Here is a 246,234-nt window from a genome sequence, read left to right as displayed (position 1 = left end):
GGTGGGTGGGTGCGGAGGTGCTGCAGACCACAGTGCTCAGGAGAAGCAGGTTCTGCAGCCACATCCTCCTTAGGACTTTAGCCTTTCTCTCTGAGCACTGGGCTCACTGGCAAAAGAGCTCTTATATACACAGTTAGAGGAAATGATTAATGGTGACCACAAAACACCAGGGAGGCGGGGGAACTACCTGAACTGTGGAATCTCCTGGCCCTTATCGGCTACACATGGAAAGGTGAGCCTTTCCCCAAGGTGGTCAGCCTTGGGGGTTTTCGTTAGTCTTTCCAAGAATTGGCAGCCCACCTGCCCGCCTTCTTGAGCGTTCTCCAGCCCTCCTGGGCAGTCTGACCTGCCAAGTCTTCCCCTCCCTCTGAGGGGCCTCTGGGCACAGCATGGACTTCCTGGCCTGAAGTGGCTGGGGGGCAGGGCCTGGGAGACATTGAATCGAGCTCCTACCCCCGCCCTCCTCCCCGGCTTCCCATCCTGCCTGTTATCCCAAGAGACCTTTGGGCCGGCTGTGCCACACTGGGGCCCATTCCAACTCCAGCCTCCCTTTCTCTTCCTAGAGCCCGTAGCTGTGGCCACAGTGAGATATGAGTGTGAGGAGGACTCTCACAGGCCTGCCCCACTGTCCACCTAGGCAGATTCCAGCCAAATGACATAGTCCTGCGACAGCTCACCTCATCTCCCACCAAGGACCCAGAGCAGTCAGCAAGCTGTTCCCAGCCAGGAACCTCTGCCCCACAGCCCCTGTGAGCTGAGGGAATGACAACCATGTACAAGTCCAGCCAGCAAGATTCCAGAACATTCCTCCATGGTAAGATCTCATCTAACAGCAACAATCCTAGTTTACACAGCCATATTCAGCTCCCAAGCTGCAGAAGTGAGTTGGGGCTCTCAGTGGGGGTGGGTCAGGGTTCTGAGTTCAAATCCTACTTCCAACTCCACCTTGCTGAGTGACTCTTCCCTTGAATTATGTGAACCTCGCTTCCCTCTGCAGAGCAGACTGTCCCCTCTGAGGTGGGCACTGTGCTGCTAGCTACAGCCTCTGGCAGGCATTAGGCACCAACAGGGTCATGGCTGCATCCACAGGAGGTACAGGGGACAATGGCTTTTCAACCAAGGTCTTCTGGGCTTAGCTTCCTATGTGGCCCCTGCCCCAGCCCACCTCCAGCTCCAGAGGCCTCCCTCTGGAACAGAAACTGCTTCTGGAAAAGTCACAGGCTCTTGAGGGGCTGACAAGTGTTTGATTTTCACAATGAACTTTGGAGAGCACAGCACGAGTTGGTGTTTACTTCCCCATGCCATGAGTTTTGTGGTCGAAGGGATATGGGTCCACACACTTACGTTTCTGAGTGTCTGTGTGCCAGGGTGGTTGATGTCTGTACTTAGAGATGTGTCAGGAGGGGAGGATGTTTTACATGAGGTACATCTGTGTGAGCCCCCATGCCTCTGCAGGTGCCCTTCTGATATAGGAGAAGCTCCCCACACTGGGAGCTTCTGGGCCCCAGAGGGTGATTTAACCTAGATTGATGGGGTCAGACATAAGTGAGGACATGCTGCTGAGCTCAAGTGGACAGCCCTGGGAAGCAGGTAGAACTCATGGTTTGAGTACTGTGGCCCGAGCCTGCAGCCCTGGCAAGTTTCACTGCATAGCAGGAGGGTTGTTGCCCTTGTACAGAGAAGCCAGGCCTCAGTCCTCCAGACCCCACTGGAGCCCCTGCCAGGATCTGGGGCACACTGTGAGGCCAGCCCTACCCTTCTGAGCCTGATGGGACATTCCTAGGTGGCCAGGCTGGGGGTGAGAGTGTGGCATGTCAAGGCCCTGGCCCTTCCTCTACCTTTTCCAAGAAACCTCTGCTCAGCCCCTACCAGGAAGCACTCAGCGGGGAACAGAGGGTCAAGGACACTGGGTGAAGATGCCACACAGAGTGGAGGTCTGTGTCAGACAGTGCCCTGGAGGCTGTGTGGTGGAGGATGGGGGCCACAGGCTATATGGAGACTGGCCCAGACACTGGCCGTCACTCCCCTCTCATCCTTTCTTTACAAAAGGGAGACAGAGGTGGGAAGAGGGAGGCACCCAGTCAGCCAAAACAGAAAATATCCCCTTATGCAGCCCAGAACTCCCTTGTTAGGGAGTTGTTACCTGCAAAGTGGGCCTTCACCTCCTTGCGGAGATAAACTAACTGGGACCCAGAGGTGGAAGTAACAATCCACAGTCATGCAGTGAGAAGTGGCAAAGCTTGAAGGCAGGCTCCAGCCCTCATCCAACACAAAGGCAGCTGCTGTACCCCTGGCACTGCACAGGGGACTTGGCACACTCTCGCTGAGACGTGGCCTGAGGGAGTAGGATGAGTGTGTGTTTAGGGAGAGGGAGTTATGAGTTGATGGCCCCAGGGCTGAGAGGAGAGATCCCCAAGGACCCCTCTGGTCATCCCAGAGACTTTGTGGGCCACCTCCCTCCCCTTCCCCACAGTTCACTGACCCCTTTATCACTACTCCTGCTGGGCCCTCAGTCTGAGTCCTGGGAGGGGGACTGTCACCCTTGTGAGGGGCTGGGGGGCCTTTGGGGGAGGTGCTGGAAGGAGGTGGGGGGCTCTCTCCAGAGGCAGAGGTACATAACAGGGAGCTCGGGGCTCAAGGCCACGGCCCTCTGGGACCTGAAGAACAGAACTGGAAACAGGAGACACACCTGCCCAAACAGGGCTGCAGGGAGAGTCTGAGGGAGCCCTGACACTTCAGAAAAGTCCTGAAGGAAGGTCGTTCCAGAACCAACCATCTTGCCCAGAATAGAAAGCTTGCATCTGCAACCTTAACTGGCCCATCAGCTCCAGAGGGACTGGTGAGGCAGCTGGGCCAGGGTCCCCAGGCTCCCACCCAGCACCTTTGCCTGGACAAACATAGAGGGCAGTGAGGGGCATCCTCAGGACTTTGGAAGTAGTAAAGGCTTCTGGTAATGATTTCTCTCTCTTTTAATTTTTAATGAAGCCTCCAGTGTTTTTTTTTTTAATCCCAAGGAGGCAGATGAAGGCAGCAGCCCCTTCTAGCTATCTGATGACACTCCTATCTGGGGATGAGCTTAAGGGATAGAGATTCACAGGTGGGGAGTGCATTTCCAACCCTGGAGGAAGTCCTCTGGGCGGGTGGGAGGCATAGGTTGGGGGAGGGCAGGCCTGGTGCACACCCACCCTTGGAGTGTCATTTCCTGAGTGTACAGTTGTTGGATCCTGGGAAACAGCAAGGAAGCTCCAAGAACCAAGGAGTGAAGTGAAGACATCTCATTATCCTTGGCTCTGCCTTAAAGTTGGCATCCCTGGGCACTACCCAAGGCCTGGCTCGCTCTGTGCAGTGCTCTGGTGCTGGGAACTTCCTCTTCACCAGTGACTTCCAGATGTCTTGTGCCATGACTTCTCTCCTACCTTTGGGCCTATGTGGCCACAACTGAGTCTTCTGAAGTTTCCCTGGCCTCTCAAACTTGCCACATCCAGTCCAGTCTGGACTGGCTCCCCAAACCTTTCTGATACCTTGGGTCTCCCCCATCACAGCAAGTGGCCTTGCTGTCCACCCAGCTGCCTGAACCAGAACCCCGATGTCAGAGGTTCCTCATTCACCTCCCACCCCCAACCCACACACCCAGTGAGTCCCCTCAAGGCCTTCTCTTAACTTGCTTCACTCTCATTTCATGACCGCCCCCTCCTGGCTCATTCTCTGTGCACATCTTGATTGGTACCCTTAACACTGTGCCCATGAGTCTGGGCCTTGTCCTCCCTACCACCTACCCAACATGAGCACCAGAAGTGAGCTCTGAGTGCAGGGGCCTGTGAGGTCGGCCACACCTCCAGCTCCCTGGAAGCTGGGCTATATGGATGTAGAGTCCACACACACATGGTTGGGGGTTAACCACCCTCAGGTCCTCCCAGACCAATCAGGATTCACTAGTGCCAGCGGTCTGGGGATACCCAGAGAGCAGGACAAGAATTGCTCTTCTGGACAGCCTGGCCTTTTTGAGGTGCATCTCTGGAGACTTAGGTGAGATGCAGGAAAGCTCCAACTGGAGCTGCAACCACAAAGGTCAAAGATGTAGCTTTGTGTGTATGGTATGGCCTGAGGTGACCAGAAACCCCTCTCAGGAAGGACGAGCCATTCACTGGGTTCTCCTGAGGGTGATGCAGGACCCCATGAGCCCTGAATCTGGGTGGTGGTTGGGCTTTCCACCTTACCACATCTGTCCAGAAAGATGCTATCTAGGTCTGCAGCTGGGCAAAGGGTAGCTATCCCTGAAACTTCCAGTAAGGCTGAGTCTCTGCCCAGTTTGGGCTTTAGAAACCTCCCAAAGTGGTGGGGAGAGGAGAAGAAAGGTTGAAGCACTACCTCCTCCCTGGGAGGATTCCCCCACAAAGTTTCCTGGGACAAGCAACAATTTCCTCTGTGAGGCAGAAATAATTAAACCCATTGTACAGATGAGGGAGTTGAGGATCAGGGAGAAGGAACTTTCTTGGGCTACCCAGGGATCAACGGTAGAGAGTCCAAGCCTGAGACATAGAGATGCCTGGATGGCAGGCTCTGCTGGGGAAATTGTGCCTTTGGCTCCCAGGACTTCCTGGGGACAGTAACAGGACACTCTAGCTTCCCTGCCCACACCTGGAGGAGTCTCCCTTTACAGCTGCCCTGAGGGGGACATCCCTCTGCTGGTCTACCCAGGTGACCAGCATTTCCTGGCTTTCTGATCCCTGAGTTAGAAGACATCAGGGGAGCAGGAACAGATACGGGTTCAAATCTCATCTCTGTCATCAATGATAGTGTGGACTGGGTGGGCCACTGGTCTCCTGGTCCTCAGGTCCCCAGGGAAGACAAGGGGTGGCAGGCCCAGGGAGGGTGAGATCAGCTGAGATGCCTGTGCAGAGGTCCCATGGGATGTGAGGAACTCAGGCCCATTTCCTTCCCCTTCATAACTTCCCCTGTGAAAAAGATTCCGGGGACACCACAAGCCCCAAATTTTCCCCAGAGTCAGTGGGAGGGACACCCATAGGAAACCCCTTCCAGAGGGTTTTCTCCTGACCCTGTGGGAAACGTGCCAAAAAGGAGTCACACTGCCCATCTGGGTCCTCACCCCCCACCCTTGCCTTAGCACACCCACTCGATGTTATCGCTGTCACTTTCCATGCCATGCAATCTAGGAATGCCTGCCCATGTCATGACCTCAGCCCTGATGTCATCTTTCCAGAAGAAAGATGTGTGGCTCCCCACAAACCTCACTGCCAAACCCATGGACTCCTATCCTTCGTGTGCCAACTTCAATGCCCATAGGCCACCCTGCTGGTGTGGACCTCTCCTTGTGGCTCCTGCTCCTCCTTTCCTACTCTCCAAGGACCACTGGCCACTGGCCAGTCTCTTGCCCAGCTATCATGCCTCTGGCCCCTGAACACTGCTGTCCTGGCCTTCAGCTCTTCTTCCCGAATAACACTCTGTGGCCTTAGCCATCACGTGAACGGGGACTGCTCCCAGTCTGTCTCCTACACAGGTAGCCTCTGAACCGTCGAACCCTCCTGTGGGCCCTTAGACCCTGCAGACCTGCTTTTTCATCCCCTGGGTCCTCACCTTTGACACATGGAGAGTAGTTCTAACTCTTCTCGCCTGCACTCCACAGCACACTTTGTAACCTGCCTCCTCTTCACCATACCTGTTCCTAAAACTCTCTGCCTGTCTGTGCCCCAAACACTCTCCCCCTGTCCTATCCTCCTCCTCCCTCTGACAGCCTGACTTGCCCACCTGACTCTACTTGCCCCTTCAGCAAGCACTGGGAGGCAGCATCTCCCAGGAAAAGTCTCTGGCCCCTGGGACCACCAAGCTGGGACAAGTGGTTCCTTGAGATTCCTCAGCTCTGAATTCCCCCCATCCCAGCCTGGACCATACAATGGGAGGGTCCACTGCTCCCCTACAAGACTGAAAGTCTTCAGGGCCAGATGGAGGGCCAGTGGGAGGGTCCCGTCCTCCTCTTCCCCAGCACAGGGCTTGGTGCAGATAGGAAAAGTTTGTTGACTAATTGTCTGAGCTGTGACAACTCATTTCCAGGAGGAAAGTCACCTTCCATCTCAGAGAGGCCACACCAGCTCTCTGCCTCCCTGGCCACAGGCTTAGCTGGTAGAGGCTTCTGGTAAGGGTGGATTTAAAGGTTTCCTGTGCAGACCTTTCCCCAGTACCCCAACACTGCCCCACACCCAGCCCCAGGAGGCAAACCCTGCCAGGCAGCCTGGGTATTCAAGGTCAGCAGACTGGAAATGACTCAGTCAAATGGATTTTCCTGGAAAGAGCCAATTGACCACACGGCTACAGAGCACTTTCCTCCCTAGTCCTGCCCCCTGTCCTGGGTAGGAGGAGGTGGCCCTGCCAAGGGCCCAGGGCCTTGCCTTGTAGGAAAAAGCAGCCATTGAGTCCGGCCCTCAGCCTGGGGAGAACAGAGTCACATTTATTGGATGCTCACTGATGTGGGGTGGGCTTGGCCAAAGTGTTTCCCCCACCCCCGTTCAAGGCTCAGAGCCCCTCTGAGGGATCCATTGTTTTATTACCATGCTCAAGGGAGCCCTGGTCCTTTTCCCCACAGGGGTCAGGACAGATAACCGCAGAAGGAGAAGGAGCACCCTACCAGCATCACCCCCGGATGTGGACCCTCACTGCCAGCACTCTGCCACCAGTGCCCCAGTACCAGATGCTCTTACAACCCCGTGCTTCCCACCTGGGTACAGGTACGGGCACAGCCACACTCCTTTCCTGGCACAGCTCTCCTCAGAGGTACACATCTTCACTGTCACAGTCTTCTGTCCCTGGCTGCACCACTTCATCTCTGGCGTGGCACATGTGGTGCCCTCCAGGGCAGGGTGAGTGGAGACACTTGCCCATTGTCTGCTGAAGGAAGTCCCAGGGGCAGCATGGCCAAGGGCGCCTGTCTGAGGAGGAGGCGAGAAGGCCTCAGGCTAGGATTCTCTGGACCCTGGGGAGTAGGGAGGACTCCTGGAGGGCCACAGCATGAGCCAAGGCTGGAGGTGGAAGTTGAGTCTGGGATCTCTGAGGAGCTGGGTAGGAGAGAGGAAGCCTTGACTACCAGTCAAGGTAGGGGGTGGCTGTGAGCCAGTGGTCTCTCTCCCAGAAACTCCATCAGGTGTGGGTATGGGAACAAGCCTGGATCTAAGCCCAGTGTGTGTGCATATGTGGAGGGTGCTGGGTAGGAGAAGGGACAAATGTGCAAGTAGAGGATTTTGGCGATAAACATGTGGTGATTCAACGAATGGAGGATGGAGCTGAGGCACCACGGCTGTGCTGTGCGCCCCTGGAGCTGAAACCAGGAGGTCTTGGAGCCAGTAGGTACTTCTGGAGGCCTGGGTCCAGTCAAGGAGGAGACCCCAGGTAGGCCCTAAACCAGACTTAAAGGGCTCCTCTGCTTCAGTGGGCATTGGCCAAAACACTGTGGCTTGAGGATTCAGAGGCTCTGGAGTCATATTCTCTGTGCCTCATTTTTTTTTCATATGTAAAATGAAGGCAGTCATAGACTTCATCTGGTCATTGAGGGGATTCTGAGTCCCTTTGCCTGATCCATCTTCCCCTCCATGAGCCTGACCTGAGGTTTTCAAGGAGAAAATTGAGATCCCAGCCCATGGTGAGAACTCACTCAACCCTCCACTCTGGCCCACACAACCTCTGCCTCTCCCTCCCTCCTTCCCACCATGGCCCCAGGGATCCGGCTCTGCTTGGCTGGCCCCTCTTTCCTCCAGCTTCTCTCCCTCTGCCCTGGCTCTTTCCTGTTGGCATTAAAAACAGTGATGTAGCCCCATCCTATCCCTCCCCCTCCATACACCCCCGACTCCTCAGGCATGGTTGTCTAGTCTTGCTGTCTCTACAGTGTCCAGGCCAGGCTGGGCTAGGCTAGGCAAAGAGAGGGAGGAATGGCGAGGGACCAGGCTGAGACCCAGAGGTGCCTGGGGCTCCCTGACCAAGGGAGCTCTGGGGGACTTGTCTCTACCTGGCCACCTGGCACCCACACTGTGGCCCTATAAACTGCCTAAACTCTCCTGTGACCCCCAACTCACCCTATGCTCTTAGACCTCCACACCCTTACTCCCTGGTGCCATCTGCCTGACGTCCTTCTCTGCACCTCTGGCTGCCTGATGAACTCCTACTCCTTTATCAAGCTCCCTGTGCATTACCTCCTGAGAGAAGCACCTCTGACGAGATCCACACCCATCCATCCATGGCTCTGTATGTAGTAACCCCTCCCACACCATCCTGGGCCAACTGGACATGGCCAAGAGGCCCCCGGAGGCCTGACTCAGTGTCTCCCCAATCCCCTGCCCCAGCCTGGGTAAGCTGTGGAGGGTCCTCAGGGTGTTCGCTGAACTCAGTCAAATGCAGATTCAAGGCCAGGGTGGGAGGAGCAGAGCCCCTTCCTGGAGCAAGAGGATTTGCAGCATGGAGGGAGGTGGGCAATGCCTCTCTGAGTTCTCTCCTCAGGCGTTTGCCTTTCTGGAAATTTCTCTTTGCTTTATTTTTCTGTATTTCAAAATTTATCAGTAAAGCGCATCTATGCTCTCTCATATTGCCCTCGCAGTAAAAAAACAATAATTAAAAAAAATTGAAGTATAGTTGATTTCCAGTGTTTCAGGTGACAGCAGTTATTCAGTTTTAGTTTTATATACATATACATATATTTTTTTCTTCTTCAGATTCTTTTCCATAATATTTTTTAAATTAAAAAATAAAATTCCTGGTTGAGGTTATCTACTTTCCTGCTGAAGAAGCACCTTGGATTTGGGAAGGTGGGAACTTTGGCCTTCACTTGGACATTGTGGGACTTATGATGGGGCTTTGGTGCCCCCTTGTGGCAACTGGACCTATAGACCTGGCACTAAGGACAGTCTGGGCAGGCTCTGAAAAAAGACCTTCAGGAGAGACTCAAGCACCCCAGGGCCTCCTGTTGGGTCATGGAGTCATCAGCCCTTTCCCTGAAGGCAGATGGACATGATGTGAAAATACCCTAACTTGACTGGGAACTGAGCACCTGTTGGTTCTGGGCCCCAGGACCAGGGCCGTGCTTGGGCCTGGTTGTGTTAGACCCAGGCAGGGTCTGAGGTTTGGGGTCAAGGATGAGCCTGAGTGTGCTGGGCTCATGTTTGTCCCACTTCAGCCTGAAGCAGGCTGAACTGCTGTACAAGAAGGGCAATGAAAAGCCCCCAGGAAACCTGAAAAGGCCCACCCCCTTCTCAAGCATGTCACCTCCACCCAGGTCCTGCCTATACTCCATGTCCTCTGATCTTTCTGCACCAAGTCTGTGTTGTCTGACCTGACCACTGACCCCCACCTCCTGCAGTCATTCGCCACTAACACAGGTTGTGGTTTGGGGTTTTGGGGGTTTTTTTAAAATTTTTTTATTAACACAAATGGTAGATCGTTTCACACTGTTTTATATCTTTCTTTTTTCCCATTCTTAACCATGAAGTAGTTAATTTTATAACAAAATATACAGATATAAAGTGAGGGAGGTAGATAGCTAGACAAATACATAAATGTGCCTATAGTCAGAAACCAGATAGCATCCACTTCATAACTATGTTATTTAACAAATTATCTATTAAAGGACATATAGATTATTATTATAAAACATATCAATAGAGTAATAATTATTTGTGCTCATATATACACATGTATGTATATAACAAATAATCACAAGGTATGCCTATCACATTTAAGTAGATAATAGCAGCTTACCTTTCAAAGAGTTTGAAAATTTTACACTTTCATCAATAATAAATGAGAATGTCTCTTTTCTACAGTATATTCATTTTTAAGCACAAGGTAATTCTAAGTAATATTTTTAAAATAAAATGTGAACAATTAAAATACAGCATTTAAAAAACTCTGGTATGTAGACAATAAAAAAAAAGAAAAAAATGTGTACACTATGACAATTTCATGAGGTTTTTATTTTCAGGAAAAAAAGTATACACACCAATGTAGGTTTTGAATTTTTATAAAGCCTGAGGAGGGAAGGGAGAGAAACTGAGGGAGAATTGTGGGCTCTTCCTTCTGTTCCATGAGTGCTCTCAGCACATTTCAGTCTCCAGGCACTGGCTGTTGTTCCCTCTTTCCAGAGTTCTTTCCTCCCTGATTGCTGCATGGCTGGCACTTTCTTGTCATTCAGGTTTCAACCTATATGTCCCCTCCTCAGAAAGACCTTCCCAGGCCATTCAATCTAAAGCAAGCTCCCTGGATACTTTCCATCTGTCTAGTCACTGCCATATTCCCAGTGTCCAGTAGAGGGCCTGACACATAGGTGTTCAGCACCCAAAGCTCTTAAGGGACTTGTGAGGAGTCAGAGAGGATGACATTACTCCTTAGCATGGTGACAGGAAAGTTTGCTCTGCCTCTTCTCCCCTGAACCCCCAGACTGGAGGAAGTGCACCTGGGCAGGGTGCAGGGGAACCAGAGAGGGAGGCACTCAGAGCTAAAGGGTCAGTGGGACTCCAACAGTCAGGTGGCAGACTGAAGCCACATTCAGTGATGCCCCAGTCTCCATCATTCAGGTCAGTCTGTGCCACCTCAGGGCCACACTGGCTGTCCTTCCAGTGGGTCCCTGCCTACGCACCTGTTTCAGAGAAGAGCTCTGTCCTGGAGTAGTGTGGATAACCCAGAGGTATGCAACATTTGAGCTGGTCTTGTTTTCCTCCATGTATTCATTTTTTCTTTTTCAATAGGATTCCAAATCCCCCTAAGCACAGACATTTTATAGTAAATTTAAAAAAAAAAGAATTACTGCACACATTTTCGCATCCTTTATAAGATACAGGAGACTGTTTTTGTCTGACTTGTCTTTATTATGTTATTTCTTGTCTACTTTAATAAGAAAGATTTCAGTCTGATCTAATTCAAAAACTACATTGCACCTTCTTTTTCTCTACCTTTATTCATCCCTTTAATGACTATGCATTAGAAAACATGCTGGAAAAGGGCTCTTTAAATAATCAGAGTGTTACTTGTTACTTCAAGTAGTTAACAGCTTCTTTAAATGAACCTGGGCATGTTGAGTCAGGATCAGGGCATGCGAGGCTGAGGTTACAGTGTGGGTAAAGGTTTAGAGGTAGGAAGCAAGGTGTGTGGTTCCTCTAGGAAGCCACAGCGCTTCTGTTACCTGGAGCATCAAGGAGGTAGGTAGCTGTGGGAGAAAGGAAATAGAAGCACTGGGTGGAACCAGGCCTTTTATGCTATCCTAATGATCTGGACAAGGTCCAGAAGACCCTGAGGACTAGAAAATGAAGTATAAACCAACATGGTCATATTTGCATTTTCTAAAACTCAATCTGGCTCCCCAGTGGACCACAGATTGCCAGGGTGTGGGTTCAAGGCCCATCTGGTGGTAGGGAGGTGTGTTAAATCATCAGGCAAGAGAGTTACTAAGACCTGAGTAAAAATGAGACACTAGCAACAAAGCATTTGTTCAGAAAGTGTGGTTTATTTTCACAGATATATAGAAACCAGTTTAAAACCTGAGGTACAAATGAACATGCCCCGAAGTCCCCATCTTGAATTTTGTTCAGAAGGAGCAAGACATGGCTCCTCTGCTAAAATAAATACCTCTGCTAAATAAATACATTGCACAGAGTAATAAATAAATACATAAATAAATAGTCTCAACAGAATAAAAATGAGAATAATCACAGAAGGACAAATGGGGGCTGCACATTTCAGGAATTAGGTAATTAACAATTAATCTGACTCCACAGGAGAAAATGAAATTCTTCCAGTCCCGGACTATGTGAGAGACATCCAAGAAACTTAGGACATCTGCTGTTACTGACGTTCCGAGGCTCCAGGGAGGGAGTTGAGCTTCGGACTTCAGACGTTAGGGCTCTGTGTGTTCTTACAATTCAGAGAGTCTCTAATGGCAGACAGATATTCCTTCAGTTTCACCCGGAAATCACCCAGGTTATCCTTCTCAATAAGGATTGGCTCTTCCTGTGAAGAAACCAAGAAGGTGGCATTAGATGGAGCCAGGTTGGAAGGTGGATGACAGGCTGGGGTCAGGTCATAGCTGAGGCCATCACCTGCAGGGACATCTAGGGGGCAACTTACCGTGGTCATGGTTGTGGGCAGGATTGGCTGGATTTCCTGTGGGAAGAGACAGAAGCAGACAGTCAGAGACTTGCCTGGAAAAGAAGCAGGACCTGCTACCCTCCTCCCCAGAGGCAGGGCAGGGCCAAGGCAGGGATGACAAAACCCTTGACAGCTTCACATACCTTAAGATTTTTCGTGATTTTCGAATCCTCTCCAAGGGAATTTGTGGCAAATGTCAGGAATTTTTCCAGGTTTGGCCTCCAGAGGCTTGTTTTCTAAGGGGACAAAGAATTCATGTAAGTGGGGAAAGGTTGGAGAGTGTCCTTCCCATGGCTGGGCTGAAGTCATCCCCACAGTTTTCCAAGCGTGCTTTCAGGGACATGCCTGGACAATCCCCTCCTTGTCCCCTTCTTGCCCCAGGTGGGTCCCTGAACTGCTCTGAAGGGCACAGGCCTAGAGGTGAGTGCACACCCCAGGCAAGCCTTATGTCACCCACATCCCGAGCCCCTGGCTCCTGTGAGCTGCATGAAGGGCCTGGGGGGATCTTTCTGAACTTGGGGAGAAAAAATTTCCCAAAACAGGCTCTAAAAAGGCAAAGGGTTGGCCAAGGATAATATTTGCAGCAAGAGGCCTTGACTGAATTAAGGGCTCCTAGAAATCAGGAAGACAGTCACAGAGGCCCCAGCATGGAAACAGGTGCAGTGTGTGAACTGTGAGTGCCTAAGAGAGGGGGAATACAAATGGCCAGTAAACTCAGGACAGATTCCACCTCTTGTTTTACCCAAATAATGCCATGCAAGCAAAAGTGAGATAACCACTTTAGGAAAAATAGCTATAAATGATGATAACTAGGGCTGATCAGAGTTGAAAATACGACAATTATTCAAGGAAAAGGAGGGAAGCGAACATGATCCTGAGGGAAATTTTAGTCTGCCAGCCCAGAGGATGCTCCACCGAAAACTGAGCTTAAAACCTATGATATTGTTCACCTAGAACTGCCTTTTCATTTTGTAATTTAAAAAAAATCATTTTCATTATTATAGCCATGACAGGGGAAATGTATTGAGCAGCTGCTAAGCACCAGACGCTGGTCTGGGAACTTGACACACAGTGTGCGTTTAATCCTCACAACAACCCCACTGAGACAGGTGCTGTTAACCCTATTTACAGATGAAAACACCGAAGCTAGTCAAGGTGAAGTGACATGCCTGAGGTCACCCAGGCAGGAGGTGAATGGGGACCCACCCAAGTGCACCCATGAGTGGGGCTGAACTCTTACCATCAGCCTCCTCTTTTCGTTTGAGTTCAAGAAGTCCTGTAGGGGCAGAGGGAGAGAGCCCATGAGTCCTGTTGGCCTGAGGCACCTGCCAGCCCTTCCCTGCCCCTTGCCAACCTTATCCCAGCTACTCACTTCTGAAGCCACAGGTAGCTTGTCTAGCTCATTTATAATTTCCCGGATCAGGTTGAGTACATAGCATTGTTGGGTTCCTGGTGTCTTGACCGGTGCCCCTTGTGCCTGAGGGGTGTGGAGTGCGAGCAGGAACAGGAGCCAATGCAGGATGGGCAGGCTGCGCATGTTTGGGCTGGCAGGATGGATTCTGTCTTGTACGGGTCTTTCGTGGCATTATGAAGTGTCTGAGACAGCCGCCGTCTTTTATGCAGCAGGCCCGTGCCGCGGGCGAGCGGGGGTGTGGCGGGCGGGCTTCAGAAGAATCTTTATCTGACATGGAACCTCCGTAGCAAACCACAGACTTATTCATCACTTTTTAGTACTCAAAATCAGTGAAACTTGGAAAAAAAAATTACTTACAGGGTATCTCCTCATCTTGCCAAGGAGGCTAAGAGACAGGCAGGTCACTGGGCAGAGTGGGGACAGGTAAAAGGACCTGTCTGACAGGGGAGCGGCCCCCTGACTCTGAGCTCCCTTGAGCCTCCTGCCCAGTGGGACCTGGTCCTGCCATCCCCTGGACAGCCCTGACCCTCTGCTGCCCGCCCCACCTGGCACTGCCTGGTTCTGCATGGGTGGCCAGGTGAAGGCCCAGTGGAACAGGCAAGAGTTTGTCTGGCAGCCGGTCACATGGCTAACCATCCACCTGTGGGCTCGTCCACTGAGAGCACATCTCTTGATACCCACTCCTAGCACTGAATTACTGGTGTTAAAGCCCCCAGTGGTTTGCCTCCCGGGCTTTGGGCAGCTTCTCCTCTACACTCTCTGTTCCTGGTGGGTGGCAGATGAAGCTCAGGCACCAGACGCCCATTCTCATATTGGTGTGATAATAGCACAGCCCAGCTCTGCCCTGTGCTGTGGGATGTTAGCCCCTGGTGGAGGCCTGGCTGCAGGCCCTGGGCAGTCCCTCTGGTAGCACAGAGGAGCTGGGCTCAGGGGCCCGTTGATGGGGGCCCTTGAGGAAGATGTCACTGGGAAGTAGGAGGAGGGGGCTGGCCTGGGTAGGTTTAGGTGGTGGGATTGACAAGGTCTGAAGGGCGAGGGAAAGGAAGAGAGGTTTCATGCTGGGCCTCTGGTGATGCGGTCCAGTGACCAAAGGAGAGAGTTGTGTCTCAGGGGTCTGGATCCCAGTCTGTGCTGAAGTGTGATTTGGCAGATGCAGGCCAGAAGGAAGGGTTTGCTGAACAGGGCAGAGGGCAGGGATAGACCACGGGAGAGTCCACAAAGAATCAGAGAAGCAGCAGCCAGATGGGAAGCAGGCAAACTAGGAAGGTGGGGGGCTTAGAGGGCAGCCCCTGAAGGAAGAGGTAAACTGCTGCCCCATGGGGCACGTCAGGCCCTGACACAGGCCCAGGGCAGGGGGTGTTGGTAAAGGGATAAGTGTAACAGGGACATGGGGAAGAGTTCTTTGAGATGATTGGGGCTGTGGCAGCGGGGGAGAAGAGAGACAGGATGGAAATGCCAGGGGCTGGGGTGCAGTGTGATATGATCCGTGTGGGGAGATGAAGGATAGGAGGTTATGCTGAGGCGGGGGAATTTGGGTGTTTCAGGCTTCTGAGCAGATGGAGATCTGGTGAAGACAAGGACCAAGATGTGGTTGCAGCAGAGGCAGGTGAAGAGGCTGTGATGCAAGGAAATGTCATGAGAATAATGCCTGTAGCCGATATACGTGGCTTCTAGCTCAGCCCTTGGATCTGGGCCCAGAGCATCCTCAAAAAGCAAGGGGAGTGTCTCAAAGGCATGAGTGAAATGAGGCAACAGAAACAAGTAGGGAGCCTTAGGACTGGGTACCCACTAAGAACAATTCATTCAACAAGCTTACGAAGCACTTGCTTTGTGCAGGCACTGTGAATAAAGCAGATACCGTTCCTCTCCTTAAGAGATGCACCATCTTGTGGGCAGAGATAGACGTAAAGCCTTCCTACTCAGCTTGGACCTCGGACCTGCAGCTTCACCATCAGCTGGGGGATTGTGTGAAGTTCAGACCCTCAGACTTCACCCCAGACTTTCTGATTCAAAAATTGCCTTTTGACCAGGTCCTCAGGTGATTCACATGACATTTAAGAAGCTCTGATTTAATTGCCAAGATATAGAAGCAACCTAAGTGTCCATCAACAGATGAATGGATAAAGAAAATGTGGTATATATATATACCCAGTGGAATGTTACTCAGCCACGAAAAAGAATGACATTTTGCCATTTGCAACAGCATGGATGGACATGGAGGGCATTATGCTACGTGAAATAAGTCAAACAGAGAAAGATATACTATATTGTATTACTCATATGTGGAATCTAAAAAATACAACAAGCTAGTGAATATAACAAAAAAGAAGCAGACTAACAAATATGGAGAACAAACTAGTGGTTACCTGTGAGGAGAGAAAAGCGGGGAGGGGCAATATAGAAGTAGGGGAGTAAGAGGTACAAACTATGAGGTATAAAATAAGCTACAAGGATATGTTGTACAACAAGGGGAATATAGCCAATATTTTATAATAACTATAAATGAGTATAAGTTTTAAATGTTGTGACTCACTGTACTGTACACGTATAATTTATATAATATTGTACATTAACTATATTTCAACTTTAAAGTGTGGAAGAAAAATAAGAATTAAAAAAAAAAAAGTTCGGATTTAAAGTATTCAACTCAGGCAGGGGCGGGGGTTCATGTCCCAGAGACCCAGGGCTGCTTAAATACTCAGCTGTGGTTTGGTATTACATTCTATATAAGAGTTTTGAGGCCTGTGCACACACACACAAAAATGTGATTTCTTATAGAGAAAAACCTCTTTTTTATGTAAATGAGCTTTTTGAGGGAATTTTAAAGCTATGGAGGCCGAACATTCCTGCAAGCCTTCTTAAACAGTCCTGACTTCACGTTGTATTGTAGCAAAGAAAAATTCTGAGTAGTGTTATTGTAAATCTTGACCTTTGTAGTTTGCCTCTTGTTTAAAAAATAGTTATAAAGCCTATGAAAGGAGGAGGAGGTTTAGGCTTCATGCTAGGAGCGCTGGAAGCATTGTGGGGTTTTCAGCCAGTGACAGGTGTGGTCCCTGGAAGGTTTGGGTCCCAGGAAGCCCAGTCTAGCGACTGTGGGGAGAATGGCTGGGAAGAATCAGGACAGCAGGTTGGCCAGTGCAGAGGCGGGGAAGTTGTCTGGACCACAGATAGTGGGAAGGCTGGAGCTGGTTGATTCTGGTGGGGATGGAGAAAACCAGATGCAGGTAAAGACTCTAACAGCTAACTTCCACTGCCGGGCAGAGTTCTTTTTATGGGTTAATTCATTTAATCCTCACAATGAGCCTGAGGCAGGGATGATTATGATCCCCATTTTACAGAAGAGGAAACTGAGGCTCAGAGAGGTTGAGTTCATGCAGCTAGGAAGCAACATCGCCCAGGGCTGAAAGCAAGCAAGTCTGTCTGACCCCAGAGGCTGAGCACCCACCATGACAGCACTGGAAAGTGACAAATTAGGAGGTGATGCCAGGTGGCAGGAGGGGGACAATAGGGTAAAGATAAGATGTGGCCACTGGGATTGTTGACAAGGAGGCCACTGGAGCCTCTGGGAGAGCAGTTTTAATGTATGGTGGGGGCAGAAGCCGGTGGTAGTGGGCTGAGGAGTGAAGGAGGGTGAGACAGAGACGGCAGGCAGCTCTTTGAAGATCTATTCTGAAGAGAAGGAGAGAAAGGCAGCTAGAGGAGTCAAGGGGTCAGAGAAGGATCTTTCCAGGCAGGGAAACTCGAGTATCTCTCTGATGGAGATGAGCTGGGACTAGGTGAGAGACCTGGATGTTGGGCCAGTGTAGTGAGTGCCTGAGGGGGATGGTCACAGGGAGGGCTCCCGACATCAGGTATCACAGGCCCACCTGAACAGAGAGCTCAGGGGAGGGCTGCCTGGGTGGGCCCAGTCTGGGAAGGTGCAGTGGGTTTGGTGGCAGGAGGGGACAATGGCTTCTGTCTTCCCTGGGAAATAGGAGGCCAAGTCAGCCATTGAAGAATGGAGGGTGGCATGGTTGGGGAATATGAACTGACTGCTAGGGATGACCTTGAGGGGCTGGCATCCAGGGGTCAGAGGGTGAGGAGGTTGGGACAATCCAAGGCTTCGCTGGGCTAGAGTGTAGAAAGGCAGGCCCCTGAGGCAAGGTGAAGGGGCCATGGGAGGAGGCCATGAAGGGCTGGGAGGGGAGCAAGGATGGTGCATTTGTGCGAGGAACAGAGTCACATTCCTCCAAGCAAATGTGATTCAGAAGGGCTGCCCAGCTGCCCCTGTGGAGGACAGGTGGGAACCTTCCACAGAGCTTCTGCAGCTTCTCAGGGGAAGCAGGCAGAGCCTGGGCCTCCTCCAGGAGTCTCCTTTGAGGTTTGCCTTGACTCTAAAGAAGTTGCTTCAGGTGAAATCACAGGAACCCTCCTTTCCTCCCCTGCAGGCCACAGTCCTGCCTGACCCCCTGGGAGAGGCCTGGCCTCCTGTAAGGAAGTGATCTCACCCCAGGCACCTGTGTCAACCCAGCCCAGGGAAAGCTTCCTCCACAGGCTGGCTGATTGTGATCACGAAGGGAAATGAACTAAGGGTGCCCAGCCCTGGGTGGGCACAAGGGAGGCCCTGCTAGAGCTGGGGCAGGAGAGCCAGCCCAGAACTGCTGCCTGGGGTCTGCAGGAAGAGACCCTGTGGGTTTCAGAGTGGGTCCTTGGGCCCCGTCCTACAGACCCCTGCAGGCCTGGCTTGGTCCCGCCTGTTGCCCAGATGCATTCAGAGTGGGGCATAGTGTCCGTGGTCCTGGCCCCTGGGGCCCATTCATCCAGAGGTTCACTCCTGTTCCTTCCTGTCACTCACGCCCATAGGCCTGGTGGAGTTTCTGGGTGCCCATCACTGGCAGGGACCCAGGGCTCCATCATCATGACTAGCTCCTCTGTTACCCTCTCCATTGCATAATGTGTCAGATTTAGCTTCCCCATGACCTCACTTGCACACTGGTGGCCCTGACCACACCGCCTGGTTTTGTCAATACAGAAGGCAGCTCAGGGCTCCTGGCTGGCCAAGCAGTGTCATCCGTTTCACGTGTCCACCTCAGCAGAGTGCAGGAAGGAGCCTCCTGGGTAGGCTCAGATGGAGAGGACCAGCTTCCTGTCCCACCCAGCTCTGTACTCCTTCCCTGGGGCCTGTACAACCTCAACCTGTGCACCCTCAGAATTCTAGCCCATGCTGCAGGTATGCGGCCTCCTTGGGGCACACCTGTGCCGAGTGAACCTCCTCCCCAAGCTCAGTCTAATAGAGAAGACAGATGGAGAAGCACAGTTTAGGATGATAAGCCTGGTGGGGTCGGGGGTGGGGTAGGAAAGAGTAGGAAAAGCCCAGAAGCGGGGCAGCCTCTCCCATCTGGACTGTGGGGGAGGACTGGAGGAAGGGGCATCTAACATCTCAAGGATGGTCTGGAGCCAGGCAAGTCGCAGAGGAAGTGCTCCCAAGTAGATCTGGGTTTGGGGATGTAGATGTTCTGTCTGTTGACCTCAACCCTACTAGCCACTGCTCCAGTATCCGGGGAACTGGGGGTGGCCATGTCATTCTTGTTATTAATGTATAGGCATTTGGTGCCTGTCACTCTCTTGTTGCTCACCTGGAATACAAAGACTTGGAACATGTGTTCATTCCTACTGTGTTCATTATATTTATCTCAGACAAAACCAGGAGCCAGGGGAGGGACAGGCATATAGGCCCTTCAGCCCCACAGTCCCCATTCTCAAGGAAGCTGCCCCAAAACTGTGAGGTGACAATGTTGGGACTTAAATGCTAGTAACACAGTGTTCCAGGCTCTTGAAAAATATAGTTGACCCTTGAACAACATGGTTTTGAACTGTGTGGTTCCACTTATACATGGATTTTTTAAATAAATATATTGGAAAAAATTTTGGAGATTTGCAACAATTTGAAAAAATTGACAGATGAGCTGTGGAGCGTAGAAATATTGAAGAAATTAAGAAAACAGTGTGTCATGAATGCATAAAATATATGTGGATACTAGTCTATCCTTATGTAGGCATAAAGTGAGTGACATTTAATATAAAATTAATAATGTGTTAGTTTTCTTACTGTTTTATAACTTTGCTTTCAAAGAATCGCATTATGCTACAGTATGCCTCTCTCTCTTGTAACTGGAAAAATTTCATATCAGCATATTGTCACAGATTGGTGGATTTTAAAAAATGTAACAATGTTTCCAATACTGTATTATGAATATGACTGTAATACAGTATGCCATGACAGTTGTATAACGATTTATTCATTAGTGTATAGGCTAGGCTACCATGAAGCAATCCTGTTGATTACACTGGGCTACAATAAAGCAGTCATATTGCTGCTTCTTCATTATCAATGCATGAATCTTTATACCTTTAAAAAAGTATGAATTTCTTTTTCATATTATCTTTTCATTTTTGATGTCTACTGTTAGTAATACACATAACATCTACAGTGTTTGGTATCATATACGATAGCATTGTTGTAGGTATAGGTACTGACAGGCAGACAATTCATCTTAGAAACACAACGTAAACTTGTGGAATCAATAAATACAGTATAGTACTGTAAATGTATTTTCCTTATGATTTTCTTAACATTTTTTTCTCTAGGTTACTTCATTGTAAGAATACAGTGTATAGTACATATACAAAATAAGTGTTAACTGACTGTTACATTATCAGTAAGGCTTCTGGTCAGCAGTAGCCTATTAGTAGTAAAGTTTTTGAGGAGTCAAAAGTTACATGTGGATTTTCAACTGTGGGGATGTCAGTGCCCCTAATCCCTGTGTTGGTCAAGGGTCAAGTGTACTCTTCTACATGTTTGAGGCTTCACACAAATTGTTAGCCACGTAGAAGATGTTCCTAGGCAGAATCTTGTCTGCCTCTCAGGCAGAGTGGGAGGCCTGTGAGGATGGTGACAGAGAGTCAGAGCTGTCAGAGGGCAACAGGACCAGATCCCAGCTGGGAAGAGGCACAGATAGGCCTGGGCGAACTCAGAGCTAGGCTGCCCTCTCACCTGCGCCCACTCTGTCCAGTGGGCAGTGGCTCTTATCTTCCTTGGTAAGGTGAAGTGAAACCCTTTGAGGGAATTCCCCGGTGGTCCAGTGGTTAGGCCTCCGTGCTTTCACTACCAAGGGCACAGATTCAATCGCTGGTCAGGGAACTAAGATCCTACAAGACTTGCAGCCAAAAAAAAAAAAAAGAAGAAAAGAAAAGAAAGAAAGAAATGCTTTGAGAACAGTTTTTCAAGTTTTACTGATCTTGAGTACCAAAAAATGATGCATAGGTTGATTTGTTTGTCATGGAGGTTCTATATCAGAAAAGGGTATCAACCCATCTGGGGCTTCTTCACACACCCCACCATCACCCCATCTCCCAACCTCCCCCTGACTCCACTAGGCCTTTAAGAGAAGCCAGGCCATTTCAGATTTCCATAGGATCAGGGAGGACCACAGTCAATCCCAGCAGCTCAGAGATGTGGGGATCCCTCTGCCTCCTGCTTCCTCATCTTCCTTCCCTTCAGCCTCCCAAACCCCCGGCCCTTAGGGACCCCCTGAAACCAGCCCCAGGCCTGCTGCTACTGGTACATCCTCTCTGAAATCCAGAATAACCTGACGATCACCTCTGTGAGTAGCTGGGGCCATGCTGGGCATGGGGCAGGGACAGCCTGGCTCAACCTTAGGCCAGTGGCACTCATGGGTTCTCCCTTCTCCCCTGCAGGAATCTAAACACTTTGATCAGTGGCACATGCTGAAGGTGAGCACTGAAGCTGAGGGCCCACTGTCTCCTTGCTGGTGACTGCCATCGTGTTGCTGGTCACTGCTCTAGGCTTGGGTGCACTGGGGTCAGGCGCACCTGGATGGTCTCCTCTGAGTCTTAACTCTTTACCTGGCATATTAATGGGTCTCTCCTGAGTCTTAATCTTTACCTGGCATCTTAATGGCAGATACGTCCATCACCCTATTCTTTGTCTCATGTGGGGCTGTGCCGTAGTTGAGTTTTCCCAAGTGTGGGAGTTCTAAAATTTTATTTTAGCCAAGCTGGCTTCCTTCCCTTTGGGTTCTTCTCTGGCAGCTGGTTCAAGAAGTGTTCTCCATTCACCCAAGCCCCTTCCCCAGGCCACCTGGAGCCAGGAGGTGGGATGGGCCCTGCCTTGACTGGCCTTTGCCAGAACATGCTGTGACCACCTCAGGTGTGTGCCCTTGGGGCAGCTGGGTTCTTCCTGGGGTTGGGGTCAGGAGAGAGCTGGTGAGCTGGCGGGCTGCGGGAGAGGGTGGAGGGCTCTGCTGAAGACCTCTCCAGGAAGAAGGCATCAGGGATGACAGACAAGGCCGCGAGGAGGACAGCCGCTCCCCAGCCCTGTCTCACACACTCTTGGTCCCAGCAGAGAAAAGCCCATCTGAAGTCTAACTTGGCTCCCTTCTGGAACGCCTTAGAGAAGTTTGTCAGTATCTTTAATGTGTCTTTAACCATCAGTAAAAATCTGAAGTAGCGTGAGGTATGTGAGGCTGGGGAGGGTCCCTCTGGCACCAGGGTCTCCACGTCCCCAGAAGAGTCCACTCCAGGTCAGAGTGAGTGACCTTGTCTTGCCCTTTCGCAAACAGGAGCAGATTTTCTGCCCCCGTTTCCCAGTTCCTACCCCCTCCTCTGTGACCAACCCCTCTGGGGCTGGGGGTAGAGCTGCCACCCAATACCTGCTTAGTCACAGAGGCCCCCCACTGCCTTCCTGGCTTCCCCCAAAGGCTGACTGGCTTCTCTTGTCTGTGGTCCACAGGAACTCCTGCAAACCCTGACCATCCCCAAGACCACATCCCAGGTAAGCTGCCAGCCAGGCTGGGGCGCCCACTGCCCCGACTGAGCATGGCACCTTCCACATTCCCCACACCTGACCCAAATTTGTGATTTCCTCAAAGGGAGTAGAGCACACCCTAGCAGAGAGATTTTAAGGAGTTCTTGAGGAAGCTGAGTATCTTCCTGAAAACCCTGGATGATGCCCTGGAGTCCTTACCGAGCTGCCCACTACTCTCACGACCTTGTGTAGAGTCCCCGAGTCCAGGCCTTTGCCCTCCCAGGGAACAGAGCTGGGCTCAGGTCCCGGGTCTCAGTCCTCCTTGATATTCCAGTTACTGCCCTGCTCCGTCACAGATCTCAGCTGCTGAACATCTGGCTTCTGAACCAGGCTGCTCAAGTTTGGTCTCAGAGTTACCAACAATTGTGTCATAAGTTTATGTAACAGTTTATTTATTTTTTATCTACCCTATTGTGGAGTTATTTATCTTAATAATGGAGGCCTCTAAGGAACCTCTGAGCAGAGCTCACAGGAGGTGAGACACCACTTTCATTTTTATCTCAGATTTAAAAGGGGTTCCTTCTCCTCTGGGAAAAATAATTGCTTTGTAAAGAGTCACTTTGTGCCCAGTGTTGCATTTCTAGAGGTTTCTCCATCTGACTTGAGGCTGGATCATGATTCCCACACTCTGCAGTTAATTTCATTAACGCTGCGGGGTTGATTCCTCTTGGGATTCTATCTCTGAGTGTATCCCTAGTATTTCCCTGTCCTGTGCCCTGAGCAGGCTCACCCAGGACCTGCTCCTTCTCCGTGGCTTGGTCGCCACCATCGGCCTCACCCTCCTGCTCATCACTCTCTCCCCACTGCCTGCATCTGCTTCCTAGTACCTCCCTGCTCTGTCCACCTCTCATCATTCCCATGGGCACCCACATCCTGACCCAGGCCTGGCTGCCTGAGTTCCCACCACAACTCCCAAGCTGACCTCCGACCCTATTTCCCACAGCTGTCAGAGCGTCCTTTCTGGACACCTCTCTGCTCATATCACCCCGGCTTTGTCCTCCAGTGGTCAACCTACTTGGACCAGGCCCCAAGAGAAACATAGCCTAGTTTTCCTCCTAAGGAAATCCCCACTGAAGATCCACAGGGCTCCTTCCAGACCAGGAAACAAGTGGTCCTTGTCAGTTTGGGATCCTGACCCCCTAAATTCCCCTCACCTCTATTTAAATAGGCCTTCGATTCTCTCTCACCCCTCTTGCCATCCTCCACCTCCTGGGAGCCATACCCAGGGGTGTACAGGATAAGAAGAGTATAGCCCACACCACACAATATGAAAATGTGCTTTTTTTTTTATTGGGTGGGCCAAAAAATGTCTTCGGTTTTTTAAGTAAAAATAAGACACATTTTTCATTTTCCCCAAGAACTTTATTGGACAATGTATTCACCCTTTTGTTCCACTACATTCTGCCATTTTTCAGGCAATTTCATAATTACATCTTCCCAAAACTTTTTATCTTTTTGAGCAAGGAAGTGTTCCAGGTGCCTTTTACAGTCTTCCATGGAACGGAGATTTTTTCCATTACAAGAATTTTGTAAAGACCGAAATAACTGGAAATCGAAGGTACAATGTCTGGTGAATATGGTGGATGAACCAGAACTTCCCAGCCAAGCTGTAACAGTTTTTGCCTGGTCATCAAAGAAACATGCGGTCTTGCGTTATCCTGATGGAAGATTATGCATTTTCTGTTAACTAATTTTGGACGCTTTTCATCGAGTGCCGCTTTCAGTTGCTCTAAGTGGGAGCAGTACTTGGAATTAATTGTTTGGTTTTCCGGAAGGAGCTCATAAGAGAGGACTCCCTTCCAATCCCACCATATATACATCACCTTCTTTGGATGAAGACTGGCCCTTTGGTGTAGTTGGTGGTGGTTCATTTCACTTGCGCATGATTTCTTCTGTTCCACATTATTGTACAGTATCCACTTTTCACCACCCGTCAAAATTTGTTTTAAAAATGGAACATTTTCATTACGTTTCAGTAGAGAATAACATGCAGAAATATGGTCAAGAAGGTTTTTTTCCGCTTAACTTACGTGGAACCCAAACATCAAAGCGATTCACATAACCAAGCTGGTGCAAATGATTTTCAGTGCTTGATTTGGATATTTTGAGTATATAGGCTATCTCCAAAGTGATATGACATTGATTGTTCTCAGTTATTGTTTCGATGTGATCACTATCAACTTCAACTGGTCTACCCGACTGTGAAGCATCGTCCAGCAAGAAATCTCCAGCATGAAACTTTGCAAACCACTTTTGACACGTTCGATCAGTCACAGCACCTTCTCCATACACTGAACAAGTCTTTTTGTGTGTTTCAGTTACGTTTTTACCTTTCTTGAAATAATAAAGCATAATATGCCGAAAATGTTGCTTTCCTCTTCCATCTTCAATATTAAAATGGCTACACAAAAACCCACCAATTTTGATAAGTCTTTCTTTAAATGCATGCTGATATGACAGCTGTCACATACAATCTAACAAAATTGTTTCGAATGAAGTTAAAGACAACTAGGTGCTACTAGAGCCATCTTATGGAAAAAATCGAACGAACCCTTTGGCCCACCCAGTAATTGTACCGGCCTCTCTAATGGTTGGTTGTTTTTTTTTTTTTTTGGCCATGCCACGCAGCATACAGGATCTTAGTTCCCCGACTAAGGATCAAGCCAGGGCCCCTGGCAGTGGAAGCACGAAGTCCTAACCACTGGACCACCAGGGAATTCCCTAATGGTTGTTTTCTTAACTGAAATTGCATTAGTTCCTCACTTTGAAACATCTAGTCTTTAGTTATATACCAATGTTCATAGCAGCTATGTTAATCTGTATGGGCTGCTTTAACAAAATACCATAGACAGGGTAGCTAATAAACAACAGAAATTTATTTCTCACAGTTCTGGAGGCTGGAAAGTCCAAGATCAAGATGCTGGCAGATTTGGTGTCTGATGAGGGGCTGTTTCTTGGTTTATAGATGGCTGTCTTTTTGCTATAACCTCACATGGAAGAAGAGGCAAGGGAACTCTCTGTGGTTTCTTTTATAAGGGCACGAAATCCCATTCATGTAGTCTCTGTCCTCATGACCTAATCACCTTCAAAGGCCCCACCTCCAAATACCATCACTTTGGGGATTAGATTTCAACATATGAATTTTGGAGGGACAAAACCTTCAGTCTGCAGTAGCAGCTGTATTCACAATAGCCAAAAGTGGAAACAAACCAAGTGTCCATCAATACATCTAACAAAATATGGCAAATACATACAATGGAATATTATTCAGCCTTAGTAAAGGGAGGGAATTCTGATACATGCTTCAACATGGATGAAGCTTGAAGACACTGTGCTAAGTGAAATAAGCCAGACACAAAAGGACAAATATTGCACTCTGCTTATGTGAGGTACTTCAAGTAGTCAAATTCATAGAGACAGAATGTAGAATGGTGGTTGCCAGGGGCTGAGGGGAGGGGGAACTGAGGAGTTATCCTTTAATAGGTACAGAGTTTCAGTTTGGGAAGATGAAAGAGGAGATGGATGGTGGTGATGGTTGCACAACAATATGAATGCACTAATGCTACTGAACTGTGCACTTAAAAATGATTTAAATGGTAAATTTTATGTTATGTATATTTTACTCCTAAAAAAAAATCTAGTCTAGATGTTTTCTCAGTTGACCTGGGACTCTTCTTGAGGTTTCCTATTGCTCAGATCTCTCAGTGTAGCGACAGGGCCCGCAGAGCACCAATCCTAGGGTTCTCTCCACCCTGATCCCTGGACCTTCTTCAGCTGGGGGTCCTTGGCTCCTCACTCTCTGGTGAATGCCTCTTCATCTTGAGACTCAACTCATGGTCACCTCTGTGTGGCCCTCCTAGCTTCCTCACCTACCCAGAGAGCAATATCTGCCCTCCTGTATGCCTCGGTTTTACCTACGGTTCTCTCTGTTGATGAGAGCATGTGTACTAGGCCCAGAGGTTTCCGTGGTGAGCCACATCGGCTTCCTCCTGTGCCCTAGGAGCCCTGGGTGGGGGATAGGGGACTAGTCTGGGAGTCCTGTGAGAATAAACATTCTGGGCTTGAACACCAGGCAATCAGGGTAGCAAGCAGGTGGAAGCACCACGTGAAGATGGCTCTAGTGGCTGGAAACCTATTGCTTATGGCAGGATCTGGCGCAGCCCCAGGCTGTATACTTTTGATGTTTGGGAATGTCTGCTAAGTAGATTTAGATCTGCCATGGAATTTGCTCAGGGTGGAGGAAGAGAGGCTGGTGGAGAAGGCAATGAATTGTACTACCATCTTGCCAAACTCTCTTCATTCTAAAAGCTTTTCTAGTTCTCTTTGGTTTTCCAGACTTGAAAATGTTTTACCATCTGGTAGACATAAATAATATCTCATTGTGCTTTAAATCTGCCTTGTGCTGGTTACTAATGAGGTTGAGAACTTTTTCATAGGTTTATCAACCATTTGGATTTCCTCTGATGTGAAGCATCTGTCCAACCTTTTGCTCTGGGATTATCTGCAACTTTATTTGTAGGATTTCTTTAAATATTCTATATACTAACGCTCTGTGGATTGTATATATGCTGCATGTATCTTCTTCCACTCTGTTTCTTGTCACTCCGTGGTATCTTTTGAGGAAACGAAGTTCTTTAGTAATTTCTTACTTCCCTACCTCAAGGTCATGAGGTTTTCTCATATACTACATAAAAACTTTATTGTTTTGCTTTTCACATTGATGTGTTTAATTGACCTGGGATAGTATAAGGTAGGGCTCTGGTTTGTTTCCATATTAATACTCATTTTTCCCAGCACCATTTTGAGAAGGCTGTCCTTTCCCTGTTGAATTGCATTACTATCACTATCGTATTTCAAGCGTTCATTTATATGTGGGTGTGGGTCTCTTTCTGGGCTCTCTTTTCTCTTCCATTGGTCTGTTTCTTTTTGAACCAATATCACACTGTCTTAAATTTTATATCATCTTTATTATAATGTATAATATATCTGGTAGAACAAATTTTCCCACCTGTCCTTTTTCTTCAAGAGGGTCTTGGCTAGGGGCTTCCCTGGTGGCCCAGTGGTTAAGAATCTGCCTGCTGATGCAGGGGACACAAGTTTGAACCCTGGCCCAGGAAGATCCCACGTGCCGTGGAGCAACTAAGCCCGTGTGCCACAACTACCGAGCCTGCGCTCTAGAGCCTGCATGCAGGAACTACTGAAGCCCACGCGCCTAGAGCCCGTGCTCTGAAACAAGAGAAGCCACTGCAATGAGAAGCCTGCACACCACAACAAAGAGTGGCCTCCGCTTGCTGCAGCTAGAGAAAGCCCATGCTATGGGATCCTCCCAGACCCGGGCACGAACCAGTGTCCCCTGCATCGGCAGGTGGACTCTCAACCACTGCGCCACCAGGGAAGCGGTTGGCTGTTCTTTATCCACGTCAATTTTAAATCAGCCTGTCAGTTTCTCCCCTCACTCCACCCCACCCCGCAAAATGCTGGGAGTTTGGGATTGCATTGATTCTATATACCAATTTAAGTAAAATGGTATCCTTTAAAATATTAAGACATAATCCATGGACATAGTATATCCTTTTTTTATTTCTTTAATGTCTCTCAATAAAGTTTAAAATTTTCTCAGTAGAGAACTTTTACATCTTTTGTTAGATTTATTCTTAGGAAGTTGGTATTTTGATGTAATATTAGTAATGATATATTTTTAAAAATTCACATTAGTAGGTTTTATCTGGTATAGAGAAATATAATTTATATAGATTGATTTTGTATCCAGCAAATTTATAAACTCTCTTATCACTATTAAAGCTTTACCTGTAGATATTTTTGAACTTTATACATATACAGGTAAACCATCTGTGAATAACGGCATTTTGCTTCTACTTTTCTTATTTTTATATCTTTTATTTATTTTCCTTGCTTTACTATACAGACTAGGACATCCTGTGCAGAGTTAAATAGAAGTAGTGGTATCATGCATCATTGTCTTGTTACAGATCTCAAAGGGAAAGATTCAATCGTTTTACCATTAAGTGTGTTTCTTCTAAGTTCAGTGCACATATCCCTTATCAGATTAAGGAAGTTCCCTCTATTCCTAGGTTTGCTGAGAGGTTTTTTTTTTAATCATGAATGGATGTTAATTGTACCAAAATCTTTTCCACATATATTGTGATGATCCTGTGTTTTCTTCTTTAATCTGTTAATGTGGTGAATCACATTATTTTTAGAGTTAAAATAATCTGTATTCTGAAAAAGCCCAACATGGTTATCATATATTATTACCATTTTTATGTGTTGCTAGTTTGTGTGTCCTAATATTTTTTAGGATTTTTGCATCTATGTTTATGAGTGAGATTGAGGGGAACATATGTCCTGTTTTGCTTGGGACAACCCCAGTTAATACTTGTCATCCTGATATCATTATTAATAGCAGTTTCTTTCACTCTCAAAAGTGCCCTGGTTTGGATGATAAAGCATATCATTATTCTAGTGAGAATGCCTTCTCATATTGTCTGTCCAGTTTTGGTATCACAGCAGTGTTTCCTCATTTTACAGTCTCTGGAGGAGGTTGTATACGATTGGAACTATGTCTTCCTTGAATATTTTGGGAAGAATTCACTGTTGAACCCGTTTGGGGTCAGAGTTTCCTTACCGAATCCGTTATTTTATAGGTTGTAGAATTATTCATGTTTTCTATTTCTCCTTGAGTCAATTTTGAGGTTATAATTTTATCCTAATTTGCTGATTTTTTTCTAAATTTTGTTAGCATATGGCTTTTCATATTGGTTATGAATTCTTCTCTCTACTTTTTTAAAATTATTTCACTAGAGGTTTGTTAATTGTTTTAGGTTTTTCAAAAAGCCAGCTTTGAGCTTTGTTGATCCTTTCTAGCATATGCTCATTTTCTATTTCATTACTGTTTGCTCTTTATTATTTCCTTTCATACATTTTCTTTGGGTTTATTTTGCTGTTCTTCGTCACATTTCTTGACGTGGATGCTTAACTTGTTACCTTTCACTCTTTACTCCTTTCTAATGTATGTACTTAAGGCTCTAAACCAAATAATTTTTCTGTAAAAGAGCAAATAGTATATATATATTTTTTGGGGGGGGTGCTGCATTGGGTCTTCGTTGCTGGGCTCAGGGTTTCTCTAGTTGTGGCGAGCAGGGGCTACTCTTCGCTGTGGTACATGGGCTTCTCATTGCGGTGGCTTCTCATTGAGGAGCATGGGCTCTAGGCGCACAGGCTTCAGTAGTTGTGGCACACAGGCTCAGTAGTTGTGGTTTGCAGCCTCTAGAGTGCAGGCTCAGTAGTTGTGACACATGGACTTAGTTGCTCTACGGCATGTGGGATCTTACCAGACCAGGGCTCAAACCCGTGTCCCCTGCATTGGTAGGTGGATTCTTAACCACTGTGCCACCAGGGAAGTCCCAGTAAATATATTTTAGCTTGACAGATCTCTGTCAGAGCTACTCAGTTCTGCCTTAATAGCATGAAGTCAGCAACAGGCAATAAATAAACAAATGGAAGTAACTGAGTTCCAATAAAATTTTATTTACAGAATAAGGCTGTGGCCTGGATTTGGTCCATTGGCTGGATTTTGCCAACCCCTGCTCTAAAATTTGCCATATTTACTGCTTTAGCAACATCTCACAGATTTTGGTAAGTTGTATTTTGTATTTTGTTATCCAGTTCAAATATTTTTTAATTTCCATTTTGAATTCTTCTTTGACATGTGGGCTATTTATGAAGTGTATTTCTTAATATCCAAGTATTTGGGGATTTCTAGTTTTCTTCCTTTTTTTTTCCTAGTAATTCCTTCTTACTTGTTTTGTGGTCAGAGAATATGCTGTATTATCAGTGCTGCTCAATAGAAATATAATGCAAGCTACATATGTAATTAAAAATTTTCTAATAGCCACATTTAAAAAAGTAAAAAGAGGCAGGTGGAAATTAATTTTAATAATGTGTTTTATCTAACCTCATATATCCAAAATAGTATCAACATGTAATCAATATAAAAATAAATGCCATATTTTAGATTTTTTTTCATACTAAGTCTTCAAAAGACAGTGTATATTTTACACATACAGCATATCATAATTAGGACTAGCCACATTTCAAGTCCTTGGCATGTGCCTAGTGGTTACCATATTGGATAGTGTAGCTCTTGATGATGTCACCCTTGGAAATCTGTTAAGACTTACTTTATGGCTTAGTATATAGTCAATTTTTATAAGTGTTCCATGTGTATTTGAAAAGATTCTGTATTCTTTAGTTAATGAATAAAGCATTTTATACAAAATGCATTCATCAAAATTGGTTGGGACATTTTCTTACTGTGTTGTTCAAGTCTTTGTATCCTTACTGAATTTTTGGAATTTTTGGTTGTTATTCCGTCAGTCACAGAGAAAATCTTCCACCATGATTGTGAATTTGTCTCATCATCCTTATAGTTCCCTTTCCTTTACATATTTTGAAGTTATGCATATAATATTTAAATTGTATACTCTTGAGTTGAGCAGTTCATTGTTATAAAGTGACAATGAATTTTTTTTTGCAGTACACGGGCCTCTCACTGTTGTGGCCTCTCCCGTTGTGGAGCACAGGCTCCGGACACACGGGCTCAGCAGCCATGGCTCACGGGCCTAGCCGCTCTGTGGCATGTGGGATCTTCCCGGACCGGGGCACGAACCCGCGTCCCCTGCATCAGCAGGCGGACTCTCAACCACTGCGCCACCAGGGAAGCCCAGTGACAATGAATTTTAAAATCCTTTTATTTCTAAAAGGATGTTTGTCTTACTTCACATTCTTTTATTATTGTTTGCATGGTATATCTTTCTTCAGTCTTTTGCTTTCAACTTCTCTTACACTTCAGGTATGTCTCTCCTTTTGGTTTTTGTTTTTTGGCTGTGCAATGTGGCATGTGGGATCCAAGTTCCCTGACCAGGGAGAAAACCCGTGCCCCCTGCAGTGGGAGCTTGGAGTCTCAACCACTGGACCCGCAGGGAAGTCCCACTTCTTTTGCTTTTTAATCTAGTCAGACAGCCTTTATCTTTTACTTGGAATGTTTCATTGTTTTTAATTCAAATGTAATATTACTGTCATATTTTGGATAAGTTTTATCATCTTACATAGTGACTTTCATTTTTCCTGCCTGTTCTATTTATTTATTTTTGTTCTTTTGGATTAGTTTTTTTGGGTTTGTTTTTTTTGTTTGTTTGTTTGTTTTGATCATTTTTTCATCTCTACTAGTTTGGAAAACCTCTAGCTAAACCAAACAAGGGAGTACCCTTCTACACTGAGATCCCTTAAATCCCTCTGGCCAAACTTAAGGAAGGGACGGGACTTTGGCTCCCCCTACCCCGAACACTCCCCTCCACCAGCCCAGGAAACCTTTATCAAGTTGGGCAAGAGACCTGGCACTAAATCATCTTGCAGTTGTACCCTGTGTCCTGAATCCTTAAGAGTCTAAGCTTTTGAAAGTTTAAAGCCTTTTCTCTGTTTCTGAGATAACATCCATCCTTGGAAGTCCTATGTGCTTCATATTCCATCTGCAGGAATTGGGGAAGCCTTGTGGGGCAACATAATTTACTGGGAGAACAAAACTAGCTTAATATTTGCCAGTGTTCTCCTTTTATGTAACTGTCATCAGGTCTTCCTTCCTTGATTTCTTGGGAAATATGGGAAGTTAATAAGGAAAGCAAGAGCCTAGGGACCACAAGTGACAAGGAGGGGGACTGAGGTCTGGGTGGCAGTTCTGTTCTCTCCCCAGCCTCATCTCTCCTTTTTTTCTGCTCCAGTGTGTGCTGTGAGCCCACTACCCAATAAGGCTACCCTAAAGAGAGCACTGCTGGAGGCCTTGCTCCCTCTGAAGCACATGGGCATTCAGGTCTAGTGATTTCATTCTCGTGCTCCTCAAAATGCTTCAGAGTTTCTCTGTTGCCTGGTGCTCAAGGTCATGGCTTCTCGTCCCTCCAGCCTCCTCTCCCATCACTCCCCTTGCCCCTGCAGCTCATGTTCCTTTCCCTCCCATCCAGGCCTGTACTCACTTGTTCTTGCACTCAAGAACGAATGCTGGTGTCCTCCCCTACCTTCCCACACCTCCCTCCTCTTGCCCTCTCAGGCTTGAGCTCAGATACTTCTTCCTCCAGGAAAACTCCACAGCTGGGTCAGACACCTACTCTAGGGTCAGAAAGCCCCAGTGCTTCCTCAGTGGATTGAAGACTTTATTCTCCTTTTCTTTTTTTTTTGCCACTCCGCGCAGCTTGTGGGATCTTATTTCCCTGACCAGGGATCAAACCTGCGCCCTTGGCCGTGAAATCGCGGAGTCCTAACCACTGGACGACCTCTTTTAATGGCCATTTGTCCATCTTTCTCACTACACTATGAAGACTATGTCTTCTTTCCTCTTATAATCTCAGCACCTAGCTCAGTGCCTAGATGACAGCAGTCCTATCATAAATTCTTGTTGACTGAGTGGTTAAATGTCTTCTTTCCTTTCTCTCTGTTCTCTTTCTCTCCCTCCTTCCTTTCTTCCTTCATGACTTGTTCATTCATGTCTTTTGCCCATTTTTCCACTGACATCTCAAGTATTTTCCTTGTAAGAGCTTTCCATATTAGCACCACTTTATGTAATATTTGTGGAAAATATTTTCTCCAGAATGTTAAGTACTTGTTAATGTAATTCAAGGTAATTTTTCACACATAGAAGTTTTAAATTTGTATGCTAGCAAATCAACTGGCCTTTTTTGGGTTACTTTTGGGGGGATATTGTGTAGTGGGTGACATGAGGGAGCCTTCTGGAGTACTGGAAATGTCCCAGATCCTGATCTGAGTGTTGCTTACAGAAGTGTATACATATATAAAAATTCACTGAATTGTACACATAATACCTGTACATATTATTACATGTAAGGTATAACTCAGAAGTTTAAAAATCCATTTATCATTTTATCTGTGATTTTTTTCACTGACTTTTTTGAAAGCAGTTTTATTTAGATACAACTGACATACAATAAACTGCACATTTTAAAATTGTACAATTTGATAAATTTTAACATATGAAGGCAAGTGTAAAGCATAACCACAATTAAGATCATGAACATATGCATCACTCCAAAAAGTTTCCTCATACTCCTTTGTAATCTCTTCCTTCTGCCCACTCACTACTATATGCTTTACATTTTCTAGAATTTTATGTAAATGGAATCATACAGTATGTTGTCATTTTTGTCTGGCTTCTTTTAGTCAGCATAATTATTTTGAGAGTCACCTGTGCAGTTGCATGTATCAATAGTAACTTCCTTTTTTTAATGATTTTTTATTGAAGTATAGCTAATTTACAATGTTGTTTTAGTTTAAAGCATACAGCAAAGTGATTCAGTTTTATATGGCTCTTTTTCAGATTCTTTTCCATTATAGGTTATTACAAGATATTGAGTATAGTTCCCTGTGCTAAACAGGAGGTCTTTGCTGTTTACCTATTTTATATATAGTAGGGTGTATATGTTAATTGCAAACTCCTAATTTATCTCTGCCCTACTCCCCACTATCTCCTTTGGTAACCATATATTTGTTTTCTATGTCTGTGAGTCTATTTCTGTTTTATAAATAAGTTCATTTGTATCATTTTTTAAGATTCTACGTATAAATGATATCATATGATATTTGTCTTTGTCTGACTTACTTCACTTAATATGATAATCTCTAGGTCCATCCATGTTGCTGCAAAGGTATAGTACCTTCCTTTTTATTGCTGAGTAGTGCTTCATTGTGTGGCTGGTCCATAATTTGTTTAAACATTTATCTAGCCATGAAAATGTGGGTTGTTTCCAGTTTGGGAGCTACTATGCATAAAACTGCTATCATTCAAGTACAAGTCCTTATGTGGATATATACTTTGATTTCTCTTGGATGAATTCTTTCATTGCTTTTTGTTCTTAGAAAATCCTCTCCCACCAAATGAGAGGATAAATATTTTTTCTTCTATTATTTTTTTTTAACATTTCGTTTTAAGCAGCTGGAATTAATTTTGTTGGGTAGTGTGAGGTAGGGATTTTAACAGGCTTTTTTCCCCCCAAATAACCATTTTGTCCATCACCATTTAATGAAGAATTGGTTCCTTCCTCTTTTTTTTTTTGTGGTACGCGGGCCTCTCTCTGTTGTGGCCTCTCCTGTTGCGGAGCACAGGCTCCGGACTCGCAGGCTCAGCGGCCATGGCTCACGGGCCCAGCCGCCCCGCAGCATGTGGGATCTTCCCGGACGGGGGCACGAACCCGCGTCCCCTGCGTCGGCAGGCGGACTCTCAACCACTGCGCCACCAGGGAAGCCCCTTCCTTGATTTATATATGTAATTCCCCTCCCCACTGTAATTCCAGGAATTGGGACAATTGCAGGAAATGCCCTTTCCCACACACATCCAGGCCCCTACAATATCCCTCAGTTATTTCTGAGTATCCCCAGAGCATATCTTATGGTCACACAACTCACGCTGATGAAGTTCACACACTTGCTCAGATATTAGAATCATTCACACCCAGGTTCAACTCTCCACTGATGATTGGCAGGAGATTTGGGCATCTGTCCCATTCATGCAGTGATCCAGACATTGACAGAGTGGGCAGACAGGAGTGACCCACAGTGAGGATGGCAAAGCCAATGCATGTGGCCACCCTTTTAGCCATAACCACTTCCTTCCTGCTTTACTTTGCAGAATGAGGCTGGCAAGAATCTTGGTTGTAGATGATGGGAGCCTTGAATGCCAGGCTGAAGGCTTTAATTTACTGATTCCTGCTCTGCACACAATCCTTGGCTGAGTGCTGAGGATATAGAGATTCCTTATCTTTAGGCCCTGCCCTAGAGGAGCTCACCAACAAGTAAACAGACAACTATGGTTCCTTCCTTCCATCATTCATTCCACTAATATATTTTGATCACCAGCTAAATGACAGACATTCTTCTGAGGGCTTAATATACATAAGTGAAAGGTCCCTGCCCTTGTGAAGCTTGGCAGGGAGAAAGACAATACAACAATAAGCTCCTAATAAAAAGTATATGGTACATTAGAAGGTGATAAATGCTTTGGAAAACGTAGAGCAGAGTAAGGGATCTGGGAAAGGGTGAGAAGAGGAGGGAGCGATAATGAATTAAAATACGGTGGCCAAGGCGGCCCTTGGGGAACTTGGTGGCAGCCTCCTTGAGAAACACAATGTGGTGCTGAGGTCGTGGGAGCAGAGAGAAGTGCCTCCACTCAGCTGGTGGGGTTGATGGAGGGCTTGCAGGAAGAAGGCCTTGTGAACTGATTCTTGAAGGATAAGATGGGAAGTCAGCCAACAGGAGGGAAGACGGCAGGGAAAGGAGGAAGCAACATGGGCAGCAGTGACAGAGAGAGTGGCCCAGTGGAGCACCATAGACATGCTCTGGCTGGAGGGCAGGGTCAGATGAGGGAGAGGTGTCCATCTTGGAGCCAGTGGGTGCTTGAGTGAAGCTCTCAGCCCAGGGTGGCAGACCACAGGCAGCCCCTCAGTACGTGCATCTGCGCCCACTGCTTAGTGAATCAGTGATTATTTCCAGAGCATGGAGCTGGAGTGGTGGGGAGCTCTGCCCCGCCTGTGCTGAGTGCAGATCTGCCCAGAGCTCTCTCTGGTCCCTCAGAGCCAGAGCTGCCACTCCCGGAGGTATCGAGCGGGTTGTCACTAGGCATGCCCTGCTCTTAGGGCATCCACTTTGGGAAAGGTGGGGGTGGGGGCAGTGTGCCTGGCCCTGGGTCTCTGAAGCTAGTCTGGCAGGACAGCTACTGAGACTGCAGCTGTGGCTTCTGATCTCAGAAGGAGGCAGGAAGCTGTGGCCAAGGCCCCAGCAACATTTGCTTCTCTAAAAGGAGAAAGGAAGTATGTGCCAGGAAACGTGTGCAGCAGCCCCTCCTTGGCCTGGGCCTGAGTGGCCTCAGTCCGGCTGAGTCCTGGATGTGACCCAAGGCCTTGTGATGGCAGCAGTACCCACTCCCTCCTAGATAGCACTGCCTGCCCTCAGAACGGCAGTGGCCAAGATGGTCGCTGACACCAGGGACTCTGGGCCCCAGCAGTAATGGAATCTGTGACCAAAGGCCTCAGGGTGACTGGAGACCTCCCCACACACACCCCACCCCAAGGCTTCTCTGGGCTGGGGCTTCCTGTGACTGCGGCCGCAGAGGTTTCTTGGGCCCCTTTTCTCTGACGCTTTTTCCATAGAACAGCTAGGAACGAATGTGAACCACCATCTGGAGCCCAGGTCTCTGAAAGCCTCATGGATTCTCCCCTGGGCCCTGTCATCTGCCTCCACACCCCCGCTCTGCCCAGAAGCCTGGTGGAGGACTTGGGGCTTCCACTGCAGTAGGACACAGCGTCCTACATTAGCAAGGCCTCAACAATCTGCTGCTGCTTCGACGGCCACAGACATTGCTGAGATTCACAATCTGTCCAAATGCAATGAATGTTAGGTCTTAGGATACAATAATGAACAAGACTGGGCCAGCCATCAAGGAACAACCAGGAGAGGGAGAGAGACAGGCAATAAAGAAGTGAACACATGCACAAAAAAAGGCAATTTCAGACAGTGATAAGTGTCATTAATAAAATAAAACAAGGCACTGTGATAGAGTTTGACTGGGTGAGCATCATGAGGTGGTGTCCTGAAGCAAGGCCTCCTGCGGAGGGGACATCTGAGTCCACACCTGAGTGACAAGAGAAGCAACCACAGGAAGAAGTGGGGATATAGAAGAGCAGTGCCAAGGCCTTCCATGGGAGTACAGGGAGACTTTGAGGAAGAGGAAACCAGTGTAGTTGGGGAGGGGGCAGTGGAAGGGGATGACAATAAGGTAGGCAGGGCTAGATCCCATATAGTTGTTAGGCCTGGTAAGGACTCTGAATTCTATTCCAAGTTGGAGGATTTTAAAGCAGGCTAATGATGTAATCTAATTTTAGGTTTTTTAAAGATTCATCTGGCTGCTGTGAGAGAGTAGACAGCAGTGGGACAAGAGTAGGAGAGAATGGATTCTCCATATATTTTGAAAGCAGAACTGAAAGAGTTGCTGACAGATAAGACACAGGGTGTGAGAGTATAAAAGGAGTCAGGGATGAGTTGGAAGATTTGGGCTGAACCATTGAATGGATTGGGGTGCCATGAACTGAAATGGGGAAGACCACAGAAAAGTAGGTTGATAGGGTGGTAGGAACATGAGAGTTCTGTGTTTACTCTCATATGGTCATGAGGCTCCAATTGGAGAGTAACAAAGTACAAGTCAAACTGGCCTAAATATCAAGTGGAACATATTGACTCTAATAACTGAAAAGTCCAGAATTCAAGCATGTTTTGATCCATGGATCCTTAATCTGGCTTTGTCCTCATCTGGCTTCCCTCAGTGGGATAAAATGACTGTATTGTTTCAGTCTCAACACCCATCAGAAGAAGAAGCTTCTACTGCCTAACCATTAAACAAAATTTCTAAACTTTTGTTCAATTTGATTGGATCAATTTAGATCACCAATCACTGTGGCAAATGGGAATGGGGTTATATTAATTGTCTTCACCAATCAGAGACCATCCCTGGAGGTGTGGACAGGAATATCAGCTTACAAAAGGGGGAGGAACAGAATGGATGCTGGGAAAGCAGCCCTAAGGTCCACAGAGCCATGGTTCATTAGAGATGCCACTTAGATGAACAACAGGAACTACCAAGGGGAAAGCTGGATGTAGGAGTCCAAAGCTCAGGAGAGAGGTCAGAGTGGGAAATAAACACTTGTCATTGGTGTATAGATAGTACTTACAGCATGAGCCTAGAAGAGGATACCTGAGGAGTATAAATGCAAATCTGAGAATTCATCCCTGGGGCATGCCAACATTTCGAGGAAGGACTCTTCTTTTTTTTTTTTGTGGCACCCAGGCCTCTCACTGTTGTGGCCTCTCCCGTTGCGGAGCACAGGCTCCAGACACACAGGCCCAGCAGCCGTGGCCCACGGGCCTAGCCGCTCCGCGGCATGTGGGATCCTCCCGGACTAGGGCACGAACCCATGTCCCCTGCATTGGCAGGCGGACTCTCAACCACTGCGCCACCAGGGAAGCCCGGAAGGACTCTTCTAAAGAGAAGCCAGCAAAGGGAGAACAAAGGAGCAGCCAGTGAGGTAGAAGGAAAGCCTGGGGAATGTGTAATCATGGACTTAAGAGAGGAAAATATTCAGGAGAATGTTTTCCTTCAGCTGAGTTGAAAGCTGCTGAGCAAAAAAGCTAGATGAGAACAAAGACGTGGATCCAACATGGTGCTCATCAATGACCTTGACAAGTGACACCTCAGAGACAGACTATGAGGTGAGGAAGTGGAATAGTGAATATAGATGACTCTTTCAAGGAGCTTGGCTGTCAATGGGGAAGAAGAAAGGTATGACATCTGGGAGGGTCATGAAATCAAGTAAAACTTAGGTCATCGTGGCTGGATTCAGTGCCCATGTGGTCCATGGAGTTGTGGTCCAAGGGGAGCAGCCTGACCACAGGACAGTCATTTTCTTCTCTTTTCTGGGATGAACTTGGACTCAGAGCAGCCCTGGGCTAGGAGCCCCTCTTTGCCCCTCAGACCACTTGGTGTTAGAGCATGCAGCCTACGATATTGTGACTACCCACATCCACCTCCTCTCAACACACCAGGCTTGCACAGGGGTGAGCAAAGTGAAGTAAAGGACTAAACCCTATTCACTGTGGCATCAGCACAGGAGGAAAGTCCTGGGTTCTGACAAAAATGACTGATAGGGAGTTGGGAGGGGTGGGCACCAGTGCAGCTGGGGTTGGACAGAAATGAAAATGAAGGATGAGGGACAGTAGAGGTCCAATGGCCAGCATGGTGGGAAGAACAGCATGAGTGCTGGAAAGTCATGAGGCCCTGTTTGTGTGGGATGTATAAGGGTAAGGGCGATGAAAGGGGAGAACTGGGGTCGCAGAAGTTATTGACTGGAAGGGGAGGGCAGGAACAGGGTCCTAAAAGTCCAGGTCATCCTGGAGGCTGCCCTGAGATGATGGTGGTACCTGACCTGGCAGAAGCCCTATAAACTAGTCTAAGCTATCGCATGTGCCATGTTAATGTTTTGAAGTATTAACCTCCTTCTGAGCTTTGTTTCTTAGTTCATGCTGCAAAGAGGAAATACCAAACTCCACCGCAGAGCTTCATTCACACCAGTGAAAGAAACCACCTGAGGGATGGTCAGCATGCAAAGACCATCACTCTAATTCCCAGGGGCAAGATCTACCCATGGCTGACTCTGGGACCTCAGGTCTCTTGGGAAGAGAGACTTGGCTTGGACGTGGCTGGATTGATTGTCACGGGAATGACAGGGGGGACATCTATAACAGCTGAGGGTGTGGGCAAGAATCTTGGCCACCATTGCCTGGACACTAGAAGGAGCCCAAAAGTGACAACATTTAGTAAATGAAAGTGAACAAGTGATCAAATGAGTGATCAACTCTGAAACCCAGTTTCCAAAAAGGCAGGAGAGATTCAAAAAGGAAAAAGCCAGGAAGGATTGAGTCAAATCAGTGAGCAACCTCTCTGTCCTCAGGGGAGGCTTGGGCCTCAGCCATGCCTGGGCATGAGAGGACACTGACTCATGGGAAAGACACCGTAATCAGGATCAATGTGATTTTGTGGGGGAGGATATTAGGCAAACACCTATAAGATGTTCCTTTGCCTGGACTTTTCTTTCCTCCCACTGTTCACCCTGCGTTATCTGGAGCCCACACCCACTTCCGCTAGTGCAGTCCTTCCCCTGCATCCCCTCAGTCCATCCCCAGAGCAGCCAGCCCACGCCTACCCAGCCTGTCTTCTCTACAGCCACTGCCTGCATAGGTCCCACTCACATTCTTTGAAAAGAGATGACATTTTTTGATTTTCATTCTGGCTACAAATGTAATATATGTTCATGACAGACAATTTGGAAAACTCAGAAAAGTACCAAAAAGAGTACAAAAACCACCCTCAATCCCAAGCTTTCTCTCTTGACACATCATTTTGTGTCTTTTTTGACTCCCTTATATAAAGGGTGATGTGGTTATAAACCACATCTTCCTCTTTTTTTTTAGTTGGAACCATGCTTAGAGTCTGGTTTATAAATTTTATAATGGAACGGAAGCTTTCATGAGAGTAGGAACGTTATCTTGTTCATTGCTGTTCAGTAGTACCTGGGAGTGGTTCAATAAATATTTGTCAGAAGAGTGGATTTTACAGCTTGTTTTCACTTAATGCCATGTGACCATTTTCTGGCATTATTGTGTATTCTCTTACGCCCTTATTTTTAATGGCTGCATGGTATTTTATCCTATGTGTATATAATAATTTTTAAAATATAACCCACTATTGGTAGATATTGAAGTTGCCTCAAATATTTTATGCTATAGGTAATATCAGGCTGAACATCTTTGACTATTCATATATAGCTATTGCTACACATTACTTTCAGAAGATAGATTCCTAGAAGTGCAATTCGTGGATTGAATGTGCTTACTTAAAACTTCTATACATTTGTCTAATTGCCCTGCCACCCCAAAAGGCTGATCCAAACACACGTCCTCAACCCTTTTCAGTGGAATCTATTACCATGTTTTAAACTTTGATAAATAATAGTAAACATGTACCTTATTTTTACTGAATTTTTCTTTGATTACTTGTGAGATTGGCTAATTTTTATGTTTACAAAAAGCTATTTGTATTTTTTTTTCTTTTCTGTATTGCTTGGTCATCTTCTTGCCCCTTATTCTTTTCAGGGTGTGTTTTTTCTAATTGATTTGTAAGAGCTCCTCATATAATAAATATTTTTGAGTTGCAAAATTTAAAAATTTCATGTACTATTTTTGTTTAGTGTTTGAGCTTTCTAGTAAATTGATCTATTTCTGTGCCACAGATTTAATTTTTGTGTGATTCATTATATTATTTATTGTGACATTTATTTTTGTGGCAGTATTTTTTTTTTTTTTTTTTGGTTGCACCAGGTCTTAGTTGCAGCACATGCACTCCTTAGTTGCAGCAGGCAGGCTCCTTAGCCATGGCGTGTGAACTCTTAGTTGCGGCATGCGTGTGGGATCTAGTTCCCTCACCAGGGATCAAACCCAGGCTCCCTGCTTTGGGAGCGCGGAGTTTTATCCACTGCGCCACCAGGGAAGTCCCTAATTTTTTTTACTAGTTATCTATTTTATACATATTAGTGTATATATGTCAATCCCGATCTCCCAATTCATCCCACCACCACCTGTCCCTAATTTTTAGTATTATTCTACTTTAAAAAATGTCTCAGCCAGTATTGTACATGAACATTCTTCAAATTAAATTTAAACCCATTTTGTTAAGTTTTAAATTTAACAAAAGAGATTAATTGAGATTGCATTAAATGTAAATAAAACTTTGGGGAGAATTGATATCTTTGTAATATTTAGTATTTTAATCCAGGAATGTCATTCATCTCTTCATTCATTGGAGCCTTCTTGCTCTTCATCTAGGTCCTGAACATGTCTTGTTTACTCCCATTTTCTATTTTTTTCTTTGTTGCTTTTGTAAAGGAAATATTTCCCTGTATATTTTCTGTTACATTTGTTTTCATATTTAATAAATATTCAATCACCTTACAAACACTCCTGGGTAGTACAAAAGTTTTTAGTTGCTTCTGTTGGAGTTTCTACCCTCTAGGTGCTCACTTTTTGGCTTTCCTCCTTCTCTCTTCCATCTACAGGTGGAGGAAGAACTAAGTTTGAGTACCTCAAACCAGAGGACAGATCAACATGGACTCCTGTCCTCAGAGGAATATGGACGATCTTCCCCCAACGGGATCATTTGTGCTTGCCTTGGAAAGATGAGTCTGATCTGGATGCATAGATGTCTAGGGTGAAACAGGACAGACACGGTTTGCCCAGCCAAGGAACCACAGAATCAGGTCTCCTGGGAGGAGCAAAAACCAGGTGAAGCAGAGAACACATGGTAGGGAGTTGTGGGTAATACAGCTGGAGGTTCAGTAGAATCTGGTCATAGGCATTTGGAGCTAGCTGGAGGCCCTGAATTCCTGCTCTGGCAGGAGGACCTGCCCTTGAGAAACATGGTGATGGGAATGGGAGAGCCCAAGGAAGAAGAGGAGCTGAACGTGTATATGTTGTTGGGCAGGGTCCGTGGAAGGGGGCCAGAGGGAGCAGAGGTGCCTGGAAGGAGGACCAGTCTGCTAATCTCCTTCTTCCTTCAAGTGCCAATGCCTGCTCTCACCACCTGAGGACATCCTTCCTGAGCCTTTCCGAGGGCATAGTTTAGAGGTCCATCCTCCCCACTCCCATAAGACCCATGCTGACTTTGGCACAAAAAATGCTGCCCCTAGGGCAAATTGTTTCTAATTCTCTACCTGAACAGGTCCTGTTGGTATTTACAACTGCTTCATGATTTCTTTTTCATTCTGAAATCCTACAACACCCGACTTGCATTGAGTGTCTCCTGAAAGCCAGATGACTGAGCACATACCAGCATGAGTACTGAGTGGAGGAGGTGGCAGGCCTCTCTTGGGTGGAGAGGGTGGCCTTGTGGGTTTCAGTCTGATGCTCCCACAGGTGAGCATCACCTCCCTCACTCTTTACCCCACGTTCTCTGGGAATTCACCTTGTGAAACTGTCCTCTCTTCAGTATACGCTTGGGCCCACCATGTCCATCCTGGGTGATTTACGTTCCATTACCTTTTCCTTGTTTGGGAGCTTTCATTCTACAGATTAAAAAGATTTTTTGGAAATTATTTTGAGTGAGGTTGGAGTTGTACAGCACATGTATGCAGGATGAACTGGTATTTTGGTTGGATTCCCTGCTGTATGTCATCACTGAGAGCTTGTGGTTCCCCCCAGTGTTTCTATGAATGCACAGGATATTCTCTTTCCTTCTCTCTGGGGTATGCTGCCACACAAACCACAATGAGGCTTTAATAGCTTTAGGGATGACAGCAGACTCAGGTTCTTAGGGTTATACTTGTCATCTTTTCCCACTAGAAAGTAGATTGCCTCCTGAATTCAAGTCTCCTCTTCCCAAGAAATTAACTCTTGCTTTTCTTTTTTACATAGGAAATCCTCTATTTCTAATTTTAAGAGATTTTATTGAGAAAAGATGTTGAATTGTTGTGGATTCCTCTTTAATATGACTTTTGCCAATTTTCCTGTTAATACATGTAAAGGAAAGAACATGGGCTTGGGAGTTGGATGGCTTTGGACAAATCTCAGGCTAGTTGTGGGATCTTAGGCAAGTTACTTTACTTCAGCTCTCTAAACCTCAATATCCTCATCTGCAAAATTAGGTATTTTAGTACAAATGATTGCAAGCAGTAGTAACCTACCCAAGCCATCTAAAGATTGATTAGAGGTCACTGGGAAGTACCTCATATGCTCCAAATGCAGGAATGCACCTGGGCCTCCAGGGCACCCTGGAATCAGAGATGCAGCCACAGTTGGAAATGCAGGTCACCAGAAGTTCAGAATCTAGCATGGACTGGCTAAAAAAATCTTTCCCTGGGGATTTGTTTTGAGATGCAACATAGTTGAGCCTGAGCCCTCTTCTGGTCTTGTTTCTCGCACTGACTTCCCTCACCCCTCACTGGCCCATAGAGAACTCAACAATGAATTTCTCTCTGTTTCTCATCTCTGCTTCTCTGGGTATATTTGCTTCATTTTTCATGTTCTCTGCAGATGTGTACTCTCTGCAGAAAAGGACTAAAATTCCAGTTCCAAATTCCCAGGGAAGAACTACAATGGGTCCAGCGATTGTTCCAGTTATTGGCCATTTTGACCAATCACTGGTGACCAGAGTACAGAGTCACCTGTGTGAACATGACAGCCCCCATTGTAAAGCTTTGGATGGATTGAAGGTCATAGTGAGAGCAACATTTCCTAAAGAAGCTGCTGTAGAGATAATCCTAGCATCCTTATATCTTAGAGTTGCTAAGGGTAGAACATGAGCTCATTGTGTAATTACAGCTGGATAATGCTCAACAAATCTTTAGGTACTGCCCTGACTGCTTGTTCCATATCAGCCTGGCACACTGGAGATATATTGTATTTTATGTTAATGGAAATTCAAGTTACATATTTAATCATCAGTTAACATTTTATTTAGGATTTTTTTGGTGCCCATATTTATATCTGATATTGGCCTATTTTAAAAAAATATTTATTTTTATTTATTTTGGCTGTGCCAGGTCTTAGTTGCAGCACGTGGGATCTTTGTTGCAGCATGCAGGATCTTTAGTTGTGGCATGCAAGTGTGATCTAGTTCCCCGACCAGGGATCAAACCCAGGCCCCCTGCATTGGGAGCAGAGTCTTACCCACTGGACCACCAGGGAAGTCCTTGACCTATCGTTTTTTCTTTTTTAATTTATTATTATTTTTTAATTGAAGTATAGTTGATGTACAATATTATAAAGTAAAATGTGTACAATATAGTAATTCACAATTTTTAAAGTTTATATTCCATTTATAGTTATTATAAAATATTGGCTATATTCCCCATGTTGTACAATATATTCTTATAGCTTATTTTATAGCTAATAGTTTGTACCTCTTAATCCCTTACCCCTGTATTTCCTCCCCATTCCCTCTCCCCACTAGTAACCACTAGTTTGTTCTCTATATTTGTGAGTCTGCTTCTGTTTTGTGATACTCACTAGAGACCTATCTATTTTTAATTGTTTAAAAGTTTGATGTCACATCAACTTTTGGAATTCTGTCTATATTTACTTCATAAATTGAATTAGATGACAAATAATGTTTTTATATGGTTTCAAATACTTTATATAATATAGTGATTATTTATGTCTTCAACTTAAATAAAATTCTCCTTAGGGGGTAATGGATAGCACGTTAGACTGGGAGTCAGAATGTCCGTGATTTGGTCTTTGTCTTAATTTTCTGTGTGACCTCGAGCAAGTCCCTGCTACTCCCTGGGCCTCTGTGGGATTAGGGAGGACGGGACAGCTGGCTCAGATGTGTTGAGCTCCCACTTAGGTGGCTCTTCTGGGGAGTCAGCCACAGGTCCTTGGGGTTGTTTCTTTTGGCAGCCCCCTTCTGCACCTTTCTGGTGCCTTCTAGGAGATTTCTAACCAGTAGTTTTTTCCCCACCTATTTTTTTTTAATTGGCATATAATTGCTTTACAATGTTGTATTTGTTTCCACTGTACAACAAAGTGAATCAGCTATATGCATACCTATATCCCCTCCCACTTGGACCTCCCTCCCACCCACCCCCATCCCCATTCCACCCAACTAGGTCATCACAGATCACTGAGCTGAGCTCCCTGTGCTGTACAGCAGGTTCTCACTAGCTATCTCTTTTACACATGGTAGTGTATATATGTCAGTCCTAATCTTTGAAGTGCTTTGTGTTGTGCTCTTGTTTCTCTCCTGGCCCTGAGGGTACCCTCTCAAAGCACTGTTTTTTGTTATCTGTGGGTCTGAGCCCATGTGGGCAGTGTCTTGGGCATTGATTTTTTGGTTCCCTGTAAGAAGCTCTGAGACTGGGAAGCAGCCTGACTCCCTCCAGGAGATGTACCATCCTGTTCTGAAAATTCACTTCTCCTTTGACTTCCCAGCACTGGCCCCTCCTCGAGAGCTCCTCCTTCCACCACCTCTAAAAAGGTCTGCCTCTGTCCACCTCCTACCCTCTATAACATCTTCCTGGGCTGCCATGAGTCACTCTTAAGGTCCACATGGCCACCTCCAGTCCTGACCGTGTGGACTTCTAATGGCCACCAGAGAAGGGGAGGACTGGGGCAGATGCCAAGAAACCACAGGTCAGGGTGTGAGGAGTCCAGTAGCACTGACCCTCTACTCACGCCTTGTAGTTCATGCCATGTAGGAGGGGACATCATTCTGATTTCTGTCATGATCTTCCCATGACATGCTTCTCCCTCTCAAACATCCCAACCCTTTCTGAACCAAGAGAGAGCTCTGGAAATACTTCTTTTTATAATAGATTTTTTTCTTGTTGCAAAAATGTCTATTCATTGTAGCAAATTTGGTAAATTCAAAGAAAAGAAAAAATAACCCCTTATAATCCGACCACTCGGTGATAATCACTATTAACCTTTCTTCCATTTTTCCTCATGAATGTATAAATGCTTTTAAACATAATTGGAATCATACTGAATATATTGTTTTATAACCTGCATTTTTCAACTGGCCACATGCCACAAACATCTCTCTGTGTCATTGTTCAGTCTTACTGCGTCATCATTTTTTTTAATAATGTATTTTATTTATACGCAGGCTCAGTAGTTGTGGCTCGCAGGCTCTAGAGCGCAGTGTCAGTAGTTGTGGTTCATGGGCTCAGTTGCTCCGTGGCATGTGGGATCTTCCGGACCAGGGCTTGAAGCCGTGTCCCCTGCATTGGCAGGCGGATTCTTGCTTCTGCCTTGTTTCAGCAAGATGGAGCCCACGTGTATGACTCTCTCCCACTCATTGTTGGCTTTTGAATCAAAGGCTCATGAGGGTTCATCTCACTGGTACAGTCTAAGTCACTTATCTACCTGTTCCTGCAAGGGAGGCTGGAAAAGAAAGTTTTCTGGATTCTACCTTGGGAAGGAGGTACTTACAATGTGTATACAATCAAAATACCAAAATATAGGAGAGTGTTCAAAAATGTTGGAGAGCTCAAATAACAGAGGATCCATCACTATCAGAGAAGCATGGCCCAGATGTCCTAGCTGCAGGAAAACCTGGGCCCAAAGTGGCTGAGTCCATCCTTGACTGGCTCTTAGGGTCACTAGCAGGCTGGACATAGAGTGGACATGAGGCCTTGCAGAACAGAAAGTTGCCACTTGTGATGATAAAGAGGCAGCAGATTTATCACTAGTTAGTCCTGATGCCCAGAAGCCTCTAGATCCGCCCCCACTTGTACCAGTGAACACAGAGAGGGACAAACTTGCTCAGGGCTGCACAGCATGACAACATCAGAGCCAGGACTGGGAGTGCTGTCCTATGCCCCACTTTGATGCCTGGCAAGATGTAAGAGCCCAACTCAAATATTTTCCTCCTCCAGGAGGTCTCCCTGGGTTGAATGTGTGTCATCATGTTCACCACCCTGGACTGCTGTGACTGCTGCTTCCTATTTGTCTCTCCTGCCTCTGCAGTGCCCAGGAGGGGGCCAGGCACATTATTGGTAAACATGAGCTGAATGAATGAACAAATAAGAGTCTGGAGGCCAGAAGTGCTGTGTGACCTGAGGCAGATGCTCTCACCTCTAGACTTCAGTCTTCTGCTCTGTTGAGTGGGATAAGGTTCTCTGCATTCTTTGGGTCAGGCCCTGTGCCAGGGCTGAAAACATGATCAGGATCATGCTTGCCTGCCCTCTCAGAGATGCTGATCTGGGAGGAGATGGCATGAACAGTGCCATGCCAAGGTCATGTGCCAAGGTCAGTGCCAAGGTCATGTGGGTGACCTTGCTAAAAAAGAGAAATCCAAGGGTCCTCCAGCCTGGCCTAGGTACCTCTGGGCCCTGGATTCCCTCCTGTTGGGTTCCATGGCTGCCACGCCCATGCAGAGTCACAACTGCCCAGGCTCACAAATGGTGCATAGATGGTTAACCACAGAGCAGGGAGGAGATCTCTGAAGCCCAGGATAGGAAAGAACAAAACCCCTTACCTAGTGATAGGAACAGGCCTAGAGAGGAGAGGTCTTCCTGGTCTTCCTTCCCCATTCCTCAGGGAGGTACCAAGCCACGCTCAGTGAAAAAAGGAAAATAATAACGTTAAGCTGTAATGTGTCACAGCTTCAGTACAGGTTTTTGAATTAAAATGTTTACAAGTAGCAGAGATAGCTGTAGGAATAGTAACTGGATGCGACATCCTGCAGGAGGCCAGACTAAATGTGTCCCATGACATCACTCTGGAGAGGAGGCTGCCAGGAGTCACACAAGGACCTGGAGTACTTCTGCACCTGAGTGCTGCAGAGGAAGGCTGGGCCTGGGGCTTGAGGCATGGCTCCTGGGCCACTTGCTCTGCGAAGAACTGCTTTGCTGGCCCTCTGACCTAGGAGAAATTATCTGTCCACTTCTTTAAGATAATCTGATATGGGGACATACGTTCTTTCTGCCCAGCCTTCTGGTTTCCCCTGAGTTTCCTTCTGAGTACCAGAAGGTCTTTAGTTAATCTGCTGCTAGTGGGAGTAAAGGGATGGGATTCTGACAGCCGTATGACACTCTCTTGGAGGATCCCTGCCAAGCTTGGAGCATGAGAGATTCCAAAGTCCCTGCCAGGCTGTGTCTGAGTTCAGCAGGAGCAGCTCTCCTAGGAGTCCAGGTTCTACGATGGGGAAGAAGGTGGAAGTGCCTGTTATAAACACAGGAAGTGTCTCAGAGGTATATACCTGCACACTTGCATCCACAAGGTGTCCATAGACAGGCTGGGCACACATATGTCATATATTGGTACTACAGGCACAGGCCCCTACACAAACTCACACCCTAGCTGCTGAGCTGTGAGCGCACATGCACACAGGGAAGGTGGCCTCTGCTGGGTCTGAAGAGACCTCTGGCCCTTCCACCCTCCACTGCCTGACCTCTGCTCTCTGATTTCCTACCCTTTTCTTCCTGAGTCAGCTAATGCCTGGCCTGGGAGGGCTGCTTATAGACAGGGTTGGGCTGCCTGAGCACTGTCCTCGGTGCTGGAGACCTGGTGGTACATGCATATTTGAGAACAAGAAAGAGTATTGGAGGAGGTGACCTTGAAATCCAGGTGTACGTGTCCACTAGAACCCACCAAAATAACTACACTCATTCTCCCAGAAGAATGTGCAACTGGGCTTCCTCCTTTCAATCCCAGACACTGAAACAGAAGGTGTCCAGCTGAAACCAAGTCTGCCTAAAACTGAGTTCCCTTACTGAGTTTATGATGATCTCTCTATCCAAAACTTTATCCCCTTTCTTGTCCCCTCTGATCTCAGTCCTCTGCTAACTGAACAGTAATCAACCAGTCAGATGACTATTATGTCAGTAGCGTCATTAATGTGCTAAAATTGCTATTATAGATAATGTACAAACACAGATTGTTTCTCCAGGGCAAGATGAGCTAACAGATCCTGAGTCATGGACCACCTAGCAAGAGAATCATAAATCAGAGGCATCCTGACTCACGAAACTAGGATTAAGAAATGTCACAAGATGATTAATTCCAGCCTCTTTGTTCTTCCCCTTTTAAAAAAAACCCTAACTCAAAGACCAGGTTGGAGTGGATTTGAGGCTTATCTTCCGCTCTCTTGCTTAGCACTGTGCACTAAATGCTGTACTTTCCTTTACCACAACCTGGTGTCAGTAGATTGGTTTTGCTGAGCATTAGGTGAGTAGCCCGGAGTTTAGTTAAGTTACAATTTTTACAACCACAAAAGGACCACCATCCCGTGTAGACATCTCACCCACGGCACATTGGCCCCTGGCCAGTGGTGGCTCTCAGATCCTGTCTAGCAGCTGCCTGAATGCTTCTGTCTCATGGAGAGCCCTGAGGGCTTTCTGCTGACTGGGCATTGTTGGCCGATGGAGCTCTCAGTTATGTGGTGAAAGACACAAGTCACTGGCTTGTTGAGAGGTCTCTGGCAAGTAGCAGAGCTCATGTGTGACAACAGCAGGGTATTTTTCTCTGATGCATTTGCCTTCATCTTTGGCAGGGCATTGGTTGGGATTTTCCCTTTTGAATTAGGGAACTGTGACCCCGAGAGACCGCTTTGCATTGGTTGGTTTGTTTGCTTGATATTTGACAACGCTGGCCGTGAACAGCTAATAATAGGTAATCAGAGCTCTTTTCCATCTTGTAGCCCCCTAGGGTGTATTTTACAGAATTGGGAAATTTTTAGTTATGCATCTATGAAAAGAAAAAAATTGTATTTTATTGTAACACTGCTTAACTTCAGTACTCCTTAAAATCAGGAGAACAATGGCCCCTAATGGCTCTGTAAATTATAATGCCATTTATCAACTAGAACTGTTTTGTAAAAGGGAAGGAAAACGTGATGAAGTTCCTTATGTGTAGGCTTCTATGCTATTGTATTGCAGTGAGCCTCTGGGAACTTGGCTTTGAGCCTTTCGGAACTGGTTTGACTTATCTCGGTTTGACTTACGTACGTGTGCGAGTGTATATTTGTGTTGAAGCAGGTGCACTATTTTACTTGGCAGACAGGGGCAACAAAAGTTCAGTTCCTAAAAACAGCCCTTTATGACGCATCCTATGAAATTGGACCACCTTATTTATGGTTCTGTGACTAAAGTCAAATGTATATTGGTAACACCACATGGTCACAATATTCTTTAGGCTCTGGAGAAAAATGACCAAGACAAGGCTCATTTAACAATCCAAAACTGGTTTTGCTGGCTTGATAAAACATCTTTTCAGAACTTTTACCCTAAGGGAACAAGTCCTTCTAGGGGGAAATTGCTTTTCTCTCCCTGTGCCTTTGAGATGTAAATGTTCTAACAGGCTCTCAGGAACTCACCTTTATCTTATCTAAACCATCTCCAGTTCTTGAGACTGAAGAAAAAAAGGCTTTTTAAAACTTATTCCAACTAGTATTTATAACTAGTGAGTTTTATATTGTAATACCTGATTCATTACTAAGTTTTAAAATGAAGCGCTGAAATCTCTGGTTGTGTCTCTCTATATGTTTATGTGTGCATTGTAAATATATATCTTTATATTTGGATGGTCTTACCAAAAAAAATTTTTTAACATCTTTATTGAAGTATAATTGCTTTACAATGGTGTGTTAGTTCCTGCTTTATAACAAAGTGAATCAGCTATATGTATACATATATCCCCATATCTCCTCCTTCTTGTGTCTCCCTCCCACCCTCCCTATCCCAGCCTTCTAGGTGGGCACAAAGCACGGAGCTGATCTCCCTATGCTATGCAGCTGCTATGCAGCTGCTTCCCACTAGCTATCTCTTTTACATTTGGTGATGTATATATGTCCATGCCACTCTCTCACTTTGTCCCAGCTTCCCCTTCCCCTTCCCTGTGTCCTCAAGTCCTATGTCTGCGTCTTTATTCCTGTCCTGCCCCTAGGTTCTTCAGAACCTTTTTTTTTTTTTTGGATTCCATATATATATGTTAGCATACGGTATTTGCTTTTCTCTTTCTGGCTTACTTCACTCTGTATGACAGTCTCTAGGTCGATCCACCTCACTACAAATAACTCAAATTTCATTTCTTTTTATGGCTGAGTAATATTCCATTGTATATATGTGCCACATCTTCTTTATGCATTCATCCGATGATGGACACTTAGGTTGTTTCCACCTCCTGGCTATTGTAAATAGAGCTGCAATGAACATTGTGGTACATAACCCTTTCTGAATTATGGTTTTCTCAGAGTAGATGCCCAGTAGTGGGATTGCTGGGTCATACGGTAGTTCTATTTTGGGGTTGTTATTGTAGGTCTTATCCTTCTCTTGTGTTTCCTGCCTAGAGAAGTTCCTTTAGCATTTGTTGTGAAGCTGGTTTGGTGGTGCTGAATGCTCTTAGCTTTTGCTTGTCTGTAAAGGTCTTAATTTCTCTGTCGAATCTGAATGAGATCCTTGCTGGATATAGTAATCTTGGTTGTAGGTTTTTCCCTTTCATCACTTTAAATACGTCCTGCCACTCCCTTCTGGCCTGCAGAGTTTCTGCTGAAAGAGCAGCTGTTAAGCTTATGGGGATTCCCTTGTGTGTTATTTGTTGTTTTTCCCTTGCTGCTTTTAATATTCTTCTTTGTACTTAATATTTGATAGTTTGATTAATATGTGTCTTGGTGTGTCTCTCCTTGGATTTATCCTGTATGGGACTCTCTGCGCTTCCTGGACTTGATTGACTATATCCTTTCCCATATTAGGGAAGTTTTCAAATATAATCTCTTCAAATATTTTCTCAGTCCCTTCCTTTTTCTCTTCTTCTTCTGGGACCCCTAGAATTTGAATGTTGGTGCATTTAATGTTGTCCCAGAGGTCTCTGAGACTGTCCTCAATTCTTTTTTTAAATTTTTCCCTGTAGTAGTTATTTCCACTATTTTATCTTCCAGGTCACTTATCCGTTCTTCTGCCTCAGTTATTCTGCTATTGATTCCTTCTAGAGAGTTTTTAATTTCATTTATTGTGTTGTTCATCATTGTTTGTTTTCTCTTTAGTTCTTCTAGGTCCTTGTTAAATGTTTCTTGCATTTTCTCCATTCTATTTCCAAGATTTTGGATCACCTTTACTATCATTACTCTGAATTCTTTTTCAGGTAGACTGCCTATTATTTGTTTGGTCTGGTGAGTTTTTACCTTGCTCCTTCATCTGCTGTGTGTTTCTGTGTCTTCTCATTTTGCTTAACTTATTGTGTTTGGGGTTTCCTTTTTGCAGGCTGCAGGTTCGTAGTTCCCGTTGTTTTTGGTGTCTGCCCCTAGTGGCTAAGTTTGGCTCAATGGGTTGTGTAGGCTTCCTGGTGGAGGAGACTGGTGCCTGTTTTCTGGTGGATGAGGCTGGATCTTGTCTTTCTGGTGGTATGACCATGTCCAGTGGTGTGTTTTGGGGTGTCTGTGACCTTATTATGATTTTAGGCAGCCTCTCTGTTAATGGTTGGGGTTGTGTTCCTGTCTTACTAGCTGTTTGGCATAGGGTGTCTGGCACTGTAGCTTGCTGGTCGTTGAGTGGAGCTGGGTCTTAGCATTGAGATACAGATGTCTGGGAGAGATTTCACCATTTGATATTATGTGGAGCTGGGAGGTCTCTGGTAGACCAATGTCCTCAACTCAGCTCTCCCACCTCAGAGGCACAGGCCTGACACCTGGCCAGAGCACGAAGACCCTGCCAGCCACATGGCTCAGAAGAAAAGGGAGAAATAAAGAAAGAAAGAAAGAAAAATAAATAAGTAAAATATTTTTTAAAAATTTTAAGTAATAAAAAAAGAAAGAGAGAAGAGAGCAACCAAACCAAAACACAATATATATATATAGAGAGAGAGAGAGAGAGAGAGACAGACAGACAGACAGACAGACAGACAGAACCCTAGGACAAATAGTAAATGCAAAGCTATAGAGGCAAAATCACACAAAGAAGCATACATATACACACAAAAAGAGAAAAAGGAAAAAAATACATATATCTATATATATAAAAAAAATGGAAGAGAGCAACCAAATCAATAAACAAATCTACCAATGATAATAAGTTCTAAATACTAAACTAAGATAAACATGAGACCAGAAACTAAAACCAAATCAATAAACAAATCTACCAATGATAATAAGTTCTAAATACTAAACTAAGGTAAACATGAGACCAGAAACTTATTAGATGCAGAAAGCAAACCCCAAGTCTACGGTTGCTCCCAAACTCCACCACCTCAATTTTGGGATGATTCGTTGTGTATTCATGTATTCCACAGATGCAGGGTACATCAGGTTGACTGTGGAGATTTAATCCGCTGCTCCTGAGGCTGATGGGAGAAATTTCCCTTTCTCTTCTTTGTTCACACAGCTCCCGGGGTTCAGCTTTGGATTTGGCCCCGTCTCTGCATGTAGGTCGCCTGAGGGCGTCTGTTACTGCCTGGACAGGATGGGGTTAAAGTAGCAGCTGATTCAGAGGCTCTGCCTCATTCGGGTCAAGGGTAGGGAGGGGTACAGAACGTGGAGCGAGACTGCGTCGGCAGAGGCCCGCATGACGTTGCACTAGCCTGAGGCATGCTGTGTGTTCTCCTGGGGACGTTGTCCCTGGATCACAGGACCCTGGCAGTGGTGGGCTGCACAGGCTCCTGGGAGGGGAGGTGTGGATAGTGTGACCTGTGCTTGCACACAGGTTTCCTGGTGGCTGCAGCAGCAGCCTTATTGTCTCCTGCCCTTGTCTTGTGTTCAAGCTGATAGCCGCGGCTCACGCCCATCTCTGGAGCTCGTTTAGGTGATGCTCTGAGTCCCCCCTCCTCGCGCAGCCTGAAACAACGGTCTCTTGCCTCTTAGGCAGCTCCAGACTTTTTCCCGGACTCCCTCCCAGCCAGCTGTGGCGCACTAGCCCCTTTCAGGCTGTGTTCACGCCACCAACCCCAGTCCTCTCTCTGGGATCTGACCTCTGAAGCCAGAGCCTCAGCTCCCAGCCCCCACCCGCCTCGGTGGGTGAGCAGACAAGCCTCTTGGGCTGGTGAGTGCTGGTTGGCACTGATCCTCCATGCGGGAATCTCTCCACTTTGCCCTCTGCACCCCTGTTGCTGCAGTCTCCTCTGTGGCTCTGAAGCTTCCCCCTCCCGCCCAGCCCTTGTCTCTGCCCGCGAAGGGGCTTCCTAGTGTGTGGAAACTTTTCCTCCTTCACAGCTCCCTCCCAGAGGTGCAGGTCCTGTCCCTATTCTTTTGTTTCTGTTTTTTCTTTTTTGTTTTGCCCTACCCAGGTACCTGGGAAGTTTCTTGCCTTTTGGAAAGTCTGAGGTCTTCTGCCAGCGTTCAGTAGGTGTTCTACAGGAGTTGTGCCACATGTAGATGTATTTCTGATGTATTTGTGGGGAGGAAGGTGATCTCCAAGTCTTACTCCTCTGCCATCTTGAAGATCTCAGTCTTACCAAAATTAATTTCTAAATAGCTCTATTTAATCGGCTTAAAGGAAGTTGAATGCATACATAATTCCCAGAAATATAAAAGTAACTAACCCCAGTGAATTTCAGGTTTACATGAGCTGGGAAATATTTCATATTAAATTAATATTTGGTATTAAAGTTAGTTTAAGTGAACTGGTTTAATTAATACAGACATGTCGGGACTTCCTTGGCAGTCCAGTGGCAAAGATTCCATGCCCCCAATGCAGGGGACCCGAGTTTGATCCCTGGGTAGGGAACTATATCCCACATGCCACAACTAAGAGTTCTTATGCTGCAACTAAAGATCCCATATGCTTCCAGGAAGATCCCGCACGCAGCAACAAAGATCCCATGTACTGCAATTAAGACCTGGCATAGCCAAGTAAATACATAAATAAATATTAAAAGAAAATACAGACATGTCTTTAGAGCCATCAACATTAAGTATAATAATTTTATTGTACCTAGGTTTACTAGACATCAAATAAGATCTTATTATATCTGTTACAAAATTTGTCAGCAAAAACAATAATAACTTGGTATGATGAAATTTTTATAAGTCAATTAAATATAAGTGAGATAAAAGCTTTTAGGTAAACTCTTCAAGGATAATTATGTTTTAGGAATGTCTGCTTAAAAACAGTCTCTCCAGCTTTTGGTTGCTTGAAACTTTAAATGTTTGCTAAATTAAGTGATGAAAGTTTTCAAAATATCTAGGTCATTCCCAAATAAAATAAAATACTGGAACATTAATTGCTGAACATAGGCTTCCTTTTACAGAGACACTAAAGATATTTAGAACTATTAATAAATATGTTTAGTGTCACACCAAGACATTTTTGGAATGTAAGCACATGTTTTTAGAAATTACAAATAATATTTATAAGTTTGCCAATCTACAGAATGCTAATGTAAGACAGTTCATAATTGCTTACTTCTTACTTTTCACTAGAAATTAGTTTTTAAGAGTTGAGAATTCTAATTATATATGTAATTAAAACTGAAAATTAATAAGGAAAACATCTTTGTATGCAAGGAAAAAGAAGGTATGAGGAATGGAAAGGCATCTTGTTAAGGGAAAGTAATTTTGTCTGAAATCTGGTTATTTCTAAATAGGAGAGAAAATAAGGGACAAATTAATATAGATGTAGAAAGTTGTAGAAGATTTGCAAGAAGAAAAAATAATCTTTAGAAAGGAATTCGAGTCCCTCCCATCAGGAAACTTACACAAGCCTCTTAGATAGCCTCATCCACCAGAGGGCAGACAGCAGAAGCAAGAAGAACTATAATCCTGCAGCCTGTGGAACAAAAACCATATTCACAAAAAGACAGACAAGGTGAAAAGGCAGAGGGCTATATACCAGATGAAGGAACAAGATAAAACCCCAGGAAAACAACTAAAGGAAATGGAGATAGGCAATCTTCCAGAAAAAGAATTCAGAAGAATGATAGTGAAGATGATCCAGGACCTCAGAAAAAGAGTGGAGGCAAAGATCGAGAAGATACAAGAAATGTTTAACAAAGATCTATAAGAATTAAAGAACAAGCAAACAGAGATGGGCTTCCCTGGTGGAGCAGTGGTTGAGCGTCTGCCTGCCGATGCAGGGGACATGGGTTTGTGCCCTGGTCCGGGAATATCTCACATGCCACGGAGCAGCTGGGCCTATGAGCCATGGCTGCTGAGCCTGTGGAGCCTGTGCTCCGCAATGGGAGAGGCCACAACAGTGAGAGGCCCACATACTGCCAAAAAAAAAAAACAAAAAAACAGAGATGAACAATACACTAGAAGGAATCAATAGCAGAACAACTGTGGCAGAAGAACGGATAAGTGACCTGGAATACAGAATGGTGGAATTCACTGCTGCAGAACAGAATAAAGAAAAAAGAATGAAGAGAAATGAAGACAGCCTAAGTGACCTCTGGGACAACATTAGACACAACAACATTCGCATTATAGGGGTCCCAGAAGGAGAAGAGAGAGAAAGGACCCAAGAAAATATTTGAAGAGATTATAGTTGAAAACTTCCCTAACATGGGAAAAGAAATAGCCACCCAAGTCCAGGAAGTGCAGAGAGTCCCATACAGGATAAGCCCAAGGAGAAACATGCCAAGATACATAGTAATCAAATTGGCAAAAATTAAAGACAAAGAAAATTATTGAAAGCAGCAAGGAAAAAACGACAAATAACATACAAGAGACCTCCCATAAGGTTAACAGCTGATTTCTCAGCAGAAACTCTACAAGCCAGAAGGGAGTGGCATGATATACTTAAAGTGATGAAAGGGAAGAACCTACAACCAAGATTACTCTACCTGACAAGGATCTCATTCAGATTCGATGGAGAAGTCAAAAGCTTTACAGACAAGCAAAAGCTACGAGAATTCAGCACCACCAAACCAGCTCTACAACAGATGCTAAAGGAACTTCTCTAGGCAGGAAACACAAGAGAAGAAAAGAACCTGCAAAAACAAACCCAAAACAATTAAGAAAATGGTAATAGGAACATACATATCGATAATTAACCTTAAACTTGAATGGATTAAATGCTCCAACCAAAAGACACAGACTTGCGGAATGGATACAAAAACAAGACCCATATATATATGCTGTCTACAAGAGACCCACTTCAGACCTAGGGACACATACAGACTGAAAGTGGGGGGGATGGAAAAAGATATTCCATGCATGGAAATCAAAAGAAAGCTGGAGTAGCAATACTCATATCAGATAAAATAGACTTTAAAATAAAGAATGTTACAAGAGACAAGGAAGGACACTATGTAATGATCAAGGGATCAATCCAAGAAGAAGATATAGCAATTATAAATGCTTATGCACCCAACACAGGAGCACCTTAATACATAAGTCAACTGCTAACAGCTCTAAAAGAGGAAGTCGACAGTAACACAATAATAGTGGGGGACTTTAACACCTCACTTACAGCAATGGACAGATCATCCAAACAGAAAATTAGTAGGAAAACACAAGCTTTAAATGACACAATAGACCAGATAAATTTAATTGATATTTATAAGACATTCCATCCAAAAACAGCAGATTACACTTTCTTCTCAAGTGCGCACAGATCATTCTCCAGGATAGATGACACCTTGTGTCACAAATCAAGCCTCAGTAAATTTAAGAAAATTGAAATCATATCAAGCATCTTTTCTGACCACAACTCTATGAGATTAGAAATTAATGACAGGGAAAAAAACGTTAAAAACACAAGCACATGGAGGGTAAACAATACGTTACTAAATAACCAAGAGATCACTGAAGAAATCAAAGAGGAAATCAAAAAATACCTAGAGACAGATGACCATGAAAACACGATGATCCAAAACCTATGGGATGCAGCATAAGCAGTTCTAAGAGGGAAGTTTATAGCTATACAAGCCTACCTCAAGAAACAAGAAAAGTCTCAAATAAACAATCTAACCTTACACCTAAAGCAACTAGAGAAAGAACAAGCAAAACCCAAAGTTAGCAGAAGGAAAGAAATCATAAAAATCAGAGCAGAAATAAATGAAATAGAAACAAAGAATACAATAGCAAAGATCAATAAAAGTAAAAGCTGGTTATTTGAGAAGATAAACAAAATTGTTAAATATTAGACTCATCAAGAAAAAGAGGGAGAGGACTCAAATCAATAAAATTAGAAATGAAAAAGGAGAAGTTACAACGGACACCGCAGAAATACAAAGCATCCTAAGAGTACTACAAGCAATTCTATGCCAATAAAATGGACAACCTGGAAAAAATGGGCAAATTCTTAGAAAGGTATAACCTTCCAAGACTGAACCAGGAAGAAATAGAAAATATGAACAGACCAATCACAAGTACTGAAATTGAAAGTGTGATTAAAAATCTTCCAACAAACAAAAGCCCAGGACCAGATAGCTTCACAGGTGAATTCTATCAAACATTTAGAGAAGAGCTAACACCCATCCTTCTCAAACTCTTCCAAAAAGTTGCAGAGGAAGGAACTCCCAAATTCATTCTATGAGGCCACCATCACCCTGATACCAAAACTAGACAAAGATACTACAAAAAAAGAAAATTACAGACCAATATCACTGATTGAATATAGATGCAAAAATCTTCAACAAAATACTAGCAAACAGAATCCAACAACACACCATGATCACACACCATGATCAAGTGGGATTTATCCCAGTGATGCAAGGATTCTTCAATATATGCAAATCAATCAATGTGATACACCATATTAACAAATTGAAGAATAAAAACCATATGATTGGGCTTCCCTGGTGGTGCAGTGGTTGAGAGTCCGCTTGCTGATGCAGGGGACACGGGTTTGTTCCCTGGTCCGGGAAGATCTCACATGCCGTGGAGCGGCTGGGCTCGTGAGCCATGGCCGTTGAGCCTGTGCGTCCGAAGCCTGTGCTCCGCAACGGGAGAGGCCACAACAGTGAGAGGCCCATGTACCAAGAAACAAAAAAAACCCAAAAAACATATGATCATCTCAATAGACGCAGAAAAAGCTTTTGACAAAATTCAACACCCATTTATGATAAAAAACCTACAGAAAGTGGGCATAGAGGGAACCTACCTCAACATAATAAAGGCCATATATGATATACCCACAGCAAACATCATTCTCAATGGTGCAAAACTGAAGGCACTTCCTCTAAGATCAGGAACAAGACAAGGATGTCCACTCTCACCACTATTATTCAACATAATTTTGGAAGTTCTAGCCATGGCAATCAGAGAAGAAAAATAAATAAAAGGAATAGAAATCAGAAAAGAAGAAGTAAAACTCTCACTGTTTGCAGATGACATGATACTATACATAGAGAATCCTAAAGATGCCACCAGAAAACTACTAGAGCTAATCAATGAATTTGGTAAAGTTCAAATTTTGCAGGATACAAAATTAATGCAGAGAAATCTCTTGCATTCCTATACACTAATGATGAAAAATCTGAAAGAGAAATTAAGGAAACACTCCCATTTACCACTGCATCAAAAAGAATAAAATACTTAGGAATAAAGCTACCTAGGGAGACAAAAGACCTGTATGCAGAAAACTATAAGACACTGATGAAAGAAATTAAAGATGATACCATCAGATCGAGAGATATACCACATTCTTGGATTGGAAGAATCAATATTGTGAAAATGACTATACTACCCAAAGCAGTCTACAGGTTCAATGCAATCCCTATCAAATTACCAATGGCAATTTTTACAGAACTAGAACAAGAAATCTTAAAATTTGTATGGAGACACAGAAGACCCCGAATAGCCAAAGCAGTCTTGGGGGAAAAAAACGGACCTGGAGGAATCAGGCTCCCTGACTTCAGACTATACTACAAAGCTACAGTAATCAAGACAATATGGTACTGGCACAAAAACAGAAATATAGATCAATGGAACAGGAGAGAAAGCCCAGAGATAAACCCACGCACCTATGGTCAACTAATCTATGACAAAGGAGGCAAAGATATAGAACGGAGAAGAGACAGTCTCTTCAATAAGTGGTGCTGGGGAAACTGGACAGCTACATGTAAAAGAATGAAATTAGAACACTCCCTAACACCATACAGAAAAATAAACTCAAAATGGATTAGAGACCTACATGTAAGACCGGGCACTATAAAACTCTTAGAGGAAAACATAGGAAGAACACTCTTTGACATAAATCGCAGCAAGATATTTTTTGATTCACCTCCTAAGGTAATGGAAATAAAAACAAAGCCACCGAAATGGGACCTAATGAAACTTCAAATCTTTTTTTTTGTTTTTTTTTTTTGCAGTACATGGGCCTCTCACTGTTGTGGCCTCTCCCATTGTGGAGCACAGTCTCCAGACGCACAGGTTCAGTGGCCATGGCTCACGGGCCCAGCCGCTCGGCGGCATGTGGTATCTTCCCGGACCGGGGCACGAACCCATGTCCCCTGCATCAGTAGGTGGACTCTCAACCTCTGCACCACCAGGGAAGCCCATCTTCAAAGCTTTTGCACAGCAAAGGAAACCATAAACAAGACGAAAAGACAGCCCTCAGAATGGGAGAAAATATTTGCAAATGAATCATCACACAAAGGTTAATCTCCAAAATATATAAACAGCTCATGCAGCTCAATATTAAAAAAATAATGCAATCCAAAAGTGGATAGAAGACCTAAATAGATATTTCTCCAAAGAAGACATACAGATGGCCAAGAAGCACATGAAGAGCTGCTCAACATCACTAATTATTAGAGAAATGCAAATCAAAACTACAACGAGGTATCACCTCACACCAGTTAGAATGGGCATCATCAGAACATCTACAAACAACAAATGCTGGAGAGGGTGTGGAGAAAAGGGAACCCTCTTGCACTGTTTTGGGGACTGTAAATTGATACAGCCACTATGGAGAACAGTATGGAGGTTCCTTAAAGAACTAAAAATAGCACTACCATATGACCCAGCAATCCCACCACTGGGCATATACCCAGAGAAAACCATAATTCAAAAAGACACGTGCACCCCAATGTTCATTGCAGCACTATTTACAATAGCCAGGTCATGGAAGCAACGTAAATGCCCAGCGGCAGACAAATGGATGAAGAAGTTGTGGTACATACATACAATGGAATATTACTCAGCCATAAAAAGGAACGAAATTGGGTCATTTGTAGAGATGTGGATGCATCTAGAGACTGTCATACAGAGTGAAGTAAGTCAGAAAGAGAAAAACAAATATCATATATTAACGCATATATGTGGAACCTAGAAAAATGGTACAGACGAACCAGTTTGCAGGACAGAATTAGAGACACAGATGTAGAGAACAAACCTATGGACACCAAGGGGGGAAAGTGGTGGGGGGTTGGTGGTGTGATGAACTGGGAGATTGGGATTGACATGTATACACTGATGTGTATAAAATGGATGACTAATAAGAAAAAAAATACATAAAAGTTGAGTGGAAATACAAAGAAAATTCCTAGAGAAAAAAAAGAAAGGAATTCTGTGTGTGGTCAGGAGTAAATAAAATCAGAATGAATTTGAGTAAATCAATGTTAATATTAAAGGTAAGATGGTGAAAAACCTGAATTTGGTTTCTCTCTGTCAAGAGAACAAAGGGTTTTTGTTCTTTTTTTTTTAATATTGAGCTGCTTTTGGTAACATCATAAGTTTCTTTACAAGCTTTTAAGAAATTTGTTGTAACTCTGGCACGAACCCATGTTCCCTGCATCAGCAGGCGGACTTTCAACCACTGAGCCACCAGGGAAGCCCTGCTTTTGATATCTTTTATTGTCAGTTTGGTTAAGTGAATAAGTACTGTTTCACAGTGACCTATGACCCTATTTGACCAAGTGTTTTGAAACTTTTTGATATTTTTGACAAATTTCCCAAAGGTCAAATTCTAATTAAAGTTCATTTGACCTCTAGCTAACTTTGAGTTTTCTAAAGGGCCCCTGAAGAACCTCAGAGAGAGAGATTAAACTAACTAGGATTATTTGGTATTTTAAATTACATGGGAAGCATTGTCAAAGAGTGATAAACATTCTCAGGTTATACTATATGGGTAAATATTGTTAATATAGATATGTTAGAAATTATATGCAATTCCTAAAAAATCTGGTATGCCCTAATAAAACGCTATCAGTCATAATTCTAGTTATTATCTTAACAATGTTGTCTGTCATAGCAGTAACCAAGTTTCTTTGTCAGTTGCATTGTAATAAGATCTTTAATGATGCCTTTTGAAGTTTTTTTGTCATTTATAGAGTTTATTATTGTACTATAATGCTTTTGCAAAAAATGCCTCATCTTCAAAAAGATTCATGGAAAGTACAGGTTTCTGATATCTTGCAGATTATGCCACTGAACTGGGTAAGAAAAACGAATCCTGATGAAGGATTCATTACATAGGACTGAGTGAACTGGAGAATATGGTTTTATAAAATGGTTTTTATCTGAAATATTACTGACTTTAATCTGTGTTCTCCAGATATAAGTAAAGCTTTCCCCTTAAGCTAATTATGACTTCCAGCAGCTTGATAAATTATACCTTCATAAGGAGAACTGAAATATTTATCTTTTCTCTCTACCTGATCCCTCCAGAAATTGTAAACTCTTAGGTTTCCAGCAGCCTTATCAGGTGAATAAGGAAGATCACCTCCTGACGGGTGCAGGAATCTCAAGGTATTTGGGGGTCCTCGAGAAGAAAAGAATTCACCCAAATCTATAGATATCGCAAGCAGAATCTGTGATAAGCCCTTGGCTGGAGTGGCTTTCCTGGCCTTGAGAGTCCTTTTAAAAAGTTCAATCTGAGATTCCTTATGAAAAGTTCCAGCACAGCTGATTTAAAAGAGCCTATATGATCAATTACACTTTTGTAAATAATCAGGCCAAGTTTACTAAAACCAGACTTATTTTGCAAACAAATTAGTCTTTAAAAAAAATTTCTTTTCTATTTCTTTATTTCTTTATTATTTTTTTGGGCTGTGTTGGGTCTTCGTTGCTGCACGCAGGCTTTCTCTAGTTGCAGCAGGAGAGTGGGGGCTACTCTTCGTTGTGGTGTGCAGGCTTCTCATTGCGATGGCTTCTCTGGTTGTAGGAGCACGGGCTCTAGGGGCGCAGGCTTCAGTAGTTGAGCACGCAGGCTCAGTAGTTGTGGCTTGTGGGCTCTAGAGCACAGGCTCAGTAGTTGTGGCGCATGGACTTAGTTGCTCCACAGCATGTGGGATCTTCCTGGACCAGGGCAGGAACCTGTGTCCTCTGCACTGGCAGGCAGATTCTTAACCACTGCACCACCAGGGAAGCCCGACAAATTAGTCTTAATTTGGCTATATTTGGTAGAAATTAGGGTAATTTTAGAGAGAAAAAGATTATGTTCCAGTGGATATTAAATTCTAGTTTTGTTAGTTGAGAACTGTATTTACTGCCTAAGACTCACTTCCCAGATAACTCCTTGTTATTATACTACATTATTGTAACGTTTAATTGAATTATTAAAAGGACACTCTAAATTTGTTTCTGAAGCTTATCACAGCAGTTTATCTTTGGATGAAGATCAGATGCCCCATGACCTGCAACCAGGAAATTATTCATCCTGGAAAAGGCATCAGTTAAAGGACTGTTTCTAACCTAGATGAAAAGACCCTTATTAGGTACTCTTAAGTAGCTCTTGCACAGCAAAACTGAAAGGAATTGACTCTTGAATTCAGATTTCCCACTTAAGAAGGGTATCTTCACTGGACTGGCCTACAGAAAGGACTACTGACCGCAAATGACACCCACATCAAGATGAGAAGGAGAAGAAGATGACAGCAGTGGTAGACTGTTGACCCAAGAATCTAGACCAGGTCTGTAAGACCCATCTTACTAATTCAATTGAACTGTTTACCAAATGTTTGTCTCCTATCAAAATTGAAAGTTATTATTTTACTTCTAACGATACTGTTGCCCCAATGTTCAGGATAGAAGGAAAATTCTCTAGTGAAGTTATCAGAGTATAACTGCTCATGACAGGTATCACTGCTTGCTTTAGGTCTTCTGCTAAAAGCACATGTACAATATTTGTGTGACAGTTTGGTGTAATGGATAAAATGTATATCCTATAAAATGTTTCCCCATAATCAGACCTCTGAACTTGTTCACTATGTCTGATTAGTTTTCACCCAATGTAGATAACTAGGCATATCTCTCTGTCTATGTATATATAGAGATAGATAGACATAGTAGATATAGATATCTATATAGATATAGCTATAGATATATATAAACAAAAAGGAGGTCTAGCACTGAGGGACATGATGGATTCAGGGAGGCAGCAATCATCTTGGCATCACAGGACAAATATTTTGATCTATCGAAAGATTTGCAAACAAAAGTGTAAATGATCAAAGAAATTTTCACAGATTGAGGTCTGGGAAAGTCATTCTGGCTTATACATCATTTAAATTAAACTGGAACAGCCTATTCTGTGGCTTGTTGAACATACATTGTATTACATCTGCTTTAACCATTAAGGAAAAAAATGTATTTAGAAATCAAAATAGAGTAACTGTGGTTCAGACATCCCAAATAGAACTGGGTGGCCATGGTTTCAGATTTCTTCCTATATTACTGAGGACTTGAATTTTCTGAACTGTATCAGACTCAAGAACACCACCAGCTGTTCTCAACATCTGCTAGCAGCCCTCAACTGCAACCTTATGGTCTCAAGGTGACTATGAAATCTTGATTCACTAGAGAATATTAGTAACAAATGAGACAGCTTTAGCCTCCCAGCAGAAGGCATTAGATTCTTTAGCCAGACTAGTACTAGACAATAAAATTGCTTTAGAATAGATTTTAGCAGAAAAAGGAAACATATGTGTAGTAGCTAATAGCTCCTGTTATGTATATGTTAATACCATATCAGAAGTTAAAACCTACTTATACAGAATTAGGAAATTGGCTACCTGGCTACAAGTCTCCCCATTAGTACCAGGTCCAGGCTGTTTTTCAGGCTTATTCTCCTGAATTCCTCAGGGAACAAGATCTGTTTTCCAAGGTTTATTAAAGTTTGGGTTGTCACTCCTCTTCTAATTGGTTATCTGATTGTAAAATGCGCTGTACAGGGAGATCAGCTCAGTGTTTTGTGACCACCTAGAGGGGTGGGATAGGGAGGATGGGAGGGAGACACAAGAGGGAGGGGATATGGGGATATATGTATATGTATAGCTGATTCATGTTGTTATAAAGCAGAAACTAACACACCATTGTAAAGCAATTATACTCCAATAAAGATGTTTTGAAAAATAAATAAATAAAATGTGCTATAAGCTGTTGCACCAAAATGGTGGACCAGGGGACTAAAATTTAATCACATAAGTCTTGGGTCTAAGACCTGGAAGTCGGAAACATGTCCAACTTGGTATGCAATGTTTCCATTCCCCAAATTGAGGCAGGACTATGCCCCATTTCAGCAGGAAATAGAATAGTCATCACTCTGTTCCCTCAAAGATTTGGGGGAAAGTTAAAACAGGAGTGGGGATTGATGCCGAAAGCTCAACTTCTCTGTACACCGGTGCCAAATTGAATCTGAGAGACAGAGTTTTGGGTGAAGTAGAAAAGGATAGCTTTGTTACTTTGCCAGGCAAAGGGGGACGCAGTGGGCTCCTGCCTCAAAAAACTATGTGTCCCAACCCAGGACGATTTGATGAGGAGTTTTGACAATACTTCCCAAGGGTGGGGTTGCTGACAAGATTAGGGTGTGTGCTGTCTCAGATGGTCAGGTCTCCTAATCTTGACTCAGGTGGTTTCTTGGCTGCTCCTCCCTTGATTAGCAACTGTTCGAATCTGCCCTTTGAACTCCGGGAAGGTCACGGAGGCTGGAGTCTTGCCTACAAGAAATGGGGGACAAAAAGAAACCTCTGTGCCTGGGAGCCCCACAGGGCCCTGCTCAGTTTCAGGATTGAAGCCAAGTCCCCCTAAAATTGAGTTCCTTTACTGAGTTTATGATTAATCTCTCTACCCAAAACTTTATCCCCTTTCTTATCCCCTCTGACCTCAATCCTCTGCTAACTAAACAGTAATCAACCAGAATCAGATGACTAAAATTGCTGTTGATAACATTATTAATGTACTAAAAGCTATTAGAGATATCATCATTAATATGCAAACTCAGGTTGTTTCTCCAGGGCAAGATGAGCTAACAGACTGCAAGCCATGGACCACCTGGCCAGAGCATCATAAACCAGGGACATCCCGACTTTCAAAACTACAATGAAGAAATGTCACAAGACAATTAATTCCAGCCTGTTTGTTCTTTAAAAAAATCCTAACTCAAAGACCAAGTTGAAGTGTATCTGAGGTTTATCTTCCACTCCCTTGCTTGGAGCACTGTGATAAACACTGTACTTTCCTTCACCAAAACCTGGTGTCAGTAGATTCGCTTTGCTGTGCCTCAGGCGGGATGAGTTCAGTTTGGTAACCGCTCAGCTAGCAGTGTGGCGATCTGTGACCGTGGGTTCCTATGTGGCCATTCATTTTAGCTACTAGGGGCCTCTTGAGACCTCATGTGCCACATAAGATTGTGTGTGAAGACCAGGATTGCCTGTGTTCTGGTGGAACACCTGTGATTCCATGTGGCTTCCTGTGACTTCATGTGACCCTGTGTGGCAGCCTGTTACCACATGGAGCCTCCTGTGACCTTGGGTGGCCTCAGATCCAATCTTCCCAGAAAGAGAGATCTGAGGTCCCCAGAGAATATGGGCACTATCCGGCGTAGCTGCCCCTTTTCCAGATCCTAAATAGACCCTCACCGCCCTCTCTCCTCTTTGGCTTGCAGACCTGACATCCAGAGGCTCCTGGTGTCTGAAAACTGGGGTCCTAGGGGGCGTTAGCGTCAGCCGCAACCGGCCCACCGGAAAGTGTGCCTCCTAGAACAGGTTACCGCGACCTCTCTGCCACCCGAGCCCGCCCAGCCATAAAAGCCAGCATCGCGCTGGGTAGGGGTAAGGGTCGCGCGTTGGTGGGGTGCGCGCGGCGTCGCGCTCCTACGCTCGTCGCCCGTGCTGCCCTCTCCTGCCGGTTTCCCCAGAACTCCGGGTCGTGACGTTAGGCGGGGCGGAGAGGGCCGGTCGGCTCTGCAGCCTGGCCCCTCCCCTGCCCGGGGCCTCGGCGGTTCCCACGCGGCTGTGAGCTTGCGGAGCGCCCGGACCTGGACCGCGGCGGGGCTGGAAGGGGGCTGGAAGGGGGCTCCGGTGCAGAGCGGGCCCGTGGCGCCCTCCCCCTCCCGCCAAGCCAGGGCAGTTTTTTCGGCGGCAGCGGCTGCGCGGCTTCTGCTGGGGCTGCGGGGCTGTGGGCCGGGGAGGCCGTGCCGGGCCCATCTGGGTCCCGCTGAGCGACATGCTGACCTTCTTCCTTGTGTCGGGGGGCTCCCTCTGGCTGTTCTCGGGTAAGTCTTCCCCCTCTCCCCGTCCTCTTCTGTGACCCTCACCCCTGGCACGCTGTGGGATCTTGGTCCCGGGCTGGGGGTGATCCCCCAGCCCCGGCTGCCGAGCCATCCTTTCAGGACTACCCTGGGCCCCCCAGGTCTACCCCCTTCCAAATTCTGGCGGGCTCCGGGCCGCGTTTGGGAAGTGCCTGTGTCAGTGAAAATGAGGGGCCTTGCTCTCCGAGACCTCACAACAACTTCCCTCCGGTTCTCGACTCCCCCCGCCCCTTATAGTGAGGACCATCCGCCGAGCAGACTAGGCCCTGAGTCCACTCGTCCCCCAAGGCCAAGTCCAGGGACAGACAGTTCATCCTTGTCCATCTCCAGGATGCAGACCCTGAGGATGTTGGACCCTGAGGTCCCACAGCAGGTCAAGGACATGACCGGGACTGACCTGGGGCTTCCTGATGCTGGTGAGAGGGCTTCCTCACAACCCCTCCTGCCCACCCCCACCCTTCAGCCGGAGTACACGATTTCTGTAAAGCAGGGTTCACCTGGCTCCTCAGCTATTGCATCCTCTCAAGAAACCTTGAGAACCCCTTCTGAATCCCTGCCCAATGCTCTTGCCCCCTCCCCACACAGGACCTGGGCTCTCACCCAGGGCGCAGTCATCCACCAGTTTTGCTGCCTACACCAGCCACTCCCCTCTGTGAGTGTTGGGTTCCTCTAGGTTATGATACCACTAAAGGGTCTCCACCCACCCCCACCCATACCCCCATGTGCAAATTCAGTCTCATAATGTATGTGAAGTGCTCGAACCTTAAAGGCTTTAAGCTGGACCTGACCCAGAGCAAGTGCTTTATGAATGTTAATTTTATTATTATTTCATGCTCAAACAGCATCATCAGAGGAGGTAGTAAGGTTCTTTCTGAGCCGAAGAAGGGGAGGAAGGCGACCCTTTTGAAATCCTTAACTGAAATTTTGCCTGTGTTATTTAATATTCACAGCAAATCCTAGGAGGTTGGTGGTGCTCTTTTTTTACTGAGGTTCAGAGGTTAATTGACTTGCCCAATGTCACACGGATAATATCTGGCAGATTAGGATTTGATCTGAGTTTTAATTGATTCATCATTGCTAAGTGCTTCCTGGTATCAGGCTTGAACCTAGAGGGTTGGTAGGCCAGGTAGTGGTGGGCAGCCCCTGCCACCATTGCCCTGAGTCAGGCCACAGGGACACCTCTCCTGAGCTGGGGAGAGTGAGGCCTCCCTAATCCCCTCAGCTCCCTAAGCTCCTTCTGTCTGCCGTGTTTGAGGCCAAGTGGTGCAGGGGCACTCTGGGCCTGATGTGCTCATCCAACAGGCAGGGTTGGAGCTAGAGCTAGGGTTAAGTATAAAGGGCAGGAGTCATCAAAATAATGGTAATGATGATGATGATGATAGTAACAGCCACCATTTATTGCTTGGATGATGGTCTCAGAGCCTTTTCCCTGTGCCAGGACCCCTTTGCCCTACCCTTAGGAGGCCCCCACCCAGCCATGGGTCCAAGGGTAGCTCTCTGGAGCCTTGGTCTTCTGCGGCTACAGGGAAGTGCCTGGGGGCTACAGAGCCACATGTGGCAGGAGTCATCAGCCTCTGAGAAAAAAAGTCCTTACAGTGTGGGATGCTTGTCTGAAAGTGGAATTCAGCAGATGCTAACTCAAACTGGTCTTCTGTCCTGCTTTGGCCTGGAGTGTTTCCCAAAGCGGTCAGGCGCCTCCTAGAATGGGGAGACTGCCTCAATGAAAGACTGTTCAGGGGCCTCAGAATAGTCAAGCAGGGTGACTCTTGGTACAGGTGACATCTTCTTCCCTACAGACCAAGTTTCTCAGTGGGTACAGGAAATTCCTCAAAGATGCCATACTTGGTATAAGAGTGAGACACTGAGGCTGGTGTGTGGTACCCACTTCAGACACATTGTGGCATTCGCAGATCACGTCCACCTTGCTTGGGACTTTACCTGGACCCCAGCCTTTTTTTGAGGGCAGAGAGGACACCTAGGCTAACACTGAGAACACATTCTGCCTTGTAATCGCCAGGGTCCCATGGCAGCTGCCAGATCTCTCTGGCTCAGTTAGAAATAGGAGAGGCCCCCTGAAGTGATGTTACTCTTTGTAGAGTTATGTGCCGTTTGCCACCCAATCCAGCCCTAGGGAGACAAGGGAAGGGTAGAGGGGAGCCACCTGGAGAAGGAACTGATTATATGGGGGAAGCAGCCATGTACTCTGAGCCTTAGGAGAGCTAAGGCTGTATTTGTCCTGTTCCCTGCTGAGGCCAGCCCAGATCCCACCTGTGTATTGAGTAATAAACAAGGAAACAAAATAGATCCAGTGTGGTGAGTCAGATGCTGTGCCTGGCCCAGGAAAACATGGTCTCAGTGCTGTGAGCACTCAGAGGACTATGGGAGCAATGGATTGGCACTTCTGCCTGCCTATATGGCACCCTTGTACAAAGTGGAAAGAGGCTCCCCTCCTGGTGGATGAATTTCTAGGCTGATGCAGCCCTGTGTCCTTCTACAGTGTCCAGTCTGTGCACCATATACCCAACCATCGGTCTGAGTGGGCTTTTGCAGCATATAGGGAGGGGTGTTTTGTCAGAGTCAGGTAGGCCAAACCCCAGGTAGAGAAAATCAGGCCAGCAAAAGTGTGCAGGAAGAACTGTGGTGGAGGTGGGTCTTTAGGGTCTTGTGCCTGAGGAGCCTAGCTTGTAGGAGGGGATGGAGTCAGAATGGAGTCTGGATGGGAGGGGATTCTAGAGAAAAGGGTTTTATTTAGGGGGGCAGAGGAGCCAGTGGCCAGGCTGAGCCAGAAGGAGGAGGGTGGAGGCTGGGAGAGCAGTGGGAGGCTGTTGTGATGTTATGGATGAGAATAACTGTGGCCCAAGGATGGCCCAGTTGAGGCTGGGTTCCAGGAAGGGGAAGGTAGGAGGCCCTAGCTGTGACCCTTAGGGGAATGGAGGCTGGCCCTGGTGGCAGAGATTGGTGTGGCAGCAACCTGGCTGTAGGTATCCAGGGCAGGTGCAGATTTGCACAGCCTAGCTCAGCCCAGCCCCATCAAATTCTCCCCACACCCCTGCTCCCATTAGGGTAGAGGACTGGTGTGAGGTCTGGGGCCATCCCAGGGGGCCCAAGAAGGCAGCCAGGGCCCTGACAGATGGTGGGGCACCAGGCAGCACATCTGAGGGCATGCCTCACAAGATAAGGCCTGGATTTGCACATGGTACACCACTGTGTGGGAGAATTCATACCTCAGTGCCTTCTCTCCCTCCCCGGCCCGTGGTAGGATACAGGGGTGCTCCCAGTGAGAGCACACTGACACCAGGTGGTGGCAGAACCCGGCCATTCTGCTCTCTGGCAGGTTTTCTGTCCCTTGTGATTACAGGGGCTCTTGGGTTGACCTTCAGAAGGCTGAACTTGGCTCAGCTACAGTCCCAGATGGGACCCAGGACTGTCCCCCACACACAGCATGCAGGATAAGTGAGCATGAGGAGTTTGCAAAAAGAGGCCGAAGTTACAGGCATTGGTGTAACAGAAGCTGCAGTGTGTAACTAGCCAGTGCCTGGCACGTAGTAGGCACTCAGATATTCGTTGAATGAAGTACTTTTGGGGGGGAGCAGTGTTTTCATGGGGGAAGTGTTGTTGCAAACATGCTGACTTGACTGCTGTTGCCCTGAGCACCCATCACGTGTCCAGCACCATGTTCTACAGTTCCCCAAGCTTTCCTTTAATCTTACCCACAACATTGTGGTGCTGTTATCCCCATTTAATAGACGTGGCACAAAGACACAAGGAGGTTCAGTGGTGAAGCAACTCCTGAGAGCTGTGAGTCAGACCACATGCTCAGACTCCAGGCCAAGAAGGGACCCGGAGGATCAGGCAGGATCAGGCAGGGCCTGAGCCCCTCCAGCAGGCTAAGTCAGTGGGCACAGACAAAGGAGCAGTCCTTGGACGGGGAGGGTTTAAAGAGAAGACAGGTGTAAAGAGCAAAGAGCAGGGACTGGCACATAGGAAAGGGCTCACTGAATGTTAGCTAAAGTTATAACACCTTGAGCTAAACCTTCCTCAAAGGAGGTGCAGGATTCTGACGTGCAGAAAGGGGGTAGGGAAAGAAAAGGCGTTCCAGGCAGAGGGATCCGTGTGAGAAAAGATTGGGAAGGTGAATCAATGAGAGTTAGGGACAGACTCTGCTCAGCCAGCGGGGTCTCCAGGGCTGGCCTCTGCGGGCACTAGAAGGCCAGGCCAGGCAGCACAGGCTTCATTCTGTGTGGTAGATGCATCAAGGACATATGGCCCAAACTGGGCATGTGGATGGCCAAGGTGACACTGTCCCTACACTACTCAAGCCGCATGCATCTCCTGGTGGCACACGTGCCACTGAACTACAGTCTTTTGCTTCCTCTACTAGCCCTCTGATCTCCTTGAGGGCAGAGCCAGGGTGTCTCCTCCCCGCGCCCAAGCCAGGGCCGGTACACAGTGTGCATCAGTGTTGATTGCATAAATGAATGATATGAAGAATTCCCTGAGAACAATTTATCTTAATAATGAGGTGTTTTCTCACTGCAAGTCCATTGGCTGACAACAGACCTTGAGTGTTCTCCTACTGGGTGCCAGGCTCTATGCCTAGCTGGTGGATATCACCAATATGGTAGAAGCTGTAGGGGAAAGCAGGTGTGAACTCCTTGCAGGCAGAGCCAGATCAGCCTTCAGTGGAGAACCCGGAACAGAAGGGGGTGCTCCAGAAGTGTTTGTTGAATTAACGAGTGAGTGAATGACCACACTGGCAGCTGTGGTGTGACTGGTTTCACAGAAGATAGTCTTCTCTGAGGATGAGATTCTGTTGTTTCCTTAGAGCTCCAAATTTCCAGTCTCCCAGTAGGCTGGGAACTCCGGCCAAGCAGAGCTGAAGGAGGCCCTAGTCAAGGTCCTCAGCTCACTGGATGATCTGGTGTGATGGCCCCACTCCTGCGATGGCCTGGCCAGAGTCCCCACTAACCACCCATTGGGCCCCAGGAGGGGAGCACTGTTAGTGAGATGCTACTTTGGGCCCTTGGGGTTGGCTTTCAGGTGAGGCTCAGGGGTGGTCCCACATAATTGCTCAGCTGCTCCAGGAGCCCATAGTTGGTGTGGTCATTCTCAGACCCAGTTACTTTGTGTGGCTCCTGATATGTGTGAGGCTTGGGATCTGTGACAGGCAGAAGTAGGAGGATGGGAAATGGGCTTGGACGGATTCTGAGCCAAGCTGAGCTATCTGTTCAGAAGCCCAATTTGTAATCTCAGAGCCTGAAAGATTTCAAATCCCATAAAGTCCCATCTGTGCCTGCTTACGAGCTCTTCCTGGAGAACTTTGCTCTCCCGACAGCTACTCCAGGGAGTAGGGGTGCCTGGGGGTGTCCATGGAGAGTTGGGGGTGGTGAGCTTCTGATTTGTCATCTGCTCATTCAGGCCTGCATTCTGAGGTAACTGTCTCCTGGAGCTTTAGAATAGGAAGCCAGGCCTGGATGGTGCCAGTGAGGTAACAGTCAGCATCTGTTCCCAGACCCTGGGGTAAGCAAATCTGGGTTGGCACCTGTTAGGGCCAGGAGCAGACCTAGTGATTGATGGCTATTGGAGGAATGGAGAGAGAGGACAGGCAGGCCCAGGTTGAGTGGGCAGCTCTGTGACAGAGCCCACTAATCAACACCGGCAACACTGCCCTACTCCCAGGGTACCACAGCTTGACCTACCAGCACGGGAGGTAGATAATCAGGGACTGAGCAGGACTTGTCCTGCTGCAGAGCCCTGTTTTTACCACTAGTGTGTTTTCCCTGTTTGTTTGTTTCTCTAGATTGTTCTGGTGGCTGAAGAGTCCCCAGTGGGGTTCCTCCTGACCACTCACCCTTGCCCCAGCCTTGGCTATAAACCATTCTGGGCACTGACTGTAGGTCCTGCCACATAGACAGGAGGGCTACTGGGAGGGACAGTAAGGTCAGCCAGAGAGTAGACAGCAAGGCCAACTGGAGGCCACACAGCAAGGACAGAAACGGGGATGGGAAGGTAGCCAGAGCTGGGACAAAGAGGGCAGCAAGATGGGATGTGGGCCTGCCAGTGAGATGGGACAGGGAGGTTGGCCAGAGGCTGATGGTAAGGCCCTAGAGACCAATAAGAGGAAAGCAGGTATCAGCATGGAGAAGGGGGCCTCAGGGAGGACCCATCTAGGCCTGCAGTGACCCCTTGACTTTGTTTGCTTAATTTATTTATTTTTGGCTGCGTAGGGTCTTCCTTGCTGCGCAGGCTTTCTCTAGTTGCGGAGAGTGGCGGGCTACTCTTCGTTGCAGTGTGCAGGCTTCTCATTGTGGTGGCTTCTCTTGTTGCAGAGCACAGGCTCTAGGCATGCGGCCTTCAGTAGTTGTGGCTCACGGACTCTAGAGCGCAGGCTCAGTAGTTGTGGTGCATGGGCTTAGTTGTTTCGCGGCATGTGGGATCTTCCCGGACCAGGGATTGAACCCGTGACCCCTGCACTGGCAGATGGATTCTTAACCACTGCGCCACCAGGGAAGTCCCCCTCTTGACTTTGGAAGGAGCAGTGTTTCTGGCCCTTCTTCTGTGTCCCCTAGCTGCATGAAGCCACCTAGACCTCAGGACCCTGCTTAATGGTGGAGAATATACCTTCGTGCAGATAGATTGGATGTGCTTCTCTGGGGGACACCTTCTACTCACCCATACTCAGCCCCCACCCAGCCTGCAGGCTGCCTCCGCCTCAGCCTGGCTCTGCCTGGGGTGGTGGAGAGAAAGGGAGGGTGGCCTTCCCCTGGCCAGTGGGCTGTTGGGAGATTTGGGTACATGTGTCCCTGATCTCCTTACCACAGGTCAGACAGCAGGGAAAGCTGTGACCTGTGAAGACCCCTTTTCCATCTGGACTGACGTTTCTTTTCTTTCTCCTCTACCTCCTGCTTTTCCTCCCTGGGGCAGCCCCATGAACCCTCCCAGAGACATGCCTGGCCTCTGGGCTTCATGGGCATACTGTGTGGCCCCAGCTGACAGTAGGAGGACCTGAGGAGGGAGGCAGCAGTGCACGGTCATCAAAGATGGGCATTTTCTCTGGGCTGAGAGGCTGACAGGGCCTGTTTCCTTTGGATTGCAGGAGATCTGTGGAGCATCTCCAAACCCTCCTATTGGTTCAGAATCAGCTCCCGGGTGGTTTTGTCCTAGATTTCCTCTCAGACCAAATGATCATACGTGTGATTGAGATCTTGCTGTGTCATTGTCTCCTGTTAATGGGAGTCTGAGTAGCAGCCATGCTTCATAGGTTATAAGCTTTGTGCTGTACACATAGATTAGCCTCACCTGTGTTTGTCCTGTCTCTGGGAGAATAGTGCCTAGAGTGTGCACTGTTTTGTGCCTGGTTTCTTCACTCAGTATCATCCACAGTGCTATGTGTAATGAGGAAATTTGCAACAATACATTCCAAAAAAATGTGGAAAATGAAGGCAACACTGTTGAGTTGTTCAGGTCAAATGACTCTCCTTTATTCTGAGATCATGTCCTTCCATCTGTCTTGCAATAAAATATGCTGGCAGTTTGGTTGGGTTTTGTTTTGTTATTGATACATTTGTTTAAAAAATAAGTAGATAGATATAGATACAGACATCTGTATATCTGTGCCATGGTTAATGGACAGCTCCTCGTGACCCTGGGGTGTCAGAAGAGCAGCACTTCTGGCCTCTGAAAGTCTGAGCAAGATTGAAGTCTGACCTTGTCGTGGAGCCTCCGTGGTGGGTGGAGTCCAGGCTCTGGAGCGAGATTGTGCACGTTGGGCTCTGGGTCACAAACCCCACCCACAGCTCGAGGGCCACCTGTGGCAGCAACACTCTGGGCAGCAGGCAGAGAGTACACGTGACCTCCATTCTTCAAAGTCCTGTCAGTGCCCTGCAAGGGCTTTTGTTTACTGTCACATTTTTCTTCCCCTTTCTTTGTCCACATTGACCATCAACACCATGAGAATTGCTGGAAGTTCCCTCATTAAAAAGGGTTGCTACCTGAGGCCCAGTCATTACTATTTCTGAGAAGGACAAAACAACAGAGCCTCAGAATGGGCCAATCCCATTTCTTGGTCCCGCCCACCCTGACCTGACGCAGTGCTTTCTTTCCGCAGTGGCCGCAGAGGCCTCCCTCCAGCTCCCTCTGGAAAGGTGGTGGGTTCAGTGAGAATCCAAGTGATGGGTGCTCTCAGTGGGTCGGTGTGAACAACGTCCAGCAACCTTCCTGGGCCAGCCAGGGCCTCGTTTTGCTTTGGTCTGAAAGAGATTTTTGTTTTCCGGTGAGAACAGCCCCAGCCTGGCCGGGTGCCAGAGGCAGCGGCAGGAATACAAACACTTTCATGTGACAGACCCGGGTGGAGAGGTGTGGGCCTGCCAGCAGTGGGTCCTCCCCTGCCGCTGCTCCTTGGGAGGCAGTGATTTGAATATTCCCCATTCATCTTGGCCTTGAAAAGGAGGCCTGCGTTCTCAGTCCTCCGGACCAGCTGAGGGCTGGGCTGCTTGAGCCTGGTTTTAACTCTGTGGATGCCACTGGCTCTCACCGGTCAACAGCAGGTCTTGGTGGCTGAAGGGTGGTGAAAGGCAGCAGCTGCTGTGTGGCCCTGGCCTCCAGAGGGATGATTGAGGAAGTGGCAGGGTCCCACTGAACAGCACAGGTTTCTGCTGAGCGGAGTGAGGTTCAGATTTGTTTCTCCTTGTGCCATTCAGAAGAGGAACTTTGTCAAAGTATGAGGAAGCCAGAAAATTAAGGTGTTTATCAGAGTCCCAGAAAATTTGCCTTTAACCAAAAGCAAAACTCCCTTTTCTCTGCTCATTGTCATTCCTGCAAAATAACAGTGACCCCTGGAATGGTGGGTATAGGCGCCTTATTGGCTCCTGGCTGCAGCAGGGGTCCCTTTGGCTGGGATCTGGAAGGACAGCTTGCCTGGGACACTTTGGCATCCTAAAACCCCAAGGGGCTAGGTCAGGTGAGCGGATGGGTCCTGTTAGCTTGTGGCTGGGACTTCAAAAGCATGAGGCTATATATAGTACAAATCACCATCTTTTTCCCTCTGCAGCTAAATGCTATCTTCCCAGCCTCGCTGCCTCCTTCCCAGGAGCCCCAGCATCTAGTAGGCTCTTTCTAGGACTCTGTCCCCTTCTCAGAACTCTCCTTCCCGCCCTGTTCCTGATCTCCTTGCTCCCCGTTCCTGACTGAAGATATGTCTTAGGTTCTGTCTTGTGAATCTCCCCTCCCCCTGCCCCAGCAGGTTGTCCCCAGTTGCTCCTGAGGGAACAAGTGGGCAAAAGCAAATCCCTCTGTTGCTCTCCCCACCTCAACGACCCGAACCGCATCTCAACAGAACCCTCCTCCCTCCTGCAAGGTGCTTCCCCCTCGCTGGAGGTGGTTACATCCTGTTTCCCCTGTACCCTGGCCACCTGCAGTTGAGCTCTGACAGCATGGCCCTGCCTGGAGCAGCCCATGTTCTCTTTCTGAGCTTGAGCCTGTAGGGTTTGCATTGTGTCCTCAGTTTGGGCCAGTGATGGAAATGGATCACTGCTCCTGAGGCCAGGACACTGGTTGCCCTAACCTAGACGGGCTGGGAGGGGAAAGGATCATGTTGCAGCCACAGGATTTGGCTTCCTGCACAGTGGGGCCTGGCCAGGGGGTGTCCTCTGCTTGTGTAGCGCTCATTGGCCCTTGCCACTGTCCCTAGGGTTCTGCCTGCCATCCCAGGGCTTGGTGTGGAAGGAAGGACGATGAGGCCAAGGCTCATCTACACCGTCAGTCCTAGTCTTCGTCCCCTGGAAATATTTCTAAAGGGAGCGTTGCCACTGTCGTAACCTCTGCTGTCCCTCCTCGTTCTGAGAATTTTGTCAGGCCTGATTCGTGGTAAGGACAACTTTTATCTCAGAGCTCGTGAAAGACACTGTTTCTCTTTGCTCCTCTGCTCTCAAGGCCTTTTGTATTTTTAAGTGTCTGAAAGTATTGTTTGAGCCTGGCTTCCTGGTGGTGTTGTCAGGACTGTGGGCCCACGTTCCCTGACCAGGGCTTAGGGTGAGTGAGATTCTTAAGAGGCGCTGGCCTGAGGATGGGGGCGGAGGGTGCTGGGGGCTGCTTCCCACCCCCAGTGAATTGCTGGAGGGGAGGCATGTTCACGGTGGGGTCGGGCTATTGAGACAGGGGCCCTGTGCAGTGGTCAGGCACAGCCAACTTTAGTTAGGCCTTTCTACATTCAAGAGGCTTAAGTAAACCTTCAGAGCTATAATCAGGCTCCTCAGGGAGGTTCGGCAGGCGAGCCACCCTGTAACCCAGCAACCCTGAATCCTGGGCCCGTCTCTCTTGGGGGAACATGCGGTGGGTCTCACCTGGCAATTCCCAGCTCGGGGATGCCCTTGACCCCATGTCTGCCCCAGTCGTCTGTGGTTCTGTGACTCTAATTAAAACCCAGGAGGAAGGTGGAGAGAAAGCCCCTCTCACAGCACAGACAAGCGTGAATCCCTGTGTGGATGGGGTGGGGGCCAGCTGAGTGTGGGCTGCTGTGTTTGTGTCTCTACAGATCAGGGTCACACAGGTGTGATGGTGAGATTTGTGCTTTTCTTAACCTAGTACCTGGGCCACACACTTCCTGGGGCAGCACTGCTGGGCCGTGACTCTCTGCCTCTGACACCCTGTGTGGTTTTCCGTCAGCCAGGACCTTGGTTGTGTCTATTGGATTTTCTGCCCCAGAAGCTGCCCTGAGAAGCATTAAAGGAGGCTTTCGTCTTAGTTAACAGCATCTCTGAAAATGTACAGAGAAAAGTAAAGGTCCTGCCAAGAAGGAAGGAAAAGGGGCTTTGGGGGCTGAGGGTTGGTCCTCAGGCATTTGTGCATTTTAAAGCTTCCTCCAGGTGTGTTGCCGGAGGCTGGGGCCTGGGGGCCCAGGCAAGCTTTTGCCAAGTTCCAGGTTAGTGCTGCTGAGGCAGGAAGCTCTCTGCACGGCCCACCTGCCCTAGATGGTGGGGTGAGCAGTGGAAGCCCTATCAGCCCCAGGGAAAATGTTGCAAGGCCTGCGGGCTCTAGAGTTTCCAGGCAGGTTATGAACACAGCTCTCGAGAGGGAGCTCAGAGTACTGGGCCGCGACCTGGGGCGGTCTTGCTGCAGAGGAGGCGGATGGTGTTGGGCAGACAGCGGCCCTGTCCTGGAAGACTTGGAAGCACCGGTTGTGAGTAGGGCCTGGGAGTGGTGAGCTGGGTCCTGCGGGCTGGACCTGCCTTTTACTCTCCACAGCGGCTACCATGTGCCTGCTGTGAGCCCAGCCACACCCTGGCCTTGGAAGTAGGAGTCAAAAAAGGCCATACGCAATCACCACCCCAACTCCTCACCCAGTGGAGAAATCTTGCAGGAGTGAGGCCCTGGGTGTCCTGGGACCTCACTGTCCCAGTCTGTCTGCCAGAGGCGTTGAGGGAGTTTGGGGCTCAGCTTTGGTTCCAACAGGCCTGGGTGTGGATTCTGGCTCCAGGATGGCCATCCCCCTGGCAAGCCAGGAAAGCGTCTCTCACGGCAGGCTTTAAGGAGGGGCTGGTGTGCTGCCCTGGGGTCTGTTGGGGAGCTAAGCCATTATCTTCTACCTGCTGACCTTGGTGCTTGGTCTGGAGTGTCCCCACTGCCCAGAGCATCTCTGAGCAGATGTTTTATCTGGGACTGTGCCTAATCTCCTTCCTCTCCCCAAGTAGACTGGTTGTGACCTTGTGGGGTTGGGGGGTGGAGACAGCCCCTGGAAGGTGCTGGAGGAGATTCCTGGGCAACGGTGCAGGCCGCCCTGGGCACCAGGGATCTGGCCTCTCCACGCCCACTTCCACCATTCCCACCACCCCTACCGCTGTGCGGCCTGCAGGTCCCCAGCCCACGGCTGAGGGCCTGGCCCTTAATCAGTGCCACAGATAGTTGTGTAAGAAGACTTTGTCCTTAGGCAACCCTTCTGACGAATTCCTCTCCAGGACTGAAGACAGGGTAGGGGTGGGGAGAAGCAGAGGGGTGTGAACTGAGGCTCTTGCAACCTGGCAGAGTTGGGGTTAAGGCTGGGTTGCTTGCCTCTGAGCTGATCTGAGCCAGCACTGCCCCGTGTGCAGATGCAGGGGAGGGGCAGCGGGGGGCCTGGAGGGGCCAGCGGCTCCCCATAGAGCTGTTCTGTGCCTGGGTCCCTGCCAGACCTGCTGCCACAGCTGCCAGGGAGCCTCTGCCACCACTGCTAGAGCCTCTACCACCAGCTGGCTTCTCAGAGCAGGCATTTGTTGCCATCGGCTGACCCCAGGAGGGCAGACCTGGGGCAGGGCCTTCGCCACTTTTGAGCTTTGATCAAGATGTGGTAAGCTCTCTCCCTAAACCCCACGCATCCTTCATAAAGGGAGGCTGGTACTAGTGGGACCAGCTCAGCTGCCTCCCCAGTGCCAGGAGCCTGCTGAAAAGGTAGGATGTGAATGCATGTAATTTTGCAAGTTGTCTTTGAGCCCTTTTGGCTGGCAGAGACAGAGTAACTGCTTCAGCTAACTTCTATCTACTGAATGTCTCCCTTACTGCATGCCTGGTACCTTATTCTCTGTCCATGAGATTTTTGATATGAGGCTAGAGGGGTAAAGTGACTTGTCCAAGGTCATACAGCTGTCAAGAGTATGAGTCAGGATTTGGACCTGGGTCAGTCCAGCACAAGAACTTCCCTTTGGGCCCTTTCCCTGACTTGTTTGCTGGTGACCCTGGCCCCTGGGAGGTTATGATTTCATTTCAGAGCTCTTCATTGGGAGTTAAGGAGGTTCTTTAATGATCTGCTGGCTTGCCTTGTGCTTCCCCGTTTCTGAAGCCCTCAGAAGTTTGCACAGACCCGGAACCCCATTGCAAGGACCCCCACCTGCCTCCAGGCTGATACAGAGCGAAGCTGGTGTGATTCTAAGGGGAGGGAAGAATCTGAGGATCATGGAGGGTCTCAGTGTCAGCATTATGAGTTTGAATTTTTGTCCTAAGGTAGGAGGGAGCCAGGTAAGGTTTTTGAGCAGCAGCATGATATGGTTATGTCTGTGTATCAGGAACATAACTTTGGTGTCAGTGTAAACACTGGTTAGAGCAAGGAGACCTGTGAGGAGATTGGTGTGGGAGTCTGGACAGCACTTGGTGGTGGCTGGACCAGGCCAGGCCAGGAGGCTGGAGAGGAGTGGTCACGTTTGGGAAGTGTTTAGGAAGTAGTCCTGATAGAACCATCTTGCTAGATCGTGAAGGTCTAGAGTCAGGAAGCTGGACCAGCAGAGGGCTCTTGGAGTGGAGCCATGGGTCTCAGGGCCATCTCCACTGGAAATGTGCCCTGTGGCTCTGCTTCTGCCCCCTTGAAGTCAAAATACTTCTGACCAGGGCCCCCTTCCTCCCATTCTCTCCCTTCCTGGGTTTTGACAGCTATGCCTCTCACTACCCACCTTCCATGTGCCCTGAACCAGTCTGTGCCACCACTTGGTATTCTGAACTGGTCTATGCCCAAGGCGAAGGCATAGGATGTGCTAGAGGAGAAGAGGCTAGTTGATGCTGAGGGCTGGGTACCCCTGCCAGGTGAATATTTACAAACACTCATAGCCGCTTTCTTGGCAACACCAGCACCACTGATTCCCTTGGGTGCTGTCCCCCTCCCCCATGCCCCCTGTGCCCCATGCTGCTGCAATCAAGAGAGCCTCCTGGGGGCATGGAAGGAGGCAGCCATGGCTGGGACCCCAGGGACAGAGAAGGAGAGGAGGTCAGAAGAGGCCAAGGCCCTGTGAAATAATGAGATAAGACCAGACTCCCAGGCCCAGGCTCTGCTCAGCCCCAAGCCAAAGGCCTGGTGGCACAGGCTGGCTCTGAGGTCCATGTCCTCAGAGGACCTGAATTTGCAGCTCTCCACTCCAGTGGCTCCCGGCGGTCTGAAGGGCATCTCACGGTATGTGCAAGCACCCGTGACTGTCTGAGGTTGGCAAGCCTGTACGAATCACACCCTCTGGTTGCTGCCCAGCCAGGAAGGGGCACAGGCTCAGCCTTAGGACTAGAGGAGCTGCAGTCACTTCAGACGCCTCCTTAGGGGTGGACACCTAAATAGAAGCCTGAGGAGGAGTGGGTAGCCAAGCCTTTTTTCCACCACCCTCCAGTGTCCTAGGCAAGTGGGCTTCCTGGAAGAGAACCCAGCCATAGGAGGATGGCAAGTTCATAAGGTGAGGCCAGGAGGGAGCCCACCTGTGGTGTGTGCGTGGTGAAGAGCAAGTGACTGGCCTGACTGGCGGAGCCCTGCTTACGGGCTCTGGTGGCCCCTACCCCCTGCAACCTGCCTGGGCTCTTCTGAGCAGGCCTGAAGATGGTTTTAAGTGGGTTCAGCACTACTGCAGAGGAGAGCATGGCTTTGGGTATGGATCGTACAGTGTGGGCAAGGGTTAGGGTTGCGCTGCAACACAAGGCAGTGGTTTGAGAGGCCATGGTCGTCTGGGGCTCGAGTCCTGGCTCCCTTGCTTGCTCACTGTTTCCCTGTGAATGGCAGGTAACTTCTTCAGTGGAGTCTCTATGTCCTCACCTTATAATGAGTACGTGGAGCTGTCATGAGGATCGAGCAGTGCAGTGTGTAGGCATGGGCTCCCACACACTAGCAATTCAGGAAGTTTAGGCAAGTTCTCTTCTCCCCTCTCCTGGAAACTGTGATACTTTGGTGCTGGCCGAAAGCTCTGCACATCTGGGAAACCAGCCTCAGACTTGTGGCACTGACCCTCGTACAAGATTTCATGGGCTCAAGACTTTATTTCCTGAGAGAATATATAGTTTGCTAAGTGCTCCATGGTCTCCCTCAGCTCCAACCTTTGCATATTTGCTTCCCTCTGCTTGGGACACCCTTTCCTCTTTATCCTTCAGTCTCAGCATCAATACCACTTCCTGCCAGAAGCCTGCCCTGACTCTCCATACCTGAGTTGGGCATCTTCTCTGGTTCCCCATGCACAGCCCAAACGGCACTCACGGCACTGCCTACTGCCTCATGTATTTCCCCCGTAAGATTGTGGGCAGGCCCACATCTGGCTTGTCCCAGTGCCCAGCACTGAGCTAGCTCAGAGCAGAGGCCATATGAGAGTCTGCTAGGTGAATGGGTAGGTGGATGGGTGGGTGGGTGGATGCCTTGGCCATTCTTGTCTGTGCTTTGTGACAACCCCAGCATTGAAGCCAGTGCCCACTTTCGGCTGTAGCTTAGGGCCTGTGAGCAACTGCCAAGGGCTGGGGACTGGAGGTAGTAAGGCATCCTTCCGGGGTTTTCTCTAAAACTTTTGGGACCACGTACTTGAGCCTTAGAGCTGAGCCAGGACTTCTTGGGCCTTGGCTTCCTAGCCCATGGAGTCAGTTCAGTCCATTAGAGGAAACCTCACTCAGCTCTCAGAGCTCACCCCAGGAGCTGGTGGGCATATCTAGATTTTCCACTATGTAGTGAGTCATTTATCTGATGGGCCTGGCTGTGACTTAGTCTGCCATTTGCAGCTTAAGGAAGTAAATCTCCCAGGAAAGCCAGCTGGCCTCCTGCCAAGCGTCTTCCCCAGAGCAGTTTTCCTTGGTGAATTCACTGCGGTCCATAGCCTGCCCTCTGCTGATGCAGAACCTTAATTTGACCAGTATGCCAGGAGTGGTTTGTTCCTGTGGGATGGCCTCAAAACTGATCCCGTTCAAGGAGACTGCTGGTAAAACTGGATCTCCGCCTCAGGGGCTCAGTGAGAGTGCTCTGGCTGGCTGGGGGCTCACTTCTCTCACCCAGAGCCTGTAGGTGGTTGATGAGTGTTCCCCGGACTCAGACAGCCTGTCGGGCCATCTGTAGAGCATAAACTCCTGTGGGTCCGTACTACCTGGATTCGGCCACCTCTGTCCAGTGGTTATTCCTACCTGGACTGAGCAGCCTCCTTGGTCTGACAGGCATACCTGTAGCCACCTCTTTAGTCCCAGCATGCCTCCAGCTATGCCAGATCCAGTATGAGGAGCTTTACATGCCTGAGTGATAATGTCCCCATTTTAAAGATGGGGAAGAAGAGGTCTAAAGAAATGAGGTGTGCTCGACCTGGCATAGCTCATAAGTGCAGGAGAGGGGGCTTGAACTCCGGAGCTTTGCCTGCTTTCTCTACGATGGCTTCGCACAGCCTTGACCTTATTTTTGGTGTGGTGATGTTACAGTTCAGCACAAATGCCACTTGTTGGGAGTTCAGCAGACCTCTCTTCTCTCTTCTCAGAATTGCTGTTTGGCTCATATCCCGTGGCTGCAGAGTAGCTGTTGTTGGGTTTCTCATTCTTTCCCAAGAAGGAAAACAACAGCCATGCTCCCAAAGGTTGGGGATGGAAGGCCAGTGACTGTCAGCCTGGAGCCCACACAATCCTCATTGAGCTGGCAGACCTATAGGTGTCATACAGCACTTCTAGCTTTAGGCCCTTGAGGTGGACGGTAACACCAAGAAGGCCCCAGTGGGGATAAAGTATCCAGCTGGCCCTCCCTGGCTACCTTTCTCAGTCCTAGGCAAAGTGCAGACAGACCCCTGAGCCCTGCTGGTCATGTGTCTGTTCTGCCAACACTACTTAGCAGCTAACAGGAGGACATGGTAGCACTTGGGGACTTCCCTCTTTGAACCAAATTCAGTCACCAGTGCTTCTCACAGAAAAGCTCCCACTGCCCACCTCAGGGCGTCCTCCATGTGCCCCTGTAGGCCCACTGTGTCCACTTGGACTGCAGTGGGTGAGCGTGGCACCCAGACCACCATATGCAATGTCACGAGAGATTCTCGTTATCCCTAGGAGTGCACACAGCACTTTGCTGAGCCCTTTCTCTCCGAGCGAGCCTTCATTCCTTTCCCTTCCCACCAGCTTACCTCCTGCTCCCCTCTGGCACCTCCTTTTTCCTCTGGACATTAGCAGATGGGATCCCAGGGAGGACAACGCAGGCCTAGTTAATGGTGGGGCTAGCTCTTCTTCTTGGGTCTTGGTCTGTGGTGGTGCAGAGCTGCAGTGCAGTCTGGGGTCAGAGAACAGTGCCCGGACCTCACCCTGGCTGCTCTTGGGATATCTGCTATTCCTCAGAAAGATGGCCCCAGCATTACCTCTGGCGCTGGCAGGCCTTTGGCTACAAATTTTCTTCAGGGAGACCCCATGGTGGGCCAGGATGTGGGCCTAAGGGGACTCTGCTGTGTGTCATCCACTGGACCCTTGTCAGGTAGGTCATTGTCCTCAGATCTTGGGGGCAGGGAGTGTCTGTCAGGGCTGTTCTGTGGGCTCTGCCACCTTGCTTTCTCTGGGTCCCTTAGGGTGAGAGCCTGGTGCTGGCAGCTTTGAGGTGGAGTGGAAGGAGTTTGCATCCCTTCACCCCCCATCGTTCTGGGCACTGTGCTAGGCACACCTGCTGCCCCTCTGTCCAGTCCACGTTGCAGGAGCAAAGATAAGCAAAATTCTATGACCACACAGGAGAGGCAGTACACCCGGGCCCTAGGGCTCAGGAGGTGTTAACTCCAGAGCTGTCAGAGCACGCTCTCTATTCCTGAAAGATGTGGAAGTACGTGTCAGGCAGGGCCCAGGGCCTGAGTGTATGTTTCTCAGGAAAACTGGGCCGGATGTCTGACTGTCAGGTATGACCGCTAAGGGCTCTCTGGCCTGTCACCGGGAAAGGCCCTTCCAGGCACCCAGCTTTCAGGATACACTGTGTTGCACCAGGAGCCTGTGTACCCCAACTCTCTCGAGGCCTGGCCAAGATCACTGTGTCGCCTGTGATGCAAGACAGGTGGGAGGAGAGGCCCAGGACTGCTCCCTTGCCTCCTATCAGGGCTCCTCCTTCACCTGCCTCTTGTTTCCTGCAGAGTTCATCCTCTCGCTTCTGGAGAAGATGCAGACTCAGGAGATCCTGAGGATGCTGCGGCTGCCCGAGCTAGGCGACTTGGGCCAGTTTTTCCGCAGCCTCTCAGCCACCACCCTCGTGAGTATGGGTGCACTGGCTGCCATCCTCGCCTACTGGTTCACTCACCGGCCAAAGGCCTTGCAACCACCGTGCAATCTCCTGCTGCAGTCAGAGGAGGTGGAGGTGAGCAGGGTGTGAGCAATTGGGCTGTGGGAAGTAGTAGGCGGGGGACAGGCATCTTGAAGGAAGAAGCCAAACTTATGGCTTATTTGACCTCAGATGGCCCAGAGAATCTCCGTTTCTCCCGGCAGCCAGCCAGTAAGCCCAGAAGTGCCCCTGGGCAGGCTATCCTACTAGGTGCTCCTTCTGCCTCTCCCAGTAACTAAAGCCTGGGCAGAGACGGACCTTGGCTTTGCCCTGGGCCTCTGGTTTTCCTGCTTCTTGGGTAGGGGGCCTTGGCTTACAGTTGCCTCAGTAGGTGGTCTAAGCATGTGCTCAAGGGGCTGCCAGGTAAATTCCCTCCCAGATTCTCCCTGTGCCCAACCCTGGTCTGGAACTGGGACCCAGAGCTGAGCCCACCCAGGGCTCTGCCCTCCCAGAGCACATGGACTCACAGGTAGAGCCACTGAGGGAAGAAGGGATGGTGGCCCAGCCTGGACAAGCGTGTTCCAGGCTCTGTCTAGAAGGACCGGTAAGATTTCTTTCTTAAGTTTGTGGAGTTTATTTTGCCTTTTTAAAGAACTTTAATTCCATTTATTTTGAATAGATGATATAGTCACACAGTTCAAAAGCAACCAAAGGACATAGACTGAAAAGCTTCCACCTTCTTCCCCTTGCCTCTAAGTTCTCTTCCCCTGAGAATTGTGTTAGCACTTGTCCACAAGCAAATGTATAGATGTCTGCCCACCTTTTAAAATGATAACATACCGCATACACTGTGCAGCACCTTGCTTTTGCTCTCGATGGTATGTCGTGCAGGTACCGATCAAAAGCATGACAGAGTTTGGCCTGGTGGGAGAGGGCTCAGGTCGAGATAGGGCTGGGATCTTTAGGGCATTTTTCCAGCAGAGGGAATGATGTGTGCAGAGGTGAGAGTGTGTGATAACACACCTGGTGCCTTTGGGAAATGGCGATTCATGTGGTGTGGCTGGGAGGTGGAGAGGGGCTGCGGATGCATCAGTAGCCTGTGGTTACCAGCAGCCGTGGGTTTGCAGGCTGGCCGTGCCTCTTACTAGCCTGATGGTCCTCGGCTGTTTCTTAACTCTCTGAGCCTCAGTTTCCTCATGTGTCAAGTGGGCAATAAAAAGAGTATCTGCTTCCTAAAGTTATGGTAAGGATTTGGTGAGATGATGCAGAGAAAGCACTAAGATGAATTATTTTTGGTAAGCTTACAGTTACAACTCATCTGGAGAGGCCAGCAAGGACAAAGCCCCATTAACTGGGCAGGGACCCTTGGAGATGGACAGCCTGGATTTATTTGAGGCTGTCAGTAGTAGGAGAGACAGGGCCAGTTTTTGCTGTGGCTTTGGCAGGGGCAGGCATGAGGAGGCAACTGGGGCTTCTGGGCTGGAGGTGACAGTGGTCTGGATGGGGTCAGGTTGAGCACCACAGAGTGAGTCGCCTCACAGGTCTGGCTGGGAGGACAGGGCATGGACACAGCTAAGGTCTCCCTTCCTGGGGAGGATGGAGCCCTCCTTTGCTTCATCCCCCAGGAGTGTAGGAATCTGGAGTGACTATAGTGAAGGAGGAAAGGAGAGTGGTAGGAAATGAGATGAGAGAGGTAAGAGGGGCCCAGATCATAGAGGGCCTGGTAGCATTTACTCTGTGTGCTACACGGTAGGAAACAATTCATATCATGTCACTCACCCTGGCTTAAAATCCTTGCCTGCTCCCTGTTGCCCTCAACCTAAAGCTCAGACTCCTCACCTTGATCTGCAGCCTCTCTGGCCTCCTCCATTTACCACTTGGAGTGGCATGAATTGCCTAGTCTCCCAGGTGCCTCCTGCCCCATGTGTTTGCACTCCCTGTTCCCTCTGGTGAAACCGCCATTCCTTGTTCCTCGTTCTTCCCAGTAAATCCTTTTGTTTTTAAAAAAATTTTTTTCTATTTCTTTATTTAATTAATTAGTTTATTTTGGCTGCGTTGGGTCTTTGTTGCTGCGCATGGGCTTTCTCTAGTTGTGGCGAGCGGGGGCTACTCTTTGTTGCAGTGCGAGGACTTCTCATTGTGGTGGCTCCTCTTGTTGCAGAGCACAGGCTCTAGGCACGCGGGCTTCAGTAGTTGTGGCACATGGGCTCAGTAATTGTGGCTCGCGGGCTCTAGAGTGCAGGCTCTGTAGTTGTGGCGCATGGGCTTAGTTGCTCTGCAGCATGTGGGATCTTCCCGGACCAGGGCTCAAACCCGTGTCCCCTGCATTGGCAGGCGGATTCTTAACCACTGCGCCATCAGGGAAGCCCCCTCTTTGTATCCTTCAAAACCCAGCTCAGCAGCCACTCTCTGACATACCTGCCCACTGAGCCCCTTCTGTCACTGGCACAGTCTCTTGCTGTCTCATTTCTGTGAGTGCTAACCAGGTCTGACTGTATCTGTCCCCAGATTCCCACAGAGGTCCTGCATGGGCCTGGTGCTCAGGAAGCACTGGCCAAACAGAACTTTCCACTGCAGAACAGCTGAGTGCTGCCTGTGGTTTTGAGTTTGGCTGTTGGCTCTGTGGCTGTCACATTTTTCCTCAGACCTGATGTTCCAAGAGGGTAGCGGACCGTGGGCCAGCCCAGTGCAGCCCAAATAGTGCTCAGAGAAGAGGTGGAGCCGTGATACTGGAGAGTTCTGGGTTTGGGGAGCCTGAGGAGGGGTGGCATGTGGAAGGGAAAGAGGCAGGAGAAGCCCAGCTCCTTTCCCCCGCCCCCCAGCACAGATGGTGTTTGCTACAGTCCCACTCTGGATCCATACCACTGAGGGCCCGGGCATCTACTACGCCATTCCCTCCACCGCCTTCTAGGCCTCTTTTCCCATCCAGTCCTCCAACTCATCACACTGTTATGTGAATGATGGATGGCAGCCTTCTTAGCTAAAGACAGCTCCCAAGTGATTCTTAACCTACGTGCATAGCAGCAACACCTTTGCAGGTTGGTCCTGATGCAAGGGGCAGCCTGACTCTAGCCAGCACTCCCCACTCTGCTGTATGAGTGAACCACAGGTGTGTATGAACAGTAACTGAAGATTCTGGGCATTTAGTGTATACTGCCTGGTGTGTGTGTATGTGTGTGGGAGACCAGTGTACTGGGCCCCTGGGCATGAGCCTCCTGTATTTGAGTGTGGATGCATACAGGTCCAGTGTGTACAAGCCATGTGTACATGAATGTGTGTGGAGTTTGTGTGTGTACAGCCCAGGTGCGTGTAGGCCACGTGTGTGAGTGCACACAGAGTGTGTCCCAACTCCAACTATGTGGCCCAGGTGTGTATCCAAGCCATGTACAGCCTGGTGCATGCTGGTGCCCTCTCCTGATACCCCTGCCTGCCTGCATCAGCCAGCTTCTCTGGCCTGTGCTTGGCTCATAGGACAGTGGTGGGGCCCGGCGATCCGTGATAGGGGATGGCCCTCAACTGCTCACCCACTACTATGACGATGCCAGGACCATGTACGAGGTGTTCCGCCGTGGACTTAGCATCTCAGGTGAGAGGGGCCATGGGGGTGTGGAAGGGCTGTGGCAGGGGTTGAGCAGGTGCAAGGGTGTGGGTGAGCAAGCATGGTTCCAGGGGTATGGCAGGCGAGTCACGCCCAGGTTCAGAGGAGAGAAGCCATTCTTGGCCCTCCTGCCACCCAGACAAGTAGCTGCATTATGAGGCCAAAGGGCTGACCTCAGCTTTATTACAGCCCTGAGAACTGCTGACCTTAAGCTGTCTCTTTGCTCATATTCTATATCTCCTATTTGCAGCCCCTCGTGAGCCTTGAACTCGCAGGCTACTGGCTGGCATGGTTCTGAACCTGAGCCTCTGAGATGTCTGGGTGACCCATGGCGTGGGGTGAAGGGAGTTGTCACAGAGAGGCAAACTGCCACCTCTGGCCAGTGGCCCCCAGGTCTCCATGTCTTATTGGGGCTGCATCACACAGGTCATTGTGGGAACTAGCGCTGTGTCAGTTCCCATTCCTGGGCCTTCCTGATCTCCCTGGGGAGATGCCATGCTTGTGCACTTTAGGCCTTCTTGGACTTCAGCACGTTAGACAGACAGCTGGGGAGCAGTTCATTTGGCCCATGCGCCTCCCAGGATGGGATATTGATCCAGGTGTCTGATGGGCAGGTTCAGTGGCTCCCACACCCTGCCCTCCTCCCTGGCACAAGGCCTGCTTATCTCTATGTAGGGAATGGACCCTGTCTTGGCTTCAGGAATCCCAAGAAGCCTTATCAGTGGCTGTCCTACCAGGAGGTGATGAATAGAAGACAGGCCCCACCCTGTCCACCCATCCCTGGAGGCTCTCAGAGAGTCATTTTTTTCCTTGCCTGGACTGTCTGCCAAACTCCAGGCAGCATCCTCTCAGGACTTCCAGCATCACTGAGTAGGGAGTCGGGGAGCTCCCTCAGACCTTAGAAATCCCACCTGGGGATCTCCCTTCCCTGCTGAAGAGTCCTTGCTTTCCCATCACTGCCCCATGTTTGTGTGCAGGTGGCCGACAGGGCTGAATTTCTAGGGTCTGGACTTCTCCAGCACAATTGTAAACCATGTACAGATCAGTTTATCGGCATTTTTGCACAAAATCGACCAGAGGTGAGCACCTGCCTTAACTGGTTTTAGAAGCATCAGTGGAACACAAGCTTGGGTACCGTAGAACAGCTCTGCTCCCGCTGTCTGTAGGGCCTGGGACAAGAGGAAAACTGGAGATCGTTGGTCCATGCCATCCCCCACTCCCTTGGCTCTGTCCCTCATCAGGGCTGGACATTCCAGCCAAGTTCCATCTACACCCTACCTAGCTGTCCAAACAGTGGCTCCCTGAGCCATGGGGGAAGAAGGATCTGGGGAAGAAGACCATGCAAACCCCGGAGGTGGGCCTGGGGTTATTTTGAGTCCTGTAATTCCCTGGGGCAAGCAAGTCTAGAAGACCGTGGGGGAGCAGGCTCAACGGTTCAGCTTTATGGATCCCTTGCCTTGTGCGGAGCGCTCGGCACAGGACCCCAATCAGGGAGCCCCGTGCCTAAGGCCTGAGGGCAGTGCAGCCCTGCTGTCTGTTCTGTGCTCCCCCTTTCCCCCAACCTGTGTGTCTCCACAGTGGATCATCACAGAACTTGCCTGCTACACATACTCTATGGTGGTGGTCCCGCTCTATGACACCCTGGGCCCAGGGGCAGTCCGCTACATCATCGATACAGGTGAGCCCAGCTGCCCACTCCTGCCCCTGGCAGCCAGCCCCACCTCCTCCTCCCAGCCCTTTTCAGCTTATGCTGATTGTTTGACACTAGTAAGTACTTTGCTTCTGCTCTCAGAGAATGCTGGGGGCTTCCACTTTGGCCCTTGAGTTGGCTTCCTGAGTCCAGCTGTCCCCAGTTGGACTTCACCCAAAGGCTCCTTCCACAGGGTAGGGCTGCCAAGAAGGAGACTCTGTACCAGCCTCCACGTAGGGCTGCCAACCCTCTGAGTTCACTTCAGCTTGAGGAAGATGCTGTGGGGTGGTAAATATCTCAAACAGACCAGGGACGATGGGGGCTGAGCCTGAAGAAAAGGAATGCTTGGAATCTACCCCGGGAGACTCCCTAGTCTTCTGCCCTTGGCTCCATCCAGGCTCTGTGCACTTTCCTCTGGACACAATACATGTCCCACATGGCCTGTCGTATTTATTTATTTACACACAAGCTTATCATGTGGCACACACAGCCCATGGTTCCACTGCCTGGCCTGTGCTGCCCACGGTCACAGCCTGTGCCCGCACAGCCTGACTCTCCTTGGTGGTCCCTGCAGCCGACATCAGCACTGTGATCGTGGATAAACCTCAGAAAGCCATGGTTCTGCTGGAGCACGTGGAGAGGAAGGAGACACCAGGGCTCAAGCTGATCATCCTCATGGAACCATTTGAGGAAGCTTTGAAAGACAGAGGGCAAGACTGCGGGGTGGTCATTAAGTCCATGCAGGCTGTGGAGGTGAGGGTCTGCTTCTGGGCTGTTTTCTGGCCACAGCTGGTTGGCCACTGAGCCAGAGCTGCCAGTTATCTGCCCGTCTTATGCCCTAGGATGGATGTCTTGGGCCATCAGGGTGTGTCAGGGTTCAAACAGGGCAGGCTTCACAAGGGCTGGTGGTGGGTAGTGGGGTTGGCACCCACAGGCATCCTCTTTGAGATGGGCTCAGTTATTTGGCACAGTTAGTGACACAGGCACCAACAGGTAGATGGTGGTGCCAGCCTGCCCCAGAGCTACCCCCACAGCCTCCGGAGCCTCCTCATTTCCAGCTAACAGCCAGCCTGTCTGAGCCTGAGGACTGTAGTAAACTTGAGGTCCAGAAGTCTTGGAGAGGTTCTTGCAGTTGTGTCCCAGACCCCCAGCAGCCAGCAGAACCAATTTTCCTTTGCATGGCCTCCGCAGAGACATTAGGCTGGTGGCAGCTTATGGCCTGCTGGAGTGACCCAGGACATCCTCTGGGGCCTCAGGCCTTTTGCTCAGTAGCAGCTGACCCCCACTGTGCCCTCCTGGATCTAGGCCTGTGGGCCCTCCATTTCTCCTCCTGTCTCCCTGTCTGCTCTTAAATGTACCCACAAAGCCATGGAGGGCCTGTGCCCCTCCATGGCTTTAGGGGCCACACCTAAGCTGGCAGCCCCCATCTGCCCCTCCAGCCCTGACCACTTAGTTGCAAGCCCGGGCCACCTAGCCACTGTGTCTTGAGCATGCGTCTAGACGTACCGTGGGCCCCTCAGGCTGTCTCCCCCTTGTGCATGTGCACAGTGCTTAGCCTCTTCCTGGGCCCCAGGCCGCTGTCTGGGATGCATGCGTGGCCAAGGCCTGGATGGGTATCTGAGGAGAGACCGCTGAGGCGGTGCCTCTGGGCAGGGAGTCTGGGACTCTGGGCTTGCTGCGGGAACAGGGCATACTGTGCTGAGTTTATTTTGATTGATTAGAACTCTCGAGCATTTAAAAACAGTGTTTTCCTCTTCCAGGACTGTGGCCAGCGGAATCACCACGTTCCTGTGGTAAGCTCATCTGCCAGCAGGTTTTGACTGAGCACTATAGTGTCCAGGGCACGTCCTCACAGACTCCCTCGCTGTGCACAAGGCTCGGTAGAGGGGCCAGAGTAGCAGCTCTGTGTTAATAAGCAACTCAGGAAATGTCCCCTTGGGGCACCCAGGACGACCTGGAACGGGAGTCAGACATTGGGAGGGAGATAAAAGGGCAGCCAATCCTGGACACCCTTGGGTCTCCAGTAACTTTTTCTTTGGGAGGGCTTATGTTTTCCCTTTCGATGTAGCAGTCTCTCCCGAGGATGGGATGGACAGGAGCAGCAACAGACTCGGAAGTGGACCCCTTGTAGCATCTGCTGTCTTTGTTCATCTTTGCTCTCTGAACTTTTCTGGGTGTCGGCCCCGAGTGATCCTCCCTGGACTCGAGTCACCAGGGAGGGTCACAGCCCCTGGGAGGGTCTTGTAGGGGCTGTGAGCTTTCTAACCAGGCCTCTTGCCTCCAGCTCCCTCTGCAGCTCAGCTCTTCCCGCTCTCACCAGCCTGTGAGCTTTCTCACACACAGGCCTCAGCAGGTCAATCCCTGCTTCCCAGGGCCCTTCACCATGAGTAGCCCCTGGTATGTCCCCACCTCTACACACTGTGCCCCAGCCTTAGAGAGCTGCTCTCTGGCCCCACAGCATGCTGTCTCTTGTGCCTCTGACAGTGCCCAGGCTGGTTCCTCTCCCAGAATGCCCACCGTCACTTCATCTGGAGAGATCTTGCTTGTCCTTCAGTCTCAACTCATGTCACCTCCTCTACATGCAAGTGGTCATGGTGGGCTCCTCCTGGTGACCCCAGGACTATGTGCACAGTGCCAGGGCAAGGGCCTGATGCAGAGCAATCTTAGTGACAGAGTGGGCAGCTCAGTTCTTGGGTTACATTTTCCGTTCCCAAGCCTAAACCCAGACACTTGGGAGAAAGTGGGAAGGAAGGAGGAAGTGGGTCACATTCCCTAGAACGGTGAGATCTTTGATAGAGGCCTAGGTATGGCCACTGCAACCCAATCCCATTAGAATTCAGCTAAGCCTCAAGTAGGCGAGGCAGCAGGAGCAGGTGTGAGGTTGGTGGGACAGATCGACGTCCATGTCCGGTTAGGTTTCCTTGGTTTTTCTTCCTCTTTCCTGGGGACTTGCCTGCTCACCTTTCCAATGACAGCATGCAGGGCCATGCACATGTGCTGACACATGCCTGCACCCTCACACAGTGCACACACGGGGGTGTGCTCAGAGGGGCTGGCTGGTGGAGGAGCCCAGGCTGGGCACACTGGGTCTCTGTAACACACTCCTCTTCTCACCTCTGCAGCCCCCGAAACCCAGTGACCTCTCCATTGTGTGTTTCACAAGCGGCACGACAGGTAAGCAGAGGCTCCTAGCCCACCAGCCAGGGCCACCTGCACCTTTCCCTGGCAGCTTTGGCAGAGTGACTGAGACGTCTCTGGCACCCTCTGTGGGATGGGCTGGGCCTTGTCCTGTGCCTGGCTCCAGACACTGGGTCCTTCCTGCTGCTCCCGGTGGCCAACGCGAGGCAACATGGGGCGGCTGGAAGTGAATGGACGGTGTGGACTGGGGGTGTCTGGGGTGGGGTGGGTGCTACAGACTTCCTGGAGCTGGGGCCAGAGGTGGGCTGGGCAGCTGGGGCACGTCATTACTCTGAGGAGGGGCTCTCACTCCTCTGCTTTCCTGCCCCTGCCTGGACTTTGTGTCAGGGACTGGGGAAGGAGTGTGGGATTTGGTGTCTGAGAGCCTGGTTTTAAGTCCTACCTCCACCACTTGCTGGGGGGCCATGAGCCCCCCTGCCACCACTGTCCCCAGTTTCTTTCTTTCTTTTTTTAATATTTATTTATTTGGCTGTGCCGGATCTTAGTTGCGGCACACGGGATCTTCAGTTGCAGCCTGAGGGATCTAGTTCCCTGACCAGGGTTAGAACCCGGGCCCCCATGCATTGGAGCATGGAGTCTTAACTGCTGGACCACCAGGGAAGTCCCTGTCCCCATTTCTTACCTGGGTGGTTAAAGGTGCCAAGTTGGAGGTGGGAAAGTGTGTGAAAGGGCAGTGCAGATGATCTGGGGCAAGATCATCTGCACAGATGATGTATGCCGTGGGCAAGGCTGTCAGGGAGAGAAAATGATGCAGTCCATGCCCAGTGCTGACAGAGGAACACGTGCATCAGTGTCAGTGTGAACAGCCAAGGAAGGCTTCCTAGGGGAGGCAGAACGCACCTGAGGACCACGGCTACAGGCACAGTACTTTGCAGCCTGCAGTGGCCCGTTCACCCTATCACTGTGTCACTGGGGCCTCAGCACGACCTGTGAGGCAGGTGGGGTGGAGACTATCCAAGGCGGCACCAACAGCAATTGGAGGCAGAGGCCTTGTGCCCTGTTCTCCCATTTCACAGCCCAGTGCTCTCCCCACTGCTGCCTCTTCATCTCATCTGATGACTCGGGAAGTCACTTGCCCTCGGCCTGAAGGGGCAAGAAGGTTCCAGCCTGTTTTCCAGACCTAGGGCTGGCCTACCTTGATGATAGCTCTTGATGGGCAGTGACCTGGAGTTCCCCACGCCTTCCACAGATGGAGCCTCCAAGGCAGTTGGCAGATCCTTGACCAGCCCCCCAGGCAGGATAATCCTTGTGGGTAGATCACAATAAACATGATGTTATTGAATCAGAGTGGGTTTTTGCCATTAACTCAAGTGGGTCTGAGAATTTCCACCTGACTGCTAAACCCTGTCAGGAGAGAAATAACACAGCCTTTGCTTTCCAGGAGCTGACATCCAGAGCCAGCCCAGAATTCAAAAATGCTCTTCAGGTTTTTGTTGCTTTTTGTCAAGAGTTTCACAATGTGAAATTTTGGTGACATGTCCCTCCACCCTGGGTTTGGGGGCAGGTCACTACTGCGGCCTTTAGCTTTGGACCCTTGCTGTTCAAGAGTGCCCCCTGGCTTTTTTTTTTTTAACATCTTTATTGGAGTATAATTGCTTTACAATGGTGTGTTAGTTTCTGCTTTATAACAAAGTGAATCAGTTATACATCTGTTCCCATATCTCTTCCCTCCTGCGTCTCCCTCCCTCCCACCCTCCCTATCCCACCCCTCTAGGTGGTCACAAAGCACTGAGCTGATCTCCCTGTGCTATGCGGCTGCTTCCCACTAGCTATCTGTTTTACGTTTGATAGTGTATATATGTCCATGGCACTCTCTCACTTTGGCACAGCTTACCCTTCCCCATCCCCATATCCTCAAGTCCATTCTCTAGTAGGTCTGTGCCTTTATTCCCATCTTACCCCTAGGTTCTTCATGACCTTTTTTTTTTTTAGATTCCATATATATGTGTTAGCATACGGTATTTGTCTATCTCTTTCTGACTTACTTCACTCTGTATGACAGACTCTAGGTCCATCCACCTCACTCCAAATAACTCAATTTCGTTTCTTTTTATGGCTGAGTAATATTCCATTGTATATAGATGCCACATCTTCTGAGTCAGTTAGTCACAGCTGCTGCCCCTGGATCTGGAAAAGAACTTGATGATGTAGAAATGTGTTGTTGCCTAGCTGCAGAGGGCAGGCCTCATGTCCAGTGCTTTTTCAGCCCATGGAGTCTCAATTGGAAGCTGAGCCATCCTGCCCAGGCTCTATGTGGTAGAAGCAGAATGTATGGAGGCTAGAAAACAGGTTGTGATTCGGTGCCCAAACCTCCCACTCCAGCAGTGTGGCTGGTGCCAGGGCAGAGCTGGGGGAGTGAGCAGGCCTCTTACCTGACGTTACCCTGCTTGGCTGCACGTGTGGATTTCCTTGGCATTAGCTTAAGCCTGTGCTGTGCCTCTGGTGGCCATCCTCTTGTCCAGCACATCACAGCTGTGGATACAGCTTCCCTTCCATAAGTGTCCTGGCCTCAGCTTCATCAAGAGCCACATCATTCTTTCAATGAGGAAAGATGGAAAATATGATCTGAATCTGACATTTGAATCATGATTCTGGTGGGATCATTCTGGGAAGATTTTTCTCTTGATGTGTGATGGAAACATCTGTGGAAATTCCCAGAATGGGCCAGTGCTTTGGAGCCACTAGTTAGGGCAAGAAGGCCCTGGAGGAGGTGAGAGCTTGGGGTTTGTCTGTACTCAGGGATGGCTAATGGGTGGGTGTGTGGTTGGTTGTTCGTTTCAGAATAACCATCAGCTGGACTGAAATCAAGCTGCCCTCTCCAAATAAAAGATAATTTGTGGGTATAACGTAGCCCAGTCTGGGGACCTGGGCCCCATGAATGATAGTTCAGATGTATCTTTATGTGTTCATGTGCTACCCTCCCTTCCTAGAGAAGAAAATACAGTGGTCTTTTATTTTATTATTTATTTATTTATTATTTATTTATTTTATATATTTTTGGCTGCATTGGGTCTTAGTTGAGGCATGCGGGATCTTCACTGAGGCATGCGGGATCTTTCGTTGTGGTGCGCAGTCTCCTCTTTAGTTGTGGCATGCGGGTTTTCTCTTCTCTAGTTGTGGCGCACAGGCTCCAGGGCACGTGGGCTTAGTTGCCCTGCGGCATGTGGGATTGAACCCACGTCCCCTGCATTGTAAGGCAGATTCTTTACCACTGGACCACCAGGGAAGTCCCTACAGTGGTCTTTTAAAACATATCATTCTTAGTCTATGGGTTTTTAGCATTCTTTTTCTAATTTATGTAGATTCATTCATTCAGCTCATTTATTGAGCATCCACTATGCATCAGACCTAGTGTTGGAGGCTGAGGACACAGGGACGGACAAGACATGACCCTGCCATCATGAGCACACAGCTCATGTCATGAGGCAGTTCACTGCCTCGAGGGTCTGCATCCCAGGGTACATGGAGTGCTAGGCCACCAAGAGGTCAGGACAGCAGGACAGAAAAGATTTCAAATCTAAGCAGAGTCTTGAAGGATTGGCAGCTGGAAGAGAAGAGGAGGAAGGGCATTCTCAGCAAAGGGAACAGCATGTGCAGAGGACCAGCAGCAAGAAAGAAAATGTTTCTTTGAGGGAGAGTCGACTGAGGAAAAGAGAGGTCTGGTTGCAGGGCCTGGGAATCCTGACAGGAGAGGAATGATGGGGGTAGGAGTTCCAAATAAAGGCTGAGCAGGAGCAGCCAGAGAGGCTAGAGGAGAATAGAACCTGTCAGCATTGTCGATGGCTAAGCTGTACCCATAGGATGCTGCCACAAAAACACCTGCTGGTGCTCCTGAGACAGGGGAGGTTGGAAGCAGAAACTGATTATGGTGGACTGAGGAGTGGATGGGAGGTAAGGATGTCAACTCAGCAAGTGTGGACAATTCTTTTTCTTTTGGCGGTACGCGGTCCTCTCACTGTTGTGGCCTCTCCCGTTGCAGAGCACGGGCTCTGGACGCGCAGGCTTAGCGGCCATGGCCCACGGGCCCAGCCGCTCCGCGGCACGTGGGATCTTCCCAGACCGGGGCACGAACCCGCGTCCCCTGCATCGGCTGGTGGACTCTCAACCACTGCGCCACCAGGGAAGCCTGACAATTCTTTTAAGAAGCTTGGCTGTGTCACCAAAAGGCATGCTCCATAATGTTCCCAGCAACACGATTTGAAAAGTCAAAGTCTGGAAACAACTCAAATGACCCTTCAGCAATAGAATGGTATATCTGCAAATAGAAAATTATATACCTTAATGTTGAGCGAAAGAAAAAAGGCACAAAATATTGTATGATTTCTTTTTTTTTTATAACAAAGTAAATCAGTTATACATACACATATGTTCCCATAGCTCTTCCCTCTTGCATCTCCCTCTCTCCCACCCTCCCTATCCCACCCCTCTAGGTGGTCACAAAGCACCGAGCTGATCTCCCTGTGCTATACAGCTGCTTCCCACTAGCTATTGGTTTTACATTGGGTAGTGTATATATGTCCATGCCACTCTCTCACTTTGTCCCAGCTTACCCTTCCCCCTCCCCATATCCTCAAGTCCATTCTCTAGTAGGTCTGTGTCTTTTTTCCTGTGCTGCCGCTAGGTTCTTCATGACCTCAGACTCTAGGTCTATCCATCTCATTACAAATAGCTCAATTTCATTTCTTTTTAAGGCTGAGTAATATTCCATTGTGTATATGTGCCACATCTTCTTTATCCATTCATCTGTCGATGGACACTTAGGTTGCTTCCATGTCCTGGTTACTGTAAATAGTGCTTCAGTGAACATTGTGGTACATGACTCTTTTTGAATTATGGTTTGCTCAGGGTTTATGCCCAGGAGTGGGATTGATGGGTCATATGGTAGTGCTATTTTTAGTTTTTTAAGGAACCTCCATACTGTTCTCCATAGTAGCTGTATCAATTTACGTTCCCACCAACAGTGCAAGAGGGTTCCCTTTTCTCCACACCCTCTCTAGCATTTATTGTTTGTAGGTTTCTTGATGATGGCCATTCTGACTGGTGTGAGATGATATCTTTTCTAGAGTTTTTGATGATGGCCATTCTGACTGGTGTGAGATGATATCTCATTGTAGTTTTGATTTGCATTTCTCTAATGATTAATGATGTTGAGCACTGTTTCATATGTTTGTTGGCATTCTGTATATCTTCTTTGGAGAAATGTCTGTTTAGGTCTTCTGCCCATTTTTGGATTGGGTTGTTTGTTTTTTTGATATTGAGCTGCGTGGAGTGCTTGTAAATTTTGGAGATTTTGGGTCTTTGTTGCTGTGTGCAGGCTTTTTCTAGTTGCGGCAAGTGGGGGCTACTCTTCACTGCAGTGCACGGGCTTCTCATTGTGGTGGCTTCTCTTGCTGTGAGGCACAGGATCTAGGTGCCCAGGCTTCAGTAGTTGTGGCGCATGGGCTTAGGTTCTCCGCGGCATGTGGGATCTTCCCGGACCAGAACTTGAACCCGTGTCCCCTGCATTAGCAGGCGGATTCTTAACCACTGTGCCACCAGGGAAGCCCCCCTTTGTGACATCTTTGTCTGGTTTTGGTATCAGGGTGATGGTGGCCTCGTAGAATGAGTTTGGGAGTGTTCCTCCCTCTGCTATATTTTGGAAGAGTTTAAGAAGGATGGGTGTTAGCTCTTCTCTAAATGTTTGATAGGATTTGCTTATGAGGCCATCTGGTCCTGGGCTTTTTTTTTGTTGGAAGACTTTTAATCACAGTTTCAGTTTCCGTGCTTGTGATTGGTCTGTTTATATTTTCTAGTTTTCCTGCTTCAGTCTTGGAAGGTTGTGCTTTTCTAAGAATTTGCCCATTTCTTCCAGGTTGTCCATTTTACTGGCATAGAGTTGCTCGTAGTAATCTCTCCTGATCCTTTGTATTTTTGTAGTGTCAGTTGTTACTTCTCCTTTTTCATTTCTAATTCTATGACTTGAGTCTTCTCCCTTTTTTTCTTGCTGAGTCTGGCTAATGGTTTATCAATTTAGTTTATCTTCTCAAAGAACCAGCATTTTGTTTTATTGATCTTTGCTATTGTTTCCTTCAAGATTCCTTTTTAACACACCATTCCCACCACCACTATTGTTCCTTCTGCAGACTCCATATCCAGTTTCTGGGATTTACTGGTTTTTTTGCAGCCACGGCCTTCTTCACCTTTCTTTTTGGGACCCCCCAGCCCAAGCTGTAGGGAACATGATTGGGCTTTTGAAGCAATCTCATTAGCGGCTGAGTTAGCTTGGGTTTCAGATTGGAGATGAGAGAGAGGACCCCTCATTTCTCCCCTTTTGATGGGCTATAGCACTCAGCATAGTTCTCTCGCCAAAGAAATCCTTCTCACAAATTCTTCCTCATTCATTCATATTCTCTCTCCCCAACCCCCACCCCTTTCTTATGGAGGTGAAATTCACATAGCATAAAATTAACCATTTTAAAGTGAAAAATTCAGTGGCATTTACTATAATACTCTTTCAACCTCAACTCAGCCCTTTTTTTAACCTCTTTCTGGGTGAGGGTTGCAAAGTTAACATTTTGGTTTATTTGATATTTCTTGGGTAAATTCTGCACATGGTCTAGCCCCTCACTTTTGGAGTTTCACAGCTGTTGTATCTTCTGCCTCAGTGGAAACTTCTAATTTAATGTCTTTTGTACATGGCTGTGTCCTTAGACCTTATAGAGCCCTATGAGGTGGGTGTCATTGTCCCTATTTTATAGGTTAGGAAACTGAGAGAGGAAAAATGACTTGCCAGTGTTACACTGCCAAGGAGGGGCAAGGCCAGGATTTGAGCCTGCTCAGGTCTGTCCAGCAGCAGTGGCAGTGTTGTATCCACGTTGACATGAAATGGTGGCCAACAGCCTCCCTCCACAGCCTGCTGTGCCTTCTGTCCCCACCTGGTCTCTGTCCTCTGAGCCATCCTAGCAGCCCAGGGCTTCCTCATGAGCAGCAGTGAAAGGTCGTGTCAAGACAAAGCAAGAATATCCATGTCCCATCTCTGCCAGTGAGCAGGCAGGAGGGCTGCCCCAGCAGTCTGGACCTCCGGCCTGGCCTGAGCTGGGGCCTTTCCAGGTGCTGGATGCAGCAAGGAAGTCCTCTGCCAGCACAATTGACTGCTGGATTCTGGACACTAGAACTGCTCAGGCCCAGAGAGTGGCATAGTTTACTGGGTATATGTATAAGGAGACTGGAGGCCAAGAGCCTGTGCTCCTTGAGGAAGGCAGAAGGGAAGGTGCAGGCCAACCCATCAGTCCTGAGGCACTCCTTGAGGTGCTTGAGGTGACTCCAAGCTGTGTCACCTGCCTTCTGGTCTCAAGCACCTGGGAGCCTCAAGATGGGCTTCAAGTATCTACAGAATGAAGGTCCCTGACACAGCATTCATCTGCCTGGGGACTCTGAAGGCGGCTGTGGACGAAGGCCAGAGGTTTGTGTGGACAGCTCTGGGTGTCTGGGACTGGTGACTCCGGTGCTGTTCTCAAGGAGTGGCCCTTGAGCTTCCCACTAATTCTCCTTCTTGCTCTCTCCTTTCAGGGAACCCAAAAGGTGCGATGCTCACCCATGGGAACGTGGTGGCTGATTTCTCAGGCTTTCTGAAAGTGACAGAGGTGAATAAAGTAGACTCATCAATGCAGGTGTCTCTCAAGGACACCCTCAAGCCTCAGAGGTTTTTTGGGTTTTCTTTTTTTTCCCTGATACAATCTGGGCTGCCTTTCACAGGCAGGAGTTTCTGTTCTCATTAGAGCAACCTCACTTTCACAGATACTTTTAACCCCAAACACTGAAATGATCCATACCTGGTAAATATTCAGTTGATTTCTGAGAGTGCTCAGATCCCAGAAAGAAAAACGTGGAAACCTATTTTTCATTTTTAACTTCAAATATTAAGATACCTGATGGTTTTACGTATACCTTTATTTAAAAGTAATCGTTAATAACTTGTTTTTCCAAGTAGGTCAGGGTTTAATTCAGTCATTTTGTGTTTAAGGACTACTAGAGTCTGAGAAACAATGGCAACTGCTAATTTATAAAGCTGTACTTAAAAATAGGTAAATCTAAAATCAAAAAATCTTGATAACTTGGCCTGGCAAAAACATGTTAGCACCTTTTAAGCGGCTAAGAAAGAAGGACCTTTTTCCACAAGTGGTGAGTATCTGAATGTCCTACACTTTCCTAAAGGAGAAAGGAATGTACCTTTTCCTATATAAATTAAGCTTTTTCTCTACTGTGGAGAAAATCGCTATCCACATTTATGCCAGATGGCATTATGGAGCATATGCCCATTTGCTATATATTTTGGTGGAAAACTGTGAGACACTGTTGGTAGCTGAGCCCAGACCAGGAGCCATGAGCAAGGTTCCCTGGGCTTGTCCAAACTCGTCCAAAAGGCAGCCCAGGAGACTGAAGACCTCTGTAAAAGGGCGGAGGGCAGGGAACTCAGCCAAGGAGAGCTCATCCCTGAATGGGGCCCCCTGGCCAGGGCAGCCCCTGTCCCTGAGGTCAGACCCATCCTGGAGAGTGGGGTCCCTCTTGGCCATCCGCTTTAAGGCCATGTTCCCAGGCTGTAGCTTATGAGGCCTGGTTCCACCCACCACACCTCTGTCCGGGGCACGTACCCCAGCCCCAGTAGGCATAGACCTAGGGTTCTCTTGGCCCCTTTCTCTCGAAGGAGGACCAGAAAGTGCCAACAGGCTGAGACCCTCTGAATCGCTGTCCGGGTGGCCCAGGAAAGCTGGTGAAGTGGGGCCTGAGGCAGATCCTGCAGCTGTGGGGAGGGAGAGGCATGCAGGTCTGGCGTGAAGACTGAACGAGGTGCAGGCCCTCCCAGAGGAGACTTCCCTGCGGAGCTCGACTCTGCTGGTTTATGTGTGCTTCAGTTGGCTCTTTGCTTCTGCAGATAACCTAGATCCACTGGCGCTTCTACCTAACACTCCGCTTCCTACACTGCCCTGTCTCTCTGTCTCTCTCTCTCTTTTCTTTCTGCGCCTCCCATCTTCCTCTCTCTCCTCTCTCTCTCACTTTTCTCTCGCTGTCATCTCACCTCTCTCTCTGTCCCCCCTTCCCCACTGCCCTTCCCCTCTTCATGTTTGCCCCTCCAGGTCATTTTCTCTTTATTGTTTTATGACTCTCTTGTCGTCTTCCTGTCAGTGTTTCTTTCCTTTCTGTCTCCCATGCCCGGCACCTGCAGAAAGTGATCTTTCCGAGACAGGACGATGTGCTCATCTCCTTCCTGCCTCTGGCTCACATGTTTGAGAGAGTCATCCAGGTAAGACGCCCGCCTGACTGACCGGGCCTTGCCTGGGCTCCTTCTGTTTTCTTACAGAGTCAGTGGGCTCCCACTTGTGCGGATGTGCATATTTCCTATTTGCCTTTAGCACACATGTTTGAGCGAATGGTGCAGGTAAGGCCCTGGCTTCAGGGAGGCACAGTCTGAGCCCAGAACCCAGAACCCTAGCAGGGTGTCACACTTGTCACTGGCAGCTTGAAGTAGAACTAAACTGGCCTGTCCTCGGAAGGTGCCACAGGGGTCAGAGGACCTTGGACCCCCTGATCTGTCCCTCCTGTGAGCACTGCTCCAGGGAGGACCCAGGCCTGCTTGTCTTACTGTGGACACACCTTGGCTGAGAAAGGCCCCAGCTGCTCAGAGAGCATTGCAGCTCTGCAGAAGTGCTTTACCATTCAAGCTCTGTACAGTATGGCTCCATTTATGGCCCAAACACCTATATTCTGTAACTTTCATCACTCACTAAACTCCTAAAAAAGGAAACAAGACAGTGAAGTTGAAAGGGGAGTCAAACTATCATGGCCCCTCAGGCTGTGGATGGGACTGGTGTTATGGTTGGACCTGGGACAGGCCTTGTGGGGACACAGAGAGAATGGAGGAGTCCTCCTGAGGTTGTGGGGACAAAGAATTATCCATGTGTGTCACTTAAGGGACCAGCCTGTGCATAAACTATCTCCTAAGCCTCTCCCGTTTTGCCTTGGGGGAGGTCTGGTACACTGGGGCGTGCTATCAAGCTTTCCAGACCTGGATTCACATGCCAGCAATTACCGTGAACTAGTTTTGGGACTCTAGGCAAATCCCTTTCTTTACCTCTGTGACCTTTGCATTCCTCATCTGTAAAACAGAGATTAGAAATTCTGTTTCCCGTATAGAATAGCTCTGAGCATGACAGAAAGGAGCCCCTGGCATACTCTTAGTCCCATTAGCAACCAGCCAGGCTCTGCCTGGCCTCCCACCACCAACATTAGCAGCACCTCCAGTACTTGTGGGCACTGCATACCCTTCCAGAGTTGCCGAGGTATCCCTGGGGAAGACCACAGGCGCTCTGAGACCTGGAGCGGACACACTGATAGGGTGTTGTACAGCTCAGAGACTGAGTCCTCAGGGAGGCCCCTGTCCAGGCTTTGGGAGTAAGCTTGAAGGGGCAGGCACCAGTGAGACTGGCTGCTCTGGCATCTCCCAAAGGCTCAGGATTCCACCCTGTCTCCTGCTTCTTCTCTCCATGTCTGAGTGGGACTTGGTGGGGAGGGGTGTGTGTGTGTGGGGGGTGTCACCTCTAATGGCTTCCTTCAGTGTCCCAAGGCAGCAGCCAGAGCTGGGTGAGGGGTGTCACCGGCACCCTCCATGTGGGGCAGAGCTTTGGACAGCTCTGGATTACAGCCAGGAGTGACCGCCCTGAGGGACTCCTCCCTTCCTGTCCACTTCTTCCAGTCTGTCGTCTACTGCCACGGAGGGCGCGTCGGCTTCTTCCAGGGAGACATCCGCCTCCTCTCAGATGACATGAAGGCTCTGTGTCCCACCATCTTCCCTGTGGTCCCACGACTACTGAACCGCATGTACGACAAGGTGAGCTCTGCGGGGAGTCTCTGGCCAGGCTGAGCAGCTGCATATCTGCTTGTTTGGACAGAGGCTGGAGCCCCAGGCAGGCTTTCTACACCACCAGCCCCAAGTCCTGGAAATTGCCTCTTCTCTTGTATTCTCTGACTGTCACCCCTCCTTCTCCTGTTTTCTTCCTATTCTCCAAAACCCTGGTTGGGAGATTTTGGGAGGAGGGCTTCTTTCCCAACAACGTGCCTGGGCCTTGGTAGCGTTAACCTTTAGCTGGATGTCACACATTCAGTGACCTCCTGCAGGGGCAGAAATAGAGTGTGGCTTCTCTGCTGGCCAATCTAGGCCTTCTTCCTGGGGGTGTATCTAGAGGTGGGACCTGCAGTCTTTACAGCTGTTTCCAACTTCTGTTCCTCAGATCTTCAGCCAGGCAGACACATCATTAAAGCGCTGGCTCCTGGAATTTGCAGCAAAGCGTAAACAGGCTGAGGTCCAGAGTGGAATCATCAGGAATGATAGTATCTGGGATGAACTCTTCTTTCATAAGATTCAGGTAAGAAAATGAACAAGTGATGATAGAGTGGCACCCAAGTGTCCAATGGGTGACCTTACAGAAGAATTAGAGAAGTTCATCCCAATGGTGTGTAATCTTATAAAACAGTAACTTTTTGCTAATGAAATCAAAGCTTAAGCTACCACTGAAATTTTAAAGGACCCATTTTTGTTCATTGGAGATGTGTTATATTTGCCAAAGGCAACCAGCAAGGAGGACTCCTGGAAAGTAAGTTCCTTGACCTCTATAGGCAGTAGGGCAGCTTTGCCCTTGGGTAGTCAGATTCACCAAGCAAGCAGCTCTTGGGGCTCGAAGATTCTCTTGCCCCTCCCTGTAACCTTGGCCACGGTGGCTTTCCAGTAGCACAAGGTTCTAGCCAGATGACCAAGAATCTTCCTTTCCCTCCGTGTTTCCCATCTCTTCAGCCTCTCCTAAACCAAGCTGTTTATGAATTACTCATTCCTGTCTCCTCACTAAAGTTTTAAAGCTGTGCATTACTCAAAGAACTTGTAGTTAATGTGTACCAGTACTCATTTTTCCTTACTACTCTATTTTTAGCTATGAAAATTAATATTTAAAATCTTTTGGCTCGGGGCTTCCCTGGTGGCACAGTGGTTGAGAGTCCGCCTGCCGATGCAGGGGACACGGGGTCGTGCCCCGGTCCGGGAAGATCCCACATGCCGCGGAGCGGCTAGGCCCGTGAGCCATGGCCGCTGAGCCTGCGCATCCGGAGCCTGTGCTCCGCAACAGGAGAGGCCACAACAGTGAGAGGCCTGCATACCGCAAAAAAAAAAAAAAATCTTTTGGCTCAACTTACAGAAACAAAGTGTTTAAAAAATTCTTTGACCTCTGCAGTGCATAGTAAATAGCTCATGGCATTGATTTAGAAATGAAAAAAGGCCATGCCATTAAGGTGGAAGTGGGAAGAAATTGTCCTCAGTAATTGTATTGGATGCTTGCAAATGATGGGAGAGTGAGGGAACAGCTGTGTATTTTAAGAAAGGGAGAACCAAAATTATAGAATGCCACACAGATTAATGGCCCTTATCTCAAAATACATAAAAGAGTTCGCCATATTGTGGGTTGGATTGCAAAGCTGATTGGGCTGATTCCTTTGGAAGAAGGGGGCTTCCTCAGCTCATGTGTTGTACAGCCTCAGGCGGCCTCTCTGATCCCAATCCTAGGGTCCAGGTAGGGTACAGCTGCTGAACGTTGATGTTAGGTGAGGCCCAGGTGCGCTACACTCCACTTGCCACAGCACAGACTCTGGCAGGTTCTTCTCTCTTCCCACAGGCCAGTCTTGGTGGGTGCGTGCGGATGATTGTTACTGGAGCAGCCCCCGCGTCACCAACGGTCCTGGGATTCCTCCGGGCGGCTCTGGGGTGCCAGGTATTTCCTTTATGTGGCCTTCCCTGGGGGCAGTGGGGTGAGTGTTAGGACAGGGCAGGAAACCCATTATACCCTCTACTGTACAGAGAAATATTCTAGGGGCAAGATGTTTGTGGAATAAAAGCTCCCTTCTCTGAAGATGTAAAAAGCCCAGGGTCACTGAAAGCCAAGAATACCTTGTGACATTGTGGAAAGCCCAGATGTGTGTCCACTCTGGGAGAAAACTGTATATGGATCATCAGTGTGCTGGAGAACCTGTCCCACACCTGTACCAGCATCTCTGCATTCTCCAGCCTGCAGGCTATTTCCCAGCCCAGAGAAGGAGCACGAGGGAGGGGGATAAAAGTTCATTTGTGTGTTTTTATTTGATTCAGTAGGTTTTGTCATTGCTAAAAAAATTCATTCCTTTATTTATCCATTCAATTAATGTTTGTCAGGTTCCTACTTATGCAGACTATAGTAACATAGTTGTGACTGGTGGGTTTTAAGTAAAGTAGGCACATCTACTTCATAAATGTGCATGCTTAAAATTTTATCCTTTAGAAGCCGTGGGCTTCTTGGGAATTCCCTGGCGGTCCAGTTGTTAGGACTCAGTGCTTTCACTGCCATGGGCTCAATCCCTGTCCTGGGGAACTAAGATCCTGCAAGCCGCCAAAAAAAAAAAAAAAGGAAGGTAAAAAGAAGCCATGGGCTTCTTACGCTGACTTCCTGTTCTACACCAACCAACATGAGCTGACCGCTCCTAAAGGCAGCTCTCCCACATGGTCTATTCATGCGAGCACATGGGGCTCTGAAGGGGAATATCTTACAGAGACAAAACCTTTATTGGATTTTAAAATGTTTGTCTTTAATACATATTATTCAAATTAGAAATAGAGTCAGTCGTTGAAAATAGGTTAGAAGTCTTTATCCCAAACCATATAACCTTATCTACTAAGTGTCTATGGTTAAAAATAGCATTTCTTCCAAGCAGAGTAGCTACGCCTGTTGTCTGTGTTCAGTTTCTCCTGAAGGTACCTACTTCCAGAGCACCTCCCCTCCCACCGTCCCCAGCATGGAGCAGCCAGATGCTCCGTGAGAGGTTAGCTGGCTGAAAAGGGCAGCCAGCTATCTGCAGGCAGGTGGGCACCTACAGTATGGTTTCTGTGTTTTGCTTGAAGGTTTATGAAGGTTATGGCCAAACTGAGTGCACAGCTGGATGTACCTTCACTACACCCGGGGACTGGACATCAGGTAGGATTGGCTGGAGATGTGGGAATGAGTTAGAACAGCAGGCTCTAAACTTCCTCATGGAAAGTATATTTACATGGGCACATAGGAAACAGCAGAAGAAACAGAAGAAAAACAATGATGGTAGTTTTGTCTGTGTTGTGGCATTATGGATCTGTTTCTTTTTGTTACATATTTTTGTATTTCCTACTATATTTTGTATTTTCCTATTTCTTTTATAAATAAATAGAAGTTATGTTAAAAAAAAAAAGTAATAGATCACAAAATACAGCTCCAGGTAGAAAAATGCCTATGATATCAATATATTGGATTTTCTAGTTTCTAAATATCACACAGTCTTGCTTACAGTCATTTCAGAATGAAGGAAGCAGGCTGTGAATTGGATATGATTTAGGAAGGAGAGGCAAGTTTATAGCAGCCAGTGCGCTGTTTCTTGAAGAGCCATTTCAGAGGCTCTTTGGAACTATGGTCTCCTGTGATAGCAACATCTAAAAGGCAGTGGCAACCTCAGAAAGGAGCAGCTACTATCCACACCCTCATTCTGAAGGGACCTATCTTTCAGGGCAAGGAGGAAGCAGTAGGTAGTCCATGTATTGGCTGTCACTAAACTTGGACCAAATACAATCATCTGAAAAATATTCAGCAAAAGAATTCTTCAGGATACCAACTTCCTCTGTGAGCCTGGAGCCACGCTTCACGCTTAAGTTTGCTCAACTACAAACTAGAAAATTTGGGATGATGTGCACAGAAAAAGAAATATGCTTAGTAGTGTAATACTATTTTCAGAGCACCTTGAGGCAGTCAGCAGAAACATGATAGGTGGATTCTAAATTGAAATTACATTTGGCAAAGTCAGGTACAGAAGTTTTATCTCCTTAAACTCTAGCTGAATAAAGCCTATCTTGTATGTGAAATTTTTGATCTCCCTACCACTGGCACCTTTACTACACGGACCATCTTCTGAGGTCCTGGCTCATTAACTTTGTTCTTGTTACTGCGATCATATTTACTGATCATTTACATGTATACCCTTCCTTTGGACACTTTCTTCCCTCTTATGATGTCCTGCATTTTCCTATGTGAGGCTTTTGAGGTTTTACCTTTTTTATGCATCCTTACCATAAAAACTTGCAAAGGTTATTGAGTATGAGAGGATCGGTATCTTTGTACAATATTATAAAAGATTTGGCGGTCTCTCATTTAAAAGAGAAACGAAAGTGTCACAGCCTGCTTTTTGTTTGTGTGGCTCACTTTATTTCAGGACCTTGGCCAGCATCTGCTTAAAAATCCTCCGCCTTGCCAGTGAATTGTGTAACAACCACAATTACTAGAAAATGACTTAGATGTAGTTTTGTGGTTGGAGTATATAAGACCAAGAAAATTTGCAGTCTTATTTGAGGGGGTGGGGTGGCGAGTTGCCTCATCCTTGTTTTTCATTTCAACAGTCTGGTGACTGGAAGAAAAAGCAATAATGACTATATTTTATGATCCCCAAACCAAAACATATGATCTGATGATGGGGAAAGTGTTTTAATATAAAAAAATCCTGACTATTTGGTTGGTGTGGGTATGAGCCTCCCCAGAGACCCTGTACAGGTTGGCTCTGGGCCATGTAAGCCTGGCCGGCTGTTTAAGAATCAGATGTAAAACAAAGGCCCAGCAGAGGTTGGCCTCTCTTTTCTCCAGAACTTTGTTTTATCATCAATGCTTGCTTGTGACAAACGCCCATCTAGAGGTGTATTGCTTTCCATCCACGATTCCCCACTTTGACCACTTGAGGGGTTTCACATGGCGTGGAGCATCTTCAGTGCCGAAATTGATCTGAACACTGACAAATGCACATTGTTCTGGTGTTCTAGGACACGTAGGAGCACCTCTGCCCTGCAATCATATCAAGCTCGTGGATGTCAAGGAACTGAACTATTGGACCAGCAAAGGAGAAGGAGAGGTAAACTTGAACGTTTAGCCATTCATGTTTGTGGATGCTCTACATGTAGCGAGGAAAAGAAAAAAAAATGGAAATGAAATTGTTTTCCTTTCACCCTATGTGTAAAGTCATTTCATATTATTGATTAATTTGACTCAACTGAATTGAGCATTTTATCTCCTGTTTATGAAGTAACCAACCCTCAAGGCTGGGACTGGGCTGGTCCAAAACAAGATTTGGGATTCGCAGACTGTTTTAAAAATCCATTTTTTTCTTAACTGGCACGGCTTGTTGCTGTGTATCTGTGCAGGCAGAAACATGACCATTTGAAAATAGGCCAGATGGGGTAGATAGAGCTGGCCTGTGCTTGTTCATTCCATGGGAGTAGATAGGAAAGCTGAGTGCCTGGTCATGAAGCAGGGGGCTCAAGCACCTCTGGTAGAATCAGCCAGCTTTCAGTATCTGATGAGACCCCATCCAGTGTCACAAAGCAGCGCATACTGAAAGCCGCAGTGTTCCTGAGGAAGAAGGGACGGCAGAGAGGTAGTTGGAGAGGACACTGCTTGAGAGAAGGCAGGAGACAGGTGAGAATGCTGGCGGCTATTCCTGTCCTCTGTTTCCATCACTGTAGTTTCCACAGTGGATTTCCTGAGGGATAGTGTACATTTTTCTACACATGCCTCGTGACAGCCTCATATCAGGATTCCTTATGCTGTGGGCTGAGAGAAACCGGGCATTTGTCCCTACAGATATGTGTGAGAGGACCAAATGTGTTCAAAGGTTACTTGAAAGATCCGGAGAGGACAAAGGAGGCCCTGGACGACGACGGCTGGCTTCACACTGGAGACATTGGGAAGTGGCTGCCAGTATGTATGTTTGGAACCATGGGCCTCCACACATGTTGGTGGTGGGGGTGTGTATAATCTGATTCACTCCAAGGCAGGAGTCTTTATATCCACCCTGACAAGTAATCATTCCAGAATACCTCTGGGAAATGGGAGGTTCTTCCTTACCTCGCCCCCAGAGCCTCCTCCTGCATCCTCCTGATGAAGGTGACAGGGATCTTCTGGGAGCGTAGAACTGGAGTTTGAGGCCTACCCCCTACCCTTAAGAGGTTTCCAGGAAGAGATCTGACAGTGTTCTGGAATCCGATGGGTGAAGTACAAGGAGCATGGGGCTTGTAACTCTGGGAGATCTGACGAAGGCAGGGCCTGGGAGCCCATGGACACTGGCCGCCAGCTGACAGGTGGCACTGAGCAGTGTGACGAGCTTGGAGCTGGGCAGGAGGATGCTGGCGTTCCTTTGTCTCTGCTAGCAGCTGCTCTCGTGACCTTGAGCAAAGCTTCATCCCTCTCTGGGGCTCTGTATTGACTCAGTTATAGAATAAGAAAGTAAGGCTACATGGCATTCTTTAGCGGTGGCCCCCAACTTTTAGCCCAAACCAGTAATGGTGCCTCATTCTGTCATTTGTAAAATGGAGGTGATATCATTGCTTACCTCTGTGGTCATTGTTGTAAGGAACAAATGAGATTATACCTGTAAAGCCCTTAGCACAATACCTGGCACACAGGAGATGCTTAGATGGAAACTATGACCAGAAAAAAACTATGTAACTGAAACCGAGAGCCTCCACCTGCAGCAGCCCACCCCAGGAAACCTTTCCTGTGTCTCTGGGAGATTGCTAAGATTTTGGGTGGAGTTCTGAGATGTTGAATTTATTGGACAGGTGAACGATGTTGAGCCCTCCAGGGGCCCTCTGGGCTGGTGAGCTGATTTGCCCCTGCTTGGAACTGCGCATTTCACTTTGAGACACCCTCACTCTTGCAGCAGACATGGATGTATCCCTGGGCCAGGGACTATGCTCAGGGGAGAGACACATCTTTAGACAGTTCCCAACCCAGTGTGATGGGCATGAGATGAGGGTCATGCTCACCTAGGGGAGAAAGACAAGCGCCTACTGGCTCTGAGTCTCAGCATTTAAGTCCTGTTCCAAGAGGAGAAGGGAGAGTGGGAAGGACAGTCAGGGCAGGAGTAATAGCATGTGCTAAGTAGAGAGACACTAGAGGTGTGAGGCAAGGAATTCTAACTGAGGGCCCGCAGATGTGGAGGAGGGAGGCTGGAGAAGCAGCAGGGCCCTGGACACTGGCAGAGGGTAGATTGTCCCATCAGCTAACGAAGCCTAGGCTTCAGCCTTCACTTGCGTAGGCCCCTTTCAAGGCTCTGCACTTCATTTTATATTATTTTTCTTAAAGGTGGGGGTCTCAAAACTGGAAAAAACTTGAAGTCCCACAAAACTCTGGATCTGCCACTGATGCCCTGTAACTTGGATGAAACCACCCACCTTGCAGGGTGTTGTGAGAAGCAAGTAAATTGATTCATGTGAAGCACCTAGTGCTGTGCCTGAACTCAGAGCCTAAGGCAGTAGGCAGGCAGTCTGTGGGAGTCAGCTTTTAAAATTATTGCTATTTTGAAATAGTATTAGACAGATCAAGGAAAAGGTCTAAGTGATCCAGAAAGACCTGGTTTAAGTCCTGGTTCTCCCACCTCCTAGCTGTGTGGCCTTGGAGGCGTTAACTGACCTCTCTAATCCTCACCTTCACCATTTATGAAATGGAGGTGATGACAACCAGCTCATGGGGTGCCACGAGGACCAAAGAGGCCAGTGTAGGGAAAGGCTCTGATGTCCAGCCTGGATTTTGAGCAAAACAAGGCCTGCTTGTTTTTCTCTTCTGGCGAGACTACTCTGGTTCTGATGATTGAACAGATACAGCAGGGCCAGAGTGTGTGCACATGTTCAGTAAGGAAGTGGTTTTGATGGAGGAGGAGGTGTCTGTGAGAAGGATTTATGAGTGAGGACAGATGAGCCTGACTGCTGGAAGTCCCAGGAGAGGCCAGTGGCAAGGCCATCTCCAGGTTTGGGGCTTGGGAAATGGGACAGGCTTGAGGAGGAGAAGGATGAGCTTCCTTTAGGGCATGTTGCATCGTGCAGGGAAAAGGGCCTGGTTTTTGTAGAGTTTGGAGGATAGTGAGGTTCTGGGTCTGGAACTCAGTGAAGAGCTCTGGCTGGAAGCTCAGACATATATGCAGGAGTGGCCACTTAGGAGATAAATGGTGGTCACCTCAAGGAGCATCGTCAGTGAAGGTGAGGAAGTTGCAACATTCAAGGAGAGAGCCAAAGGAGAGAGACCCACCTATTCACCTTGGAAATTCAAAAAGTTTTGAAGGGAGGCAGGGAGGTGAGTGGGGTTCCTGGAGGCCAGGGGCACAAGCACTCACTGCCCAAGGGGTGGCCTGCCTGCTGCAGAGGTCCTGGAGGGAGAGGGCTCCTAATGCCACCTGGGGTCCTCTGCCAGAGCTGTGCTATGTGCTGAAGGATGGAGAGGCTGCTCTTTGGGAGTGGTGGCCTAAGCATGGTTCAAGGGGGAGAATCTGAAGATGCTGCTGAGAAAAGCGACAGCTGGAGCGAGGGCCTGGGTGAGAGGAGCCCTGATGGGAAGGTGGGTGGCCTCCTGAGGAGGAGGGCACCTGTTGCTGGGCACCAGGTTGGCAGGGGTGGGAGGGGGAGTAGGGCACATGGTGAGGGTACAGGACAGTGGGCACTCAGGGCCCAGCAGAGCTTGGGAGCCATCCACCCTTGTGCACGGTGTCCCTCTCCAGCCGTGCAGTGGCTCCATGAGAGCAGAGATGTCAGGTGCACGAGCAGATCTGGTGGGACTTGCAGGGTGAGACCGGGCGTTGGAGAGGTGAGGGGCTATGGCACTAATGAGTGAGGGGCTCAGGCTTGGGAATGCCGCCATTTTATGAAGCTGCTTGTCCAATTCCACAGGCTGGAACTCTTAAAATTATTGATCGGAAGAAGCACATATTTAAACTTGCTCAGGGAGAATATATTGCCCCCGAGATGATTGAGAACATCTACATCCGGAGTGAGCCTGTTGCACAAATGTATGTCCATGGGGACAGCTTAAAGGTGAGTCCCCTAGGCCTCAGCCCTCCCACACGTACTTTGGGCCTGATGAGTACTCTGGGAGTGGTTTCCTAAGTAACTGGTATTTGATTAAAGTGATGAACATTAATTTCCAATCAGATACTGGTATTCTCTGGTGTATAGGATCATGAGAGAAAATGCCTTTCTAAGGGAGAAATCTTAATTGCTTATAGTTTGGTAAATTGCAGTTAGGTAACTAAGTTGCTTAAAGTAGTAGTAATAACGTTCCCACTACTTTTAACTTATGCTCTGTCTACTTCCAAGAGGAATTTTGAGGTAATATGCTGAAGCAAGATTCAGGGTTTCTGCTGTTTTGATTTTGAAATACACATAAGAACTTTACAGATAAATAGGTGCAGTATTGCAAATAATGATACTGATGATATATCTTAATATATTAAGCTAATGTGCTAATATAGTACAGGATTAAATTATTTGAAGAGGATTTATATTTATTCTGCTTCCTGGTATCATTTAGATCTGAAGTCAGAAAGATCGCTGTGAATATATTCTGTGCTATCATTGGATTTATGTAATTAAAGACTATTAAATTATTTTTTAAGAAAATGATTTAAAAATTAAAATGGTGTTCTTAAAGAATGAGGACCATACTAATGAATCAATTTCAAAATGGTCTGGAAATCCTTAGAAATGTATGTGTTTTGGATTGTAGAGTTGGTTGATCAGTATCCTAAAGATGTACTCATTTAAGATTGGCATGAGAATCAAAGGTACATACAGGACTAACCTTACTGATTCCTAATCTTCTTAAGCTTATTTTTTATTAATAAAATTTTTACGAAGTTAGGGAAATATATCAGAAATATTCAAGAATATTTCTGTCAAGAATGTGTGATATGTTTCATAACATAAACATATACATATTTTTAGAAAAGAGTGGAGTCTGAGAATACCAAGAGATTAGTTTTAACGCTAGACCGCAAATAACCACTTTAAAAGCTTTTGTCCTAACTGTGTTTTCTTTTGGTGGGATCGCAGGCCTTTTTGGTGGGCATAGTCGTGCCCGACCCGGAAGTCATGCCCTCTTGGGCCCAGAAGAGAGGAATTGAAGGGACGTATGCAGAGCTCTGCACAAATAAGGTCTGTACCTTGGGGCTGTTCCCCAAAAGACTGCTGGACCTTCTGTGATACTGCATAACGAGAGGACATACAAAAACAGTAGCCCAAGTGAAATTTGAACCTATAGGGAAATTTCTAACTTTATTTTATAAATGGTAGGAATCCTAAACCAGAGGTTTGTCTTTTGTCATTGTTGTAGAAGGAGCTCATATCTCCTCTTAGAACACTTGATAAACTATTGAATTTTCCAGCCAGGAGACATCAGAGAAAGCTTGTCCAGCCCTGTTGTTTTGCAGCTTTCAGGAGAGTCCAGAGAGGGAGGCGGCTTGCCCAAAGCCACACAGCTGGTTAACAGCAGTGTCAGATGTGAGAATAGGCCTTCTGACTCACTGGCCCTGCTCTCTCCTAATGAGAGGTAGCTTTTATATCTACTGGGCTTAGAGAAACAGTCATGGAATTGAAAAAGGAGCACAGTTCTCCCTGCTTAGAACATTTGCCGCTCACACCTTCCGGAAGCCTTCTCCTGGCACATGCACTGTGCCAGGATCTCTGTGCCCTGACTCAGAGGATCTCTGTGCCCTGACTCAGCATCGGCCCCTCAGTCACATGATCTGTTTCTTAGCAGCAGCCATGAACCCTAGAGCTCCCACCAGGCCCTGGGCTCTTCTGGGGGTGACAGGGCCCCTGAGACTCACTAGGCTGACCAGAGGTCTGCTTTAAAAAACAAAATTGAGTGGTCCCTTAGCCTGTTGTTGGACACTCCTTAGGCCATGCGGGCACTTACTTGCCAGATGAGGGATGGTGATTGGCTTGCTGCCAGGGAGCGTCAGCCCTAGTTGGGGGTTTGAAAGGTGGGGGGAGTGTTGGTATGATTGCCAGTTGTACTTTGCTCACAACTCATTGATTCTTCTATCTCCATTTTGAAATGTGTTTTTGCCTTGTAATTTTACCTATATGGTTCAATTCAGGAGCTGAGGAAAGCCATTTTGGAAGATATGGTGAGGTTAGGAAAAGAAAGTGGACTCCATTCTTTTGAACAGGTAACTGTTACCTTCTCCATACTTGTTACTGCCCTTTATGCAGGGATGAGAATTAAAGTAACCAACAGTGACCCTGACCTAGATTCCCTATCCTCCACGCTGTGGCCTGCAGGCAGGCTGTGTACCAACGGACCCCAGAAGGCCTGTTCTAAGCTGACTTTGCAACAGCCTGCATCCTAACTAAAATCGGTCGTAGGCTGAGTGAGACTGTGCTTATTGTCCTCATAATCACAGATGTTCATAAAGCTGAAATATTACCCTAGCCATAACTGGTACAGCATGTCTACATGGTGTGTCTCCAAGCTGCGTGCAGTACTCAAGACCAGAGTCCTGTCTTATTTTTATTTTTATGGGGACTGTCTTCTTGGCTGCAGCAGGCAAGCTTACTTGCTAGGACATCAGAAAGATTGCACTCCTGGGGTCAGTGATCTGTCAGCCCAGCATGCCCTGAACAAAGAGGAGGAAACAAAGAGTGTGTTGGGAGTGGACACAGCAGACCTCTAAGACTTTCCGTCTTTGCAAGGTTGGGGTTCTTTTTTGTAACTGAGTTCATAAGCGTACTTGGTCCTACTTACACATGCCATTTATAATCCTCTTTAGTCACAAATTCAAAAAGAAAAATTCTTCAAACAGAAAAATATTAATATGCTGATTTTTAAAAATTTCCTAGTATGTATTTAATATAATTGTTTTTCATAAAATGATTCTCCAACAGTGTCCCCAAATATAGTATTAAGGATCTGCAAGGTTTATGAGAATTTTAAATTTTATCTGTTCTTTTTTTTTTAAATATAAATTTATTTATTTATTTATTTTTGGCTGTGTTGGGTCTTCGTTGCTGCGCACGGGCTTTCTCTAGTTGCAGCGAGCGGGGGCTACTGTTTGTTGTGGTGCGCGGGCTTCTCACTGTGATGGCTTCTCTTGTTGCGGAGCATGGGCTCTGGGGCACTTGGGCTTCAGTAGTTGTGGCACACGGGCTCAGTAGTTGTGGCTCACGGGCTTAGTTGCTCCGCGGCATGCGAGATCTTCCCGGACCAGGGCTTGAACCCGTGTCTCCTGCATTGGCAGGCAGATTCTCAACTACTGCGCCACCAGGGAAGCCCCTTTGTATATGTTCATTTTGATGTTAACCTAAAAACATTTTTAAACCGGTTTTAAATATAAACCCTTACAGCAGTTGTTTGACAATTAGAAAACATTTCCACAGATTAAGACTTTTAATTTCTTAAGTTTCAAAGTGAGGAAATCTAAATATAGTTTCAGGGTTTGAGGGAATTGTTTTTCTTTTGAAATGGATCTTTACATTAATCTAGCTTGAGAGAAACTGCTTTACCCTCATCCGTCAGTGTGTTTTAGGGCAAATAAGCCCTGGATGAATAAATCCTTATTTTTAAAAATTATAAAATCTGAGGCATTCAGGCAAGTTATATTTATCTTTCTGAATGCAAGGTCATTTCTGGCATGATAATTAAATTTCTAAATTTGCTAAAACTGACTTCATTGCTCTTCCATTACGGGGAGCTGTGTGACTGTAGATGTGATCCTGTAGAGCAGGCACCACAAATGAGTGGTTGGAGACCTGGTTGATCTGGGCTCTCTATTACCTGAATGGATGGCTGTAAGGGTGCTGGGGGTGCACTGGGGATCCTGCGGATACCCTTGTGATTCCCAAGGCTTGCATGCCCCCTGCTGGATGTGGGCTGCGTGATCTGCCTCAGAGCAGGTGGAGAATTCCTCTCCTTGGAAAAGACTACCACTCTTAAGCTTATGTTTAAAAGAAACCTTTGGTTAAGGTTCCAGTGTTAACCATTGCTCAAGTTAGAGCTTTTACTGAGAGGACACGTATTCTTGACTTTCCATACGCCTTAAGCAGAGTTTCTGCTCTAATAATCGGCCCTCCCTCGCCATGGTAACCTTAAATACAGAGAAGTCATGTGGCATCCCAAAGGCCTGAGTTTTATTGCCAAGGCTGTTACCTCTTCATTTTCTCTGTTCTCATTCTCCTCTTTGTTGGTGTGTGCTCCTAGTTGTGTTCCAAAGCTCAACATAAATTACTTGAGTTAATCCATAATCTATTGTCAGCTAGTCCTTTTCCCTTTTTGCATAGATATCCAAGCCCAAGGCTTAAATCATTCAACAGAAGCTTTAGGAGTTCAGACTTACTGGGCAGCATTGATCTGAATGAAACTTTGAATTAGATGAAAAATTAATGTAATTTGATTTCCAGAAACAGACAATTCCTAGAACTAGGCCAACCATTATCAATTTATGGAGATTTAATGAGTAGATAAGAAGCATTTAAAATAACTGTTACCAATAATTAAAATATGTAGGTTCTTGTGAAGTATCTGAGCATACTTAACTGTGATTTAACCTTTTTTTTTGACATTTCTATGCCTTATTAGTTTGCATAGGCATATAAAATACAAAGTGAACTTTGAAACTTGACAGTTTTCAAATTCGGACTGCAAAGCCCTTGCTAAATATATTTTACTGTATTTCTTGTCATTGAAATGAATACTTACGTAATCAATTTACCTTTAAATCAGAAATGAATTGAACATTTCCCTAATTTAAAATTTTAAAATTTCTCTTGTCCTAAATTATTCACTCTGTGTTTATTATCTACAAGCAATATTGTGTGTTAAAGTGTTTCACAGAGTAATACCATTGAAAGATTTTAAATAGTTTTTTTTCAGAATTATGAAAATTTCTATGCTTTAATGAGTTGGGATACATTGACATTTTTGAGGCATTATATTCCAATATAATATTTAAATGTTATAGTATCTTTAAATTTAAAAAAAACTATAGAATCACTTTTCTGTGACAAGAGTGTAGTTTCAGAAAGGGAGGTAACATTAAGCATCTCCTTCCTTCTTTCCTCAACAAAAACTTTGCTTATTGCAAACTGGAAAACAAGTTTTATGTTGTGTTAGGCATAAAGGGAGACTAAAGACTCTCGTTCCTTTTTCCCCCCATAATTCAACAGTTTGGTTTTATTAGAAAATATGTAATTATTTATAAAAAATGAAAATTCGTTTTACCATTGGTTTACTTCTGAAAATAAACTAACTATAGGTTTTGGGGCCCACAGTTAAGGTCAGTTAAAGAACTGTTTTGACTCATTTTTTTCCCACTTACTGATTAGACTTTTAGTCACTGGCGCAATTTGTATAGGTATTTTCATGGAAGAATTTAAATAGAGCCAGGGCTGTAGGTCAGACTGGAGCAGGGACTGGCAGTAGTGCCACTCTGATCTGCTCACTAAGTGGCTGAAAGGTGAGCTGAGTGCCATATTACTTGGCTTCCCTCAACACTGTATTTAATTGTGTTTCCTCTCCTCAGGCAGAGACTATGTTGTAGAGAGCCACATTGAACTGCAGATGCCCCAGTCAGCACTTTAGCCCTGCTACAGGTTGCTGGTTTGACAGATACTCAAAATCTACCAGCAGATGCAGTTCTTTCTTCCTAAGATCATAGTGTTTTCTTTTACATTCTACTTACCATCTAAATAGTGTATGTAGCTCTCCCTATGAGAGTCGTCTTCCCTGTACTGTATTGTTTGAAGCTTCTGCTTGTCACTGCTGTATTTTCAAAGGTGTTCTCCCAAGTCCCTGTACTGAACATAGATTCTTGTCTCAATTACACATGTTCTCCACATGCTGTTAGGAATGCAGATGAGCTGAAACCCAGGCTGCCAGGACACTTGTAGAAATTGTATCTTGGCATTGGCATCTCCTATAAAATTATATTATTAATTTCATTTACAGAAGAAGGTGGATAGATCGTTTACACTTGCTAGAAGTCTTTATGTGATACTGTTTCTATCAGAAAGGAACTTTAAAAAAAAAATTAAGGGATATTAGCACTGCCAGTTTTTCATTTCATGGAGGTAAACATGAGTTACTAAGTTAAATCACTGTATCTAGGATTAAGTTTGATTTGGATTTTGTTCATATTTTCTTCAAGCTAGCTAGTTTTGTTATCAAATGGTGATTTCTGAACTTGAGTAGCAGAACTTAGATGACATCTTATGCACCTTAGGAGCACGCACAAAACATAAGAGCAGTGCTACTCCGGTAGGTTTGGGGCTTGAGCCAGAGCCTGTCTTCCACCTCCCACCCCTCAACCCAGCCCCCTCCCTCATCCCTCCCCCACCCCGCCTCCAATGCACTTCTGCCTCTCCCCCATCTCATCCCACCCGTGTCTGTCTACACTCCACCTTCACGCCCATCTCCACCTCTATACCCCCGCCCAGCAGAGGCCACTGCAGAACCCCTAGCTCTCAGTGCACTATGGTCTGAAAACGTCTCCCTTGGGACCTGTTTCCAGTGAATTTTGGATCCCCTAGGATGATTGATGTTTGATCAAAACAAATTAGGAAAAAAGTATATTCCAGAGGGTACAAAAACTGGCAGCCCTATTCCTTACCAAATCCTTGCTTCTTTGAGCATCAAAAACACTGAGAGAATTTTCTTTTTTTTAATTTTTTTTATTTTGCCATGAAAACAATTCAGAAAAATTTTATTTTATATTGGAGTTGAGAGAATTTTCAAACAAAACACTTTTTACAAGAACCTTAACAAATTTTGATAATGCCTCTTTTTAGCCAAGAGCCTCAGATTTCCAGTTATTTATGCTGGATATCCAAGTAGAAATCCTTTCAGTGTGTAAGGTAAAGTTGAGGCGGCTACCTGTAATGCTAGCTTTAATTTTAGCCTAGAGTCCAGTCCTCCCCTTCCCACCACACACGAATCCCTTAAAATGCTGTTCTTTTTATAGCAAAAGTGAATCCTTCATTTGAACAAATTTCTAAAGAGACAAAGATGAATCTCATTTATTAATGCTGTGCTCATTTGAAAATTATCACATTTTAAAATTACAAGCATGGGTTTAAAAAATGCCAGAATTTGTTAGAATTTTTCTTAAAAACTTTTTAAGAAGTAGAAAGTGTAGCTGTTTTAGGGGTCTTCTTTGTATATTGAGTCTTTGATCTGAAAAATCAGTGAATGCAATGGAGAATTTTCTGAGGAAAGACTTCTTTGTCATATTGCAATGCCCACCTGCCAGGACACTAGCATCACCAGGACACTCTGTTAGCATCAGAGATTTGGAAAACAATCACTGACATGTTGAATTTTTTGCAACTATTTGCATACATTGATTTTTTCCAATTTTAAAATTTTTGGTGGTTAAATACACATAACATAAAATTTACCATCTTAACCATTTTTAATGTGTGCAGTTCAGTGGCATTAATACATTCATAATGTTGTACAACCATCACCACCATCCATCTCTGTAACTCTTTTCATTTTGTAGAATGAAACTCTGTACCCCTTGAACAATAACTCCCAATTCCCTCCCTCCCCCCAGCCTCCAGAAACCATTTTACTTTCTGTCCCTATGACTTTGACTACTCTAAGTACTTGTGTTTTTGTGACTGGCTTATTTCACTTAGCCTAACGCCCTCAAAGTTCATCCATGTTGTAGCATGTGTCAGAATTTCCTTACTTTATATAAATAATATTCCATTGTATGTCTATGCCACATTTTGCCTATCCATTCATCTGCTGATGGACATTTGCGTTGCTTCCCTGTTTTAGCTATTGTGAATAATGCTGCTATGAACATGGATTTACAAATATCTCTTTGAGATCCTGCTTTCAATTCTTTTGGGTATATATTCCAGTTTCTCTATATCCTCACCAACACTTGTTATTTCTGTTTTCTGGATAATAGCCAGCCTAATGGGTGTGAGGTGGTGCATAGACTGATTTTTGAAATAAGTCATTTCCTGATTGTATCCATTGATTTTAATTAACAATTCTCATATGACAGTAACATATGCCACAGTAACCTTTCACTCTTGTTCTCCTGGCTTCTGTAACCCACACCCCCGTTCCTTTCTACTCCTCAAGAAACTCCTTCTCTGTCTCAAGCCCAGGCTGAAGCTGTGTCCTACATACTAATACTAATATATCCAATGTCCAAAAACCACTTGGATGTCTCAGAAGCATTTCAAACTTGACATGAATACTTGATCTTCCTGCCTCCAAAGAATCTTTCTGCTCCTCCTCCAGTTTTTCTGTTCAAGCAGAAATCTAGAGCCAGTCTTAAAATCTCTTTCTCTATCAATTACCCAAACCAATTGTAAGTCCTGTCCTTTCTACTCCCCAAATCTATTTCCATCTCCACAGCCAACTTTATAGCCTAAATCACCATCAATCTTGCCTTTTGACTGGTCTTCCAGCTTCCACTTTTACCTCATTTTAATCTCTCTTAACAGGGTAATCTTTCCAAAGATGCATTCTAGTACTGTCTCTCACTGTTTAAAAATTGTTTAAACAATTATGTCCAAAATCCCTACCTTGGCATGTTGATCCTTTGTAATTTGGCCCCAGCCTATCTCCACAGCCCCATCTCTTTCTTCTTCTTTATTTGTATCACCTGGTGCAGCCTATACTTGCGATGTCCCAAGTGTGTTTTGGCACATGTTGCCTCTGCCTAGAGCCATATAACAGCCTCTCCCTTCCCCTTGCTATCTTCATCTGGCCAAAGCCTACTTATCCTCCAGAGTTCAACTCAAGCATCCCTTTTCAATGAATCCTGCTCCAGAGACTGGGTTAGGTGCTATATCAGAAAGGCATTCAGCTCTAAAAGAAAACCCTCAGGGTCTTAAACACATAGGGTGTGTTTTTTTGGTGTTCTCACATAAGAAGTCCGAACATAGGCAGTCCAAGGCAGGTACAGGTTCTCAAAGACCTAGGCTCTGCCTATCTTTCCACCCTCCCTTCTTAGTATGTTGGCTTATCACTTTCTGTGGCTGCTACAGCTTTGGACATTGTCCATATTCAAGGAAGGAAAAAAAGAGAGTGGGTAGAAATAGGTATGTCTGAACCTTTTATTAGGAAAGCAAAAGCTTTCCCTTCTCACTAGCCACAGATGGATCTTATGACTACACCTTAGCTGCAAGGGAGCCTGGGAAATCAGGACATAGGATTGTCATACTTTACATAGAACATTTTGGCCCCAAACAAAACCTGGGATTTATTAGCGTGGAAGATAGGGAGTGATACTGGGAAAGCAACTGGCAACTGCTCGTCCCTATAGTAGTAGTATCATACTGCAGCATCCCTCATTAGATTGTAAGCTCCACGTGTGCAGAGATTGTGTCTTGTTCTTCTTTGTATCCCTGGTGCCTTACACTATACCTGACATATGGTAGTTGCTCAATAAATGCCAATTAAGCAAAACAACAAGTGAAAATATATATGTATTTAGCGCATATATTTTGAGTTAATTTTTTAAAGTCTATATATAGCAATTCATTTGCCATTTAATAATATGGATCTGTTGTCTCAACAAAATAATTGAATGTAGACCCAGTTGTCAGTCAGGATACAATTTCTTAGAGACACTGTCACTCCAGGATTCAGCTCAAGCCCAGATCATAAAATTCTGGTTGAATTGACAGTCACCCTTTCAGCTGGAATCTCACGTGGGAGGAGACTGCCCAGGCCCTCCCAGGTTAGTTCATCTATCTCTCTGGTCCCCCATTCAGGCTTGCAAAGAGACTTTGCATGAGGAGGCCTGGAATCTGCCTCATGGAAATAGGCAACACGAACACTAAGTCTGATCCCTCCATTCCTCCTTCCAATAATGTGATCACATTTTCTGGCAGAACTTTTTTTTTTTAACACAGACTCGTCATGTCCCCGCCTAGACTTTATATTTCTCCTGTGAATAGCACCACTGTCCATGCAGCCCTCCAAGCCGGAAACCTGGAAGTCCTCAAGGCTGCCTCCTTCTTTATTACATCCTGCCCATTTATCTCTAAATCGCTCTTAGAACTGCTTACTTGTCTCTGTCTCTGCCACTTCTGTAGGTGCAGGCCCTTATCTTCTTCTCTCCTGTGGATTGGTCAGGTCCTTCTGATTGGTTTCCCTGCTTCTAATCTTAACATTCTTAAAAGCCATCTTCACATTTCTCTTGGAGAGATCTTTATAAATTGTATATTCAGCCATGTCATTGTCCTGTATAAAAATCTCCTACTGTTTTCCTCTATAAACTGCCCCATCTACCACTTCAGCTTCATCTCTCACCCACTTTGCCTCCTACTTTATGTAACTACAACAGAAATCACTTGGATTTCCTTTTTCATACTCTGCCATTTCTCACTCCCATAGCTTTGTTCATAGGGTTGCCTCTGCCTGGAAATGCCCTTCTCCACCCACCTCTCCTCCTTTGCTGGTTAACTCTTACTCGTCCTTTAACACTCACCTGATTTGAGAAGGCTTCCCTGACTGCTCCTCTCTCTTCCCTGCCATAACTGAGTTAGGTGCCCTTCATCCTGTGTATACCGCATTGTCTAATAATTGCCCAGTGTGTCTGCTCTACTGGATTCCAGTGTGCACTCCCCGAGGGCAGGGGTGCTCATGATCCCCCTTTGTGTCCTCCGTGCCTGGCACAGAGTAAGGAACTAACTCATTTCTGTTGACTGGCTAAATGGAGGAGTAAGAAGGAAAAAAGGTGGCTTTCAGACATATCAAATAGGCTGAAATGTTATTAGGATAACTCTGACTTTTAAATAGGCATAGTGTTTTTATATCAATATTTCTATTCCCATATGCCTGTCTACTTTTATCATGTATGCTATGAATGCTGTGTTATATTCCTGATAAAGATGTATTCTGCATTTGGTTTTTAGGTTAAAGCCATTCACATCCACTCTGATATGTTCTCAGTTCAAAATGGCTTGCTGACACCAACACTAAAGGCTAAGAGACCTGAGCTGAGAGAGTACTTCAAAAAACAAATAGAAGAGCTTTACTCAATCTCCATGTGACGTTCAAGGGAAGTTCTTCTCAGTATAATGGACAATGTAGCAATATTATAGTTATTTTTTGAAAGTAATGTGTCAGAATGATGCAGCTGAAAATGAAAAGCACGTGACCTTATGACTGAGCCTCTTCCTGTCCCAAGAGGTCTTTAACAATATTTTCTCTCTCATCACCGAGTATACTTTATTTTTATTACAATGATATTGTAGTAAGCTGCTAAAAATATCACAAATGGCATTGTAAAAATCAAGACTTTTCTCAAGAACTGTGTACCACTAAAAGTAATATATTCTCAGTGTTCACAGAACCTCTATTAAACATAAAGGAAAAACATAACTGATATATTGTACTTAATTATTTGTGGAATAGTAACCAGGTACAGCAAATATCTAGGCAATGTGGACTACCTCATTCAATAACTGATGGTCAAAATCACAATTAAATCAGACTTAAAAAATTAAAACTAATACAGAATCATTCTGAAACAAAACATGATAGCTCACATTCTACATAACTTCAGATTCTTTAAACATAACAATCCTCATTGACGTGAAAAAATTTTCTCTCCAATTTTTACTTTTATTTATGAAGAATGCAAATTCAAGTATTCTTAAAACAAATGTATTTACATAACATTTTACAAAGATCTTTCAATACATTTTCTTATTTATTAAGCTCATTCAAATATTAAGGAGCTACCCAGAAAAAAATGTAATGTACAACTACTTCAAGGATAGTATGTGTATATTCATGGATGTCTTACCACATGAATTATAAAAGATGTCTGTTTGACTCTGCTCTGCAATGAATGGACCTTTAGGGAAGGCTTGGGAGAAGAAACCCAGAATTATTTCTCAGGGTGGGCAGCAATTAATGTACTGATGTTCCTTGCTGGGTTCTTCCAGTCTTTCCATTCTCAATGTGTCCATGCCAGGCCTGCGAAACCCACATGGCAATAATTCTGAACAGCTTCACTTTCTTCCAGTAAGAGATTATCACGGCAGGATGTAGGGAGGGGGGGATGTTATTTCCAAATGAAATAATTTTTCAACAACGTAAGTTTGAAGAACCTCTTCAGAATACCCCTAGAAAACTATTTACGTCCATCATAGATAAATATCTCCTTGGGAAATAATTTCATGCATAGAATCTCTAAACCCTTCTAAGCTTACCCATGAAAACCTCCTTTCTTGGCGTTATGTGTTTAAATACTTCTTGCACCTGGGTGCCAACAATGTCGTATAATTAAAGCCCAGCATGGACAGCAGTTAGGTTCCAAGCTACAGACTGCATCTACAGAAGAAACTGTCCCTAGGAAAGTGTTTTCTTCTGTAGAGACAGGACTCTGAAAGCAGAGATGGGGGCAGTATTCACAGTCCAGAAGCTCCTTACCCCTGGAGCAAATCCAAACTGTCAATAAATGCTGTCGGTTAGAAACTGCATAATCACACAGGCTTACTAGATGAATCTGCACCAGTGATTATACACTTATATTTCAGTCTTCACGAAAGTGGACAACCGCAGCTTCATTTGATGTACTTATCCAATCTTTTACCTATTCCTTTGCTGGATTCTCTCTGCAGTCCCACTACTTGCACTTATAAATTTGACTTTTAGTAGATGACCTAGTTCTGTGCACATTAATTTTTAAAGGCATTTCTAAATAAACAAATACTAAAAATGTCCAAGGCCACATCTATTATACATAGCATTAATTTTTTTATATTTAATATATATTTGACTAATTAAAAGAGAAAATCATTACCTGAATTGGATATTTGTATTATTTTAAAGGCAAGTAGCTTCACATCTTGAGGAAAATGAACCTCTTTCCCATTGTCCTTCTGCTCAACTAAATTTCACATTTGTCTTTGTTTCCAAAGGATTTTAGACAATGAAATTATAAGCAAATAATTTAAAATTTATTTTGATAACATTTATACCTAATAATAGTTAGAGATAATTGATTATGGATAACTTAAGATTTCTTCTCTTTCTCACTTTAAAGATCTTATGTTTCTATTCGCCTTCCTGATTCCTGTGAAAATCATCACACTTGGGCATATAAATGGGTTCTGGCAGATGTGCTGAGAACAGTAAACAGTGGGCCCTAAATATATTGCTTGTACATTTATTTTTTCCACTGTTTAACTCTACTGAATTTTTTAATAAAGGAGAAATGAAACAATATGTGTTAATGGAAAAAAAATCCTTCTTACTTCAGATTTCCCAACTTTATTTTGAGGGGGAAAAGTTTGTATTTCTCTTTAACCAATGTAGAAAAAGGCTATGTACTTAAGACATTTACATTCATAGTGGACATCAGATCCAATTTAAGTCTAGAGGTATAACGGAGATCAATTACTTAACATAAACATGTTCTTAAATGTTTGGCCTTTTATCTCTTTCTCATTTAAATGTGTTAGTAATTCTTACATTTTACAAACTAATCTTGTTGTTTATAAAGATATAAAATAGAATATACACCAATTTTTTTTTCCTTTTGCCATAAAAGACATCTTTGTATTGTGATTCTCCTCCAGGTGAGAGAGGAAACTGACCAGGTATGTGCAGGCCTAGCTTCACATATTAGGAACTCACGAACTCAGGAGTCTAAGGAATAAATATACCTAGTCTCCCTCACATGAGCAAGTCAACCTTTCGTTCTAAATTTGGGTAAAACTGCAAGCATGAGAAAAAATAGGATTTTTTCATTGCAATTTTTATAGTCAAAACAGGTAATGTTTTAGCGACTTGAAGTCAGCACTTAATTTGATTGTATTACCCATCAAAGAACCTCTGATCTTTTATTTTTCTGCAGTAAAGGGAATGAATTATTCTTTATTTTCCAAATGTATAAAGCACAAATGTGATATAGTTACTTAGAATACAAAATACTGTGAAATGAATGTAAAGAATGGAAAAATGTATTTTTGCATGAAAACAGACCACTTACAAACTTGCTTCATATCTCAGGAAAAAAAGAATGGAAAATCATATATAAAATTGATAAACTATATGAGCTAAGTTGCTGTATTTTCTTGCCTATTTCTATTTTAAGGAAGCATATACATGAAAAGAAAAAATGATCCTGGTAGTCTGAATTTTTCTCTCAAGTATGCTGCACAGTCCTTTCTGTGAATCTACAGTTAACTGCAGTAAGAATGGAATTAGCATTCAAGTGAGGACAAAGCCCTAATGAGAAACTCTTCAGTTAGAACACATGAATGGTTATAACCCAGAGGCAATAGATATATACTACCTGGAACACAAGCATTTCTAAACTTGGTCCCAAACAAAAGGTTTTCATGAGGTGACAGTGGCTTTTAAGCATTCATTTGACTGATTATTTTTATTTTCCTTGTTAAGTCATTGCAAAAATTGCATGGAGGGCAATGGATATTTTTGCAAGAACTGCTTATTCTACTTTCAATTTTTAAAAGTTGAGATTAAAAAATTACCTTTTAAATATGCATAAAATTATTTTAACTGTAATTATATTTTTAGTTGCTTTGTTATAGTAGCATGCATATCAAATATAAAATGCATTTATGAAAACATTTGTAAAAAATAAAGATTTTTTGTTTCTCAAAGTTGCTTATAATTACTATTTTATAATATTTATTTAGCATAATCCCCTGATGTTAGTATACTTGGTGATCATAGATCATAGTGCTTATGGTAAACACTGTATCAAGCTATATCACTAGTCAGCATACTCTACGTCCTTTATAAGGGTCCCCAAACTCTAAAGACTTATGGCCCCCCCAGAGAACCTATCCTTTTCCTTGCACGTTTGCTATTACCAAATGTGTCCTGTATTTACTTCATTTTTATATTTTTAAAAGAACAAAAAATTGTATTCAAATTTTCCATCATGATGGTCCTTAAACAGTATTTCCATAATGTCTTTTACCCATACACAGCGGTACACTTTCTTAAAACTGTACATTCTGCCATGTCTAATTATGCAGATTCTGCCATATATTTGCTACCATCTACTCCTCTCTGTTTTCACAGCTTTTAGTGTAGTTGGGGCCACTCTCATCTCTTGTCTGGAATATTACACTGCTTTTGAAATTAGTCTTCCTGTTTCCACCCCAGCTTCCTCAAATTTCACCATCCACATTTCAGTCAGGGGGATCTTTCTAAATTGAAAATCTGGTCGTGCCACTCTCCTGCTTAATATTCCACAGTTTCCAGGATAAAGTTCAGACTCCCTGCTTCAGCACACAAGGCCCAGGATCTCTTCTCCAGCCCTTCCTCCATAGAGTATTGGCTCCAATCATACCAATTACTTTTTGCAGTGCCCTAAAAGCATCATGCTTTTAGGTCCCCTTTTCATAGAATACCCTTTCCTTTAATCCCCCCAATTCCTATCATTCATATCTTAAAACTCAGTTCAACTATCCTTTTCTCTAAGAAGCTTCCCACATGGTTGCATGGTTGATTGTCCCTTTGCCCCACTCTCACTAAGACTGAGTTGCCTGGGGCTGCAGAAGGTCTGGCCCATAGTGGATGCTCAAGAAATGTCTATAATCCCCTTGGCCCTTTTACATATGTTGCATAGCATTAAGACTGCAATACCTAAAGATACTTTTCATCTATCACTGTTGTTTTTTTTCCAATCCTGTCAACTAAGCAAAAATAAGCCGATTTTCAGTTGGACCCTAAAGCCTGTGGATGGTACCACAAATGAAGCCTCTTGGGGCTGGGGGGTGGGGGAGTCACTTGATAAGAAAACGGTATTCAGAAAGATTTCCTCTCGGCTCCAGGGAATCCTAAACCTATGAACTGGCTGTTTTCCCAAAAGCTTTCTTCAGAAATCTATTAAAAATTTGGATTTTCTTTTCCCATGGAAGTTAGCATCTCCATGACTGTTCCAATCTAGTCAAAACCACATGACTGAACTGAAACACTGAAAGAATTCTGAGTGTAGATATGGAAGCAATACAACAGGGAAATGGAAGATGTTCATTTTAACACTCATGGCTGAATGCTTGCACTGGCATTTGTGTATTTGAGGACGGAGTGGAGGGAGACAGGTGATTGAGTTGAGATATCTCTGCCCTACCTCACCCTTTTGTAGGGGACACATTTCATTCCCCTTTTATAGGCTGGGTAGGTGAAACTTTAAATTGCAAGTCTGTATGTAGTCCCTTCCCCTCCCCTTGCTACTTAGGGCTTCGAGCTCTTTTCCTTGTTCCCCTCATCCCTTTCCCAGCCATGTGTTAGGAGGAATGGGAGCATGGCAAGCACACTAGCCAAATGTCAGGAGATCCATGCCACCTAGGTCAACCACCTGTCATAATGAGCCTCCTACGTTGTGGTTTGCTCAGCTTCGAATTGAGGGGACAGCAAGATCATCTCTAAGGACCCTTTTGGCTCAAGGAATCACACCAAAGGTTATTTCCAGTTTTGAAACCCTAGGCATTAACTCCCATAAACCTTTACTTGATGGCACTTCAGTGAATGTAATTCAGTATAGAGAGACAGTTCTAGAGAATAGGGCCACCAAAGGGCAGATCAACTTTTGCTTTAAGCTGTTTTCCTTTTTCAATGTTTCTTCCATTTCTAGGTCTAGGGCATCCCAGGATCTATACCTCCCAAAGGTCATTTAAGAGCTCCAAGTTTTTTTTTCACAACATTCTCCAAAGGGCAAGAAGGGAGCCTGGAGACCTGGCTTGTAAACTAGAGACTGCCTGTCAGCATATTATGGATGTGACTAAAGAGAAGATGTTGAAATACGATAACTGCTTTATACTGCAAGAAAATTGTGAGATCCTTGATTGAAGAACCATTTCTAATTCACTTCTGTATCCCCAGGACCTACCACAATGCCTAACACAGAGTGAGGTGCTAAGTAAGTAGTGATTCAGTGACTCAAAGCACTATATCTAATCAGGTAAGAATGCCTACCCTCTGTTCTTTACAAAGTTAAGTCTAATGATTAATTAGTGATTGTTTTAATTATTAATAAGTGACTATGAGCAGATTTTGAATAAAAAATTCAGTGATTTTATTATGAAAATATTGTGGCTATATGTGTGCTATATTTACAGACAATATTGGAGCATCACAGAAAAAGTCTGTGTTTTTCTAATTTCATCTATACGAACAGCATTTTTTAATGTTGTGAAATGACATTTTTTTTAAAATAAGAAGATGGTTATTATAGGCACAATATGTTTATCAGATGCAGCCAGATGGTTCAACCTGGGTGTATGGAGAGAATGAGTGGTCATTCCTATGTTACTTCCTTTGGGCAGAGCAAAAGAGCTGAGCCTCAGGGCACTAGCAGGGCATCCCTTGTGGAACTCACTACCTTAACCACAACGCTGCCCAGGGATGTCCAGGAGGTAGCTTCTAGGCAGGGGCTAAGGGTTTCTGCTTGTCCCTGAGAAGAAACCTCCTGGAACCTAAGCTCTTCTACTGCCTGGTTAGACTCTCAAGTTCCATGCCCACCCCCAGTAAATTGGCGGCCCCGGGACTGAAGTTGATTGCTCAGGAGGACACGCCCCGTCACCATAACGTGCTTTCATTCCTCTCTGACCTTCCTGCACTGAGTCAGGCTGACCCCCAGCTAGACTCCATGTGCTTAGAGACTTCAAACTCCATTACCATGGCCTTCCTGGTAATGTTGCTAAGGAGAGCGGCCCAGGCATCAGTACCAGGTGTTGGGCCCATCAGACTAATGAGAAAATGAAAAGCAAAAGAACAACCTCCTGGACGATGAAAGGTCTTTTTCCATTAATTTTCCCTTCAGCACGAGGCGAGAGAGCCTGCGCCTAGAGTCCAAGGTCCAGGCCCCCCGTCCACCACCAAGTTCCCTGGCGCTGCGCCTCCAGGAGGGCGGGGCACTGCCACTTCACTGTGTCTTCCCAGAAGCCACCGCGTGACTCCTCGGAGATAAAAAGGCGGGAGTGAGGCGGCGTTTCCAGACCAGCGTGGGGGTTGGCGCTGTGGGCCTGTTGTTTTTTTCTCACCTCTTTCATTCCTCTCGGGCTGCCCCGCAGGCCAGGCCTGGACGCTGGTTCCCTCTGGCGTAGCTCGGTTCCTCAGGAAGAAGACGAGACAGGCCTTCGAGGGCCAAGAGCCCTCCGAGGCCTGGTGGTGGGGTGGCAATGTGGTCACTACGGGTCTATACACGCAAAAAGCGGGCCAGCCATAGGCTCAACCTAACCCCAACGCCAGATCTAGGTGACCCGGCTAAGGCGGAGGCCCCGTCAGGGCCCGGCCGGAAGCTGTCTGCCCACTGTAAGCGCCGTGTGGCTGGCCTACGGAGTGGGACACGGGGTGGGCTGGGCCTAAGCCCCAGGGACCTCCGAGGCCCGCGGGCAGGCCTCCAAAGCTTTTTCCCTGAAACATGTCACCCTCTCTTAGGCCTGAAAAGAAGTGGCAAAACGCGCGGTTTGCAGAGAATCACAGAGAAATCAGAGCGGAGTCGGCTGGGAGGTAGCAGCTCTGGGCCACCGAGGTGCGTATCCACGAGTAACGGCCCCATGCCTCTGGCCACCTCAAAATTTCAATCCTGATTTTCTCCTAATAACCTTTCATTCTAAGAGTCAGTGAAGAAAATAGTGTGTTCTGATTTCGCTGTTCTCCGAACACAGAGCCAGAAATTTGACTTAGGAAAGAGATATATTAAAAAAAAAAAAAAGTTTTACCAAGTTGCCTGAAAGCAAGTGAGAGAAAACCTCCGGGAAAGCGTTCGTGGCATCAATTGGTTATTGATACAATTCACCTACTGTGTTCCTTACTTCTTGTTAATTATGTTCCCACAGAGCTTTTCAGACTATAACAGTGTGAATAGTGATCAGGGACGTGGAGAGCCAAGTCCAGACGGTGCAAACTAATTGTGTTGTTTTTTGTTAGCACTCAGTTAAGAGGTACAGGAGAGAAAAGCCTGCATGAAAATAGCACTAGTGAAGAAGCCCAGGATGAGAAGATTGCTCCATTGAGTGTATGTATGTTTCTCCTATGGTCCTTGGATAAGCTTAGGGTAGAGACCAGTGGTGCCTGATGTACCTCTGGTCTTATATGAAAATATAATATGGTCTTTGTTCTATAGAGACTACATAGCTTTCTAGTGTTTTTATAAACATTGATGCTGTATCTTCAGACAGGGCCTTGAATTAATGATTCTGGTAGACTCATAGCCATGCATTTTTGTTTTTTCTTTCCTTTGACAAAAATTTAAGAAATATTCATTACTGGCTAATTTTCTGTGTGACAGATATAAAGTGTTTCTTAGTAATTCTCTAATGTTTGGTAGCACTTAAACATTTCAAAGCCATTTTCATGTTTTCTCATTTGACTTTGCATTAACAGTTAGAAACAGAGGATTCATTATCATTAGAATATTATATAACTTCCTGATCTACTGTATTTAATGTGGATTCTGTACAGTATTTTAAACATGTGTAGCAGTAGTTTGGAGAAATCCAGATTTTAAAAATTGCTTGTGACTCATCTGACATTAGCATTAAATTGGATAGTCACAGTCCAGCATTTTAGCTTGCGTATTTCTCTTTGACATGTTTTTTGGGGGAGGGCAGTTTTAACAAAAGGCATTTTTTTAAAAAAGGCTTTTCCCCAGATTTTAACAGTGTTAAGTGTCCCTAATAGATTATTCAGACTATGCAAAAAAATGTTTAATCAGTTTCTTTTAAGTTTTGTACTTTTCCTTCCATTCCTTTTTTCTGTGCCTTTAAAATTTTTTTTTTTACAAATTATCTTATTGTGTAAATTCCTCTAACATTAAGTAATCTTCAAAAATATGGTTTTTAGTGTCTGCATAGTGTCGGCCTGTGCTTTGTCTTATACATAAGTATACTATAATTTGTATAACTATTTTTCTGTGGTTGGGAGATTGAGATTGTTTCTAAGGTTTTGCTGTTTTAGATATCAGTAGATATCCTACCACAGAAATTTTTTGTGTGTACCTCAGATTGATATCCTAAGACAAATACATTGCAGTGGGTCAAGGGTTGTATTATATTTAAAGTTTTGATTCATGTTGGCCAGTTGGCACCATGTTATCTGAAACTTAAAATATCTATCTATCTACTTATCGATCGATAGATAGATATTTGATAGATGAAAAGTAGCATGTTGTTTTACTTTCCATTTCTTTGAATACTAGTAAGGTTGATATTTTTTCTCATTTTATTGGCCATTTGTGTGATTTTTTGGTGAAATACTTATTCATTATATATTGAAGATTGTTGTACTTTTACACACACATGTTACAAATATTTCCACATTTGTTTGCCTTTAATTTTATTTTTGGTATTTTAGACTTATTTATCAATCATTTTCTTTTGATTTATTTTGCTTTCATATTTAGAGGGAAAAAATTCTTTCCTACTTACGGTGTCAGAAAAATATTCATCTTTATTTTCTAGTTGCTGTTTTATCCCACAATAGTTAGTTGACTAGTATATTGTTGACTCCCTATATATGTCCATAATATTATATTTTAAGATTTAATATTAAATATAAGACTACATCTGTATCAGTAAGCTGAAAGAATGTATTACATATGAAACTGATATACAAAGTTGATATTAGTTTTGCATTTTTGAAATAACCAAATCAATGTGTTATAATATTATAATATAAAAATATTCCATCTCATAATTGGTGTTATATCTTTAATTCTTATTTCACATAGGAGTCAGTGACAGATGGCCTCCAGGTTGATAGTAGTTTATCAAATAGTGAACGAGTATCAGGTAAGACTGGCAGTGTGAACTTCTTCAACTTGCTTTCTTACAAACATAAGCATCCATTTGTATCTCTGCCTTATCTTCCCATCTCAGTGGAAGAGATGTCTTTCTCCTGGTCCAAGTTGAATCCTTCGGCCTGTGCTGTAGACTTCATCCTCAAAGCCTTCAAGCACACACCAGTAAATTATAATTGCAATAAGTGCTACAAAAGTGAGGTTAACTTGAGTGTAACTGAATTTAGTTGAAGAGATTAGGGAAGACTTCCATGAGGGAATGGCAATTTAATTGAGATCTGAAAAAAAGAAGAGCTGAACTATAAAGAGAGGTGAATAAAGAGAAATCCAGGCAGACGGAACAACATGTGCAAAGACCCTAACATGGGACTGAGCATTTTGTGTTCAGTGAACTGAAAGAAGGCCAGTGTGGCTGAAGTAGAGAGGAGGAAGTGTGATAATAAGACAAGGTTGGACAAACTGAGGCTTTGCATAGCCTTATAGGCCATGCCAAAGATACTGATGTTTATCTTTGGAGCAGCAGGAAGCCACTGATGTTTTTTAAATACAGAATGATATGATCGTATTAGCTACAGTATGGAAAAAAGTAGGAGTAGATGTAAATAGACCAGTTGGGAGGCTATCACAGTAGTTAAGGGGAGGAATAATGGCTTTTTGTACTATGGGATGACATTGGAAATGGAAAGAAGTGGGCATATCTTATGGCTGTTGTAGGAAATGAAATTGACAGAATTTGACAAATGAAGAGTGAAGAAGATGGAGGTATCAAAGATGACACGTGTTTCTGGCTTGCATAACTGAGTATAAGGTGGTAGCATTCACTGAAAAAACCTTGTTTGAGGGAAAGATAATAAATTCTCTTTTTAATAAGTTATGGGTGTGTTTAAGATGTCTAAGTAGTAATGTCAAATAGGCAGTTGGATATGGAGGGCTACTGATAGAAGTTTGGTGTAATTGAAGTTATTTTTGAAAACAAGAAAGGATGCCATTACCACATCAAAAATACTGAGGAATTCTTAAAAACAGATGAGATCCAGCTGATGAATAAATGAAGAGCAGAGAAAAACCACTGCAGAGGTAAGAATAGCTCTGGAGATGCACTTAACTCAAAACACTTGGTCAGTAAATGCAAAACACTGTAATAGATGGGACCCTGAAGGAGTTGTCAAGGTGGTGGATTAAGCACTACATTCTGGCACTGTATGACCTGTCACCCTTCTCATCCCCTTCTTACAGTGGAAACACTGGCAGCTCCCAGTGCCTGCTGCCAGGTCAAAACCCTAGGAATTACTGCCAAGCAAAGTGAACTAAGTCTTCACTTTGGCTCCTTAGGGTCAATGTTGGAACTGGAGTGAGAAGCAGAAGGGAGTCTGAAGGAACTCCAGATTGCCACACAGAGAGCAGAGGGGCAAAAAAGTTAAAAATATAGATTATGCTTATGGTTGCTAAGCCCAGGAAGAAGATACATTATGATACATTATGAAGTGGGAATCCTGATATAAGAGACTTCCAATGTGGATAGTAGCCAAATAGGGCAGTGTCCCCATGTAACCTACAATACCTGGAAAATACAGGAGGACATCCCCACCTAGACCGTAAGTTCCAAGAATGTCTCATCACTCTTCTAAAATCTCCAGAGGTAGGTTGTTGTTTCAGAATTTATACTTTGTGCCATACAAACAGATTCTCAAATAGAGATATGAACAATCAGAAACAGTCAAATCTTTGAAGAAAATCAGTGCCATGGAAGAGAGGCCACAAGTGCAACAAACAAAAGAATTAACACCTGAGGGAAATGGTAGAAAACTTTAAATATCTCTTTAGAGACAAGAGGCCGTTGAATCCATAATATAACATGCTGCTATAAAAAAAAATTATAGTCCCTGGAAACTAAAAATATCATCAAATTTTAAAACAAGAAATTAACCTAATATTGAGATGTATTCAGCTGAAAATTAACTTAGCTAGCTAGAAAATAGAATAGAGGAATTTTCTTAAACTATAGTGCAAAAGAGCATGGGAGGTTCTCAACAAATGCTTTTCCCTCCTTCTTCTTCTCTCCTCTTTGCCTGGTTAACTTCTGCTAGTTCTTCAAAAATAGATTCAGGTGCTATCTCTACTGGGAAGCCTTTCCTGACTGCTCTTCTCTCTTTCTAGATGAATTGTTCTATCCTGGTAATTCTATGGCACTGTCATAGGACTCAAAACAGCAGTATAATTGTTTTTGTTCCTCTAGGCCCTAAAGCTATTGAAAATAAGCACTATCTTTTATCTTCCTATTCCATTCTTGGGACATAAAATAGTTTGAAATGCTTGTTGAATGAGTTTTCTACTCTATTTAGAGGAAATAAACAATTTTACCATAATCAGTATTTTTTTAAATTGTAGTTTAAATATATGATAAACGTCCTTGGTTACTAGCTTTATCAAATTGATGTGTGAAAGGTATGAGGAAATAGAAAATAGACTCTCTAATTAACAAACTGGTTGTATTCTGAGTTCATTTGTTGATTGATATTTGAGACCTAGAATACTTTATGCTATAATAAAATATAAATGGTTAGGTTTTGAGCAGCCCACAGAATTCTATTTAACATATAATTACTTGTTTTAATTCTGTCTTGGAATCTAGTAATTTTGCAACATGATGAAAATTAACTCAGGATTTCATATTTAGTATGGAGGATTGAACATATATGTTTACTTCTCCCTTCTGAAACCTCACTAAAATACCAATAAAGGCATTAAAAAAGGCATGAATCCACAACATAGAGAAAAAGAGACCTCAGCTGACAAGAGATAATCAGCAAAAGTTTGGAATTTGGAATGTAGATGAATAAATTATAATAGGCCTAACAGACAGAAAAAAAAAAGCTGAAACCTAGATACCTAGAACAAACCAAGAAGCAAACTGAGGCAAGCTGAAGTTTCAGAAATTAGAGGAATCACATACTCCTGAAGGAATAGATAGAGTTAATGTTGAAAATAGGATATTTGGAAATCCTTAAAAGTAGCAGTTAGATGGGCTTCCCTGGTGGCACAGTGGTTGAGAGTCCGCCTGCCGATGCAGGGAACACGGGTTCGTGCCCCGGTCCAGGAAGATCCCACATGCCGCGGAGCGGCTGGGCCCATGAGCCCATGAGCCATGGCCGCTGAGCCTGCGCATCCGGAGCCTGTGCTCCGCAGCGGGAGAGGCCACAACAGTGACAGGCCCGCATACTGCAAAAAAAAAAGTATACATTTTATTTATTTATATTTATTTTTTATTGAAGTATAGTTGATAAAACTTGCATTTTTGAGCCAAGAATTATAACTGAACCAAAGTAGGTAAGGAATAAATTATAAAACTTTGAAAAACAATGGAAAAGATTTATAGTGCATTTTCTCCATATCAGAAACAGAATTATTTTCTCAGATTGAAGTACAATTTAAGATTGTGTACAATAGTATACCTTTTCAGTTGTATGTGTAATTTTACATTATTAGTATATAGCTGCATGTACATTTCTACAACTTTGAATTCTTAGGATTTTGAATCTGTTTACTATTGAAACATTTTACCCTTTTTGTTTGTTTGTTTATTCTACAGGACTAAGTTTACAGCATGATATTTCTAGCTCTCTTCTAAGTTACTCAATCACAGACTCTTATACAGAATACAAGACTTTTGAAGAGAGTTTAAGTAGCTTCCCATCGCCTGAACTCTTCAGAGGATCAAATTATTTAGGTGAGAAAATAATTTCAACCTTAAGTTGCTCCACTATAGCAATTGCTCCTTTGTCCACAAATCCTGCAATGAATAATGTTCCTTTTGAGGAGGTATACTTCTTTTCCACCAAAACCTTCTTCTGCCCACTATCCGTTGTGTTCCATGCTCAGTCACATAGGGCTATAGATCAAAAGCCCTCAGATCAGGGAAGAAGAAAAGATTAGCATTTATATGTAATACATATCCAGTTAGTAAGCAGTTTTGCACATAACATATGTATACTTGTTCTCTTGAACCATGGGCTATCTTTTACTTCCTATACTTCTCTTACTTTTCAATAACTAAAAGCTTGACTAGACCATCTCCCTGTCTGAATTTTTTCTACAAATTAACAGTTATTTACATTTAGTATATGTATAATTAAGAGCCTTTGGTTAATGATGCAGATTGAATACATGCCTTCCTCCACAACTTTGCACAATGGCTTTTTTAAAAAGACATAAGCACATAAGAGTAAAGAGAATGGGGAAGAATAAAGCATAAAGTTTGGAAAGCTAGAGAGCAAATGGTCTGATAAAGCAGAATTGAAAAAACTGAGTCCTAAATCAACAGTGAGAATACCCCAGAAACAAGTTAGTTTGTACAATACCATAGTATCCCAGAAAAGTTTTCAATGTGGCTTGTAAAATACTTGTAAAAAGCTGTGTCTGAAACACAAAAGATGTGGTGACTTCTCCTTTCCTACTCAAATGGAGTCTGGAGATTTATTCTTTGGGGTGTTTTGAAACAGAGGGACTCTGGACTGGAGGGTACTAGGCACTGTTAATAGCAGGGATACCATGGTATTTTGAAATGTTAGTCCCAATTACTCATTCCCCTGTAGTAGTATTATATAGCCATACCCTTGTCATAGCCTCATAGTGGATGAAGTGTACTTCCTCACTCTTTTGCTTTGGAGTTGACCATATGACTTACTTTGGGCAATAGGATATCAGTGAGTGATACATAAACAAACTTTTGATATGTGCATACATGATTGGGCTTGTCCTCTTATCCTTTTGCCATCGTGAGACAAATACAGATCTTCTTCCACTTATGATGGAAAAAACTGTAAGTTGAACCATTATAAGTCAGGGACCACATGTATATCCTAATTAGCTTTTACCTCTCCTGTGGGACTCCAGAATAAGAGATACAGAGCAGGATAGCCCCAGGCAGACTGCAGACTTCAGAGAGCTGCTCCAGCTGATCACCAGACCCATATAATCTAAAGCAGAGCTGCTTGAGCCAAACAGTAGACATGAGTATAAGAAATAAATGCTTTCATTTTATGCTACTGGCATTTCAGTGTTATTTATTATACAGAAAAAACCAACTGCTTCAGATACTGTAGTGAATGCAGAAAGGGGGAATTAAATGCAAGTGTACATTCCAAATTGTGGTACTTGCTCACCCAGTGCCTATTCTCATCCTAACCCAACAGCTCATTACTCTGTTCAGCTTCCAGAATGCTAGCACCCAGAATTGAAACTTTCAGGCAAGAGAATGTAAGGTTTTTTCCTGAGAAATCTGAGCAACCCTAAAGAAAGTATCTAAAGATACTGGCCTCAGTAGTCCTTCAGTGAAACTGACAAGGACCCTACAGTGAAGCTGCCTATGTGACAAGCCCCAACTAAGCCATAGAGATCCCACTTAGCCATTTAGGGCCCCCAGAGAGCCAAGGACTACTAGACTTCTGAGAAAACCCTCTAACATAAAACATAGAGATCAGAACAAAGCAAAATATGGTAGTGAGTCAGTAAGGTGTTGGAATAGGAAACCCTAGACCTGCCTTCCCCCAGGGACACACCAATTCAACAACAATACATGGACTAATTCCCTTTGTGAGAAATCTAAAAACTAGTTGGGCGGCTCCTGCACCTCAGGCAAGCTTGAGACCAGTCACATCAAAGGCAGTAGGAAGGACTTCCCTGGTGGCACAGTAGTTAAGAATCCACTTGCCAATGCAGGGGACACGGGTTTGATCCCTGGTCCGGGAAGATCCCACGTGCCGCGGAGCAACCAAGCCCTTGTGCCACAAGTACTGAGCCTGTGCTCTAGAGCCTGCAAGCCACAACTACTGAAGCCCGCACACCTAGAACCCATGCTCAGCAACAAGAGAAGCCACCACAATGAGAAGCCCGTGCACCACAACAAAGAAGAGTAACCCCCACTTGACGCAACTAGAGAAAGCCCGCACGCAGCAACAAAGACCCAACGCAGCCCCCCCCACACCCAGAGAAGCCAGTAGGAAAATTCAAGACACCCTTTCACCATAATTCACACCCCCAGCACAGGTTGGCAGGAAACCTTCAGCTTCCAGCTTCTCCCTAGGGAGGGAGGGAAAGGACTGAAGCATGTGTCAAAAGTTCTCAATTTTCTGGGAATGGTCAAAGAATTGCCTACTGTCTTATCTGCCTCAGAGGGCTGATGGGACCTGACATACTCTAGAAGTCTGATGGGTGCTGAAACAAAGATAGTATTTTGTCCTAGCATAAAAACATTCACTAGATCCCAGCTTCTCTCTGGAGCAGGAAAGAATTGGACTGTGTCCAACATTCCAACATTTCCGGGGGCTGCTCAAAGGAATAGTTTTTGTCTCATCTGTCTTGGAGCACTGATGGGACTTGGTGTATTCTAGATTCCTCATGGGCACTAAGAACAAAGACTATGGTTTGAGCTGGCAAGAAGGTTTGAGAGGATCCCAGAATCTCTGGTTGGGAAGATTGGTGAAAGTCTTCTGTACGACACCTATCTGTGAAGACTGGGAGAGGTGGCTGTTTTTTCTAATGTGCAGATACCAACACAAATCATTAAAGAAAAAGAAACAGGGAAACATGGTCCAAAAAATGGGAATAAGATAAAGCTCCAGAAACTGACCCTAATTAAATGGAAATATATGAACTACCTGACAGAGAATTCAAAATAATTGTCATAAAGATGTTCAACAAATGTTCATAAAGAGCTCAGGAGAACAATGCACAGAGAAAGTGAGAATTTTAAGAAAGAGATAGGGAAAAAAGTTAACCAAAAAGAAATCTTAGAGCTGAGAAAAACAGTAAATGAATTTTAAAAACCCAGCAAAAGAGATTGGACTAGATCAAGCAGAAGAAAGAATCGGCAAACTCAAAGATAAGTCATTTGAAATTATCCAGTCAGAGGAGCAAAAAGGAAAAAGAATATAAAAGAATGAAGAAAGTTTGAGATTTCTGTTAAGAAAACAGATCAGTATATGGATTGTGGGAGTCCCATAGGGAAAAGGGAGGTAGGAAGGGAGGGAACGAGAAAGGGCCAGAAGGCTTTTTCACGGAAATGGTGGCTGAAAACTTCTTAAGTCTGGGGAAGGAAATCTACATCCAGACCTAGGAACCCCAACAAACCTCAAATAAGGTGAACCAAAGAAATTCACATGGGTGCACATAATCAAATTGTCAAAAGTCAAAGACAAAAAGAGAATTTTGAAAGCAGCAACTAAAAAAGTGACTTGATATGTACAAGGGGACCCCATTAGACTGTCAGCGGATTTCTCAGGAGAAACCTTGCAGGCAAGAAGGGAGTGGAATTTTACAGACAAAGTGCTGAAAGAAAAAAACTGTCAACCAACAATACTCTAACCAGCAAAGCTGTCCTTAAGAAATGAAGAGAAGATAAGGAATTTTCCAGACAAACAAAAGCTGAAGGAGTTAATCATCACTAGACCTGCCTTACAAGAAATGCTAGAGGGAGTTTTTCAAGTTGAAACAAAGGACTCTAAAACAGCAACATAAAAGCATATGAAAGTATAAAACTCACTGGTAAGTATATAGACAAATATACTAATACTATAACAGTGGCATATAAATCACTTAATTCTAGTATAAAAGTTAAATGACAAAAGTATTAAATATGACTATAAAAATATGTCAATGGATACACCATATAAAAGGATGTAAATTGTAACATCAGTATTGCAAAGTGTGTTTGAGGGGTGAAGTAAAAGTGTAGAGTTTTTGTTAAATTGTTATCAGCTTAAAGTAGACCGTTTAAACTATGTTTTATGTAAGCCCCATGGTAACCACACACTCACAAAATACCTATAGAGGAGACACAAAAGAAAAATAGAAAGGAGTCAAAGCATATCAACATAAAAGAATCAGTGAAAGACAAAGGAACATGGCAAAAGAGGAAAGAGAGGTAAAAGAACTACAAAACAGAAAACAACAAAATTGTAATAGTCCTTCTCTATCAATAATTACTGTAACTATAAATGGATTAAACCCAATCAAAAGACAAAGAGTGGCTGAATAGATTGAAAAAAAATCCAGCCATATGCTGTCTACAAAAGACTCATTTTAGATTTAAGGACACACATGGACTGAAAGTAAATGGATGGGGAAAGATACTCCATGCAAATGGTGACCAAAAGAGAGCAGGAGGGGCTATACTTAGATAAAAATAGACTTTAAGTCAATAACTATTATAAGAGGCAAAGAAGGACGTTATATAATTATATAAGGGTCAGTTCATCAGGAACACATAACAATTATGAATAAATATTCACCCAACATCAGAACACCTAACATATGAGGCAAACACTGACAGAAATGAAGGTAGGAATAGGCATCAATACAATCATAGTAGGAGACTTCAGTACCCCCACTTGTAATACTGGATAGAACATTTGGACAGAAAATCAACACTTAACTGATTTCAAAGTATCAATATATTGCAAAGCTCCAGTAAATATAACATTATAGTACTGGCAATACAGACATATAGACCAGTAGGACAGAATATAGGGCCCAAAACTAAATCCATAAATATATGGTCACCTGATCTTTCACAAGAGTGCCAAGAATACACAATGTGGGAGAAATAGTCTCTTCAACAAATGATGTTGACAAAACTGGATATCCAGATACAAAAGAATTAAATTGGACCCTTACCTTATATCATACAGAAAAGTCAACTCAAAATGTAGTAAGGACTTAAACGTGAGAACAGCAACTGTAAAACTCCTAGAAGAAAACATAGGGGAAAATCTTCATGGCAATTGGTCTTGGCAGTTATTTCTTTATGTGACACCAAAAGCACAGGGAACAAAAGCAAAATTAGACAAGTGAGCCTTGATAAAACTAAAAAGCTTCTGCAGAGAAGAAGAAACAATCAACAGGGTGAAAAGGCAACCTATAAAAAGGGAGAAAATATTTGCAAACCACATACCTGATAAGGGATTAATATCCAAAATATATTGGAAACTCCCACAATTCAAAAGGAAAAAAAATCCAAATAACTTGATTAAAAAATGACAAAGAACTTGAATAGACATTTCCCCTAAAGAAGACATTCACATTGCCAACAGGTATATGAAAAGATCACTAACCATTAGGGAAACGCAAATCAAGACCATAGTGAGATATCACCTCACAACTCTTAGGATGGTTATTATTTAAAAAAAAAGAAGTGTTGGCAAGGATATGGAGAAATTGGACACCCTTCTACACTGTTGATGGGAATGTAACATAGTGAAGCTGCAATGGAACACCGTATGGCAGTTACTCAAAAAATTAGAAGTAGAACTACCATATATGATCCACCAATCCCACTTCTGAGTGTTTATTCAAACTAATTGCAGTCAGGACCTAGAAGATATATTTGCACTCCCTTGTTCATTGCAGCCTTTTTCACAATAACCCAATGTGGAAACAACCTAAGTGACCATTGAAGGACGAATGGAGGAAGAAAATAAGGTATATGCATACAATGGAATATTATTCAGCCTTAAAAAAGAAGGAATATCAGGATATATGTATAGCTGATTCACTTTGTTATAAAGCAGAAACTAACACACCATTGTAAAGCAATTATACTCCAGTAAAGATGTGGGAAAAAAAAAAGAAGGATATCCTGCTATATGCAACACTATGGAAGAACTTTGAGGACACTATGGTAAGTGAAATAAGCCAGTCACAGGAAGAAAAATACTATATGATTCCACCTGTATGAGATATCTAAAGAAGTCAAATTCATAGAAGTAGAGAGTAGAATGTTGGTTGCCAGGGCCCTGGAAGAAAGGGGTGTGGGGAGTTGCTATTCAACAGGAATAATTTCAGTTATGCAAGATGAATAAGTTCTAGAAATCTGCTGCACAGCACTGTGCCTACAGTTAACAATACTCTATTGCACTCTTACAAATTTGAGGGTATGTCTTATGTTAAGTGCTCCCACCATAATAAAATTAAAAATAAGAGAAGAGGGCTTCCCTGGTGGCGCAGTGGTTGAGAATCTGCCTGCGAATGCAGGGGACACGGGTTCGAGCCCTGGTCTGGGAAGATCCCGCATGCCGCGGAGCAACTGGGCCCGTGAGCCGCAATTACTGAGCCTGCGCGTCTGGAGCCTGTGCTCCACAGAGAAGAGAGGCAACGATAGTGAGAGGCCCACGCACGGCGATGAAGAGTGGACCCCGCTTGCCACAACTAGAGAAAGCCCTCACACAGAAACGAAGACCCAACACAGCCATAAATAAATTAATTAATTAAAAAAAAAAAAAAAAATAAGAGAAGAAACCAAGCAGAAATAGGAATACAAGGAAGATACTGGAAAAAAAAACCTTCACTGAGATAAAAAAATGTATATTGCATCCATTGAATAGGAATAGGATGCTGTGGGGAAAAAAGGGGGGTGAATATTCAGACAACAAATTAAATGCAGTAGCAGAATGGAAAACTCAATAGAAGGATTAGAAGATAAGTTGAGGAGATTTCACAGAAAAAAAAAAAAAAAGTCAGGAGGAAAACACAAAAAATGGAGAAAAAAGGTAAGTTAGAGAAGCAATATATGAAATCTAATATCAAACAATAGGAGTTCCAGAAAAAGATAATGAAATAAACAGAAGGAAGAAAATTATCAGAGATACAATTCCAGAACACTTTCTAGAGCTAAAGAATATGATTTCTGGGTTAAAAGGGCCATACTGTGCCTAGCACAATAGATGAAAAACACCAACACAAAACATTATGAAATTTCAGAACATCTGAGGATGGAATAAACAGAATGGATTTATACAATTTGGTAGAGTTTAGGATTAAATAGATGAAAAATACAGAGAAAACTAAACAAACAAGACTTTTATTGACTCCAGGAAAAACAAAAGGTGGTCATGGTATATACCACAAGAGTAAAAATTAAGATTTTTATGGCAATTTATCATCATTATGTCTATATTGAATATTGGCCTAAATAAATATGTGATATAATAGTATGAGGACAATGGGAAAGGTGGGTTAAAGGAAATGAGTGTTAGGGGACTGCAAAAGCCCAAAGATTATTAATATCCTGATGCCGTCAAGGCTCGTCTGTTTTTCTCTGTCTCACCCAAACTTTCTTCAACTACCATAGCTTAGTATGGGCTGGGGACCTAAGTTGAGGAGAAAAAGGTAATCTGCCACTTGTGTGCTGTTGTTCAAAATTTTGTGCCATTTCTCCCTGCTTTTTTAGATTGGGAGTGTCCCACGTTGGAAGAAAACTTGCTATGTAAGAATTCCACTCTTTTGGACACCAGTAAAGCAGTACCGATACAGAAGGCACTACAGTTTTCAAACCTCTCTGCAATTTTAGGTAAGTTTCACATTCTTTTTCCTCATATCACAAGAGGAAACCCTTGTCTATATTGGAAAAGCAAAGTACTTTTTCTTTTGAATGATTTCTAAGCTAAATTCATTGATTAGGATTACCTTTGGCTACACATCATATCTGACTAATAGTAAGCAGCTTAAGTACATATGGGTTTACTTTCTTAAAACATTGATTTTGAATTTTAGACTTGAAGAAAAGTTGCAAAAGTAATACTAAGGGTTCCCATATACCTCCCATCCAGCTTTCTGAAATATTATCTTATACAACCGTAATACAATGGTGATAATCAGGAAATTAACATTGGTATTAAACTGTTAACTAAACTACAGACCTTATTCACGTTTCACCAGTTTTTCCACTAACATCTTTTTTTCTGTTTCAGGATCCTATCTAGGATCCTACATTGAATTAGATTGTTATTTCTCCCTTAGTCTACTGAGATCTGTGACAGATCCTCAGTGTTTGTCTTTCATAAGCTTGATACTTTTGAAGATTACTGATCAGTTATTTTGTAGAATGTCCCTCAGTTTGAATTTTTCTAGTGTTTTCTCATGATTGGAAAGAGATTATGCAATTTTTAATACGAACACCACAGAAATAATGTATTAAGGAATTCTTAATGTCAGTACATATATCTTCTTATTGGTGATGTTAAACTTCACTTAATTAAGGTGGTATATGCTGGTTTTCTCCACTGTAAAGTTACTAGTTTCCCTCTGTAGTTAATAAATACCTAGAAAAAGATAGTTTGAGGCTCCATAAGTCCTGTTTCTCCTCAAACTTTCATTCACTGATATTACCATTCATCAGAAGAACTTGATTGCCACAGTTCTTTCTGTGGTGTTCATCTCATGGTGATTTTTCTTATAATTTTCTGCATACAGGTCTTTTGTCTCCTTAGGTAGGTTTATTCCTAGGTATTTGATTCTTTTCGTTGCCATAGTAAATGGGAGTGTTTTCTTGATTTCACATTCAGATTTTTAATCATTAGTGTGTAGGAATGCCAGAGATTACTGTGCATTAATTTTGTATCCTGCTACTTTACCAAATTCATTGATTAGCTCTTGTTCGCACAGCTCCTGGGGTTCAGCTTTGGATTTGGCCCGCCTCCGTGTGTAGGTCGCCGGAGGGTGTCTGTTCTTCGCTCAGACAGGACGGGGTTAAAGGAGCCGCTGATTCAGGGGCTCTGGCTCACTCGGTCCTGGCGGAGGGTGGGGTACGGATGCGGGGCGAGCCTGCGGCGGCAGAGGCCAGCATGACGTTGCAGCAGCCTGAAGTGCGCCGTTCTCCCGGGGAAGTTGTCCCTGGATCCCGGGACCCTGGCAGTGGCGGGCTGCACAGGCTTCCGGGAGGGTAGGTGTGGATAGTGACCTGTGCTCGCACACAGGATTCTTGGTGGCGGCAGCAGCAGCCTTAGCGTTTCATGCCCGTCTCTGGGGTCTTCGCTGATATCCGCGGCTCGCGCCCGTCTCTGGTACTCCTTTAAGCAGCGCTCTTAATCCCCTCTCCTCGCGCACCAGGAAACAAAGAGGGAAGAAAAAGTCTCTTGCCTCTTTGGTAGGTGCAGACTTTTTCCCAGACTCCCTCCCGGCTACCTGTGGTGCACTAACCCCTTCAGGCTGTGTTCACGCCCCAGTCCTCTCCCTGTGCTCTGACCGTAGCCTGACTCAGCTCCCAGCCCCCACCCACCCCAGCGGGTGAGCAGACAAGCCTCTAGGGCTGGTGAGTGCCTGTTGGCACCGATCCTCTGTGCGGGAATCTCTCCGGTTTGCCCTCCGCACCCCTGTTGCTTATCTACTGTTCTGCTTGGGTGATTTCTATTATTCTATCTTCCAGATCACTTATTTGTTCTACTGTGACATTTAGTTTGCTATTCATTGCTTCTAGATTGGTTTTTATCTTGGTAATTGAATTGTCCATTTTTGATTGGTTCATTTTTATAATTTCTAGTTCCTTGTTACAGTGATCTGCATTTCTATCAATAATCTTTCTTAATTATGTTAGCCTTTTTATTACTGCCTTTTTGAGTTCAAGGTCTAGTAGACTGGTGAGCTCAGTTTCATTGTTTTTTTCTTACAGAGGATCGTTGTTCTTTTAATTCGGAGTAGTTCCTCTGACTTTTCATTTTACTTAACTTTGTCTCTATTAATTTAAGAGAAACAGTTATCTACCATGGTCTTGAAAGGGTGTTTTTATGTGGGAGCATCCTGGTGCAGGCTGTGTGTGTCCAATGTTTTGGTGCAAAGGCTGGTTTTGGTATAGACCCCAGCCATGTCCTTCCTCAGGTTTTTCTGGCTGTTATCCCCTTGATAGGGGGTGTGGTTCATGCTAGAGTATCTAGAGCCTATGCAGAATGTGAGGCAGGGCTTCCTCTCTGCTCAGTGGCTGTCACCACTTTGTCAGAGGCAGGTCTGCTCCCCAGTTGTTGGATTAGAAGTTCTGAGGGTTGGGTCTGATCAGGCTCTGTTGCCCTTGAGTCTGTCCCCTGTCCCAAAGCAAGTGAGGCTTGTTCAGTCACAGAGGACCTGTGTGCCACCTGTGTAGGCATCTGTTATTCTGCTCAGCAGCTGCTTAAGTTCGCATCCCTTCCTCTGTTGTATTTGTCCCAGATATAGTGCAAGGCTGTGGTGTGACATAGGCTGTGGCTGGCGGTCAGGGCATTGTGGATATAGGAACTGAGGTGGCTGTGCTTCCTCCTGAGATCTGGTCTGCCTCTGTAGCAGACCTCTCCCAAGACCTGCCTGCTCCACACCTACCACTAAGGTGTGGTGTGGAATTGGTGGAGCCAGGGCACTCTCACTGGGAGCCGAACCACCATGTATTCCTGAGCGTGCTGACAATGGCCTCCACGGCTCCACCCAGATCACACTCCAGGCCCTCTTGGTGGTCTCTGCGTAGCTAGATGGAACCCTCTCCCAGGGCCTATGTGCTCGAAGTTCAGGGCTTAACCACTGCACACTCTTTTGATGCCACCCTATGCGCACGCTGACAGTACCTACCACAGCTCAACCCGGATCTCACCCCAGGCACCCTGGTCTGTCTCTGGGTAGCTAGATCAAGTCTGCCCAGAACCTACACCAGGCTATAGTGTGGAGTGAGTGGGGCTGGGGTACTTGCCCCTTTGGGTTGAGAAGTGACATGAGGTTCTCTTTGCCCTGATTGTTAGCAAGCCAGAATGTGTGTACTCCTTAAGGTAGAGTCTAGGCTTTTTCAGCCCTTCTGTCTGTCTCAGCAGATTTCCCAGCAGGCCAGGGCGCTTGTCTCCTGTGCACAGGACCCAAGGACTGTGATGTCCAGGTTGGACTTGACTTGCTTGCTCCCCAGGGTGAGGGTCCACCCATGTGGACCTTTTCTTCCTTACAGATCTCTCCCAGGGGCACAAGTCCTGACCCAGTGCCGTTTTCTTCCGTCTCACCTGGTTATGTGGAGATCTGTCTCACAGCTTTGGTTGTATAGGAGTTTTTTCTGCCAGTTTCCAGTTAGTTTTCCATGAGAATTGTTCTACATGTATATGTATTTTTGATGTGTTTGCTGTGGGAGGTGAGTTCCACATTCTTCTATTCTGCCATCTTGGTTACCCTCCCCTGAATTATATTTCTAACAGATTGTTTTTTTTCCTTTCTTAGGTACCTCTTCAGAAGACTATCAGAAATGCCATAGGAAAGTGTAAGAACTAACATTTTAAAAGTTGTTGTGCTTTTAAAACTTTGTGTACTAATAGTTATATAGCAAGTATGATTGGTAACCCACAAATTCAGATGTTTGTTTATTCAATGTTTGTTGAGGGCTCACTGTATACCAGAACTGTTCTGATTGCTGGAGGTATATTTGCTAACTATCCATCTGTCTGTCTATCTATCTAATTGCTGTAATGAACAAAATTGATTAAAAACAAAATCTCTGCCTTCTTTGAGTCCACATTCTAGTTGGAGGAGATGGACAATAAATAAATAAGCAAGTAAATTTATACCATGCTATATGGTAATGAATGCTATGGAGAAAAATAAAACAAAATAGGGGACTAGGGAGTATTGGGATAGAGATTTGCTCTTTTAAGTGGTGTGGTCCGAGACTCACCATTGAAAAGGCAGCATTTGAGCAGAGACCTAAAGAAGGAGACAGAGCAAGCTGTGTAACTCATTGGAGAAAAGAGCATTCCAGGTAGAGGGAATAGCTGGAGCCATGCCCTGAGGCAAGAAGGCCTGGGCTCCTGGTGTGAAGTGAGGGAGGAGGAGTGACGTAAGAGATAAAGTGAGAGAAGAAGCAAGAGGCCAGATCATATAAGGCACTTTAGTCAAATATAAGTGAATTGGAAGGCCTTTGAAGGGTTTAGAAGGATGATATGATATGACTTATGTTTTAAAAGAATCATGCTAGCTGCTGTGTTGAGAATAGACTATGATGAGGCAAGGAATTAGGGAAATTATAGTTAGGAGACTACTGCCCTAATCTGGGCAAGAAATATTGGAGTATGGACCAGAGTGGCAAGAGGGGAGATAGTAAGAGGTAGGATTTTGGATATATTTTGAAAGCAGAACTAAGAGGATCCACTGAAGGACTGAGTGGTGAAGTATGAAAGTAGTCAAGGCTAACACCATGGTTTTGGCTTGAGCAACTGGAAGGATGGAGTTGCCATTTATTAAGATGGGGAAGACTGAGGAGAAACATATTACCAGGGGCAGATGAGTTTGGCTTAGTGCATGTAGACTGAAGGGTAAGGTATGTGAGAGAGATGTTCAAGGAGGTGGTCACATTCTGGATCATGAATACCTTAAGAGCTGGTATTTTTATTTTTTCCTGAATATGATGAGAGCCTATGAAAGATTTTCAGTAGGACTGAAAATATAACGATTTTTTTTAACACCTAATCTTCAAAGGTTGAAAGAACTTACACAAAATTCATACAAGTTTAAAAACAAAGTCAGGAGACACCATCACGAAAGTGAAAAGACAGTATACACAATGGGAGAATATATTTGCAAATCATATATCTAATAAGGGAATTGTATGCAGAGTATGTAAAGAACTCTTACAACTCAACAATAAAAGGACAAATAACCTGATTTAAAAATGGACAAAGCATCTGAACAGGCATTTCTCCATAGAAGATAAACAAATGGCCAATAAGCACATGAAAAGATACTTACTATCATTATCCATTCGGGAAATGCAAATCAACTTCATTGAGATACCACTTCACACCCACTGGGATGGTTATAATCAAAGAGACAGATAACAAGTATTGTCTTGGATGTGGAGAAGCTGGAACTCTCATACATGGCTGATGAGAATTTTAAATAGCAAAGGTGCTTTGGAAAATAGTTTGGCAGCTCCTCCAAATGTGACCCAGCAATTCAGTCCTAGTTTTGCATACCTAATAGAAATGAAAACTATGTGTACACAAAAACTTGTACATGAATGTTCACAGCAAGTTTATTCATAACAGCCAAAAAGTAGAAACAATCCAAATATCCATCTACTGAATGGATAAATAAAATATGGTATATCTGTAATGGGATGTTATTCAACAGCAAAAAGAAGTGAAATTCTGATATGCACTAAACATGGATGAACCCTGTAAATATTATGCTAACTGAAAGAAGCCAGTCATACAAGACCACATATTTTATGGTTTCATTCATATAAGATAGCAAGAATAGACAAATCTATAGAGACAGAAAGCAGATTAATGATTGCCTAAGACTGGGGGTGTTTGGGAAGAAATGAGCATTGACTACTAGTGGGTACAGGGTTTCCTTTTGGGGTGATGAAAATGTTCTAAAATTGACTGTGGTTGCACAACTCTCTGAATATACTAAAAACCATTGAATTACACACTCTAAATTGGTAAATTATATGGTATATGAATTATATCAGTAAATCTGTTAAAAAAGACAAAGTTAGGACCAAGGAAACCAAGGAGATATGATTTTTAATAGGCGATACAGATATAACCAGATTTTTTTTTTACCAGAATTAAATGGTAGACAGTACAATGTGGTCTTCTTTGATGAGGATCTATAGTATTGGTACTTTGTGTTGCTGAGTGTGTGGGGGCAAGGACTGATAAACTGCTGAGCAAAAATTTCTGTGGAATTTTTAATTACCCAACCAAAATTCTTGCCAATCATCCTACCTCTTCGCAAACATATGCATCATATTTCTGTCTTGTGCAATCACCCTTGCAGCAAAGAAGAAGATGGATTAGGAGTGATTAGATTGAAGGGATGACTATTGTGGCATTCCAAGTGAGGCATGATTAGGACCTGAACTTTAGTGGCAAGGATTGCTTAGAAGGAAAACTTGAGAACAATTCAAGAGTGATAATCAACTGTTGTTAATGATTGGATGGTTAAGAGAGGAAGATGGAGTCCATGATGACCCTCAGCCCTCTGACTTAGGAAACAGGATGAATGATGACTCATTCACTACGTGAAGGAACACAAATAGAAAAGCAAGAGTGAGTTGGAGTGACAGGTCTGGAAAACACTGAAATACCTACAGCACTTTGAAGTGGAGATATCTAGCAGGCATTTGTATATCCCAGCCTGGAAAGCAAGGGAAAGGTTCTGGGCTGAAAGCATAGTTGTTCCCTTGGGAAAGTGTGTAGAGTGAGAAAAGAATAGTTTTAGTGTGATAGGCTCCTTATAGTTATGCTTGCATCTAAATGATGAGAAATTTCTGAAGAAAAGAAAATCAATGACTGTTATTCTTGGGTGAATTATTCTTCCTTGGTGAACAACAGTGAAAATTCTAAGGCTAAATTATTAAGAAAATATAGCTTTATTGATTTATTTTTTTAAATAACTGATCTAAACTTCTCATGGGCTTTGATCACCTTTCTCCCCTGTTTAGCAGGGAAATGATGAGTTAAAGTTATTAATGACATCCAGTTACTTCCAGGTAAAAGTCTCTTTTGGGTAAAAGCTGAGTCTTTCATATTTTCTCCCACTCCATATTCCTGAGGATGATCATACCTCTTGATTTGCCTGGGACAGTCCCAGTGTGTGCCTGCTGTTCTCACATAATCTTTTATAGAGCTTCCTTTTACTCTCAGAAAGGTCCTAGTTTGGACAAATCGTCACCCTAAATATAGGTGTATAGGCCAGAGGTGGGGGAGGGGTGAAGTTGGGTCTTGAGGGTGTCTGGGATCTACAAGTTGTCTCTGAATTTTTACTGATTTGTGCTGCAGGTTTCAAGACTAGTTCATACCTGGGCTGGACTCTACTGATAAAGTCATTGATGAACTTACAGCTGTATTTTGGGCCTGAAGTCCTCCGTTGCTGATTTTTCCTCACCTTAGCTTTTATTGCCGCCCCAAACCCCTTAAGTCTCATTGAAGTCCTCCATCCAGACTTTGACTTAGTTGCCTTTCTACAACCTTCGTGGTAAACTCACCTAGACACAACTGCCCTATGCCAGGTATTTTGGTTCTAAATTTGACCACCTTCTCTGCATTGCCTTTGATATGTGGAACCTTGAGAACCAGTTTACAGGAATTAAGGGACTCTTAGGAGGGCTGAGGCCTCCTCTCTGCCTGAGTATCCCAAGCTCTTATTTTTATGTTGAGTTTCCTCCTTGTGTGGATGTTTTCTCCTAGAGTTCTAAACAGGGAGTTTGGCACATGCCCTCTACTTTGGGCTTTCTCTTCACCTCTTCTGATGTCATCATCACACCTGTTACCCCCACCTCCAGATTTTGGGCTTGAAGGAGAGAAGTCAGTCCCCATTGTCTAACTGCTTGTTTCCTAAGCCTGTGTCCCCTTTATCTTTCCAATAAACCTTTAGGCTGGAAGGCATAGAGGGGGATCTATCTTAGGTCACATGAGTTCTTACAGTAAAACTCTGTGGTTCTGTCTACAAGCCTTAATCTATATATGTTAATAGGACCTTGAGGAATGTAGCAGGATGTTAAATGTGCTTTCATGTAGTCTTAGAGTTTGGACAGTGACCTTAATAGATGAGAACAAAATAAAAATGACAATTACCCCATCCCCTATTCTGTGTAGAATCATCTATGTAGAATTTGTAATAGGTGAGATCAAAACCTAATTCTTTCAACATTAGACCATCACCAATCTCTAAGCTATTTTAAGAAAAGACAAAGAATGCACTGAGAGGATGAAATGATCAAGAATGTTTCTTTGATAAGAGTTATTGATGTCATATGCAAGGAGAGGAGAAAACTTCTCCCTCACCTCAACACAAGAGAGAAGCTTCCAGAGATCCATTTGGAAAGTTCAACGTATGTTCCCTGGAATTTGGTTTCTGACTCACACCTGGTAAAGCTAAAAGCAAGAAAGTCTGTTAGATGCTTTGGAATGGCTGATAAAGAGGACACTAGAAATACTTTCAGAGTTTGGCACAGCAAAGATTTGTGCATATTACCCAGACGTCAGACATAGATCCCACAGAAGGGATCATCTTGAAAGGGATCATGCCAAATACGACTTCCTGGAAAGGACAAAATAAACTTGACTGAAAGAGACTGGAAATTTTACCATCAAATTGAAAAGCTGAGGACATCATAAAGAGCAAGTGAGACAGCCCCAGAGATAGGGAAATCTTATCACTGAACCCTTCAAAATACTTCAGGTTTGGGCTTCCCTGGTGGCGCAGTGGTTAAGAATCCGCCTGCTAATGCAGGGGACACAGGTTCAAGCCCTGGTCCAGGAAGATCCCCCATGCTGCGGAACAACTAGGCCCGTGTGCCACAATTACTGAGCCCGCGCTCTAGAGCCTGCAAGCCACAACTACCGAAGCCTGCGCACCTAGAGCCCGTGCTCTGCAACAAGAGAAGCCACTGCAGTGAGAGGCCCACGCACCGCAACGAAGAGTAGCCCCCACTCGCTGCAACTAGAGAAAGCCCGTGCACAGCAACAAAGACCCAACGCAGCCAAAAATAAAATAAATAAATTTATTTTTAAAAAACTACTTCAGGTTTGAAAGAGTCAGCATTTGGTTATCTGTCATGCCCAAAGGGCACCAAGGACATATTAGAGTAGTATCAGTTAAGAAAGACCTTTCCTACAGTTCTTTCCTGCTACTCCAATGCCAAAGGATCCTAAAGAGTAGTTAACAAATGGGGAAGGAAAAAGAGCAAGAAATAGAGGAAAAAAACAGTGATGGTTGCTTTCCTCACTGCAGGCTATGAGTCTAAATCAGACCTCAGTTGGGAGAAGGAAGAGGTTTAAGTTGGATAATAAGAGTTTAGTGTTGTGATATTATGCTGGGCTTTTTATTACCTAAAAATGTCTATTGGGCTTCCCTGGTGGCGTAGTGGTTGAGAGTCCGCCTGCCGATGCAGGGGACACGGGTTCGTGCCCCGGTCCGGGAAGACCCCACATGCCGCGGAGCGGCTGGGCCCGTGAGCCATGGCCGCTGAGCCTGCGCGTCCGGAGCCTGTGCTCCGCAACGGGAGAGGCCACAACAGTGAGAGGCCCGCGTACCGCAAAAAATAAATAAATGAAATAAAATAAAATAAAAATGACTATTTATAGGCCACAAAAGCAACAGAATACACCTGAAAGGGGCAAGAAAGTACTATTTTGACAGGATGAATTAATTTTTTTGTATCTGATTCCTTTTTCCAATATTTTTTATTGAAGTATATTTACAATGCTGTGTTAATTTCTGCTGTGCAGCAAAGTGATTCCGTTATACATATATATACATTCTTTTTAAAATATTCTTTTCCATTATGGTTTATCATAGGATATTGAATATAGTTCTCTGTGCTATACAGTAGGACCTTGTTGTTTATAAATTCTATGTATAAAAGCTTACATCTGCTAACTCCAACCTCCCACTCCATCCCTCCCCCAATCCTCTCCCCTTTGGCAACCACCAGTCTATTCTCTATGTCTGTCATTCTGTTTCTGTTTCATAGATAGGTTCTTTTGTGTCATATTTTAGATTCCATGTATAAGTGATATAGTATGGTATTTGTCTTTCTCTTTCTTATTTCACTTAGTATGATAATCTCTAGTTGCATCCATGTTGCTGCAAATAGCATTATTTTGTTCTTTTTTATGACTGAGTAGTATTCCATTGTATATAGGTACCACATCTTCTTTATTCATTCATCTACTGATGGACATTTAGGTTGTTTCCATGTCTTGGCTATTGTGAATAGTGCTACTATGAACATGGGGGTGTATGTGTCTTTCTGAATTATTTAATATTCCATTGTATATATGTGCCACATCTTCTTTATCCATTCATCCGATGATGGGCACTTAGGTTGTTTCCATTTCCGGGCTTGAATTATAGTTTTTAACAGGATGAATTTAAAGAGGAAATATGAAGGAATAAAATACTTTTTTGCGTACTGAGTTCAACTTTTCACTAAAGCAGTAATAGGAATTTAAAAATCATTTTCTCACATTCAGTTTTCAACTCCGCTGTCTTGCTGGGGACTCAGAAATTCCACTTTGGTGGTCAAAGGCTGAGGTTTGATTCTTTTGTATTCCTCTTGTAATAGCTAATCCTCTTTTACACATTTCGATAAGATTGGGGGCAGTCTCATTTGTGAAAGTATAAAATAGAACAGAGTATTAATTTTTTTAAGTATTATTTCTAATGTTACTTGAGATCCTTACCACAAGAATCCTGGAAAACAAGGGACTTCCCAGGTGGTCTAGTGGGTAAGACTCCACGCTCCCAATACAGGGGGCCCAGGTTCGATACCTAGTTGGGGAACTAGATCCCACATGTATGCCACAACTAAGAGTCATGCTGCAACTAAGAGTCGGCATGCCTCAACTAAGAAGTCCACATGCTGCAACTAAAAAAAAAGATCCTGCATTTGCAAAGAACATCCTGCGTGCCACAACTAAAACCCAGCACAGCCAAAATAAATAAATATTTTCTTTAAAAGGGTAATGAGGTATCATTTCTTAAAAAAAAAAAAAAAAGAATCCTGGAAAACAAGATTGCTATTCCTTTTCCATAAATGACATAATCAAGACTCAAGACAGGTAAAGTAACTTTCCCAAGGCCACTGAAGTGTAAGTAGCAGAACTGAGCTTTAAATCAAGGTCTGTCTGATTCTAAATACTATGCTTTGTCCTCTACACATATTATCTCACACTGATGAACGTATAAGTATATTGCCCTTTATTATGAAACTATTTGTTCATATAAATATGTTAGCATTTTTTCTAACTAGCTTTATTTTTTCTATAGGATAATTGATTGCATAGAAATGTCTTTAAGTATTATTTGAGGATTCTCAAAAGTTACTGAAAGAATAAAAGAATCCCATTAATTTGTTCTTATTCTAGCATGATGATGTTAGCAGACCAAAGTATTTCTCCAAAACCAAAGAGTACTGCAAGTTCAGAATCAGGTAATTAGTAATGAAACTAATCATTTTCATAATCCTCTACTTATTTTTAACATCTTTATTGGAGTATAATTGCTTTACAGTGTTGTGTTAGTTTCTGCTGTATAACAAACTGAATCAGCTATATGCATACATGTATTACCACATCCCCTCCCTCTTGCATCTCCCTCCCACCCTCCTTATCTGACCCCTCTAGGTAGTTGCAAAGCACTGAGCTGATCTCCTGGTGCAATGCAGCTGCTTCCCGGTAGCAATCTATGTTACCTTTGGTAGTGTATATATGTCAATGCTACTCTCTCACTTCGTCCCTGCTTACCCTTCCCCCTCCCCATTCCTCAAGTCCATTCTCTACGTCTGTGTCTTTATTCCTGTCCTGCCCCTAGGTTCATTAGAACCATTTTTTTTAGATTCCATATATATATGTTAGCATACACTATTTCTTTTTCTCTTTCTGACTTACTTCACTCTGTATGACAGACTCTAGGTCCATCCACCTCACTACAAATAACTGAATTTCATTTCTTTTTATGGCTGAGTAATATTCCATTGTATATATGTGCCACATCTTCTTTATCCATTCATCTATTGATGGACACTTAGGTTGCTTCCATGTCCTGGCTATTGTAAATACAGCTGCACTGAACATTGTGGTACATGACTCTGTCTGAATTACGGTTTTCTCAGGGTCCATGCCCAGTAGAGGGATTGCTGGGTCATGTGGTAGTTCTATTTTTAGCTTTTTAAGGAACCTCCATACTGTTCTCCATAGTGGCTGTATCAATTTACATTCTCACCAACAGTGCAACAGGATTCCCTTTTCTCCACACCCTCTCCAGCATTTATTGTTTGTAGATTTTTTGTTGATGGCCATTCTGACTGGTGTGAGGTGATACCTCATTATAGTTTTGTTTTGCATTTCTCTAATGATTAGTGATGTTGAGCATCTTTCCATGTGTTTGTTGGCATTCTGTATATCTTCTTTGGAGAAATGTCTGTTTAGGTCTTCTGCCCATTTTTGGGTTGGGTTGTTTGTTTTTTTGATATTGAGCAACATGAGCTGTTGTATATTTTGAGATTAATCCTTTGTCACTTGCTTCGTTTGCAAATATTTTCTCCCATCTGAGGGTTGCCTTTGAGTCATATTTATGGTTTCCTTTACTGTGCAAAAGCTTTGAAGTTTCATTAGGTCCCCTTTGTTTATTTTTGTTTTTATTTCCATTTCTCTACGAGGTGGGTCAAAAAGGATCTTGTTGTGATTTATGTCATAGAATGTTCTGCCTATGTTTTCCTCTAAGAGTTTTAGAGTGTCCAGTTTTCCCAGCACCACTTATTGAAGAGACTGTCTTTTCTCCATTGTATACTCATGCCTCGTTTATCAAAGATAAGGTGATCGTATGTGCGTGGGTTTATCTCTGGGCTTTCTGTCCTCTTCCATTGATCTGTATTTCTGTTTTTGTGCCAGTACCATATGGTCTTGATTACTGTAGCTTTGTAGTATAGTCTGAAGTCTGGGAGCCTGATTCGTCCAGCTCTGTTTTTTTTTCTCAAGATTGTTTTGGCTATTTGGGGTCTTTTGTGTTTCCATACAAATTGTGAAATTTTTTGTTCTAGTTCTGTGAAAAATGACATTGGTAGTTTGATAGGGATTGCACTGAATCTGTAGATTGCTTTGGGTAGTATAGTCATTTTCACACTGTTGATTCTTCCAATCCAAGAATATGGTATATCCCTCCATTTGTTTGTATCATCTTTAATTTCCTTCATCAGTGTCTTATAGTTTTCTGCATACAGGTCTTTTTTCTCCTTAGGTAGGTTTATTCCTAGGCATTTTATTCTTTTTGTTGCAATGGTAAATGAGAGTGTTTCAATAATTTATCAGATTTTTCATCATTAGCGTATAGGAATGCAAGTGATTTCTGTGCATTAATTTTGTATCCTGCTACTCTACCAAATTGATTGATTAGCTCTAGTACTTTTCTGGTAGCATCTTTAGGATTCTCTATGTATAGGATCATGTTATCTGCAAACAGTGACAGTTTTACTTCTTCTTTTCCAATTTGGAATCCTTTTATTTCTTTTTCTTCTCTGATTGCTGTGACTAAAACTTCCAAAACTATGTTGAATAATAGTGGTGAGAGTGGGCAACCTTGTCTTGTTCCTGATCTTAGAGGAAATGGTTTCATTTTTTCACGATTGAGAATGATGTTGGCTGTGGGGTTGTCTTATATGGCCTTTATTATGTTTAGGTAGGTTCCCTCTATGCCTACTTTCTGGAGAGATTTTATCATAAATTCATGTTGAATTTTGTCAAAAGCTTTTTATGCATCTATTGAGATGATCATATGGTTTTTATCCTTCTGTTTGTTAATATGTTGTATCACAATGATTGATTGGCATATTTTGAAGAATCTTTGCATTCCTGGGATAAACCCCACTTATCATGGTGTATGATCCTTTTAATGTGCTGTTGGATTGTTTGCTAGTATTTTTTTGAGGATTTTTGCATCTAGGTTCATCAGTGATATTGGCCTGTAGGTTCTTTGTGACATCTTTGTCTGGTATTTTGTTTGTTTTTGTTGTTTTTTTGCAGTATGCGGGCCTCTCACTGTTGTGGCCTCTCCCGTTGTGGAGCACAGGCTCCGGATGCGCAGGCTCAGTGGCCATGGCCCACGGGCCCAGCCGCTCCGCTCATGTGGGATCTTCCCGGACCAGGGCACGAACCTGTGTCCCCTGCATCGGCAGGCAGACTCTCAACCACTGTGCCACCAGGGAAGCCCATTTGTCTGGTTTTGGTATCAGGGTAATGGTGGCCTTGTAGAATGAGTTTGGGAGTGTTCCTCCCTCTGCTATATTTTGGCAGAGTTTCAGAAGGATAGGTGTTAAGTCTTCTCTAAATGTTTGATAGAATTTGCCCGTGAAGCCATCTGGTCCTAGGCTTTTGTTTGTTGGAAGATTTTTAATCACAGTTTCAATTTCAATGCTTGTGATTGGTCTGTTCATATTTTCTATTTCTTCCTGGTTCAGTCACGGAAGGTTGTGCTTTTCTTAGAATTTGTCCATTTCTTCCGGGTTTCCATTTTATTGGCATATAGTTGCTTGTAGTAATCTCTCATGAGCCTTTGTATTTCTGCAGTCTCAGTTGTTACTTTTCCTTTTTCATTTCCAATTCTATTGATCTGAGTCTTCTCCCTTTTTTTCTTAGTGAGTCTGGCTAATATTTTATCCATTTTGTTTATCTTGTTAAAGAACCAGGTTTTAGTTTTATTGATCTTTGCTGTTGTTACCTTCATTTATTTTTCATTTATTTCTGATCTGATCTTTATGATTTCTTTCCTCCTGCTAACTTTGGGGTTTTTTGGTTCTTCTTTCTCTAACTGCTTTAGGTGTAAGGTTAGGTTGTTTGAGATTTTTCTTTTTTCTTGAGGTAGGATTGTATTGCTCTAAACTTCCCTCTTAGAATTGCTTTTGCTGCATCCCATAGGTTTTGGGTCATCCTGTTTTCATTGTCATTTGTTTCTAGGTATTTTTTGATTTCCTCTTTGATTTCTTCAGTGATCTCTTGTTTATTTAGTAGTGTATTGTTTAGCCTCCGTGTGTTTGTATTTTTTACAGGTTTTTTCCTGTAATAGATATGTAGTCTCATAGTGTTGTGATCAGAAAAGATACTTGATACAATTTCAATTTTCTTAAATTTACCAAGGCTTGATTTGTGACCCAAGATATGATCTATCCTAGAGAATGTTCCATGAGCACTTGAGAAGAAAGTGTATTCTGTTGTTTTTGGATGGAATGTCCTATAAATATCAATTATGTCCATCTTGTTTAATGTATCATTTAAAGCTTGTGTTTCCTTATTTATTTTCATTTTGGATGATCTGTCCATTGGTGAAAGTGGGGTGTTAAAGTCCCCTACTATGATTGTGTTACTGTCGATTTCCCCTTTTATGGCTGTTAGCATTTCCCTTATATATTGAGGTGCTCCTATGTTGGGTGCATAAATATTTACAATTGTTATATCTTCTTCTTGGATTGATCTCTTGATCATTATGTAGTGTCCTTCTTTGTCTCTTGTAATAGTCTTTATTTTAAGGTCTCTTGTGTCTGATATGAGAATTGCTACTCCTGCTTTCTTGTAATTTCCATTTGCATGGAACATCTTTTTCCATCCCCTCACTTTCAGTCTGTATGTGTTCCTAGGTCTGAAGTGGGTCTCTTGTATACAGCATATATACGGGTCTTGTTTTTGTATCTATTCAGCCAGTCTATGTCTTTTGGTTGGAGCATTTAATCCATTTGCACTTAAGGTAATTATCAAAATGTGTGTTCCTATTACCATTTTGTTAATTGCTTTGGGTTTGTTTTTGTAGGTCTTTTCCTTCTCTTGTGTTTTCCGCCTAGAGAAGTTCCTTCAGCATTTATTGTAAAGCTGGTTTGGTGGTGCTGAATTCTCTTAACTTTTGCTTATCTGTAAAGGTTTTAATTTCTCCATCAAATCTGAATGAGATCCTTGCTGGGTAGAGTAATCTTGGTTGTATGTTTTTCCTTTTCATCACTTTAAATATGTCCTGCCACTCCCTTATGGCTTGCAGAGTTTCTGCTGGAAAATCGGCTGTTAACCTTATGGGGATTCCCTTGTATGTTATTTGTTCCTTTTTCCTTGCTGCTTTTAATATTTTTTCTTTCTACTTAATTTTTGATAGTTTGATTAATATGTGTCTTGGCGTGTTTCTCCTTGGATTTATCCTGTATGGGACTCTCTGCGCTTCCTGGAATTGATTAACTATTTCCATTCTCATGTTGGGAAGTTTTCAACTATAATCTCTTCAAATATTTTCTCAGATCCCTTTTTTTCTCTACTTTTTTGGGACCCCTATAACTTGAACATTGGTGCATTTAATGTTGTCCCAGAGGTCTCTGAGACTGTCCTCAATTCTTTTCATTCTTTTTTCTTTATTCTGCTCCCTGGCAGTTATTTCCACTATGTTATCTTCCAGCTCACTTATCTGTTCTTCTGCCTCAGTTATTCTGTTATTGATTCCTTCTAGAGTATTTTTAATTTCACTAATTGTGTTCTTCATCACTATTTGTTTGCTCTTTAGTTCTTCTAGAGCCTTGTTAAGTGTTTCTTGTATTTTCTCCATTCTGTGTCTGAGATTTTGGATCATCTTTACTATCATTACTCTGAATTCTTTTTCAGGTAGTTTGCCTATTTCGCCTTCATTTATTTGGTCTTGTAGGTTTTTACCTTGCTCCTTTGTCTGTAACATATTTTTTTGTTGCTTCATTTTTGTTTTTTTTTTTTTGATGTGTGGTGCTGTATTCCTGTCTTACTGGTTGTTTGGCCTGAGACATCCAGAACTGGAGTTTGCAGGCAGTTGGATAGAGCTGGGTCTTGGTGCTGAGATGAGGATCTCCAGGAGACCTCACTCTGATTGATATTCCCTGGGATCTGAAGTTTCTCTGTTAGCCCAGTGGTTTTGACTTGGAACTCCCACCACAGGAGCTTCAGCCTGACCTCCAGCTTGGCAACCAAGATCCCACAAGCTTCGTGGTGTGGTTAAAAAAAAAATAAGAAGAAAAAAAGGAGCAGTACAGTATCAAAGAATAAAAAAAATAAAATTAGAAAGATGAAAAATATATTAGGAAAAATAAAACTATAATTGAAACATCTGCAACAAGGTAAAATAAAACCACAACAGAAAAAAGAAAAAATAAGGGTGGGGTGGGGTGGGGGTACAAGCCAGAAGGAGAGATCACCAGTCATTGGGGGTTCCTCCATCCCCTTAGGTGTCTGTGGTCCCCCATCGGTGCCTGCTAGGTGCCCTAGTTGTGAGGAGATGCGAATTTTGTTTCCTCCTAGTACACCATCTTGACCCTGACTCCCTCTATTCATTTTTGTCACAGTGCTGCAGTATATGTTAAGAAAACTGGTAGCTCAGGAAATTGAGTGCTTTTTAGTGTGGTTGTATTTAAGAAATGAAGATATGTGAGGTGAGGTCTTTAACTATCCCCACAGCACCCATCATTAATTCATTTAATAAACATTTACTGAGTATGTATTCTGTACTAGGTATTACTATATATACCGATAGGGAGTGATGTAGTTTCCCTGACCTTGTAAATTTCATTCGTAGGAGAGGAAGATAATCAGTAAACAGATGCATTGGAGTTATGTGTGATGGTTGAAAAATAAAAGAATCAACAAAGTGCCTTGCATTTTTGGCCCTCTATTATTTAGTTTACTATTAGAATAAACATAGCAAGACCTTTACAACCTTATTAACATCTATTGTATTTCAGATTTCTATTTTCTTTATTTCCCGCAAGAAGTTTTATAGCATCTGTTTGGGGATAAATTTAAAAAATTGCTTGTTTTGCTCCTGATGGATATAAATGTTTGTATGAACTGAAAAAAAAGAGTTTTTTTGGTGTTGTCTTCACTTTAAGCGGTTGTCTTAATGAGCATTTAGAAAATGCCAGGTATTATGTTAGGAAGTGTGGGTATAAAAATGCTTAAGATGGTTTCTGTTCTAAGGGAAATGAATCTAGTGATAAAAACTAAACTTGTAAAAGCACACATCCTTGGAAAGAGTAGCACCTACTACCTTGGAGGGTGAGCATTAGAAGGAAGATTTGCTTTATAGATCACAATTAAGGAACTTGTGAACAAGGGAAGAAAGATATGAAAGGGAAAGTTGGTAAGGGTATCAAAAACAATCATGATTTTACCTAGTTCTTGCCAGATTTTGGCTGTGGAAAATATTATTTATAAAGCCTGGTAGTAAGGCAGAATATTGATTCTGTAATTATGTATGCTTGTGTATTCTTACTTTTATGTGGTTGATTGACTTAAAATTTCAAATTAAATAAATTACATCTTACTCTAGAGTTATTTTTTACACATTCTTTAATTCAGCAAATCCAAGTTTGTTCCAGTTGTTTGTTAGGCTCTTTACTAAGTGTTAGGAAACCAAGAATTGGCTCTATTCCTGCCCTCAGGGGTTCATAGTCTAGTAATAGAAACAAACAAACAAGAAATTACTTCTCAGACATCTCCTGCTCAGTCTTCTTTGCAATCTTATCTACTGCTATTAGCTATTAAATGTGGGAGTTCTTAAAGGCTGATTCCTAGATTTTAATTTCTGTTCAGTCTACTCCCTGATATGTATAAGTGTCCTATAGAAGACAGGGCTTCCAAATTTTCCATTCTAGACTCTCCTCTGAGGTAAGACCCTTATATGTAGCTGCCTTCTGGACATCTCCACTTGGATGTTTCAGAGACACCTTATCTCATCATTCGTTAATTTCACTCATTCAACGAATATTTATTAAGCACCTACAGTGTAACACAAACTGTTTTAGTTGCTGGGGAACATGACAAATTTCTTGCCCTAACAGAGTTTATGTTATAGTGGAGAAAGAAAGAAAATAAACAGATAAAAACAGATAAACAAATACATATATCACAACATCAAAAATAAGAGTAATGAGGGAAAATAAAGAAGGGTAAAAACAGAGTGTGTGACTAGGGATGCTGTTTTAGACAGGCTAATCAGGATAGGCCTCTCTGAGGAGGTGACATTCGCACAGAGCTTGAATGAAGTGAGAGAGTGGGCCATGTGAAAATCTGGTGGCAGAGCATGCCAGGCATAAGGGCATCACAAGTGAAAAGTCCATGAGATGGGAATGTGTTTATCATGTTGGAAAAAGAGAAAAGAGGCTAGTGTGACTGGAGCAAGATGAGGAAATAAAAATGAATGGTTGAAATTGTAGTTGGTGAGCAAGTGGTATAATGTAGTCTCATATGCCATCGCAAAGATTAGGGATTTTTTTCTAAATGTGTTGATAAGTGCATCTTAGAGCAGAGGAATGACATGATCAGGTACATATTTTAGAATTATCACTCTGGCTACTATGTGGATAATAGACTATGTGGGGTAAGAGTGGAAGCAAGGAAACCTTGTGAAATAAAGTATTGCAATGGTCAGATAATGGTGTTTGAGACTAAAGTGATAGCAGTGGTCTGATTTGGAATATATTTTAAAGGCAGATGGGCCAGGATTTCCTGATTAGGTTGGTTGTTGGGTAAGAGAGAAAAGTCAAGAATGACTCTTAAATTATTGGTTTGAGCAACTAGATGAATGGTGGTATCATTTCTTGAGATAGGAACATCGTAGGGCAGAGCAAGTTAGGAGAATAATTAAGAGTCTTTGGTTTATGCATATTAAATTTGGTCTGTCAGCTCATGTACATAATGTTACATGAAAGAATGGAAACACAAACAGGTATAAACTCATTTATTTTATATATATATATAAAGTTCAAGAACAGGCAAGACTTATTCTGGCTAACAGAAGTTAGAATAGTGGTAATCTTTAAAAAGGGGGTGCTGACTGGGAAAAAAACATATAGGAAATTTCTGGGGTGTTGGAAATATTTTATGTCTTGATCTGGGTGATAATTATATGGACGAATACATGTAAATATAAGATTTGTTCCCATTACTGTACATATGGAGTACCTTAAGAAAATATTAAAACATTAAGAGGATTTTTAACCTTCAGTTGGAGATGTTGTGAAAGCAGTTTGTGACACAGAGTCCGGAGTTCAGGGCAGAGACTGGGGCTGCAGATAAATATCTAGAGTCAGGTATAGATGTTTTGAAGCTGTTACTTAGGAAGAGAAAAGAAATAGAAAAGAGACATGTAAAAGAATGTAAATGGAACACTTCAACATTTAGAAACAGCTGTAACAAAATTTTCCAAGAGATCAAATAAAACAAGGGTTGATGACTGAGAATTGTTACAACCAAGACCTAACCTAGTCTTCCTCCTCCAGTGTCCTCCATCTCAACAAATGTAGCTTAATAAACCAAAACATGGGATCATCCTCAACACCTTCCTGTTTGTCATTTCTGTCTCTAAGTACTAATTTTATCTTTTACAGAACTCTCAAACCTACAGCTTCTCTCTACATTGGGAGATGAAGATGAGAGGAATGATTAGCCTCAAAGTTTACCAGATTTAGCAAATAAAGATACACAATGCCCAGTGAAATTAGAATTCAGAAGCAAATAATTTTTTAATATAATTATGTCATGAACATTGCCTAGGCTGTACTATTACACAGAAAATACTTAAACTAAAAAGAATTTGTAATTCATCTAAACTTCACATTTAAATGGGCATCCTATGTTTAATTTCTGCAATGAGGCTGGAAATATGTAAGCAATACAGGGATTATAAAAATAGGATTTTGTATGCCAATTTAAGGAGCTTAAGTTTTAACTTGAGGGCAGTGGAAAGCCTTTAAAGAGTGTTAAGCAGATGATATTAGATTTGTATTTTAGGTATACAGTGTGGATAGTGGACTGCAGAAGGAGGTGATTTGAAAGGCTATTGGGATCTATGTAGCAGGAAAGGTTTTGGGGTACAGATAAAGTTTTTGGTAAGATGAAAGAGGCCTGAGTATGTTTTAAGTGCTGGTAGGAAAGTTGGAGTAGAAAGGGAGAGACTGAAAATACAGGATAGTAGAAATGGAAGGATAATTAATGAAGAATTCTCATCACATGCAACTTTCTCTACTAATTGAAAGGTAAATCTTTTATATACAGTTTATTTACTCCTGTGAAACCTGGAGCTCTTGAGATAAAGGTGTTTTTAAGAATTCTTTCTCCTTTCTGTAGCAAGTCAGGTTGTTCAACATACATTAAGTTTTTCTTCTAAAACTATTACAAAATCATAGTCATTAAAATCCATTTTTTCCTCAAATTTGAGTTCTCTTTTCTGTATTTAGAGTTAATGACAGGTTAAATAATGAAAATACTGAAGTATATTTTTATTATAGATAATGCATCTTGTGGAGTTTTACTTGCTGAGAAAAATTACCCTTCAACCCCTCAAAAAACAAAGAAAAAAGCAAGTATTGAAGCAGAATAACCTTATAAACCATAAATTTCATTAATATGGGACATACTATTTTCTTTTAAACAACACTTTTATAGGATTTATTTTTCAGCTATTTAAGCCAATAATGGAAAACATTTTTGGAGCTTAGCAATTAGATTGCATTATTGTTACATGAATATGTACTCTATATAAAGTTAATGAAAGAGGATTAAAACTTAAAAATTTTCCAATTTCCTTAAATTGGATGTCTATTAATAATTAATTTAAAGTGAAAATAACACATTTGCTTTGTAGCCAGAACTGTGTTCTATGCTAAGGAACTGAAAATCAGTACATTAGGCCTGGAATCTAGAGGTCTTTGGGGAGGAATTCAGACTTGATTATGTATATAACAGGAGCTACTATCTGAGTGGCTACTCAGAGTAAAGTATTATTATACTTTTCATTATATGTTTTTTATAGCATTCCTATCAGGTAAGTTTTTCATTTGTTTTATTTTTTAGCAATTTTATAACTGAGAAAAATGAGGTTTAGATATTAACCAATATGCTTGAGGAGCTTGTGGCAAGTCTTTCTCAATCTAAAACCTGTACTTTTTCCACTGTACCGTATGGTCACTATATACTTTGGGGAGCAAATTGGAAGAGGGCAAGAGTGTCAGCAGGAAGATTCATTAATAGAAAGTTGCAAAGGTTTTTGGTGGGAGATTGTGGTGGCTTTAACTAGGATGTTTTGTAGGAGAGATGGAATAATATGCGTGGATTAAAGATAATTTTGCCTATAGAGTTTATGGATTGGACATAGAGGATGAAAGAGTGAGAGGTGTCAATAAAGGCTTCTAGGTTTGTGTCTTAAGCAGCTTTGATGGATAAAGGTGCTAGATAATGTGATAGGAAAGGCAGGAGATCTGAAGGCACATAAAGATGAAAATGTTGGAAGGGCCATTGGCTGTAAGTTTCCAGGTCAGGAAAGCAGAACAGGAGTATACAATATTATAGATATTTTAAAATTCATGGTAATGGGTGAAATCACCCGGGAAAGAGTATCTAGAGAGTAAGCAAGAAAAGGGGGTTCAGGATCAATTCTTGAAAAACTCTACAGTCACATGGAAAAGGAAAAGTGGGCAGAGAGAACGGGGAAAATAAACAGCATATGGTATCATAGAAGGTAAAGGAGAGCTTTTGCTCCTTAAAGGGAGAGTGGCCAACTATGCTGAGTGCTGCTTGGAGGTCCAGTGTTATAAAGAATTTTGAAAAATTGGAGGACTTCCAGTTTCTGGTCCAACATGAAAGGAACTTAGAAGTCACTACTCTGTCCTAACAACAAGTAGAAACCTGAACAAACTGAAAAATAAGCAACTCTTTATAGCTCTTTCGAAGAAGTAAGTAAGGTCACATGGTCAACTGCTACACCAAAATATGGAAAGACAGACAGGTGGATACATAGAATAATGACTTACCAGAGCAGAAACACATGAACAGAAACCTCCCTGTGAACCAGTGCTGGGGTGGGAAACCCAAAAGTGTGATTGATGAATTGCTAAAGGCTCAGTGTGGACAACTCTGAAAGTTAAAAACTCAAGAGGGACCCAGTCATCAGAGGAACCTCCACACTTTTGTGAGTTTTACCTCCAGAAACTCTACCAGATCCTCACAGTGAAAATCAGAGAAGAATACCCTCATGCTTCTGGTAGTGGAAAGGGAAAAGGAACCATTTTGAAATACATCAGAATATTCTGTTCTTCTTAACAAAGCCTGCCCTCAACAGAAAGTGTTTTAAAATAGCCTAACTTGCTGGGGTTTTATCAGAGCCTAACCTACCTGGGGAGGGGAAGTACCTGATTCCAGCCAGCTCTCCCCTTCCAAGTGGAGGAAGGAAATTATTCAATTCCAGCTCCCTCTAGCCTTCCACATGGGCGAATGGAAGTACCCGATTACTACAAGATGGTCCTTTCTAGCCATCCTGTCTCAACTCAAGGGGGAAAAAACTGAGAAGAACTGGTGATGTTTGCAGTCCAGGGACACAGGCTCAATAAAAGACTGAGACCTAATCATAGAACTGTAGAATGCTTCCCCATCCCTACAATTTATCAGTGCATTACTAAAGACGTATTCACCACAGTTGCTATTACCCAGTACATGATGTCCACATTTTAGCAAAAAATTACAAGCCATACTAAAGGGCAAAAATTACTGTTTAAAGAGGCTGAATAAGCATCAGAGCCAGAGTCAGATGTGGCAGTAGTGTTAGAATGATCAGACCAGAAATGTAAAATAACTATGATTAATGTGCTAAGGCAGTTATAGGAAAAAGTAGACAACATGCAATATAAGCAGAGAGATGGAAATTCTAAGAAATAATCAAAGGAGTGCTAGAGATCAAAAACACTATAGCAGGAATGAAGAATGCCTTTGATGGACTCAGTAGTAGAATAGACACAGCTAAGGAAAAAATATCTGAGTCTGAGGACATGACAATAGAAACTTCCCAAACTGAAAAGCAAAGAGAAAAAAGGACTAAAAAAAAAAAAAGAACTGTGGGACAACTACAAAAGGTGTGACATATACATAATTAGAATTCCAGATGGAAAGAAACAGAGAAAGGAACAGAAGCAACATTTGAAACAATAATGACTAAAAATTTTCCAATATTAAAATGTCAGACATTAAACCACAGATCCAGGAAATTGAGAGAATACAAAGCAGGATAAATGCCCCCAAAACTACATATAGAAATATCAGATTTGAACATCAGAAAATCAAGCAAAGAAAATATCTTGAAAGAAGTCAGAAGGAAAAACACCTTACCTATAGAAGAGCAAAGATAAAATTTACAGACCTCTCCTCAGAAACCATTCAAGCAAGAAGAGAGTGAAGTGAAATATTTAAAGTATTGAGAGAAAACAACCACCAACTAGAATTCAGTACCCTGTGAAGTTATCCTTCAAAAGTGGGGGAGAAATACATACTTTCTCAGACAAACAAAAATTGAGGGAATTTGTTGCCAGTAGGCTTGCCTTGTAAGAACTATTTAAAGTTCTTCAGGAAGAAGGAAAATAACATGACAGTATAGGTTTATCTATCTTAACAAATGTACCACTGTGGTGTAGTGTGTCAATAGTAGGGGAAGTTGTGCATGATTGGGGACAAAGGGGTATATGGGAACTCTGTACATTCAGCTGAGTTTTGCTGTGAACCTCAAACTGCTGTAAAATATGAAGTTTGTTAATTTTTTAAAAGTCAATTGCATTTAGGATCAAGAAGGAAATTGATGACTTTGGCAATAATAATTTTAGTGGACTAGTAAGGAAACTAGATTGGAATAGGTTAAAGAGTTATAGAAATTGAGAAAGAATAAAATATATAAAGAAGCAAATTGGGACATAAACAATATAAAATGTGTGTGTGGAAGGGAAAGTAAATGTGTAAAACTTTTTAATGCAATTGAAGTTAATTTGTTTTCAGCTTAAAGTAGACTATTATAAGATGTATTATGAATGCCTTAGGTAATCAAAAAGCAAAAATCTGTGAGAGATACACAATGATAAAGAGAAAAGAATCAAAGCATACCACTAGAAAAAAACCCCATCAATTCACAAAGAAAGACAGCAATAGAGGAAGAAAGGAACTATAAAATAATCAGAAAGCAATTAACAAAATGGTGATAGTCCTTACTATCAATAAGTCTGCACCTCTCAGTAATTATTCTAAATGTAAATGTTTTAAATTCTTCATTTAAAAGATATAGAGCAGCTAAATGAAAACAAAATAACTATATGCTGTCTACTAGAGACCCACTTAAGCTTTAAGGACACTAAGGCTGAAAGTGAAGGGATGGACAAAGTTATTCCATACAAATAGAAACCCAAATAAAACAAGGGTAGCTATACTTATATGAGACAAAATAGATTTTTAAGTCAAAAGCTGTAATAAGAGACAAAGGATGCCATTATATAGTGATAAAGGGGTCAGTTCATCAAGAGGATATAACAACTGTAAGTATATACTTACTGAATTTTGAAGCACTGAAGTATATTAAACAATTATTAACAGATCTAAAAGCAGAAATAGGCAGCAGTGCAATAAGAGTAAGGGACTTCAATACCTGACTTTCAAAAATGGATAAATTATCCAGACTGAAAATCAGTGAGGAAATAATGGACTTGAACTACACTTCAGACTAAATGCACCTAACAGAAATATACAGAACATTCCACCCAACAACAGTAGAATCCACATTCTTCTCAAGTGCACAGGAAACATGTTCCAGAATAGATCATATGTTAGGTCACAAAACAAGTCTCTAACAAATTTAATAAGATTGAAATTATATCAAGTATATTTTCTGATTGCAATGGTATAAAACTAAAAATCAACAATAAGAGCAAAGCTGGAAAACTCAAATATTTGGAAATTAAACAACATACTTATGAAAAACCGATGAGTCAAAGAATAAATCAAAAGAGCTATTAAAAATATATTGAGGGGGGGCTTCCCTGGTGGTGCAGTGGTTGAGAGTCTGCCTGCTGGTGCAGGGGACACAGGTTCGAGCCCTGGTCTGGGAGGATCCCACATGCTGCGGAGTGGCTAGGCCCATGAGCCACAACTACTGAGCCTGCACGTCTGGAGCTTGTGCTCCACAACAAGAGAGGCTGCGATAGTGAGAGGCCCACGCACCGTGATGAAGGGTGGTCCCCGCTTGCCACAACTAGAGAAAGCCCTCTCATCAAAACGAAGACCCAACACAACAAAAATAAATAAAGTAATTTAAAAATATATCTTGAGGGCTTCCCTGGTGGCGCAGTGGTTGAGAGTCCGCCTGCCAATGCAGGGGACATGGGTTTGTGCCCCGGTCCAGGAAGATCCCACATGTTGCGGAGTGGCCAGGCCCATAAGCCATGGCCGCTGAGCCTGCACATCCGGAGCCTGTGCTCCGCAATGGGAGAGTCCACAACAGTGAGAGGCCCGCGTACTGCAAAAAAAAAAAAATCTTGAGACAAATGAAAATGGAAACACAACATACCAAAACTTATGGGATACATCAAAAGCAGCCTTACAAGAGAAGTTTATAGTGTTAAACACCTACATTAAGAAAAAATTAAGACCTCAAGTAACAGCCTAATCTTATACTTCAGGGAACTAGAAAAAGAAGAACAAACTAAGTCCAAAGTTAGCAGAAGGAAGAAAATTAAAATATTAGAGCAGAAAGAAATGATCTAGAAACTAGAGAGACAATAAAAATGATTAACTAAACTAAGAGTTGGTTTCATTAAAAGATAAACAATTGAGAAACTTCTATCTAGACTAAGAAAAAAAGAGAGATGACTCAAATTAATAAATTATAAATGAAAGAGGAGGCATTACAACTGATACCACAGAAATGCAGAGGGTCATAACAGACTTTTATGAATAATTATATATCAACAAATTTGATAACTTAGAAGATATGGATAAATTCCTAGAAATGTACAACTTACCAAAACTGAATCACAAAGTAATAGGGAATCTGAACAGACCAATAATGACCAAGGAGATTAAATCAGTAATTAAAAATTTCCCAGCAAATAAAAGGAACCAGCTAGCTTCACTGGTGCATTCTACCAAACGTTTAAAGAAGAATTAATATGAGTCTTTCTCAAACTCTTCCAAAAAGTTGAAGAGGAACACTTCCAAAGTCATTTCTGAGGCCAGCATTACCACGGTTACTAAATTCAGATCAGGGCATTGAAAGAAAATTACAGGCCAATATCCCCACTGAACATAGATGTAAAAATCCTCACCAAAATGCCATCAAACCAAATTTAAGGACACATTAAAAGGACCATATACCGTTATCAAGTGAGATTTATCCCTGGGACTCAAGGATGGTTCAACATAGGGAAATAAATTCATGTGATACACCACATTAACAGAATGAAGGGTAAAAACCATATGAGCATTTCAATAGATGTTGAAAAAGCATTTGACAAAATTCAACATCGTTTCATGATGAAAATTCTCATTAAATTAGGTATAGAAGGAATGTACCTCATCATAATAAAGGCCATATATGACAAGCGCATAGCTAACATCATAGTCAGTAGTGAAAAGTTCAAAGCCCTTCCTCTAAGATCAAGAATAAGAAAAGGATGCCCACTCTTGCCACTTCTACTATACTATTCAACATAGTATTGGAAGTCCTAGCCAGAGCAATTAGGCAAGAAAAAGAAATAAAAGGCATCCAATTAAGAAAGGAAGAAGTGAAATTATCTCTGTTTACAGATGACTTGATCCTATATTGAAAACCATAAAGACTCCACCAAAAACCTTTAGAACTAATAAACAAATTCAATAAAATTGTAGGATACAAACTCAACATACAAAAATCGGTTTCATTTCTATACACTAACAAAAAACTATCTGAAAGAGAAATTAGAAGGCAATCCTGTGAGATAATAGAAAAAATATATATACTGGGTCTCTGCCCCCAGTTTCTGGCACAGAACTCCTAAACCCTTATAATTTCCTAAGTGTAAGAATGCTAGGAGCATCTCTTTGTTTTAATATGTGGTCTTTGACCTCATCCCTGACACAGGACTCCTACAACCTTGTAAATTCCTAAGTGATAAGAGTACTAGTGGATATTTTGTTTTAATGAAGCAACTCTGGATGGGCTTCTGGATGGCTCTGGTATAGGGACTGGTCACCAGAAAGATGAAGCCATGATTAGAAGCTTGGAATTTTCAGCCCACAGCCTCCCCTTCTCCAGAGAGGGGTGAGGGGCTGGAAATGAAGTTAATAATTGATCATGACTATGTGAGGAAACCTCCATAAAAGTCCCAATAGTAGAGGGTACGGAGAGCTGCCAGGTTGAGCACAGAAGCTCCTGCACTTGGAACTCTCCCAGACCTCACCTGATGTGTTTTTTTATCTGGTTGTTCATATATATCCTTTAATAAATTGGTAAATGTAAGTAAGTGTTTCCCTCAGTTCTGTAAGCTGCCCTAGCAAATTAATCAAACCTGAGGTGGGGGTGATGGGAACCTCTGATTTGTATCCAAATCAGACAGAAGTTGTGGGTAACCTACTACTCACAATTGTCATCTGAAGTAGGATGGGAACAGTCTTGTGAGACTGAGCCCTTAACCTGTGGGATTTGACACTATCCCCAGGAAGATAGTGTTAGTACTGAGTTGAACTGTAGGCTGCCTAGCTGGCGTTGTAGAAAATTGCTTGTTCTGGAGAAACCCACACACACATTTGGTGACCAGACCGTGCGGGTTTTGTGTGAGTAGTAAAGTAGACTCACAGGAGAAAGACTCATAAGAGGTAAAACAGGTTTTTCCTTTTAAAATCCCATTTACAGTAGCATCAAAAACAATAAAATACTTAGAGATAAATTTAACCAAGCAAGTAAAAGACCTGTACACTGAAAACTGAAAGACATTGATGAAAGTAATTGAAGAAGACAGAAATAAATGGAAAAATATCCCGTATTCTTGGATTGGAGGAATTAGTGTTGTGAAAATGTCCATACTATCCAAAGTGATCAACAGATTCAGTGCAATCCCTATCAAAATTCCAATGGCATTTTTCACAGAAATAGAAAAACTATTCAAAAATTTGTATCAAACCACAATAGAACCAAAATACCTAAAGCAATCTTGAGAAAGAAAAAAGCTGGAGACATCACATTTCTTGTTTTCACTTTATATTACAAAACTATAGAAATGAAAACAGTATGGTACTGGCATAAAAAGAGGCACATAGACCAGTAGAGAGCACACACATAAACCTACGCATGTATAGCCAATTTATTTTTTTTTTTTGCGGTACGCAGGCCTATCACTGCTGTGGCTTCTCCCGTCGCAGAGCATAGGCTCCAGACGCGCAGGCTCAGCGGCCCTGGCCCATGAGCCCAGCCTCTCCGCGGCATGTGGGATCCTCCCAGACCAGGGCACGAACCCATATCCCCTGCATCGGCAGGTGGACTCTCAACCACTGTGCCACCAGGGAAGCCCTAGCCAATTGATTTTTGACAAGGGTGCCAAGAACATAAAATGGGGAAAGGATAGTCTCTTCAATAAATGGTAATAGGGAAACTGGATATCCACATGCAAAGGAATGAAACTGGAACCCCATCTTACATTAGTCACAGAAATTAGCTCGAAATGGACCTGAAACCCTAAAAACTCAAAGAAGAAAACCATAGGGGAAAAGCTTGACATGGGTCTTGGCAATGATTTCTTTGATAAGGCACCAGAACACACAACAAAAGCTAAAATAAACAAGTGGGACTACATCAAACTAAAGAACTTCTGCATAGAAAAGGAACAGTCAGTAAATTTAAAAGGTAACATACAGAACGAGTGAAAATATTTGCAAATCACATATCTTCTAAGGGGTTAATATCCAAAATATATAAAGAACCTATATAACTCAAGAGCAAAAAGCAAATAATTCAATTTTTAAATGGACAAAGTACCTGAATAGACATTTTCCCAAAGAGCATATACAGGTGGTCGATAGGTACATGAAAATGTGCTCAATATCACTAATCATAAGGGAAATGCAAATCAAAACCACAATGAGATATCACCTTGAACCTGTTAGGATGGCTATTATCAAAAAGCCAAAGCTAACAAATGTTGGCAACGATGTGGAGAAAAGGGAACATTTATACACTGTTGGCGAGAATGTAAATTGGTACAACCATTATGGACAACCATATAGCAGTTCCTCAAAAAATTAAAAATAAAACTACCATGTAATCCAGCAATCTCACTCCCAGGTATGTATCCAAAGGAAGTGAAATAAGTATCTTGAGGAGTTATCTGCACTCCCATGTTCATTGCAGCATTATTCACAATAACGAGATATGGAAACAACCTAAATGTCCTTCACTGGATGAATGGATAAAGAAAATATGATATAGATGTAGAAAATGGCATATTATTCAGCCATAAAAAGAAGGAAATCTTGCCATTTGCGACAATCTGTATGAACCTGTAGGGCATTATGCTAAGTGAAATAAACCAGAGAAAGATAAATACTGTATGGTATTGCTTATATGTGGGGGGAAAAAGCCAATTTCATTACAGAGAATAGAACAGTGGTTGCCAGGGTCTGGGGGATGAGGAAATGGTGAGATGTAGGTTAAACAGTACAAACTTTCAGTTATAAGAAAAATAAGTTCTGAGGGTCTGACATTAGCATGGTGAATAGTTAATAATATGGTATTGTATATTTTAAAAGTTGCTGAAAATATATTTTAAGCTTTCTCACAATGCACACTCCACTAATGTTAACTATGTGAGGTGATGGATATGTTAATTACCTTGATCTTGGTAACCATTCCACAATGTATGTGTATATCAAATTATCACTTGTATGCTTTAAATATATATATTATTATATTTGTCAATTATTCCTCAATAAAGGTGGGAAAAAAAGAAAAAAATAAAGTAAGGAAGTAATGATTATCTATAGAGATTAACTCTGATGGGAAATAGGGGAAAAGAACAGTAACTAGAGGGAGAGGCAGGGTCAGAGGAAATTTATTCTGTTTTGTTTTAAAGATGGGATATGTGGGACCATTTTTGAGGGCTAATGGGAATAATAGAAGGAAAGAAGAGGGAATAGTTGAATGTAACTCAGTAGGCAACTGGAGCTCCCTGTGACATAGAGATCTAGTTGAAGTTGACCTGAATTTCACTTTTTTAACCTAAAGCAATGAAAAACCTTCCACATACTTCTATGTTTTCTTTTCCATGCTTCTTTGCTTCCTCCTGGTTACATTTCCCTTTCCTGTTTCCATGCATGCTGTCTCAGTTTCATATTCCATCATCTCTCTCTCTCTCTCTCACACACACACACACACACAAACACACACATGCACACCTTTCTATACAAATCAAGCATCTTATAATTTGTGTGTCATGTGTTACATTAAGTGCCATTTCTTATGCTCTTGCATGTTCTGCCCCTTCTCAAAAGCTGTGTTCCTAAGTTTCTCTTCCTGACTATAGCTTTACCATTTCTGGGATGCTGGTCTATGAGAACTTCCTTATATTATTTTGAAGAAGATATACAGATGGCCAATTAGTACATGAAAAGATGCTCAATATCCTTAGTCATTAGGGAAATGCAAATCAAAACCACAATAAGGTATGACTTCATATCCACTAGGATGACTATAATCAAAAAGACAGATAAGGGAATTCCATGGTGGTCCAGTGGTTAGGACTCGGCACTTTCACTGCTGTGGCCTGGGTTCATTCCCTGGTCGGGGAACTACAATTCTGCAAGCTGCACAGCACGGCCAAAAAAAGAAAAACAAGACAGACAATAATAAATGTTGGTGATAATGTGGAGAAATGAGAACCTTCAAGCATTGTGGGGTGAATGTAAAATAGTACAGCTGATTTGTAAAACAATTTGGCAGTTTCTTCAAAATTTTAAACGTGGAGTTACCGTAGGACTCAGCAATTCTACTCTTAGGTTTATACCCAGGAGAAATAAAAGCATACATCCTTACAAAACTTATACATGAATGTTCTTGACAGCATTTATTCACAACAGGCAAAAAGTGGAAACAACAGCAGTGTCCATCTCCTGATGAATGGGTAAATAAAATGTGGTATATCCATACAATAGAATATTATTTGGCAATAAAAACCAATGAAGCACTGATACATGCTACAACTTGGATGAACCTTGAAAAAACTATGCACTGTGAAATAAGCCAGTCACAAAAGGCCACATATTATATGACCTCATTTATAAGACGTGTCCAGGATAGGCAAATATATAAAGACAGCCATAGATTAGTAGTTACTTAGGGCTGATGGGGATGGAATGGAGATTGACTGCTAATGGTTATGGGGTTTCTTTTAGTGGGGACAAAAATGTTCTAAAATAGGCTGTGGTGATGATTGCACAACCCTGTGAATGTATTAAAAACCATTGAATTTTACTCTTTAAATGGGTGAATTTTATGGTGATTTATATCTCAATAAAGCTATTTTAAAAAATAAAAACAAAAAGCTCCCTATACTATTAAATGGAGAAAAGAAGTCCTTGAAAAGATGAGGAAGGATGAGATCCAGAATACCAGTGGAGGAACTGGCATTTAAAAGAGGGAGATTTCTGTTGTGATATACTTGTAGATACAGTGGTAGCAGGGCAGGTATTGTGCTTAGAAGGACCCCATGCTTCATTTAATGCTCTGTTTTCACCATCTTGACATTTTAAATAGCTTTTAAACATTGGGGCCCCACAATTTTAATTTGCACTGGGCCCCCAAAATTATGAGTCTCGAGTGAGTAGTTGGATGCTGTTTGATGTCTTTTATTGTTGCAGGGAAGAGTGAGCCAAAGATGTCAGTTGCAGATGGTAGAAGGAAGGAGGCTAGAGGTTTAAGGAAAATTGGGTGATTTTGAAATAGTCATGAGAAGCTAGAGAGGTGTAGAAGAGGTGCCAATCTGTGGCTACTCCTTTTGAGTTTGTGGTGCTGTTGGTATGCCACATTGTATAATTTTCTCCAACACTTAATTGCACTGTGGTACAGTGGATACTGATGTTAGGGTTCATCAGGCTGGGGATTTGTCAGGCATCTGTGATAGGAGGAGAAAGCAATAAGAAGGTAGTTATAATGATGGTTGGTGGTAGATAAGGAAGGAATAAGACAGGAGAAAGATCATGGATGAGATAACATTGTAGGATCAGTAAATTGGAGATTTCAGTGACAGGGAAGTTTATTTCCTGAAGATAATTGTGCAGGGGTTGGACAAATATAGGAAGCTATTTGAATTGATTGATTCTGTAGTTTCTATTGATGGCAAGGGCTAAGTTTGGTCATAGAGTGAATGAAATGCCATGAGGGGAAAAGGTTATTGGAAATGCAGAGATCAAGCAACTTAGAGACCAGTTGGTTGGCTGGGTTATTCCCTTGGATGATGAAATTGCTGAGAATGATGACAGGAGTGAGAGAAAAGGCTGTATGCAAGGTGTGAAATTTTCAGTGAAAGAAAGGAGTTAATAGTTGACAGTAAGTACCTCACTCTTTGCTCCATACCTTTGTTCTTTCCTTTGCTTGGACTATATCAATACCTTACCTCTTCTACTTCCCTCCCCTCCTCTTTCTTTATCATCCTCTTTATCCCCTTACCCTCAACTCAAAATCTTGTCATTCTCAAATTGCATTCTCCTCAGTTATGTTGAATATATTTAAACTTTGAATATTATTCTACTTTATTTATTTATTTTAATTAATTAATTAATTTATTTTTGGCTGTGTTGGGTCTTCGTTGCCGTGCACCGGCTTTCTCTAGTTGCAGCAAGCAGGGGCTACTCTTCGTTGCAGTGCACGGGCTTCTCATTGCGGTGGCTTGTCTTTATTGTGTAGCATGGGCTCTAGGCATGTGGGCTTCAGTAGTTGTGGCACACGGACTCAGTAGTTGTGGCTCGTGGGCTCTAGAGTGCAGGCTCAGTAGTTGTAGCGCATGGGCTTAGCTGCTCCACGGCATGTGGGATCTTCCCAGACCAGGGCTCGAACCCATGTCCCCTGCATTGGCAGGTGGATTCTTAACCACCAGGGAAGTCCCTGAAAATTATTATAAACACATCTTGAAAGCATAAGACAAGTCACATAACTTAGGACAAGCAGTCACTGAACAGTTTTCAGTGCAGGGACTAGTTGGTAAAGCAATACACTTTCCTTTTTTGTTTGTTTGGTTGTTTTTGTTTTTGTTTTTTGGCGGTACGCGGGCCTCTCACTGTTGTGGCCTCTCCCATTGCAGAGCACAGGCTCCGGACGCACAGGCTCATCGGCCATGGCTCACGGGCCCAGCCGCTCCACGGCATGTGGGATCTTCCTGGACCGGGGCACGAACCCGTGTCCCCTGCATCGGCAGGTGGACTCTCAACCACTGCGCCCCCAGGGAAGCCCGCAATACACTTTCTTGTAGTTGCAGCTTCCTGATGTCTTAGAAAGGACTCTTTATTTTTTAAATAAAGATTATTGCATAATAAAGATATTTATATAAATATATTTAATGTTTTCTCTAAAATTTAGTTTTAAATAGTGACAAATAAATAGATCTTGTTATCATTTTTCTTTTCACAAAACACTATTTGGGAGATGTTACCTTAAATTTGGTAGGACAATTTTTTGAGCTGAGTATATTTCAGACTATTTTGTCTTTCAACAGATTTTTTTTTCCTTAAATATATTAAAAACCTTACTTTTTTTAAAAAAACTTTTTAAGTTTAAAACTTTCTTTCAAGTTGAGGGAATTATAGATAGAAATATAGATCCCATTTTAATTATAACACAAATATATAAAAAACAATAAAAATAGGACATCTGAGACATGATACAAATGTTTTTATAGCATTGTAAAATGTGTTTTATGATTCTGAATTTGTTTCAGCCTGAAAAAGATCCTGAACCTAGAGATACAAGTTCTCGAACAACATTAAGCTCTCATCACCTAAATATCAAGGTTCCATCATCTCACCAGAGGTCTGTTGTAGAAAGCAGTGCAGGTAGATCAGTTGCTAAAGTTCTGCTGCCTCAGCCCCTCAAACCTGCGTTGGTAAGCACTGGCTTTTTATTAACTAATTCTTGAAAAGACTATAAAAAGAAAATGTACTTATTAGGAAAATTTAGGTATGCATTAATGTCTTAGCAAATCTAGGAAAAAATGCGGAGAATCTATGTACTTACAGCTATATACAGGCAGATCCTTTTTTTTTTTTTTGCGGTACGCGGGCCTCTCACTGTTGCGGCGTCTCCCGTTGCGGAGCACAGGCTCCGGACACGCAGGCTCAGCGGCCATGGCTCACAGGGCCAGCCGCTCTGCAGCATGTGGGATCTTCCCGTACCAGGGCACGAACCCATGTCTCCTGCATCGGCAGGCGGACTCTCGACCACTGCGCCACCAGGGAAGCCCCAGGCAGATGTTTTTTAAATGGATTGGCTGTTGACAATTGTGTCACTTGAGACCACTGGGAAGAGATTATTCCGGCAGAATTAAGAGTTCAGAGCTTCCCTGGTGGCGCAGTGGTTGAGAGTCTGCCTGCCGATGCAGGGGACACGGGTTCGTGCCCCGGTCCGGGAAGATCCCACATGCCGCGGAGCGGCTGGGCCCATGAGCCATGGCCGCTGAGCCTGTGTGTCCGGAGCCTGTGCTCCGCAACGGGAGAGGCCACAACAGTGAGAGGCCCTAATAACGCAAAAAAAAAAAAAGCGTTCAAATGGCATATTGGAGGGGGTAATACCTGAGAAAGGAAAGCAGGGAGGAAGGAAGATTGGGCTGGAATAGCCTCAGTCTTCAATGCAGATCTGACAAAGGCTCTCCCAGTGGGGAGGTCTGGAGCAAAGATTGTCCATTACAGGAATATTATGTTGGGCTGCTATGCTTAGATGTTGGCTGAGGCTTGCCCTAGAAGATGATGGCCTCAACCTGAAAGCTGAAGCAGATTCTAAAGGTGTTGCAGCTGGGCAGTATCAGCTAACTGCACTCCTTGCAGTGGAACAGCATTATTTGTAACCTTTGCATGGCAATTCCTAGGGTAGAATAATCCCTATTGTTCAGATGAACAAATTAAAAGATCATATAGGTAATAAATTAGAGAACTAACATATTTAGTGTACTAGGTAAATTTACTTATAATTTTTTTGATAAAATCTTCCTAATAATTCCAGATTATGTCTTGAACAACTAGTTTAAGAGATTTTAAGCCAGAAAGAAAGAGTTCAAGAAAGAAAAGACGAAAGAAAGAAAAAAGAAACCTAACACAACTTCCCTGTGATGTTCAGGTTTTATGAATTTGGGTTCCAGGCTTTGCAGCATGTAATGACACCTATTCAAAGAGATATATAATTTTTACCACATAGAGTTCTCTTGGAGGTTGTTTGACCTAGCTCAAGCCAAAAAATTCTTTAGTTTCCTGTCTAGTGTTTTAAAAGTTAATTAGCATATTAAAATTTTATTATTATGACATATGATCTAGTATACTATTAAAATTTTGTTTGTACTGTATTAAGGTATTTTATTTATTTCTGCTATTCAATTCCCTATTTCACAAAATACTGATAGAACACACATTCCAGTACTTCTGATAAGAAAAGCAGAGGCCTGTTAAAAAGTACTCCGTCTTCACAAACAGCTAGTTTAATGGTAAGTGTTATTAGCATTTGGCACTGGTAGTATCTATTTTCTGGTCCCCTGTTCTTCCCATTATTCTATTTCTCTTAGACCAGGGGAATATCGCACATAGACAATAATGTCTGTAATTTCTGTTGCATAAACATACTTTCACTGGAAGTACTCTATATACTGGTATACATGAAAGAAAGATTTCTGTCTTCTTTAAAAATTTTTTTTATTGTGGCAAAATATATATAACATAAAATTTACCATTTTAACCTTTTTTGTGTGTGTGTGTGTGGTACGCGGGCCTCTCACTGTTGCGGCGTCTCCCGTTGCGGAGCACAGGCTCCGGACGCGCAGGCTCAGCTGCCATGGCTCACGGGCCCAGCCGCTCCACGGCATGTGGGATCTTCCTGGACCGGGGCACGAACCCGTGTCCCCTGCATCGGCAGGCGGACTCTCAACCACTGTGCCACCAGGGAAGCCCCATTTTAACCATTTTTAAATGTGCAGTTCAAGTACATTCACATTGTTGTGCAACCATCACCACCAACCATACTACGAAATTTTTCATCTTGCAAAACTGAAATTTCATACCCATTAAACAGTAACTCCCCATTCTTTCCTCCCCGAGTCCCTTGTTACCACCATTCTACTTTCTGTCTCTATGAATCTGATTGTTCTAGGTACTTCATATAAATGGAATCATACAGTATTTGTCTTTTTTGTGACTGACTTATTTCACTTAGCATAATGTCTTCAAGGTTTATCTATGTTGTAGCATGTGTCAGAATATACTTCCTTTTTAAAGGCTAAATAATAATACATTGTGTGAATATACCAATTTTGTTTATCCATTCTTCTGTCTATGGGCATTTGGTTGCTTCCATCTTTTGGCTATTGTGAATAATGCTGCTATGAATAAGAGTGTAAAAATATCTCTTTGTGACCCTGCTTTCAATTCTTTTGGGTATATTACTTGAAGTAGAATTGCTAGATTCTATAGTAATTCTCTTTTTACCTTTTTGAAGAGCCACCATACTGTTTTCCATGTCAGTTGCACTATTTTACATTTGCACCACAATTTACAAAGGTTCCAATTTCTCTACATCCTTGCTAACACTTGTTACTTTTCTGTGTTTTTTTTTTAAATAATAGATGTGAGATGGTATCTCCTTGGAGTATAATTGCTTTACAATTGTGTGCTAGCCTCTGCTCTACAGCAAAGTGAATCAGCCATACATATACACACATTCCCGTATCTCTTCCCTCTTGCATCTCCCTCCCGCACACCCCCCTCTAGGTGGTCACAAAGCACCGAGCTGATCTCCCTGTGCTATGCGGCTGCTTCCCACTAGCTATCGGTTTTACATTTGGTAGTGTATATATGTCCATGCCACTCTCTCACTTTGTGCCAGTTTACCCTTCCCCCTCCCCGTATCCTCAAGTCCATTCTCTAGTAGGTCTGCATCTTTATTCCCGTCTTTCCCTTAGGTTCTTCATGACCTTTTTTTTTTTTAGATTCCGTATATATGTGTTAGCATACAGTAATTGTTTTTCTCTTTCTGATTTCACTCTATATGGCAGACTCTAGGTCCATCCACCGCACTCCAAATAACTCAATTTTGTTACTTTTTATGGCTGAGTAATATTCCATTGTATATATGTGCCACATCTTCTTTATCCATTTATCTGATGATGGACACTTAGGTTGCTTCCATGTCCTGGCTATTGTAAATAGAGCATGTCCTGGCTATTGTAAATAGAGGAGCAGTGACCGTTGTGGTACATGACTCTTTTTGAATTATGGTTTCCTCAGGGTATATGCCCAGTAGTGGGATTGCTGGGTTGTATGGTAGTGCTATTTTTAGTTTTTTAAGGAACCTCCATAATGTTCTCCATAGTGGCTGTATCAATTCCCACCAACAGTGCAACAGGATTCCCATTTCTCCACACCCTCTCCAGCATTTATTGTTTGTAGATTTTTTGTGATGGCCATTCTGACTGGTGTGAGATGATATCTCATTGTAGTTTTGATTTTCATTTCTCTAATGATAAATGAAGTTGAGCATTCTTTTATGTGTTTGTTGGCAATCTGTGTATCTTCTTTGGAGAAATGTCTATATAGATCTTCTGCCCATTTTTGGATTGCATTGTTTGTTTTTTTGATATTGAGCTGCATGAGCTGCTCATAAATTTTAGAGATTAATCCTTTGTCAGTTGCTTCATTTGCAAATATTTTCTCCCATTCTGAGGGCTGTCTTTTCGTCTTCTTTATGGTTTCCTTTTTCTGTGCAAAAGCTTTTAAGTTTCATTAGGTCCCATTTGTTTATTTTTGGTTTTATTTCCATTTACCTAAGAGGTGGGTCAAAAAGGATCTTGCTGGGCTTCCCTGGTGGCGCAGTGGTTGGGAGTCCGCCTGCCGGTGCAGGGGACGCGGGTTCGTGCCCCGGTCTGGGAGGATCCCACATGCCGCGGAGCGGCTGGGCCCGTGGGCCATGGCCGCTGGGCCTGCGCGTCCGGAGCCTGTGCTCCGCAACGGGAGAGGCCGCAACGGTGAGAGGCCCGCGTACCGAAAAAAAAAAAAAAAAAAGGATCTTGCTGTGATTTATGTCATAGAGTGTTCTGCCTGTGTTTTCCTCTAAGAGTTTGATAGTGTCTGGCCTTACATTTAGGTCTTTAATCCATTTGGAGTTTATTATTGTGTATGGTGTTAGGAAGTGTTCTAATTTCATTCTTTTACATGTAGCTGTCCAGTTTTCCTAGCGCCACTTATTGAAGAGGCTGTGTTTTCTCCACTGTACATTCTTGCCTTCTTTATTTAAGGTAAGGTGACCATATGTGCGTGGGTTTATCTCTGGGCTTTCTATCCTGTACCATTGTTCTATATTTCTGTTTTTGTGCTAGTACCATACTGTATTGATTACTGTACCTTTGTAGTATAGTCTGAAGTCAGGGAGCTTGATTCCTTCAGCTCCTGTTTTTCTTTCTCAAGATTGCTTTGGCTATTTGGACTCTTTTGTGTTTCTATACAAATTGTGCAATTTTCCTAGGTCTGAAGTGGGTCTCTTGTAGACAGCATATATTCGTGTCTTGTTTTTGTATCCATTCAGCCAGTCTGTGTCTTTTGGTTGGAGTCTTTAATCCATTTACATTTAAGGTAGTTATCAATATGTATGGTCCTATTACCATTTTCTAAATTGTTTTGGGTTTGTTATTGTAGGTGTTTTTCTTCTCTTGTGTTTTCTGCCTAGAGAAGTTCCTTTAGCATTTGTTGTAAAGCTGGTTTGGTGGTGCTGAATTCTCTTAGCTTTTGCTTGTCTGTAAAGGTTTTGATTTGTCCATCAAATCTGAATGAGATCCTGGCTGGGTAGAGTAATCTATGTTGTAGGTTTTTCCCCTTCATCACTTTATATATGTCCTGCCACTCCCTACTGGCTTGCAGAGTTTCTGCTGAAAGATCAGCTGTTAACCTTATGTGGATTCCCTTTTGCATTATTTGTTGTTTTTCCCTTGCTGCTTTTAATATGTTTTCTTTTATTTAATTTTTGACAGTTTGATTAATATGTGTCTTGGCGTGTTTCTCCTTGAATTTATCCTGTATGGGACTCTCTGTGCTTCCTGGACTTGATTAACTATTTCCTTGCTCATATTATTGAAGTTTTCAACTATAATCTCTTCACATATTTTCCCAGTCCGTTTCTTTTTCTATTCTTCTTCTGGGACCCCTATAATTCGAATGTTGGTGAGTTTAATGTTGTCCCAGAAGTCTCTGAGACTGCCCTCAATTCTTTTCATTCTTTTTTCTTTATTCTGCTCTGCAGTAGTGCATGTGGGATCTTCCCAGACCGGGGCACGAACCCGCGTCCCCTGCATCGGCAGGCGGACTCTCAACCACTGCGCCACCAGGGAAGCCCCTAGAGTACTTTTAATTTCATTTTTTGTGTTGTTAATCGTTGCTTGTTTCCTCTTTAGTTCTTCTAGGTCCTTGTTAAACGTTTTTTGTATTTTCTCCATTCTATTTCCGAGAGTTTGGATCGTCTTTACTATCATTATTCTGAATTCTTTTTCAGGTAGACTGCCTATTTCCTCTTCATTTGTTAGGTCTAGTGTGTTTTTACCTTGCTCCTTCATCTGCAGTATGTTTCTCTCTCTTCTCATTTTGCTTAACTTACTGTGTTTGGGGTCTCATTTTCGCAGGTTACAGGTTTGTAGTTCCTGTTGTTTTTGGTTTCTGCCCCCAGTGGCTAAGGTTGGTTCAGTGGGTTGTGTAAGCGTCCTGGTTGAGGGGACTAGTGCCTGTGTTCTGGTGGATGAGGCTGGATCTTGTCTTTCTGGTGCGCAGGTCCACGTCTGGTGGTGTGTTTTGGGGTGTCTGTGGCCTTATGATGATTTTAGGCAACCTCTCTGCTAATGGGTGGGGGTGTGTTCCTGTCCTGCTAGTTGTTTGGCATAGGGTGTCGAGCACTGTAGCTTGCTGGTCATTGAGTGGAGCTGGGTCTTGGCGTTGAGATGGAGATCTCTGGGAGATTTTCACCATTTGATATTACATGGAGCTGTGCGGTCTCTTGTGGACCAGTGTCCTGAACTTGGCTCTCCCACCTCAGAGGCACAGCCCTGATGCCTGGCTGGAGCACCAAGAGCCTGTCATACACACAGCTCAGACCAGGTACGTGGGGAGTTTCTTGCCTTTTGGGAGGTCTGAGTTCTTCTGCCAACGTTCAGTAGGTGTTCTGTAGGAGTTGTTCCACATGTAGATGTATTTCTGATGTATTTGTGGGGAGGAACGTGATCTCCACGTCTTACTCCTCCACCATCTTGAAGCTCCTCTCTCTCCTTGTGGTTTTGATTTGTATTTCCCTAATGGCCAATGATGTTGAGCATCTTTTCATATGCTTATTAACCATTTTTATATCTTCTTTTGAGAAGTGTCTTTTCAAGTTCTTTGCACATTTAAAAAATCAGGTTGTTTTTTTGTTGTTCAGTTATAGGAGTTCTTTATATATTCTAGATATTAACCCCTTATCAGATATATGGTTTGCAAATATTTTCTCCTATTTTGTGGGTTACCTTTTCATTCTGTTGATAGTGTCCTTTGATGCAGAAAAGTTTAAAATTTTTATGTAGTCCAGTTTATCTTTTGTTGTTGTTGCCTTTGCTTTTGTGTCATATCCAAGAATTCATTATTAAATGCAGTGTCATGAAGGTTTCTCCCTGTGTTTTCTTCTAAGAATCTATAATTTAGCTCTTACCCAGCCGGGGTTCTTCTTAGGTTCAACTAAACAACAGGTATACAGCTGTTTAGGTATACAGCAGGTATACAGTAGAGGAGGATCAGATATTCCTCTTCAGCAGGAGCAGTCCTCACAGAAGTCCATGTAGTAGCTTATATAGCAGCTTATATAGCAGTCTGGGGACAGCTCAGATACAAGGAGATGAGATCCAGTATCTTTTGTAATAACACATAGGCGCAGCTTCCAGGGTCCCCACAAGGGATATGCCTAATTACAAGAGTCAGGGAAGCCCAAAATATGGTGCCTTTTCTGGTATTTATTTACTTATAGTGTGCGTATAGTTCCTCCCAGTCCAGATGCAATTTCTCAATCAGATACCATTTTTACCCTAAGCAATGTTACCTAGTAATACAGTTGACATTCTTACCTTTATCCTAGTGGAACAGAGTTGGAGAGTTAACCAAAGATCACTTTTTCAAGATGGGGAAAAGATTTCTGTGAACACTCTGCTCATAATCTTTCCAGTGTTCTAAAGATTAATACTTTTTCCAGAAAATGACTTTCATTTTTTATTCATTTTTGTTTTATATTTTGGGTTAAAATGTATATATGAGAAATAAGTGTTTAAAAATGAGTTTTTTCCCCTACAAAACTAATCTTTTGACTATTTTGTAAATACCAACATCTTTTTAAAATTAAGCTATAATTCACATTTTATAAAATTCACCTTGCTAAAGTGTGAATTCAGTGACTTTTAGTATACTCAGAAGGTTGTGCAGCCGTTGACCCCTAATTTAGGAACATTCAGGAACATTTTTCATCACCCCCTTAGCAGTCACTTACCATTCTCCCCATCTCACCCTTCAGCTCCTGGAAATTACTAATCTACTTTCTGTGTTTTTAGGTTTGCTTATTAATAAGTGGCCATTTCATAGAAATTGTATCATACAGTATGTGGCCTTTTTGTGTCTAGCTGCTTTCACTTATAATATTTTCAAGATTCATCCATGTTACAGCATTTATCAGTACATTGTTCCTTATTTATGGCTGAATAATATCCCATTATAAGGATATACCACATTTTATTTTCTAATTCATCAGTTTATGGGCATTTGGATGAATAATAGTGCTATGAGTGTTCGTGTACAAGTCTTTGTATGGATATATGTTTTCAGTTTTCTTGGGTATATACCTATAAGAGGAAAAAGAATTGGTTACATGGTAACTGTATGTTTAATACTTTTTTTGTGGTGGACTTTTAAAAACAGCTTTATTGAGGTACAGTTCACCTATTTAGAGTATAAATTTCAGCGTTTTTTAGTATATTCACAAATATGTGCCATTATCACCCCAGTCAATTTTAGAACATTTTTATCACCTTAAAAACAAACCCTGTACCCTTTAACCATTACTATTATCCCCTTATTCCTCCATCCCACTATCTGGCCCCAAGAAACCACTAATCCGCTTTCCATCTCAGTAGATTTCCTGGACATTTTATATAAATAAAATCATATAATATGTAGTCTTTTGTGACTAACTTCTTTTACTTAGCATAATGTTTTCAAGGTATCAGTACTTCTTTCCTTTTCATGGCCAAACAATATTCTATTGTGTTCATGGCCATTTGGGTTATTTCTGCCTTTGGACTATTATGAATAAAGCTGCCATAAACATCCAGGTACAAGCTTTTGTGTGGATATATGTTTTCATTTCTCTTGAATGTATACCTAGAAGTAAAATTGAAGGGTTATAAGGTAACTCTATGGTTGGTCATTAGAGGAATTGATAGACTGTTTTCCAAAGTGGTTGAATAGTTTTACATTCCCAGCAGCAGTGTATGAGTGTTCTGATTTGTCTATATTCTTACCAACACTTACTATCATCCATCTTTTTGGGTGTGAAGTTGTATCTCATTGTGATTTTGTAATGGAGCTTATTGGCCCTTTGTATATCTTCTTTGGAGAAATGTCTACTCAGATCCTTTGCTCATTTAAAAGTTAGGTTATTTGTCTTTTTATTGTTGAGTTGTAAGTGTTCTTTATATGTTCTAGATACTAGACCCTTATCAGACAAAGGATTTTCAAATATTTTCTCCCATTCTGTAGGTAAATACCAGTGTCTTTTAATAAATAAAAATACTTTTGAGAACACTTAATGGCTTAACATTTTAAGGTTTACATTTTGTTACCAAATGAGTCTGAGACTAATTGCCCTTTGGTTCTTCTACACCAAATGAGGCATATAGATTCCCCTCAATTCCAAGCTGTCATTCCTTGGCTGACTACACTGAAAGGAGGCCAGTTGACTCAAGGATTTCTGGAGATTTTCATTTTCTAGGGCCTCACTTTAATGTGACCTTCCTAACACTGTTTCAAGATACACATTGATAGGCCTGAAGTTGCTCTGTCCTCCTACAAGGAAGAGGAGCTAGGCAAAGGCAGATGCCTCCCACTCCCTACCCAGCACAGTTGATAATTCATTTTGGGCACACATACATGTGGTGTATCCTAGGTTCAGGCCAGACCTAGTCTGATCTGGATAGTCAACATGACAAAGCTTCTTGGAATCCCAAACTAAAGAGTATGGATCATGACTTTGGTTTTAAATATTTTGAATTTGATGTAGAAATATGTGGTGATTTAAGTAACCTGATAATGCTATGGTTATGGTGCTCAGGAAAGAGAGAGAGATTTAAAAATCTCTAGTATACAATTGGTAGGCAAAAAGAAGGCAAGGGTAGAACACTGGGGAAGGCTGACAGTTAAGGGAAGAGCAGTAGAAATTATTCCATGAGGTGTAGTTGCTGGGTATGTGAATTTCATTTAGTAGGTACTTAATATATAAAAATTAAATTGTACTTTAGCAAATGAAAATTCCTATTTAAAAAATAATTTTAAAGCTAAAGAGCCTTGTATTCTTCTTTATAGATTCACTTGTTCCCAGTTAAACATGCATCTTTTGAAAAAGTATTTCTAAATATCAGCAAGTATATTAATTCAGATAAAATTATTCATATGTCAAGTTCACAAGAAAATCATTCTGTTGAGAGAGTAGTTCAACTTTCCTTTAATTAAAAATATTGTTTTTGCCACATTGAGCTTCTACAAAAGAGTAATATATTCTTTTATAGATTGATTTGTCCTCAGTGCAAAAAACATCTTTTGAAGAACTGTTTCCAAATGTCAGCAATTATGTTAATTCAAATGAAATTGTTCCTGTGTCAACTTTGCAAGAAAATTCTTCAAATGAGGTAGTATTTTCAAATTTTCCTTCACTTACTAAAAGAAATAATTACTGTTATATTGGATACTTTGTATATGAGATACTTTAAGAGATCTGTAACTCAGTTGAGGCTAACATCATCTACTTGTGGAGTCAGCTATCAGATATAATTCCAAATAAAGGATATTAGGCTGCCACAGCCAAAACACTTTGCATCATCAGGACCTAGGGATATTAAACAACTAGAGGAAATAGTATTATCCTACTTGAATCCAAAACTCAGTTTTTGTCTGTGCATATACATTGTAGACATCAACCTAGTTGTGTTAGAATGAATATATGGAAGTACTATGATCCACTAATAAAACTCATAACTCTAAGGGCCATGGGGTGTGGGGTGGGAGTAAAGAAAGAGGATGACCAGAAAAAGAGAGAAGAACAGAAGAGAGAGAGGGAGAGAGAAAGAGACAGAAAGAAGGGGAAAGAGGGCAGACAAGAGAGACAGAGATAAAGAATAAGACAAGAAAGAGGCAGAGAGAAAAAGAAATTAAGAGGCAGAACTTAGGGATGGGCAGTGGTTCATTGCAGCTAGATCTTTTCACTGTGACCCTGGAGTGAAGGTGGGCATGCAGGTGGTGAGGAGAAAGCTGGAGATGAGATTGTAGAGATCAACAGGGGCCAGTATCAAAGAGCGTCTTATAATCCATGTTAAGGAATTTGGATTTTTTCTTGAGGTGGGGCTGGTAAGGGATTGTAAACAGGATATATCAAATGTTCTTGTATAAAGTTTATTTTGGCTCCAGAGGTGGAGAGCAGATTGTAAAAGTCTGAGACTAGAGGCATCTTGAGGGATAATCTTCAGAGAAAGAGAGTAAGAGAAAGAAAGAATATAGGGTAAGAGGCTTAAGGATAGTAAAAATAGTTTGAAATAGGAGTTTGGGGGAATGGAAGAATTAGGGAAACCAAGATTATAGCCCATTGTTGAGATCCCAGTTGAAACTGAGAACTATTGCCTTTTTTTTTTTTTTTTGCGGTACGCGGGCCTCTCACTGTTGTGGCCTCTCCCGTTGCAGAGCACAGGCTCCGGACGCGCAGGCTCAGCAGCCATGGCTCAAGGGCCCAGCCGCTCCGCGGGATGTGGGATCTTCCCGGATTGGGGCACGAACCCATGTCCCCTGCATCGGCAGGTGGACTCTCAACCACTGCGCCACCAGGGAAGCCCAGAACTATTGCTTTTTTAAAAAAACATTCTTTATTGAGGTATAATATAATTGACAGGCAATAAACTGCACATATTTAAAGTATGCAATTTAAAAGTTTTTACGTATGTAAGCACCTTTGAAACAACCACCACAATCAAGATAGTGAAAATATCCATCACCAAAATTTCCGCCTACCATTTTATAATTTCTTTCTTCCTGCCCCATCCTCTGCTCCCTAAGAAACTACTGATCTAGTTACTGTCATTATAGATTGGATTTTGGAGGAGAGAGAGAGAGGGGGGTGGGAGGGGGAGGGGGAAGGGAGGAGGAGAGGGGGAGAGAGAGAGAGACTGAGAGAGAGAGAGGGAGAGTTTTTTGGTCTGTCTTCTTTTACTCAGCATAATTATGAGATTCAGCCATGTTGTTGAGTGTATCAATAGTTTGTTCCTTTTTATTGCTAAGTAGTATTCCATTGCATGGTATACCATAATTTATTTAACCATTCACCTATTTATGGACATTCAGATTGTTTAGCTGCTGGGAACATTTGTGTACAAGTATTTGTATTGACAAACAATCTCTCCTTGATCAAACTTGAGTTAGGCTACTCTGAGCCCTCTTCTCAACTTGGCCTTGACCTTGGGCTTCCGTGTCCATCCTTGAATACAGTTTTAGCAAGAATTCTGCTACATCAGTTTAGAGAGAGTTCCCCACCCCTGATACCTGATCACCCTGGCTGCCTTTAGCAGCCTGGCCTATTAAGTCTAATTCGGTTCCTGGACCCAATTTCAACGAGTGTGCAATGGGGAGGGTTTCCCCACACTTCCAACAAGCGATGCTCCAGGCACCAGCTGGGTATCATAGATTTCAACCCAATTCTGACACTATCTACCCAGAGATAGCATCAGATTCTGCAGATAAAGGACTCCGTCCCACAGGAACACCTTCCACTTCAGACACCAATTGCAAGCCCAGGTTATTACCTATGTTTCTGACAGACTGGCTACAAATTGGAGGTTCCTATGACCCCATTCTTAGACTTCAGACTCCAGTCACAAGTCCAGGTTGTTACATTTACTTCTGACTTACTGGCTATAAATCAGAGGTTCTCACAACCCTCTCCTTGGGTTTGATTAATTTTTTAGAGCAGTTCACAGAACTCAGAAAAACATTTTATTTACTAAATTACTGGTTTATTATAAAAGGATATAATTAAGGAACAGCCAGATAGAAGACATGCATAGGGCAAGGTATGAGGAAAGGGTGCAGAGCTTCCATGCTTTTTCTTGGAGTGCCGTTCTCCCCAAATCTCACCAACCCAGAAGCTGTTTGAGCCCTGTACTTTTGGAGTTTTATGGAGGCTTCATTACACAGGCATGGTTGATTAAATCAATGGTCATTGGTGATTCATTCAACCTCTAGCTTCTCTCTCTTCCCTTATGAGGAGAGGTTATGGTGTGGGCCTGAAATTTCCAACCCTGTAATCACATAGCTGGTTTCCCTGGCAACCAGCCCCATCCTTTTTTTTTTTTTAATTAATTAACTTATTTATTTATTTTTTGGCTATGTTGGGTCTTTGTTGCTGCACGCAGGCTTTCTCTAGTTGTGGTGAGCGGGGGCTACTCTTCGTTGCAGTGCGTGGGCTTCTCATTGTGGTGGCTTCTCTTGTTGCAGAGCATGGTCTCTAGGTCCGCGGGCTTCAGTAGTTGTGGCACGTGGGCTCAGTAGTTGTGGCTTGCAGGCTCTAGAGCGCAGGTTCAGTAGTTGTGGCACACAGGCTTAGTTGCTCAACGGCATGTGGGATCTTCCCGGACAAGGCTCAAACCCATGTCCCCTGCATTGGCAGGTGGATTCTTAACCACTGCACCATCAGGGAAGTCCCTTATCCTTAAGTGCAGTTCAAAAGTCACTTTATTAATGTAACAAAAGATACCTCATTGCTCTTATCACTTAGAAAATTCCAAGGGTTTTAGGAGCTCTATACCAGAAATGCGGGCAAAGATCAAATATATATTTCCTATCATAAATCATAGTATCACAGATCAGTTTAGCAAGAATCCCCGTATCCTTGTTGTCTTCTCATAGCAGTTTTCCATCCTCTGATGACTTCACTCTCTTCATTGGCTATAAATCCCCAGCTGTCTTTGCTGTATTTGGAGTTGGACCCAATCTCTCTCTGCTATTGCAGTACCCCTATTACAATAGTTTTGAATAAAGTCTTCCTTATTGTTTTAACAAGTATCAGAATATACTTTCTTTTACAGTATGGATGTATATTTTCTTTCCTCTTGGGTAGATATCTAAGAGTGGAAATTGCCAAGCTGTTTTCCAAAGTGGTTCTATCATATTTTACATTTCCACTAGCAGTGTTTGAAACATGTAGTTGCTTGTGAAACAGTGTCATTTGAAGAATATAAATTTTTAGCTTCAACAAAGTCCAACTTGTCAGTTTTTTAATGGGGTGTGCCTTTGTTGTCATATCTAAGAAATCTTTGCCTAACCCAAGGTCACAAAGATATTCTATGTTTTCTTTTTTTTTAAATAAATAAATTTATTTATTTATTTTTGGCTGCGTTGGGTCTTCATTGCTACATGCAGGCTTTGTCTAGTTGCAGCGAGTGGGGGCTACTCTTTGTTGCAGTGCACAGGCTTCTCACTGTGGTGGCTTCTCTTGTTGTGGAGTATGGGCTCTAGGCACGTGGGCTTCAGTAGTTGTGGCACACATGCTCAGTAGTTGTAGCTTGCGGGTTCTAGAGCGCAGGCTCAGTAGTTGTGGCGCACAGGCCCAGTCGCTCCTCAGCATGTGGGATCTTCCCAGACCAGGGATCAAACCCGTGTCCCCTGCATTGGCAGGCAGATTCTTAACTACTGCGCCACCAGGGAAGTCCGATCTTCTATGTTTTCTTCTAGAAGTTTTATAATTTAAAGTTTTACACTTACGCCTATGAATTAATTTTTTTTAAAGGGAATGCTATTTATTTATTTATTTTTGGCTGTGTTGGGTCTTCGTTTCTGTGTGAGGGCTTTCTCTAGTTGCGGTGAGTGGGGGCCACTCTTCATCGCAGTGCACGGGCCTCTCACTGTCGCGGCCTCTCTTGTTGTGGAGCACAAGCTCCAGATGCGCATGCTCAGTAGTTGTGGCTCACGGGCCTAGTTGTTCCGTGGCATGTGGGATCTTCCCAGACCAGGGCTCAAACCCGTGTCCCCTGCATTGGCAGGCAGATTCTCAACCACTGCGCCACCAGAGAAGCCCTGAATTAATTTTATTATATGATGTAAGGTACGGATTCAAGTTCATTTTTTTGCATATTGACATTCAGTTATTCTAGCACCATTTGTGGAAATGCTATCCTTTCTTCACTGTATTGCCTTTGCATCTTTGCTGAAAAACAGTTATCCCTATATATGTATGGGTTTGTGTCTGGATTCTCTATATTGTTCCATTCATCTACTTGTTTGCCTTTATGCCAATACCATGCAGTATTGAATAATGTGGCACTATAGTAATTCTTGAAATCAGATAGTGTTACCCCTCTAACTTTGTTATTCTTTTTCAGTTGTTTTGGCTATTCTAGGTCCTTTGCATTTCTATATGAATTTTAGGATCAGCTTGTCAATTTCTACAAAAAAAGAAAAAAACAAAACCCTGACAGGATTTTGATTTAGATTGCATTGAATCTGTAGATTAATTTGAGGGTAATTGACATCATAGCAAGATTGAGTTTCCCATCTTAAGAAAAAGGTGTATCTGTCCATTTATTTAGGTGTTTTTCAATATTTCTCCGAAATATTTTGTAATTTTTACTGTACAGGTCATTATTCCCACCTGATGTTATTATTTCTCACCTAATTTCAATATTTCATATTTTTGATGCTATTAATTTCAGTTTCTCACTATTCATTGCTAGCATATAGAAATACACTTTTTTTGGTATTTGATTATTACATTAGTCTTCTTGGGCTGCCATAACAAAATACCATAGACTGGGGGGGATTAAACAACAGAAGTTTATTTTTTCCCAGTTCTGGAGGCCAGGAAGTCCAAGACCAAAGTGCTGGCCTATTCAGTTCCTGATAGGGCTCTTTTCCTCACTTGTAGATGGCCACCATCTTGCTATGACTTCACATGGTCTTTTCTCTCTTTGCACAAAGAAAGAGAGGGCTCTGGTGTTTCTTCCTTTTCTTATGAGGGCACCAGACCTCTCAGATTTGGACCTCACCCTTATGAACTCATATCACCCTCTCATAGACCCTATCTCCACATACAGTCTCATTGAGGGTTATGACTTCAACATATGAATTTTGTAGGGACACAAACCCTCAGTTCATAACAAAGGTACTGTAAAGTTGCTAGTCTTAATTATTAGCTCTAGTAGTTTCTTCCCCTAAACGTTCCATTAGACCATAGGCAATTATGTCATCTGTGAATAAAAACAGTCTTACTTCTTCCTTTCCAATATGGATGCCTTTTTTTCCTTGCATAATTGCATTGGCTCCATCCTCCTGTACAACGTTGAGAGAGAGCAGTAGGGAGAGCAGACATCCTTGCAGTAGTTCACTATTAAGTATGATATTATCTGTAGGTTTTTCTTAGGTTGAGGAAGTTTCCTTCTATTCCTAATATGCTTGAGAGAGTTTATCAGGAATGGATGTTGGATTTTTGCCAAAGGTACTTCTTGTGTCTTTTAAGGTGATCATAGGGTTTTTCTTTTTCAGTTTGTTAATATGGTGAATTGATGATGATTGTGAATTGAATATGATTGACATTATGTTAAATCAACTCTGCATCCTAGGATAAACCCTACTTGGTTGTGGTGTATTTTTCTTTTTATATATTTTTGGATTTGATTTGCTTAAATTTTTGCATCATTGTTCATGAGGGTCCGTACTTTTATTTTCTTTTGATGTGTATGTCTGGTTTTGGTATCAGAGTAATGATAACCTCATAGAACAAGTCAGGAAGTATTCCTCTTCGATTTTCTGGAAAAGAGATAGTATTATTTTTGCCTTAAATGTTGGGTGGAATTCACTATTGAAGCCATCTAGGCCTGGAATTTTCTGTGTTGGAAGGAAATAAACTATAGTTACAACCTCTTTAGGGCTATTCAACTTATCTCTTTCTTCTTGAGTGAACTTTGGTAGTTTGTGTATTTCAAGGAATTTGTCCATTTTTTATAAACTTATTCATTTATTGTCAAATATTTATAATCTCTTATTATTCTTTAATATATTGGCATCTGTAGTAATATAATCTTTCTCATTCCTGATATTGATAATTTGTGTTTTCTCTCTTTTTTTTTTTTCCCTGAACAACCTGGTTTCTGCTCTCTGATATTTTCTTTAGTCTGCTTACTTTGGGTTTAATTAGCTCTTCTTTTTTCACTTTCTTAAGGTGGAAGCTGAGGTCATTGATATGAGACCTTTCTTCTTTTCTAATATAGGTTTTAATGCTACACAGTTCCTTCAACTACTGCTTTAGCAGCAACCCACAAGTTTTGACATGCTGTGTTTTCATTTTCATGTACTTCAAATACTTTCCACTTCCCCTATTTATTTATTCTTTGATCCATGGGCTTTTAGAAGTGTTCTGTTACCCAAATGTCTGAAAAATTTCCAGAGATGTTTCTGTTACAGATTTCTAATTTCATTCCATTGTGGTCTGAGACCATACTTTATATGCCTAGAATCCTTTTAAATTTGTTGAGACATGTTTTATAACCAATATGGTTTATTTTGGTGAATGTTCTGTGTGTACTTGAGCATAATGTGTATTCTGCTTTTGTTGGGTAAAGTGGTCTATAAATGTCAATCAGGTCAGATTGATTGGTAATGATGTTCAAGTTGACTATATCCTTGCTAATTTTTTGCCTACTTGGTCTATTGATTATTAAGAGGTATTGAAATCTTGTACTATAATGGTAGATTTCTCTATTTCTCCTTTTAGTCCTATTCTTTTTTGTTTCACATATTTTGAAGCTCTGTTACTAGGTGTATAAACATTTACAGTGTTTAGGATTGTTATGTCTTCTTGATTAATTCACCCCTTTATCATGAAAGACCTTATTTATCCCTGGTAATATTCTTTGCATAGAAATCTCCTTTGTCTGATACTAATATAGCTACTCCAGCTTTCTTTTGACTGTTGTTAGCATGGTGTATATTTTTGCATCTTTTTACTTTAAAAAATTTTTAGAGAAGTCTTAGTTTTATAGCAAAATTGAGAGGAAGGTTCAGTGATCTCTCATATACTCACTACTCCCACACATGCATAGCCATAACCATTATCAACATCATTCACCAGAATGGTACATTTTTTTACCAAGAATAAGCCTACATTGACATATCATAATCACCCAAATCCATAGTTTAAATTGGACTTCAATCTTGGTGTTGTACATTCTGTGGGTTTGGACAAAAGTATAATGATATTACAGGCATACCTCAGAGTTATTGCAGGTTCAGTTCCAGACCACAGCAATAAAGTGACTATCACAATAAAGTGAGTTATACAAGTATTTTGGTTTCAGAAAACTTGCATATAAAATTATATGCATATACAATTATATTTATACTATACTGTAGTTGTTTAAGTGTGTAGTAGCATTAAATCAAAAAAAACTTAATTAAAAAATACTTTATTGCTAAAAAATGCCAAAACAATTATAATAATCAAAGTTCACTGATCGCTAATGACCATAACAAATATAATAATGAAAATATTTGAAATATGTATGAATTACTGAAATGTGACACAGAAACGTGAAGTGAGCAAATGCTATTGGAAAAATGGCACCAGTAGACTTGCTGAACACAAGGTTGCCACAAAACATCAATTTGTAAAAGAAATATAGTATGTGCAAAGTGCAATAAAGCAGAGAGCAATAAAACAAGGTACGCCTATAATTATAGTATTGTATAGAGTATTTTCACTGCCCTAAATATCCTCTGTGCTCTACCTATTCATCTCCCCTCACCTACCCCTGACAATCATTGATCTTTTAATTTAATTATCTCCATAGTTTTACCTTTTCCAAAATGTCATATAGTTGGAAACATACAGTATGTAGCTTTTTCAGTTTGTCTCCTTTCACTTAGTAATGTGCATTTTAGGTTCCTCCATGTCTTTTCAAGACTTAATAGCTCATTTCTTTTTAGCACTGAGTGATATTCCATTGTCTGGATGTTTATTTATCCACTCACCTATAGAAAGACATTTTGGTTGCTTCCAGGTTTTAGCAATTATGAATAAAAGCTGCTGTAAATATCCATGTGCAGATTTTTGTGTAGACATAAGTTTTCAACTGATTTGGATAAATACCATGGAGTGAAATTGCTAGATCAAATGGTAGGAGTATGTTTAGTTTTGTAAGAAATCACCAAATTATCCTACAAAACGGCTATACCATTTTGCAGGCCCACCAGCAAGGAATGAGAGTTTGTCTTGCTCCACATCTTCACCAACATTTACTGTTTTCAGTGTTTTGGGGTTTGGCCATTCTAGTAGGTGTGTAGTGGCATCTCATTGTTGTTTTAATTTGCATATCCCTGATGTGAAAATATGATATGGAGCATCCTTTCCTATGCTTACTTGCCAGCTGTATATCTTCTTTGGTTAGGTGTCTGTTAAGCTGTTTGGCCATATTTTTTTTGCAGTACGCGGGCCTCTCACTGTTGTGGCCTCTCCCGTTGCAGAGCACAGGCTCCGGACACGCAGGCTCAGCGACCATGGCTCACGGGCCTAGCCGCTCCGTGGCATGTGGGATCTTCCCGGACCGGGGCACGAACCCGTGTCTCCTGCATAGGCAGGCGGACTCTCAACCACTGCGCCACCAGGGAAGCCCTGGCCCATTTTTTAATTGTGTTGTTTGTTTTCTTATTGTTGAGTTTAACAGCTCTTTGTATATTTGGGGGATTTTGGGGGTTTTTTGTTTTTTTTATTATTTATTTATTTGGCTGTGTCTGGTCTTAGCTGAGGCGTATAGGCTCTTCGTTGCGGCGTGCGGACTTCTCTCTAGTTGTGGTGCGTAGGCTCTAGAGCACACGGGCTCTCTAGTTGTGGTGCACAGGCTCCAGAGTGTGCAGGCTCAGTAGTTGCAGCGCATGGGCTCTAGAGCGTGCAGGCTTAGTTGCCCCCCGGCATGTGGGATCTTAGTTCTCCAACCAGGGATCATTAGTCCCCTGCATTGGAAGGTAGATTCTTAACCACTGGACCATCAGGGAAGTCCCTCTTTGTATATTTTGAATAACAGTCCTTTATCAGATGTACATTTTACAAATATTTTCTCCCAATTTGTGGCTTTTCTTCTAATTTTCTTGATACTCCCTTCTGCAAAGCAGAAATTTTAAATTTTAAGTAAATCTAGCTTATCAATTATTTCTTTCATGGATCATGTCTTTGATGTCATATCTAAAAAAAATCACCATACCCAAGTTCATCTAGGTTTTCTCCTATGTTGTCTTTTAGGAGTTTCATAATTTTGCATTTTACCTTTAGACCTGTGATCCATTTTGAGTTATTTTTGGTGAAGATTGTAAGGTCTGTGTATAAATCCATTTTTTTTTGTATATGGATGTCCATTGTTCCAGCACCATTTGTTGAATAGAGTATTTTGCTTCATTGTATTTCCTTTGCTTCTTTGTCAAAGATCAGTTGAGTATGTATGAGGGTCTATTTCTGGGTTCTCTCTTCTGTTCCATTGATCTATTTGTCCACTTTTTTGCCAATATCACACTCTCATGATTACTATAGCTTTATAATAAGTCTTAAAGTTGGATAGTGTCTGTCCTCTGACTTTGTTCTTCTCCTTCAATATTGTGTTCTCTAATCTGGGTCTTTTGCCTTTTCATATAAACTTTAGAATCAGTTTTTCAATATCCACAAAATAACTTGGTGAGATTTTTATTGGGATTGTGCTGAATCTATAGATTAAGTTGGGATGAACTGCCGTTTTGACAATATTGAGTTGTCTTATCTATGACCATGAAATATATCTCCATTTATTTCATTCTTTTTTGATGTCTTTAATCAGTTTTATAGTTTTTCTCATATAGATCTTATGCATATTTTGTTAGATTTATACCTAAATAATTCATTTTGGGGGGTGCTAATATAAATGGTAATGTGTTTTTAATTTCAAATTCCAATTGTCCATTGTTGGTATATAGGAAAGCAATTGACTTTTGTATATTAACCTTGTATCCTGCAACCTTGCCATAATTGCTTACTAGCTCCAGGAGTTTTGCTGTTGTTGTTGTTGTTGTTGACTCCTTTGGATTTTCTGCATAGACAATCATGTCATCTGCAAATAACAACAGCTTTATGCCTTCTTTACACTCTGTATATCTTTTATTTCCTTTCTTGCCTTCTTGAATTAGCAAAGACTTCCAGTACAATGTTGAAAAACAGTGGTGAGAGGGGACATCCTTGTCTTATACCTGATCTCAGTGGGAAAGTTTCAAGTTTTTTACCATTAAATACGATGTTAGCTGTAGGTATTTTTTAATAGATGTTCTTTAGCAAGTTGAAGAAGTTCCCCTCTATTCCTAGTTTACTGAGAGTTTTTAATCATAAATGAGTATTGTATTTTGTCAATGCTTTTTCTGCATCTACTGATACGATTATGTGGTTTTTCTTCCTTAGCCTGTTAATGTGATAGGTTGCATTAATTGATTTTTAAATGATGAGCCAGCCTTGCATACCTGGGTTAAATCCCACTTGATCTTGGTGTATAATTCTTTTTTATACATTGTTGCATTTGATTTGTTAATATTTTGCTGAGGATTTTACATCTATGTTCATGAGAGATATTGGTCTATAGTTTTCTTACTTGTAATGTCTTTTTTTAGTGTTAGTATTAGGATTATGCTGGCCTTGGAGAATAAGTTAGGAAGTGTCCCCTCTGCTTTTGTCTTCTGATAAAGATTGTAGAGAATTGGTGTAATTCATTCCTTAAATGTTTGGTGGAATTCACCATTGAACTCATCTGGGCCTGGTGCTTTCTGTTTTGGAAGGTTATTCATTATTGATTCAATATCTTTAATAGATATAGGGCTATCCAGGTTGTCTTTTTTTTGAGTGCATTTTGGAAGATTGTGCCTTTCAAGGAACTGGTCCACTTCATGTAAGTTATCAAAGGTGTAGGCATAAAGTTATTCATAGTATTCTTTTATCATCCTTTTAAATTTTGTGGGCTCTATTGTAGTATTGTCTTCTCTTTCATTTCTGATAGTAATAATTTGGGTCATTTCTCCTTTTTTTGCCTAGTTAGCCTGTATAGAGGCTTGTCAATTTTATTGACCTCTTCAAAGAACCAGCTTTTGTTTTTGTTCATTTTCTCTATTGGTTTTCTCTTTTCAATTTCATTGGTTTTTGCTCTAATTCTTATTATTTCTTTTCTTCTGTTTACTTTGGATTTAATTTGCTCTCTTTTTTTTTTTTCTGTTTTCCTAGGTGCAAACGTAGATTCTTTATTTTAGGTCTTTTGTCTTTTCTGATATGAATATTCAACGCTATCAATTTCCCTCTAAGCACTGCTTTTGCTGTACCCCACAAAGTTTCATAGGTTATGTTTTCATTTTCATTTAGTTCAAAATGGTTTAAAATATATCTTGAGATTTCTTCTTTGACCCATGTGTTATTTATCTCTAAGTATTAATCTCTAAGTATTTGGGGATTTTCCAGTTGTCTTTCTGTTACTGATTTCTAGTTTCATTCCATTGTGACCTATTAGCACATACTGTATGACTTCTATTATTTTAAAATTGTTAAGATATGTTTTGTTGCCTAGAATGTGATATATCTTGGTGAACATTCCATGTGAGCTTGATAAAAATGTGTAATCTGCTGTTGTTGGATGAAATAGTCTGTAGATGTCCAATGTATCCAGTTGATTGATGGTGCTGTTGAGTTCGACTATGTCGCCACTTGTTTTCTGCCTGCTGGATCTATTTCAGAGAGAGAGGGTTTTAAAGTCTCAAGGTACTATAGTGGATTTATCCATTTCTCCTTTCTGTTCTATCCATTTTTGCCTCATATAGATGCTCTGTTGTTAGGTACATACACATTAAGAATTTTTATGTCTTCATGAAAAATTGATTTATCATTATGTAATGCCCTGCTCTACCCCTTATAACTTTCCTTACTTTGGAGTCTGTTCTATCTAATATTAACATAGCTACTACTACTTTCTTTTGATTAGTGTTAGCATGTTATATCTTTCTCCATTTACTTTTTCTTTTAAATTTTTGTTGGAGTATAGTTTATTTACAAGTTGTTATTCAATAGTTTCAGATGTACAACAAAGTGAATCTGTTATACGTATACATATATCCACTCGTTTTTAGATTTTTTTCCTATATAGGCCATTACAGAGTACTGTAAGTACAGTAGGTCCTTAATTACTGTACTATTAAGTACAGTAGGTCCTTAATAGTTATCTATTTTATATATATTACTGTGTATATGTCAATCCCAATCTTCCAATTTATCCCTCCCCCCCATACTCTCTGGTAACCATAAGTTTTTATTTTCTACATCTGTAACTATATTTCTGTTTTGTAGATAAGTTCATTTGTACCCTTTTTTTTAAGATGCCACATATAAGTGATATCATATGATATTTGTCGTTCTCTGACTTACTTCACTCAGTATGACAATCTCTAGGTTCATCTTGTTGCTGCAAATGGCATTACAGTATTTCATTCTTTTATGGCTAAGTAATATTCCATTGTATATATGTACCACAACTTCTTTATCCATTCTGCTGCTGATGGACGTTTAGGTTGCTCCCATGTCCTGGCTATTGTAAGTAATGCTGCAATGAACATTGTGGCGCATGTATCTTTTCAAATGATGGTTTTCTCTGGATATATGTCCAGGAGTGGGATTGCTGGATCATATGTTAGCACTATTTTCAGTTTTTTAAGGAACCTCCATACTGTTCTCCATAGTGGCTGTACCAGTTTACATTCCCACCAACAGTGTAGGAGGATTCCCTTTTCTCCACACCCTCTCCAGCATTTATTGTTTGTAGATTTTTTGATGAGGGCTATTCTGACTGGTGTGAGGTGATACTTCATTGCAGTTTTGATTTGCATTTCTCTAATAATTAGTGACAAGCATCTTTTCATGTGATTTTTAACCATCTGTATGTCTTCTTCGGAGAAATGTCTATTTAGATCTTCCACCCATTTTTTGATTGGATTGTTTGGTTTTTTTAATACTGAGCTGCATGAGGTGTTTATATATTTTGGAGATTAAGCCCTTGTCGGTCACTTCATTGGCAAATATTTTCTTCCATTCTCAGGGTTGTCTCATAGGTTGTCTCTTTTCATTTTGTTGATGGTTTTTTTTTTTGCTGTGCAAAAGCTTTTAAGTTTAATAAGATCCCGTTTGTTTATTTTTGTTTTTATTTTCATTACTCTGGGAGGTAGATTGAAAAAGATTTTGCTGCAATTTATGTCAGAGAGTGTTCTAAGTTTTCCTCTAAGAGTTTTATAGTACTCAGCCTTAACATTTAGGTCTTTAATCCATTTTGCGTTTATTTTTGTGTATGGTGTTAGGGAATGTTCAAATTTCATTCTTTTACATGTAGCTGTCCAGGTTTTCTAGCACCACTTATTGAAGAGACTGTCTCTTCTCCACTGTATATTCTTGCCTCCTTTGTCATAGATTAGGTAGCCACAGGTGCATGGGTTTATCTCTGGACTTTCTATCCTATTCTGTTGATCTATATTTCTGTTTTTGTGCCAGTTCCATACTATTTTGGTTACTGTAACTTTGTATTATAGTATAGTCTTAAGTCAGGGACTTCCTCCAGCTCTGTTTTTCTTTCTCAGGATTGCTTTGGCTATTTATGCCCTTTTGTGTTTCCATACAGATCATAAAATTTTTTTTCTAATTCTGTGAAAAATGCCATTGGTAATTTCATAGGGATTGCACTGAAACTGTAGATTGCTTTGGGTAGTATAGTCATTTTCACAATATTGATTCTTCCAATCCAAGAGCATGGTACATCTCTTCATCTGTTTGTGTCATCTTTGATTTCTTTCATCAGTATTGTATAGTTTTTTGAGTACACGTCTTTTGCCTCCTTAGGTAGGTTTATTTCTAGGTATTTTATTCTTTTTGATGCAATGGGATTGTTTTCTTGATTTCTCTTTCTGATCTTTCATTGTTAGTGTATAGGAATGCAAGAGATTTCTGTGTATTAATTTTGTGTCCTGCAACTTTACCGAATGCATTGATGAGCTCTAGTAGTTTTATGGTAGCATCTTTAAGGTTTTCTATGTATAGTATCATGTCATCTGCAAACAGTGACAGTTTTACTTCTTTTCTGATTTGGATTCCTTTTATTTCTTTTTCTTCTCTGATTGCCATGGCTAAAACTTCCAAAACTATGTTGAATAATAGTGGAGAGAGTGGACATCCTTGTCTTGTTCCTGATCTTAGAGGAAATTCTTTCAGCTTTTCACCACTGAGAATGATGTTTGCTGTGGGTTTGTCGTATATGGCCTTTATTATGTTGAAGTATCTATGCCCACTTTCTGGAGAATTTTTATCATAAATGGGTGTTGAATTTCATCAAAAGCTTTTTCCACATCTATTGAGATGATCATATCATTTTTATTCTTCAGATTGTTGATGTGGTGCATCACACTGATTGACTTGCAGATATTGAAAAATCCTTGCATCCCTGGGGAAAATTCCACTTGATCGTGGTGTATGATCCTTTTAATGTGCTGTTGGATTCTGTTTGCTAGTATTTTGTTGAGGATTTTTGCATCTATGTTCATCAGTGATATTGGCCTGTAATTTTATTTTGTGATACCTTTGTCTGGTTTTGGTACCAGGGTGATGGTGACCTCGTAGAATGAGCTTGGGAGTGTTCCTTCCTCTGCAACTTTTTGGAAGAGTTTCAGAAGGGTAGGTGTTAACTCTTCTCTAAATGTTTGATAGAATTCGCCTCTGAAGCCATCTGGTCCTGGACTTTTGTTTGTTGCAAGTTTTTTAGTCACAGTTTCAAATTCAGTACTTGTGATTGGTCTGTTCATATTTTCTATTTCTTCCTGGTTTAGTCTTGGAAGGTTGTATCTTTCTAAGAATTTGTCCATTTCTTCAAGGTTGTCCATTTTATTGGTGTATAGTTGCTTGTAGTAGTCTTTTATTTTATTTATTTATTTATTTATTTTTTTGGCTCTATTTTTTTGCTAGTATTTTGTTGAGGATTTTTGCATCTATGTTCATCAGTGATATTGGCCTGTAATTTTTTTTTGTGATACCTTTGTCTGGTTTTGGTACCAGGGTGGTGGTGACCTCGTAGAATGAGCTTGGGAGTGTTCCTTCCTCTGCAACTTTTTGGAAGAGTTTCAGAAGGGTAGGTGTTAACTCTTCTCTAAATGTTTGATAGAATTCGCCTCTGAAGCCATCTGGTCCTGGACTTTTGTTTGTTGCAAGTTTTTTAGTCACAGTTTCAAATTCAGTACTTGTGATTGGTCTGTTCATATTTTCTATTTCTTCCTGGTTTAGTCTTGGAAGGTTGTATCTTTCTAAGAATTTGTCCATTTCTTCAAGGTTGTCCATTTTATTGGTGTATAGTTGCTTGTAGTAGTCTTTTATGATCCTTTGTATTTCTGTGGTGTCTGTTGTAACTTGTTTTTCGTTTCTAATTTTATTGATTTGCATCCTCTCCCTTTTTTTCTTGATGAGTCTGGCTAAGGGTTTATCAATTTTGTTTATCTTCTCAAAGAAGCAGCTTTTAGTTTCGGTGATCTTTGTTATTTTCTTTGCCTGTATTTTATTTATTTCTGCTCTGGTCTTTATGATTTCTTTCCTTCTGCTAATCTGGGTTTTGTTTGTTCTTGTTTGTTTAGTTACTTTAGGTGTAAGGATAGGTTGCTTATTTGAGATTTTTCTTGTTTTTTGAGGTAAGATGTATTACTATAAATTTCCCTCTTAGAACTGCTTTTGCTGCATCCCATAGGTTTTGGATTGTCATTGTCATTTGTCTCTAGGTATTTTTTGATTTCCTCTTTGATTTCTTCAGTGATGCACTGATTATTTAGTAACATACTTTTTAGCCTCCACATGTTTGTGTTTTTTACAGATTTTTTCTTGTAATTGATTTCTAATCTCACAGCGTTGTGAGATGTGTTGATATGACTTCAGTTTTCTTAAATTTACCGAGGCTTGATTTGTGGCCCAAGGTTAGATCTATCCTGGAGAATGTTCTGTGTGCAATTGAGAAGAATGTATATTCTGCTGCTTTCGGATGGAATGTCCTATAAATATCAGTTAAGTCTGTCTGGTCTAATCTGTCATTTAAGGCTTGTGTTTCCTTACTAATTTTCTGTCTGAATGATCTGTCCATTGGTGTGAGTGGGGTGTTAAAGTCCCCCACTATTATTGTGTTACTATCGATTTCCCCTGTTATGGCTGTTAGCATGTCCCTTATATATTGACGTGCTCCTATGTTGGGTGCATATATATTTACAATTATTATATCTTCTTCTCGGATTGATCCCTTGATCATTGTGTAGTGTCCTTCCTTGTCTCTTGTAATAGTCTTTTAAAGTGTATTTTGTCTGATATGAGTATTGCTACTCCAGCTTTCTTTTGATTTCCATTTGTATGGAATATCTTTTTCCATCCCCTCACTTTTAGTCTGTATGTGGGTCTCTTGTAAACAGTGGGTCTCATTTTTGTATCCATTTAGCCAGTTGCGTCTTTTGGTCGGAACATTTAATCCATTTACATTTAAGGTAACTATCCATATGTATGTTCCGATTGCCATTTTCTTAATTGTTTTGGGTTTGTTTCTGTATGTCTTTTTTCTTTCTTTCCTCTTTTGTTGTCTTCTCTTGTGTTTCTTGCCTAGAGAAGTTCCTTTAGCATTTGTTGTACTGCTGGTTTGGTGATGCTGAATTCTCTTAACTTTTGCTTGTCTGTAAAGCTTTTAATACCTCTGTTGAATCTGAATGAGAGTCTCCTGGGTAGAGTATTCTTGGTTGTAGGTTTTTCCCTTTTATCACTTTAAATATATCATGCCACTCCCTTTTGGCCTGCTGAGTTTCTGCTGGAAAATCAGCTGATAACCTTATGTGGATTCCCTTGTATGTTATTTGTTGCTTTTTTCTTGCTGCTTTTAATATTTTTTCCTTGTATTTAATTTTTGTTTAAGTTAGATTAATTAATAAGTGTCTCTGTGTGTTTCTCCTTGGGTTTATCCTGTATGGGACTCTCTGTGCTTCCTGGCCTTGGGTTACTATTTCCTTTCCCATGTTAGGGAAGTTTTCAATTATAATCCCTTCAAATATTTTCTCAGTCCCTTCTCTTTCTCTTCTTCTTCTGGGACCCCTATCATTTGATGCATTTAATGTTGTCCCAGAGTGTCCTCATTTCTTTTCATTCTTTTTTCCTTTATTCTGTTCTGCAGCAGTGATTTCACCATTCTATCTTCCAGCTCACTTATCTGTTCTTCTGCCTCAGTTATTCTGCTATTGATTCCTTCTAGTGTATTTTTCATTTCAGTTATGATATTGTTCATCACTATTTCTTTGTTCTTTAGTTCTTCTAGGTCCTTGTTAAACATTTCTTGTATCTTCTTGATCTGTGCCTCCTTTCCTTTTCTAAGATCTTGGATTATCTTTACTATTGTTACTTTGAATTCTTCTTGAGGTAGATTGCCTATCTCCTCTTCATTTAGTTCGTCTTACAGGTTTTTACCTTGTTCCTTCATCTGCTGCATATTTCTTTGTCTCATTTTGTTTGACTTTCTGTGTTTGTGGTCTGCTTTCCGCATGCTGCAGGGTAATAATTCCTCTTGCTTCTGTTGCCTGCCCCCTGCTGGGTGAGGTTGGTCCAGGGGCTTTTGTAGGCTTCCTGGTGGGAGGGACTGGTGCCTGCCTTCTGGTGGGTGGAGCTGGGTCTTGTCCCTCTGGTGGGCAGGGCCATGTCAAAGGGTGTGTTTTGGGGTGTCTGTGAGCTTAGTATGACTTTAGGCAGCCTGTCAGCTGATGGGATGGGTGGGGCTGTATTCCTCTCTTGCTGGTTGTTTGCCTGAGGCATTCCAGCATTGGAGCTTACAGGCTGTTAGGTGGTACTGGGTCTTGGTGCCGAGATGGGGACCTTCAGGAGAGCTCACACCAATTAATATTCCCTGGGGCTGGGAATTCCCTGGCAGTCCATGGCCAGGACTCGGTGCTCCCATTGCAGGGGCTTGGGTTCGACCCCCAGCTGGGGAACCAAGACCCCAAGCTGTGCAGCATGGCCAAAAAAAAAAGAGAGAGACCACAAAACAAGACAGACAAACAAAAACCAAAACAAACCATAAAAACAAAACAAACAAAAAAACCCAAAGAAAACAAAAAACAAGAAAACAACCAACCAAAGAAAAACCCAAAAACACAACTAAAAAAAACCAAAGAAAACAACAAACAAAAACAACCAAAAAAACAGAACCCCCCGAAATCCAAACAAAAACATACAAGAAATAAATATAATAAAATATAGAAAAATTAAAAATGCTTAAAAAAATTTAAGAAAAATAAAAAGTAGAACAACAAAATTTCCCTGGAGTCTCTGCTACCAGTGTTCTTGCCCCCATGGTGAGCTACAGCCAACTCCTGCCTCCCCAGGAGACCCTCCAAGACCTTGAGAAAGGTCTATGGACCTGCTGTGGGCACTGTGGGGGTAGCTCAGACTCTGACCTGCAGGTACTGGGTTTACCAACTGATTGCAGGGGTTTAATCTACAGCTTGTGCAGCTATAAGGAGAGATTTCAGTTCTTCGTTAGTCACACAGCCCCTGGGACTCATCTTTGGTTTTGGCCCCACCTCTGCTTATGGGCCACCCTCAGGCATCTGCTCCCTGCCCAGGCAAGAGGGGGCGAAGGCAGCCACTGGGGGCGCTCTGGCCTGTTTCAGTGGGAGGGGTTGGGGCAGCAGCTTATTGGGGCATGCTTGCTCACTTAGGTGGGAGGGGCAGGAGGCGGTGACCAACTGGGTCACCAGCAAGTGCGCTTGCTCCAGCGGGAGCCGCTCCTAGTGTCTGTGGAAGCAGGGGCTGGTGTGTGAGGAGAGGCTGTGATGGCAGCTCCGCCCTTCACGCATCACTCAAAATGCACCTCGTTTCCATGGCAGTCCAAGCTTCTTCCAGGAGCATTCTTGGTTGCATAACTCCTCACTGCCGTCCCCTCAGGCTGTCTCCATGCAGCCAACAGCAGTCCTTTCCCCGGGTCCACTCTTCAAACCCCACATTCTAGCACCCAACCCCTGTCAGCACTGGTGGACACCCATCTTAGGCTGGGGCATGCAGAGCTGTGGCACAGACCATTTGTGTAAGTCTTGCTCTGTTCTGCCTGCCACAGACCAGTTGCTGCACTTTCCTCCAGTAGCTCCTGAAGCTCCCCTTCTGTCTCAGCTGATCTCCCTGTGGTGAGGGGGCTTCTCCTCTCCTTCAGCTCCCCCGCAGTGGTGTGGGTTCCATCCTGTTTCCTCTTTTCTTTTTCTTCCTTTACTCTCTTTTGTCCTACCTGGTTATTTGGGGATCTTTTCTTGTCCTTTTAGGCGTACGAGGTCCTTTGCTAGTGTTCAGCAGGTTCTCTATGCTAATTGTTCCATTTGTAGATGTATTCTTGATGTATTTGTGGGGAGAGGTGAACTCCAGGTCCTCCTATTCTGCCATATTTACCTCATCACATCTCTCTATTTAGTTTTAATCTATGTGTGTCTTTATATTTAAAGTGTTTTTCTTGTAGCCAACATATAGTTGTGTTGTGGTTTTTGATGCACTCTGAACATCTCTGTCTTTAAATTGGTGCATTTAGGCCATTGACATTCAAAGTGATTAGTGATATAATTGGATAAATATCTAGCATATTTGCTACTGTTTTTCTATTTGTTGCCCCATTCTTTGTTCCTATTTTTGTCTTCCTCATTTTTTCTGCCTTTTGCAGTTTTAATTGAGCATATTGCATGATTATGCTTTCTCTTCTTTCTTAGCACATTAGTTATACTTCTTTTTTACTTTTTTTAGAGGTTACCCTAGTGTTTTCAGTATACATTTACAGCTGATCCAAGTTCACTTTTAAATAACACTATCCACTTCACAGGTAGTGCAAGTACCTTATAATAACAAAATAATCCTAATTCATTTTCCCCATCCCTTATATCACTGTTGTCATTCATTTCATTATACATAAGCATATGTACATTTACACCTAAGATATTTACATAAGTGTTCATAATTGAATATATTATTGCTATTATTATTTTGAACAAACTGTTATCTGTTAGAACAATTAATAATTGGTTTTTAATTGATTGTTTATTTTAATTGACAATTGATTTTTCAATTAAAAAGATAAAAGTTTTAATTTATCTTCACTTACTTATTCTCCATTGCTCTTTCTTTCTTTATGTAGATCCAAGTTTCTGATCTATATCATTTTCCTTCTTCCTGAGGAAATTGTATTAATATTTCTTTCAAAGCAGGCCTACTGGCAACAAATTCCCTCAATTTTTGTTTGTCTGAGAAAGTCTGTATTTCTCCTTCACTTTTGAAGGATAATTTCACAGAGTACTGAATTCTAGTTTTGTTTGTTTTTCTGTCAGCACTTTAAATATTTCACTTCATTCTTGTCTTTCCTGAATGATTTCTGAGGAGAGGTCTGTAAATCTTATCTTAGCTCTTCTATAAGTAAGGTGTTTTCCCCTCTGGTTTCCTTCAAGATATTTTCTTTCTGTTTGATTTTCTTATGTTCACATCTGATATGCTTATATGTAGTTTTTTGAGCATTTATCCTGTTTTGTATTCTCTTAGGTTCCTGGATCTGTGATTTGATGTCTGACATTAATTTATGAAAATTCTTAGTCATCATTGCTTCAAATGTTGTTTCTGTTCCTTCTCCTTCTGGAATTCCAATTATGTATATGTCACTCCTTTTGTAGTTGTCCCACAATTCTTAGCATTCTATTATGGTTTTTTCAGTCTTTTTTCTCTTAGCTTTTCAGTTTGGGAAGTTTCTATTGTACTATCTTCAGACTCAAATATTCTTTCCTCAGCTGTGTCTAGTCTAATAATGAGTCCATCAAAGGCATTCTTCATTAGAAAATGCAGGGACTTCCCTGGCAGTCCACTGGTTAAGACTTTGCCTTCCAATGCAGGGATTGCAGGTTCAATCCCTGGTCAGGGAGCTAAGATCCCACATGCCTTGGAACCAAAAAAACAAAACATAAAAAAAAACCCCAAAACAGAAACAGTATTGTAACAAATTCAATAAAGACTTTGAAAATATCCACATCAAAAAAATCTTAAAAAAAAAAGGAAATGCGGACAAAGTATCTTCCTTTCTGCCTGGTGAGGAAGAGAGACACAAGAGGAAAATTACAACTCTGACAAGTACTACAAAGAGAGCGGTACATGGTACTATGAGAACCTATGAGAGGGGCACTTGGCCTGGTTGAGAAGGTAATGGAAAGCTTTTCTAAGGAACTAAAAGTTGATATTAGGTCTTAATGATAAGTAAGAGTAATCTAGGCAAGGAAGGTTAGGAAGGGTGTTTCAGGACTACTTGGTGTAAAGCCCTTAATCCTTATATCAAGACTATAAGGGCCTGAGGGAATGCTATCGTGACTGGAGTGGTGAAAACAAGTGGGAGGATGATACAAGATAAGGCCGAATGGTGAGAAGAAGCTGGTCAATTTAGAGTTTTGAATACCATTTTATTGATTTTGACCTTTATGATTTTGTTAGAATTAAGTAACTCAAACTTTCTTTTAAATTTGTCATTTAGAGTCAAATTTGATCTACTAATAAATTGTCAGTATAGTTCAATAAAAATGTATATCTCAAAATTCAAAAATTCAGTAACTTTGCTGTGTTTTTATTGTATTTGTGTTTTTTATAAATTTATTTATTTATTATTTTTGGCCACATTGGGTCTTCTCACAATGCTGCATGTGGCTTTTTCTAGTTGCAGCGAGCAGGGGCTACTCTTTGTTGCAGTGCACAGGCTTCTCACTGCGGTGGCTTCTCTTGTTGGGGAGCTCAGGCTCTAGGCATGTGGGCTTCAGTAGTTGTGGCACGTGGGCTCAGTAGTGGTGGCGCATGAGCTTAGCTGCTCTGCGGCATGTGGGATCTTCCTGGACCAGGGCTCGAACCCATGTCCCTTGCATTGTCAAGCAGATTCTTAACCACTGAGCCACCAGGGAAGCCCTTTATTGTATTTGTTTTTAGGATTACCTTTTATTTATGACAAGTATTAATAATTATCCATTCATGAAAATAATGCACATTTTCCTCTTGTTTGTTTGTTTATATTTATTTTAGTTTTATTTTGATAAGAATACTTACATGAGGTCTACCCTTTTAACAGATTTTTAAAGATTATTGTCTATAGGCACAATATTATACAGCAGGTCTCTAGAGCTTATTCATTTTGCGTCACTGAAATCTTATATCCATTGATTAGCAACTCCTCCCCCCCCACCCCACCCCAGTTTCTGGCAAGCACAATTCTGTTCTTTGCTATTTTTTTAAAAAGGGCAACAAATGTTAGCGAAGTTGTGGGGATATTGGAACCCTTGTACACTGTTGGTGGAAATGCAGAAATGGTGCAGTTGCTATGGAAAGCAGTGTGGAGGTTTCTTTAAAAATTAAAAATAGAACTGCTGTATGATCCAGCAATCTCACTTATGGGTATTTATCCAAAGAATTGAAATCAGTATCTCAAAGAACTATTAGCACTCCAGGTTCATTGCAGCACTATTCACAATAGCCAAAATGTGCAAACAGCCTAAATCTCCCATTGACAGATGGATAGATTTTTTTTTTAAATGTGGTGTACAGTGGAACATTATTCAGCATTTTAAAAAGAAGGAAATCCTGAGATACAGGATAACATGAAGAAACCTAGAGAACATTATGCTAAGTGAAATAAGGCATTCACAGAAGGACAAATACTTCTTTTTTTAAATTTATTATTATTTATTTTCTTTAATTGTTTTTTTTGGCTGTGTCGGGTCTTAGTTGTGGCATGCAGGATCTTTCGTTGTGGGGCTCAGTCTCCATTGTGGTGCGCGGGCTTCTCTCTGGTTCTGGCATGCAGGTTTTCTCTCTCTAGTTGTGGTGCATGGGCTCCAGGGCACGTGAGCTCTGTAGTTGTGGTGCACAGGCTCCAGAGTGTGTGTGGGCTCTGTAGTTAGTGGCACGTGGGCTCTCTCGTTGAGGTGTGCGAGCTCAGTAGCTGTGGTGCATGGGCTCCAGGGCACGTGAGCTCTGTAGTTGTGGTGCACAGGCTCCAGAGTGTGTGTGGGCTCTGTAGTTAGTGGCACGTGGGCTCTCTCGTTGAGGTGTGCGAGCTCAGTAGCTGTGGTGCATGGGCTTAGTTGCCCCGCAGCATGTGGGATCTTAGTTCCCTGACCAGGGATCGAACCTGCCTTCCCCTGCATTGGATGGCAGATTCTTTAACACTGGACCACCAGGGAAGTCACAAGGACAAATACTTCTCGATTCCACTTATATGAGGTATATAAAATAGTTTCCTTTTAAAATTAAATAAAAAGTTAGTTAATTTAAAGAAAATATTAATAGTAAAATTGCTGTGTAGATATGGCAAAACTAATAAGATCGTATGGAATAAACTTCGAGATTAGTGCTTTAGAGAGTAATTTGGAGGAAGGGGGAGCTAGAAGACAAAACCTGCAGAAGTGCTGTTCATGATGAAATTCAACTGGTCTAGATGTTTTCATATAAATTTTTAAATTATCTTGGTGTGTATCCCATAGCCTACTGCTGCTCAATTTGTTCATGCCATTAATTCTAGGTTTAGAGTTTTCCTGACGTGCTTTTGGGAAGAACAACACAAACTTACCTCTGATTTTTCTTTTTTGGTCTTGTTGAGATATAATTGACATAAAATATTGTATAATTTAAGGTTACAATGTGATAATTTCATACATGTATATATTGCTATTATGTGTGTGTGTATACATACCCCACAATAAGGTTAATTAACATATCCTTCCCCTCACACAGTTACCATTTAGTTTTTTGTTGTTATGGTGAGAACATTAAAACTATGTTCTCATGCCAACATTCAAGTATACTATAGTTATCATGCTGTACCTTACTTAGATCCCTGGGATTTATTCATTTTATAACTAAAAGTTTGGATCCCTTGACCATCATCTCCCCATTTCCTCCACTCCTCAGCTCCCGGCAACCATCATTCTACTCTGTTTCTGAGTTTGATGTTTTTAGATTCCACATATAGATGAGTTCATACAGTTTTTGTCTTTTGCTGTCTTACTTCACTTAGCATTATGCTCTTGAGGCTTATGTATATTGTTACAAATGGCAGAATTTCCTTCTTTTTATGGCTGAATAGTATTCCATTGTGTGTATGTGTGTGTGTGTGTGTATATATATACACATATATATATGTAGTTTCATTCTTTTTTATATATAATCAATAAACTATCTCGATCCAGAAGCTTCACCTTTAAACTTTTCAGAAGTCTACTTTAACATGTTATTCATTCTCAGAGAAAAACACTATCATTTGAGTCCCTGCATTTAAAATGATGATTTTAGTATACCTTTCCTTCCTAACTAAAATATTTGCATTCAGTTTTGTAGCTAAATTTACAATTATTAACAGGTATCATGTTTCAGTATTTGGCACCCCTTGTCTTATATCAGAGGCCTCCCTTTTTTGAGTTCTTAAGTTTCATTTATTTCTTAGGTGAGGTGTGTCTAAAGACAAGATTTTCGTGAAGAATACAGTGACACATTTTTAGAGCTTTTATTATTTGAAAATCTCTTTATCCATATGAAGGAAGGATGAGTTAGGTATAAAAATCCTTTGCTATGCAAAAGCTTTTAAGTTTAATTAGGTCCTGTTTGTTTATTTTTGCTTCTATTTCCTTTACTTTAGGAGACAGAGTCAAAAAAAAATTTCTAAGATCTAGGTCACAGAGTGTTCCACCTATGTTTTCTTCTAGGATTTTTATGGTTTCCAGTCTTACGTTTAGGTCTTTAATCCATTTTGAGTTTATTTTGTATATGGTGTCAAAGAATGTTCTAACCTCATTCTTTTACATGTAGCTGTCCAGTTTTCCCAGTTTCCTCTTTTTTGTTGAAGAGACTTTTTTCTTCATTGTATATTCTTGTGTCCTTTGTTGTAGATTAATTGACCATAAGAGAGCCATTTCTGGGCTCTCTATTCAGTTCCATTGATCTGTGTGTCTGTTTTTGTGCCAGTACTATGCTGTTTTGATTACTGTAGCTTTGTAGTACAGTCTGAAGTCACGGGGGTGGCTTCTCCAGCTCTGTTCTTTCTCAAGATTATTTTGGCAGTTTGGGGTCTTTTATGTTTACATACAAATTTTAAAATTATTTCTTCTAGTTCTGTGAAAAATGCCGTTGGTACTTTGATAGGGATTGCATTGACTCTGTAGATTGCCCTGGGCAGCATGGTCATTTTAACAACTAATTCTTCTAATTCACAAACATGGTATCTCTCTCCATCTGTTTCTGTTGTCTTCAGTTTCTTTCATCATATCTTATAGTTTTTTGAGTATAGGTTTTTTACCTCCTTAGGTAGGTTTATTCCTAGGTATTTTATTCTTTTTGATGCAATGGTAAATGTCCTCTTTCTGATTGTTTGTTGTTAGTATGTAGAAATGCAACAGATTTCTGTATTTTAATATTGTATTCTGCACCTTTACCAAATTCATTGATGAGCTCTAGTAGTTTTTGGTGGCATCTTTAGGATTTTCTATGTATAGTATCATGTCATTTGCAAACAGTGGCAGTTTTATTTCTTCCTTTCCAATTTGGATTCCTTCTATTTCTTCTTCTTGTCTGAGTGCTATGGCTAGGACTTCCAATACTATGTTAAATAAAATTGGCGAGAGTGGGCATCTTTGTCTTGTTCCTGATCTTAGAGGAAATGCTTTCAGGTTTTCACTGTTGAGTATGATGTTAGCTGTGTGTTTGTCATATATCTTAAGTTGAGGTGTGTTCTGTCTATGCTTACTTTCTGGAGAGTTTTTATCATAAATTGACATTGAATTTTGTCAAAATCTTTTTCTGCATCTATTGAGATGGTCATATGTTTTTTATTCTTTAGGTTGTTAATGTGGTATATCACATTGATTTGTGGATATTGAAAAATTCTTGCATTCCCTGGGATAAATTCTGCTTGATCATGGTGTATGTTCCTTTTATTGTATTGTTGGTATTCAATTTGCTAATATTTTGTTGAAGATATTTGCATCTATGCTCATCAGTGATATTGGCTTGTAATTTTGTGTGTGTGTATGGTATCTTTGTCTGGTTTTAGTATCAGGGTGATGCTGGCCTTGAATGAGTGTGGCAGCATTCCTTCCTCTGCAATTTTTTGTAATAGTTTGTGAAGGATAGGTGTTAATCCTTCTGTACATGTTTGGTAGAACTCACCTGTGAAGCCATCTGGTCTTGGACTTTTGTTTGTTGGGAGTTTTTAAATTACTGATTCAACTTCATTACTGGCAATTGGTGTGTTCATATTTTCCATTTCTTCCTGGTTCAGTCTTGGGAAATTGTACATTTCTAAGAATTCGTCCATTTCTTCTATATTGTCCATTTTATTGTCATATAATTGTACTTAGTTGTCTCTTAGGATCCTTTGTATTTTTGTGGTATCAATTATAACTTCTCTTTCATTTCTGATTTTATTGATTTGGCCCCTCTCATTTTTTCTTGATGAGTCTGGCTAAAGGTTTATCAATTTTGTGTATATTTTCAAAGAACTAGCCATTAGTTTCATTGATCTTTTCTATTGTTTTCTTTTTCTCTATTTCATTTATTTCTGCTCTGATCTTTATGATTTCTTTCCTTCTACTAACTTTGGGTTTTGTTTGTTCTTCTTTTTCTAGTTCCTTTAGGTTTAAGTTTAGGTTATTTATTTGAGATTTTTCTTGTTTCCTGAGATAAGCTTGTATCGCTATAAATTTCCCTCTTAGAACTGCTTTTGCTGCATCCCACAGATTTTGGATCATTGTGGTTTTTTTCATTTGTCTCCAGATATTGTTTTAATTTACTCTTTGATTTCTTCAGTGATCCATTGGTTGTTTTATAGCATATTGTTATCCTCAACATGTTTGTGTTTTTTGCAGTTTTCTTTTCCTGCAGTTGATTTCTAGTCTCATAGCATTGTGCTCAGAAAAGATAATTTATATTGTTTCAATTTTCTTAAATTTACAGAGGCTTGTTTTGTGGCCTAGCATGTGGTCTATCCTGAAGAATGTTGCATGTGCTCTTCAAAAGACTGTATTGTGCTGCTTTTGGATGAAATGTTCTATACACACACACACACACACACACACACACACACAAGTCCCTCTGGTATAACTTGTCATTTAAGGCGGGTGTTTCTTCCTCATTGCCTGGATTGAAGAGGAGAGGTTTATTTCTCTGTGTATATGTATTTACCTCCTAGGTAAGGACTGTAGTTAGCTTTGCTTGGATCACATGCCTGCTTCATGGACCAATTGTCATTGCCAGGGAAATGTCAAATTATAATTGGCCAACCCTAGGTCACTTGCCCACATTTTTAGTCAGAAAGCAAAGTTATAACCCCAAAGAGGATGAGAAGCATGCTGCGCAGACAAAACAATAGCTATCAGAGCCCACTATAATTATTTTTTGTTTCTTTAGTATTGAGGAGACCAGCCTAGTTTATTTTCCTTTTCAGACAACTTGTTTATTTTTCTACCTGGTAACTTGTTAGCAGAAAACATCTTTCTTTTCTTCTTTTTTTTCTTTTCATAGATTTATTTATTTATTTATTTATGGCTGTGTTGAGTCCTTGTTGCTGATCATGGGCTTTCTCTAGCTGCGGTGAGCAGGGGCCACTCTTTGTTGTGGCACGCAGACTTCACTGCGGTGGCTTCTCTTGTTGCAGAGCATGGACTCTAGGCGCATGGCTCAGTAGTTGTGGCACATGGGCTTAGTTTCTCCATGGCATGTGGGATCTTCCCGGCTCCTGGCTCAAGCCCATGTCCCCTGCATTGGCAGGTGGATTCTTAACCACTGTGCTACCAGGCAAGCCTAGAAAACATCTTTCTTTTGAAGATGTACTTTAATGTCATTCTTTTTGATTGGAGGAGGGAACAATTCTGTATGGTATCTTTGAGAGTTGCTAAGAGAGTAGATTGTAAAAGATCTCATCCCAAGGGAAAAACAGCTTTTTTGCAAATACATGAGGTGATGGATAATAACTAAACTTACTGTGATAATCAATTCACAATATATACATATGTCAAGTCATTATGCTTACACCTTAAACTCATACAGTGTTATATGGCAACTATATCTCATTAAAAGTGGAAGGAAAAAAAGGGGGAGAGGGACTTTAGGAATATGTTGAACCCTTTCATTCTTCTCGTATAATTTCTTTTTTAGCTCAAACATTTTCTAGTGTATCTCTGATTATGGCTTAATTTCATTTATTCTCTGTTCTAATACAAATAATCTTTATTTTAACTTTTTTGTTGTTTTCTGTATTGATCTATCTTTTCTCTCATTGTTTGCCTCTTTTGGTCCTTTTTCTCTATATTTTGATAGCACTTTCCAAGTTTTTCCTTCAAAATACTGGAAATCAGGGACTTCCCTGGTGGTCCAGTGGGTAAGACTCCACACTCCCAATGCAGGGGGCCCAGGTTTGATCCCTGGTCAGGGAACTAGATCCCGCATTCATGCCACAACTAAGAGTCTGCATGCCACAACTAGTAGTCCACGTGCCACAACTAAGAAGTCTCCATGCCACAACTAAGAAGAAGTCTGCATACTGCAACTAAAACATCCAGCATGCTGCAACAAAGATCCCACGTGACACAACTAAGACCTAGTGTAGCCAAAATAAATAAACATATTTTAAAAAAAATACTGGAAATCAAAGCAACCTCAAATATCAGTTACATATATAGAAGATTTTCATTCTGGAAGTGCACTGAGTCTTTGAGTTGGGAAAAGGTTTATCTTCAAAATACTTAATGGTTCAGGCAGGGGTATAGAGCACCAATCTATCAAAATGGATGTTGGCCCAATCAATCAACCTCAAACTATAAACAACTAATACAGATAGGAACCTCAGGTGAATGTCAGCCCTGGAGTCAGATGGTGGATGACAGAGAAAAGATTTTCCTTTTTTTCCCCCCAGGTACTCTGAAAATGGACGTTTTATGAGACTGAGACTTAATAAGTTTTTCTCCAATTCAGTTTCGTAAATCTTAAAATCAATGGAGGTTCTACCCTATTTATGGTATTTGGTAAACTATGACCACTTTTCCTTGTTTTTTCTGGAGTAAATACTTATCTTGTTTACTTGTTGTATTAGTTCCCTAGAGCTCCAATAAAAAAGTACCATAAGCTAGGTGGCTTCTTGAAAGAACAGAAATTTATTCTTTCACAGTTCTGGAAGCTAGTATTCTCAAATCAAGGTGTTGGCAGGGCCATATTCCCTTTGAAGCCTCTAGGGGAGGATCCTTCCTTCCCTCTTCTGGCTTCTCTTAGCCCCAGGCATTTATTGGTTTGTGGCAGCATATCTCCAATCTCTGCCTCTGTCTTTGTATGGCTGTCTGTGTGTTTCTTTGTCGTCTTATGGCATTCTCCATGTGTGTTTTGTGTCCAAATTTTCTTCTTCTTTGAAGGATAGCAGTCATACTGGATTAAGGCCCACTTCTAATGACCTTATCTTGATTAAATCTGTGAAGACCCTATTTTCAAATTAGGTCACCTTCACAAGTATTGAGGGTTAGGACTTCAACATATCTTTGTTTGGGAGGCCACAATTCAACCCATAACTTGTCTTCTTGTTTTTCTGTCTAATCAATCCTAAACTCTTTGCCAGTTATCCATGTGGCCCCTCAGGATTTTCAGTTTCATGAAGTTTTCTATGAATTTCAACTATGCCTGGGGCATAGTTATCTTCCTAGGATCTCCCTATACAATGATCCTAAGAATTTACTTTGCCTCTCTCCTGTTTCTTCTATCCTGTAGCTTTCTCTTTCTGCCGTATTTTGGTGGAAGTGATCATCCATTAGCCTCCTGAGAAAGTGAACATGGTATAGAAATTGTTAGAGATTGAAAATCTTTTTATTCCATCCTCACATATGATTGGTAGTTTAAGCTGGTTGGGGAATTCTAGGTTGGAAATAATTTTCTTTGCTAGCATAATTCTATTATAGTTCTGGTTTTCAGTATTATTTTGAGAATCATTCTTGTTCCTAGTCTTTTATTAATGAACAATTTTTCCTCTGTGGAGGTCAGAAGGATCTTCTCCTTATCCTCAGTGTCTTGAAATTTCATGATCATGTTCCTTGGTATAGGTTTTTGTCCATGTATTATGCTAGAACATGGTGGATTCTTTTAACCTGGAAGCATAAACACTTTGGTTTGGGGATTTTTTTTCATATTATCTCATTGATAATCTCCTTCTCTCTGTTTTTTCTCTTTTTTCTGGAACATCTATTATTTGCATAGTGGACTTCCTGTACCAGCCCTTTCAAATTCTTATCTTTAAAATAATCTCTTTATCCTTTTGTTCTACTTTCTGGGAGATTCCCTCAGTTTTATCTTCCACATCTTATATTGAAGATTTTGCATTAATGCTATAATATTTGTAATGTACAAGAGCTCCTTTTTGTTCTCTGGATGTCGCTTTATAATATACTTGTTTCATGGTTGCCATATCTTGTAATGTTAATTAGCTAACGTTGATGTTTTCTTTTACTACTATAGTCTCTGTTTCCTCCAAGATGTATCCTTCCTTCTTTTCTTTAATTTTCTTCTTTTTCCCTCTTTTCCTCTCTTCTTTCCTCCCATCCCGTCTGTTCTTCTCTTCTCCCTCCCTCCCTCCTTCTCTCCCTCCTTTCCTCCCTCCCTCCCCTTCTTCCTTCCATCCTTCTTTCTCTTTCTCTTTCTTTCTTTCTTTCTTTCTTCCTTCCTTCCTTTCTTTCTTTCTTTTTCTCTCTTTCTCTCTTTCTTTCTCTCTCTCTCTTTCTCTCTCTACTCATATTTAAGATTGTGGATCTAAAAAGCTGATTGGACACCCTAGTTCCTGGGTAGAGCTTGTCAACTGTGAAATTCATTGTAGGATGATTTTGCTGAACCTTTTACTTGTATCAGCAACATTAGCTCTTTCCTTTTGGACTGCAGAGAGCAAAATCTTTCAATGTCTTGCCTGGAGGATAAAAGCCTCTTAGGGTTGGGAGTCTCAGCACCACTTTTGTGATGAATTGGGAGATTGGGATTGACATATATACACTAATATGTATAAAATGGATAACTAATAAGAAACTGCTGTCTAAAAAAATAAATAAAATAAAATTCAAAGAAAAAAGACAGAAAAATAGAAGCAATCTGAAAGATTAGATTAAGCTGGTAATCTACTTTCCTTCTTGTCCCAAATTTATTTTTTTTAAATAAATACATTTATTGGGCTTCCCTGGTGGCGCAGTGGTTGAGAGTCCGCCTGCCGATGCAGGGGACACGGGTTCATGCCATGGTCCGGGAAGATCCCACATGCCACGGAGCAGCTAGGCCCATGAGCCATGGCCGCTGAGCCTGCGCGTCCGGAGCCTGTGCTCCGCAACGGGAGAGGCCACAACAGTGAGAGGCCCGCATACTGCAAATAAATAAATAAATACATTTATTTATTTTATATATTTTTTTATTTTTGACTGAGTTGGATCTTTGTTGCTGTGTGTGGGCTTTTCTCTAGTTGTGGCAAGCAGGGGCTACTCTTCGTTGCAGTGCATGGGCTTCTCATTGCAGTGGCTTCTCTTGTGGAGCATGGGCTCTAGGTGCGTGGGCTTCAGTAGTTGTGGCACACGGGGTTAGTTGCTCCACAGCATGTGGGATCTTCCTGGACCAGGGCTCAAACCCACGTCCCCTGCATTGGCAGGTGGATTTTTAACCACTGTACCACCTGGGAAGCCCAGCACCACTTACTTTTAGTACGGTACCTCCCACTTCAACTTCTGGAAATTTCTTAGAGAGGAAACCATCTGTTATACCATTTTCATAGACAAATCCTACCGTCTTTTGATTGAGTTGGAGAAGAGCAGTTACAAGAAGTAGGAGAGTAGGTCTGGGAATTCGACTGCCTTCTCTTTATGTAAATATAGCATTCATAAAAGAGTACGTGTATGGAAAAAAATAGATGAACACCCTTGTGCTCTCCTACCATGCAGACAATTAAATAGAACATTACAAATATCGCCCCCCCGAAACCTGAGGAGTCTCACTATGATTCCATTAACCCTCTCCCATAAGTAATGACTGTCCTGAGATTTGTGCCATTCATTCCTCTACTTTTATTTTATTTTATTTATTTATTTATTTTTTTGCGGTACGCGGGCCTCTCACTGTTGTGGCCTCTCCCATTGCGGAGCACAGGCTCCGGACGTGCAGGCTCAGTGGCCATGGCTCACAGGCCTAGCCGCTCCACGGCATGTGGGATCTTCCCAGACCGGGGCACGAACCTGTGTCTCCTGCATCGGCAGGCGGACTCTCAACCACTGCGCCACCAGGGAAGCTCTACTTTTATTTTTATTACTAACATCTTTACTAAATCTTTCATTCCATGAACGTTATATATTTCCTGATTTATTTAAGTGTTCCTCAATATTTTTCAATAAAGTTTTATTATTTTAACCAGAATGACCTTGTATTTTTTTTGTTAAACATATTCCTATGTACATTATATTATTTGATGCTGTGGTAAATGATGTCTTTTTAAAATTTCATTTTTAACTTTTTGTTTATAGAGTATAGAAATACAAATGACTTGTATATATTTAGCAGAGCCAGCACTCTGCTAAATCTTATTAATGCTAATATATGTATATGAATTCTTTTGGATTTCTATGTAGACAGTCATATCATCTGTGCATAATAACAATTTTGTTTTTTCCATGAGAATTGTCCCTTATTGTCCTGGATAAGACCTCCAGTACAACGTATTTCTTATTTGAGATCTTAAGGGAAATTGTTTAAAAGGTTTCACTGTTGGGGTGAGTCAAGATGGCGTACTAGGAGGACGCGGAATTTGCATCTCCTCACAACTAGGGCACCTACCAGGCACCCATGGGGGACCACAGACACCTAAGGGGACAGGAGGAAACCCCAGTGACCAGGTAGGACATGGGGCATGGGGGGAGTGAAGGGGGAGGAGAAGTGGAGGCGGGGCAGGACTGGCACCCTGAGGGGCGGCTGGAGGAGGGGACGGGATCCCATGCCCAAAGGGGGAAATTTTAGAACCATTGGGAGGGCAGAGGATCAAAAGGGAGTGTGGCCAGGGTTCCCCTGCCCACTTGGACCCCCAAGAACCTGCTGGGATCCTGGGCCTGATCTTCTGCCCACCTAGGCCCCCTCCAGCTGCGGGAGCCCTGAGGGGAGTGGGAGGGAGAGAAGGCGGAGCAAAAGTAAAGGCCAGACCTCCAGGATGGCACCCCTGAGGGGTGGCTGGGGGAGGGAAAGAGTCCCTACACCCAGCAGTACCCACCCACTGTTAGGGGTCCAGCAGCAATGGGAGAGACCCTGGGGAGACAGTGGGAGAGGGGTGCGAAGGAACGGAAGGGAACCGGGCCAGTGCTTTCCCTGTCCCAGAAGCCTGTTGGACTCCCAGGCCTAATCCTCTGCATTCAGAGCCTCCCTTCTGCTGTGCAGAGCCCAAGCCCCACCCCTACACCTCCACCCAGGGCCCTACCTCCAAACTCCGGAACCCCACACTCCAGAGGCTCTCCTTTGGACATGCTGCCTCTCCCCTTCCACACAGCTCCTAAGCAGAGGACCGCCCCACACTTGAACGTCACCCGCCTAGGCCCCGCCCCAGTCTCAAACGTCACCACCCTACCCACCTAGGTCCTGCCCCACACTAAACCCTGCCCCTGCCTAAGTTCCACCCCCTGCCTAAACTCTGCCCCCATAGCCAAGGCTTTTTTTTCTTTTTCCTTTTCTTTTTTCCTCTTTTAGTTTGGGGTGCTGTTTTACCTTGTTTTATTGATTGGGGTGCTGTTTTACCTTGTTTTATTTTGGTGTTTTTTCTTGTATTTTTTAAATAAATATTTATTTATTTATGGCTGCATTGGGTCTTCATTGCTGTGAGTGGGCTTTCTCTTGTTGCGGCGAGTGGGGGCTACTGTTTGTTGTGGTGTGTGAGCTTCTTATTTCGGTGGCTTCTTTTATTGTGGAGCGTGGGCTCTAGGTACGTGGGCTTCAGTAGTTGCAGCACACAGGCTCAGTAATTGTGGCTTGCGGACTCTAGAGCACAGGCTCAGTAGTTATGGCGCACGGGCTTAGTTGCTCCGCGGCATGTGGGATCTTCCCGGACCAGGGATCGAACCCATGTCTCCTGCATTGGCAGGTGGATTCTCACTGCACCACCATGGAAGCCCTATTTTAACTTGTTGATTCATTATTGTTGATTATTTATATTTTTCCTAATAAATATTTTTCTAATTTTATTTTACTTTATACTTTGTTATTGATCTCTCCTTTTAGCTTGTTGCCCCCCCCCTTTTTTTCTTTTTCTTCCTGTGGTTTTATTTTACCTTGTTGCAGTTGTTTCAATTACAGTTTTATTTTTCCTAATATATTCTTTATCTTTCTAATTTTATTTTGTTTTTTATTCTTTGATATTTTACTGCTCCATTTTTTCTTTCTTTCTTCCTTTTTTTTTCTTTTTTTTCCACTGTGCCACGAACCTTGTGGGATCTTGGTTCCCAGGGGGGAGGTTGGGCCTGAGCTCCTGTGGTGGGAGCTCTGAGTCCAAACTGCTGGATGAACAGGGAACCTCAGACCCCAGGGAATATTAATCGGAGTAAGGCCTCCTGGAGGTCCTCATGTCAGCACCAAGACCCAGCTCTGTCTAACTGCCTACAAACTCCAGTGCTGGATGTCTCAGGCCAAACAACCAGTAAGACAGGCATACAGCACCACCCATTTAAAAAAAAAAATTGAAATGACAAAAAAATATGTTACAGTCGAAGGAGCAAGGTAAAAACCTACAAGGCCAAATAAATGAAGGTGAAATAGGCAAATTACCTGAAAAAGAATTCAGAGTAATGATAGTAAAGATGATCCAAAATCTCGGAAACAGAATGGAGAAAATACAAGTAACATTTAACAAGGACCTAGAAGAACTAAAGAGCAAACAAACAGTGATGAACAATAAAATTACTGAAATTAAAAATACTCTAGAAGGAATCAATAACAGAATAACTGAGGCAGAAGAACTGATAAGTGAACTGGAAGATAAAATGGCAGAAATAACTGCCAGGGAGCAAAATAAAGAAAAAAGAATGAAAAGAATTGAGGACAGTCTCAGAGACATCTGGGACAACATTAAACACACCAGCATTCAAATTATAGGGGTCCCAGAATAAGAGGGAAAGAAAGGGTCTGAGAAAATCTTTAAAGAGATTATAGTAGAAAAACGTCCCTAACATGGGAAAGGAAATAATCAAGTCCAGGAAGCACAGAGAGTATCATACAGGAGAAACCCAAAGAAAAACTCACCGAGACACATATTAATCAAACTATCAAAAATTAAATACAAAGAAAAAATATTAAAAGCAACAAGGGAAAAGGAACAAATAACATACAAAGGAATTCCCATAAGGTTAACAGCTGATTTTTCAGTAGAAAGCAAGCCAGAAGGGAGTGGCAGGACATATTTAAAGTGATGAAAGGGAAGAACCTACAAGCAAGATTACTCTTCCCAGGAAGGTTCTTATTCAGATTTGATGGAGAAATTAAAACCTTTACAGATAAGCAAAAGATAAGAGAATTCAGCACCACCAAACCAGCTTTACAACAAAGTGCTAAAGGAACTTCTCTAGGTGGAAGACACAAGAGAAGGAAAAGACCTACAATAACAAACCAAAAACAATTAAGAAAATGGTAATAGGAACATACTATCGATAATTACCTTAAATGTAAATAGATTAAATGCTCCAACCAAAAGACATAGACTGGTTGAATGGATACAAAAACAAGACCTGTAGATATGCTGTCTATAAGAGACCCACTTCAGACCTAGAGACACATACAGACTGAAAGTGAGGGGATGGAAAAAGATATTCCATACAAATGGAAATCAAAAGAAAGGTGCAGTAGCAATACTCGTATCAGACAGAATACACTTTAAAATAAAGACTATTACAAGTGATAAAGAATGACACTACATAGTGATCAATGGATCAATCCCAGAAGAAGATATAACAATTGTAAATATTTATGCACCCAACATAGGAGCACCTCAATACATAAGGCAGATGCTAACAGCCATAAAAGGGGAAGTCGACAGTAACACAATCATAGTAGGGGACTTTTACGCCCCACTTTCACCAATGGACAGGTCATCCAAAATGAAAATAAGGAAACACAAGCTTTAAATGATACATTAGGGCTTCCCTGGTGGCGCAGTGGTTGAGGGTCTGCCTGCTGATGCAGGGGACATGGGTTTGTGCCCTGGTCCGGGAGCATCCCGCGTGCCACAGAGCGGCTGGGCCCGTGAGCCATGGCCGCTGGGTCTGCGTGTTCAGAGCCTGTGCTCTGCAATGGGAGAGGCCGCAGCAGTGAGAGGCCTGCGTACTGCAAAAAAAAAAAAAAAAAGATACATTAAACAAGATGGACGTAATTGATATTTATAGGACATTGGACATTCCATCCAAACACAACAGAATACGCTTTCTTTTCAAGTGCTCACGGAACATTTTCCAGGATAGATAATATCTTGGGTCACAAATCAAACCTTGGTAAATTTAAGAAAATTGAAATCGTATCAAGTAAGTTTTCTGACCACAATGCTATGAGACTACATATCTATTATAGGAAAAAATCTGTAAAAAATACAAACACACAGAAGCTAAACAATACACTACTAAGTAACAAGAGATCACTGAAGAAATGAAAGGAGAAATCAAAAAATACCTAGAAACATGACAATGAGAACACGATGACCCAAAACGTATGGGATGCAGAAAAAGCAATTCTAAGAGGAAAGTTTATAGCAATACAGTTCTACCTCAAGAAACAAAAAAAATCCCAAACAACCTAACCTTACACCTAAAGCAGTTAGAGAAAGAAGAACCAAAAAAACCCCCCAATGAAAAAGGAGAAGTAACAACTGAGACTGCAGAAATACAAAGGCTCAGGAGCAATTACTACAAGCAACTATATGCCAGTAAAATGGAAAACCTGGAAGAAATGGACAAATTCTCAGAAAAGCACAACCTTCCAAGACGGGACCAGGAGGAAATAGAAAATATAAGCAGACCAATTTAAATACTAGCAAACAGAATCCAACAGCACATTAAAAGGATCATACACCATGATCAAGTGGGGTTGATCCCAGGAATGCAAAGATTCTTCAATATATGCAAATCAATCATTGTGATACACTATATTAACACACAGAAGGATAAAAACCATATGATCATCTCAATAGATGTAGAAAAAGCTTTTGACAAAATTCAACGTCAAGTTATGATAAAAACTCTCCAGAAAGTCAACATAGAGGGAACCTACCTCAACATAATAAAGGCCATATATGACAAGCGCACAGTCGACATTGTTCTCAGTGGTGAAAAACTGAAACCATTTCCTCAAAGATCAGGAACAAGACAAGGTTGCCCACTCTCACCACTGTTATTCAACAGAGTTTTGTAAGTTTTACCCACAGCAATAAGAGAAGAAAAAGAAATAAAAGGAATCCGAACTGGAAAAGAAGAAGTAAAACTGTCATCAGGCTCCCAGACTTCAGACTATACTACAAAGCTACAGTAATCAAGACAGTATGGTACTGGCACAAAACCAGAAATATAGAGCAATGGAACAGGATAGAAAGTCCAGAGATAAACCCATGCACGTATTATTACCTTATCTTTGATAAAGGAGGAAGAGTATACAGTGGAGAAAGACAGCCTCTGCAATAAGTGGTGCTGAGAAAACTGGACAGCTACATGTAAAAGAATGAAATTAGGACACTTCCTAACACCATACACAAAAATAAACTCCAAATGGATTCAAGATCTAAATGTAAGGCCAGACACTGTCAAACTCGTAGAGGAAAACTTAGGTAGAACACTCTATGACATAAATCACAGCAAGATCCTTTTTGATCCCCCTCCTGGAGAAATGGAAATAAGAACAAAAATAAACAAATGGGACCTAATGAAACTTAAATGCTTTTGCACAGTAAAGGAAACCATTAACAAGATGAAAAGGGAACCCTCAGAATGGGAGAAAATATTTGCAAACAAAGCAACTGACAAAGGATTAATCTCCAAAATATACAGTCAGCTCATGGAGCTCAATATCAAAAAAACAAACAACCCAATCCAAAAATGGGCCAAAGACCTAAATAGTCATTTCTCCAAAGCAGATATACAGATTGCCAACAAACGTATGAAAAGATGCTCAACATCACTAATTATTAGAGAAATGTAAATCAAAAGTACCATGAGGTATCACCTCACAGCAGTCAGAATGGCCATCATCAAAATATCTACAAACAATAAATGCTGGAGAGGGAGTGGAGAAGAGGGAACCCTCCTGCACTGTTGGTGGGAATGTAAATTGATACAGCCACTATGGAGAACAGTATGGAGGTTCCTTAAAAAACTACAAATAGAGCTACCATATGACCCAGCAATCCCACTGCTGGACATGGACCCTGAGAAAACCATAATTCAGAAAGAGTCATGTGAGAGTCATGTGACACAATGTTCATTGCAGCACTATTTACAATAGCCAGGACATGGAAGCAACCTAAGTGTCCAACGACAGATGAATGGATAAAGAAGATGTGGCACATATATACAATGGAATATTAATCAGCCATAAAACAAAATGAAATTGAGTTATTTGTAGTGAGGTAGATGGACCTAGGTTCTGTCATACAGAGTGAAGTAAGTCAGAAATAGAAAAACAAATACCATATGCTAACACATATATATGGAATCTTAAAAAAAAATGGTTCTGATGGACCTAGGGGCAGGACAGGAATAAAGACACAGACATAGAGAATTGGCTTGACACAGGAGGGGATAAGGTAAGCTGGGATGAAGTGAGAGAGTAGCACTGACATATATACATTACCAAATGTAAAATAGCTAGTGGGAAGCCGCTGCATGGCACAGGGAGATCAGCTCGGTACTTTGCAACTACCTAGAGGGGTGGGATAAGGAGGGTGGGAGGGAGATGCAAGAGGGAGGGGATATGGTGATATATGTATGCATATAGCTGATTCAGTTTGTTATAAAGCAGTAACTAACACAACACTGTAAAGCAATTATACTCCAATAAAGATGTTAAAAAAAAGTTTCCCTGTTAAGCTTAAAGCTTGTGCAACTTATTTTACAGATAACTTGTACTAAGCTGGATAACCTGTGGTAAGAAACAAGTAAAAGAATTTTAGGAGCTGAAAGAATAAAGGTTCATTTCTTGGTCATGCTCTATGTTCATTGGGTTGACTTAGGGCCCTGCTCATAGAGCAGCCTGCATCTTGAATATTGCTAGAAATTATGCCAGTAAAAAAAAAAAGAAAACTCTGGAATGTCTTCTTACATTGGCAATTAAATATTCTGGCCTGGAAATGACATTCATTACTTCTGCTCCAAACTCATTGGCCAGGGCTTCCCTGGTGGCACAGTGGTTGAGAGTCTGCCTTCTGACGCAGGGGACACGGGTTCGTGCCCTGGTCCGGGAAGATCCCACATGCCACAAAGCGGCTGGGCCCGTGAGCCATGGCCGCTGAGCCTGCGCGTCTGGAACCTGTGCTTCGCAACGGGAGAGGCCACAACAGAAACTCAATGGCCAGAAATACGTGTCCTTACTGAATCAGAAGGGGAATAGGAGGTGTATGTTCTCCACGAAAAATAAAAAGTCTTTGAGAAACAATACTCAGGACTACCAGCATCCTTTACTAGGTTGAGAACTTCCCCTTATTTCTAGTTTGCTATGATGTGAATGTGATTTTTATTAAAATTTTTTTCTGCATCTATTGGGTACATACTTCTTTGTTGAGAGCAATTTTTCTCTCTGCTGTGTGATGCTATCATTCCACTGTCTTCTCGCTTACATACTGCTGTTGGGACTCTTCTATTACCCTAATTGTCATTTCCTTGTATATTATATGTATGCAGGAAAGGGTTAGATCATCAGACCTGCACTTTCCCAAGGTCCTCAGGCCTATCCTGTGGTGAGGCTCCTGGGAGATGACCTCTGAGCCCCTGGCATATCCTGACTGATAACAGTGTTTTTGTATGTTCTGAGCCAGGCCAGATAGTTTATGCTAGCAAGTGATTTATGGTAAACACCTGTTTTTGTTGCCTGAGGCTTTGGGCCACCTTGTATCAGTTTGACCTCTGGGGGACTGGGGTCTGAGTAGCTGAGGTCAGTCATGCAGGCACTGCATGCTTATGTGACTGACTCCAAATAGAAACCCTGATGCCAAGGCTCATTGAGCTTCCCTGGTTGGCAGTACTTTGTACATGGGAGAAATAAGTGTTCTCCATGTGACTTCAACTAGGAGTGGACAACTGGAAGCTTATCCTCCTGAATTCAGTTCTGTATGCCTTTTCTTCTGGACTCCACCCTATGTGCCTTTTCCTTTTGCTGATTTTATCTTATTTTAATTTTTAAAAGTAATTAATTGTTTGTATTGAAGTAGACTTGATTTAAAATATTATACTATTTTCAGTTGTATAGATAGTGATTCAGTGTTTTTGCAGACTGTACCCCCATTATAAGTTATTGTAAAATAATGGCTATAATCCCTGTGCTCTACAATGTATCCTTGTTGTTAATCTATTTTATACATAGTAGTTTTTATGTTACTCCAGTCCCCCTAATTTGTCCCTCTCCCCTGCCATCTCCACTTTGATAACCACAAGTTTGTTTTCTATATCTGAGTCTATTTCTGTTTTGTATATATATATATTCATTTGTATTATTTTTTTTTTAGATTCCACATATAAGAGATGTCATAAAGTATTTGTCTTTCTTGGTCTGACTTATTTCATGAAGTATAATATTCTCTAGGTCCATCCATATTGCTACAAATGACAGAATTTCATTCTTTTTTATGGCTAATGGTTCATTTTATATATATATGTGTGTGTGTGTGTGTGTGTGTGTGTGTATGTATATATTGCATCTTCTTTATCCATTTATCTGTCAACGGACACTTGGGTTGCTTACACATCTTAGGTATTGTAAATAGTGGTTCTGTGAACATTGTGGTGCATGTATCTTTTCAAATTAGTGTTTTCATTTTTTTCTGTACATATACCCAGGAATGGAATTGCTGGATCAAATGGTAGTTCAATTTTTTCTTTTTGAGGAGCCTCCATACTGTTTTCCATAATGGCCGCACCAATTTACATTCCCACCAACAGTGCACAAGGGTTCCCTTTTCTCCACATCATCTCCAACATTTGTTTTTTGTAGACTTTTTGATGATAGCCATTCTGACAGATGTGAGGTGATATCTCATTGTTGTTTCAATTTGCATTTCTTTAATAATTAGCAATGATGAGCATCTTTTCATATGCCTGTTAGCCATCTGTATGTCTTCTTTGGAAAAATGTCTATTTAGGTCTTCTAGACATTTTTTGATTGGGTGGTTTGTTTTTATTGATATTGAGTTTTATGAGCTGTTTATATATTTTGGATATTAACCCCTTGTTGGTCATATTATTTGCAAATATTTTCTCCCATTCTGTAGGTTGTATTTTCATTTTGTTTATGGTTTCCTTTACTATACAAAAGCTTTTAAGTTTACTTAGGCCCCATTAGTTTATTTTTGCTTCTATTTCTTTGCCTTAGGAGACATTTTCAAAAAATATTGCCACTATTTATGTAAAAGAGTGTTCTACCTTTGTTTTCTTCTAGTTTTATGGTTTCTGGTCTTGTATTTAGGTCTTTAATCCATTTTGTAATTTTGTATTTTTGTAAACGGTGTTAGAAAATGTTCTAATTTCATTCTTTTACGTGTAGCTGTTCATTTTCCCCCAGAAAGACTTGTTGAAGAGATTATCTTTTCTCCACTGTATATTCTTGTGTCCTTTGTCATAGATTAATTGACCATAGTTGTGTAGGTTTATTTCTGTGCTTTTTATTCTGTTCCATTGATCTATGTGTCTCTTTTTGTGCCACTACTCTGCTGTTTTGATTACTGTAACTTTGTAGTATAGTCTGAAGTCTGGAAGCGTTATACCTCCAGCTTTGTTCTTTTTTCCCAAGATTATTTTGGCAACTCAGGGTCTTTTTGTTGTTCCATATGACTTTTAGGACTATTTGTTCTAGTTATGTGAAAAATGTCATGTTTATTTTGATAGGAATTGCATTAAATCTGTAGATTGATTTGGGTAGTATGGCCATTTAAAAAATATTAATTCTTCCAATCCAAGAGCACAGGATATCTTTTCATTTCTTTGTATCATCTTCAGTTTCTTTCATCAATGTTTTATAGTTTTTAGAGTATAGGTCTTTCACCTCCTTGGTTAATTTTGTTCCTAGTTATTTTATTCTCTTCTATGTGTGTTTAAACAGGATTGTTTTTGTTTTTTTTTTACTTTCTTTGTGTATAGAAATGCAACAGATTTCTGTATATTAATCTCATGTCATACAACTTTACTAAATTCATTTATTATTGCTAATAATTTTGGTGTAGAGGCTTCAGGATTTTCTATACAAAATATCGTATTACCTCTTCTCTTCCAATTTGGATACATTTTCTTTGTTTTTCTTACCTTATTGCTGTGGCTAGGCCTTCCATTACTATGTTAAATAGAATTGGTGGGAGTGGGCATCTTCTGCCCACTGTGTTCTTTCTGATTTTAGAGGAAAGACTTTCAGCTTTTCACCATTGAGTATGATATTAGCTGTGGGCTTGTTGTAAATGGCTTTTATTAAGTTGAGATATGTTCCCTCTGTACCCACTTTGATGAGAGTTTTTAATCACGAATGGATGTTGAATTTTGTCAAATGCTTTTTCTGTGTCTATTGAGATGATCTTGTGATTTTTATCTTTGCTTTTGTTATTGGGGTGTATCACACTGATTGATTTACGAATGTTGAACTGTCCTTGTGACCCTAGAATAAATCCAACTTGATCATGTATATGATCCTTTTTATATATTACTGGATTTGGTTTGCTGATATTTTGTTGAGGATTTTTGCATCTATATTCATCAACGATATTGGCCTGTAATTTTCTTTTTTTTGTAGTGTCTTTGTCTGCTTTTGGTATCAGGGCAACGGTGGCCTTATAGAATGAATTGAGAGTGTTCTTTCCTCTTCAATTTTTGGAATAGTTTGAGAAGGATATGTATTAATTCTTTTTTATATGTTTGGTAGAATTCCCTTGTGAAGCTCTCTGGTCCTGGACTTTTGTTTGCTGGGAGCTTTTTTTAAATTACAGATTCTATTTCACTTCTAGTGATTGGTCTGTTTAAAGTATTTGTAGCTTTTTGGTTCAGTCTTGGCAGGTTGTATGCTTCTATAAATTTGTCAGTTTCTTCCAGGTTGTCCAATTTGTAGACATACTAACTGTTCATAGTATTATCTTATGATTTTGGGGGGTATTTCTTTGTTGTCAGTTGTTATTTCTCCTCTTTCATTAATTTTTTTTGTTCATTCATTAATTATTTTGAGTCCTCTCTTTTATCTTCTTGATGAACCTGACTAAAAGTTTATCAATTTTTAAAATCTTTTTTAAAAAAACAGTTCTTGGTTTTATTGATCTTTTCTATGGTTTTTTCTCTTTATTTTACTTATTTCCTCTCTAACCTTTATCCTTCCTTCTGCTGACTTTGGGCTTTGTTTGTTCTTCTTTGTCTAATTTTACTTATTTCCTCTCTAACCTTTATCCTTCCTTCTGCTGACTTTGGGCTTTGTTCTTCTTTGTCTAATTCTTTTAAGTGGAATGTTAGGTTTATTTGAGATTTTTCTTGTTTCTTGAAGAAGGCTGTATTGCTATAAACTTCCCTCTTAGAAATGTTTTTGCTGCATCTCATAGATTTTGGGAGTTTTTTTTTCCATTTCATTTGTCTTGAGGTATTTTTTGGTTTACTCTTCGATTTCATCATAGACCCATTGGTTTTTTAGTATCATGTTGTTTAGTCTCCACACGTTTGTTCTTTTCCCATTTTTCCTTCTGTAGTTGATTTGTATTTACATACCATTGTGGTTGGAAAAAAATGCATGATAATAATTCCTATCCCCTTAAATTTGTTGAGGCTTGTTTTGTGGCCCAGTATGTAATTTATCCTGGAGCACTTTCTATGTGCACTTGAAAAGAATGTGTATTCTGCTGTTTTTGGATTTAGCGTCCTATAGATATGTATTAAGTACAACCAGTCCATTGGGTTATTTAAGACCACTGTTTCTTTATTGATTTTCTGTCTGGATGATCTGTCCATTGATGCCAGTGGGGTGTTAATGTACCCTACTATTATTGTATTATTGCTAATTTCTCTCTTTATGTCTGTTAGTATTTGCTCTATATATGTAGTTGCTCCTGTATGGGTACATATATGTTAATGAGTATAATATCCTCTTCTTGTATTGATTCCTTTATCATTGTGAATGATAATTAATCTTCATCTTTGTTATAGCCTTTGTTTTAAAATCTATTTTGTTTGATATGAGTATTGCTACCCCCACATTCTTGTTGTTTTTGTTTACATGAAATATATTTTCTATCCCCTCACTTTCAGTTTTTGAGTTTTGTGTGTGTCTTTAGCCCTGAAGTGAGCCTCAGATAGGCAGCATATTGAAGAGTCTTTTTTAATCCAGTCATCCACGCTATGTCTTTTGGTTGGAGCATTTAGTCCATTGACACAAAGTAATTATTGTAGGTATGTACTTATGCCATTTTATTACTTTTTTCCAGTTGTTTTTTGTAGTTGTTCTCTGTTGATTTCTTCTTCTTTTTGTTTCTACCATTATGGTTTGATGATTTTCTTTAGTAGTGTACTTGGGTACATTTCTTTTTGATTTCTCTTTATCTACTGTAGCTTTCTGATTTGTGGTTACCATAGAAATAATATTGACCCATGATTATATCTACTTGTTTTAAACTTGTATTCATTTAAGTTCAAACACATTCTAAAAGATCTCCATTTTTTACTCCCCTCCCCCACATTTTGTGTTTTTGATGTCATATTTTACATCTTCATGCTTATCCTTTTGCTGGTAATTGTAGTTGTAGTTGCTCTTACAATATTTTGTCTTTTAATCTGCACAGTGGTTTATTTAAGTAATCTTCAATCCTTACTATATAACCTGCCTTTCCTAGTGGAATTTTCTCTTTCCTCTAGATTCTTACTTCTTTTCCATTTAGAGCCCTTTCAACATTTCTTTTAGAGTAGGTTTAATATTGATGAATTCTTATAGTTTTTCCTTGTTTGAGAAGCTCTCTATCTCTCCTTCTATTCTAAATGATAATCTTACTGCATAGAGTACCCTTGGTTGTAGGTTTTTCCCTTTTAGGACTTTGAAAATACAATGCTGCTCCCTTCTGGCCTGCAAACTTTCTGCAGAAAAATCAGGGGATAGTGAAAAGGGGATTCCCCTGTATATGACTCTTTGTTTTTCTCTTGCTGCCTTTGGAATTCTCTCTTTATCTTTAACTTTTGCCATTTTAAGTATGAGGTGTCCTGCTATGGGTCTGTTTGGGTTCATCTTGTTTGGGACCCTCTGTGCTTCCTGTACCTGGATATATGTTTCCTTTTCTAGATTTGCGAAGTTTTCAGCCTAATTTCTTCAAATACATTTTCAATCCCCTTTTCTCTCTCTTCTCCTTCTGGAAACCCTATAATGTGAATGTTGTCATACTTAATATTATCCTAAAGATCTCATAAGTTGCTTTTTTTAAAAAAAATTTGTGTTTCTTTCTGCTGTTCTGATTGGATGATTTACATTATTTTATCTTCTAGGTCACTTATGCATTCTTCTGTATCACTGAGTCTGCTATTCATTCCTTCTAGTGTGTTTTTTGATTTCAACTACTGAATTTTTCATTTCTGATGAGGTCTTTTTTATATTTTCTCTTTCCTTGTTAAAATGATCAGTGTTTAGATCAATTATTTTTCCTAGTTCTGTTAACATTTTTATTACCAATGATTTGAATTCTTTATCTGGTAAATTGCTTATTTTTTGTTTGTTTGTTTTTCAGGGTTTTTTCCCTTGCTCTTTCAATTGAGGGCAGTTTCTCTGCCTTTTTGTTTTACTTAACTTTCTCTGCCTCTTTGAATTTAAATCAAACAGTTACCTGTTATGGTCTTGAAGGGGTGTTCTTACATGGGAGTTTTTCTCTGTAGACTGTATGTGCTCAGTGCCTTTGGTGGGAGGGATGGATTTGATGTGGACTCCAGTCATGCCTTTCTTCAGTGTTGCTGGCAGCTATCACCTTGGAGGAGGTGGGGCTGGAGATGGAGGGGCTAGAACTTGCACAGGCTGTGAGGCAGGACTTCCTCTCTGCTGCTTGGCTGTCACAACCCAGTCACAGCGGGTTCTGATCCTAAGCTGCTGGAGTAGAAGCCCTGAGGGTTGGGCTCATGCTGGCTCTGTTTTTAATTGTTTTTCCTTCTCCCTGCACCAGGACCTTTGCCCCAAAGGAGGGCTTGTGTACCTACAGAAGTCCAAGGCTCTGCCTGTGTTCGTCACATTTTTTCCCAGGTCATGGCTGCTCCAGATATAGACCTGTGGTGTGGCATGGAGTGAGCCACACTCAGCTTGGGCTGGGGTACATAGCGAGGTGGTCGCGGGGAGACCCAGTGGCTGTGCAGTTGTCAGAAGTCTGGGCTGTTTCTGGGGCGCTGCTTGAGTAAACACCAGCAGTCAGCACTGCTGCTCTACCTTGGCTCTGCCCCAGAACCGGGTCACCTCTGCATCCCAAGGTCGAGTCTTTTCCCCTGAGCTGCTGCCCTACATTCAGTGCCACGCTGTGGCATGGAGTGAGCTGTGCTGGGGCGTTCACGTCACTCAGGTTGGGGAGTGCTGTGAGGTGGCTGCTGGAAACCCAGCAGCTGCTGGGGCAGACCTCTGTCTTACCTGCCTGGGGGCAAGCCAGTACCTGTGCACTCCTCATGAGTGAAGTCCAGGTTTCATCAACCTTTCTGTCTCTCCCAGTGGTTCTCCAACCAGCCAAAGGGCTGAATGAGTAGATTCTCCCAAGAAAACTCTGGTACTGTTCAGTATCAGAAGGATGGAAAATGAATTCTGGGCAGGAAAATTGCAGATGTCCACTTCAGAGGATGATATGAATTTTACATTTGAAGAGGTTTCTGTATAATCTTTATTTAAAATAGGAGGAGCCCTTCATAAATATGTATCTCTGCTTCTGAGTTCTAAGAGACAAGATATGTCATGTTTGAAAGATACGGTATTTCTTTATTCTAGAGACGGTCTGCTTGACGGGATATTGTCTAAATTAACTGACAATCCCTATCAAATTACCAATAGCGTTTTTTACAGCCCCTTTTATACTTACTTTCTTGTTGTTATAGTGAAATTATATGAGGATGTGAAATGTATTTTGTCCATCATTTCTGCTTAAAACTATTCTGAGCTGAATCTTGAAGAACAACTCTGACACTGACCTTGATCCTGATCATTTATTTTGTTGCTCTTATTTGATGAGAATCCTATGGACCTAAATTGGAGATCTCATCCTCCTAAGATTTGTATCTGTTTCTACTACAAGTGTAGCTAGGGTTGAGTATCAATCTGGGACCATTTTGGCCCCCTTTAACGATTCTGGTTTTTTGTCACAATCTCAGGTTCAGCATTCCTTTCTTCCTGTTGGCCCATTTATGGTGTCCTGTTCTGAGCCAGTCACTGTGTCTAGTGGCATGGAATACAGTGATTGGCTAGGCTGGGTCTTGTGACCTTGTTGGTGCTCAGAAGTGTTATCAGTGGTGCTGGGAAAACTGGACAGCTACACGTAAAAGAATGAAATTAGAACATTCTCTAACACCATGCACAAAAATAGACTCAAAATGGATTAAAGACCTAAATGTAAGACCAGATAGTATAAAATTCCTAGAGTAAAACATAAGCAGGATACTTTTTGACATAGTCGCAGTAATATCTTTTTGGATCCGTCTCCTAGAGTAATGGAAATAAGAACAAAAATAAACAAATGGTATCTAATTAAACTTAAAAGCTTTTTCACAGCAAAGGAAACCATAAACAAAATGAAGAGACACTCTACAGAATGGGAGAAAGTATTTGCAAACAATGCAACCGGCAAGGGATTAATCTCCAAAATATACAAACAGCTCGTGCAGCTTAGTATCAAAAAACCAAACAACCCAATGAAAAAATGGGTAGAAGACCTAAATAAACATTTTTCCAAAGAAGACATACAGATGGCCAAAAACCACATGACAAGATGCTCAACATTGCTAATTAGAGAAATGCAAATCTAAACTACAGTGGAACCCTCCTACACTGTTGGTGGGAATGTAAATTGGTACAGCTGCTATGGAGAACATTATGGAGTTTCCTTTAAAAACTAAAAATAGAGCTACCATATGATCCTACAATTCCACTCCTGGGCATATATCTAGAGAAAACTATAATTTGAAAAGGTACATGCACCCCAGTGCTCATTGCAGCACTATTTACAGTAGCCAAGACATGGAAGCTAACTGAGTCATCACTGCATTGTATACCTGAAAGTAACACGATATTGTAAATCAGCTATACTTCAATGTAGAAAAAAGTTATAAAGGTAACCACTAGAAAGACTAAACGTTAGTGCTATGGGGGAAGGGATGTAAAGTGGTATAAAAAGGTGATTTAATTTAATCTATCAATTATAGAAGAAATAAATATTCCTCATAAAATTTCAAAAAAAATTAACTGAGTTGGGAAATCAAAGAAATCTAGTGTTTGGCTCTGACTTAAATTTATATTTATGTTTTAACTCAGTAAATCCTGTAAACTTTCTCTCCCACTTTGGAGTGCTTGAATCTCAACTCATTACTTTCTCTCTGTTTTTAAATAAGTTATCTAACCTCTCTGAACATAAGTTTCCTTGTTTTACAAATGGGAGTAATATAATCTGCTTTGCTGGTTCTTGTGAATATTAAATAAGCAAATGTTTAAAAACAAATTACCTAGTGTCTGGAGTGAAATAAGCATTTCATAGATGCTTTCTATTGTTAATATCTATGAAATATATGGATATCGAGACTATTTGCCTTTGAAATAAAATAAAACAATCTATTGATATAGTACCTGGAAAAAACATGCAATATCTGCTTTTTCCTTTTGCAGTTTCCTTCAGATACATCAGAAATATGTTGTATTATTAAAGCATCACCAGGAACTAGACAAGTGGAAAGTAAAGCTGTTATTGTAAGGAAGAAGAAATATTCTCTTCCTAAAGATACTCCTGAAGGTACTGTAGTATGAATGCAGAACCTACTTTTTGGAAGACACCAAACATTTTTTAATTGTAAATTCCTTATGTATACAGGAAGTTCAATTACAGATTGTATTCTGAGAGTTCTGGCATAAAGTGGAAATGGTAAAATTGTTAAAAACTTGGTCAGGTTTCAGAACCTGAGCAAAATAGTTTTTTGAGAGTCAGATACTTCATCTCTTGAAAAATTAGCTTATGCCATTGATTTAAAGTGTGTTTATCTAGGATACTTCCTCTTATAACTATCTGAAATTTAGTGTTGTTGGGTTTCATATTTAGTAGATATTTCATTTTTAAAGATATGGAGATATTTTTGCATTCACTTAACACTGGTTGAGCACTTCCTCTGTGAAAGGCACCTTATTATAACTTCTTTATTTCTAACTATTACTTTATGATGACAGGATGTATACTCTGTCCTCATTTAATATATTAAGAATCTGAAGCTTAAAGTATTATAGTATGAAATTTGTCTAAGATCACACTGCTTCCAAGTGGTGGAGAGAAATTCAATCTTTAAAGGCTTCTAAACGCCAAGTTTAGGTTTTTCTGTACTTCTCTCACTGCATATCAGGCAGAATGTCTAATTACTCGATGGAGCTTGGGCACCTTCGAAAGGTAAGCAGGCAGTGAAGCAATTGAAACTTAATAGGTTATGTATAACTTGATCCTTGTCCCCATTTCCTCCACAGAATGTTCCCTGAGCACTCCTGAAGTCCACAGAGATCTTTTTATTTTTCTCTGAGTTCCTTGACTACTTAATTCGATGACACTCATTTGACACTGAATAATATACTACTACCTGACATAATTTACAATGCTGACTTTTCATATTCTTTAGGTTATGAATTTTTAAAGGACAGAAACCACATACTAGACTTCTTTCTATGTCTCTCTCTGATAGCTTTTTTAGCATAGTGGTAGGGAATAGTAGATGCCGTATCAGTCAAGATTCTACCAAAGAAACAGAGCTAGTAGGACATATATAGCCACAATCTATGTATACGTATACAAAGAGATTTATTTCAGAGAATTGACTTATGCAATTGGAGGGTTTGGCTGAAAACTCTAGGGCAGGCTGGAAACTCTTGGGCAGGAGCTAATGATACGGTCAGTCCTCAGGAGGAATTTTTCTTCTTCAGAGGAACCTCAGTTTTGCTCTTAACGTCTTTCAGTTGATTGGATGAGGCCTACCTACATTATCAAGGATAACTTCTTTACTTAAAGTTATTACGTATGTTAGCTGAACCTACAAAATACCTTCACAGCAACACGAAGATTAGTATTTAATTTAATTGGGTAATGTTGCCTAGCCAAGTTGACGCATACAACTAACCATCACAGTCCACTCCATGTCAACTATGCATTCATACACATTTCCTTAAACCATATTTAATCTCCAAATAAAGACAATAACAAAGTCATACTTCTGCCTAACATAATACAACTGCTGTAAATAAAACTGAAAATGTACTAACTCCTTCCCCAGAAGAGGATGGGTGATGTTTGTTCTTCTGCTTGATAATCATATAACTTAAATACTATGATATAAAGTTAACTGATATTAATACAACTTATGTTATATGATATGGGCATGAGAGAGAGAAGAAAACAAAGATATTTGCTTGACTAGTCATGTGGTCATAATGGGTATTTATAACTACCTTCCTCCACTACCCATTCCATATTCCCTCTCCCCTCAGTAAGCATCTCAGCTGGTTGTGGTTCTTTAACTGGTCAGGTGACACAACCCTCATTTCTGAAGGGCCCGTGCTGTTAGTAGTCCTGCTTAGATTGAGTTATTGTGGTTTTCCATTGACCTTAATCATGGGGCATGGTAGTACTAAGAGATGCTCTAAATGATCTCCTGTATTCCAGACATACTCTTCCCTACCTCCATCATGGAGTAGTAGTCCAGTTTCCCCTTGGTAGTCAGGATCAGTCACCCCAGCCAGCACAGTAAGTTCCTTCTTTGCCTGTTGACTCAGAGGCATGAGAAGCTCAAAGTGGCCAGGTGGCTGTCTTAATTTCTAGTTCAGTGGAATCATTGTTGTGACTCCTGCATTACTCCCTTTGGAACTAAGACCTCTAGACCTGCAGAGCATAAAGTCATGGCAAAAGGAGGCAAAAATTTTGCAGTGGGTCACCAGGGGTAGTATTGAATAGTCTCACTTCCATTTCTACCGCTTGACTCCTGGGCCTGTGAATCCTGGCTATGGGAGAAACAGTACCATGTACTGGATGCTGATTCAGAGCATACGCAACCTTCTGCAGAACCTTGCCTCAGCCCTGCAAGGTATTGCCACCTAGTTGGTGCTGTAACTGAGTATTCCAAAGGCCTTTCCACCATTCTGTCAGGCCAGCTGCTTCAGAATGGTGGGGAACACGGTAAGACCAGTGAATTCCATGAGCTTGGGTCTATTGCCAAACTACTTTTGCTGTGAAGTGAGTTCTGTAATCAGAAACAATGTTGTGGGATACCATGATGGTGGATAGGGCATTCCATAAATCTTTGGTTGGTGATTTTTAGCAGAAGCATTATGTGCAGGGAAGGCAAATCCATATCCAGAGTAATTTATTCTTACTATTCCAGTAAGAATAAAATGCTGCCCTGATCATGATGGAAGTGGACCAATGTAATCAACCTCTTGCCACCAGGTAGCTGGCTGACCTCTCCAGGGAATGGTGCCATATCAGAGACCAACTAGGTGTTGGTCTCTGCTGCTGACAGATTGGGTACTCAGCAGTGGCTGTAGCCAGGTTGACTTTGGTGAGTGGAAGTCTGTTTTGCTGAGACCATGCATAACCTCCATCCCTGCCACTATGGCCACTTTGTTCATTGGCTTATTGGGTGATGACAGGGGTGGCTGGGGAAAGAAGCTAATGGGTATCCACATAACAGGTCACCTTATCCACTTGATTATGAAAATTTTCCTCTGCTTAGATAACCCTTTGGTGAGCGTTCATGTGGGACACATATATCATCATGTTTTTTGCGCATTCAGAGAGTTCTATCCACGTGCCTCTTCACTGCTCCGGACGCGCAGGCTCAGCGGCCATGGCGCACGGGCCCAGCCGCTCTGCGGCATGTGGGATCTTCCCTGACTGGGGCACGAACCCGTGTCCCCTGCATTGGCAGGCGGACTCTCAACCACTGCGCCACCAGGGAAGCCCCACATATTTTCTTGGTACCAATTTTCAAATTATGTGCCTTCTGAGTCCCTGACCATCTAGCCAGACTATTGGTCACAGCCCATTAATCAGTATATAATCAAACATCTGGCCATTTCTCCTTCCAACAACCAAATGTACTGCTTGAAGTTCTGCTCACTTCATCCCTTCACCAGTTTCCTTCAGGGATGTCCCAGAAAGAAGCTGTAGGTGCTATAGCTGTTCACTTTCAGGTGGTGTCTGCATATCTTGCAGAACCATCTGTAAACAAAGCCTCAGCTTTATTTTCCTCAGTCACCTGACCATAGAGAACTCCCCATGATGCCATTAAAGCAGGCAGGGAGAGAGAAGATAATGTACCAGGAGTAGGGAGCCACGGGCATTTGGGCCACTTCCTCATATAACTTACTTGTGCCTTCAGGGCCTGCTTGAGCTCAGTCTCATATATACTGTTTCCATTTGCTAACAGAGTGCTGCTCTTCACAGCCAACTTTATGGCTTGGTGCATCAGACAACACACAATTCATGATGGGTAGCTCAGCTCTCATTGTAACTTCGTGGCCCATGGTTAAGTATTCAATCTCTACTAAGACCTAGTAGCAGAGCAAAAGCTATTTCTCAAAAAGAGAGTAATTACCCACAGAGGATGGCAGCGCTTTGCTCCAAAATCCTCAGGGCCTGTACTGTGATTATTCACCTACAAGCTCCAAACAGCATCTCTTTCTGCCACTGACATTTCAAGCACCATTGGATCTGCTGGATTATATGGTACAAGTGGCACAGTAGCCTGGACCTTTTGCAGAGCCTTCTCTTTATTCTGAGACTCCCTCAAAACCAGCAACTTTTTAGGTCACTTAGTAAGTGGGCTGGAGTAGTACACACAAATGAGGAAATATGTTGACTCCAAAATCTAAAATGGCCCACTACATGTTGTCTCCTTTTTGGTTGTAGGAGAGGCCAGATGCAACAACTTATCCTTTACCTTATAAGGCATATCTCTAATACCACTGGAACCCTAGAAGTTTCACTGAGATGGAAAAGAGACCCAGCAATTCCATTTCCCTGGACACTAAAGACTCAGCAATTCCACTTTCAGTCTGTTTTGCTGAGACCATGCATAACCTCCATCCCTGCCATCATGGCCACTTTGTTCATTGGCTTATTGGGTGATGACAGGGGTGGCTAACATATATATGACACTGTATATATATATACAATGTATCCACTGTAATGGGTACATATGTTCATCATAAGATATATACTAGCATGTTCATAGCAGCACTGTTGGTAATAGCTTCAAACTGGAAACTATCCGAATATGCCCATCAGCAGCAGAATGGACAAATAAACTGTGGTATATTCATTCATTAGGGGGCTATATAGCAGTGAGAACCAACAGTATATAGTTACTTGCAACAATATTGATGAGTCCCACATAAGAAGCCAAACACAATACAGTACATTTAATATTACTTATATTTAGTACAAAACTAGGCAAACTAAACTATGATGGAAATCACCACAGTGGATGTCCTTGTTGGGGAGCAGGTATTAACTGGAAAGCGTTATAAGAGGGAATTCTAGGGTACTGGTAGTGTTCAGTTTCATTATCTGGATACTGGTTACATGGGTGTGTTAAGTTTCTGAAGACCCAACAAGCTGTATAGTACACATATGTGTACTTTTCTGTGTGTATGTTATACTTCAGTAAAATGATAAAAATAAACTTCTCTTAATTTGATCTTTTTGGCCTATCATATTAATTTATGACAGCAGGTAATATCACAATTCTGGGTTTAATTATTCAACAAATCAAAACTAAGTTGTATCTAGGAAGTTCTTTTGAGTGTTCAGACCAAAATTATTATTATTATTATTATATTATTTTCATATACAAAAAGATAAAACTTGAAACAGTTCTAGATTTTTCCTCCTATTCTGTTGGGGTGCGGCTGCTTCTTCACACAGGGGAAAATACTACATTCACATCAGTTTATTTGAGGACCCAGTGCCGAGTTCAAGCAGCAAAACCCCAACTTAGCAGATCTAATTTCAAACTTGACACTCATTTCTAAAATTACCACAGTAAAAAGGAACAAAGATCCACTGCAAATGAATGAATTATGATACAATGTTCTCTCCCAGAGAT

At 42.8% G+C, this 246,234-nt stretch overlaps 4 protein-coding genes across 12 annotated transcripts in view; 2 read left to right on the top strand and 2 right to left on the bottom strand.

Moving 5' to 3' along the window:
- Positions 1-64, bottom strand: part of CSF2 (colony stimulating factor 2) — a 2,825-nt gene extending 2,761 nt beyond the window's left edge. Inside the window, exon 1 of the mRNA XM_024741658.1 lies at positions 2-64. Coding sequence (XP_024597426.1) covers positions 2-64 — 63 coding nt within the window. The remainder of the gene's footprint in view (position 1) is intronic.
- Positions 65-11,877: 11,813 nt separating this feature from the next.
- IL3 (interleukin 3) lies at positions 11,878-13,672 on the bottom strand. The gene is made up of 5 exons (XM_024741657.1): positions 13,508-13,672; positions 13,376-13,411; positions 12,279-12,371; positions 12,115-12,150; positions 11,878-11,997 (listed from the first exon to the last, which is right to left on the bottom strand). Exons 1-5 carry the CDS (start codon positions 13,670-13,672, stop codon positions 11,878-11,880), a joined length of 450 nt encoding a protein of 149 aa, XP_024597425.1.
- Positions 13,673-67,769: 54,097 nt separating this feature from the next.
- Positions 67,770-125,598, top strand: ACSL6 (acyl-CoA synthetase long chain family member 6). Of its 9 annotated transcripts, none has more exons than XM_024741660.1 (22): positions 67,825-67,900; positions 68,267-68,352; positions 85,753-85,973; positions 89,349-89,463; positions 90,151-90,215; positions 90,453-90,554; positions 91,054-91,153; positions 91,740-91,918; positions 92,926-92,958; positions 94,288-94,339; positions 101,912-101,985; positions 103,566-103,643; positions 105,093-105,227; positions 105,628-105,762; positions 107,056-107,151; positions 108,312-108,384; positions 110,241-110,329; positions 111,058-111,174; positions 114,135-114,278; positions 115,296-115,397; positions 116,345-116,416; positions 125,130-125,598. In XM_024741660.1, the coding sequence occupies exons 2-22, from the start codon at positions 68,268-68,270 to the stop codon at positions 125,265-125,267; spliced, it is 2,205 nt and encodes a 734-aa protein (XP_024597428.1). In that variant the 5' UTR covers positions 67,825-67,900; position 68,267; the 3' UTR covers positions 125,268-125,598. The 9 variants fall into 9 exon arrangements, with proteins under 9 accessions (XP_024597431.1, XP_024597435.1, XP_024597436.1 ...); XM_024741661.1 differs by lacking the exon at positions 103,566-103,643 and adding an exon at positions 103,701-103,778 and having other exon boundaries at positions 67,826-67,900; XM_024741662.1 differs by having other exon boundaries at positions 67,826-67,900; positions 103,587-103,643.
- Positions 125,599-131,542: 5,944 nt separating this feature from the next.
- Positions 131,543-202,882, top strand: MEIKIN (meiotic kinetochore factor). The gene is made up of 13 exons (XM_024741656.1): positions 131,543-132,519; positions 132,646-132,739; positions 133,138-133,225; positions 134,939-134,999; positions 138,597-138,734; positions 146,232-146,351; positions 149,996-150,035; positions 157,654-157,718; positions 167,562-167,632; positions 182,706-182,786; positions 191,127-191,246; positions 192,292-192,318; positions 202,871-202,882. The coding sequence occupies exons 1-13, from the start codon at positions 132,387-132,389 to the stop codon at positions 202,880-202,882; spliced, it is 1,050 nt and encodes a 349-aa protein (XP_024597424.1). The 5' UTR covers positions 131,543-132,386.
- The last annotated feature ends 43,352 nt before the right edge of the window (positions 202,883-246,234 follow it).

Source organism: Neophocaena asiaeorientalis, unplaced genomic scaffold (genome assembly GCF_003031525.2).
Source record: "Neophocaena asiaeorientalis asiaeorientalis breed wild unplaced genomic scaffold, Neophocaena_asiaeorientalis_V1.1 scaffold773, whole genome shotgun sequence".
Lineage (NCBI taxonomy): Eukaryota > Metazoa > Chordata > Mammalia > Artiodactyla > Phocoenidae > Neophocaena > Neophocaena asiaeorientalis.
Note: the sequence above shows the minus strand (reverse complement) of the source record. Positions and strands in the feature narration are given on the sequence as shown.

Coding starts and splice junctions, on each gene's coding strand:
- IL3 (XM_024741657.1), bottom strand. CDS start 13,672: ATGCGCAGCCTGCCCATCCTGCATTGGCTCCTGTTCCTGCTCGCACTC. Junction 13,412..13,507: donor AGCTACCTGTGGCTTCAGAA/GTGAGTAGCTGG, acceptor CTGCCCCTACAG/GACTTCTTGAACTCAAACGA. Junction 12,372..13,375: donor ACGAAAAGAGGAGGCTGATG/GTAAGAGTTCAG, acceptor TTGTCCCCTTAG/AAAACAAGCCTCTGGAGGCC.
- ACSL6 (XM_024741660.1), top strand. CDS start 68,268: ATGCAGACCCTGAGGATGTTGGACCCTGAGGTCCCACAGCAGGTCAAG. Junction 103,644..105,092: donor TGTTTGAGAGAGTCATCCAG/GTAAGACGCCCG, acceptor CACTTCTTCCAG/TCTGTCGTCTACTGCCACGG. Junction 105,228..105,627: donor TGAACCGCATGTACGACAAG/GTGAGCTCTGCG, acceptor TCTGTTCCTCAG/ATCTTCAGCCAGGCAGACAC.
- MEIKIN (XM_024741656.1), top strand. CDS start 132,387: ATGTGGTCACTACGGGTCTATACACGCAAAAAGCGGGCCAGCCATAGG. Junction 132,520..132,645: donor CCGGAAGCTGTCTGCCCACT/GTAAGCGCCGTG, acceptor ACCCTCTCTTAG/GCCTGAAAAGAAGTGGCAAA. Junction 157,719..167,561: donor TACTGCAAGTTCAGAATCAG/GTAATTAGTAAT, acceptor TTTTTATTATAG/ATAATGCATCTTGTGGAGTT.